The following is a 288,358-nucleotide window of genomic DNA, read 5'->3' as shown; positions in this document are numbered from 1 at the left end:
CATATAGACTACCATTATATTCTAGCTTAATAACCATAAATCTTCCTTTGGGGTCGAGAGATTTCGATACTATTTTATAAGCCAGTGCCTTAGAGGAAAGGAAAGCCACACCCCTTTTACGCTGGATACTTGGGGTAGCAATAATCTCTACCACCCATTTGCATTTAAGATTTGCATGTTCAATATTGTTCAAATGGGTCTCTTGTAGGAGTACCACATCTGGACCATCTCTTTTAAGTTGTTGCAATATAAGATTCCTTTTAGCCGGGAAAGTTATTCCCCCAACATTCCAGGAAATTACATTCAACTTTTTAGCCATAACAGTATAATTTTTTTTTTACCTGCATCCCATCTGATGGAGAAAGAAGGGGAAAGGAGGGGTGGAGAAGAGAAAATGAGAGGGGAAAAAAAAAGGATGAAAACACAAGATGAAACCATCCGTACATAACCTATCTTAAGCATAGCCCAAATAAACTGATAATATAACTCACTGTACATCAAAATCAGTGTGTCATATCAAGCTGATTCTCTGCAAAAAAATGTTTAGCTTCCTGTACATTAGTTAATGAGAAAGATACATTCTTATACATAAACTGTATTTTTGCCGGATAAATAAGCCTAGCTTGTATGCCTTTTTTTATTAGGTTTGAACAAAATGGGGCCATTTCTCTGCGCCTGTTCATAGTCTCAGCAGAGAAATCCTGGAATATAAGAATTTTGTCTTGGCCTATCATTAGGAGACTCACTTTTCTATATTGACTCATAATGGCTATTTTATCCTGAAAGTTTAAATATTTGACCATTATTGGTCTCGCTTTAACTGTACCGTCTGTATTTTTCCTGAGTGGTTCTAACCTGTGTGCTCTTTCTACAAAAAAAATTCTGTTCTACTGGCTGCATACCCAAACTCTGAGGGAGTTCTAGTGAAGCAAATGTCACTAGATTGTGAAACCAGGTTGTCTCCGGAAGCCCTACAATGTTTAAATTGTTTCTACGGGACGCGGCCTTCTAGTTCTTCTAACTTAGAGCGAAGTGCATTAATTGTAACGTCTTAAGATTTACTCGCTGTCTCCTGAATATATATCTGATCCTCCAGATCTGAGACTCGAGACTCTGAGATTCTGTTGGCAAACTGTCTGACTTCTTTGGTAAGACCAGAGAGCTCACTTTTAAGCATGTTAAACTGAGTTAGAACCAAATCGGAAATCTGTTTGATCCTGGCCAACTGCTGTAGGGGACTGGGTATCTAAGCTGCTTTCCATATCTACCATTTTGGCCCTTCTGTCACGCTGTTTGGCCGGCATTGCTGGCGATTTAGAATTAGGTTGTGTCATAAATCTTTCCATAAGTGAAATAAGTGATGTGCAAAAAACCTAGGAAATGAAGAACTTGTCTCCAATGCATATAAGGGAAAAAAACAAAACAAAAATAAAAACAATGTGAATACAAAACAAACGCCTAGATTTAGAGATCTGCGGCCAAAAGGGGTGCGTTAGCTACGCTGGCTTTTTTCTGGCCGCACCTTTTAAATACCGCTGGTATTTAGAGTTCACAGAATGGCTGCGTTAGGCTCCAAAAAAGGAGCGTATAGCATATTTACCGCAACTTCAACTCTCGATACCAGCGGTGCTTACGGCCGCGGCGAGCTTCAAAAACGTGCTTGTGCACGATTCCCCCATAGAAAACAATGGGGCTGTTTGAGCTGAAAAAAAACCTAACACCTGCAAAAAAGCCGCGTTCAGCTCCTAACGCAGCCCCATTGTTTGCTATGGGGAAACACTTCCTACGTCTGCACCTAACACTCTAACATGTACCCCGAGTCTAAACACCACACTTATTAAACCCTATTCTGCCGCCCCCGCTATCGCTGACCCCTGCATATTTTTTTAACCCCTAATCTGCAGCTCCGTAAACCGCCGCTACTTACATTATCCCTATGTACCCCTAATCTGCTGCCCCTAACACCGCCGACCCCTATATTATATTTATTAACCCCTAATCTGCCCCCCACAACGTCGCCTCCACCTGCCTACACTTATTAACCCCTAATCTGCCGAGCGGACCGCACCACTATTATAATAAAGTTATTAACCCCTAATCCGCCTCACTCCCGCCTCAATAACCCTATAATAAATAGTATTAACCCCTAATCTGCCCTCCCTAACATCGCCGACACCTAACTTCAAACATTAACCCCTAATCTGCCGACTGGAGCTCACCGCTATTCTAATAAATATATTAACCCCTAAAGCTAAGTCTAACCCTAACACTAACACCCCCCTAAGTTAAATATAATTTAAATCTAACGAAATAAATTAACTCTTATTAAATAAATTATTCCTATTTAAAGCTAAATACTTACCTGTAAAATAAACCCTAATATAGCTACAATATAAATTATAATTATATTATAGCTATTTTAGGATTTATATTTATTTTACAGGTAACTTTGTATTTATTTTAACCAGGTACAATAGCTATTAAATAGTTAAGAACTATTTAATAGCTAAAATAGTTAAAATAATTACAAATTTACCTGTAAAATAAATCCTAACCTAAGTTACAATTAAACCTAACACTACACTATCAATAAATAAATTAAATAAAATACCTACAATTTTGACTGTAATAGATTGAATAGCAGTTAGTTGTCTGCAAGCGTGTGTGTCAGGCTTACAGCTTCTACTCTGCCAACTTCTGCCAGTGCACAGTGCCACTCATATCTGTTGTCACAGTAGCTTGCACGCATAGTACCACTAATCGAAAAAAAAATGACAGGCAGAGGCAGGCCACCCTGCAGGGGCCGTCGTGGTCGTGGTGCTGTGATTCCATTTGGCCCTAGAATAATGCCCAGTCTTCAGAGGCCACGTACCCTGAACTCGAACATTTCTGAGGACATAGTTGACTGGCTAACACAGGACACCCAATCTTCTACAGCTTCCGCTCGGAACCTTGACGCACCATCCTCCTCCAGCTTAGCTTCGGGCACCTCTCAAGTTACCACTCGCCCGCCTGCCGCCACCACCAACACTAGCACCACAGTCGCTTCACTTGATCTGTCAGAGGAGTTATTTACACATCAGTTGGAAGAAATGAGTGATGCGCAACCATTATTGCCAGAGGATGTAGATAACAGGGATATGTCTCAGTCAGGCAGCATTACACACATGGACGTACGGTGTGATGATGATGATGTTGTACCCACTGCGGGAGTTTGGTCTGTCACTGTGAAGCGGGCGTAACCCTTAAACTACCTGATCGATACAACATTATACCTGATGTTTTAAAGCACGTAATTCCAAACAATGTAGGAATGTTAGGTGATTTATGCCCTTTATGGATTAAACTGCAACAATGTAGCATGAAGTACCGCACTCACTGCACAGCCAGGAACAGGTTCACCAAACCCAGCATCGATACAAAGAAATCAAATTGTTCCAGCTGGTGCAAAAATGACTTTTATTTGTGCAAAACAGGGATCAGTAAGCAACGTTTCAGGCCCAAACTTGGCCCTTTCTCAAGCTTGACAATAGATTAGTGAACAAACATTTAAATAGCCATACTGGCGCCAAATATTATGATTAAAAGTGATACAATGTTGCCCTCTAATGGCGAGCAATAACATAACATATAAAAAGATGTGTTTTAAAGTGCATTTTGATGGTCTGTGATACTGCCACCTAGTGAATCATCATGTTATCTAGAAAACATATAGATTTCATATCATATGTGAAAATTCATATATCTAAGAATAATAAGTGTTTTAAATATTTCATCAATGTATAAATGACATAAATTTCTATATTAATACAAGTTTAAAAATGCATCATAAATTTATCATAATTGAATTAATCATTGTTTCCAATAATCAAAATATTTCAAATTTAAAAACATATATATGTATCTGGTGTGTCTAGCTCTAGATGGATAAATTATTTTTATCAGTTAACTCAATTTTGTAATATCTTAACTCACAATCCATCAAGAGACAGACACACCAACATATCTAGTCAATATTAGATATTCAACTGGGACATTCATTTGCAGATTTCCAGAGACATCAAATCTCATATTAATATCTACATATATTTGCACATTTATCAATCCATGATATAAACAGTACAACATTATAAAAAGATTTTCCATTCTATTTCATTAAATTACCAAAAGGCAGTCCAATTGCATTCCCTATTTAAGCCTTTCGGCCACTGTGTACATAATTCATTAATCCAGTATGTTTCCCTCCTGGTTAGAATATTTTCTTTATCACCCCCTCTCCTAGGTGTATGGACCCTTTCAATAATTTGAAAGCGTAATTGACTTATTCTGTGACCTGCCTCTAGAAAGTGTCCAGCCACTGGAGCATCCTTTTTTCCACAACGAATATTCGTTGTTAAAGTGAATTTAATGCCATTAACTGAACAGTTAAGGTCACCCTGGTGGAGAAAATTTCTATATTTCTAAGTTTGTGAGTGATTACAAAAGATCATTAGAGGAGAAGAAACGCACAAAATTCTTGCGCGATGAGCAGGATTACTTACAAGGTAATGTCTACAGGTGGGCACAGCGGATGGAAATGGGTGGAGTCCCAAGGATCCGATTCCCACGACAAAGGCGCGACAAGCGGCGCACACCGGATGACACCCAGAGTGAGTCAGAAACATTGGCATGTTTTTTAACGGAGTAGTCAGATGGCGACGCCGGAGGGGCGGTAGGAAGCATCGCAAGCAATCTGCCCCCAATACAGAGCGTGAAAAAGGCCAAACAGACTCGCTGGAACAGCCGTGGAAGAGGTCGACAGAGGCAATAAGAACTGCTCAAGTTGTGGTGAGTGAGTCGTATGACTCCAGAATGCAGCAACTGAAAAAGAAAAAAATGTTTTGTAATGGGGACACTCAGGAAATACACATGAACACTCATTATGATACGGTTGATAAATTGAAAATTATGGACATGCATGTTCATGATGGACGATCTATTGAGAAAATCTCTGATGTGTCACTTAAAGAAAAAGTTATTATAGATGATGGTATTGTACATAACATCTCAGGAATAGATTTCTCTAGCAGAGAATTACTTTTTTTGAATAAAGGTTTATCATACTGCCCAGTAAATAAAGGCAATTTGTTTCAAATTAAGCAGGAGTTACATAGATTTTTTAGATCTATTAAACTAAAAGTTTTTTTTGATAAAAATGTTGATATTAGTGACACTGCTGTTCATACTGAAGGTAAAGGTATATTAACCTGTAAATCGGTTGGATTGAAAAAAATCAGCAGCTTTAACCCCAGTGTTACAGACAACAGTGCCAACACCTTTTTTGAGTTGGTTCTTGGTGAAGTGGAAAAATTATTTTTGAAACCAGATTATATCTTTAATAAAAATAAAGCAAAATTTGATGCTGATTCCGCTTCACTAAAAGCAATTCATGAAAGGAAAGGGTTAACAATCAAGGGTGCAGATAAGGGCGGCGCCCTAGTCTTGATGAAACAGGAGAATTATGTAGATGAGATTATGCAACAGTTAAATGATGGTTCAGTATATGTTGAGGTTGGTTTTGATCCGACATATAAGATACAAGGTGAAATTCTTAATATTCTATCTAAAGCAGTAAGAAGTGGTTTAATTTCTAAGGATTTGAGTGAATATCTAAAAATAAGACCTGTAATATATTGCTTACCTAAGATCCATAAAGATAAAAACCTACCACCAGGCAGACCCATTGTGGCTGGTACAGGATCCATATTTTCTAATATTGCTATCTTTTTAGATAAGATCCTTCAGTCTTATGTTGTTAAGTCATCTTCATATATCAAGGATACTTATGATTTTCTGAGGAAATTAGAAAATCTTGATTTATTACATCAAAAAGTGATTCTATTTACCCTAGATGTATCCAGCTTGTACACATCAATTAAACATACGAGTGGAATAGCTGCTGTAATGAAAATGTTATCTAATGATAAGAAGTACAGTCTGGCTCAGATACAATTTTTTGTTGATTTACTGGAGGTCATCTTGTATGATAATTACTTTCTATTTAAGGACACTTTTTATTTTCAAAGAAAGGGAACAGCCATGGGATCCAATGTCGCCCCTACATATGCCAACATATTTATGATTAATTTTGAAGAGTTATTTGTTTATGAACATCATTTATTTAAACAATATGGAGCCACTTGGTGGCGTTTTATCGATGATGTGTTTGGCATCTGGTATGGCGACATTGGATCCCTAATGGCATTTGTGGGTGACCTTAACTGTTCAGTTAATGGCATTAAATTCACTTTAACACATGATGAATGCTCAATCCAGTTTTTGGATACTAGAGTCTATAAGGAGGTGGATGGATTGAAAATTGACATTTATTCCAAGCCTACAGATAAAAATAACACTTTGTGGTTTGAGAGTTTCCATCCACCCACCACCTTTAAGGCTGTTCCAAAGAGTCAGCTTCTTAGGGTTAATAGGATCGTGTCAGATCCTGTTATTAAGAAGTCTCGCCTAGAGGAAATGTCAGAGAAATTTGTCTCAAGGGGTTATCCCGAATCATTAATTGAAGATATAAAACAAGATGTGAGCAAAAATGAGAATAGATCCGAAATAGTAAGGAGAGATGAGAATAGAAATAATCCTAAAAATTCAAAAAAATTTGAAAGGATTAAGTTTATATCACAGTACAATACAAGAAGCAATCAAATTAACAAAATCATTCGAAAATATTGGCATATTTTGTCCAAGTGTCACCCAGATATAGGGGCATTTTCAAGACCACCTATGTTAGCCTATAAACGTGGCCCTAATATTAAAGACAAATTGGTGAGAGCCGATATAGGGGCTGAGAAGAAACAAACACAGAGCACAATAACTGGCCAAAAACGAAAGGGATGTTACCCATGTCTATCATGCATTAATTGCAACTCCATGATTAAAGGGGAGACTTTTTGCCACCCCTACACGGGTAAGAAATATTCCATAAATGAGTATTTGACTTGTAGGTCAGAGTATATTATTTATGCAATCAAATGTCCGTGCTCTTTGATGTATATTGGTCAATCGACCAGGGAGGCACGAGAGAGAATCTCTGAGCACAAGTCGAATATTCGTTGTTGAAAAAAGGATGCTCCAGTGGCTGGACACTTTCTAGAGGCAGGTCACAGAATAAGTCAATTACGCTTTCAAATTATTGAAAGGGTCCATACACCTAGGAGAGGGGGTGATAAATATATGTAGATATTAATATGAGATTTGATGTCTCTGGAAATCTGCAAATGAATGTCCCAGTTGAATATCTAATATTGACTAGATATGTTGGTGTGTCTGTCTCTTGATGGATTGTGAGTTAAAATATTACAAAATTGAGTTAACTGATAAAAATAATTTATCCATCTAGAGCTAGACACACCAGATACATATATATGTTTTTAAATTTGAAATATTTTGATTATTGGAAACAATGATTAATTCAATTATGATAAATTTATGATGCATTTTTAAACTTGTATTAATATAGAAATTTATGTCATTTATACATTGATGAAATATTTAAAACACTTATTATTCTTAGATATATGAATTTTCACATATGATATGAAATCTATATGTTTTCTAGATAACTGGATGATTCACTAGGTGGCAGTATCACAGACCATCAAAATGCACTTTAAAACACATCTTTTTATATGTTATGTTATTGCTCGCCATTAGAGGGCAACATTGTATCACTTTTTTATTTGGCGCCAGTATGGCTATTTAAATGTTTGTTCACTAATCTATTGTCAAGCTTGAGAAAGGGCCAAGTTTGGGCCTGAAACGTTGCTTACTGATCCCTGTTTTGCACAAATAAAAGTCATTTTTGCACCAGCTGGAACAATTTGATTTCTTTATGGATTAAAACCAGACTCTGCATCAACTATGTAATTTTCCATGGGAGTTTTCCCCCTCCGGCATGCCACAGTGCAGGTGTTAGTCCCTTTGAAACAACTTTTCCATCACTATTGTGGCCAGAAAGAGTCCCTGTGGGTTTTAAAATTTGCCTGCCTATTGAAGTCTATGGCGGTTCGCCCGGTTCGCCCGTTCGCAAACTTTTGCGGAAGTTCGCATTTGCCGTTCGCGAACCCAAATTTTTATGTTTGCGACATCACTAGTTCTGCAGCATTAAATAGCGGCCATTCGCTGTTTACCCATACTCCTTGACAAAGGGCAGAGTCCTGAAACGCCTGTCTGAGATTATGTGACATCATCACCTGTTACGTGCTAGTGAGCTGAGTTTGTTGAGACGTGGTTGCAGCAGTTAAAGAGGCTAGTAACGAGTTTATATATGTGAACAAAGTACATCAACAGATATTCACCAAGTCTCAAAGGCACCTACCCAGAGACACAGAAATTCCAGCTAAGTGTTCACAACTTCAAGTATACTGGATTTGTACATTCATTTTTGATGTAGGCTCAGTGGGGGTAGTGGTTGCTAGTGTGAGCAGAAACACTTAAAGTCCATTAGCGTATATTCTGAAATACAACATACCGCTATAAACCAAATGCTAACATCCCAGGGTGACTGTGGGACACTAACGTAAGCATGACAGGACACAGATGTAAATCTGAACCACTGATGAAATACTGAAATAAGCATTCATGACAGGAGTTCATTGAACTGACCGGGACTTTTCTATTTGGGAGTGTGGACAGATGGTTATACAGACCACCACTCCATATCAAATACCGGATTACAATTGGGGTTCATACACATCACAGTGACTATACTAATAGATGAGACAAGTCATTTCCCCCTTGGGACGCCTTTGGGGTTGTAATATTTTTTTGGTTGGTTTATTCCAACTTGGAGTCTATACTATATATGCTTTTTATTTTTTTGTTTTTTTGTTGGTGGATGTGGGTATGTGTGAGGAGGAGTGAGTGAATGAGGAGGGTCCCTCTTGATACAGTCTTATTATTCATTGCCAATGAATTTGTCAATAACATATGCATTTGAATATTAAATTAATATAATGAGCAGTGCTGGGAGTATTCTTGTTTTCATGGTATTATAGAGGGTGGGTAAACTACATCCAATCCCGGGCACACTGGCACTAGTTTACTAACTTTAAACCATAGGTGGTGCTGTCACTGTGTGTGTTTTTGATTTGATTATAAGTTTGTGACGTGCACACTACATTGACATTAATCCGCTAGAAAAGGTTTAGACATGGAGGGTCCCAAACTATTCGCCTACTCTGAATTGGATGCGTCACAGAACGCCACATTATGCACTGGGAACAGAGATTTATTGAGTGTAGAATAAAATGTAAGGGAACCAATTACATGGGAAAAAATGAATAAACAGAAGATTGTCTTTGATTTACACTCATAACTTTGGCAGAGTATTACAGACAGAAACGGATCCCCTGGGGACTTAGGAGCCATTTACATCCCACATTATTTAGGGACAACACTGAATATTGTGATAAATTTGCAGGTATCCTAAATAAATGTTCATATGATATTATAATATTAACTATAGAATACATTCAAAAAGAATTACCCAAGATGCAGTCAGAAATAGATGCAGCTGAATCAGTATTAAGAGCTGTAAAAACAGAAGTTGAGTTCAATAACATGAAGACTAAATTAGAAAGTGAATTATCAAACTTTAAAAAGACCTTGGAGAGTAAGAAATATAAACAATTCCAAATGGATTTATCAGACTACCAGAATAATAAGGTGTACAGGTGGAGGAACCCTGACTTTGTACCATTTAGAAGAGATAGAAGAGGCCCAAAGTTTAACAACTTGACAGGAGAATCCTCCTCAGACAGTGTGTTTAGTGACTCAACTACCCCTTTTCCTATCAGAGGCCATGGAACCAGAAACAGAAGAAGAGGCAGAGGAGAGGAGAGGGGTCAGGAAATATAGAAAACACAGGGTATCAGATATCGACAAGACAGAACAGGAGATAATTGAAGACAATATGGTGGTGAATAGCTCAGGTATTTCTCTCTATGATGCTACATTGCGAATATTACAGAAAGTTTTATCATATGTACCTACATCATTACCAGATTTTTTTCTCTATTGAGTGTGATTTGCCAAAGTTCTTTAGGAACTTGAGACTAAAAAGCTTTTTTGCAAATAAATAAGAGGCTCGAGGGGGTGAGGATGTAAACACTCCATTTCAATTTCACACTAAAGATATTAGACCAAAAAGCAAGTTTAATTCTCCTCCGACCAAATCCTCAGTTGAGGCATACATTACATTAGTGAAATATGAATTTGAGAAACTGAGAAAGAATTTTAAGTGTAAAACAAAATTCAACTTAACGACATCTGAGAGAAATCTGCTCTGTCATATTCAAAACAACAAGGATATCATTTTAAAACCTGTGGACAAGTGTGGGGCTTTGGTGATTCATACGCCAATTGGGAGATACTAATAACTACAAAGTGATACCATTAAATCCTACACCTGGGATCCAATTAAAAATTAGAAAGCTCATAGATGAAGCCCTCAATATCTATATAATTACACATAAACAAGCTACATTCTTGATAAAGGAGAATCCCATTGTACCGGTATTCTATATAATGCCAAAGATTCCCAAGAGCCTAGAAGACCCCCCTGGGGGGCCCAATAGTGGCAGGCACTGAATCAATTTTTCAACCTTTAGTAATATTTATAGACCATTTAATCAGACCATTGTTGGGCTATGTGGCTTCATACTTACAGAATACCACAGAATTTTTGGGACGGATTGCATCTCTGTCCCCCCCCCGGAAGCATTCTGGTGACTATGGACATTGCGAGTCTTTATACCTCCATCCCACATGATTTGGGCATAGAAAGTTTATTCTACTTTTTGGATAAAGATAAAATATACTCTCCAAATGAAAGAAGATTGATACAGGTTCTATTTGAGATTATCTTGTATGAAAATTATTTTTTATTTGAAGACACTTTCTATGTCCAAAAGAAGGGGACCGCAATGGGATCTAACGTGGCTCCTACATATGCAAATCTCTTCTTTTGGAAGTTTGAGGAGGATATTATCTATACCAATGTAGGTTTAAAAAAATTCAGCATTATGTTGGTATAAATATATAGACAATGTCTTTTTGGTTTGGACAGACGGGATTGATGAATTATTACAATTCGTCTCCCATTTGAATACGTCCAATAATCATTTGAAATTTACAATTGAGCACAATCTTGAGAGGGTCAGTTTCTTAGACACCATGGTTGCTGTCGTAGGGGATGGCTTGAGATGTGACCTGTTCACAAAGACAACAGATAGGAATAATATACTTCAATATGACAGATTCCATCCTCCGTCCTTGATTAAAAAATGTATACTTTAGCCAACTTCTATGCACCAAAAGAATAGTTGATAATCCAGTAACATGTCAGCTTAGATTGGATCAGATGGCGAGGAAGATTTCCCGGAGAGGATACCCACAAGAAGTTTTAACTTCAAAATTGATGAAAGCAGCAGGGATAGACAGAGATACTCTGCTTAGGAAAACTTTAAAAAGACCTTGGAGAGTAAGAAATATAAAAAATTCCAAATGGATTTATCAGACTACCAGAATAATAAGGTGTACAGGTGGAGGAACCCTGACTTTGTACCATTTAGAAGAGATAGAAGAGGCCCAAAGTTTAACAACTTGACAGGAGAATCCTCCTCAGACAGTGTGTTTAGTGACTCAACTACCCCTTTTCCTATCAGAGGCCGTGGAACCAGAAACAGAAGAAGAGACAGAGGAGAGGAGAGGGGTCAGAAAATATATAAAACACAGGGTATCAGATATTGACAAGACAGAACAGGAGATAATTGAAGACAATATGGTGGTGAATAGCTCAGGTATTTCTCTCGATGATGCTACATTGCGAATATTACAGAAAGGTTTATCATATGTACCTACATCATTACGAGATTTTTTTCTCTATTGAGTGTGATTTGCCAAAGTTCTTTAGGAACTTGAGACTAAAAAGCTTTTTTGCAAATAAATAAGAGGCTCGAGGGGGTGAGGATGTAAACACTCCATTTCAATTTCACACTAAAGATATTAGACCAAAAAGCAAGTTTAATTCTCCTCCGACCAAATCCTCAGTTGAGGCATACATTACATTAGTGAAATATGAATTTGAGAAACTGAGAAAGAATTTTAAGTGTAAAACAAAATTCAACTTAACGACATCTGAGAGAAATCTGCTCTGTCATATTCAAAACCACAAGGATATCATTTTAAAACCTGTGGACAAGTGTGGGGCTTTGGTGATTCATACGCCAATTGGGAGATACTAATAACTACAAAGTGATACCATTAAATCCTACACCTGGGATCCAATTAAAAATTAGAAAGCTCATAGATGAAGCCCTCAATATGGATATAATTACACATAAACAAGCTACATTCTTGATAAAGGAGAATCCCATTGTACCGGTATTCTATATAATGCCAAAGATTCCCAAGAGCCTAGAAGACCCCCCTGGGGTGCCCAATAGTGGCAGGCACTGAATCTATTTTTCAACCTTTAGCAATATTTATAGACCATTTAATCAGACCATTGTTGGGCTATGTGGCTTCATACTTACAGAATACCACAGATTTTTTTGGACGGATTGCATCTCTGTCTGTCGTCGTCCCCCCGGAAGCATTCTGGTGACTATGGACATTGCGAGTCTTTATACCTCCATCCCACATGATTTGGGCATAGAAAGTTTATTCTACTTTTTGGATAAAGATAAAATATACTCTCCAAATGAAAGAAGATTGATACAGGTTCTATTTGAGATTATCTTGTATGAAAATTATTTTTTATTTGAAGACACTTTCTATGTCCAAAAGAAGGGGATCGCAATGGGATCTAACGTGGCTCCTACATATGCAAATCTCTTCTTTTGGAAGTTTGAGGAGGATATTATCTATACCAATGTAGGTTTAAAAAAATTCAGCATTATGTTGGTATAAATATATAGACAATGTCTTTTTGGTTTGGACAGACGGGATTGATGAATTATTACAATTCGTCTCCCATTTGAATACGTCCAATAATCATTTGAAATTTACAATTGAGCACAATCTTGAGAGGGTCAGTTTCTTAGACACCATGGTTGCTGTTGTAGGGGATGGCTTGAGATGTGACCTGTTCACAAAGACAACAGATAGGAATAATATACTTCAATATGACAGATTCCATCCTCCGTCCTTGATTAAAAAATGTATACTTTAGCCAACTTCTATGCACCAAAAGAATAGTTGATAATCCAGTAACATGTCAGCTTAGATTGGATCAGATGGCGAGGAAGATTTCCCGGAGAGGATACCCACAAGAAGTTTTAACTTCAAAATTGATGAAAGCAGCAGGGATAGACAGAGATACTCTGCTTAGGAAAAAACCTCCCAAACCCTTGAAATTTTCAGTTCCATTTATCTCACAATATGGGTTTCACAGTAGGAGACTCAAATCTATTGTTCTTAAACACTGACATCTTTTGAAGATAGTCAAGTTAAGGAGGTCTTCCAGGATTTCCCTTTATTTTAATACAAACCCAACAAAAATATACGGGATGACTTAATAAGGGCAGACATAGGTTCTACCATACAGGGAGTGCAGAATTATTAGGCAAATGAGTATTTTGACCACATCATCCTCTTTATGCATGTTGTCTTACTCCAAGCTGTATAGGCTCGAAAGCCTACTACCAATTAAGCATATTAGGTGATGTGCATCTCTGTAATGAGAAGGGGTGTGGTCTAATGACATCAACACCCTATATCAGGTGTGCATAATAATTAGGCAACTTCCTTTCCTTTGGCAAAATGGGTCAAAAGAAGGACTTGACAGGCTCAGAAAAGTCAAAAATAGTGAGATATCTTGCAGAGGGATGCAGCACTCTTAAAATTGCAAAGCTTCTGAAGCGTGATCATCGAACAATCAAGCGTTTCATTCAAAATAGTCAACAGGGTCGCAAGAAGCGTGTGGAAAAACCAAGGCGCAAAATAACTGCCCATGAACTGAGAAAAGTCAAGCGTGCAGCTGCCAAGATGCCACTTGCCACCAGTTTGGCCATATTTCAGAGCTGCAACATCAGTGGAGTGCCCAAAAGCACAAGGTGTGCAATACTCAGAGACATGGCCAAGGTAAGAAAGGCTGAAAGACGACCACCACTGAACAAGACACACAAGCTGAAACGTCAAGACTGGGCCAAGAAATATCTCAAGACTGATTTTTCTAAGGTTTTATGGACTGATGAAATGAGAGTGAGTCTTGATGGGCCAGATGGATGGGCCCGTGGCTGGATTGGTAAAGGGCAGAGAGCTCCAGTCCGACTCAGACGCCAGCAAGGTGGAGGTGGAGTACTGGTTTGGGCTGGTATCATCAAAGATGAGCTTGTGGGGCCTTTTTGGGTTGAGGATGGAGTCAAACTCAACTCCCAGTCCTACTGCCAGTTTCTGGAAGACACCTTCTTCAAGCAGTGGTACAGGAAGAAGTCTGCATCCTTCAAGAAAAACATGATTTTCATGCAGGACAATGCTCCATCACACGCGTCCAAGTACTCCACAGCGTGGCTGGCAAGAAAGGGTATAAAAGAAGAAAATCTAATGACATGGCCTCCTTGTTCACCTGATCTGAACCCCATTGAGAACCTGTGGTCCATCATCAAATGTGAGATTTACAAGGAGGGAAAACAGTACACCTCTCTGAACAGTGTCTGGGAGGCTGTGGTTGATGCTGCACGCAATGTTGATGGTGAACAGATCAAAACACTGACAGAATCCATGGATGGTAGGCTTTTGAGTGTCCTTGCAAAGAAAGGTGGCTATATTGGTCACTGATTTGTTTTTGTTTTGTTTTTGAATGTCAGTAATGTATATTAGTGAATGTTGAGATGTTATATTGGTTTCACTGGTAAAAATAAATAATTGAAATGGGTATATATTTGTTTTTGTTAAGTTGCCTAATAATTATGCACAGTAATAGTCACCTGCACACACAGATATCCCCCTAAAATAGCTATAACTAAAAACAAACTAAAAACTACTTCCAAAACTATTCAGCTTTGATATTAATGAGTTTTTTGGGTTCATTGAGAACATGGTTGTTGTTCAATAATAAAATTAATCCTCAAAAATACAACTTGCCTAATAATTCTGCACTCCCTGTATAGCCCCCCAAATTCAGAAAACAGGTTGCTTTTCCTGTATGAACTGTGCACAATACCATTCTATGCAACAAGGTGATGTTGTGACGCACCCCCACTCGGGTAGGTGGATTCCCATTAAAGGTCGGTTCACATGCAGCTTGAAATATGTCATATATGTGGTAAAATGCCCCTGTGGCCTAGCATATGTGGATGAGACGACACAGTATGCAAAAGATAGGATACACCAGCATAAAGCAGCTATTTGGAAACTAGATGAGGATGCCCCAGTGGCACACCATTTTACTTTAGCTTCTTACAACAAAAGCCAACTTAGATTTCAGATAGTAGATGGTGTACCCCCTCTAAGACGAGGAGGAGATAGACAAAAAATACTCTTTAAAATAGAGGTACAATGGATCAGGAAACTAGACACTTTAACACCTAGGGGTCTCAATAGAGACATCTCCTGGGGAAACTTTATATGAGATTTTACGGTTGTGAAGGGATGGTTTTCTTTTTTACAATCTCTTTTCTTATTTTTGAACTGTGTGAATAGCAATGAGTGACAGATCTGTGTAGATATAAATATACTTTTTTAATTTTTTGTTTGAATATGAGGAGGTAGTAGAGAAATACTGAATAAGTAAAAAATGTATGATATGCCCTCCTTCATGTTTTTGCGTATGTATGGGGGTTGAATGTTCAGGATCCAACAAGAAGAGTTCTGCAGCATTGAATAGTGGTCATTCACTGTTTACCCCATACTCCTTGACAAAGGGCGGAGTCCCAAAATGCCTGTCGGAGATTGTGTGACGCTATCACCTGTTACATGCTAGTGAGCTGAGTTTGTTGAGACGTGGTTGCAGTGGTCAAAGAGGCTGGTAATGAGTTTATATACGTGGACGAAGTACATCAATGGACATTCACATTCAAACCCAACAAAAATTTACAGGATGACTTAATAAGGGCAGACATAGGTTCTACCATGAAGCCCCCCCCCCCCCAAATTCAGAAAACAGGTTGCTTTTCCTGTATGAACTGCGCACAATGCCATTCTATGCAACAAGGTGATTTTGTGATGCAACCCCACTCGGGTAGGTGGATTTCCATTAAAGGTCGGTTCACATGCAGCTCGAAATATGTCATATATGTGGTAAAATGCCCCTGTGGCCTAGCATATGTGTGTGAGACGACACAGTATGCAAAAGATAGGATACGCCAGCATAAAGCAGCTATTGGGAAACTAGATGAGGATGCCCCGGTGGCACACCATTTTACTTTACCTTCTCACAACTCCTTGACAAAGGGCGGAGTCCCGTAACGTGCGTTGGAGATTGTGTGACGCCATCACCTGTTACGTGCTAGTGAGCTGAGTTTGTTGAGATGTGGTTGCAGCGGTCGAAGAGGCTGGTAACGAGTTTATATAAGTGGACAAAGTACATCAACGGACATTCACCAAGTCTCACAGGCACCTATCTAGAGACATAGCAATTCCAGCTAAGTGTTCACAACTTCAAGTATACTGGATTTGAACAGTCATTTATGCTGTGGGCTCATTGGGGGTAGTGGTTGCTAGTGTGAGCAGAAACACTTAAAGTCCATTAGCGTATATTCTGAAATACAACATACCGCTATACACCAAATGCTAACATCTAAGGGTGACTGTGGGACACTAACGTAAGCACGATAGGACACAGATGTGAATCTGAACCACTAATGAAATACTGAATTAAGCATTCATGACAGGAGATCATTGAACTGACCGGGACTTTTCTATTTGGGAGTGTGGACAGATGGTTATACAGACTACCACTCCATACCAAATACCGAATTACAATTGGGGTTCATACACATCACAGTGACTATACTAATAGGTGATGCAAGTCATTTCCCCCTTGGGACGCCTTAGGGATTGTAATATTTTTTTTGGTTGGTTTATTTTTTGTTTTTTGTTGGTGGATGTGGGTATGTGTGAGGAGGAGTGAATGAATAAGGAGGGTTCCTCTTGATACATTCTTATTATTCATTGCCAATGAATTTGTCAATAACATATGAATTCAAACATTAAATTAATATATTCAGCAGTACTGGGAGTATTCTTGTTTTCACACAAAATAAAAGGAACATGAAATTTCAACATCAAACGTCCATGGTTTAGATATTTAGATAGAGCATGCAATTATAAAATATGTTTTCATTTCCTTCTATCGTCAAATTGACTTTGTTGTCTTGGTATGCTTTGTTGTAAAGTATACCAAAGTATGCTCAGGAGCAGCAATGCAATACTGGCAGCTAGCTGCTGATTGGTGGCTGCACATATATATGCCTGCTGTCATTGGCCCACCTCATCAGCTAGCTCCCAGTAGCTACTACTTCGATAAAGCATACAGAGAAAGTGGAGCAAATTTGATAATAAAAGTATATTGGAAAGTTGTTTAAAAATGTATGCTCTATCTGAATCATTAAATTAAAATGTTGGTTTCATATCCCTTTAAGGAGTTACAAGCAGTTTAAAGGAAAAGTTTCTATACCACTGGTCTTAATTGACAGTCTGGCCCTGAATACAAAAAACTCTTATATGATTATGAGTATTAGTAACGTTCTCTATACTTTTTATATAATGTATTAATCTGGTTTGGATTTGTTTATCCTCCAATAATATTATACTGTTCTGTTTCATTGAAAATTCCTTATGTCTACTTCCCTCTTCACAAACTATAACTCTCAGTCCTAAAGACACCCTGAAAATAATGCCCCCCTTCATACAAGGAAGGTGCCATATCAGCAAAGTACCACAGTAACCAAGTGCCATGGCAACAGGTCACCATAGAAACCATATATTACAGCAACTAATGTGCATAGCAACCAAGTGGTCCAAAGACACTATGGCCTTTATATACATCAATCTGTGCTGTGACTAAATGTTGCTTCATCACAGAAGAAAGATATCTATTGACTGTTCTATAATGCATTTCTAGACATGGTAAAAACACAAACAGGCTGAAAACTATTTTGCTTTAAAGGGATAGTAAAGTCAAAAGGAAACTTTAATGATCCGGAAAGGGCATGCAATTTTAAACATCTTTCCAATTTACTTCAGTTATCAAATTTGAACACATCTGGTAAACCAATAACAAGAGGAATATATGAGCAGCCACCAAACATGTATTACTGCTCATGAGTCAACAGAAGTGTATTCTTCAATAAAGGATACCAAGAGTACAAAGCAAATTTAATAATAGAAGTACAATGGAAATATGTTTAAAAATGCATGCTCTATCTGAATCTTACAAGTTTAATTTTGATTTTACTATCCCTTTTAGAAATACACATACATTAGACATCTGTTCATACCAATACTATTTTAATAATTAAAGGGACAGTCTACAATATAATTATTATTGTCTTAAAAGATAGATAATCCCTTTTTTTACACATTCCCCAGTTTTGCATATCCAACACTGTTATATTAATATACTTTTACCTCTGTGATTACCTTGTATCTAAGCTTGGCTTGCATTTAGTACTGTGTTGTGCTAAATCTTAGATAACTCCTTGGGTGTGACCACATTGTTATCTATATGGCCTACATGAGCTAGCAGCCTCCTGTTGTGAAAAGTAAATAACAAAGCATGTGATTAAGAGGCTGTCTATAGAGCCTTTGAAACATGCAGACGTTTAGAGGTTTAAATGTTATAAAGTAGATTAATCTAGCAATGTTGGTTGTGCAAAGCTGGGAATGGGTATTAAAGGCATTATCTAGCTTTTTAAACAATAACAATTTTACTGTAGACTGTCCCTTTAACATCATCCCAAAAACAGTAGTAACTTAAGTTGTGAATAAATAACCAAATAAATAAAAGTAAATGATATTCTACCCAGTAAATGACTTTTATCCATGATCTCTTTATCTCCCACTCTCTTAACCTTCTGGCTCTTACAGAAACCTGGCTCTCTGCTTCAGACACAGCATCCACTGCTGCACTGTCACATGGGGGTCTCCATTTCAGTCATACTCCTAGGTCTGGCAATAGACAAGGATGTGGTGTTGGTATTTTACTTTCCTCTTGTTGCACCTTTCAACAAATACAGCCCTTCTCTTCACTCACATTTTCTTCATTTGAAGCACACATGATTCGCTTATTCTCTCCCCTCTCTATACGTGTTGCAATCATATACCGCCCCCCTGGCTCCCCAACTCAATTCTTAGATCACTTTGCTGCCTGGCTTCCTTATTTCCTTTCCTCAGACACCCCTGCCCTCATTCTTGGCGACTTTAACATCCTTCTTGACAATACCACTGCCTCCTCTGCAAAACAACTTCTTCAACTCACTTCCTCTTCCGGCCTGTCACAATGAACTGACTCTCCCACTCACAAAGATGGTCCCTTGACCTGATTTTCACCTATCAATGCACTATCTCAAATTTAACAAACTCCCCTTTTCCTCTCTCTGACCACCATCTCCTAACTTGCAACATCACTTCCCTACCTACAACTCCCCCTCCCACTACCCCTCACACCAAACTTCACAGAAGCACTAAGTCACTAGATCTGCAACAGCTCGCTAGCTCTCTCAAACCTCTCCTCTCATCCATCACCTCCTTTTCCTGCCCTGACCAATCTATCTGCCACTATAACTCCACCCTTACATCGGTCATTGACAATCTGGCCCCTCCAACCATAGCTCTGAAACCACACTCTCATCCTCAGCCCTGGCATACTCCTCTGACACGGTATCTACGCAGATGTTCCCATACTGCTGAGCAACACTGGAGGAAATCTCAGAGTTCAGCTGACTTTCTTCACTACAAGTTCATCCTGAACTCCTACTACTCGGCCCTTAATCTCTATAAGCAACAATACTTCTCTAATCTCATCTCTACTCTTTCCTCTAACCCAAAACGTCTGTTCTCCACGTTCAATACTCTTCTCCGCCCACCCCCACCTCCTAATACAACCTGTTTCTCAGCTCAAGATTTCTACCAGCCACTTCAAAAACAAAACTGACTCCATCAGAAGTGAAATCAGCTCTCAACATACTACCAATCTCCCACCCCCTCCAATGCTCACAATCATCAAAAAACCCAAATATCAAAAAATGCAGCTCTTTTGCCCCTATTAATGAGGATGAAGTTTCTGTCCTTATACTGTCCTCCCACTTCACTACCTGTCCCCTCGACCCCATCCCCTCGCAGCTACTCTCCTCCCTCTCTTCTACCCTCACCCCCATACTAACACACATTTTCAACCTCTCCCTCAGCACTGGTATATTTCCCTCATCTCTAAAACATGCACTGGTCACACCTATCCTCAAAAAACCTTCCCTCGATCCAACCTCCCCATCCAACTACCGTCCTATTTCCCTACTCCCTCTTGCCTCAAAGCTCCTAGAAAAGCTAGTATACCCACGTCTATCCCATTTCCTTACACTAAACTCTCTTCTTGACCCACTGCAATCTGGATTTTGTCCCCATCTCTCTACAGAGACAGCAATTGTCAAGGTTAATAACAACCTACTTACAGCAAAATCCAAAGGCCAATTCTCTCTGCTTATCCTCCTTGACCTGTCTGCAGCCTTTGACACTGTTGACCACCCTCTTCTGCTCCAAACCCTCCAATCCTTCGGCATCTGCGACACAGCTCTTTCGTGGTTCTCTTCCTATCTAACTAACCGTACATTTAGTGTAGCCTTCTCCGGAGCATCCTCTGCCCCGTTACCACTTTCTGTTGGGGTACCTCAAGGCTCTGTCCTCGGTCCCCTTCTCTTTTCAATCTACACGTCATCATTAGGTTCCTTAATAAAGTCCCATGGGTTTTAATATCATTTGTATGCCGATGACACCCAAATCTACCTCTCTACACCAGACATACCTCCTTCCTTACTAACCCGTGTCACTAACTGTCTTTCTCATATCTCATCTTGGATGTCCTCTCACTAACTTAAGCTATATCTCTCAAAAACTGAACTACTCCTTATTTTTCCCCCTTCTTCCAATGTCTCCACCCCCAAAATTTCTATAACTGTTGATAATTCCATCATTACTCCTAACCCGCATGCCCGATGTCTTGGGGTCACACTTGACTCAGATCTTTAATTCACTCCTCACATTCAGCCCTTGGCTAAAGCCTGCCACTTCCACCTTAAAAACATCACTAAAATTAGACATTTCCTTACACAAGATACAACTAAGATTTTTTTTTAAAATAATTTTTATTGAGGTTGTAAGTACAAAACAACATACAAGTGGTGTAACAAAAATCAGAAAGATATGTATGGAAAAGAACATGTTAACCACTTAGTACACAGCAATTAGTCACATATATTACATTGCATAAATACTAGGCATGTTGTAGAACAACCTCATATTTTTAAAATTTTTAACCAAAAACCATACATAGATCGTAAAATCAAAGACCTAAAGTAGCTTACATTAAACATACGATACTTATATGAATACAAAAAAAAATTCTTAATAGGACCCAAGAGTAATATAATGTACAAACAACATACCGTGGCTTATAATTAACAGGACCTAAGAAATGTAAGTAAATGCACAGCAAAGCCACCTAATACTGGGTCACTATTTAGGGGGGGAAGGGTAGAGAGTGCGGTATGTTTCGAGAAAAACCGCACTATAGAACCCTATACACCATACCCTGGTGCCAGAGCTGTACATGTGGGGAAAGGGGAAGGAGGGGAAAAGAGGGGGAAGGAGGGGGTGAAGCGGAGCGGAGTTTGATCTTGTGACGTACCAAGGCATCATCTAACTTCTGATGACTTTGAGAACCTTACTCAGCCCTATATAATATAATAAGATATATCAAGGAAGCACCAGTTTTATACGATTTTCCATCTTCAACTGATCAACTGCTGCTGATCGTACAAACAGCTGGCAGATTACCCTAATGCTATTTTTAATCTTTACTCTAGGGGTCAAAACATTCAATACATAATAAATGTACAATATGGAATAAATAACGAAAGAAGAAAAACAGATTCCAAAGCAGAGTTACTCCATTATAGTGATGCACCTGTATCCGTAGTAAAGAGGTATAACAGGAACTGCAGTAGTATTGCGCAATCATATATATATTGGTATAAGGGGGGGAAAAAAAGGGGTAAATCCCGCTGGTTGGATGCAGGCCCTACACCCAACAGCGGGAGAACCATGTCCATAACCAAAGGAAGAATAATATAATGGGCACTGTTAATATTAATACCCAACTAAGAATATAGATTAATACGGTATATAGTATATAATCGCTTGGAATACACAATCAAAACCTCTTTTATCTCTAATTGGAGACATAAAATAAATAGGCTTATTTAAATGGTGTTTTTTTATCAATGGGCAAGTACCATTTGTAATAATATTGCTAAAATTATGAGGGAAAGTGGGGACGGGTAGGCACGAAGAATGGCGCAGAATAAAAATAAGTTACCAGACTTTGGAATTAACCTTTAGAATAAATGATAATTTACACATGCATACCACAATGCTAAAAAATATTGTTCAACCAAAACATTAAAGGGACACTAAACCCAAATTTTTTCTTTCGTGATTCAGATAGAGCATGCAATTTTAATCAACTTTCTAATTTACTCCTATTCTCAATTTTTCTTCGTTCTCTTGCTATCTTTATTTGAAAGAGAAGGCATCTAAGCTTTTTTCTTGTTTCAGAACTCTGGACAGCACTTTTTTATTGGTGGATGAATGTATCCGCCAATCAGCAAGGACAACCCAGGTTGTTCACCAAAAATGGGCCGGCATCTAAACTTACTTTCTTGCATTTCAAATAAAGATACCAAGAGAATAAAGAAAATTGATAATAGGAGTACATTAGAAAGTTGCTTAAAATTTCATGCTCTATCTGAACCATGAAAGAAAAAAATTGGGTTCAGTGTCCCTTTAACTTTGTGCAGTAACCCAGGACCTTAGCCATCTTAAACACAGTCCATAGTATGCATATGCCACTATTGGCATTCCTCGAGCAGTGGCAAACAAAAAATAAGAGACAATCCATCCCTGTGGTTTTAAAGGGACAGTAAACCTTAAAAATAATGTTATATAATTCTGCACATAGTGCAGAATTATATAACATTATATTAGCCAAAAATTTCTAAAACCTAATATTCCCTATTAATTTTTTTTTTAAAAAAGCGCTGTTTCACAGACCCGCTCTCTGCTGAGCGGGTCTGTTATATTTACTGTATAGTCACAGCCCGGCCCGACCACGCCATAAGACTAAGTGCAGTTCGCTCCTGTCACAGGAGCGAGCTGCACTTAGTCTTATGGCGCTCAGCAGAGAGCAGAGAGCGGGTCTGTGAAACAGCGCTTTTTTTTTTAAATTAATAGGGAATATTAAGTTTTAGAAATTTTTGGCTAATATAAAGTTATATAATTCTGCACTATGTGCAGAATTATATAACATTATTTTTAAAGTTTACTGACACTTTAAGTTCTCAAGGCACCAGAGATTAAAGTTAAATGAGAGAGTCTGGCAACTACACTATAAGGAATAACTTTCATAACTGTTATAGGACCTTATTATAAAAAGGAAACTGTTGGGCTTATTACTATATGGCAAAAGAGTCATTAGTGATTGCTGTTCAGGGAAGTATATATATATGTTCGCAAGAGCGACAACCTAATTATAGCTTATAAGAATATAGAAACATGCGGGAAGCCTGGGGGTAGCAGTTCCACATACACTGGACTGGAAGTCTTGGAGAGGATAAGAGTGGCAAAGTTAAGTGAACTATATATATATATTTATATATATATATATATATATATATATATATATATAAACACTTTATAGTTGTAATAATCAAGTAATAATCAAACCCTACCTCTCCTCCAGTGATAGAATATATGTGTATAAATACCTCAGATACTATATGGCTTAAAAACACATTAAACAGAATGCTTTACTTCAAGTCTCTATATCTCTCTAATGTCCCCATTACTTAATGCAACAGACAACCCAACTATAATATAAAAATCAAATGTACAAACAATCTGCTAGATTACGAGTTTTGCGTTAGCCTTAAAAAGCAGTGTTGATTGGCTGCTTTTTTACGCCCGCTGGTATTACGAGTCTGGCAGGAGAGGGTGTACCGATCACTTTTCTTCCGCAACTCGAGCTTACCGCAAATCCCCTTACGGAAATTGTGTATCCTATCTTTTTAATGGGATTTGCCTAACGCCGGTATAACGAGTCTTGGAAGAAGTGAGCGGTAGACCCTCTCCTGTCAAGACTCCTACCGCATTTAAAAGCCAGTAGTTAAGAGTTTTATGGGCTAACGTCGTAACATAAAACTCTTAACTTAAGTGCTAAAAAGTACACTAACACCCATAAACTACCTATTAACCCCTAAACGGAGCCCCCCCCCCCACATCGGAAGCACTTAAATAAAGTTTTTAACCCCTAATCTGCCGACCGGACATCGCCGCCACTTTAATAAATATATTAATCCCTAATAAATATATTAATCCCTAATAAATTGGAACAGCCAATAGAATGCGAGCTCAATCCTATTGGCTGATTGCATCAGCCAATAAGATTTTTTCTACCTTAATTCCGATTGGCTGATAGAATCCTATCAGCCAATCGGAATTCAAGGGATGCCATCTTGGATGATGTCATTTAAAGGAACCTTCATTCGTCGGGAGTAGTCGGATGAAGAAGATGCTCCGCGCCGGCTGGCTTCAAGATGGACCCGCTCCGCTCCGGATGGATGAAGATAGAAGATGCCGCCTGGATGAAGACTTCTGCTCGTCTGGAGGTCCTCTTCTGCCCGGATCGGATGAAGGGGGTAGTGTTAGGTTTTATGAAGGGGGGATTGGGTGGGTTTTAGAGTAGGGTTGAGTGTGTGGGTGGTGGGTTTTAATGTTAGGGGGGTATTGTATTTTTTTTTACAGGTAAAAGAGCTGATTACTTTGGGGCAATGCCCCGCAAAAAGCACTTTTAAGAGCTATTTGTAATTTAGTATAGGGTAGGGAATTTTATTATTTTGGGGGGCTTTTTTATTTTATTAGGGGGATTAGATTAGGTGTAATTAGTTTCAAATTCTTGAAATTATTTTTTTATTTTCTGTAATTTAGTGTTTGTTTGTTTCTTTTTTTGTACTTTAGTTTATTTTATTTTATTGTATTTAATTGTAGTTAGTTTAGGTAATAACTTTAATTATAGTGTAGTGTTAGGTGTAATTGTAACTGAGGTTAGGTTTTATTTTACAGGTAAATTTGTACTTATTTTAGCTAGGTAGTTATCAAATAGTTAATAACTATTTAATAACTATTCTACCTAGTTAAAATAAATACAAACTTGCCTGTAAAATAAAAATAAACCCTGAGATAGCTACATTGTAACTATTAGTTATATTGTAGCTAGCTTAGGGTTTATTTTATAGATAAGTATTTAGTTTTAAATAGGATTAATTTATTTAATTGTAGTTATTTTCTTTAGATTTATTTAAATTATATTTAAATTAGGGGGTGTTAGGGCTAGGGTAGACTTAGGTTTAGGGGTTTATACATTTAATATAGTAGCAGCGACGATGGGGGCGGCAGATTAGGGGTTAATAATTGTAGGTAGGTGTCGGCGATGTTAGGGACGGCAGATAAGGGGTTAATAAAATTTAACTAGTGTTTGAGAGGCGGGAGTGTGGCGGGCTAGGGGTTAATATGTTTATTATAGTGGGGCGACGTTGGGGGGGCAGATTAGGGGTTAATAAATATAATGTAGGTGTCGGCGATGTTGGGGGCAGCAGATTAGGGGTTCATAAGTATAATGTAGGTGGCGGCGGTGTCCGGAGCGACAGATTAGGGGTTAATAATATAATGTAGGTGTCGGCGATGTCGGGGGCGGTAGATTAGGGGTTAATAAGTGTAAGATTACGGGTGTTTAGACTCGGGGTCATGTTAGGGTGTTAGGTGTAGACATAACTTTTGTTTCCCCATAGGAATCAATGGGGCTGCGTTAGAAGCTGAACGCTGCTTTTTTGCAGGTGTTAGGTTTTTTTTCAGCCCGATCTGCCCCATTGATTCCTATGGGGAAATCGTGCACAAGCACGTTTTGCCAGCTCACCACTACCGTAAGCAGCACTGGTATTGGAGTGAGATGTGGAGCTAAATTTTGCTCTACGCTCACCTTTTTGCGGCTAACGCCGGGTTTAAATAAACTTGTAATACCAGTGTTGTCTTAAGGGAGCGTTGAAAAAAAAAATGCTCGTTAGCAACGCACCCCTGTTACCGCAAAACTCTTAATCTCGGTGCATGATACCCAAATATAACTTGGAAATGCAATAAATATTAATTATGAGCATCTGCACCGAACATGAAAATTGTAACCCACTGATCAGCTGTAGTATAAAGCCTCTCCATTGATCGGCTATTGGAAGTGAAATAAATGTCCAACGTTATAAGTAAAGGTAGTTGCACAGATCCACATTAGCTAGAATCTCAGTTTAGCATTGCTAAGAAGTGAATAAATAGGGCTCCAGATACACTCATAATCCAACCTCTAGCATAATGCCTTCATCTAGAATAAAAAGTGTCTTGGCTCGCCCTTAATAAGTTCCATGTGCAAAAGAAAAAATCAAACATGGCATTAAAACACAACACATGCCCTTTATTTAAGATCCGAGCAGCTCCAAACAGTCACATATACAAGGTCCCATTTACTTTAGGTGGAATCCAAGACGACTGAGAACCACAACTAATGATCTTAATTTAGCCTACTCCGGAACGGCTCTGAAAATGCGCTAAAGCCGGCAAAAACACAGGACCTGTATTGAAAGCTTCTGCATAATCCAGTACAGTAGCTCGGTATCTAGCAAGGCTAAAACTCCAGGCCCAAGTGCTATGAGATCCGTATGTCTCTCCAGGCCCGGAAAATTGCGGGGCACCTTAAATAGCCACTCAGCGAGTGCTTCCAGCGGATAGTCCAGGTTAGAGCAATCTAAAAGGAAGTTCACCGGTACTGAGTGTAGCAAGTTTAGAGCCTTTGCTGTTACTACATGAATATTCTCAATGGTGAACATGCCTGTACCCATTTCTTGCATGTTCTCAAGCACTACTGCAGCTGGAAAGGGGGTAGTAACCCATCTGTCAGCGACTCCATCTTGTGTAGCTACAATTAAAACCGCAGGTCCTTCTGTATCCGTGACCGATTCTCTATTCCCACACCGTTATCCTGCATGCACATCCTCTTGCTCATAGGCATGATAAGAAGAAGCCTTGTTAATAAGAGCCTCATGTAAAACGTGTACAAGGCTATGAAAGTGGTTATGAAGGAGCTGCGCCAACTCTGTTTCCCACATGGCTACAATTTCCCTCATGGTAATAATATCGAATAGCTCATTAGGTCACAAACATCTCAACAAACCCCCACACTTCTAATAAACTTAACCAGGCACAGTTGGGTTCTATTTTCGATTTCCAAACCACACATTTAGGTACAAATATCCATATTTATAGCAAATTATAGCCAGGAGCTTGACACAGGCACATATTGATCCTTGGATAGCTAGCTCCCCCCCCCCCCATACAACTAAGATTTTAATCCACTTTCTCATCCTTTCCCGCCTCGACTACTGCAACTCAGTCCTCTCTGGTCTACCTAGCTGCTGCATAGCTCCTTTACAATCCATTATGAATGCCTCTGCCATGCTCATCTTCCTTACTCGTCGATCTTCATCTGCTGCGCCTCTCTGCCAATACCTTCACTGGCTTCCTCTTGCCTCTAGGATTAAACACAAAATCCTCACTCTGACATACAAAACTCTCAACTGCACTGCTTCCCCCCTACATGTCAGAACTTGTCTCCAGATACTCTCCCTCCCGTCCCCTTCTATCAGCTCAGGATCTACTCCTCTCCTCCTCTCTTGTTACTTCCTCACATTCCTGTCTACAGGACTTCTCCAGACTGGCCCCCATCTTGTGGAACTCCCTGCCTCACTCCACTAGACTCTCCCCTAGTTTTAACAGCTTCAAGCACTCCCTAAAAACTCTACTATTCAAGGATGCTTACAACCAACACTAACCTTTCCTAACTCCATTGCTTTCCCCTTGAACCCCTTAGAATGTAAGCCTATGAGCCCAGCTGTTTGCAGAACAGTGAAACTCTCGGCAGGGCCCTCTACCTACTTAATCCCGGAATCTGTTGGCACTCTACAAATACCTGATAATAATAATAATAATAATAATAATAATAATACAGATCTAATTAAAAACCTGACAAACAACTGTTAGCAAGAAAGTTGTGACACTTTCTAAAAATATAATTGCCTTGCAATTAATGTATCTCTGTGCTGGATTTGAAATTGATTGTAATTTATATATTATGGCTGTACAGGTCAGGCTTTCTATGGAAAGTTTGAATTTACTTTCTAATATAAGCCTGATATTTTAAATACTCTGTATTGCAATGACAAATTTGTTTAAAATTCAGCATTACAGTAATGTTTAGAAAGCACTGCGAACCTGGAAAATTTTAATAAAGCCAATTATTATTTTAAATATTTGCAAGAGGAAAAATACTTTTTTAAAACCTCATATGATATGACACTATGAAAAACAGCCAAAATCTTCTGTTTTACATAGATTTATTAAAGTTATGGATAACAGTGCCCATTTGTGAAAGCAAGTAAATCCAAGCAGTATTTTACACATTTAGCTCCAGGCTGTCACAGAATAGATTATTGTAAAGCACCTCTGCACATCCAAACAAATTTTTTGATAGTGTTACCACAAGTGCAAGGAATTCTGGGTAAGGATATAAGCAAATTAGCCTCATAATGCACAATTTTTGCTTCTAAAATCTTTTTTTTAAAATCAAACTCCCACTGACAGTGAAGACTCATTAAAAATGATTAACCAAATGCATGCATAGTACTTACATGTCCAAATGGTCCTTAAAGGGACAGTCTACACCAAAATTATTATTGTTTAAAAAGATAGATAACGCCTTTACTACCCATTCCCCAGCATTGTACAACCAACATGGTTATATTAACGTACTTAACATTTAAACCTCTTAATTTCTGCCTGTTTTTAAGCCACTACAGACAGCCTCTTATCACATGCTTTTTTATTAGCTTTTCACAACAAGACACTGCTAGTTCATGCGTGCCATATAGATAATGTTGTGCTCACTCCCGTGGAGTTGTGTAGGAAACAGCACTAATTGGCTAAAATGTAAGTCAATAGATAATAAACAAATAGCCCTGAGATAAGGGGGCTGCAGAGGTTTAGATACAACCATGTTGGCTGTGCAAAACTGAGGAATGGGTACAATAAATTTTTTGGAGTAGACTGTCCCTTTAACCAGCTCGCTCACTATAGCAATTAGTGCTCAGAAAATTAACCAGAGATCAGATCACTGGTTAATTTTCTAAAAGTTTCCTAAATGCCTCCAAAATAGAGGGTCTTTTATTTATTTTTTAAAGAAAAAAAATACTGCACTAGGCAGTTTTACGAGGTCAAAAGTTGGCAGTGTGGGGTGTGCCTTTATATTGCGGTCTATGGGAACTGTGTGTTCCCTGTAAATATATATATATGTATATGCTTATATACATATATATTAATGTGTTAGTATGTGTATATACACATATTAACACATAAATATATATGTATATTTAACACATAAATATGTATATATTAACACATAAATATATATTTAAAATTGCTACGCTACTTACCCCCTTCGCTTTGGTTAGGTTTTGTGCCTAGTATGACGGCATCAGAACGAGACTCTCATTTGAGCCTATGGAAGAGCCCTTTTGTGAGTGCAATGCAAACGTGCAATGCGAACGTGAGGTCATGTTCGCATTGCACCTAACTCGTAATACTGGTATTACTCAGTTTAGCACAAATATCGCTTTAGCATAACCAATATTTTGCCCTCAACTCGTAATCTGGCCCACTATTGGCAGACTGTCTACCAGTACCTAAGATGGTACGGTGACCAAGGGGGGGTGAGGGAGAGAAGAGAGCAGTTTGGGAGGGATCGAGTAAGGATCAGGGGGTAGGAGGTGTCAGGTGGGAGTCAACACAAGAACAGTTAGTACGGCTGCACCGGATAAACAGATGAGAGATCTTCAATGTATGATAAAAGAGGATTTATTGGGCAAAAGCATAAAACCAAAGTATACTGACATAGTCAAAAACAAGTAGAGAGCTGCTCACTCCCGGACCGGAGTGAGCAGAAGGTAGCAAAAAAGGAAACAGTATACGCGTTTCGTGCGGGGCTACCGCACTTGATCACTACATAACTAACACTAACGAGCTAATAATACTTTCTTATAAATATTGAGTTTAAAATGTTAATCACATTTCTGCTATATAGGTATAGTCTTATCAATTTTGTGTGTCAGGTTTGTGTATTAGCCACGTAAGAGTTAACCGGAAGCTTTGCTAATTAGATTGTTTGTGGCTATTTAAGGGTAGCATCAGGATATGTTAGTTATGTAGTGATTAAGTGCGGTAGCCCCGTACAAAACGCGTATACTGTTTCCTTTTTTGCTACCTTCTGCTCACTCCGGTCTGGGAGTGAGCAGCTTTCTACTTGTTTTTGACTATGTCAGTATACTTTTGGTTTTATGCTTTTGCCCAATAAATCCTTTTTTATCATACATTGAAGATCTCTCGTCTGTTTATCCAGTGCAGTTGCACTAACTGTTCTTGTGTTGGCTGCTGCTTGCTGGATGTCCTGGGCGGAGACACCTCCTGTATGGCTCCTGGATTCAGACGTCAGCGGATAGGAGGGGGCGCGAGTGTGTACACGCCGAAGACACGCCGAAGATACGCTGTGTGGCTTTTTCTGCGAGAAGACGGGTAAGCACTGCTTCTTTATTGTGTTGGTGATGTGTCAGGTGGGAGTGTTATCTCTAAAAAGCTAAAATTAACCTTACAAGCTGATTAACCCCATTCACGGCCGGGAATAATAAAAGTGTGGTGCGCAGCTGCAATTAGCGGCATTCTAATTACCAAAAAGCAATGGCAAAGCCATGTATGTCTGCTATTTCTGAACAAAGATATCCCAAAGAAGCTTTTACAATCATCTGTGTCATGATTGCACAAGCGGTATGTAAATAATTTCAGTGAGAAACCCAAAGTTTGTAAAAAAGTTAACGGTTTTATTTTTTTATATGATTGCATTTGGCGGTGAAAATGGTGGCATGAAATATACCAAAACAAGCCTAGATCAATACCTTGTGTTGTCTAAAAATATATAGTTTTGACTAGTAAATACAAATAAACAAGGCTCTATTTCTGTTTAAAAGGAGTGATAGCAAAAATGCTAAAAGTTCTCCAGTATTTTGGGCAAGTTTTTCTCTGAAAGTCCCGGTAGGGAAGGGGTTAATTGTTTTTTTGTTTTTTTTTTCTTGGCTTTTAGTTCAGTAAAGGTTTTGAAGTAGCCTATAGTTCATGGCAGTACTCATGAGTCATTATGGTCCTGTATTAAACTTCTGAATAAAGAGATACATAATTGTAATAAATGACTTGTGTTGTAGTCTTTCATTTTATACACAGTCATTGAAGTGGGAGTAAGACTGATTGGCCACTCTGCCAAGTAAAAACTATGAAGTCATATGTTGATCACATGACTGCTGCAGCATCTGTCATCTGTGATACAATTACTAAGACATAACATTGTATTTTATGACATTCAAACCTGCTAAGCTAGGAGACTCCTTGTTTGGTGTGATAGTTCTGTTCTAACTAAGGGATCATCTGAAAAAAGCTTAATCCAAAAATTATATTCTAGTGGATTTACTGTTTTTTTTTCCAGAGAAAATGCAAGTTTATTTTGTTGATAAAATAAAAACATCTAAAAGTATCTGAAAAGTTATTACATAATTACCCAGCTATCACATTAAATTATGCCGCACAGTATAGTGGTGTAAATCCTATCCTAGCAAGTAATCAACACAAGATTTTGAGAATGAGGGGAATGATTGTGAAATACATCCATCAGTATTGGGTAAATACTTATTGTGCTGTTCATTTAAAGCTGTTACTTTGATCCCAGCATATGGCCAACAAAGTTATAAAAATGCTGATGCTGTTCTACATCCCTTAATATGATCCTGTCTTGGGTATGGTATCCAAGGTTTTCTGGTAATCTATGTGCAAGTACCTGAAACAAAAGAAACAGGATGTGATGTGGCACATCTGAAAATTCTTCACAAGCAGCTTTGTACATGAGCTTAGTGGGCTAGATTCATCAACATCGAACATTGCAAGATTTGTTTGTTGGATGAACTTCATTCTCATTATTTACATATTGATGACAAAGGAATAAAGGTTAAGCACTGATTTTCAATTTCCATTAGAAACTGTATTTGCTTGTAGCTGGGAATGTGCGGTTTTATATATCTTTTATGTTGTTGGGGGTTTTTCCGTTCTGTTATTTACAATATACTGATGCAGAGGAAAGAAGAGTAAATACCTTAAATATAATATATTCAATATCTTACAATTTCAAAATAAACTGCTCTTTTTTCATTAGTATTTTAAAGGGACAAAATTAAAGGGGTATAAAATCCAAAACATTTATTTTGTGATTTAGAGCATACATTTTTTTTTTTTTTTAATAAGTTTCTATTTTACTTTTATTATCAAATTTGCTTCATTCCCATGGTATTCTTTGTTGAAGAGATACCTAAGTAACCATCTGGAGCTCTACATGGCAGGAAATAGTTCTACCATCTAGTACTCTTGCAAATGAATAACATTCTTGCAAAACTGCCGCCATATAGTGCTCCAGATATGGGCTAGCTCCTAAGCATACATCCCTGCTTTTTGACCAAAGATACCAAGAGAACCAAGACAAATGTATAATAAGTAAATTAGAAAGTTGTTTAAAATTGCATGCTCTGTCTGAATCATGAAAGCAAAATTGTGTTTCATATCCCTTTAAACTGTTATGATTCAGATAGAGCACACAATTTTAAACATCTTTCGAATGTACTAATGTATTAACTAATTTGCTTTGTTCTTTTGGTATCCTTTTTTTGAAAAGTATACTTCGGTAGACTCAGGAGCAGCAATGCTGGATTTTGATATTTCCGATTTGGGAATTTGTAGCTATATATTCACTACACACACATTCAAAATATAAAACCTACAATGTCACATTAATTGTATGGTAATTTGCAATTTGCAAGTAAAAATGTATCTGATAAATCCAATTAGGGACACATATTTAGCAGAGTTAGCCTTGAAAAGTCAGCAGGGTGCATTTTATGAATTAGAAATTGCTCAATTTTCAGAGCTAAATTACACGAAAAGGGCTCAAAATAAATAATGAAATATATTACAAAGTTGTTTTATTAGACATATTGGCAAAAGTAATCAATATATACACAAATCTCAAAATATTTACTGTCCCTTTAACCACTGTCACTGGGGGCTTTTAGGGCTTTGACAGCATGGGTCTCGCCAACAGCAGCAAGACTGCATTATTTTGTACTGCCTGAGGCCTGCAGAAATAGCATGGTCTTGATACTGTCTGTGGATAGGAGGGGGCGCGAGTGTGTACACGCCGAAGACACGCCAAAGATACGCTGTGTGGCTTTTTCTGCGAGAAGACGGGTAAGCACTGCTTCTTTATTGTGTTGGTGATGTGTCAGGTGGGAGTGTTATCTCTAAAAAGCTAAAATTAACCTTACAAGCTGATTAACCCCATTCACTGCCGGGAATAATAGAATTGTGTGCGCAGCTGCAATTAGCAGCATTCTAATTACCAAAAAGCAATGGCAAAGCCATGTATGTCTGCTATTTCTGAACAAAGATAACCCAAAGAAGCTTTTACAATCATCTGTGTCATGATTGCACAAGCGGTATGTAAATAATTTCAGTGAGAAACCCAAAGTTTGTAAAAAAGTTAACGGTTTTATTTTTTTATATGATTGCATTTGGCGGTGAAAATGGTGGCATGAAATATACCAAAACAAGCCTAGATCAATACCTTGTGTTGTCTAAAAATATATAGTTTTGACTAGTAAATACAAATAAACAAGGCTCTATTTCTGTTTAAAAGGAGTGATAGCAAAAATGCTAAAAGTTCTCCAGTATTTTGGGCAAGTTTTTCTCTGAAAGTCCCGGTAGGGAAGGGGTTAATTGTTTTTTTTTTCTTGGCTTTTAGTTCAGTAAAGGTTTTGAAGTAGCCTATAGTTCATGGCAGTACTCATGAGTCATTATGGTCCTGTATTAAACTTCTGAATATAGAGATACATAATTGTAATAAATGACTGTAGTGTTGTAGTCTTTCATTTTATACACAGTCATTGGAGTGGGAGTAAGACTGATTGGCCACTCTGCCAAGTAAAAACTATGAAGTCATATGTTGATCACATGACTGCTGCAGCATCTGTCATCTGTGATACAATTACTAAGACATAACATTGTATTTTATGACATTCAAACCTGCTAAGCTAGGAGACTCCTTGTTTGGTGTGATAGTTCTGTTCTAACTAAGGGATCATCTGAAAAAAGCTTAATCCAAAAATTATATTCTAGTGGATTTACTGTTTTTTTTTTCCAGAGAAAATGCAAGTTTATTTTGTTGATAAAATAAAAACATCTAAAAGTATCTGAAAAGTTATTACATAATTACCCAGCTATCACATTAAATTATGCCGCACAGTATAGTGGTGTAAATCCTATCCTAGCAAGTAATCAACACAAGATTTTGAGAATGAGGGGAATGATTGTGAAATACATCCATCAGTATTGGGTAAATACTTATTGTGCTGTTCATTTAAAGCTGTTACTTTGATCCCAGCATATGGCCAACAAAGTTATAAAAATGCTGATGCTGTTCTACATCCCTGAATATGATCCTGTCTTGGGTATGGTAGCCAAGGTTTTCTGGTAATCTATGTGCAAGTACCTGAAACAAAAGAAACAGGATGTGATGTGGCACATCTGAAAATTCTTCACAAGCAGCTTTGTACATGAGCTTAGTGGGCTAGATTCATCAACATCGAACATTGCAAGATTTGTTTGTTGGATGAACTTCATTCTCATTATTTACATATTGATGACAAAGGAATAAAGGTTAAGCACTGATTTTCAATTTCCATTAGAAACTGTATTTGCTTGTAGCTGGGAATGTGCGGTTTTATATATCTTTTATGTTGTTGGGGGTTTTTCCGTTCTGTTATTTACAATATACTGATGCAGAGGAAAGAAGAGTAAATACCTTAAATATAATATATTCAATATCTTACAATTTCAAAATAAACTGCTCTTTTTTCATTAGTATTTTAAAGGGACAAAATTAAAGGGGTATAAAATCCAAAACATTTATTTTGTGATTTAGAGCATACAATTATTTTTTTTTTAATAAGTTTCTATTTTACTTTTATTATCAAATTTGCTTCATTCCCATGGTATTCTTTGTTGAAGAGATACCTAAGTAACCATCTGGAGCTCTACATGGCAGGAAATAGTTCTACCATCTAGTACTCTTGCAAATGAATAACATTCTTGCAAACTGCCGCCATATAGTGCTCCAGATATGGGCTAGCTCCTAAGCATACATCCCTGCTTTTTGACCAAAGATACCAAGAGAACAAAGACAAATGTATAATAAGTAAATTAGAAAGTTGTTTAAAATTGCATGCTCTGTCTGAATCATGAAAGCAAAATTGTATTTCATATCCCTTTAAACTGTTATGATTCAGATAGAGCACACAATTTTAAACATCTTTCGAATGTACTAATGTATTAACTAATTTGCTTTGTTCTTTTGGTATCCTTTTTTTTAAAAGTATACTTCGGTAGACTCAGGAGCAGCAATGCTGGATTTTGATATTTCAGATTTGGGAATTTGTAGCTATATATTCATTACACACACATTCAAAATATAAAACCTACAATGTCACATTAATTGTATGGTAATTTGCAATTTGCAAGTAAAAATGTATCTGATAAATCCAATTAGGGACACATATTTAGCAGAGTTAGCCTTGAAAAGTCAGCAGGGTGCATTTTATGAATTAGAAATTGCTCAATTTTCAGAGCTAAATTACACGAAAAGGGCTCAAAATAAATAATGAAATATATTACAAAGTTGTTTTATTAGACATATTGGCAAAAGTAATCAATATATACACAAATCTCAAAATATTTACTGTCCCTTTAACCACTGTCACTGGGGGCTTTTAGGGCTTTGACAGCATGGGTCTCGCCAACAGGAGCAAGACTGCATTATTTTGTACTGCCTGAGGCCTGCAGAAATAGCATGGTCTTGATACTATCTGTAAGACTCACGCTCTTATACCCCTAGATGCACAACAGAGAGCCAATGTATGGGATATGTCAGCTGTGCTTAAAAAGAAAAAATACTTTTATTATCAAACTTACATCTTTCCCATGACTTGGTTAAATCTTGCCCCCTTTCCATAAGAGCATACTGAAGTAGTCACAGGACTGTGCATGTGATGTATATAGCAGCAGAGTTTGCAAGAATGTTTGTAACAATGTTATATGCTTATAACTCTGAGTCTGCCTCAATATGCTTTTGTGCAAATAATCTTTTAACAAAATATAGAAGTATTCTTGATCTTAGAAATAAATTATTAAGATTTCTTTTGTATGCTCTGTCTAAATAGTAAAAGTTTAATTTTGATTTCCTTATCACTTTAAAGGGACATCCAAAAAATGTAAATATAAATTTAAACTACTTTCCAAATTACTTCTATTATCAAATCTGCTTTATTCTCTTGGTATCCTTTTTTGAAGGACCAACAAAGCACTACTGGGAGCTGGCTGAACAAATCAAGTGAGCCAGTGACAAGAGGTATATATGTGCATAGCCAGCCACTAATCAGAAGCTAACTCACCAGTAGTGAAATGCTTTTCCTGAGCCTAGCTAGGTATGCTTTTCAACAAGGGATACCAAGAGAAAAAAGCTAATTAAATAATAGAAGTTAATTGGAAAGTTGTTTAAAATTGCTTGCTCTTTATTAAAGTAAAGAAAATTTAAAGGGATCGTCTTCTCCAGAATTGGTATTGTTTAAAAAGATACATAATCCCTATATTACCCCTTCCCTAGTTTTGCATAACCAGTGTATTACCTGACTGACTCCTAGGTAACTCCACGAGCATGAGCACAATGTTATCTATATAGCACACATGAACTAACGCTCTCTAGCTGTAAAAAAATGTCAAAATACACTTAGATTAGAGGCGGCCTTCAAGGCTTAGAAATTAGCATATGGGCCTACCTAGGTTTAGCTTTAAACTAAGAATACCAAGAGAACAAGGCAAATTTGATGATAAACATAATTTGGGAAGTTTTTTAAAATTACATGCCCTATCTGAATCATGAAAGTTTAATTTTGACTAGACTGTCCCTTTAATTGTGTTTTATTGTCCCTTTAAAGGTATATGAAACCCCATTTTTTCTTTCATTTATTCATGCAGCAGCATGAAAGAAACACACTTGTATAATATACATTCTTATTCCACTCAATTTCCCCATACATTTAATTTTGTCTTACCAATTCCCACATAAATCTGGAAAACTGTTTTAAAGGAACAGGAAACCCCAAAATGTTCTTTTGTTATTTGGATAGAACAGACAATTTTAAACAGTTTTCCAATTTACTTCTATTATCAAATTTGCTTAATTATCTTGTTATCCTTTGCTGAAGGAACAGCATTGGACTACTGGCAGCTAGCTGAACACAGTAAGCCAATCACAAGAGCCTATTGTGTGCAGGCACCAATCAGCAAAAAGCTCCCACTAGTGTAGGATATGTGCATTTTCATTTTTCAACAAGGGATAACAACAGAACAAAGCACATTTGAAAATAGAAGTGAATATAAATGTGTCTTAAAATGACATGCTCTATTTGAATCATGCAAGTTTAATTTTGAATTTCCTATCCCTTTAAGGTAGTGTTAAATTTTAATGATAAAAAAATGCCCTTAAAGGGACATTAAACTATGTTTTTCGCCAATGTTTTGTGCATCTTTCTTACTGGCATACATGTTTATTTCCCCCTTGCTTCCCTAATCTCTCTTATGCACAGGGCACCCTAAACCCAAGGCAATATTTTATCTCAGTGTAGGTGGGCACTACAGCCAATCAAAACACATCCCACCCATCATATTGAGGAATAACAGAGCACACCAGCGTGTCCCTGCTTCACGTGCTGTATAGATTGAATAGACAGGTTGGTCATGTAGAACAGCCAGACCTGACACACCAAAGTGAACAACCTATACACGAGCTGTAAATTCAACCCAAGAAAGAATGCTCTGCTGTTTTTCAGGAGGTTGGCTATGGATGACTGTACTATTCATCTACCTTGTAAAGAAGAAAAAACCTTTCTAGGGGTTAGGGCCACTAGTCCCAGTGCATTTGTAAGTGGCCTCCTGTAATTGTATGACTCTGCCTTAGCCATGGGGTTATTTTACAACAGTTTCACTGGGTCTACATGCTGACCCAGGCAGTTTATGTACAGGACATGTTTGTATGATGTCATATTAAAGCACTACTTGGCTGTGCCTTTACACTATTCATCTACCTTTCGCTATTTGCAACACACAGTGTTCCTCTATTGACTCAACTGAATTTGGTAAAGAACTTCCTCTTTTTCTGTCTTTCCTAAATGGGAGGGTAAAATGCATCTGTCTCTATCTCTCTTGCTAAAGCTTTACCCCCACTAAAATGTGTTTATATAGATATAGCAGTGTGTATTTCCCTGTCTGTGATAAAATAATGGCCTCTCATTTAAAGTTGTATATATATTAAAGAGATACAAACGTTATTTTAATAGAAAGACTCATACAGAAAATAAATTGGAAAAAAAATATATATCTGGGCTATGCATAATGTTATCCAAGAACCAATTAACTCCATAGTTCTGATGAGAATTTTGGCAGACAAGATGGGCCTTCTGATTCTTATCTGCCATGAAAAAAATGCATAATAAATAATTGCTTTTTAGCTGAACCTCACCTCTCATAAATGCATCCAATTAACATAATTCACATACCCCCTCTTAAAACAGAATTTATAAATGTGTTATATCAAGCAGCCTCCACATTACCACTCATAACACAAATAAAACAACCCAGAGATATGATAAACTAATTATTGATTCAAATATCAATGACACAATCAATTCTCTTGTACACCAGTTTTTGGATTGGTTGCAGTTTTTTCTTTAGAGCCCAATGCCAATGTATTGGGAGTAGTAGCACAAACTGCAAAATCAACACTGCACTTTTACAATGTTTTAAAGGGACAGTATACACCAATTTTCATATAACTGCATGTAATAGACACTACTATAAAGGAGAATGTGCACAGATACTGCTCTAAAAATCCACTATAAAACCTTTTAAAAACTTACTTAGAAGCTCCCAGTTTAGCACTGTTGATGAGGTAGTCTGGGACACCCACTGAAAGGGGCTGGGTAAACAAAAAGAACACACACTCCCCACCTCCCTCCTTCCCTGCATATGAAAAGACAGATTACATAAACAGGAGCCTGCAGGAGTCTCTAAACACTTGTACACATCTAACACTGTGGGGCTTGGTTAGGAGTCTGAAAATCAGCACAATATTCTTAAGAAATAAGCAAAACTATACATTTTTATAAAAACACTATCGGATGGGCTATATAAATGAACTATCTACAAAACGTGTATGCAAATACAAATCTAGTGTACAGTGTCCCTTTAATTTTCATGTAAATAAAATAAAACAAAAATTTCAATTGCTGGATCATTTAAAGGAAAATTCTGAACAAATTTAGAATGTTGGACTGTCATTCTAAATTTGTTCTGAGCAAATGCATCAACGTTCGTCCATCCCTAAAATAGAACCATGGAGAGCAAGTTGTTCCTAATTATGTAGATATTTTCCTTATGTTAAATAATGTAATTAAAAACATCTGTTTCTTTAACCTCTTAAGGACATATGAGCTGAAAGCTGTGTCCTTAAAGGGTTAAATCTCCTTTCCTTTTAAATATATGTGGTATGTTCTATTTGTTCCTAGAGTGACTCTTACTGTTCTAAACCCAAGCAATGATTTTACTTTTACTTGCATTAGTGTTACTGCACATAAAAGCCAAATTACTAGCCACAACTTATATTGAGCCTGCACAGTAATTTATAAATACATAATTTAGACAGCACCTCTATCTATTATTCAAAATGCAATTAAACCCACATTAAGTTATTTAATGAAAGAAAAAACAGAATTTATGTTTACCTGATAAATTACTTTCTCCAACGGTGTGTCCGGTCCACGGCGTCATCCTTACTTGTGGGATATTCTCCTCCCCAACAGGAAATGGCAAAGAGCCCAGCAAAGCTGGTCACATGATCCCTCCCAGGCTCCGCCTACCCCAGTCATTCGACCGACGTTAAGGAGGAATATTTGCATAGGAGAAACCATATGGTACCGTGGTGACTGTAGTTAAAGAAAATAAATTATCTGACCTGATTAAAAAAACCAGGGCGGGCCGTGGACCGGACACACCGTTGGAGAAAGTAATTTATCAGGTAAACATAAATTCTGTTTTCTCCAACATAGGTGTGTCCGGTCCACGGCGTCATCCTTACTTGTGGGAACCAATACCAAAGCTTTAGGACACGGATGAAGGGAGGGAGCAAATCAGGTCACCTAAATGGAAGGCACCACGGCTTGCAAAACCTTTCTCCCAAAAATAGCCTCAGAAGAAGCAAAAGTATCAAACTTGTAAAATTTGGTAAAAGTGTGCAGTGAAGACCAAGTCGCTGCCCTACATATCTGATCAACAGAAGCCTCGTTCTTGAAGGCCCATGTGGAAGCCACAGCCCTAGTGGAATGAGCTGTGATTCTTTCGGGAGGCTGCCGTCCGGCAGTCTCGTAAGCCAATCTGATGATGCTTTTAATCCAAAAAGAGAGAGAGGTAGAAGTTGCTTTTTGACCTCTCCTTTTACCAGAATAAACAACAAACAAGGAAGATGTTTGTCTAAAATCCTTTGTAGCATCTAAATAGAATTTTAGAGCGCGAACAACATCCAAATTGTGCAACAAACGTTCCTTCTTTGAAACTGGTTTCGGACACAGAGAAGGTACGATAATCTCCTGGTTAATGTTTTTGTTAGAAACAACTTTTGGAAGAAAACCAGGTTTAGTACGTAAAACCACCTTATCTGCATGGAACACCAGATAAGGAGGAGAACACTGCAGAGCAGATAATTCTGAAACTCTTCTAGCAGAAGAGATTGCAACTAAAAACAAAACTTTCCAAGATAATAACTTAATATCAACGGAATGTAAGGGTTCAAACGGAACCCCCTGAAGAACTGAAAGAACTAAATTGAGACTCCAAGGAGGAGTCAAAGGTTTGTAAACAGGCTTAATTCTAACCAGAGCCTGAACAAAGGCTTGAACATCTGGCACAGCTGCCAGCTTTTTGTGAAGTAACACAGACAAGGCAGAAATCTGTCCCTTCAGGGAACTTGCAGATAATCCTTTTTCCAATCCTTCTTGAAGGAAGGATAGAATCTTAGGAATCTTAACCTTGTCCCAAGGGAATCCTTTAGATTCACACCAACAGATATATTTTTTCCAAATTTTGTGGTAAATCTTTCTAGTTACAGGCTTTCTGGCCTGAACAAGAGTATCGATAACAGAATCTGAGAACCCTCGCTTCGATAAGATCAAGCGTTCAATCTCCAAGCAGTCAGCTGGAGTGAAACCAGGTTCGGATGTTCGAACGGACCCTGAACAAGAAGGTCTCGTCTCAAAGGTAGCTTCCAAGGTGGAGCCGATGACATATTCACCAGATCTGCATACCAAGTCCTGCGTGGCCACGCAGGAGCTATCAAGATCACCGACGCCCTCTCCTGATTGATCCTGGCTACCAGCCTGGGGATGAGAGGGAACGGCGGGAACACATAAGCTAGTTTGAAGGTCCAAGGTGCTACTAGTGCATCCACTAGAGCCGCCTTGGGATCCCTGGATCTGGACCCGTAGCAAGGAACTTTGAAGTTCTGACGAGAGGCCATCAGATCCATGTCTGGAATGCCCCACAGCTGAGTGACTTGGGCAAAGATTTCCGGATGGAGTTCCCACTCCCCCGGATGCAATGTCTGACGACTCAGAAAATCCGCTTCCCAATTTTCCACTCCTGGGATGTGGATAGCGGACAGGTGGCAGGAGTGAGACTCCGCCCATAGAATGATTTTGGTCACTTCTTCCATCGCTAGGGAACTCCTTGTTCCCCCCTGATGGTTGATGTACGCAACAGTTGTCATGTTGTCTGATTGAAACCGTATGAACTTGGCCCTCGCTAGCTGAGGCCAAGCCTTGAGAGCATTGAATATCGCTCTCAGTTCCAGAATATTTATCGGTAGAAGAGATTCTTCCCGAGACCAAAGACCCTGAGCTTTCAGGGATCCCCAGACCGCGCCCCAGCCCATCAGACTGGCGTCGGTCGTGACAATGACCCACTCTGGTCTGCGGAATGTCATCCCTTGTGACAGGTTGTCCAGGGACAGCCACCAACGGAGTGAGTCTCTGGTCCTCTGATTTACTTGTATCTTCGGAGACAAGTCTGTATAATCCCCATTCCACTGACTGAGCATGCACAGTTGTAATGGTCTTAGATGAATGCGCGCAAAAGGAACTATGTCCATAGCCGCTACCATCAACCCGATCACTTCCATGCACTGAGCTATGGAAGGAAGAGGAACGGAATGAAGTATCCGACAAGAGTCTAGAAGCTTTGTTTTTCTGGCCTCTGTCAGAAATATCCTCATTTCTAAGGAGTCTATTATTGTTCCCAAGAAGGGAACCCTTGTTGACGGAGATAGAGAACTCTTTTCCACGTTCACTTTCCATCCGTGAGATCTGAGAAAGGCCAGGACGATGTCCGTGTGAGCCTTTGCTTGAGGAAGGGACGACGCTTGAATCAGAATGTCGTCCAAGTAAGGTACTACAGCAATGCCCCTTGGTCTTAGCACAGCCAGAAGGGACCCTAGTACCTTTGTGAAAATCCTTGGAGCAGTGGCTAATCCGAAAGGAAGCGCCACGAACTGGTAATGCTTGTCCAGGAATGCGAACCTTAGGAACCGATGATGTTCCTTGTGGATAGGAATATGTAGATACGCATCCTTTAAATCCACCGTGGTCATGAATTGACCTTCCTGGATGGAAGGAAGAATAGTTCGAATGGTTTCCATCTTGAACGATGGAACCTTGAGAAACTTGTTTAAGATCTTGAGATCTAAGATTGGTCTGAACGTTCCCTCTTTTTTGGGAACTATGAACAGATTGGAGTAGAACCCCATCCCTTGTTCTCTTAATGGAACAGGATGAATCACTCCCATTTTTAACAGGTCTTCTACACAATGTAAGAATGCCTGTCTTTTTATGTGGTCTGAAGACAACTGAGACCTGTGGAACCTCCCCCTTGGGGGAAGTCCCTTGAATTCCAGAAGATAACCTTGGGAGACTATTTCTAGCGCCCAAGGATCCAGAACATCTCTTGCCCAAGCCTGAGCGAAGAGAGAGAGTCTGCCCCCCACCAGATCCGGTCCCGGATCGGGGGCCAACCTTTCATGCAGTCTTGGTAGCAGTGGCAGGTTTCTTGGCCTGCTTTCCCTTGTTCCAGCCTTGCATTGGTCTCCAAGCTGGCTTGGCTTGAGAAGTATTACCCTCTTGCTTAGAGGACGTAGTACCTCGGGCTGGTCCGTTTCTACGAAAGGGACGAAAATTAGGTTTATTTTTTGCCTTGAAAGGCCGATCCTGAGGAAGGGCGTGGCCCTTACCCCCAGTGATATCAGAGATAATCTCTTTCAAGTCAGGGCCAAACAGCGTTTTCCCCTTGAAAGGAATGTTAAGTAGCTTGTTCTTGGAAGACGCATCAGCCGACCAAGATTTCAACCAAAGCGCTCTGCGCGCCACAATAGCAAACCCAGAATTCTTAGCCGCTAACCTAGCCAATTGCAAAGTGGCGTCTAGGGTGAAAGAATTAGCCAATTTGAGAGCATTGATTCTGTCCATAATCTCCTCATAAGGAGGAGAATCACTATCGACCGCCTTTATCAGCTCATCGAACCAGAAACATGCGGCTGTAGCGACAGGGACAATGCATGCAATTGGTTGTAGAAGGTAACCCTGCTGAACAAACATCTTTTTAAGCAAACCTTCTAATTTTTTATCCATAGGATCTTTGAAAGCACAACTATCCTCTATGGGTATAGTGGTGCGTTTGTTTAAAGTGGAAACCGCTCCCTCGACCTTGGGGACTGTCTGCCATAAGTCCTTTCTGGGGTCGACCAAAGGAAACAATTTTTTAAATATGGGGGGAGGGACGAAAGGAATACCGGGCCTTTCCCATTCTTTATTAACAATGTCCGCCACCCGCTTGGGTATAGGAAAAGCTTCTGGGAGCCCCGGCACCTCTAGGAACTTGTCCATTTTACATAGCTTCTCTGGGATGACCAACTTGTCACAATCATCCAGAGTGGATAATACCTCCTTAAGCAGAATGCGGAGATGTTCCAACTTAAATTTAAATGCAATCACATCAGGTTCAGCCTGTTGAGAAATGTTCCCTGAATCAGTAATTTCTCCCTCAGACAAAACCTCCCTGGCCCCATCAGACTGGGTTAGGGGCCCTTCAGAGATATTAGTATCAGCGTTGCCATGCTCTTCAGTATCTAAAACAGAGCAGCCGCGCTTACGCTGACAAGTGTTCATTTGGGCTAAAATGTTTTTGACAGAATTATCCATTACAGCCGTTAATTGTTGCATAGTAAGGAGTATTGGCGCGCTAGATGTACTAGGGGCCTCCTGAGTGGGCAAGACTCGTGTAGACGAAGGAGGGAATGATGCAGTACCATGCTTACTCCCCTCACTTGAGGAATCATCTTGGGCATCATTGTCATTATCACATAAATCACATTTATTTAAATGAATAGGAATTCTGGCTTCCCCACATTCAGAACACAGTCTATCTGGTAGTTCAGACATGTTAAACAGGCATAAACTTGATAACAAAGTACAAAAACGTTTTAAAATAAAACCGTTACTGTCACTTTAAATTTTAAACTGAACACACTTTATTACTGCAATTGCGAAAAAACATGAAGGAATTGTACAAAATTCACCAAATTTTCACCACAGTGTCTTAAAGCCTTAAAAGTATTGCACACCAAATTTGGAAGCTTTAACCCTTAAAATAACGGAACCGGAGCCGTTTTAAACTTTAACCCCTTTACAGTCCCTGGTATCTGCTTTGCTGAGACCCAACCTAGCCCAAAGGGGAATACGATACCAAATGACGCCTTCAGAAAGTCTTTTCTAAGTATCAGAGCTCCTCACACATGCGACTGCATGCCATGCCTCTCAAAAACAAGTGCGCCACACCGGCGCGAAAATGAGGCTCTGCTTATGCTTTGGGAAAGCCCCTAAGGAATAAGGTGTCTAATACAGTGCCTGCCGATATTCTTATATCAAAATACCCAGATAAAATGATTCCTCAAGGCTAAATATGTGTTAATAATGAATCGATTTAGCCCAGAAAAGTCTACAGTCTTAATAAGCCCTTGTGAAGCCCTTATTTATGATCGTAATAAACATGGCTTACCGGATCCCATAGGGAAAATGACAGCTTCCAGCATTACATCGTCTTGTTAGAATGTGTCATACCTCAAGCAGCAAGAGACTGCATACTGTTCCCCCAACTGAAGTTAGTAGCTCTCAACAGTCCTGTGTGGAACAGCCATGGATTTTAGTTACGGTTGCTAAAATCATTTTCCTCATACAAACAGAAATCTTCATCTCTTTTCTGTTTCTGAGTAAATAGTACATACCAGCACTATTTCAAAATAACAAACTCTTGATTGAATAATAAAAACTACAGTTAAACACTAAAAAACTCTAAGCCATCTCCGTGGAGATGTTGCCTGTACAACGGCAAAGAGAATGACTGGGGTAGGCGGAGCCTGGGAGGGATCATGTGACCAGCTTTGCTGGGCTCTTTGCCATTTCCTGTTGGGGAGGAGAATATCCCACAAGTAAGGATGACGCCGTGGACCGGACACACCTATGTTGGAGAAACTATATTTATTTTTTGATGAGTACATATTGTGATTTCATTGTTTTGATTCTTAAAAAATACTACAAACACAAATAAAAACAACTTTTTGTGGCTTTATTATTTTAAAAAAAGCAGTATTTAATTAAACAATATGTGTAAATCACTAAATAAACACATGTAATTAGGGCAATTTCTAGTTACAATGAGGAATAAAAACACTACTAAGCAGCATTTTCATTAAAACAACTCTACTTTGTTGATCTAAATTCATGTGCAGTGTTTTTGTAACAGTTTTCGTCTGATTTTGCAGTAATCAGGGCTTGATGAATGACCCAGCTTGGCTAAACAGCATTCCACTGATTGAGCATCATTCTAGTAGTGACATCTGGAAACATTCATGCTGTTTCTAAGGAGAACACTTTTTCCTCAGCTGTGGCAGGAAGCACTTGCGAGACGCTCCCTTAAGCTGCACATTAGCTTTCTCTCTTGTCTCTACCCCCAAAAGCCAAGCTAGGCTGAGACTGCAAAGCCGGAAAGTGCTGTGCCCTTATAAGTTGGGGGAGGGGGTAACAAAAACTCTTTTTTCCATTAATATTATTTAATAAGGAGTCGTCAGTTTAATCCAGAAGAATCAGTAGTAGTCTCCTACCCTGAGGCTGTGCTTCTGCTGTAAAGTTCCTGTTTCCAGTCTTATGATATAGTGTGTCATCTGCTGTTCTGGAGGAGAGAAGCTTCAGACACTTTGGGGGACCATGCCATGTGTGCTCGGTCTGTCTGACCTGCTGTGTATAGAGGCACCAGCAGGGAGTGCTTCCTAGGATGATGACCTGCTGGCTATCATGGCGAATGGGACTGGCAGTACTATGCTAAAGTGTGTGGTGGTCGGGGATGGTGCAGTGGGCAAAACTTGCTTGTTGATGAGCTATGCCAATGATGCATTTCCAGAGGAGTATGTACCTACTGTGTTTGATCACTATGCAGGTAAGTCTTCGTTTTACATGTGCATTGTAGGTTGCCACCTGGCTACTGATTGCCATGATTGCAGGGTTATCTGGGATTGTCACCACTCTCGCTGCCAACTCCATCCACATGGACAATAGATCTCTTGTCTGCACATCACACCCTGTTGGTCCTGAAAATCAGGGAATCACTGGAGTAATTGCATTCAGATTTAACCTTTATGGCCAAACAATCTTACATTCCCCATTTTAACAGATTCCACTCGAAACCATTGCAAAATAAATATCTTTCTTCATAAACCTGACCTGGAGTTTTAATTTGTTTAGTGGGTTTTTTTTTAACATCTTATTTGCTAGAAGACTGTAAGTTGTTGTACAGCAATATATTAAAGCCTTCTGGTAGGTAAAGGGTTAATAAAATCAGTATCTGTGTTGGCCATTAAAGTCACCATATCTTGCTTGGTAAGCAGGATCTCTGTGCTCAGTTATACAGAAAAGCTTTATAAGGCTGGACGATATGTGAGGAGCCCACTGACTAAGGGATCTGTTTATTATAGGATAGCTGGACAGGTGTATGAAATCTTGCCAGTGATCTTCCTAGTAATTCTGCAGCAGGGAAGTGTCACAGACTGAGAAAGTAATTCACAAAGCAACTTCCTTCCCACGTTTTATAATTATAAATATGAATCACTTTCTTGCAAAATCAAACATTTTGTTACTAAAAGAATCTGAAATAGAAACTATGTATAAAACATTTTACAAATTTGTAGGTAGATCTCTTTTTGTTATTATGTAACTGACCTCTATAACTCACACATGCTTGTCAGAAGTATTTGTTGCACATGGAAATACAGAATTGAGAAGTTTTGTGTTAGATTGGGTATATGTTGGACAAATATCTTGGCCTTCTTATTTTACTAAATATATAACCTGAAATAAAGTTTTATGATTCAGTATGAATGTTTAAAAAAATGTATTTAAAAAAAATAAAAAAAAAAATAGGTAAAATACTCTTACTTTAGAGCAATTTATTTTTAAACAAAATCTTTCATGACGTTTTAACCCTTTTAAAGTGTTTTAACACATAGTTAAAGTTGTTTAAGGAGTAGCATACTTGTATATCCACCCATCACTGTCCATATCCTGCTAAGGAAAGGCGCATGATCTCTCCTGGTTTGAATGCACAGTAACAAAACATTTAATATTTAAAGGGACGTGAAGTCCAATTTCTTTTCTTCTATGATTCAAATAGAGAATACAATTTTCTAATGTACTTCTATTATCTAATTTGCTTTATTCGCTTGGTATTATTTGTTGTTGAATAAGCAGCAATGCACTTCTGGGAGCTAGCTTAATGCATTGAGAAAGCCAATAACATGAGGCATATATGTGCAGCCACCAATTAGCAGCTCCTAAATCTACCTAGTTATCCTTTTAAACCAAGGATATCAAAAGAATATAAAACAAATTAGATAATAGAAGTCAATTGGAAAGTTATTTAAAATCGTATGCTTTATCTGAATCATGAAATAAAAAATATGGGTTTTATGTCCCTTTAATAAAAATTCCTTTAACAAAAACATGTTTATATGCATTTAAAGGGACATTGTTATGCATTAATGCAGGAAATAGTTATGCATTGAATACAAAGATTAGCTTGATAGTAATAGGTAGATGTATTAATGGTTTAAATAACAAAGAAATAAGTGTCATGTTCTACTGTCCATAAAATAATGGTTGCAGACATATTGTAATCTTGTCTAATCTTCTTTGCTGGGGCCATTTAGGGACAGATATAAATGTCTTAGAGTGTAAGCAATGACTGTGTGGAATGTAACAGGGTTTAAAGTGATAGTAAATGTTATTTGTGAAACAGTAGGATTTACCAATCATACAAATAAAGTGACTTTCAGTCATGAAGTATAAAATACTTTATGCTGAAAGTTCCTTTATTTGTCTGTAGTGACTGCCACGCTGAGCACCTCAGGACCTGCAAAGGCAAAACGCTATTTTGTTGTGAGGTGACTTTTCCACCGCTTAGCCAAAAACAATGCGGGCCAGCTGGCGCCATTCCGGATAGCTAGCATGATATTGGCTAAGACCACCTCACAGCACAATAGTGTTCTGCCGTGGGCTGCCTGAGGGGCTCAAGCACTGCGTATGCTTCAGGCAAATAAAGAAACTTTCAGCATGAAGTATTTTATACTTCATGACTGAAAGTCCCCTTTATTTGTTCCACTGGTAAATCAGTGTTTCACAAACGCTAGGATTTGCTATCACTTTAAAGAAACATGAAAGTCAAAATTAAAAGGCCATAATAGTTGAAGCAATGACATGCTCTAACAAATTAGAGCATATACATTTTCTACTATTATGGCCCTTTAAAGGACCTGTCAATGTCTGATGAAATCAAGTATAACTAAAGTACCATTGTATAGTCAAGCTAAATAGAATCAATCTGAAGCATATTTTATATAAATGAATTATAATTTGAATGAAAACATAATTTAAAACTACAGCTTCTTCCATTTTGCCTCCGCCCCTGGCCAGGGGAGGATTTGCCTCACAGTTATTGACAACGGTTTCCAGCAAATCAGTAGTGTTAAATTGCATACTATATCCAATGTACGCATGCGCGTGGTCCCACATGGTCACGTGACTCCCCCTGTGCGTACATGAATTTAAGCACAGCATGAAAGGGAGCAGCTCGGCTGTATCAGCAATAAAGCTGGAGCTGTTCCCTTTCATTTCAGTTGCACCTGTTTCTCCCTTATAAGCTTTTATCACTATTTGCCAGCAGGCAGGTGCTTTTCTGCCTATATGAGCAGTGCACAGTCTTTTATGTGCACTGCTCCACCAAGAAGCGTGGCCCTGTTTTGCTGGTGACGTCACGTGTGATGTCACCACTTCTAGTCGGACATGTGTAGAGGAGGAAAACTGCATATACGTATATGCAGTTTTCATTAGGCAACATCACCCACGTGACCCTGTACGGGGAAGGTAAAAATATTTTCAAAACAATTGTTTTCAATGAGGTCGCATTTTAACCATGTACAGCTCTAAATTATTATTTTAACTTTGTGCACACATTTATTCTGATAACTTGGAGTGTTGACTGGTCCTTTAACCTTTTTATTCTTCAGAAAGAGTGTGCAATTTTTGAGGAGGCTATTCAAATTGTATTATTTTGGTATGCTAAGTCAACAAGCATATCTTGGTAGGCTCAGGAGCTGCATTGCACTACTGAGTTATTGGCTCACCCATGGACACAGGAACCCAAATAAATCCTGGGGGGATCGCATTTTTACTGGCAGTGTATTATTTTTCAGTAAACTGGGAATTGTCTCCTGCCCCTCTGATTTGCAGGCCCTAGCTGCACGGCATTCTGGAACTTATAGTTCCCAGATGTGCAGCCTAAAGAAGGCCCAGCCACACCAGACAATTTTTTCTACCTCCTATCACTGTGCATCTGTGCAATTATGTCACTAAATTCCATATATGTTGCAAAAACTTGTGAAATGCAGTGATGGAAGTACCCGCATGCGCAATGATAGAGGAAGTAAAATTCATCGGGGAGAAAAATTCCTCTCCGTATGCCTCACAATTTTTACACGCTAACTGCGCCTCCTATTAGCATGGCCAGGGCACTGTGAAGACCAGATTAGTGCGGCTCTCACCTGCAGCATTTAAACATTAACATTTGTTTTAACGAATATTCAGTATTCACTTTGTTTTAAACTAAACGAATACCAAAAAAGTGCAGCCAATGAATATTTAGGGAAACAAATTCTCCTAAATATTCGTTATGCAAAAATGACTAAACAAATTTTTAGCGGCTGCATATGTCTAGTGCACAGTAAAAACTGTCAATATATCAGTGACCGCCTTTACTAGATGCATATAAATAAAAAATATTTCTAATCAAAATTAAATCTTACTGGCATCCATTTTGTTTTCTATTAGAATATCATTTTCTGCCTTATCACAGTGATTTGTACCAGTAAACCTTCTGTTGAATTTACAAGTAGCTGGAACAGATTGACACCATATTTGTTTGTTTTTTTTGTTTTGTTTTTTTTCTTGTTGCAAACTAACTAGGAATTCTTCAACCGTTCTTTGTTGTGCTACTTAAATGCTGATTCACTTTGTCAAAAGAGGGAACAAATGTACAACTCATTTAGCTAACTTGCATTTTCTGCAGTACGTGTTGTGAAAATGCAGAAGGACCAACTTGTATTTCAGCACTCAGGTTACCAGAATAAGATGAAAACCTTTCTCACTGGCCAGTTCTGATTGAAAGGCACATTGTCAGCCAATTGCTAATTATATGTTAGTTTGCAACGTCACATTTAAATAATCCTAACGTGCATTATTTTTAAAGGGCCAGACACTTATGTACAAGGATGATAGATCATTGAGTGAGTGAGTAAGTAGTTATAGTAAAGCATGCATTTTACTAGAAACAATTTAGTCATTTTATGTTTTAAAATAAAGTATCTGCTCCAACTACACATCAGTGAATAATGATATGAGAATAACTTGTAGTGTAAATTATACAACCATTTGGACTTTAACAGCAGAACAAGCAACGGCTGATCACTCATCCATCAGCTAAAAATATCACCAGAGGCTCCAAGAAAGTCACGAGATAGGGACATTATTTATCACCCTAAGCCTTTATGTCATCATTAGAGCCTATATGAAATAATGACTGAATTATACCTGAGTGCAATGCTCCTGCCTAGTGACCCTTAAAGGAACAGTGTACTCAAATGTTTTCTCCTTTTTAAACTGATAGTAAAGCAGCTGTTAGTTGGCAATGTATTTTTAACCCTTAATGAGGTTTTTCCCAGTTTCCATGCTTAAATGACACAAGATATGTTGTCGTTTGCTCACTGTTGGTTTCACGTGAATTGTCCGCTCTCTTTTTCAGTGCACCCATACATATTATGCACCATTTAACAGACAAACCGGCCTTTCTATTGATACCCTGTAGGGGCCTGGTTTTCAAACCTGTCCTCAGGCCTCACTAACAGGCCAGATTTTGAAGATATCTGAACTAGAGCACAGGTGAAATAATCAGCGAATTAGTAAATATTATTATTTTAACCTCATCTCACACAAGGTAATCCTGAAAATCTGGCATGTTAGGGAGGCCTGAGACAGGTTTGAAAACCAGTGCTATAGGAGTATATCGAATAACAATAAATAGGAAATAAGAGGGACAAAACTTTTTTTTTTGTCATGATTCAGATAGAGCATACAACTTTCCAATTTACTTCTTATTTATTTTCTTATCTTTTGTTGAAAAGCAGGAATGTAAGCTAAGGAGTGTGCACGTTTCTGCAGCACTATATTGCAGCAGTTTTGCAAACAATGTTATACATCCGCAAGAGCACTAGATGGCAGCGCTATTTCCTGTCATGTAGTGCTTCAGGCATGTGCACGCTACCTATCTCAAGATATCGCTTCAACAAAGAGTAACATGAGAATGAAGCAAATTTGATAATAGAAGTAAAATGGAAACGTTTCTTAAAATTGTATTCTCTATCTGAATAATGAAATAAAAATTGTTGAATTTCATGTCCCTTTTTAATACGTGAAATGGGAAATATATTCTGCCCTTTATTCACAGTGATTGAATACACAGTAACTGTGCTGCTGCTGCTGGCTTTGCGGCACTGCAGAAATGGCAGTCACACAGACAAAGAGAGGCGCACTAACAGCCGAGGGCACAGCCACCGTACTGGGTACGGCACTGCAGAAATGGCAGTCACACAGACAAAGAGAGGCGCACTAACAGCCGAGGGCACAGCCACCGTACTGGGTACGGCACTGCAGAAATGGCAGTCACACAGACAAAGAGAGGCGCACTAACAGCCGAGGGCACAGCCACCGTACTGGGTACGACACTGCAGAAATGGCAGTCACACAGACAAAGAGAGGCGCACTAACAGCCGAGGGCACAGCCACCGTACTGGGTACGGCACTGCAGAAATGGCAGTCACACAGACAAAGAGAGGCGCACTAACAGCCGAGGGCACAGCCACCGTACTGGGTACGACACTGCAGAAATGGCAGTCACACAGACAAAGAGAGGCGCACTAACAGCCGAGGGCACAGCGACCGTACTGGGTACGGCACTGCAGAAATGGCAGTCACACAGACAAAGAGAGGCGCACTAACAGCCGAGGGCACAGCCACCGTACTGGGTACGACACTGCAGAAATGGCAGTCACACAGACAAAGAGAGGCGCACTAACAGCCGAGGGCACAGCCACCGTACTGGGTACGGCACTGCAGAAATGGCAGTCACACAGACAAAGAGAGGCGCACTAACAGCCGAGGGCACAGCCACCGTACTGGGTACGACACTGCAGAAATGGCAGTCACACAGACAAAGAGAGGCGCACTAACAGCCGAGGGCACAGCGACCGTACTGGGTACGGCACTGCAGAAATGGCAGTCACACAGACAAAGAGAGGCGCACTAACAGCCGAGGGCACAGCCACCGTACTGGGTACGGCACTGGTCCTTCAGGGCTAAATCACCAGCAGCACCGTACCCTGTACAGCGCTGGTCATTAAGGGCTTAAACTTAATTAAAAGGCAGCTTAAAGGGATGTTAAACACTTATTGTCTGGCTATACAATTATATATCGGTCAAGTCTAAACATTTTAAAGAGACATTAAACTCCTCATGATTTTGTGTAAAAAAATATGTGCTTGTCCCTTGCTCTCTGGAGAGGCCAAAAAGAAAATGAGCTAACCTAGGTTTTCAAAATGCTGCAAACTACCTTAACCAGGTATTTGGTTTTCAACATTTGCAGGTTAAAGAATTAAAGGGACAGTCTAGTCAAAAATAAACTTTCATGAGACAGATCGGGCATGTAATATTTTAAACAACTTTCCAATTTACTTTTATCATCAATTTAGCTTTGTTCTTTTGGTATTCTTACTTGAAAGTTGAACCTAGGTAGGCTCATATGATGATTTCTTAGCCTTTGAAGGACGCCTCCTTATCTGAATGCATTTTGAATTTTTTTCACAACTAGAGAGCGTTAGTTTGTGTGCCATATAGATAACATTGTGCTCACACCCATAGTTACCTGGGAGTCAGTACTGATTGGCTAAAATGCAAGTCTGTCAGAGGAACTGAGATAAGGGGGCAGTTTGCAGAGGCTTAGATACCAGGTAATCACAGAGGTAAAAAGTGTATTAATATAACTGCTGGTTATGCAAAACTGGGGAATGGGTAATAAAGGGATGCTCTATCTTTTTAAACAATAAAAATGTTGGTGTAGACTGTCCCTTTAACTTTTTGGCCTCCTATAGAGAGTTGGAAAAGCTCTTGGTGTTAAATGTTATTTTAAGCCAAATTAATATCCTGTTTGCTGCAAATGTTTTTCAAAACCCAAACTCCACCCACCATTAGCCTTATTTGGTGCAGCCAACACTGGGTTGAGTCTGCAGATACTGTTCATTATGTTGTTATCAAGTGCATTGTGTTGCAGTTCTTATCTGATATATTTAGTGAATGTTATGAAGCCGGATTAGCTTTGAGAAGTTAGCAGAATACATTTCCAGTTATGAGATTTAGAAAATCAAATTGCATGAAAAGGAAGCAAAATAAATAATGAAAGTACATTGCATAGTTGTACTGCGTATAACTAAACATTTTATATAAAAATCTCAGTGTTTACTGTTCCTTTAATAATACATTTTGTTTCAATCTGGAAAAAAAGTCATCTGACTTGCTAAACCACTGCACCAGTAAAAAGTTTCAGTATGGCTGTATTGCTGTTCATTCCTATGCTGTGTTATTGTCTCTGCTTTTGTACATATGGGACCAATGTGCAGGCCCTTAGCTATGAGAATCACAGCTGTCAATTTAGTGAATTAAATGAATATCTTTCAAATAGAGCATAAAATAATAATAAAACAAACATTTTACTACAGTTATCAAATGTATTTTTCTCTCTTGGTAAAGACATTCATAGGGAGGCTTAGTGTGCAGGTGACTAAATGGCAGTAGTGTTTGCAACAATGTTTGTAACCATGTCCTACATTGTTGCAAACACAACTGCAAATTTTGTAGCAAATGTTTTCTGTTTTTTTAAAGGGACAGTCTAGTCCAAAACAAACTTTCATTAATCAGATAGAAGTAAATTGTTTAAAATGACATGCCCTATCTCCAATTTTGCTTTGTTCTCTTTAGTTGAAAGCTAAATCTAGGAGGTTCATATGCTAATTTCTAATCCCTTGAAGGGCCACCTCTTAGCTCAGGGCACTTTGACTGTTTTTTACCACTAGAGGGTGTTGGTTCATGTGTTTATATAGATAACACTGTGCTCATGCACGTGGAGTTCCTAGGAGCCAGCACTGATTGGCTAAAATGCAAGTCTGTCAAAAGAACTGAAATAAGGGGTAGTTTTCAGAGTTTTAGATACAAGATAATCAGAGGTAAAAAGTTTATTAAAATAATTGTGTTGGTTACGCAAAACAGGGGAATGGATAATAAATGGATTATCTTTCTTTTAAAACAATTATTCTGATGTAAACTGTCCCTTTTTTAAATTGCATGTGGTATATGAAATATAAGTTTTATTTTCACTGTCATGCCGTGTTTACATTGACCACATGAAATATAGTCATGAGAATACATGTAATGGGATATTCTCCTCTTTCCAATGAAATGCCTTCTATGTGTATTCAGAAGAAGAGTTCTAATACGAATGAAACAGGCTGTCTAGCAGTGATTTCTGTATTTGTGGCAATCACCCTATTAAGAGATCACTGTGTTAAAACTGTATTTGAAGCAAAAAGTCAGATTTTGCATATCTTACCCAGAATCCTCTTGTGCATTGGTAACAATGTATATGGAGTTTTACTGTGGAAAAGCAACAATCGGGGATACCTAGATGTGCTAATTTCCTATGAGATATATATATATATATATATATATATATATATATATATATATATATACATACACATACATAGACAACACATCCCATGACCCTGCTACATGCTCAGCCCTGGGTGCTTACAGGCAGGTAACTCCAGACAGGTCTGGGGGCTAGAACCATAGGGAAAATTACAAAACAAATTTAATACAGCACATAGAGAAAGTCCAGCACTCACTTGCAAGCTCTCAGCTAAGATTACAAGCAAAAATGGAAGGGTTAGTTACCGCATCTGGCCAAATGGTACAAGCTCAGGTACCACGTCAAGGTCCTCTGGGGACAGCACAGCTTCCTGTGAGCACCCAGGGCTGTGCATTTTGCAGGGTCATGGGATGTGTGTCCAGTCTGAGAGTACAGTCTCCTTCCATGTTTTGTATATGTCTAGGGTGATTACATAAGCCTGTGCACCCTTCACTTGTCCCTTGAAAGCTTGCATTGTGTGGCTGTTTTAGGGTCCCAGGTTTTGGAAGGGACCTTGACTTGGTACTTGGTATATATTGTATATATGTTATTGTTTTTTCTTTTGAAATTTAACTACAGCACCTCTATTGCAAATCCCATAGACCAGGGTTTCTTAACGTGGCCCAGCCATAGATGGTACTAAAGGTCTCCGTATTGATTTTGCACTGTTGGGAATCCACTGCTGGTATTTTCTGCACCTCTATTGGCGTGAGGTTGCAGTTGACAGAAGCATAAGTAGTAAACAGCTCAGTAACTATCATTTGTGTATGGATTTTGATCTTTGCCACTGTGTCTAGTGTGGGTTTGAAGCACATGGACACACAAAGAATCAACCTGGATTGATAGTTCTCCAAGAAGTTATAGTAATTGAAACTGTACAGTTGAGTGTATTCACGGTGGGCATCTGCTTAAAGTTTGACTAATGCAATGTGTCGCCCCCCCTTCCCAAACAAAGAAACTAAATCAGAATAGTGGGAAAACTAATATTTAGTTAAACAACCTCCAATGCAGAGTTTAACAGGCAGTATACACAGTGCTGCAATTAAGCATAGGGTAAATTCGGGTCAAGCACACAGTTGTGGATAGGAGATCCAGGGATCAGATTTGTATGTGTACACTGTATTAACAGACAGACTGTAATACCATCTGGGAAATATTTTTCTCACTTGGCACATGTTATTTCTGCTGGCAGCTGGTGGATATAGTCACAGTATATAGGACGACTTTATTACATACATTCAGTATTTCTAGGATTATGTGGCCAAATGTGTGTGAAAAATCAGAATATAAGAATATTTTACCTGGGGTGTTTTTTGTTCTGTATCTTGCTTTTTCATGAACTCCTTTTAATTATAGCTATGAGGAACAACATTGTATTTTCTGTGTTATAGGGCATATTTAAAAGAGACGGTTGTGCATTTACCTCGTATGCTATTATTTTTATTTTTTTGGTTAATGTAATATGTAGTGTACACTTAAAGGGACAGTCAACTCCAGATTTTTTGTTGTTTAAAAAGATAGATAATCCCTTAATTACCAATTTCCCAGTTTTGCATAACCAACACAGTTATAATTATACACGTTTTACCTCTGTAATTACCTTGGATCTAAGCCTCAGCAGACTGCACCCTTATTTCAATTCTTTTGACAGACTTGCATTTTAGCCAATCAGGGCTGTTTCCATGGTAAATTCACGTGCATGAGCTCAATGTTATCTATATGAAACACATGAACTAATGCCCTCTAGTGGTGAAAAACTATCAAAATGCATTTAGATTAGAGGTGGCCTTCAAGGTCTAAGAAATTAGCACATGAACATCCTAGGTTCAGCTTTCAACTAAGAATACCAAGAGAACAAAGCAAAATTGGTGATAAAGTAAATTGGAAAGTTGTTTAAAATGACATGCCCTATCTGAATCATGAAGAGTTTTTTTTTTTTTTTTTGGACTTGACTGTCCCTTTAATAGTGTATCTTTTATTTATTTATATATATATATATATATATATATATATATATATATATATATATATATATATATATATATATATATATATATATATATATATATATATATATATATATACATACATACATAGTCACCAAAAGTATGTAAACAATCCTACTAATTATCAAGTTCAGATGTTTCAGCCACACTGTGATGTACAGGGTTAACTAACCCTGTACCAGTCACCAGTTTAGCACAGAAAGGGTTAACAGATCCTTTCCACCTTATCCAGTTTGTCACAGTCTAGCCACTCCATGCAGGTCTGTAACTTTGTCTAGTGGGTGCAAGGGTTAAATAAACACTCTCTAGTCTTTGCGAAACCTAGAAAAAATGTCCCTCCCTTTAATGCCACCTACACTAAACAATCTCTGCTGCCACCACCTTAAGATTTATTATAAGCTGAATCCTAAGGAAATATCCAGACTAAAAGAGTAAAACACAATTTGGCAAAAATCTATCTAAAATACACAGTACTTATTATTACTAGTCTCTCCAGTAACGTGATTCAAATATTAGACAAAGACAAAAACCTATTAAAGGAACATTTATTATAAACAAAAAAGAGTCACAGTGCATTTAGAGAAAAAAGTGGAGTTAACAAACAATTACACACAGTGAATGGTTTTTAACCCCTTAACGACCAACGACGTATGGGGTACGTCCTGCAAAAAAATGCAGTTAATGACCAAGGACGTACGTCGTTGGTCTTTGAAAGCAGTGGAAGCGATCCTGATCACTTCCAACTGCTTTCATGTTATAGCAGTGATGCCTCGATATTGAGGCATCCTGCTATAACATTTTTTAGCCCACCGATGAAGAGAGAGCCACCCTGTGGCCCTCTCTGTATCGGCCATCAATGGCCATGTTCGTTGGTGGGTGGGAGCTGATCCAGGGAGGCGGGTGGGCGGCCATCGGTGGGGAAGGGGGCGAGATCGAGTGTGAGCGGGTGCGCACACGTGAGCGGGTGCGCGCGCGGGCGGGTGGGAACCCTACACTATGGAACAAATGTTAAGTGGTACACGGTGGGAGAGAGGGTGGGAACATTACAAATTAACTTGTAATTTAACGATCTGAGGGGGGGGCAGCTACACTACAGAAAATATAATTTTTATAATAATAAAATATAATAAAAAACATATTTGATTTCAAACTGGGTACTGGCAGACAGCTGCCAGTACCCAATATGGCGCATAATAAGGCAGAGAGGGGGATTAGAGAGCTGTTTGGGGGGGATCAGGGAGGTTGGGGGCTAATGGGGGATCCTACAGAGCAGAATTATCTTTTTTTTTTTTTTTTAAATCCCAAAAAACTCTTATTTTAGTACTGGCAGACTTACTGCCAGTACTTAAGATGGCGGGGACAATTGTGGGGTGGGGGAGGGAAGAGAGCTGTTTGGGAGGGATCAGGGGGTGTGATGTGTCATGTGGGAGGTTGATACCTACACTAAAGCTAAAATTAACCCTGCAAGCTCCCTAATTAACCCCTTCAATGCTGGGCATTATACACGTGTGGTGCGCAACGGCATTTAGCTGCCTTCTAATTACCAAAAAGCAAAGCCAAAGCCATATATGTCTGCTATTTCTGAACAAAGGGGATCCCAGAGAAGCTTTTACAACCATTTATGCCATAATTGCACAAGCTGTTTGTAAATAATTTCAGTGAGAAACCTAAAATTGTGAAAAATGTAACGCTTTATTTTTATTTGTTAGCATTTGGCGGTGAAATGGTGGCATGAAATATACCAAAATGGGCCTAGATCAATACTTTGGGTTGTCTACTACATTATACTAAAGCTAAAATTAACCCTAAAAGCTCCCTACAAGCTTCCTAATTAACCCCTTCAATGCTGGGCATAATACATGTGTGGTGCGCAGTGGCATTTTGCGGCCTTCTAAATACCAAAAAGCAATGCCAAAGCCATATATGTCTGGAATTTCTGAACAAAGGGGATCCCAGAGAAGCATTTACAACCATTTGTGCCATAATTGCACAAGTTGTTTGTAAATAATTTCAGTGAGAAACCTAAAGTTTGTGAAAAAGTGAACAATTTTTTTTATTTTATCGCATTTGGTAGTGAAATGGTGGCATGAAATATACCAAAATGGGCCTAGATCAATACTTTGGGATGTCTTCTAAAAAAAATATATGCATGTCAAGGGATATTCAGGGATTCCTGAAAGATATCAGTGTCCCAATGTAACTAGCGCTAATTTTGAAAAAAAGTGGTTTGGAAATAGCAAAGTGCTACTTGTATTTATGGCCCTATAACTTGCAAAAAAAGCAAAGCACATGTAAACATTGGGTATTTCTAAACTCAGGACAAAATTTAGAAACTATTTAGCATGGGTGTTTTTTGGTGGTTGTAGATGTGTAACAGATTTTGGGGGTCAAAGTTAGAAAAAGTGTGTTTTTTTCCCTCATATTTTATCATTTTTTTATAGTAAATTATAAGATATGATGAAAATAATGGTATCTTTAGAAAGTCCATTTAGTGGCGAGAAAAACGGTATATAATATGTGTGGGTACAGTAAATGAGTAAGAGGAAAATTACAGCTAAACACAAACGCTGCAGAAATGTAAAAATAGCCTTGGTCCCAAACGGACAGAAAAACATAATTTATGTAAGAACTTACCTGATAAATTCATTTCTTTCATATTAGCAAGAGTCCATGAGCTAGTGACGTATGGGATATACATTCCTACCAGGAGGGGCAAAGTTTCCCAAACCTCAAAATGCCTATAAATACACCCCTCACCACACCCACAATTCAGTTTAACGAATAGCCAAGAAGTGGGGTGATAAAAAAGTGCGAAAGCATATAAAATAAGGAATTGGAATAATTGTGCTTCATACAAAATCATAACCACCACAAAAAAAGGGCGGGCCTCATGGACTCTTGCTAATATGAAAGAAATGAATTTATCAGGTAAGTTCTTACATAAATTATGTTTTCTTTCATGTAATTAGCAAGAGTCCATGAGCTAGTGACGTATGGGATAATGACTACCCAAGATGTGGATCTTTCCACACAAGAGTCACTAGAGAGGGAGGGATAAAATAAAGACAGCCAATTCCTGCTGAAAATAATCCACACCCAAAATAAAGTTTAACGAAAAACATAAGCAGAAGATTCAAACTGAAACCGCTGCCTGAAGTACTTTTCTACCAAAAACTGCTTCAGAAGAAGAAAATACATCAAAATGGTAGAATTTAGTAAAAGTATGCAAAGAGGACCAAGTTGCTGCTTTGCAGATCTGGTCAACCGAAGCTTCATTCCTAAACGCCCAGGAAGTAGATACTGACCTAGTAGAATGAGCTGTAATTCTCTGAGGCGGAATTTTACCCGACTCAACATAGGCAAGATGAATTAAAGATTTCAACCAAGATGCCAAAGAAATGGCAGAAGCTTTCTGGCCTTTCCTAGAACCGGAAAAGATAACAAATAGACTAGAAGTCTTACGGAAAGATTTCGTAGCTTCAACATAATATTTCAAAGCTCTAACAACATCCAAAGAATGCAACGATTTCTCCTTAGAATTCTTAGGATTAGGACATAATGAAGGAACCACAATTTCTCTACTAATGTTGTTGGAATTCACAACTTTAGGTAAAAATTCAAAAGAAGTTCGCAACACCGCCTTATCCTGATGAAAAATCAGAAAAGGAGACTCACAAGAAAGAGCAGATAATTCAGAAACTCTTCTAGCAGAAGAGATGGCCAAAAGGAACAAAACTTTCCAAGAAAGTAATTTAATGTCCAATGAATGCATAGGTTCAAACGGAGGAGCTTGAAGAGCTCCCAGAACCAAATTCAAACTCCAAGGAGGAGAAATTGACTTAATGACAGGTTTTATACGAACCAAAGCTTGTACAAAACAATGAATATCAGGAAGAATAGCAATCTTTCTGTGAAAAAGAACAGAAAGAGCAGAGATTTGTCCTTTCAAAGAACTTGCGGACAAACCCTTATCTAAACCATCCTGAAGAAACTGTAAAATTCTCGGTATTCTAAAAGAATGCCAAGAAAAATGATGAGAAAGACACCAAGAAATATAAGTCTTCCAGACTCTATAATATATCTCTCGAGATACAGATTTACGAGCCTGTAACATAGTATTAATCACGGAGTCAGAGAAACCTCTTTGACCAAGAATCAAGCGTTCAATCTCCATACCTTTAAATTTAAGGATTTCAGATCCTGATGGAAAAAAGGGCCTTGTGACAGAAGGTCTGGTCTTAACGGAAGAGTCCACGGTTGGCAAGAGGCCATCCGGACAAGATCCGCATACCAAAACCTGTGAGGCCATGCCGGAGCTACCAGCAGAACAAACGAGCATTCCTTCAGAATCTTGGAGATTACTCTTGGAAGAAGAACTAGAGGCGGAAAGATATAGGCAGGATGATACTTCCAAGGAAGTGATAATGCATCCACTGCCTCCGCCTGAGGATCCCGGGATCTGGACAGATACCTGGGAAGTTTCTTGTTTAGATGGGACGCCATCAGATCTATTTCTGGAAGTTCCCACATTTGAACAATCTGAAGAAATACCTCTGGGTGAAGAGACCATTCGCCCGGATGCAACGTTTGGCGACTGAGATAATCCGCTTCCCAATTGTCTACACCTGGGATATGAACCGCAGAGATTAGACAGGAGCTGGATTCCGCCCAAACCAAGATTCGAGATACTTCTTTCATAGCCAGAGGACTGTGAGTCCCTCCTTGATGATTGATGTATGCCACAGTTGTGACATTGTCTGTCTGAAAACAAATGAACGATTCTCTCTTCAGAAGAGGCCAAAACTGAAGAGCTCTGAAAATTGCACGGAGTTCCAAAATATTGATCGGTAATCTCACCTCCTGAGATTCCCAAACTCCTTGTGCCGTCAGAGATCCCCACACAGCTCCCCAACCTGTGAGACTTGCATCTGTTGAAATTACAGTCCAGGTCGGAAGCACAAAAGAAGCCCCCTGAATTAAACGATGGTGATCTGTCCACCATGTTAGAGAGTGTCGAACAATCGGTTTTAAAGATATTAATTGAGATATCTTCGTGTAATCCTTGCACCATTGCTTCAGCATACAGAGCTGAAGAGGTCGCATGTGAAAACGAGCAAAGGGGATCGCGTCCGATGCAGCAGTCATAAGACCTAGAATTTCCATGCATAAGGCTACCGAAGGGAATGATTGTGACTGAAGGTTTCGACAAGCTGTAATCAACTTTAGACGTCTCTTGTCTGTTAAAGACAGAGTCATGGACACTGAATCCATCTGGAAACCCAGAAAGGTTACCCTTGTCTGAGGAATCAAAGAACTTTTTGGTAAATTGATCCTCCAACCATGATCTTGAAGAAACAACACAAGTCGATTCGTATGAGATTCTGCTAAATGTAAAGACTGAGCAAGTACCAAGATATCGTCCAAATAAGGAAATACCACAATACCCTGTTCTCTGATTACAGACAGCAGGGCACCGAGAACCTTTGTAAAAATTCTTGGAGCTGTAGCTAGGCCAAACGGCAGAGCCACAAATTGGTAATGCTTGTCCAGAAACGAGAATCTCAGGAACTGATAATGATCTGGATGAATCAGAATATGCAGATATGCATCCTGTAAATCTATCGTGGACATATAATTCCCTTGCTGAACAAAAGGTAAGATAGTCCTTACAGTTACCATCTTGAACGTTGGTATCCTTACATAACGATTCAATATTTTTAGATCCAGAACTGGTCTGAAAGAATTCTCCTTCTTTGGTACAATGAAGAGATTTGAATAAAACCCCATCCCCTGTTCTGGAACTGGCATAATTACTCCAGTCAACTCTAGATCTGAAACACATTTCAGAAATGCTTGAGCTTTTACTGGATTTACTGGGACACGGGAAAGAAAAAATCTCTTTGCAGGAGGTCTCAACTTGAAACCAATTCTGTACCCTTCTGAAACAATGCTCTGAATCCAAAGATTGTGAACAGAATTGATCCAAATTTCCTTGAAAAAACGTAACCTGCCCCCTACCAGCTGAGCTGGAATGAGGGCCGCACCTTCATGTGGACTTAGAAGCAGGCTTTGCCTTTCTAGCTGGCTTGGATTTATTCCAGACTGGAGATGGTCTCCAAACTGAAACTGCTCCTGAGGATGAAGGATCAGGCTTTTGTTCTTTGTTGAAACGAAAGGAACGAAAACGATTATTAGCCCTGTTTTTACCTTTAGATTTTTTATCCTGTGGTAAAAAAGTTCCTTTCCCACCAGTAACAGTTGAAATAATGGAATCCAACTGAGAACCAAATAATTTGTTACCCTGGAAAGAAATGGAAAGTAAAGTTGATTTAGAAGCCATATCAGCATTCCAAGTTTTAAGCCATAAAGCTCTTCTAGCTAAAATAGCTAGAGACATAAACCTGACATCAACTCTGATAATATCAAAAATGGCATCACAGATAAAATTATTAGCATGCTGAAGAAGAATAATAATATCATGAGAATCACGATGTGTTACTTGTTGCGCTAAAGTTTCCAACCAAAAAGTTGAAGCTGCAGCAACATCAGCCAAAGATATAGCAGGTCTAAGAAGATTACCTGAACACAGATAAGCTTTTCTTAGAAAGGACTCAATTTTCCTATCTAGAGGATCCTTAAACGAAGTACCATCTGACGTAGGAATAGTAGTACGTTTAGCAAGGGTAGAAATAGCCCCATCAACTTTAGGGATCTTGTCCCAAAATTCTAATCTGTCAGACGGCACAGGATATAATTGCTTAAAACGTTTAGAAGGAGTAAATGAATTACCCAAATTATCCCATTCTTTGGAAATTACTGCAGAAATAGCATTAGGAACAGGAAAAACTTCTGGAATAACCACAGGAGCTTTAAATACCTTATCTAAACGTTTAGAATTAGTATCAAGAGGACCAGAATCCTCTATTTCTAAAGCAATTAGAACTTCTTTAAGTAAAGAACGAATAAATTCCATTTTAAATAAATATGAAGATTTATCAGCATCAACCTCAGAGACAGAATCCTCTGAACCAGAGGAGTCATCAGAATCAGAATGATGATGTTCATTTAAAAATTCATCTGTAGGGAGAGAAGTTTTAAAAGATTTTTTACGTTTACTAGAAGGAGAAATAACAGACATAGCCTTCTTTATGGATTCAGAAACAAAATCTCTTATATTATCAGGAACATTCTGCACCTTAGATGTTGAGGGAACTGCAACAGGCAATGGTACTTTACTAAAGGAAATATTATCTGCTTTAACAAGTTTGTCATGACAATCAATACAAACAACAGCTGGAGAAATAGCTACCAAAAGTTTACAGCAGATACACTTAGCTTTGGTAGATTCAGCACTTGACAGCGATTTTCCTGTAGTATCTTCTGGCTCAGATGCAACGTGAGACATCTTGCAATATGTAAGAGAAAAAACAACATATAAAGCAAAATTGATCAAATTCCTTAAATGACAGTTTCAGGAATGGGAAAGAATGCGAAAGAACAAGCTTCTAGCAACCAGAAGCAATAAAAAATGAGACTTAAATAATGTGGAGACAAAAGTGACGCCCATATTTTTTCGCGCCAAATAAGACGCCCACATTATTTGGCGCCTAAATGCTTTTTGGCGCCAAAAATGACGCCACATCCGGAACGCCGACATTTTTGGCGCGAAATAACGTCAAAGAATGACGCAACTTCCGGCGACACGTATGACGCCGGAAACGGAAATAGAATTTTTGCGCCAAAAAAGTCCGCGCCAAGAATGACGCAATAAAATGAAGCATTTTCAGCCCCCGCGAGCCTAACAGCCCACAGGGAAAAAGTCAAATTTTAAGGTAAGAAAAAATGGTCAAATCAAAATGCATTATCCCAAATATGAAACTGACTGTCTGAAAATAAGGAAAGTTGAACATTCTGAGTCAAGGCAAATAAATGTTTGAATACATATATTTAGAACTTTATAAACAAAGTGCCCAACCATAGCTTGGAGTGTCACAGAAAATAAGATTTACTTACCCCAGGACACTCATCTACATGTTGTAGAAAGCCAAACCAGTACTGAAACGAGAATCAGCAGAGGTAATGGTATATATAAGAGTATATCGTCGATCTGAAAAGGGAGGTAAGAGATGAATCTCTACGACCGATAACAGAGAACCTATGAAATAGACCCCTTAGAAGGAGATCACTGCATTCAAATAGGCGCAATACTCTCCTCACATCCCTCTGACATTCACTGCACGCTGAGAGGAAAACCGGGCTCCAACTTGCTGCGGAGCGCATATCAACGTAGAATCTAGCACAAACTTACTTCACCACCTCCATCGGAGGCAAAGTTTGTAAAACTGAATTGTGGGTGTGGTGAGGGGTGTATTTATAGGCATTTTGAGGTTTGGGAAACTTTGCCCCTCCTGGTAGGAATGTATATCCCATACGTCACTAGCTCATGGACTCTTGCTAATTACATGAAAGAAATGGAAAAGTGCTGTGGTCCTTAAGGGGTTAAATCAAAAAGGAGAAAATAAAGGAACCTATATAATTAACAGTTTCTGGACTGTCTACTCCAGATTTTTTTTTATTGTTTAAAAAGATAGATAATACCTTTTTTATTACCCATTCCCCAGTTTTGCATATCCAACATGGTTTATATTAATATATTTTTTTTACCTCTGTGATTACCTTGTATCAAATCCATTTGCAGACTGCCCCCTTATTTAATTTCTTTTGACAGACTTGCATTTTAGCCAATATGTGACCTCTCATAAGTAACTCAACAGACATGAGCACAATGTTATATATATGATACACATGAACTAACACCCTCTAGCTGTGGAAAGCTGTCAAATACATTCAGATAAGAGGAGACATTCAAGGGCTTAGAAATTAGCTTATGAGCCTACCTAGGTTTAGCTTTTAACTAATAATACCAAGAGATCAAATTTAAAGGGACATAAAACAAGTTGCGATAGAGACAAAATATAATATGTACTTTAATTACTTTACCTGCAAATTTATACTTTCTTTTAAGTTTCCAAAATGTACAGCTCTAACTCCCCCCCCCCCCCCCCCCACACACACACACATTTTCCTTCTATGGTTGTATCTACATCTATCATGGCTTTGGTAGAATGCAGACCTAAACACTCATTATCTGCTGGAGCATGCCTAGAAGCAAATAAGCAACTGTAAAATACAATGCCTGTGTTTCTGAAGCTAAACATTGATGGGGTGGTGGTGGATTAGACTACTCCAGATCGCATGGCTATGTAAGTATTTTTTGCTTATTTTTGAAAAAATTTAAAATTCTTCCCAGCAATTTTTAAACAATTTTTTTATGCAAAGTATTTTTATTAATTAGCCCTTTTAGGATATGCACAGATCTCAACATGTTTTATGGCACTTTACTGATAAGTAAATTTGAAAAGTTGTTTAAACTGACATTACCTATCTGAATCGTGAAAGTTTAATTCTGACTAGATTGTTGAATTAGAATGCATGACCAAATCTCTATGAAACATGAATGGGCATTTAGCTCATATTTGATGCTTCTGCATATAGATCAGCAATTAAGCACTACATTGCAAAAGTTCTGCACACAAAATAAATGGTTTAAAAGTTAGGGACATCTATAAATAAGCTACTACAGTGATCAAGCAATCATGAAATGGTTCAAAAAGATAATCCCTTTATTACCCATTCCCCAGTTTTGCACAACCAACCCCGTTATATGAATACACTTTTAACCTCTATGATTATCTTGTATCTAAGCCTCTACAGACTGCCCCTTATTTTAGTTCTTTTGACAGACTTGCATTTTAGCCAACACCTAGGTAACTCCACAGGTGTGAGCACAGTTATCTATATGGCACACATGAACGAACCCCCTCTAGTTGTGAAAAAAAGTCAAAATGCATTCATATGAGGCAGCCTTCAAGGGCTTAGCAATTGGCATATGACCCTACCCAGTATTAGCTTTTAACTAACAATACCAAGAGAACAAAGCCAAATTGGTGTTAATAGTAAATTGGAAAGTTGTTTAAAATTACATACCCTATCTGAATCATGAACGTTTATTTTTGACTAGACTGTCCCTTTTTTAAGAGAATTTTTCAAAAGCTAGTTTTCATTCTATGGGTCAACAATTCTGATAAACATGAATTGTATTGCCATGGGTAATTAAATAGAAGAATACTGTTAGTTCTTCAATGCAATGAAACACAAAGCTTGAGCTCTCTGTTTTACCATGTATGACTAAACAAGTAACCATTGATGGTCCTTTCAAGAAAAACAAAGACAGCAAGGAGGTCACACTGTCAAAACAACAGTGTCATTTCACAGTGACTGAATGACACTTTTGTTAGCTTCTGTGAGAGATGCTGAGCTCTGTAGCTATTTCTTTCCCTCAGAAATCAGTTGTATTAACTTTGTTGGCTGAAGAATAGCATTGACACTTTTTTTTTTTTTTTTTTTTTTTTTTTTTAAGGAAATAAATACTGGAAGTACTCATTTAGCATAAATATCTATCTAAGGCGTTGCAACCTATACCTGAAAACACAGGGAGAAAGAATATTGTTCCTTAATGACATTTAGATCACAGGAGAAGAAATCTAATGTTAATTTAAAAGGGATTAAAGTACAATGTGTTGACAGAGGAGTGCTGTATATTAGTGGTTTATTTTTTATTTCCCAATAGCCTCTTAATATAACTTTAAAAGAACATAAAAACAGAAAAGGAAAATGCTCTTTGTTTATGATTGCACTGTTGCACTGCAGAATCTGTTGGAGCTCTACAAATGAATAATAATAATGAATAAATGTATAAATCATTGGGAACATTTTACATTTGTATCTAAATCTTGGTAGTACTTTTAAAATTGTATGAAACTATTAGGGATGTAAAAAAAATCTTACATTTTGCACAACCCTAGAAACCATTTTTCTGACAGCTGCTCAGTGATCTACATCTGGTGAGATTAGAATGTCCAGAAATTAATACATTTAAGTAGAACTCCTTTTGTAAAAGGCTAACAACTGCGTATAGATTTCTCGGGTTTTTTGTATGTGTTTTTTTTAGCATTTCTTCCAAGCAAAATATTTTTTGCAGTAGCTGTTAAAATGTACAATAATTATTTGTTTTTATACTACTTCATACTAATTTAGCTTAACTTTTTTATTTTTTTCTCAAACTAAAATAATTTCCTGTATTTCTTTGATTTTTCGTCAAGATTGTAAGGGCTGCTGTGAAGCCTATACAATCTAGCGTGTGAAAAAAAATATGATTTTATTTTTCTACAAGTCAAATTTTGTCTATTTGAATCCTAGCAGTCACGCCATTTTTTTTCTTTTTAAAGTGCCAGGTAATTATTTGTTTGTAGAAGAATTAAAAATGTTAGAAGTCAGAACTATATCTTTAGGAACTGTGCCTTCTTGGCTCCCATGATTTGAGATAAGGGGGCAGTCAGCAAAGGCTTAGATACAAGGTAATCACAGAGGTAAAAACTATATTAAAGGACCAGTCAACACAGTAGATTTGCATAATCAACAAATGCAAGATAACAAGACAATGCAATAGCATTTAGTCTGAAGTTCAAAATGAGTAGTAGATTTTTGTTTTAAATTTAAAAGTTATGTCTTTTTCCACTCTCCCTGTACCCTGTGACAGCCATCAGCCAATCAAAAATGCATACACGTACCATGTGACAGCCATCAGCCATTCACAAATGCATACACACTTATTCTTGCACATGCTCAGTAGGAACTGGTGACTCAAAAAGTTTAAATATAAAAAGACTGTGCACATTTTGTTAATGGAAGTAAATTGGAAACTTTTGGAAAGTTTTTTTAAAATGGCATGCTCTATCTAAATAATGAAAGTTTAATTTTGATTGAGTGTCCCTTTAATATAACCGTGTTGGTTATGCAAAACTGGGGAATGTGATTATCTATATAATATTGGGATTATCTATATAATATTATATATTTTCAAGCACACTTGTTTTTTTAATATACTTTTTTCCTTTGTGATTACCTTGTATCTCAGCCTCTGCAACTGCCTCCTTTATATCAGTGATTTTTTTACAAGTTTTCATTTTAGCCAATTAGCATACCTTCCAACTGTCCCAGTTTTGGGCCATATTACAAGTGAAGTGCAAATTAACACTCCCACTTGAGCGTTATTGCTAGAAGTACGATTTTTGTGCTTGTCCAGTTGCACTCATATTGAAAAGTAACTGTTTTAGCTGTAGTGGTAACCCGACGAGTGCAAAAATCCGAAGTTAGAATATCGCTTGCGCATTCACATATTCCCCCCCATAGAAGATCTAGAAAAGAAACACCCCACTTACATGCAAATAGGATTGCATATTCTCATTTGCGCTAATAGAACATGAAAATATGAATATTTCATATTCCAATGTTCTGTACATAGCAGAATATGTTCTATTTATTCATAAATACATATTTCTACATATATCTGATGGTATTTTGGTACACTAGATATATATATATCTCCTATATAATATAAAAGGCCAAGTGTGTTTGTCCGAAGCTGTCATGCGCAGTAGAGACTGCGCGCAAGGACAAACACACCTGGCCCTAGAGTCCCTACCTGAACGGCCGGTGCGGGCAAAAGTGGGCGTGACCGGCATGACCTGGCACGGTCGCGCGCGGGAGAGAGAAAGAGAAGGGGGGGGGGAGAGAGAAAGAGAAGGGGAGAGAGATAGAAAGAGGGGGAGAGAACAAAATAGATGGGAAAGAGCAAGAGAGGGGGGGGGAGAGAGAGCAAAAGAGGGTGAGAGAGAAAATAAGAGGGATGGAGAGAGAGAGACAGAGGAGAGGGATGGAGAGAGAGAGAGACAGAGGAGAGGGATGGAGAGAGAGAGAGACAGAGGAGAGGGATGGAGAGAGAGAGAGACAGAGGAGAGGGATGGAGAGAGAGAGAGACAGAGGAGAGGGATGGAGAGAGAGAGAGACAGAGGAGAGGGATGGAGAGAGAGAGACAGAGGAGAGGGATGGAGAGAGAGAGACAGAGGAGAGGGATGGAGAGAGAGAGAGACAGAGGAGAGGGATGGAGAGAGAGAGAGACAGAGGAGAGGGATGGAGAGAGAGAGAGACGGAGGAGAGGGATGGAGAGAGAGAGACGGAGGAGAGGGATGGAGAGAGAGAGACGGAGGAGAGGGATGGAGAGAGAGAGACGGAGGAGAGGGATGGAGAGAGAGAGACGGAGGAGAGGGATGGAGAGAGAGAGACAGAGGAGAGGGATGGAGAGAGAGAGACGGAGGAGAGGGATGGGGAGAGCAGACAGAGGAGAGGGATGGGGAGAGAGACTGGGGAGAGGGATGGGGAGAGAGACTGGGGAGAGGGATGGGGAGAGGGATGGGGAGAGGGATGGGGAGAGAGACTGGGGAGAGGGATGGGGAGAGAGACTGGGGAGAGGGACAGAGGAGAGGGATGGGGAGAGAGAGCGAGCAAAGGAGAGGGATGGGGAGAGAGAGCGAGCAAAGGAGAGGGATGGGGAGAGAGAGCGAGCAAAGGAGAGGGATGGGGAGAGAGAGCGAGCAAAGGAGAGGGATGGGGAGAGAGAGCGAGCAAAGGAGAGGGATGGGGAGAGAGAGCGAGCAAAGGAGAGGGATGGGGAGAGAGAGCGAGCAAAGGAGAGGGATGGGGAGAGAGAGCGAGCAAAGGAGAGGGATGGGGAGAGAGAGCGAGCAAAGGAGAGGGATGGGGAGAGAGAGCGAGCAAAGGAGAGGGGAGAGAGCAAGGAGTGGAACCGCTGTACTGCAAAAAATGGCCCGTGTGCACGGGCTTTAGGACTAGTGTGCATGTGTATATATTTACGTATACACACTGTGTGTGTGTGTGTGTGTGTGTGTATATGTATATATAAAAAATTTTTATTACTATCTGTTTCCCGTGATTTGGTACAATTGTTTTAAAAAGAAACATGATTTATTTTTTGTCCAAAATATAATTTACAGGTTGATGTCTTTAATGTAATAAGCAATGTTTATTGCAGACCTTAGTCTGGGCATATTGGCTACAAAACAAAGATAGTTGTGCCATTGATATGCGTTCAGGAATTTTTTTTAGTGTTGTGATGAAGCGCATGTGAGCATGGGCGAAACGCGTCAGATCTAGCACCCCTTGCACACCTGTGTTAGTGCTACTCACCTTGTATATCAAATAAAGTCACCTCGCTTCAAGTTCCTGAGTCCTCGCTTTTTCCTTTGTATTATATATATATATATATATATATATATATCTGAAGAAATGACACTTTGCTACAATGTAAATTAGTGAGTGTACAGCCTTTATAACAGTGTAAATTTGCTGTCCCCTCAAAATAACTCAACACACAGCCATTAATGTCTAAACCATTGGCAACAAAAGTGAGTACACCCCTAAGTGGAAATGTCCAAATTGGGCCCTCCCCCGTGTCATGTGACTTGTTAGTGTTACACGGTCAAAGGTGTGAATGGGGAGCAGGTGTGTTCAATTTGGTGTTATCGCTCTTACACTCTCTAATGCTGGTCACTGGAAGTTCAACATGGCATCTCATGGCAAAGAACTCTGACCATCTGAAAAAAAAGAATTGTTGCTCTACATAAAGATAGCCTTGGCTATAACAAGATTGCCAAGACCCTGAAACTGATCTGCAGCACGGTGGGCAAGACCATACAGCGGTTTCACAGGATAGGTTCCACTCAAAACAGGCTTCGCCATGGTCAACCAAAGAAGTTGAGTGCACATGCTCAGCGTCCTATCCAGAGATTGTCTTTGGGAAATGGATGTATGAGTGCTGCCAGCATTTCTGCAGAGGTTGAAAGGGTGGGGGGGGTCAGCCTGCCAGTTCTCAGACCATACACCGCACATTGCATCGAATTGTTCTGCATGGCTGTCATCCCAGAAGGAAGCCTAAAGATGATGCACAATGAAAGCCCGCAAACAATTTGCTGAATACAAGCAGACTAAGTACATGGATTACTGGAACTATATGTCCTGTGGTCCGATGAGACCAAGATAAACTTATTTGGTTCAGATGGTGTCAAGCGTGTGTGTTGGCAACCAGGTGAGGAGTACAAAGACAAGTGTGTCTTGCCTACAAGCATAGTGGTGGGAGTGTCATGGTCTGGGCCTGCATGAGTGTTGCTGGCACTAGGGAGCTACAGTTCATTGAGGAAACCATGAATGCCAACCTGTACTGTGACATACTGAAGCAGAGTATGATCCCCTCCCTTTGGAGACTGGGCCGCAGGGCAGTATTCCAACATAACCACCTCAAATACACCACCAAGACGACCACTGCCTTGCTAAAGAAGCTGAGGGTAAAGGTGATGGACTGGTAAAGCATGCCTCCAGACCTAAATCCTATTGAGCATCTGTGGGGCATCCTCAAACAGAAGGTGGGGGAGTGCAAGGTCTCTAACATCCACCAGCTCCGTGATGTCGTTATGGAGGAGTGGAAGAGGACTCCAGTGGCAACCTGTGAAGCCCTGGTGAACTCCATGCCCAAGAGGGTTAAGGCAGTGCTGGACATTTCCACTTAGGGGTGTACTCACTTTTGTTGCCAACGGTTTAGACATTAATGGCTGTGTGAGTTATTTTGAGGGGACAGCAAATTTACACTGTTATTCAGGCTGTATACTCACTACTTTTACATTGTAGTAAAGTGTAATTTCTTCAGTGTTGTCACATGAAAAGATATAATAAAATATTTACAAAAATGTGAGGGGTGTACTCACTTTTGTGAGAGATAGATAGATAGATAGATAGATATATATGTATATATCTGTGTATATATATAGAGATAGAGATATATATATATATATATATATATATCTATATATATATATATGTATGTATATCTATGTATCTATATCTCTCTATCACACATACATTTATGTGTAAGTTCCCACGGAAACAGGGCCCTCAATTCCCCCTTTATTTGTTTGTTTAATTTTGTCCGGTGTATCGTATTGCCTTTTTTTTTTTTTTTTTAAATAATCCTTCTCCAAAATCCTAGCCCCATCATCCTAAGTAATTCCCACCTCCTTTGCCTCTTCAGCTGCCCTCCTTTTCTTTTTCAAAAGTTGACAGTCAGTGAGCTGAAACAACCACTGCCGCCTCCAGCGCCTGCTGCAGGGCAGAGCGCAGGAAAGGCTGAAACTTATCAACTGATTATCAGTAATAAGACAAGTCTTAGACAATGATAAATGAGCAGCACCCTACTGTGTAGATCAATGTATAATGATAGGTGAGATAACTTATAAGTTCTCTCAATATAGCTAAAAGGGAACACCATGTTAGAGGTAATTCTCCCAAGAAACCTTCCTGATAAGATATAAACAGAATAAAAAGGAAACCATACAAAATAATAAAAGCCAATACAAAGAGAGGTACATTTATTACACCAAAAAAACTAACAAACAATAAAAACCACCAGTGAATTTTTAAAAATAATAATGACCATATGATCAAAGACAAAATACTTGTAAACCGGTCTGTTAAAATAGAAATAATGTAGTATAGCAGATGAAGCAGCCTTTTTAGGACACAAAGTCTCGATATTGCTTGAATAATGTTTACTTAGATTAAAGGCTGTACAATGAAGCTGTAAATACCTCTAAGTATATCGAGACTTCTGTGTCCTAAATAGGATTCTACACCTGCTATACCATATTATTTGTATTTCAACAGACTGGTTTACAAAAACTTTGTCTTTGATCATATGGTCATTATTATTTTAACAATCCATTGGTGGTTTTAGTGTTTGTTAGTTTTTTTGGTGTAATAAATGTACCTTTTTGTATATTGGCTTTTATTATTTTGTATTGTTTCCTTTGTATTTTGTTTATAATGATAGGCATGCAGCTCTGCTCTTTGTAGAGTTTGACAAAAAACGAAAGGGTTAACTGCGTAAAAAAGGAAACTATTAAACCTGTGATGATAAAGAGGAAACTCCCAACCTCAATTGCTAAAGTGATTTGGAAAGAATATATATGGACGTTTAAAAACGTGATTTTTAAACCATACAGTGCACGCATATATATACTGCACTGTATGGTTTAAAAATCACGTTTTTATTGCCTATTTTAAGCTGTTTTAGCGCCTGTGTTTTTTTAATTTTGTGGTCTCTTTTCAGAGTCCATATATATTCTTTCCAAATCTCTTTGTAGAGTTTACAGTGTTAAAGTTTAGCATAGTACATGCCAGAGCTATAGATATGTAAAGAAAGTTATCAGGTTGTGTATTTAGAGTGCTCAGAGAAGTAAACTAGAGTGCGATGCAGATTGAGAGGAGGTCACCCATGGAAGCAGTTTAAAGGGACACTCGATTAAAATTAAACTTTCATTATTCAAATAGCGCATGCCATTTTTAACAACTTTCCAATTTACTTCCATTAACAAAATGTGCACAGTCTTTTTATATTTAAAATTTTTGAGTCACCAGCTTCTACTGAGCATGTGTAAGAATAAGTGTGTATGCATTAGTGAATGGCTGATGGCTGTCACATGGTACAGGGGGAGTGGAAAATGACATAACTTTTAAAATTGTCAGAAAAAAAATCTACTACTCATTTGAAGTTCAGGCTAAGTGCTATTGCATTGTATTGTTATCTTGCATTTGTTTATTATGCAAATCTACTGTGTTGACTGGTCCTTTAAAATAAGATCCAGATAAGAATATATGTAGAGAAATCAAGATCACCTATCATGAGTGTACATCCGGAAGCTGTCGGGTCACAGCAAGGGAAGCAGGGTAGGCTTATCTTTGTGCAAGCAGACACCTTTTTAGGAGGAGTTTATCAGGCAAGTTCCTTTAACTGTTGCAAAAGGGTTAAACACAAGGCTTATAAGTAAGAGGCAACACATTGCATTGCAGCCCTTCCTAGCAGCTAAGTGGTTTTATACCCATATGAAATAATGCTCTGTGCGTGTGAGTTTTAAGAGTTAATGTTCAGCACCCTGGGTAGCGCTTGCAGTTTGGTAGCTACATTTAGCCACCAATCAGCAAGCGCTACCCTGGTGCTGAACCAGATGGGCCAGCTCGTAAGCTTAACATTCCTGCTTTTTCAAATAAAGATACCAAGAGAATGAAGAAAAATTGATAACAGGAGTAAATTAGAAATTTGCTTAAAATTGCATGCTCTATCTGAATCATGAAATAAAAATATTTGGGTTCAGTATCCCTTTAATGTTGGGAGCTCACAAAAAATGAACAAAATTAAAGTTTTTAAAGTTTAAACGCAGTGAGTGCAAATGACTAAAAATAGCTTCAACGCAAAATACTTTAAAGCCTATGAAAATGTTGTACAGTTTACAAGTGGAATGTGATCTAGTCAGTGATTTATTATGTGTATGCTTTTATGACTTGTCTTTTTTTGTGTAACGTATTAAGCTGGGTTTCTTTTTTATTTCAGTCAGTGTTACAGTTGGGGGAAGGCAATACCTCCTTGGACTCTATGACACTGCTGGGCAAGTAAGTAAAATACATTTAATCTAATGCTCTATAATGACATCATTCATTTATGTGTATCACAATTCTATAGACCTGCCCTTGTAGTTATTTTAAACAAGGCTGTAAAAAATAAATTACATTTATTTGTTTTGATATATTTAGTATTGTTCACTTTAGCTTCTGCATATACATGCCAATTCATTCTACAAGATTCTTAACAAATTATCTTTCTTTTATCGTTGATAAAATTATAGAACACTTGTAGTGATGTCGCTAATAGTTCGCCGGCGAATAGTTCCCGGCGAACATAGCTTGTTTGCCGCGGCGGGTGAACATATGCGATGTTCGATCCGCCCCCTATTCGTCATTGAGTAATACTTTGACCCTGTACCTCACAGTCAGAAGACACATTCCAGCCAATCAGCAGCAGACCCTCCCTCCCAGACCCTCCTACCTCCTGGACAGCATCCATTTTAGATTCATTTGGAAGCTGCATTCTTAGTGAGAGGAGGGACAGTGTAGCTGCTGCTGATTTAATAGGGAAATCGATAGCTAGGCTAGTGTATTCAGTGTCCACTACAGTCCTGAAGGACTCGTCTGATCTCTGCTGTAAGGACAGCACCCCAAAAAGCCCTTTTTAGGGCTAGAACATCAGTCTGCTTTTTTCTTTTTTTTTTCCTGTGTAATCTAATTGCAGTTGCCTGCCTGCCAGCATGTGTCAGGCTCACAGCGTATACTGTGCCCACTTGCCCAGTGCCACCACTCATATCTGGTGTAACAGTAGTGTACATACCTGATGTTTTAAAGCATGTTATTCCAAACAATTTAGGAATGTTAGGTGATTTATGCCCTTTATGGATTAAAACCAGACTCTGCATCAACTATGTAATTTTCCATGGGAGTTTTGCCATGGATCCCCCTCCGGCATGCCACAGTCCATGTGTTAGTACCCTTGAAACAACTTTTCCATCACTATTGTGGCCAGAAAGAGTCCCTGTGGGTTTTAAAATTCACCTGCCTATTGAAGTCTATGGCGGTTCGCCCGTTTGCGAACAGTTGCGGAAGTTCGCGTCCACCGTTCGCGAACGCAAAATTTTAGGTTCGCGACATCACTAAACACTTGTTATTGGTACAGAAGAGTTAACCAGATTACTACTAGCACTAAATATATCATATCATGGAAATAGTCTAATTATATCTTTTTGCTGGAAGACTGATTCTTTAGGGAGATTGAAAGACTTTTCAGCAAAGTAGAGAAATTTTTTACTAGTCATTTTGTAAGGGCTAAAAAATAGACCAAACAGCTTCTCTATTGAATTTATCACATGGGACTTAACACAGACTATATAAAGCTTACAAAATAGGTTCAAGGTTTTTATTATGTTATTGCAGCAATGTTTAAGGTATTTGAATGTTGCTTCATTGGAAAAATCAGACACAAAGCTTAATTTATCAATCCATGGCGGACATATTCGCCCCTGTCCGCCCGACCTCTCCTAGCGGGCAGCAATCTGCTGTCCTCATTTAACATTGCACCCGAGCGCTCCTTTGCACTTGCGTGCAACCCTGCCCGTGTACAGCCAATCGCGTGCGGGCAGGAGCTGTCAATCTCCTTGGTTGTAAGAGACCGGGAGATTTAAATTCTCCACCTAAGAGGGGGAGAACAGGGTAGGGAAGCAGCGGTCTAATCACAGCTGCTTAATAAATCGTGACTGCAGGTTCGCTTGTGTGAACCTGCAGTCAAAGTGTAGAAAAGGGCTTGATAACTCTAGCCCATAGAGGTTAATCCTTTTTAAAATATATGTGGATTATGAGCATGTTCTATTTAAAAGCCATACTCCCCAACATTTATTGCTTTGTATCTGGGGCCCAGGAGGGAGTTGCCATTTTGTGGGTGTCGCCACATCAGGAGGGGAAGGGTCATAGGCAGATTGTGGACATGTTTTAGTAGGCAGTTTGAGTGCATGTCCAGTCGGTCTGTGGGTGGGGCTAAGTAAAATCCTCCAAAGCATACAATATGGCTGTCTCAAATTGGGGTAGTTGTTGCAGTAAACCATACAGGCTTAAACAAGTAAGATTTGATTATTATAGAATTTGGAGCAGTAATACAGATATGAAATGTATTTTTGATTACCAGGAATAATTGTTGTTGTTGTTGTTTGTTTTTATGAAAAATTACATGATACAATGGATGGTGGTTTTAAATTTGAAGCATGAATTACTGTTAATAGGGGGGAGAGCGCAAAAGAGAGGGGGGAGAGAGAGAACGCAAGGGGTGGGACCACTGTACAGCAAAAAATGGCCCGTGTGAACGGGCTTTAGGCCTTATATATATATATATATATATATATATATATATCAACAAACAGGAAGTAGCATTGTGCTCTGCCTTACCCTACACAGCTTCTCCGTGGCACATTGGAGCGCGGGGAATGCTCTGTGAACAGCGTTACTCGTCCACAACGCTAAGTAGGTAAAGATAAACAAAGGATTTCCAGGCACTCCTTATGTCGATAACAAATCCAAACTTTATTCCATGAATTTCTGAATTTCTCCATGTTTTTAAATATAAGATATTGCCTGAGAGAGAAGGGAGAGGGTAAAAAAGCGAGATTGAAGAGGGGAGGGAGTGGAGAAAAAGAGAGGGACGGGAAAGATAATTATTTAAAAAAAAAAAAAAAAACCTCCAGGTCTATGATGAACTTCCATGACTGTCAGCACTCTCTGCATTCCCATTGTCCAACAACTTTTTTCCATCCAGCTGTTTTTCTCCCCAAAACCCCTAGTTGATGTTGCTAACTGTTATGCAATTAATTTTGTTAATTTATTACTGTATGTAGCATTATTTAATTTATGAAATAAAATAAAAAACCGTATTAAAAATTACTGCACAATAAGGTGTTTCACAGTGGCTAAACATTTGCAAAGAGAGGTGGAGTAGTGGGTGTGGTGTGGGTGGGTAGTGAGTGGGATCCGAAGTGGCGAGTGACGTTTTGCCCTGGCTAGTAGCTTAGGACTTGTCATTTTGAGCCGTATATGTAACCATAGAATGCAATCCTGCCAAATTTGAATTGCATCATTTGCAGTCATTTTTGATATTCAGTGACATCACAGTAAGATACATCATAGGAAGAGATGTCACATGAAGTAAAGCAATATACAAAAACATAAAAAATAATTACTTTACTTTAGAATCTGTACCAGTAAACAGAAAGCAGTCACTATTTAAAATGTATTAAAGTGTCTAATTTTAAACAAATGAATACATATATTTACTAAACTTTTAATATTAACATTAATTCTTCCAAAAGATGATCAAAATAGAAGCATTCTTGCACTAAAGTTAAAATTAAACATAAACCATCTCCTAATTAATTATTTTTAATGTCCAGCTCTTCTATATTATCACTTCTCTGTGTATTACACTATTTCAGGGCTCAGCTTAGTGCTTAAAGACACACAGAACTGAAGTGACACAAAACTACCTTAGATCCACTGTCCTAATAGCCAGCAGCAATGGTTCCTACGTTATCCTGGACTCCTAATGACATTCTGAGTGCAAAAGTGCAGGGGATGACCTAAGCTGCAGTGTTTTAAATTACTGTAAACAGGAGGAGAGACGCAGCAAACACTTAGTGCAGCTGATCTTACTGTGTGATTATGCACAGCACCGGACTGGATGAGCTGTGGGGGGCAAATTGATATTTGTATTTAGTCTGACAGCAATTTTCATATTTTTGCACTGTGTGTAGGAAGTGGTGTATGTTTAAAACTCATGCAAAAATCGGCAAGCTGCAGATGATACAGAGTGATAAAATATGAAGATTACTGTCAGACTAAATAATACAAAGATGCAAACAATACATTATCTACAGTAGTAGCCAAGTATTCACCCCTCTTTTACAACAAACCAGCACAGCTCCTTACCTAGTTTTAGGAGCTGTTTGTGTGTTTTTTTTCTTCTGATTTATAGCAGTTTAAACATCAACCACTCAGAGAAGGTGCAGCAAGGAGTTGCTGTTCTGAGTGATCAAGCACTTGCTGCAAGCACAGACTCACCCGCAGCTCCTCCCCATTAACTTGTGTCACACATGCCCCAGCTCAGCTGCAGCCCTCCAAATCTCCTGATTTTTAATATATATATGTATACTGAACAAGTGTTCATTCGACATCATTGTTTGGACAGTGGAATGCCTGCAGGAAGAAATCGAGATACAAAAAACAGTGGTATCTGAAAGTGAAAACAAAGTAAATACTCACTTCTCTGCTGATGATTTGCTGAAAACAAAGAAAGAGATAGACAAGATCCTTGACGACTACCAGAAGGAGTTAAAAGATATCAAGAGAAACAAGTTTAATCGAGACGACGAGGATTACAAAGCAAATCACGTGTACCGCTGGACCAATGAGGAAGAGGTCCATGACGTCGGAAGGAGGCGACCAGGAAGAGGACGCGGAACATGGCGAGGAATGAGACACGCGATGGAAAAGACAACGATAGCTACTGATTCATCCTCATCGGAGGATTTTTTATACATGGGCACAGATACCGATACCGGAGGGGAGGACGGAAACACAAGAGTTGGAAACTCCGACCCCCGACAATCCAACAGGCTGAGGAACAGGCGATTTCCGAGGGGCCGCAAGAAATAAATGGGACTTTCGATGTATCGCAGCAAACTGCCGGGAGTGGTAAAAGTGGTAATGTACATAGTATAATATCAAATGATATGATATGTAACGACACTAATCAATGCGAGACACCAGTCCCGGCAGAGACATTAGTTATTAACATTTCCAAATATGAACTCACTAAAGATGAACTAAGTGTTCTAAATAAAGGGTTATCTTTTTGTCCAACTGTATATGCTAATCAATTTACCATAGAGAAGGATCTATATCGCTTTTTTAGAAACCTAAGGCTGAAAGCATACTTTGGTAATATTGTAGATACTGATAAGGATAAAGTATTTAGTAATACAGTGAACGAGAGAGAGATATTTGACACCAGACCATTAGGACTGACAAACAAATCTAAGTATGTACCCAGTACTTCCAACTCTGGAGTAGAAACATATATTAAGTTAGTTCAAGAGGATATTCATAAATTATATGCAACACCTAAACATGGAATGAGCACCTAATGTCACCACAGCAGAACGTAAAGCTTTGAAAAATTTATCTAATAATAATTTAATTGAGATAAAAAATGCAGATAAGGGTGGTGCGGTAGTGGTGCTTGACAAGGAATATTATATACAGGAAATTTTGTCTCAACTATCAGATGGTGGAATATATTTAATATTAGACCATGATCCTTTACCTGATATCAAAAAAGAAATAGCGGCAGTAATTGACAAGGCTTTGGTGAATAAAGTCATTACTAAGAATTTAGCCACATTTCTCATAAAAATAGACCCCATCACACCTGTATTTTATACAACTCCGAAAATCCACAAAAACCTAAAGGAGCCACCGGGTAGACCCATAGTGGCGAGTACGGAATCAGTTTTTGCTAATATAGCAATTTTTCTAGAGAAAATTTTGAATCCCATAGCGGCAGGCCAGAAATCTTTTCTAAAAGACACAGGGGACTTTCTAACTAGAATAGATGAAGTAAGAGTGAGTGAAAATGATATATTATTCACACTAGATATAGTGAGTCTATATACTTCAATCCCACATGAATCAGGAGTACAATCTGTATTGGATCTTATCAAAAAAGACCAGGTATATACTAATGCTCAATGTGACTTTATAGAAGATATGCTGAATATAATACTACATCTTAACTATTTTTTGTTCCAAGACACATACTATATCCAAAGGAAGGGAACCGCCATGGGCTCCAATGTGGCCCCCTCATACGCCAATATATTTGTAAGTCAATTTGAAAACAGATATGTCTATCTTAGCAATAAATATCAAAGCCACTGCAAGATATGGCTACGTTATATAGATGATATATTTGGCGTATGGGGGGACACATTGGAGACCCTTGAGAACTTTGTGGAGGAATTAAACAATTGTACAACAAGTCTGCAATTTACTATTAGTTACTCACGAGCGAAAGTAAGTTATCTTGACACCTTGGTATATAAAAAAGATGACCATTTAGTAACAGACCTATACTGCAAACCAACAGACCGTAATACATTACTTCACTTTGACAGTTACCATCCAGATAGGGTATTTAACGCTATCCCTAAGAGCCAGTTCCTTAGAACGATGCGCAATGTAAAAGAGAAAGATCTGCAAGAAGTAAGACTGAAACAAATGGGAAAAAAATTTACTGATAGAGGTTACCCTCAAGCTGTCATAACCACTAGTGAACAAACAGTTAAATTGAAAACTAGAGAAACCCATGATCTAATATCAAATAAGAGTAACAATAAAAATCAGATTGATAAAAAACAACTTATCTTTTCTTCAGTATATAATCAATTCAGCAATGACATCACAAGAATTGTTAAAAAACATTGGTATATACTGAATAAAACGAATCCACATATTGAGGAATTTAGTAACCCACCAATTAATTCCTTTAAGAGGGTCAAAAATATTAGAGACCTAGTGGTAAAATCAGATGTGGGCACTAGTAAGAAAGATACTATAAATTACCTTACAACAGCTAATAAAGGATCATACCCCTGTCTCAACTGTGCCCAATGTAATTCCATGATTAAGGGGAAATACATAGCACAGATAAATGACAATAAAAAACGTGATATTAAAGGCTTATATACATGCAACACTGACCATGTGGTGTATATCCTTAAGTGTCCATGTGGGCGGGGCTATGTGGGAGAGACCATTAACCCCATCAAAGATAGGATAAGTGCCCATAAGTCTTCCATTAGATGTAAGGACATGACACTGCCCGTATCATCCCATTTTATCAATGCTGGACACACAGTCAGCCAGTTACGATTCCAAGTAATTGACCACATACCAAAACAAAGAAGAGGGGGTAACAGAGAGTTACTGTTAAAGAAAAGAGAGGTATGGTGGATACAGCATCTAAAAACACTTAGTCCGAATGGTCTAAACAAAGACTATGATCTTCATTTGTTTTTATAAGTATTAATGTATAGTAATCTTGTAATTTTGTATGAAATGTTTTTAATAATATGTGTTGAAATATAGTCTTGGGTTATAATCACTAGATAGGAACTTTTTATTATATAATGAAAAACTGTGATTTAGGTACGATTACTTACTGACCATTCTGACCTGTTAGGGGTCAAAAATCCAAAATGGTAATCTGTATGCAGGTAAATCAAGTTAATTGATACACAGGTGTTATAAAAGAAGGTGATTTTTTCCCATAATCCATTGCATGACTAAGGGTCTGTGTTGACTCGAAACGTTGCTGTTTTTAACTTTGTCTGAAGCCTCAATAAAGTGGAATTTTGTATGAAGAAGTGCTGACGCTATCTTGCTTTATTATATTCATATATGTGGGCTGGCAGACCCCACTCAGCGGACGTGCACTACTATAATCCTGGAAAAAGGTTGTTGAAAAAATGCTGAAAAAATAGCATTAAGAAAGGTGCTGGACTCACCTGTTAAAGATATATATATATATATATATATATATATATATATATATATATATATATATATATATATATATATATATATATATATATATATATATATATATATATATATATATATATATAGTGGATATAAAAAGTCTACACACCCCTGTTAAAATGGCAGGTTTCTGTGATGTAAAAAAATTAGACAAAGATAAATCATTTCAGAACTTTTTCCACCTTTTAATGTGACCTAAAACTACACAACTCAATTTAAAAAACAAACTGAAATCTTTAAGGTGGTGGGAAGTAAACAAAAAAAACAAAAATAATGTGGTTGCATAAGTGTGCACACTTATAACTGGGGATGTAGCTGTGTTCAGAATTAAGCAATCACATTCAAAACCATGTTAAATAAGAGTCATCACACACCTGCCATAATTTAAAGTGCCTCTTATTAACCCTAAATAAAGTTCAGCTGTTCTAGTAGGTCTTTCCTGACATTTTCTTAGTCGCCTCCTACACAAAAGCCATGGTCCACAGAGAGCTTCCAAAGCATCAGAGGGATCTCCTTGTTAAAAGGTATCAGTCAGGAGAAGGGTACAAAAGAATTTCCAAGACATTAGATATACCATGGAACACAGTTAAGACAGTCATCATCAAGTGGAGAACATATGGCACAACAATGACATTACCAAGATGCCAAGTATTTGTGTAACTCTTCAGTACCGCGCAAGCAAACAGCATAAATAAGAGTAAAGAACATATGCTAAGAAGAACGTTTGTCCCTATTTCTTACATAAACATATCCATGAAAGGGAATAACTGATTTAAAAAAAGTTTTACCCCACTTTAAAATATTTCTCTGTATGAAACTGACATCTTACATGGACATAGGACTCAAAAATGATCTATAATGTTTTTTTTTTTTTTTTTAAAGCAAGGTAATTCAAGAAAATCACTAGTAACACAATTTTATTAAAAACATTTTTTTTAATTTTCCTCAGAAATGACATAGGGGCATATTCAACAAGCTCCATATGGCCTGAAGGCTCGCTGGAAACGGATGTTATGAAGTAGCGGTTTAAAGACCACTGCTCCATAACTTGACGGTTTGATTGACACCCCCTGCTAGCGGCCAATTGGACGCGAATCTGCAGGGGGCGGCAATGCACCAGCAGTTCACAAGAACTGCTGGTGCAATGATAAATGCCGACAGCGTATGCTGTCGGCATTTATTGATGTGGAGCTGACATGATACGCTACTTCATATCATGTCCGCTCGCACATTGATAAATATGCCCCATAGTTTCTTCTCTAGGGATGGGCAAATGTGTTTATATTCGAATGTTAGAACGAATGTTATTGTAGAAATTCGATTTACATAATCGAATGTTGAGAAGAACGAATATTCTCAAATTCTATAATCGAATGCTATTTACAGTTTTCGAATGTCACTTTCGAATTCAAAAGTTCATAATTAGGTCGAATGTCCACGTTCAAAATTTGGAATGTAACATTTGATTTAATAAATACTGTTCAGAAGTTCAATAGTTCATGTGGTAGGGAATTTAGTAAATTGATACATAATAGATACAAATATATCAATTCAAAGGTTTCTATTTAGAATATTGCATAATTCAAATATTACATTTAAAGAAAGTATTAGAAATACTATTACACATATATATATATATATATATATATATATATATATATATATATATATATATATATATATATATATATAATTTGAATTTTTCGAATTTGAATATTGCATAATTGGAATACATGAAACGAATGTTAGAATGTTGTACAAACATTCAAAATGAACCAATGTTAAAATTTGTTTCCTTTTTCAAATGTTGCAAAACATTCGCCCATCCCTAGTCTTCACCCAGCTGTATGGTCTAATTAAATGCTATCTGCCTTGTTCACGCTTCAAGAAATGTACAGTAAAGGGTTGGGTTCTGTCTCTTAATGTTTCAAAAGTCTAATTACTTCTTGGCCACAGTAACTTTTTTTTCCTTAGGTTATACTGGCCCCAACATGCAGGGTCTGCCACATATTCGACAATAACTTGTTTCCCATGGGCTTTTGGTTGTATATTACTATTTAATGAGGTTTACTAGGGCAAAATGTTTCCTGTTTCAGCAACCTTATCTCAGTGTGTATTTATTAAAGGGACATTAAACACTAAAAAATACATCTACATGTTATTCTCAGACTATTTTCTTTGAATGCACCATTCTATCTAGTATTTTTATTTAAAGTTCCATTAGCTGTTTAACTATTGACAAAATAAGTGTAAAGTTGTAGTGTCTATAAAACAATGGGAGCTGCCATGTTGTAACTTAGGTTACCTTCTCTGATGTGGCCAATTAGGGACAGTTATAAATAGGTCATTTGAGTGTGAAGCAGTGCCGTATTTAGGTTTTGTGCTACCCTAGGCACTCAAAACTCTGCTGCACCCCCAGATCTTAGCCTTTCTCAAGCATCTATATATCTTTGTTAGAATTAAAATAGGCCTGAGATAACCAGCCAAAACGTGTTGCAGTAATTGACTGTAAGCAGGACACAACCATTTGTTTTGGATCCCTCCAGTTTGCCGTAGAGCCATTCAAGCAAGTCACAGGATTGCAAGAAGGAGCTGTGCTATTAAACACGCTAAAGGACTGCTGAGGCTCCAGGATCGACAACAAAAAAGCGGACATCAGATACGGATAAATAAGGTCAGACTGTTAGATAAAAGCTAAATACTTCAGCAATACTCAAAAAAGGTCAGAACGTTAGCTATAAGCTAACACACTTCAGCATTCATACATCTATGACGACCAGCTTGTGGTAACTTATTTACGGAGCCGCATTTACAGGCTTATTTTCACTTGGATCTTAAAAAGGACTATTTTTTGTATTAGAAATATTGTTAAAAATGTCGTCACTTATAAGGGTAAAAGATTCAAAGGACTTTTTTATAGGTTGGCCAACCTTTATATTACATCTTGTTGTGCCCGGGATATTCCTGATTTTATGCTATGATAAGTAAAAATAAATTTATTTTAGATACCTGCAATAGCGCTATTTTTCTTTTATTACTGTTATTTTTTTAGTTCTGTGATTAATATATAGACTTACATTGATTGTTTGTGATACCTATAAGTGGCTAATTCTCTTCCCTTCACACCTATAACGATATACTTTGATAAATTTATAGACTGACAAAGACTAATAGTGATACTCACTAGTGATTCATTCATACCTTTTTATATACAAACTCATTTTTTATTAGCTGTAAGAGCTCCCTATTCCTTCCTACATTCTGTTCTTATTTTATCCATAATATTTTTGGTGAGGCTGTAACGTGACTTTTTTTAATGGCATTTCCAAGTAAATGTTTATGTACAATGTGCACGTGTGTTTTATATGGCGAGTGTGTAGTGAGACTCAAAAAGTACTCCCCCCTCCATATATGCTGTCCTAGGCAAGTGCCTTGTTTGCCGAGGCCAAAATATGCCCCTGGTATGCAATTAAAGGGACATAATACTCAAATGCTAAATCACTTGAAACTGATGCAGTATAACTGTAAAAAGCTGACAGGAAAATATCACCTGAGCATCTCTATGTAAAAAAGGAAGATATTTTACCTCACAATCTCCTCAACTCAGCAGAGTAAGTTCTGTGTAAAAAGTTATACTTCACCTGCTCCCAGCTGCAGGTAAAAAATAAAAAAGAAATGAACAGCAGCCAATCAGCATCAGCAGTGCTGAGGTCATGAACTCTTACTGTGATCTCATGAGATTTGACTTAACTCTCATGAGATTTCATAGTAAGCTTCCTTTACCTGATTGGTGAAATAATATGAGAGTTCACGAGGCTCATCCCCTAAGATATCCCAGGACAGACACACTAAAATGCTGCTTAGAAAGCCTTTACAATGGGAGGTGGCTACTGAGGAACTTTTGAGGTAAAATATCTTTCTTTTTTATATAGAGATGTTCAGGTGATATTTTCTAGTCAGCATTTTACAGCTATACTGCATCACTTTCAAGTGTTTAAACATTTGGGTATTATGGCCCTTTAATGGCTGTGTGGAATCTAACCGTGTTCAGCACTTCCATTTCTAACATTAACTGAGAAGTTCACAATTTCAGAATGGAATTACAGGACATGGTGGACAAAATAAATAATGAATCGGTCAATACGATTTATTAATTTATATTACCATCTCAAAGTGTTTAATGTCCCTTTAATGCATGGTTTTATTAAATAGTGAACATACTCTAGTATGTATGCAAATGTATCTTTGTGATTTTTCACAATTACACCAATAATGTTAAAATCTCTTTAGATGCAGCCATGGCTGCAGCAAAGATATACTATCCCTCACCTCTACTTTGCATGGCCTGGCATAAAAGGGCAGAGTGAATTGAAGTGTAGAGAGATAAGTAGGCGCTTAGGATCCCTAATTGCCAAGCACAAGAGAGGGTTCCCCAATAAAAAAACTAAAAGACAGAACAAGTGAAAGGTGTAGAGAGTGCTGACACTAAAGTAGCTAGGGGCAGTCTATATACAGATGACAAAAATGTCAGGTTATGTTAGGTGGACACTAATTCATAAAAATACAGCGCTTACTTAAACCTTTGTATCTCTATTTACTTCAGTGTAAATTATATAGTATTAATGCCCAAATAACTTTGTTTATAAAAGAAAAACACTGGTTAAAATTTGTATATACCTGAGATGAGACTGTCACACTGATTAACCAATCGTATCTGATTTAAAAATAGTACATACTCTATGTGACAATACCGATTTACCTGTACCTTTATGCCTCCCGGAGTATGATAAAACGTTGTCTTTGAATTCCTGTGATTCTTTCTTCGATGCCGATGTACTCCGTTATGTTCTGAGCGTGGCGCTGCTGCACAATTCACTGACCACTAAGGAGTGTGTCAGACTACGGAATCACTATAGAGACAAAAAGAAAAACGAGCGCAGCCACGACTCAAGGTAAAAGTTTTAATGCCTCCAAATTGCGCATACATACATATTGCACTTACAAGAGCTTAGATAAAAACAGGCGCCTCAATGTGGCAGATCATATAGGATTATTCAGTCCCGGTTCAGCTGTGATTTTTACGTCTTCTTTATAATTGAGCTGTCTCCGGTATACACCGTAAGTTATTGATCATCCAGCAGACGGACTTTGTTCTTTTAGTGACTGCTGCCTTGTGCCTTTTTCTTCTACGCGTTTCGTCCGACCTCTGCGAACTTTCTCAAGACTTACAAACAAGGTATGAAGTTTTTCGCGGGGGTCCGTAGTTTAAAAGTGGTAGCTCCACCCTATTGCTATCTTGTAGGCCAATCACATGTCCAGATTTCTCACACACCCCTCTGACCAAATACAGATTGGTATGCCGTAATAAGAATACAAAATTGCAAAGTTAAAGCTGTTTGATACATTCAATATACATTTCATTACATTATATTAACTAACATCCATATATTCTTTCTACTCAAAATTTATAAAAAGTCTCATAATCAAAACACATCATTAAAATACTTGCAGTACCGTGTACTCCTGTATATGTTCCTATACTTATATTTCGTACGTTAAAAATATTATACTATCATAACTCTATTTATTGATGTATATACATAATGTTAAAAATTCTATTGTGTTACTTATTTTTAGGATGCTACCAAATCAAAGTTGATTCTTCTTATTTTTAGAGACTGGCTGTCCTCCATATTACCTAATCCTCATATATTTCTATTCACAGATATCTCTCCCTACTCTATACGTAGTTGTTAATGTGTAACCATTCCCCGTCTGAATGCCTAGGGATCATGTTGTCTACTCTTCCTATTGTTATACTTATAAATGCTTGTCCCGGCTCTATTTGTAATTGAGATTATACTATCACTCTCAGTGTTTATTTACACATTATAATTCAGAGCATGAACGCCTGGAGATCGAGGTCAATATTTAACCCTTTGGGTGCTAAACTTTCTAATTGTTGTATCCATTTTGTTTCCTTCTTTCTCAAAGTTATGAGTCTCTGATGTGGATTAGACCCTGATGGTACAACTTCTAAAATACTGATTCGTAGGCTGGAGGGATCTTGCTTATGGTGGTATTTAAAGTGTTCAGACACACTGTGTGTTTTCAACCCTATTTCAATATTATGAATATGTTCATAACATCTCCTCTTGATTTTGCGTTTTGTCCTTCCCACATAGATCCGCCCACATTTACACGTGAGCCCATAAATTACAAATGTGGATTGACAGGTACCCCTTGAGTTTATTGGTATTGACTTGGTGTGATTCCAATTATCTATAGATTCTCTGTTACTGATAATGGGACACATGCAGCAATTTTTCCTGCCACATCTGAATGTCCCCGGTTTTCTAGAGACCCACTGTTGCAAGGTTCCTGGCTTACTACTTATCCCTATTTCTGGGCTTCTTAATTTGGACGGGGCTAAGATATTCTTTAAATTCTTATTTTTTTTAAAGACTATATTTGGTTTGTCTTCTATTACCTCTTTTAGGATGGGGTCAGCTCTTAATATCCCCCAATGTTTGTGCAGTACTTTTTGAAGAAACCCTGCCCCTTCATTATATGTCGTGATAAATCTTACCTTTTTATCTGTTATATTTTGCTCCTGCGATGGATTGGCTTTCGTTTGTATCAATTCCTCCCTCATGCATGTGGCATTCTTATCTCTAGCTACCCTAATGATCTCTCTATCATAGTCCTTCTCAATAAATTTGTTTTCTAACACTTCTGCTTCAAGATTGTAATCCTCTAAATTCGTACAATTCCTGCGAATTCTACGGAATTGGCCCTGTGGTATATTTTTTATCCACATGCTCTTATGGCCACTTTTTGCGTTTAGGAAACCATTACTGTCCATGGGTTTCCTGTAATTTCTCACCTTCACTAATTTAGACACCTGATCAACAAAAAATTCTACGTCCAGAAACTCAATCTTTTCTTGGGACATTTTGCTTGTGAATTTCAAATTATATTGATTATTGTTCATGTGTCTAATGAAGTCATGTGCTGTTATGTCGTCCCCTTGCCAGATGATTATTATATCGTCTATATACCTTAAATATTTAATTACCCTCTCTAGGAAGGGGTTATTCTCCCAAATCATAAGGTCTTCAAAATGGGACATATAAATATTTGCATATGATGGTGCCATTGGGGTACCCATGGCTGTCCCCTGGATTTGCTTATAAAATTTCCCATTGAAGCTAAAGTAGTTGTTACACAGTATATATTTTGCACTATCTTTTAGGAATTTTAAATGTTTGTCTGACATTCCGCTCTTTGCCCCTATGTTTGTAAATGCTTCCAGCCCCTTCTCATGCGGTATATTGGTGTATAATGCGGTTACATCGCATGTGATCCACCTATAGTCTTCCTCCCATTTTAACCCTTCTAGTGTTATTATTACATCTGGTGTATCTTTAATATAAGATTTGATATTTCTAACCATTGGTTGCATGTAATGATCTATATAAGTAGATAGATTACTGGAAATTGATTCCATGCCGGAAACAATTGGTCGGCCCGGGGGGTTAATGGGGTCCTTGTGGATCTTAGGGATATGATAGAAGATTGGTATTTTAGGGTGCGGATTATAGATATAACTGAACTCGTCATTGTTTAATATCCCCTCTTTCTTGGCCTCTACCAACATATTAAACAAGTTTTTATTATATTCTATCGTTGGATCCTTTCTAAGTTCCATATATGTACTGTCATCTTGCAAAAGTCGATTAGCTTCACTCAAGTAATCCTCTCTCTTTTGTACTATGATCCCTCCTCCCTTATCCGCCTGCTTTATGATCACTTGATGGTTATTTTTCAGTTTATTAAGGGATTCTCTTTCATCTTTCCTTAAATTGTCTTTAAATTTAAATTTTTTCTTGTGATTTCCTGAGTCGAAATAACTATTTATCTCTTCTGTTAATAGTGTATTAAATACTGGAATATGCTCCCCTTGGGCATGGGTGGGGTTAAAGGAAGAGGGACGTTTGAATTTACTGTGTACAATTTCCTCCTCCTCTTCATGTAAACTCAGATCCATGAGATCTTCTATTCTTGCACTTGAATTACTTAATTCTATTCTTTCTGTATCTAGCTGTTTTAGAGTTTTCAGGGCGTCTACATCCTCTTTATTCCATTTGTTGGACTCTACATCTTTCATTTCTACTATTTTATAGTGATTTGCATTTTTCGCATAGTATCTTTTTAAATTAAGTTTCCGTACGAATTTTTGCAAATCAATGTACATCTCAAATTTATTAGGTAACTTTTTTGGGGCAAACTTTAATCCCTTATTCAATAATAGAATGTCCGAATCTGTCAATTCAACATCTGAGAGATTAATTATATTTCCCTTAGCCTTCTCTACCAATTGCTTCTTTCTCTCTGTTTCTTTGGCTCGTTGGCCACCTCTCTTTCCTCGTTTTGTTCCCAGTCTTTCCCTTCCCTCTGTCTCTTTCTGTTCTCCCTGTTTACTAATGCTGGTTCCTCCCATCCCCCCATCGATTTCCAAGGGGGCTGGGGTCCTGCCCCTTGATCTAAAAAATGACTTTCATTTCTCTCATTGGATCTAGACTCATACTGTATTCTGGGACTATTATTTGTCCTATTTGTATTCTGCTGATTGTGATGAATGAATCTATTATGTTGCCCATAAATTTCTCTTTGTCTCTCTTCCTGATAATGTGGTCTAACTTTGTCTGTTCTTTGTGAAGGGTTCGAATTTTTTAACTTGTAATTATTATGTTGTAAATTATTGTTATGCCCATATTGCTGTTCTTTGGGTCTTGCTCCTTTATTATCTCTATTATGGCTCTGATTGTGGGGTACCGTCTGATTGGTACCTTTATTGCCATGTGTAGTAGATTCCTCTTCATATCTATTTTCCCGATGTTCGTGTGTATTCCCCCTAATGTTAACATTAACATTTTCCTGCATCCTATTTTCATTCCTTTGTTGGGAATGGTTCACATTAACATAACTACCTACTTTATTATGATTCCTATTATTAAATCTAGGTTTGCTATAATTGTACACTCTATCATTCTTATAATCTTCCAAATCACGTTTGAGTTTGGAAGTTTTAGATACAACTAACTCCTGTTCCGTTTTAGTAATTCTTTGATTAATGTCATTTCTGATTTTGACCCATTTCTCTATGGTATCATATGTTGTTAATTTTTTATTAACTTCACTTATTTCTTTTTCTAATTTGGTGAGTTTACTCTCCCTATATTTGATCAATATTTTGATTAGTGTAATCGAACAATTATGTAATGCTGTCTCCCACTCTGTAGCAAACTCTACCTCATCTAATTGGAATGCGGGAAATTTCTTTATCCGCAGTCCTCTTGGGATCACATTGTGCATTACATAATTGTCGAGTAATATGAGGTCATGCCAGTCTTTCGCATCCATATTTAATAATTTTTCCAATGTTTTAAACAACTCGTGTGGGTCCCCTTCCCCTTCATTCACAGTCACAGATTCTAACAAATTAATTGCTCTATTGCGTCTAGGGCCCGTGATTGTGGTAGGCATTTCTGGTACATCAGTATATATCTCATTAAGATCTTCAGTCATGCTGCTGTTTATTACCTTAACTTAAAAACCAAACACTAATTCATAAAAATACAGCGCTTACTTAAACCTTTGTATCTCTATTTACTTCAGTGTAAATTATATAGTATTAATGCCCAAATAACTTTGTTTATAAAAGAAAAACACTGGTTAAAATTTGTATATACCTGAGATGAGACTGTCACACTGATTAACCAATCGTATCTGATTTAAAAATAGTACATACTCTATGTGACAATACCGATTTACCTGTACCTTTATGCCTCCCGGAGTATGATAAAACGTTGTCTTTGAATTCCTGTGATTCTTTCTTCGATGCCGATGTACTCCGTTATGTTCTGAGCGTGGCGCTGCTGCACAATTCACTGAGGTAGAGTTTGCTACAGAGTGGGAGACAGCATTACATAATTGTTCGATTACACTAATCAAAATATTGATCAAATATAGGGAGAGTAAACTCACCAAATTAGAAAAAGAAATAAGTGAAGTTAATAAAAAATTAACAACATATGATACCATAGAGAAATGGGTCAAAATCAGAAATGACATTAATCAAAGAATTACTAAAACGGAACAGGAGTTAGTTGTATCTAAAACTTCCAAACTCAAACGTGATTTGGAAGATTATAAGAATGATAGAGTGTACAATTATAGCAAACCTAGATTTAATAATAGGAATCATAATAAAGTAGGTAGTTATGTTAATGTGAACCATTCCCAACAAAGGAATGAAAATAGGATGCAGGAAAATGTTAATGTTAACATTAGGGGGAATACACACGAACATCGGGAAAATAGATATGAAGAGGAATCTACTACACATGGCAATAAAGGTACCAATCAGACGGTACCCCACAATCAGAGCCATAATAGAGATAATAAAGGAGCAAGACCCAAAGAACAGCAATATGGGCATAACAATAATTTACAACATAATAATTACAAGTTAAAAAATTCGAACCCTTCACAAAGAACAGACAAAGTTAGACCACATTATCAGGAAGAGAGACAAAGAGAAATTTATGGGCAACATAATAGATTCATTCATCACAATCAGCAGAATACAAATAGGACAAATAATAGTCCCAGAATACAGTATGAGTCTAGATCCAATGAGAGAAATGAAAGTCATTTTTTAGATCAAGGGGCAGGACCCCAGCCCCCTTGGAAATCGATGGGGGGATGGGAGGAACCAGCATTAGTAAACAGGGAGAACAGAAAGAGACAGAGGGAAGGGAAAGACTGGGAACAAAACGAGGAAAGAGAGGTGGCCAACGAGCCAAAGAAACAGAGAGAAAGAAGCAATTGGTAGAGAAGGCTAAGGGAAATATAATTAATCTCTCAGATGTTGAATTGACAGATTCGGACATTCTATTATTGAATAAGGGATTAAAGTTTGCCCCAAAAAAGTTACCTAATAAATTTGAGATGTACATTGATTTGCAAAAATTCGTACGGAAACTTAATTTAAAAAGATACTATGCGAAAAATGCAAATCACTATAAAATAGTAGAAATGAAAGATGTAGAGTCCAACAAATGGAATAAAGAGGATGTAGACGCCCTGAAAACTCTAAAACAGCTAGATACAGAAAGAATAGAATTAAGTAATTCAAGTGCAAGAATAGAAGATCTCATGGATCTGAGTTTACATGAAGAGGAGGAGGAAATTGTACACAGTAAATTCAAACGTCCCTCTTCCTTTAACCCCACCCATGCCCAAGGGGAGCATATTCCAGTATTTAATACACTATTAACAGAAGAGATAAATAGTTATTTCGACTCAGGAAATCACAAGAAAAAATTTAAATTTAAAGACAATTTAAGGAAAGATGAAAGAGAATCCCTTAATAAACTGAAAAATAACCATCAAGTGATCATAAAGCAGGCGGATAAGGGAGGAGGGATCATAGTACAAAAGAGAGAGGATTACTTGAGTGAAGCTAATCGACTTTTGCAAGATGACAGTACATATATGGAACTTAGAAAGGATCCAACGATAGAATATAATAAAAACTTGTTTAATATGTTGGTAGAGGCCAAGAAAGAGGGGATATTAAACAATGACGAGTTCAGTTATATCTATAATCCGCACCCTAAAATACCAATCTTCTATCATATCCCTAAGATCCACAAGGACCCCATTAACCCCCCGGGCCGACCAATTGTTTCCGGCATGGAATCAATTTCCAGTAATCTATCTACTTATATAGATCATTACATGCAACCAATGGTTAGAAATATCAAATCTTATATTAAAGATACACCAGATGTAATAATAACACTAGAAGGGTTAAAATGGGAGGAAGACTATAGGTGGATCACATGCGATGTAACCGCATTATACACCAATATACCGCATGAGAAGGGGCTGGAAGCATTTACAAACATAGGGGCAAAGAGCGGAATGTCAGACAAACATTTAAAATTCCTAAAAGATAGTGCAAAATATATACTGTGTAACAACTACTTTAGCTTCAATGGGAAATTTTATAAGCAAATCCAGGGGACAGCCATGGGTACCCCAATGGCACCATCATATGCAAATATTTATATGTCCCATTTTGAAGACCTTATGATTTGGGAGAATAACCCCTTCCTAGAGAGGGTAATTAAATATTTAAGGTATATAGACGATATAATAATCATCTGGCAAGGGGACGACATAACAGCACATGACTTCATTAGACACATGAACAATAATCAATATAATTTGAAATTCACAAGCAAAATGTCCCAAGAAAAGATTGAGTTTCTGGACGTAGAATTTTTTGTTGATCAGGTGTCTAAATTAGTGAAGGTGAGAAATTACAGGAAACCCATGGACAGTAATGGTTTCCTAAACGCAAAAAGTGGCCATAAGAGCATGTGGATAAAAAAAAAAAAAAATATACCACAGGGCCAATTCCGTAGAATTCGCAGGAATTGTACGAATTTAGAGGATTACAATCTTGAAGCAGAAGTGTTAGAAAACAAATTTATTGAGAAGGACTATGATAGAGAGATCATTAGGGTAGCTAGAGATAAGAATGCCACATGCATGAGGGAGGAATTGATACAAACGAAAGCCAATCCATCGCAGGAGCAAAATATAACAGATAAAAAGGTAAGATTTATCACGACATATAATGAAGGGGCAGGGTTTCTTCAAAAAGTACTGCACAAACATTGGGGGATATTAAGAGCTGACCCCATCCTAAAAGAGGTAATAGAAGACAAACCAAATATAGTCTTTAAAAAAAAATAAGAATTTAAAGAATATCTTAGCCCCGTCCAAATTAAGAAGCCCAGAAATAGGGATAAGTAGTAAGCCAGGAACCTTGCAACAGTGGGTCTCTAGAAAACCGGGGACATTCAGATGTGGCAGGAAAAATTGCTGCATGTGTCCCATTATCAGTAACAGAGAATCTATAGATAATTGGAATCACACCAAGTCAATACCAATAAACTCAAGGGGTACCTGTCAATCCACATTTGTAATTTATGGGCTCACGTGTAAATGTGGGCGGATCTATGTGGGAAGGACAAAACGCAAAATCAAGAGGAGATGTTATGAACATATTCATAATATTGAAATAGGGTTGAAAACACACAGTGTGTCTGAACACTTTAAATACCACCATAAGCAAGATCCCTCCAGCCTACGAATCAGTATTTTAGAAGTTGTACCATCAGGGTCTAATCCACATCAGAGACTCATAACTTTGAGAAAGAAGGAAACAAAATGGATACAACAATTAGAAAGTTTAGCACCCAAAGGGTTAAATATTGACCTCGATCTCCAGGCGTTCATGCTCTGAATTATAATGTGTAAATAAACACTGAGAGTGATAGTATAATCTCAATTACAAATAGAGCCGGGACAAGCATTTATAAGTATAACAATAGGAAGAGTAGACAACATGATCCCTAGGCATTCAGACGGGGAATGGTTACACATTAACAACTACGTATAGAGTAGGGAGAGATATCTGTGAATAGAAATATATGAGGATTAGGTAATATGGAGGACAGCCAGTCTCTAAAAATAAGAAGAATCAACTTTGATTTGGTAGCATCCTAAAAATAAGTAACACAATAGAATTTTTAACATTATGTATATACATCAATAAATAGAGTTATGATAGTATAATATTTTTAACGTACGAAATATAAGTATAGGAACATATACAGGAGTACACGGTACTGCAAGTATTTTAATGATGTGTTTTGATTATGAGACTTTTTATAAATTTTGAGTAGAAAGAATATATGGATGTTAGTTAATATAATGTAATGAAATGTATATTGAATGTATCAAACAGCTTTAACTTTGCAATTTTGTATTCTTATTACGGCATACCAATCTGTATTTGGTCAGAGGGGTGTGTGAGAAATCTGGACATGTGATTGGCCTACAAGATAGCAATAGGGTGGAGCTACCACTTTTAAACTACGGACCCCCGCGAAAAACTTCATACCTTGTTTGTAAGTCTTGAGAAAGTTCGCAGAGGTCGGACGAAACGCGTAGAAGAAAAAGGCACAAGGCAGCAGTCACTAAAAGAACAAAGTCCGTCTGCTGGATGATCAATAACTTACGGTGTATACCGGAGACAGCTCAATTATAAAGAAGACGTAAAAATCACAGCTGAACCGGGACTGAATAATCCTATATGATCTGCCACATTGAGGCGCCTGTTTTTATCTAAGCTCTTGTAAGTGCAATATGTATGTATGCGCAATTTGGAGGCATTAAAACTTTTACCTTGAGTCGTGGCTGCGCTCGTTTTTCTTTTTGTCTCTATATTATGTTAGGTGGAAGGTTATATCTGTGGACTACTTTGATAGACCAACGTGATGGGAAATATGTTAGTATTGATATTTATCTACAAACATAAAAATCACTATATAGAAATATATCTGTGATATGTGTAGTGTAATGGGTATACTAACACCTCTAATATGTACATATATTTAAAAAGAACAACGATTGTGGTACACTGTATCTAAAATATGCACTAATAAGAACTAGACATATAATCTTCTATTTTAATACTAAAGAGTAAGGTAATACCAAGAAAAAATTGCAAATACAAAATGGTAAGTAAAGAAGAAAATTGTTTTATTTATAGAGTTACAGCTTAAAATAAAAACTGGACTTCCAGATATTTAAAAACTAGGGATATTAAATGTAATAAATATAGCCTTATAAAACAATGGATATTTATGCACTCTAAAAAAAGGAGGATAAATTAATAGTTGGACATATATTAAAATCTGTATGCCAAATGAGAAAAAATAGACCTGGGTAAATTTCCTCACTCTACATCTAGAGTGAGGAAGAGAGGCGTACAGGACTGCTTAGAATGGATCCGCTCTCATATGAGGAAAAATGGTGCGTAGTCTGGAGCGCTCTCGGTTTTTGACCAAGCAATAGCGTGCTCACGAAGGATCCTTGAAGATCAGTCGGGTGAGGTGGGTATGGAGCTTGGTTCCACTTGCGCCGGATTCTTCTGTTTCGGCGTGGAAATCTGTGCTGTACGCGTGGGTCCTTTTTTGTCACTTCCGGGTATGACGTGTTCGTTGACGTAGAATGTAGACTGTTAGTATGGAATATGCTGCAGTACGCCCTCTGTGTCAGATCTTGTAGTATGCAGTGTCTCCTTGAATACACAATTGCAAATTGTATTAGATGAGCGTCAGTTTGTTACTAATGTAACCAACCACGAGTGTCGAACTTATAGCTTGTGGGAGAAAGCTCCGGATATCAGACTAATAGTCTGTGGTGATAGTCTTTTTTCCTCAGGGTATGGGCTTTGAAATGACAGACTAGTAGTCTGTGGTGATAGTCTTTTTTGCTGGGAAAAAAGCTCTTGATGTCAGGCTAGTAGCCTGTGATGGTAATCTTTCGTGCAGGTACTTCTTTTACTCTGCTCCGGTCCACTCCTAATTCTCAGCAGGCACTTATATTAGTGCAACTTTGGTCCGGTGCAAGTCTTAGAGCCAGCAAACATCTGGTAGTGTGGGTGCTGTAGATAGAAATATAGGAGTGCTGAAAGTGGCTCCTCACAGTTCTGTAGTTGCTCAAGTCATTGTGGTGCTGTAGGTAGCAATATAGAAATGCTGTGGAAAGCTTCACACAGTTAGTTACTCAAATCAACGCATTTCACCCCACGATTGGGGCTTTTTCAAGAATGAGTAACATTGCAAGAAATCAGTTCTTTTAAGGACCGAGCATGGTTCCTATTGGTTAATCAGTTGTGGGTGTGTTGTCCAGGTGTCTTGCAGATTGTTGGTTCTTTTAAGGTGGAATATACCTTTTCGGTTCTTTTAAGATGGAATATACCCATTTTCGTTAGTTTCCTTAGAAATAGTCTGTCATATGTTCCATTGTTAAATAGAAAGTATTCAGTGTGCACTTTGGGACTTACAGGTATGAAAAAAAGGGGATAGTGCATTATTAACTGTATATTCGCTATCTATAGGTTAAAAGAAAAATACATTATTTGTATCTAAATTGGTGTTGTGTACAATTTCTTTATATAGTAAAAAAAATATATATATGTATAGTGGGGTCACCTTAGATCAGTGATTGATTGGGAGTGTTTCAAGGGCAGAGTCTCAAGGAAGAAGGGTCACTGAGCCATGAAAATAAAAGTTAGTGGTGAGGTGTACAGGGAGTTTTCTGTCTCATGTATCCGACCTGTTTGTAGAATGGTTTATGGTCATCAAAATATATTATATCCCTCTAACTAACATGTTTTGTATCTATTTCTTCCTCTCCTGATCACTCATTGAAAATGAAATATAATACTGTTCCTTTTAAAGAGATCTTGATAAATACAGTACTACATTAGTGACAAGAAATACGTTAACACACACACACACACACACACACACAAATAGGAGCATACTCCTCTATGCTGTATGCTACTTAAGGGATATTAAATAATGCTCCTTTGGTAAAAACAAATATGCTAAAGGGCCAGTCAAATCAAAATATTTTAGTGTTTAAAAAGATAGATAATCCCTTTATTACCCATTCCCCAGTTTTGCACAGAAAACAGTTATATTAATACACTTTTATCTCTGTGATTAACTTGTATCTAAGCATCTTCTGACAGCCCCCTGACCACATGACTTTTTTTTTATTATCTATTGACTTGCATTTAAGCCAATTAGTACTGTGTTGTGCACAACCCACGGGCGTGAGTACAATATTATCTGTATGGGTCACATAAACTAGCACTCTGTTGATTAACCCCTTCACCCAAAATACTTTGGCTATCGTACCGCACAACGTATATATACTGTATGTTGTCGCTTCAGGACTAATAAAAAAAAATGTTTTCAGGATGGCGGCAATAGTTAAAGGCAGGGGAGGTTTAGATAGGTGTGTTTTTTTGGGGTTTTTTTTTTTGTTAGCGGGGATCAGGGAGGTTTAAAGGTTAGGGCAACCCTACACTGCAGAAAACAACATATAAAAAAAATGTATTGGCAGACTGCCAGTACTTAAAGGGATATGAAACCCAAACTTTTTCTTTCATGATTTAGAAATAGAATGCAATTCTAAAAACCTTTCAAATTTACTTCTATTATATAATTTGCTTCATTCTCTTAATATCCTTAGCTGAAAAGCATATCTAGATAGGCTCAGTAGCTGCTGATTGGTGGCTGCTCACAGATGCCTCGTGTGATTGGCTCACCCCTGCACTTTGCTATTTCTTCAAGAAAGAATATCTAAGGAATTAAGCAAATTAGATAATAGAAGTAAATTTGAATGTTGTTTAAAATTGTATTCTCGATCTGAATCACAAAATATTTTTTGTTTTTGTTTAATGTCCCTTTTAAGATGAGAGTGACCAGTGGGGGAGGGAAGGGAACTGTTTGGGAGGGATCAGGGGGTGGGGAGTGTCGGGTAGGAGGCTAATCTCTACACTAAAGCTAACGTTAACCTTTTAATCTACCTAATTAACCCCTTCACTGTCGGGAATAATAGAAGTGTGGTACACAGCTGCAATTAGTGGCCTTCTAATTGCCAAAAAGCAATGGCAAAGAGTAACTTTTACTAACATTTGTGCCATGATTGCACAAGCAGTATGTAAATAATTTCTGCGAGAAACACAAAGTTTGTGAAAAAAGTACCACTTTTTTTTTTTTATTATTTGATGGCATTTGGCAGTGAAATTGTGGCATGAAATATACCAAAATGGGCCAGTACCTTGGGTTGTATACTTAAAAACTATATATAGAGTTGATGGGTAAATAAAAACAAAAAAACAAAAACTAGGCTCTATTTCTGTTTTAAATGGAGTGATGGCAAAATTGCTAAACATGCTCTGGTATTTTTGGCAAGTTTTTGTCTGGAAGTCCCAGTAGTGAAAGGGTTGAAATGCATGTGATCAGGGGGCTGTCTTTAGTGGCTTAGAAACGGACAGAAATTCAGAGGTTTAAATGTTATAAAGTATATTAATGTAACCATGTTGGTTGTGTAAAGCTGGGGTGTGAGTAATAAAGGCGTTATCTATCTTTTTAACAATTCTTGTGTTGACTGTCCATTCTAAATCAAAGTAAACATAAAAAGGAAAAGTTTGTGTAAAAAAACACTTTTTTTTTTTTTCTTGACAAATTAGCACTTATAAATGATCAGTGTAACCCTGCCCCCAGTGTGATAAGAGTGGAGAATTTTGAAAACCTAAGTTTCTACTCTGTCAGTTCTAGGCATGAGTAAATCTGACTCCCTTGTATCTAGTCTATTCACTAGCCTAGAAGGTTTATGACATCAGGCTAAGATAAACCTTCCTGCAAAGGCCCCACCTCCTCCTTGTGGGGTTCTGACAGGAAATAAGATGCACAAATATAGTGTAAAAAAATAAGTAAAATGTAATATCCATTTAAATAGATGAATAATACATATTGAAATGCTTTCTATTAAAGGGACAGTCTAGGCCAAAATAAACTTTCATGATTCAGATAGAACATGTAATTTTAAACAATTTTCCAATTTACTTTTATCACCAATTTTGCTTTGTTCTCTTGGTATTCTTAGTTTAAAGCTTAACCTAGGAGGTTCATATGCTAATTTCTTAGACCTTGAAGGCCACCTCTTTTCAGAATGCATTTTAAGTTTTTCACCACTAGATGGTGTTAGTTCATGTGTTTCATATAGATAACACTGTGCTCGTGCACATGAAGTTATCTGGGAGCAGGCACTGATTGGCTAAACTGCAAGTCTGTCAAAAGAACTGAAATTAAGGGGCAGTTTGAAGAGGCTTGGATACAAGATAATCACAGAAGTTAAAAGTATATTAATATAACTGTGTTGGTTATGCAAAACTGGGGAATGGGTAATAAAGGGATTATCTATCTTTTAAAACAATAAAAATTCTGGTGTAGACTGTCCCTTTAAGCATAAGCAACTATGAAACTGACTGTTTAACATCCCTTACGGACATAAAACAAGTTGGGATAGAGAAAAAATATAATATGTAGTTACTTTACCTGCAAATTTATTCTGCAGTGCCTCGCCATTAAAGGGACAGTCAACGCCAGAATTTTTGTTGTTTTAAAAGATAGATAATCCCTTAATTACCAATTCCCAACAGTTATAATTATACACGTTTTACCTCTGTAATTACCTTGTATCTAAGCCTCAGCAGACTGCCCCCTTATTTCAGTTCTTTTGACAGACTTGCATTTTAGCCAATCAGACTTGACTCCATGGTAAATTCACGTGCATGAGCTCAATGTCATCTATATGAAACACGTGAACTAATGCCCTCTAGTGGTGAAAAACTATCAAAATGCACTTAGATTAGAGGCGGCTTTCAAGGTCTAAAAAAATTAGCATATGAACCTCCTAGGTTTAGCTTTCAACTAAGAATACCAAGAGAACAAAGCAAATTTGGTGATAAAAGTAAATTGGAAAGTTGTTTAAAATTACATGCCCTATTTGAATCATGAAAGTTTTTTTTTTTTTGGGGACTTGACTGTCCTTTTAACCCTTTCTTTTTAGTTTCTGAATTGCAAAGCTCTAACTCCCCCCACACATTTCCTTCTATGGTAGAATGGAAAAGTGCATAGGGATTTCTGCTGGAACATGCCTAGAAGCTGTGATCTCAGTTGAAATACAAAACCTGTGTCTAAACACTGATAAGGGGGGTGGAGTTGGCTGCTCCAGGCAGCTTAGCGATGTAATTAATTTAGCTTATTATTGAAAATTATTTTAAAATACTTGCCAGCAATTTTTAACCAATTTTTTGTATGCAAACTATTTTAATTAATTAGCCCTTTAAGGATATGCACAGATTTCAACCTGTTTTATGTCCCTTTAATGCTACTAGCTCTGTATACGCTCTTAATGCAAACTATACTAGCTTGTCTGTTAGCATCTCTTTGTTTTATACCACTGTCAGCTACCTTCCATGCTGGGACGGCGAGTGACCATTTCTGGTCATCGGGGTCGCGCGGCTATACGGGATCACTTGCTCATGTGCAACACCCGGGTCGGGTCGATATGTTTTTACAGGTCTGGCAGTTTGGCAGGTGTTCTTTCTTGTTCCACGTGCTTGCGTTTCTCAAATTCCTAGTGGTCGGCATCATAGAATACTTTGCTTATGCACTTATACAGGTAACCTGTTGCTAGTCATGCCCCTTGGTCTTTATAATTAACGTCAGTCTATCTTTGTGTTGCTTGCTTGGCCAGTTTCCAGCAACCTATCATCATATATTTTTTTTCTTTCTCAGTATGTTTTCACCTTGGCCTACCTGACCTTGGATTGTTTAATCACTTTGCCTTGCCAGCTGCCTACACTGACCTTGGATTGTTTAACGGCCTTACCTTACCTGCTCTTCCTCTTACTCTTGCTTCTCCGGCCCATGTTGTTTCCAAGTATACTTTTCTCCAACATTGGTGTGTCCGGTCCACGGCGTCATCCATTACTTGTGGGAAATGTTCTCCCCCACAGGGAAAGGCAAGGAGAGCACACAGCAAGAGCTGTCCATATAGCTCCCCCTCTGGCTCCGCCCCCCAGTCATTCTCCTTGCCGCTCTGAACAAGTAGCATCTACCACAGGGATGGCGAGGAGTTTGTGGTGTTAGTTGTAGTTTTTTATTCTTCTATCAAGAGTTTATTTTAAAATAGTGCTGGCTTGTACTATTTACTCTATAACAGAAAAGTGATGAAGATTTCTGTTTAAGAGGGCTATGATTTTAGCACAAGTAACTAAAATCCATTACTGTTACCACGCAGGACTGTTGAAACAAGAGAACTTCAGTTGGGGGTAACAGTTTGCAGACTCATCTGCTTCAGGTATGACTAGTCTCCTTCTAACAACACAGGCTAATGCTAGATGACAGTCATTTTTCCCCTCAAGGGAAACGGTAAGCCATTTTTCTTTCACCTCAGCAAAAAAGATAACAGGCTTCCCCTTTTTGTTTTTTATGCTGGTAGACACTGTTAGGGGCTAAATCGATTGGTTTTTATTACAATATTATACCATTTGAAATATTTTATAAGCTCACATACACTTGGGAAGGTTTTTTATTGATCTGGCTTGTTTTAGACACCTAAATCTAGTCAGGAAGGCCCATTCACTCTAGTATGCTGAGGGAGGAAGCCTCATTTTGGCACTTCAGCTGTGCAGTTGAATTTCAAGGCAGTGCATGCAGATTCATGTGAGAGGGTCCTGTGGTTCAGAAAGTGACTCCAAAAGGCTTTTTTTCTGTGAATGGTGACCCCTAAGGAAGGTAAAAAGCTGCAGCAAGGCTGTAGCTGGGATTGTGGTGTGTAAAAACGGTTAAATCCAACAATTAGCTTTGCTTGTTTTAAGAGCTAGAGTCTCCATATTTGCTGTGCAATACTTTCTAAGCATTAAGACACTGGGGTCCAAATTTCAGAAAAATCGGATATTGCCTTCATAGTTTTTTGAACATTCAGAAATAAATGTGTCATTTTATTATTTAAAGAGACAGTAACATTTTTGTTTAAAATCGTTTTTATTGCATTGTTTGCCTGCCTAAATCTGTTTAACATGTCTGTTCCATCAGATAACCTATGTTCTGTGTGTATAGAGACAAATGTGGTTCCCCCTTCGAGTGTTTGTGATAATTGCGCCATAGCGTCCAAACAAAATCAGGACAGCTCTGTTATTTTTCATAATGTTGCCCAAGATGATTTATCTAATGAAGGTAGTGGGGATAGCTCTACATCCTCTCCTTCTGTGTCTACACCAGCTTTGCCCGCGCAGGCGACACCTAGCGCGCCAGTGCTTATTTCTATGCAACAATCAGCAGTAGTGGATAATTCTATAGCAAATCTTTTATCCAAACTGCCAGTTTTTCAGAGAAAGCGTGATTGTTCAGTTTTAAATACAGATAAAAAGGATGAACAATCAGATGCTGACGATGCCTTATCTATTTTACCCTCGCATCAATCGGAATTGGCTGTGAGGGAAGGGCTGTCTGAGGGTGAAATTTCAGACTCAGGAAAAATTTCTCAACAGGCAGAACCTGATCTAGTGGCATTTAAGTTTAAGCTAGAACATCTTTGCGCTTTGCTTAAGGAGGTATTAGCTACTCTGGATGACTGTGATTCCATGGTAGTACCGGAGAAGTTGTGCAAATTCGACAAATTTTTAGAGGTCCCAGTGCACGACGACACTTTTCCAATACCTAAGAGGGTAGCGAACATAGTGGAAAAGGAGTGGGAGAAGCCAGGTGTACCCTTTGCCCCACCTCCTATATTTAAGAAAATGTTTCCCATAGTAGACCCTAGAAGGGACGCATGGCAAATGGTCCCGAAGGTTGAGGGAGCTGTTTCAACACTAGCGAAGCGCACAACTATTCCTATAGAGGACAGCTGCGCTTTCAAAGATCCTATGGATAAAAAATTGGAAGGATTGCTTAAAAAGATTTTTGTTCAGCAAGGGTTCATCCTTCAACCAGCTACGTGTGTTATTACTGTCACTTCAGCGGCGTCCTTTTGGTTCGAAGAACTAGAAAGGTCGCTCCAGAAAGAGACTTCCTATGAAGAAGTCATGGACAGAATTCACGCATTAAAGTTAGCTAATTCCTTTATATTGGATGCCGCCTTTCAAATAACGAAATTGGCGGCGAAAAACTCAGGTTTTGCTATAGTAGCGCGGAGGGCGCTTTGGCTAAAATCCTGGTCGGCAGACGTGTCGTCCAAGACTAAGTTACTGAATATTCCTTTCAAGGGTAAGACCCTTTTTGGGCCGGAATTGAAGGAAATTATTTCAGACATCACTGGGCGTAAGGGCCATGCCCTCCCACAGGATAGGCCTTTTAAGGCTAAGAACAAGTCTAATTTTCGTTCCTTTCGCAATTTCAGGAACGGACCGGCTAATAACTCCACTGCCGCTAGACAAGAAGGTAACGCGGCCCAGCCCAAACCCGCTTGGAAGCCCATGCAAGGCTGGAACAAGGGTAAACAAACCAAGAAACCTGCTGCTGCTACCAAGACAGCATGAAGGGGTAGCCCCCGATCCGGGACCGGATCTGGTAGGGGGCAGACTATCTCTCTTCGCTCAGGCTTGGACAAGAGATGTTCTGGATCCCTGGGCACTAGAGATAGTTTCCAAGGGATACCTGTTAGAATTCAAGGGACTTCCTCCAAAGGGAAGGTTCCACCTGTCTCGCTTATCTTCAGACCAGATAAAGAAACAGGCATTCTTACATTGTGTAAGAGACCTATCAAAGATGGGAGTGATAAACCCAGTCCCCTCCGGGGAACAAGGTCTAGGGTTTTACTCAAACCTGTTTGTGGTTCCCAAAAAAGAGGGAACTTTCAGGCCAATTCTGGATTTAAAGATATTAAACAAGTTCCTCAGAGTTCCATCCTTCAAGATGGAAACCATTCGGACAATCTTACCAACAATCCAGCAGGGTCAATTTTTGACTACCGTGGATCTGAAGGATGCTTATCTGCATATCCCAATCCACAAATCTCATCATCAGTTCCTGAGGTTCGCCTTTCTGTACAAACATTACCAGTTTGTGGCTCTTCCATTCGGTTTAGCCACCGCTCCCAGAATCTTCACAAAGGTGCTAGGGTCCCTTCTAGCGGTCCTAAGACCGAGGGGTATCGCTGTAGCACCTTATCTAGACCACATCCTAATCCAAGCGTCGTCTCTTTCCAAAGCGAGGGCTCATACAGACATTGCGTTGGCTTTTCTCAGATCTCACGGGTGGAAAGTGAACATAGAAAAAAGTTCACTGTCACCGTCCACAAGGGTTCCTTTTCTGGGAACAATAATAGATTCTGTGGAAATGAAGATCTTTCTCACAAACGTCAGAAAGACAAAGCTTCTAAAAGCTTGTCGAGTTCTTCACTCTATTCCTCAACCCTCCATAGCTCAATGCATGGAAGTAATAGGACTAATGGTCGCAGCAATGGATGTGGTTCCTTTTTGCTCGAATTCATCTAAGATCATTACAGCTGTGCATGCTCAATCAGTGGAATGGGGACTATACAGACTTGTCTCCCCAAATTCAAGTAGACCAGGTAACCAGGGACTCGCTTCTCTGGTGGTTGACCCAGGATCACCTGTCTCAGGGAATGAGTTTCCGCAGACCGGAGTGGGTCATCGTCACGACCGACGCCAGCCTCTTGGGGTGGGGCGCGGTCTGGGACTCTCTGAAAGCTCAGGGCCTATGGTCGCGGGAAGAGTCGCTTCTCCCGATAAACATTTTGGAACTAAGAGCTATATTCAATGCGCTCCTGGCTTGGCCTCAGCTAGCAGAAGCCAGGTTCATAAGATTTCAGTCGGACAACATAACGACTGTTGCGTACATCAATCATCAGGGGGGAACAAAGAGTTCCCTAGCGATGAAGGAAGTAACCAAGATAATCCAATGGGCAGAGAATCACTCCTGCCATCTATCTGCTATTCACATCCCAGGAGTAGACAACTGGGAGGCAGACTATTTGAGTCGTCAGACTTTCCATCCGGGGGAGTGGGAACTCCATCCGGAGGTCTTTGCTCAGTTAACCCAATTATGGGGCATTCCAGACATGTATCTAATGGCGTCCCGTCAGAACTTCAAGATTCCTTGCTACTGGTCCAGATCCAGGGATCCCAAGGTGACTCTAGTGGATGCATTAGTGGCGCCTTGGTCGTTCAACCTAGCATATGTGTTTCCACCGTTTCCTCTACTCCCCAGCCTCATAGCCAGGATCAAACAGGAGAAGGCCTCTGTGATTCTGATAGCTCCTGCGTGGCCACGCAGGACTTGGTATGCAGACCTGGTGAATATGTCATCGGCTCCACCATGGAAGCTACCTTTGAGACAGGACCTTCTAGTACAAGGTCCATTCGAACATCCCAATCTAGTTTCTCTGCAGCTGACTGCTTGGAAATTGAACGCTTGATTTTATCCAAGCGTGGGTTTTCAAATTCTGTGATTGATACTCTGGTCCAAGCCAGAAAACCTGTGACTAGAAGGATTTACCATAAAATATGGAAAAAATATATCTGTTTGTGTGAATCCAAAGGATTCTCCTGGAGTAAGATTAAAATTCCAAAGATTCTCCCCTTTCTCCAAGAAGGTTTGGATAAAGGATTGTCAGCTAGTTCTCCAAAAGGACAGATTTCTGCATTATCCGTCTTGTTGCACAAACGACTGGCAGCTTTGCCAGATGTACAAGCTTTTGTTCAGGCTTTGGTTAGAATCAAGCCTGTTTACAGACCCATGACTCCTCCTTGGAGTCTAAATTTAGTTCTTTCAGTTCTTCAAGGGGTTCCGTTTGAACCTTTACATTCCATAGATATTAAGTTACTATCTTGGAAAGTTCTGTTTTTGGTTGCTATTTCTTCTGCTAGAAGAGTTTCTGAATTATCTGCTTTGCAGTGTGATCCACCCTATCTGGTGTTCCATTCAGATAAGGTTGTTTTGCGTACTAAGCCTGGTTTTCTTCCAAAAGTTGTTTCCAACGAGAACATCAACCAGGAAATAGTTGTTCCTTCTTTGTGTCCGAATCCAGTTTCAAAGAAGGAACGTTTATTACACAATTTAGATGTTGTTCGTGCTTTAAAGTTCTATTTAGAAGCAACAAAAGATTTTAGACAAACCTCATCCTTGTTTGTCGTTTACTCTGGTAAGAGGAGAGGTCAAAAAGCTACTGCTATCTCTCTCTCTTTCTGGCTGAAAAGCATTATCCGCTTGGCTTATGAGACTGCCGGACGGCAGCCTCCTGACCGTATCACAGCTCACTCTACTAGGGCTGTGGCTTCCACATGGGCCTATAAGAATGAGGCTTCTGTTGACCAGATATGTAAGGCAGCGACTTGGTCTTCTCTGCACACTTTTGCCAAATTCTACAAATTTGATATTTTTGCTTTTTCGGAGGCTGTTTTTGGGAGAAAGGTTTTGCAAGCCGTGGTGCCTTCTGTTTAGGTAACCTGATTTGCTCCCTCCCTTCATCCGTGTCCTAAAGCTTTGGTATTGGTTCCCACAAGTAATGGATGACGCCGTGGACCGGACACACCAATGTTGGAGAAAACAGAATTTATGCTTACCTTATAAATTACTTTCTCCACGGGTGTGTCCGGCCCACGGCCCGCCCTGGTTTTTTTAATCAGGTTGAAAAATTTTTTCTTTATACACTACAGTCACCACGGCACCCTATAGTTTCTCCTTTTTCTCCTAACCGTCGGTCGAATGACTGGGGGGCGGAGCCAGAGGGGGAGCTATATGGACAGCTCTTGCTGTGTGCTCTCCTTGCCTTTCCCTGTGGGGGAGAACATTTCCCACAAGTAATGGATGACGCCGTGGACCGGACACACCGTTGGAGAAAGTAATTTATCAGGTAAGCATAAATTCTGTTTCTCTTGTAAGGTGTATCCAGTCCACGGATCATCCATTACTTGTGGGATATTCTCCTTCCCAACAGGAAGCTGCAAGAGGATCACCCACAGCAGAGCTGTCTATATAGCTCCTCCCCTAACTGCCACTACCAGTCATTCTCTTGCAGCTCTCGACACTATAGGAAGTAGCTAGAGAGATGTGGTGAATTTATGTAGTTTATCTTCAATCAAAAGTTTATTATTTTCAAATGGTACCGGAGTTGTACTGTTTTAGCCTCAGGCAGAAAGTTGAAGAAGAGTCTGTCTGTCTGGTTTTTGATGATCTTAGCAGGTTGTAACTAAGATCCATTGCTGTTCTCACACATAACTGAAGAGATGAGGTAACTTCAGCTGGGGGAATGGCGTGCAGGGTCTCCTGCTATGAGGTATGTGCAGTTTAAATTTTTCTAGAGAAATGAATATGCTAGAAAATGCTGTTAATACCGGATTTATTTAAGGTAAGCCCAATTACAGTGATTTAATAACAACTAGTATCATGCTTGCTGTAAAAGGTAATATTCTTATTACTTTCTCACATTACTGAAAATAAGATAACGTTTGCTGGAAGTGTTTAAACGTTTTTTTTCTACATATTGGTAATAAAACTTTATTGGGGCCCAGTTTTTTCCACATGGCTGGCTAGATTTTGCCTAGGGATAGTTTTTTATGGCCCTCTCACTGTGAGTACAGGTTGGGAGGGGCCTAATTTCAGGCCTAAATCGTGCAGTAGTTTTTGCAGCTTGAGACTTCCAGCTTCCCTGAAGGAGTCCCCTGAACACTTAGGACCTCTACAAAGGGTTTTTGTGCCTTCAAAAGTCATTGTATGGGCAGGTAGGGCCACAGCAGAGCTGTGGCAGTTTGTTGTGACTGTTAAAAAAAACTTTTATATCGTTTTTTTGATCCGGTTTTGAAACTAAGGGGTTAATCATCCATTTGCAAGTGGGTGCAATGCTCTGTTATTCTATTATACACACTGTAAAAATTTCGTAAGATTTACTGCTTTTTATCACTGTTTTTCAATTTCTGACAAAATTTGTTTCTCTTAAAGGCACAGTACCGTTTTTTCTTTTTTGCTTGTTTACATTTATCAAAGTGTTTTTTCCAAGCTTGCTGGTCTCATTGCTAGTCTGTTTAAACATGTCTGGCATAGAGGAAACTCCTTGTTCATTATGTTTAGAAGCCATTGTAGAACCCCCTCTTAGAATGTGTACCAAATGTACTGATTTTACTTTAAGTTATAAAGATCATATTCTGTCTTTAAAAGATTTATCACCAGAGGAAATTGACAAGGGGGAAGTTATGCCGACTAACTCGCCCCATGTGTCAGAACCTTTGACTCCCGCTCAAGTGGCGCCAAGTACATCTAGCGCGCCCATGGCGTTTACTTTACAAGACATGGCGGCAGTTATGGATCATACCCTTACAGCGGTATTGTCCAAACTACCAGGGTTACAAGGAAAGCGAGACAGCTCAGGGACTAGAAAAAATACAGAGCTCTCTGACGCTTTAGTAGCTATGTCTGATATCCCCTCACAATATGCAGAAGCTGAGGCAGCAGAGCTTCTTTCTGTGGGTGATTTTTCTGACTCAGGGAAGATACATTTAAATTTAAGCTTGAACACCTCCGCGTATTGCTCAGGGAGGTTTTAGCTACTGTGGATGACTGTGACACCATTATAGTGCCAGAGAAATTGTGTAGATTGGATAAATACTATGCAGTGCCTGTTTACACTGATGTTTTTCCAATACCTAAAAGGTTTTCAGAAATTATTACTAAGGAATGGGATAGACCAGGTGTACCATTCTCTCCCCCTCCTATTTTTAAGAAAATGTTTCCAATAGATGCCGCTACACGGGACTTATGGCAAACGGTCCCTAAGGTGGAGGGAGCAGTTTCTACCCTAGCTAAGCGTACAACTATTCCCGTCGAGGACAGTTGTGCTTTCCTAGATCCAATGGATAAAAGTTAGAGGGTTACCTTAAGAAAATGTTTATTCAACAAGGTTTTATTCTCCAGCCTCTTGCATGCATTGCCCCGGTCACTGCTGCTGCGGCCTTCTGGTTTGAGTCTCTGGAAGAGGCCTTACAGGTAGAAACTCCATTGGATGATATACTTGACAAGCTTAAAGCGCTTAAGCTAGCCAATTCATTTGTTTCTGACGCCGTTGTTCATTTAGCCAAACTAACGGCTAAGAACTCAGGTTTTGCTATACAGGCGCGTAGGGCGCTATGGCTTAAATCCTGGTCAGCTGATGTTACTTCAAAGTCTAAGCTTCTCAACATTCCCTTCAAGGAGCAGACCCTATTCGGGCCTGGACTGAAGGAGATCATTTCTGATATTACTGGAGGAAAAGGTCATGCCCTTCCTCAGGATAGGTCTAATAAATTAAGGACCAAACAAACTCATTTTCCTGCCTTTTGAAACTTTAAGACGAGCGCGGCATCAACTCCCTCTAATGCAAAACAAGAGGGAAATTTTGCCCAGTCCAAGCCGGTCTGGAGACCTAACCAGGCCTGGAACAAAGGTTAGCAGGCCAAGAAGCCTGCTGCTGCCTCTAAGACAGCATGAAAGATCAGCCCCCGATCAGGTAACGGGCAGACTTTCTCTCTTCGTCCAGGCTTGGGCAAGAGATGTCCAGGATCCCTGGGCATTGGAAATTGTGTCCCAGGTATATCTTCTGGACTTCAAAGCTTCTTCCCCAAAAGGAAGATTTCACCTCTCACAATTATCTGCAGACCAGTTAAAGAGAGAGGCAATCTTACATTGTGTTCAAGACCTCCTAGTTATGGGAGTGATCCACCCAGTTCCAAAGGAGGAACAGGGGCAAGGCTTCTATTCAAATCTCTTTGTGGTTCCCAAGAAAGAGGGAACCTTCAGACCAGTCTTAGATCTCAAGATCCTAAACAAATTTCTCAGGGTCCCATCTTTCAAGATGGAGACTATTCGAACCATCCTACCTATGATCCAGGAGGGTCAATACATGACTCTTGTGGACTTAAAGGACGCTTATCTTCACATTCCGATACACAAAGATCATCATCGGTTTCTTAGGTTTGCCTTCCTAGACAGGCATTACCAGTTTGTGGCTCTTCCCTTTGGGTTAGCTACGGCACCAAGAATCTTTACAAAGGTTCTGGGGTCACTTCTGGTGGTCCTAAGGCCGCGGGGCATAGCAGTAGCCCCTTACTTAGAATGACATTCTGATACAGGCGTCGAATTTCCAAATTGCCAAGTCCCATACGGACATTGTTCTGGCATTCCTGAGGTCTCATGGGTGGAAAGTGAACGAAAAGAAGAGTTCTCTATCCCCTCTCACAAGAGTTTCCTTCCTGGGAACTCTGATAGATTTTGTAGAAATGAGGATTTACCTGACAGAGGACAGGTTGTCAAAACTTCTAAATTCCTGCCGTGTTCTTTATTATACTTCTCGCCCTTAGGTGGCTCAGTGTATGGAAGTAATCGGCTTAATGGTAGCGCAAATGGACATAGTTCCATTTGGCCGCCTACATCTCAGACCGCTGCAACTCTGCATGCTCAGTCAGTGGAATGGGGATTACACAGATTTGTCCCCTCTACTAAATCTGGATCAAGAGACCAGGGATTCTCTTCTCTGGTGGCTATCTCGGGTCCATCTGTCCAAAGGTATGACCTTCCGCAGGCCAGATTGGACAATAGTAACAACAGATGCCAGCCTTCTGGGCTGGGGTGCAGTCTGAAACTCTCTGAAGGTTCAGGGGTCGTGGACTCAGGAGGAGGCACTCCTTCCAATAAACATTCTGGAACTAAGAGCGATATTCAATGCTCTTCAGGCTTGGCCTCAGCTAGCGGCAGTGAGGTTCATCAGATTTCAGTCAGACAACATCACGACTGTAGCTTACATCAACCATCAAGGGGGAACAAGGAGTTCCCTAGCGATGTTGGAGGTTTCAAAGATAATTCAATGGGCAGAGATTCACTCTTGCCATCTATCAGCTATCCATATCCCAGGAGTAGAGAACTGGGAGGCAGATTTTCTAAGTTGTCAGACTTTTCATCCAGGGGAGTGGGAGCTCCATCCGGAGGTGTTTGCACAGTTGATTCAACGTTGGGGCAAACCAGAACTGGATCTCATGGCGTCTCGCCAGAATGCCAAGCTTCCTTGTTACTGATCCAGGTCCAGGGATCCCAAGGCAGCGCTGATAGATGCTCTAGCAGCGCCTTGGTCCTTCAACCTGGCTTATGTGTTTCCACCATTTCCTCTGCTCCCTCGTCTGATTGCCAAGATCAAACAGGAGAGAGCATCGGTAATTTTGATAGCACCTGCGTGGCCACGCAGGACTTGGTATGCAGATCTGGTGGACATGTCATCCTTTCCACCATGGACTCTGCCTCTGAGGCAGGACCTTCTACTTCAGGGTCCTTTCAACCATCCAAATCTAATTTCTCTGCGGCTGACTGCTTGGAGATTGAACGCTTGATTTTATCAAAGCGTGGTTTCTCTGAGTCGGTCATTGATACCTTAATACAGGCGCGAAAGCCTGTCACCAGGAAAATCTATCATAAGATATGGTGTAAATATCTTCATTGGTGTGAATCCAAGGGTTACTCATGGAGTAAGGTCAGGATTCCTAGGATATTATCTTTTCTCCAAGAAGGATTGGAGAAGGGTTTGTCAGCTAGTTCCTTAAAAGGACAGATTTCTGCTCTGTCCATTCTTTTGCACAAACGTCTGGCTGAGGTTCCAGACGTGCAGGCGTTTTTGTCAGGCTTTAGTCAGAATCAAGCCTGTGTTTAAAACTGTTGCTCCGCCTTGGAGTTTAAATTTAGTTCTTAAGGTTCTTCAAGGGGTTCCGTTTGAACCTTTGCATTCCATAGATATTAAGCTCTTATCCTGGAAGGTTCTGTTTTTAGTAGCTATCTCCCCGGCTCGAAGAGATTCAGAGTTATCTGCTTTACAATGTGATTCCCCTTATCTAATTTTTCATGCAGATAAGGTAGTGTTACGTACCAAACCTGTTTTGTTACCTAAGGTGGTATCTAATAAAAATATCAATCAGGAGATTGTTGAAGAAGGAACGTCTTTTACACAATCTTGACGTGGTTCGTGCTTTAAAGTTTTATTTACAAGCTACTAAAGATTTTCGTCAAACATCTGCATTTTTTGTTGTCTACTCTGGACAGAGGAGAGGCCAAAAGGCTTCGGCAACCTCTTTCTTTTGGCTAAGGAGTATAATACGCTTAGCTTATGAGACTGCTGGCCAGCAGCCTCCGGAAAGTATTACAGCTCATTCTACTAGAGCGGTAGCTTCCACATGGGTTTTTTTAAAATTTGATACTTTTGCTTCTTCGGAGGCTATTTTTGGGAGAAAGGTCTTGCAGGCAGTGGTGCCTTCCGTTTAAGCGCCTGCCTTGTCCCTCCCTTCATCCGTGTCCTATAGCTTTGGTATTGGTATCCCACAAGTAATGGATGATCCGTGGACTGGATATACCTTACAAGAGAAAACATAATTTATGCTTAACTGATAAATTTATTTCTCTTGTGGTGTATCCAGTCCACTGCCCGCCCTGTCATTTTAAGGCAGGTGTTTTATATTTTTAAACTACAGTCACCACTGCACCCTATAGTTTCTCCTTTCTCTTGCTTGTCTTCGGTCGAATAACTGGTAGTGGCAGTTAGGGGAGGAGCTATATAGACAGCTCTGCTGTGGGTGATGCTCTTGCAGCTTCCTGTTGGGAAGGAGAATATCCCACAAGTAATGGATGATCCGTGGACTGGATACACCACAAGAGAAATAAATTTATCAGGTAAGCATAAATTATGTTTTTGTCAGTCCCATTTCGGTAATCCCTCGACCTTACGACTAGCGGCTAGGAATAGGGAGGGTGAACTTGAAGGCGGTAGTGTCAGTGGCGTTCCTGACAACCACTAAGGCAAATGGTACTAGCTTCTCTGAACTTCACTGATGGGTCATGCTTCACCCATTCCTCTAAACCCATGTGTTAACAAATCCTTTGACAAAGCAGTCGTAACACAGTGCCATAGCATAACAAACTAACACAGTTTTATAGCCATGGAGAGTGACAAAAAATACCTTCTGGGTAAAGCAGTAAAAACTAATGTCAGACAGTTGCTTTTCTTTAAGTTTTAATTCAGCTAACAAAGAATTTTCAGCATTTTAAACATTAATAAATTAAAAAAAGTTGTTTTCAGAGATTTACAATAGGCTTTTTTTTGTGGGTAGGGGCTAGGGTTTACGCTGTATGCATAGGTTTGCCTCTTGTGGGAAGTATTACAGGTATCTTTACCTAGAATTAATTGTAAGTTACTATTTATAGAAACCAGTGATTTAGTTATAGATGCTGAACTTTTTCAGGTAGGTAGTATTTGTCGTATCATCATAGATATCTTGACAGCCTGTTGAAGTGCAATACAAGGTCGTTTCAATATGGCTTCTATACCATAAAGGTTTTTAGTTTTTTACTATTCCATAACTTATGTAACAAATAATAATATTATTAGATATATCAACAGACTGTTGTATCTAAGGTTACTAGTCTTACATCAACACTAAAAGATCTTTTAACAGTTATCTATTTTAACAATATAAACAGGAAATGTATAAAATATCTATTCATCAAATTGATTTGGATGGCTCAACTCATTAATGTTCTTTTCTGTCTAACACACAATGTTAGTTTAAAAATATTCCAATGCTTAATAATCTGCTGAATCTCTATTTAAAGGGCATCTTTACAGTAATTCAGCTGAGCATTAATCATACTTTGTCTTTCCAGGAAGATTATGACCGTTTAAGACCGTTGTCCTATCCCATGACTGATGTGTTTTTGATTTGCTTCTCTGTGGTAAATCCGGCTTCGTTTCAGAATGTGAAAGAAGAATGGGTCCCTGAACTAAAGGAATATGCACCAAATGTACCGTTTTTATTAGTAGGGACACAGGTAAGCCACTAATTTATATAGAATGAGTTTCACATTTGGATGTTTTACTTTAATGTCAGAACTCAGCAAAATTTGCCATCAATCAACTGAAACTGTGTTACTGTTGAGTGTGTGGTGGTGTTAGTTTTTTTTTTTTTTTTAACAAAGAGCAAAAGTTTCCCCAGTTTCGGTTCTTAAATGACACAGGTCATTTTGGCATTTTTGCTCCATAATGATGTCCTCTCTTGTTAATGTGCCCATATCATCAGTATTATTATTATACAGTTTTTTAAAAGTTTTCTCTATAGCCATTTCATTACTGTAGCTAAAGAAAAATACCTCCAAATTGGTTCTTTATGTTGTCATGTTTTTAGAAATACAACATATGTCTAGGTTTCCAAGTAATTTTATAGGAACTTAGGTTTGTGATTTGCAGTGTTTGAACGCATATAGGAGGTCTGTGCTTGCATTTAGAATGACTGCTTTGGGTGTTGTTGAGTTTTGTGTATAATATGATGATTCTTTTCACTACACCTGTCTGTGCTTACTTTGTCTCAGTTCAGGAGTATAGAACTGTATTAAAAAAAATTAAAAAAGTGTTTATTGACATTTTTAAAGGAGTGCTGTATTCCCTGTCTTTTTATAGGACTAACAGTTGCAGGTCCTATTCTCTCTTTTTCTTATAGTATTGAAGGAATATTTTTTATAAGGGTTTGCACCATATAAGGTTATTATACCTATAATTTGAAAAACACTTTCCATGAAGAATATTTATGTTTATGAGAAACTATAGGCCAAAATCTTAAAAAGAAGGAATTACTGGTTGCATGCTAAAATTTGCTATGATTGGACTTTAAGCTTAAAGGGACACTGAACCCAATTTTTTTCTTTCACGATTCAGATAGAGCATGCAATTTTTTTTTTTTTTTTTAATTCTTTATTTATAATCCAACAGAGTAAATATAATACAAACACATCATTGGCTTATCCATTCCAAGCCGTAAAAGAGGCCTTAAAAAACAAAAATAGTAATAATACCTGCATAATGTATATTCACATAGACAAACAAATAAAAGAAATGAAAAGACCAATCCAAATCTGGAAAAAACTAACCTCTATTAATTATGTAAATATACTCTGTTGGTGCTTTTTGTTTTATTCTCAAAAAAAAAACAACTAAAACCAACAAATAAACAACAAAACAAATCAACAAACAAACAAACACAAGACAGAACAAAACACACAAAAAAAAAAAAAAAAAAAAAAAAGGGGGGGGGGGAAAAGGGAAACCCCCTTTACCCAGTCTCCCTCCACATCTCCCTTCAACCACCTACCAGTTTCCTAGCAGGACTGTTTCTGAGTGTCGAAATGGAAAAATTATATGATTTATTTCAGTAGTGGGAAATATCTTTAAAAATATTGCCCATTCGCTAAAAAATTTCCTTATATCTTGTTCATTGTCTATATTTGTATCTCTTTGCTCAAGTATGCATTGTTTTTTCATGCAGTTCTTTACTTCAACAATACTTGGAAGTGCTCGACTTTTCCATTTTTTGCAAATTAGATACCTGGTAGCCAGAATAGAAGAAATTACTACTTTTTCATTAACTTGCTTACCAGGTCCCCCATTTACACAAAATACTATTTGAAAAAATGTTAAAGTCACAGGAGCTATCTTTAAAACAGTTTTTAGCCAGTATTCTAGCTTGAGCCAAAAGTTTCTTATTTTAGGACATGCCCAGAACATATGCGATAAGTCTGCTGCAGGATATGCACATTTGGGGCACTTATTAAATTCAAAATTGCCACATCTGAGGCCCCTCCCAGGTGTAAAGTAAGCTCTGTGAAGAAGTTTAACCTGTGATTCACGCCAGGTAGCGGAAAGTGTGGCCTGAGCAATTTTATTTAATGATAATTGAAGCAGCTTTGGTTCAACATTGCCCTGAGGGATTAATATGTTCCAATCCGCTGCCATTTTGGATAAAATTGGAAGACCTTTACTAGCATTAAGGTAAAGATAACAAGGAGCTATGGACATATGTCCATTCCTGGCTAAAACAAGCCAGTCTTCCAGTTTTCCTAGTCCCCAGCTCCAGCCCCTTTCCTTAGTTATTTCCGAGACAAAATGCCTTGCCTGTAGATAAGCAAAGAAATCTTTGTTAGATAGATTAAATTCCGTTTTTAATTCCTGAAACGTTTTAATGCACCCCCTATTCCCATCTATTTGATAAACTTTACTCAGGCCAGCATTGTGCCATCCTTTAAAGACAGCCGAGTTAAGGCCTGCTTGAAATTTTGGATTTCCTCTTAAGGGCAGATAAGAGGAAGCCTTAGCATTAATTGATAGGAGGTTGGCGATTTTATGCCATGTCTTAAGTGGGTTAAAGATTGTTTTCAGTTTCTTAATTTCCGCAGGTACTTCTTTTGTTACAGAGTGTAATAATGCTATTGGGAGGTACGGGGTGCAAACGTCTGTTTCAAGTTCATTATTTAAGACATAATTATTGGATAAAATCCAGTCAATTGCTATCCGTGCCAAGAAGCAAAGATTATAAAGCCTTAGATCTGGTAGTGCAAGTCCACCATATTCCTTTGAAATTGACAATTTGATAAGGGAAATCTTTGATCTTTTCCCCTGCCACAAAAACTGTATAAGTGAACTGTTAAGTGTACGAATATCTTTTTCTAATAAAATTATCGGAGTGTTTTGAAGAATGTAAAGCAACTTTGGGAGAAGAACCATTTTAAATAGTGCGATTCTACCAGAAATTAATATAGGTAAGTTCTGCCATGACTTAAGTTTATCTCTAATAATTTTCAATATTGGTGGAATGTTAAAATTATATAAATCTGAAGAGTTAACCGGAATACAGATCCCCAGATACTTAAAAGAGTCGGTGACCTCCCGGAAAGGTATATTTAAAAGAGATGTAGCGTTCTTCCTAAGCCAGAATATTTCCGATTTTGTCAAGTTCACTTTATATCCAGAGAAGGATCCAAAGTGATCCATTATGTAAATCAGCTTGGGAATGTTCACTTTAGTGTTAGCCACATACAAAAGCAAGTCATCTGCATATAATCCAATTTTTATCTCGTAATTATGTATTTTTATACCCTCAAGAAATTGTCTTATACAAATTGCTAGGGGTTCAATGGAAACATCAAAGAGAAGCGGGGAGAGGGGGCACAGAGCATGCAATTTTAAGCAACTTTTTAATTTACTCCTATTATCAATTTTTCTTCGTTCTCTTGCTATCTTTATTTGAAAAAGAAGGCATCTATGCTTCTTTTTTTGGTTCAGACTATGGGCAGCACTTTTTTATTGGTAGATGAATTTATCACCAATAAGCAAGAATAACCCAAGTTATTCACCAAAAATGTGCCGGCATCTAAACTTACATTCTTGCATTTCAAATAAAGATGCCAAGAGAATGAAGAAAATTTGATAATAGGAGTAAATTAGTAAGTTGCTTAAAATTGCATACTCTATCTGAATCACAAAAGAAAAAAATTGGGTTTAGTGTCCCTTTAATAGTGGTCATCCAATCCAAACCTGCTACACAAAAGTATATATTTTTTCGATTCTACGTTTCTATGGGGATAGGGCCCTCAATTCCCCTTGTATTTGTTTGATACATTTTGTACTGTGTCTTAAAAATGTTGCATCACCGTTGTACTTTTATCTTTGTATCAATAGACAGCGCTGCAGAATTTGTGTTGGCGCTTTTATAAATAAAGAATAACAATATATTTTGTAAAATTTTGACACCTGTGGTATTTTCCTAGAGGTATTTTGACACTTTATATTTAACCCGTTTATCACCAAGGGCAGAATGTCAATATAAATTTTTTTGTGTGTTTTTTTTTTTCTATCCTTATGATTCATAAAGGGGTTCACAAGAGGGGAGGGGCCAAGACAAGCCATTGTTTGCAAACAATGGCTTGTTGTTTTTGACATGCAATCACTATGACTGGCTGTCACAGTGATCACAAGACTATGGGGCAGTTTTTTGGATATAACTGGACTGCCTAAAAACTTTCCAGTGAGCGTAATGGCAGCATGCATTGTAGCATGCTAGTATCTAGGCTCCCCTTTAAGTATAAAATAACTGTGACTGGCTGTCACAGTGATTTGAATACACAGTAATAATCATATTTGGCTGTTACTGCACTGTTGCTGGATAGCCTCACTTGCAGGCAACCAGCAACAGCATGAGATACAGGCTGATTGCATGATGTATCTTGTAGTGGAGGCACCCCACTGACAAGCATGGGTTCACAGGGACACCCTGTCCCTGGATTGCTATCCTGGGCTGACCTTCATTACACTATATCTGCAATGCTTCACTCATGAGGCATGCATATAGAGCAGTATTGTCACTATAACAGCCCAGGACACAGCCATCGAACAGGGTACTGTGCTTGTCCTTAAGGCTTAAGAGACAAACGTCTCTGCTGGCTATTTACAATTTATGTTCACTTGTCTGTTTTTTGAAGTGTCATTTTCACTTTTGCTCTAAACAAGGATATGATGTCACACAAGTACAGAGCACTTGATAGGGGAGGCGCCGCTGCTGGCTGCCACACTTTCCTCAGGCTCCTGACTTCTCCAGGATTTGTCTTAATTTTAACCTCCTTACATTCAAAATTCATCACAATTATTTCAAGGACCAATATCGACTCCACATAACTCACAACTAGACTCCTAAATATTGAACGGATGGCATTACTAAAGTGAGATACTCAACGGATGGAAATATACTCCCACCGGATCATCTTACTTCTAGAAAGAGATATCTTCAGCTGAACACCACAAACAAGGTACACTTAAACTAAAAAAAAAGAAAACAGACACAACCCATGCACAAATTGTTTTTTGGATTTTATCATCCATTTAGCAATGCTCAAGTTTAATTTCTAAACACAAGAAAAACTAATCGATGAAGTCTATTTTACTAAAACACATTGGTTTTAAAACACCTGCATGCTTTCTTATCTATCTACAATGCAGTCTGAAGTGCAACATCTCACACCTCACTCTGCCCTGAATCCTATAGAGCAGGGCAATGTAACCAGCCCCCACTGCGAACATCCCTACAAAAACTAGAAGCTATTTTAACCCCTTCACTGCAGAGGGAATGACCACCTATACGCCCTCACATCTGCACTCCCTAAGACCCCAATAAGCGGTCGCGTCCCTCACTAGTGGCTACCCTAAAATCACTCAGCATTTTCAAAGGGACAGGGGCTGTCGTGGAGGAAAATAAAAATTTCAAGTTCTATATCCTGACACTATCACAGCTGCCCCATCACCCTGTCCACCCCCACGCCCAATTGAGTGATCCAGCCTAAAAGCCACAAAAAACGCTCTATCAAATCAAGAAATTCTCTTTGTGTGATCCCCATTAGAAACGCTGTCCCCAAAGTACAGAGCAAAAACTCAGAATCCCAAGACTGTCCTATCAGAGCAATCCTATGCAATGCCAGATCAATAAAGAACAAAACCGCTATTATTGCTGACCTTATTGAAACATGCATCACATAATCATGGTTAGATGAAAATGCAGGGTCTATTCTAGAGGCAGCTATAGCTGACAATTACACGGTGTTCCACCGCCCGAGACAAGATCGCAAGGGAGGCGGAGTTATGATCTGTGCAAAATCATCCTTAAATCCCAGACCAATATCAGTCCACAAAACCCAATCTTTTGAATGCATAGCCACCAGCCTCTCAATAGAGAGAAGTTTCCGAATACTGCTAATATACAGACCCCCAGGAGATGGGAAGATATTTCTTCAGGAACCCCCAGACCTTTTGGCTTGTTTAATCCTTGAACACCCCAGATGGCTTATATTAGGAGACTTAACACTTGCATTGACAACACCATATCCCTGCTTGGGCTTACACAAATCGTCACCACTCCTGCCCACAGAAAAGGTCATACACTTGATCTAGTGTTCCAGTCTGTCACCAGTAACTGTAAACTCAGTTACCTGGTCAGACCACTACTCCATTCACTTCTCCACTGTATCACAATCAACCAGACACCAGCCTCAGAACCTGGTCAAACACTGCTCATTAAAAGGGGTGACACCACTGGATGTAGCATCACATATGGATTTTAGTGAACTAATGGGCACCTGCGAAGACCCCAGCTCCTTAGTCAGACTCTACAACAAAACCATGAGACACCCTAGAAAGAATTGCACCAACTCGCATACGCACTGTCAAAACCCACAACAATGCACCGTGGTTTGATTGTTCCATCAGAGAAATGAAAAGAACAGGAAGTAAGCTTGAGAGAAAGTGGCGCAGAACACATGATGCAGAGGATAAAGACGTTCTTGCCAAACATCTGAATAAATATCAATCCAAGATAACTCAGAAAAAATCTTCATTTGTATCACGCAAAATTGCACTCTCCCACAATAGACCCAGGCAACTGTTTCGCACAGTAGAAAGGCTCTGCAAACCAGCATGCATGCTTAGTCCCACCAACTTTTCACAGGATAAATGTGAAGCATTTGCGATCTTCAGAGACAAGATTTCACAATCCGAACCGCTATCACAGCAGGCCAAACAGTTACACACCAGAACCACTACAATGGAATGCCAGATATCCCCAGTCTGGCAATCTGACATTCCATTGTAGTGTGGATATAAATGGAGTTAAAAACACCATACAAAAATTGCACTCTACTACGTGTGACTTAGACCCTGCTCCAACTCAGCTCATATCTGGATGCATTGAAACACTCGCCCCAGCCCTCACAAAAATAGTGCAGTGTTTACTAAAAACAGGAGACTTCCCAGATCCTCTAAAAGAAGCTGTGGTAAAACCACTCCTAAAGAAACCTTTATTAGACCCAGACTGCATGACTAATTACTGACCAGTATCCAACCTCCCATTTCTGGGGAAAATAATTGAAAAAGTAGTGGCAACTCAACTGGAAGCCCATCTATCATGCCTGAATATATTCGGTCCTTTCCAGTCAGGATTCAGATGCCACAACAGCACTGAAACAGCGCTAGTCTGAGTGCTAAATGATCTCCTCATGACAAGAGACAAAGGTGATTACTCCATTCTAATCCTCCTGGATCTCTCAGCTGCATTTGACAACATTGACCATAGGATTCTAATAGAGCGCTTGCAGCACATCTGTGGTCTAGGAGGCACAGTCCTTAACTGGTTTAAATGTTTCCTCGCTGGTAGATCAGAGCGTAATATCAGAATCAAGCTCATCAGCACCAACATAACTGGCCTGCGGAGTTCCACAAGGATCCATCCTGTCTCCCATGCTATTTGCAATTTACTTACTACCACTAAGGGACATCATTAACCGACTTGGCCCAAGGTATCATAATTACTCTGACACACAACTCTACTTCTCCTTTGCTCTAGATACTACAGACCCAGCATGCTGCATAAACAGTTGCTTAACAGACCTCATAGAATGGATGAATGCTAGCTGTCTCAAAGTGATCCCGGACAAAACAGAGTTACTCTTGGTGAGGGGACCCCGGGCATCAAAAATATCCCACGATAACCCAACTGGCCTGGAGCTTGGAGGCTCTGAACTCGTTAGTTCAGCAAAGGTACGAAGCCTCGGAGTGCTGATTGACGCTGGACTATCTTTTTTACAGCAGATTTCCTCTGTAATAAAATCTGCCTACTTTCATCTGAAAAACATAGCCAGGATACAACACTTAATTCCACCGGATGTTATGCCAACATTAATCCATGCATTTGTATCCTCTAGGCTAGATTACTGCAATGCACTTTACTTGGGCCTCCCAAAAAAAGAACTCCATCGCCTTCAGATGGTTAAAAACGCAGCAGCTAGGCTACTGACCAATCAAACTCGCTCCTGCCACATAACACCGGTTCTCTACTCCCTGCATTGGCTTCCAATTAAATAGCGAACATATTTTAAAATTGGCCTGCTGACCTTTAAAGCCTTAAACAACCAAGGCCCACAGTACCTGAAAGAGCTCCTGACACCCTACATCCCATCCCGCTCACTTAGGTCAGCCAACACATCCCTCCTCTCAGTGACAAGAATATTGACAAACTCAGGCTCCAGAGCATTCGGCCACGCTGCCCCTACTTTCTGGAACTCTTTACCGTGCCCAATCAGAGAGGCACTGTCCTTACAGACTTTTTTTTTTAAAAAAAAGCTAAAGACCAACCTCTTCCATCAGGCATTCAGTCCACTTATCTGACCTTCAGAAACTCCTAACTTTTATGTCTTAAGTTGGTATATTTGTAAAGTGCTTTGAGTCTCACAGGGAGAAAAGCTCTATATAAATCGCAAATTATTATTATTACTTAAGGTAGCACTCCTGGGCCTGTGAAAATGTAGTTTGCAATATTTCTGTAGATTCTGCAGAGGTTAAAGAGTACTATTACTATTGTAAGCAGTCTTAGTTTGTTCCACAGATCAATTGCTCCATCCTTTGTGTAAAGCATTTGATAGTTGTGTCAACTTCAGTCCTCAAGTTTCTCTAACAGGTCAGATGTTCATATCTTAAAGGGACATGAAACCCAAAAATTTTCTTTCAAAATTCAAATAGAGAATACAATTTTAAACAACTTTCTGATTTACTTCTGAAATTTGCTTCATTCTCTCTGTAGCATTTGTTGAAGGGAACAGCAATGTGCTACTGGGACTATTGAACACATTAGGTAAGCCAATGACAAGAGGTATATATGCGCAGCCACCAATCAGCAGCTAGGTCTGTTGTGTATTTCTGCTCCTGAGCCTACCTATATATGCTTTTCACACAAAGGATACCAACAGAACAAGGTAAATTGGATAATAGAAGTGCATTGAGAAGTTGTTTAAAATTGCATTCTCTATCTGAATCATAAAAGTTTTATATTTTGAATGTATTGTCCCTTTTAACTAGAGCCAGGGGCGTATTAAGGCCTAGGCACACAAGGCCCCTGCCTAGGGCGGCAAATTTGGGGGGGCAGCACTTTTTTACATTGCCCCCGGCCGCTTCTGCACTTTAACATTTTTAACATTTTTTGGGGGATTTCCAGTCGGATAGTAGAGCACGCACAGTGCACACCACAAATACACTCTAATAACTGTGTTACAGTGCGCATATAATTTGCCTTTCACCTCTGGCTACTAACTCAGAGATATGAACTTTTGCATTGTGGATCTGGATTGACGCTGACCCGTTCACGCCCAAGGAGATGTGACAGTTGCTATAGGTGATTACGTGGCTGTGCCGGAGTAAACATGACTGCGGACATCACTTTACTCACTGATTAGAGCTAGCGTGAAGATGCGAAATAAGGCACTGGGGGTGTCACTGCCTGAGAGAGCGATGTGCTCAGGAGAAGCCGCCCGCGGGGGAAGGTTAATGGTAGATCCTGTGATCTGTTGAGGGGCAAAGATGGTTGATATTTACCAAGGCAACCTGTGTGCTAAAGGGAGCCCTGTTTGTGCTGCAGCCTGCACATTTATTACATCTCACTGCAGAAATGTGATATGTTTGTCACAGAGTGTGGCTTGTGCTTATGTATATACCATGCATAATCAGATCTCTTTGCCAGCTTATTTTCTTATTTTGAACCCTGCAATATTTTTATAGCATGATCATACCCAGCAAAGCATATGGGTGCATAGGTGTTCTATGGGCAGAGTCAGCATGTGTGGGAGTAGGGCAACTTTCCGCTGTATATATTCACTGGTTAAAAAGAGCAGTGTTATTGTGCAGAATGGTTCTGATTGCCACTATAGAGACCTGGGGCTTTACAAAAGCAACATCATTTGTACAGGATCTGGTTCTCAGCAGACTGGTTGTGTGGGACACAGGAATTCAAAAGAAAAGTTTTATTGTGCAGGATTGGGTTTCCAGGCAGATGGTGCGAACCTAGGAGAAGAAAAGTGTAGTGGAATTGTAGTTTTTTTTGCACCATTAAAATGGCAGTACAGGTGGTTTTGGATTAAATCAATCCTTAGGATTCAATTTTAGGGTAATATTTTTGTAGAAATATGCCTAACCAAACCACAGGTGGGTTTTTCAGGCTCAACAGAATATTTTCTTTTTGTATTTATATGTCTCTACATGGCAGTAATTGATATGAGAAATAGGAACATAGTTTTACTGTTTACATTTGCATTAGCTGTTAAATTTTTGCTTCCACAGGACTCTTCATGTCTACATATAAAAACCTAAAAAAAAGTCTGAAAAATGGCTGTCGCTAATAGGATTTTACAGATTCATTTACAATGTTCCAAAAATACTGCATTCAATGTCACATTATAGCCTGACCAAAAAAATATTATGGCCAAAAACAGCCTAAAACTTGGGGGGGGGGGGCAGCATAATTGTAAGTGCCTATGGCAGCACAAAAACCTAAATACGCCACTGACTAGAGCACATGTGAAATAATCAGCTGACCAGTAACCATGGTTACTAACCTGCTCCAACCCATCCATTTTATCATTTCCCCTAAATCTGGCTTGTTGGGGTTACTTGAATAATGTAGTTGAGAAACACCAGTCTAGGCGGCACATTCGTATGCAAACTGATCATCACAGATGGTGACCAGCTACAGTTGCAGGGAGTTTTGTACTGAAGTTGGCTGATCAGTGTGTATTCTGTGTCTTGTTTTTTTCTATGCATTAACTGCTGATGATGGTGCTGTATGCCCGTTCTGTTAAATATTATTTTACGTGTGTGTGTTCAACAAATAGCAACCAAAATTTAGCTTTTCAAATGTTAATTTTATTTTTTTTTTTAATTTTTAACTGCTCTGTTAAACAAACCACCTTTCTGAGCAGTCTGTGTATTTGGCACCCCAACATTCTTAATGGCTCTTTGTTGCTAAACACAATGCTTTATTTGCAAGAAAAGGCTACAATGTATTACTGTACAATTTCTTGCTGCATTCTCTGGCATGAGATTACTCTTCATACATATATAATGTTCTTTCTGGTCTTCAGTTCTCGGTTGCTATTTCCAGAGCTTAATTTGCTTGATGAAGGGGCTTTTAATAACACGTTTTAATATAAGTAAAAAACAAATCTTAAAATATGGTCTGTATTAATCTGTAGAAAATGAACTGGAAACCTCAATAATAAAACGCATTCAAATAAAAAGGACATGAAGCTTAAAGGGGCGTTAAACCCAAAAATGTTCTTTCATGATTCAGGTATAGAATAATTTTTTTTTTTTTTTCTTTCTTTTTATTGAGAGCATACATGTGTATACTTAGACCATAACATTACAGTTTTCAATACAATAAAGGATAATTTCTCTTCATTTACAGACATAGCAATGGTCATAAAAAACAGTTCTAATATATCAGAAATTTCTAGAGCCAGAATATTAACATATGTCTTCTATATGTATATGATATTCATATCTTCCACATTCAGCAAACTCTCATATTTTATATTTTACATTTAGAGAAGATTACTTCTCTCAACTATTCCCCAACCCAACCTAATAACAGCCTAAATTTAAACCTAACCTATAGGAACATGTTAACAAACTGGGTTAAATACTCCTTTTCCTTTATCGTTACCTTATTCTTCCCTTATCCAATTAGGCAACTTTGAGGATCAAAAAAAAGGGAGAGGAAGGTCAGTTGCCCACTCTCCATTCTCTCCTCCTAATGCCTCTGTTCTTCATAAGGGAACACTATGTGGCTCCACTCCCCTCGCAGGGAGTCTTCCAAAAAGATACTAGTGTGTCGAAATGGTGAGAGAACCTGCCTTTTGGACTTGTAACCCAAAAGTTAAGATTAATCTGCGCCATTTTCACAGAAATAAGTTTAGCCTGTTACAGACATCTACCCTAACGTCAATCTGCTCTACAAACAGTTGTGCCTTTAGCATATTACGAACGTAGGTCACAGTAGGTCGCGTAGCCTCAGTCCAGTGTTTTAGTATACTTTTCCTTGCTAAAAGAATAACCAAAGTCAGTTCTGAGTCGTGCTGTCTGTATTGTGTGTCCAAGTTCAGGAACAATACATCACTAGATCTGAGGGAGATTGGAATATTCATTTTTTTTGTTAATCCGGTATTGTAGCTGGTGCCAAAACTGTCTTACCATCGGACAGGCCTGGAGATTCTGCAGTGCACTTGGAGCATTTGTTAGGCCTCTCATTTAGCCAATATTCTAGGGGTTAAGTAGGCCTTATGTAAGAACCTGGCTTGTGTTTCTCTCGGATTAGCAGAAAGAGTGGCTTTCCTAATCTTTTCTAGACCCTCCCGGGCTTCTTCCCATGTAGTTCCCTGAACCCCCTTCTTTTTCCTCCCTGTCAGGATGGTCGGCTGTAATTGCAGCAGTCGCTTTTGCAAGAAGGTTTGATATATTTCCGATAACGAGAATCTACCCATTTTGAAAAGGGATTGAGTGAGTCAGAAGAGCAAGATCTCCCAAAAATCTGGGTTATCTCTGCTCAATGCACCCACATAGTGACGGATCTGCAAATAGGCATAAAATTGGTTATTTGGGAGGTTGTACTCTCTTTGTAGCGAGGCAAAAGATTTCAGAGAACGGGTCAGTGGCTTCAGTAGCGAGCCGACATTTTTCAAACACATTTTCTCCCATTGTATAAAAGGTTTCATACCCATACCTGCCGGAAAGTCTGGGTTATCACCGAGAGGGAGAAAGGTGGAGCTGTAACATCCCTTTCATAGAAATCTTTGTGCTTGATACCACGCTCTCATTGGGTCACGATATAAGAGATTCAGACCTACCAATTTAGCTGTCCCTGATTTCGACATATGTGGTAGATATGCTAAGAAGATGTCTCCCAGTACTGTGCGTTCTAAATTAGGTCTATAGAAATGTTGTGTACCAACCTGCCAGTCTAAAACTAGACAAACCAACGCTGCCCAATTGTAAAGTTTAAAGTCTGGCAAGGATAAGCCACCATTAAGATAAGTCATGTTCAATTTATCAGTAGATATTCGGGGTTTGCCCCCCCCCCGCCAAAGTATTGCATCGCAGAATTTAAAGATTTCACATCAGTGTTAGTAAGCAGTAGGGGCAGCATAAGCAATGGGTACAGGAGGCGAAGCAGAATCACCATTTTCAGGAGACTAACCCTACCCGCCAACGATATAGGAAGAGATTTCCAACTCCTCATCCGACTACACAGTTTGGCACACAGAGGCGTTAAGTTGGTGGAGTATAATTTGTTGGGATTCATATGAATCTCAATCCCAAGATAGGTTATCATCTGATTTGCTATTGTAAACGGGTAGTTATGGTCTTGTTTGCTATTTTTATGTAGCCAAAATATCTCTGACTTCTGCATATTGGCCTTGTATCCTGAGAAGGATCCAAAATCCTGTAGCGTCTTCAAAATGGATGGAATGTGAATCTTGGGATCTTGCACGAACAGCATAATATCATCCGCATATAATGCCAGATGCTGGGGGTCTCCTGCAACATCAATGCCGGGGAACACTTGATGGAATTTAATAGCTAGGGGTTCTAGGGACAAGTTAAATAGCAGCAGGGACAGAGGACAGCCCTGTCTTGTACAACACTGTAAAGTAACATCGGCAGAGAATAGGTTATTGACACATATATTGGCAATAGGAGAGGAGTAAAGATTCTCAATAAATGAGAGGAAAGAGCCTGATGGGTTGAATTTGGTCATAGTGTGAAAAAGGTGCCTCCATTCAACCCTATTGAAGGCCTTCTCTGCATCCAGGGATAGCAGGAAGGCCTCCAGGAGCGACACATCTGGTTCTGACTGACTCTTGCTCCAATAGTATTGAAGTATCTGCAGCACCCGGCACACATTCACCACTGACAATCTCGCAAGCATAAAACCAGTCTGATCTTCATGAATCAGATCTGGTAAAATAAATTTAAGGCTCTGCCAGAAGCTTTGTAAGAATTTTATAGTCAGAGTTTAATAACGAGATCGGCCTATACGATTCTGGGAGAAGAGTGTCTTTTCCCGCTTTAGGGATAAGAGTGATATACGCAGCCGAAAACGTCTTAGCCAGTTTATCAGCGTCGGAGAAATAGCCCGTGTAGAGGTCTGTGAGCACCGGGACAACCTGTGGTTTCAACATTCTATAGAATTCTATGGGCAGCCCATCAGGGCCTGCCGCTTTACCCAGGGCTAAAGACATAATCGTCTTATCTACCTCTTCCCTAGTAATAGGTGCGTTAAGCTTGTCCAATTGTTATTCTGATACTGGCGGTAGTTCAATGGAGTCCCAAAACTCCTACAAGGTGTCCTCTGAACCACGCTGGTTGCTTGCGTATAATTTAGTGTAGTAAGAGGCGAATGCCTCAGCAATATGTTTTGGGTCCTTGACAAGTTTCCCCCTGTCTTTAAGTGTGGCAATAAACCACATAGACGTTTTTAGGCTAACCAAGGAAGCCAATAACCTGCCCGATTTGTCTCTGTATCTATAGTACCTACCCCTAGTTCTTAAGTGTTTGAGAGGCTTGAGAAGCCAGAAGCGCATCATACTCTTTCTTGGTAGCCATGTACTTTTTATGATGCAGCCATGTTGGCGCATTCCGATAAGTAACATAGGAAGCAGCCAGGTCGTCCCTCAGCCTTTCCAATCTCTCTGCATATGTTTTTTTTTCTATGAGACAAAAAAAGCCAAGATGTTTCCCGTAAGTACTACCTTTGCCGTTTGCCAGAAAAGCTCTGGAGTCAGCAGATGTTGTGCATTATTAAACCTAAAAATCATCCCAGCACTCCACCATATATTGCTGAAACTCCTGAGATGTAACCAGGTATTGTGGGAATCTAAGAGTTCATCAGTTTCCCGAGGGTGCCAGAGTATCCAGAAAAAGTCCTATGGGCGCATGATCAGAGACCATCACCTCCCCTATCTTAGCATCTATAATTTGGGGGATTAAGGAGTTGGAGGCCAAAAACAAATCAATACGAGACATGGTGGGCGAGGCCCAGGAGACGTAGTCTTTGCCCTCTGGGTTAAGTTTACGCCATATGTGTCTCACATCCAATGAGGATGTCAAGTCTGGAAAACTTCTAATTCAAATTTTCTGCTAATCTTAGGGCGGGATCCACCACTACATTAACTGGTGTCCCTGAGCCTGTCATACTGTGGGTTGGGGGCTAGATTAAAGTCACCTCCAATGATGATAGCAGTATCCAAAAAGGGGGTCAAAACTCTAATTAAGTCGACCCAAAATGCTTTGTTTTCCTGATGAGGCACATAAATATTGCACATAGTATAGGTTTTGTCAGCAATTTTGGCTTGGACTATGATGTATCGTCCCTCCGGGTCACTTACTACCGTCGTTTCTTTAATATCTAGCTTTTTTCCAAATAATATAGCCACCCCCCTGCTGGCACTTTTGTAAGAGGCAAACTCAACTCTCCCTACCAGACTCTCCTCAATTTGGCGTGTTCTAAGTCGGTCAAGTGTGTCTCCTGCAGGAACGCAATATTTGCGCCTTGCTTTCTCAATTGTGTAAGAATGGTTTTCCTCTTAATGGGGGAATGTATTCTCCCCCCCCCCCCCACACACACGTTCCAAGAGTATGATACAGTATGCCTGGCGAAAGGAGAGAGGTGGAAAAACAAACAAAAAAAAAACCTCCAAGCTGGATCCTCTTGCTCAAAAGGTTTCAGGTAATTGCAGTCTGAAAAGTAATATTAACAGATAAATTGTCAGGTAAGTACAAACACGTATCATTGCTCCAAGTGATCCCACATCAAGATATAGTTCCCTCATTTCACATTTCTCATTGACAGGAGCGTAATAAGTTGCATAACCTGAATAAACTTTCTAAATATAATTTTGCATATCACAGTCATAATTAGGAACCTAATTAGTAAACATTAAATAGTGGCCCAGTTAGGCACATCTGTGGGGCGCCCCCCCCCCCCTGAACAGCAAATCACCCCTAGATTAGTGAGTCTGAAAAATAAAAAAATTAGCAAGGAGCTGTTAACATAGTCTAATGCTCCAAATGAGCCTCTATCCAGATCCTCTTTCCATATTTCACATTTCTCATTGAGATATAGGAGCAAAGCATAACATTTAACCTGGGGAAACTTTAACACAAGTTGGCTTAACTCAAACATTACCAATAACCATAGTAATAAACATGTATAATAATCATGTAAGACAGAACTATGGGGAGCCCCCCCTTTAGGATGAAATACCATCCCTGTTATGACCATTAAAGCCATCACTCAAGCTGTAGTGTAGAAAGCATAGATATTTTTAACACCATACAATCCCTCAACCCTCTCCCCCCTGGAATGACCAGGGCTCCTTGAACCATTTTCTACATCTAAGTAGTCTTGTGCTGTCTGTGGAGAATCAAAGAATTTAGGAGTGGCTATCTTAAGTTTAGCAGGGTAAAGTAGATAAGCCTGTCTACCCTCTTGGTGGAGCTTAGAGCATATTGAGGAGAATTCTCTACGCCTTTTCATCAAATCCACAAAGTAATCCTGGAACAGCAGAATTCTAGAGTTTTCATAAGACAAAGCCTCCACCTTTCTATATGCCCTGAGTACAGCAAGTTTAGTTTGAAAGTGGAGGAATTTGATCATGACAGGGCGGGCTTGTGCATTATGGTCCATAGCGGATCTCTCAGGACCTACTCTGTGTGCCCTCTCTACACTACCCAGTAGGGTTTCAGATGAGATATTTAGTAACGAAGGGAGGGTGGTCTCAACAAATTTCAGGATATCGGCTGGTTTTACAGATTCCGGCAGCCCTAGTAAGCAAACATTATTTCGCCTGAGCGATTTTCGAGGTCATTCAATTTTGCCAATGCTAATAGTTTGTGTGTCTTAGAGGTCAGAGATCCTAGTCTCCGCCTGTTACCCTTGTTGAAAATTGTTTAACGTCTTCTGCCAGGGTATCCCCACCCCCTTTTGAAGGTTTTCTGTTTTGGGCAGAAATACAGTGGAGATTTGCTTAATAATAGGGTGTGGGTCTAAGTTATGGCCCTCCTGCGAGGATTCATAGGATAATGCCTGGCTAACCGCATCTGTTCCAAGTTTGGCTCTGCGGTCAGCATTTTTATTTCGGTTCGCCATTGGATTTTGAATGAGATGTTTCTCCATACACAGGAAAATTAGGTGTTAGAGTAATAGGGGCATCAAATATACCTAAGTTCTATTTAGTAAAACACAGTAAATCAGAACCCACCACCCCGTCATGGTATAGCTGACCCAAGGGTATTATACCCCAGGAAAGCATACCACCTACTCTGTAAATGAAAGCATACGATTAGTTAGACAAATATTTGATAGGCAGGCAATCTAAAAGAACTAAGCATATCCTATAGTAGACAAAGACCAACAACACTACAATGTTCTCTTACATCACAATTGCAGAATGCATATGGTGTACATTTATCAGCAAGAGTCCACAATACACGTGTATACACTTCCCTTTGAGGAATTAGGGAAATGTGCTCTCACAGCAGCACGACAGGTATAGCAGAAAACAAGCCACAGAGCTATGTCAAAAGGGGTTAGCTCCACAGTATACCCTTAGCTGGAAAGTTCTTGCGGGAAAATAAAGGGAGAAAACTGCAGCTGCTGGGTCTGTGCTGCGTTTTTGTGCTGTTGATAGTCAGCTATATTTCTCCAATCGATCTTGCAGAGTCTGATATATGCCAATAGTTGCAGCAGTCCCTGTATATCCCTCCAGGTCTCTGCATCTAGCTTAGGGCATCATGCATTAACAAGGCCTCTGTAGGTGTTTCAGGCAGCAAAGGGCAATTGGGCCGTACTGTGTCAAGGAAATGTAGTGCCCTTACCAACAGCTGGGTCTGTGCTGTGCTTTTATGTTGTTGATAATCAGCTATAATACTTCTCAAATGATCTTGCAGAGTCTGATATAAATGCCTATAGCTGCGGCAACCAGCTATCCCCAATGCGAGTTCCACAGGGTATCCCACATGTGTACTTTTATAGTCCCTATATATATCCCTCCAGGCCTCTGTGTCTAGCTTAGGGCGTCCCACATCAACAGGGCTTTTGCAGATGTTTCTGGCAGGGGGGGGCAAGCGGGCCGTCTTGTGTGAAGATAATGTAGTGCCTTACCAGTTTCCATTGATAGGTTCGCCTCCTTGGTTAGAGCTGCGAGGTTGCTGAAGTTTGACAGGCTCTTTTGATGAGGCAGGGGACCGCTGAGCCAGATGCGCGCTAGAATGATTCTTGAGGTTTCACGCCTTTATTTCGTTAGCCCCTCCAGACGGTATAACCGCCTAATGTCAGCCTGCTCCATGGTCAAAACACTTGCGCTGCTCCGTCTATCCACCACCGCTGCCCTTTACCAGCTTGTAGTCTACCTCGCCAAGTCACCCGGTGCTCACATTGCCACGTGTCTTTGTTCCACAATCGATCCGCTATCAGGTAAAGTCAACAGCTTCCCCAGGGTGTCAAGGGTGAGTCAGCAGGGCCCAGCAGATCTAATAGTCTACTTCGAGGTAGCCGCACTGTCAGCACTTGAAAATCTCCTCTGCTCTCAGATAAGGCCAAGATGTTTGCCTCAGCCGCTGTGTTTGCTGCCACTCCACACTTTTCTCATGTGCTGGACTTTGGTGGGGGAAGGATGGTAGATTCCAGCTCTTCTAGTGCCCAGACACATCCCCTGTCAAGGGCAAACATGCTTGGCTCAGTTTTTATAGTTGTAACTACAGTGTAGTATAAGATTTTCCACGAAGCTCAAAAACTGAGCTGTTGCTGCTTAGCCCGCTCGTCGGAAGTCAGAGAATACAATTTTAAACAACATTCTAATTTACTTCTATTATCATTTTTTCTTCTTTCTCTTGGTATCTTTAATTGAAAAAGCAGGAATGTAAGCTTAAGAGCCAGCCCATCTTTGGTTCAGCACCTGGTGCTGAACCAAAAATGGGCTGGCTCGTAAGCTTACTTTCCTGCTTTTTCAAATAAAGATACCATGAGTACAAAGAACATTTGATAATAGGGGTAAAGTAACAAGTTGCTTAAAATTGCATGCTCTATCTGAATCATGAAATAAAAATTTGGGTTCAGTATCCCTTTAAGCTTACCTGATTCATTTATTTCATGGTGGTGAGAGTCCACGAGCCATTACTCCTGGTAATTTAACTCTTGGCCACTAGGAGGAAGCAAAGAGTGCCAAAACTCTGAGTACTTAATCCCTTACATCTCGTTGGTATGCCAGTCTTATGTATAGCCAAGAAAGGAGAAGTAGAAAGATAGGAAATGACAACACAGGGAAAATGAGGTGCAAACTAGAAATGCTGCCAGAAAATAAATCGTACATTTAGACAAAAAAGGGAGGGTCTTGTGGACTTTCACCACCATGAAAGAAATTAATTTATTAGGTAAGCATAAATGTAGGTCTGTCTTAAAGGTGTTGAGAGTCCACAAGCTATTTCTACTGGGAACTAATACCCAAGCTGTGGAGTCCAAGGGTAATTTGGGTGGGATACATTTTTTTTTTTGGAAAGGCAGGCACCTAATTTTCCAGATACTTCTGCTTGGGGGGCTTTTACTACCAAATATTGCTTTAAAAAGAAGCAAAAAAACTCCCCATAAAAGTGGAAAAAATGAGTAAAGGTATGTAAGAATGACCATGTTGCTGCCTTGCAAAGTTGAACAATACAAGCCCCATTTTTGAAAGCCCAAGAAGTGGAAAAAGGAGTATAATTTATTTTAGGGGAGACTCTCGCCTCCATAGTAAGCCTTGTGAAAAAAAGGGTTATTGCCAAGAAACTAAAGTAACAGCTGTGGCCTACTGCCCTTAGCGTGGACCTAAGACATGAATAAACAAATTAGAAAATTGACTAAAATCCTCAGAAGCTTGAAAGTGTAGAAATTTAAAATACTCAATACATCTAAATAATGAAAACGCCTCTCGTAAAAATGTCATGGAAAAGGACAAAGAGAATAAACTACAATTTCAGAAAAAAATAATCTTAAAACTGCCTTATCCTGGTGAAAAAACACATAAAGAGGCTCACAATAAATATCATTTCAGATACTCTTCTGGCAGAAGATATTGCTAAAAAAAAGAAAATAAGCTAAATGTTCAAATTATGCATAGACTCAAAATGAAAATCCTGCAAAATCGACTCTTAGAACCAAATTTCGATAAGGAGCAATTGGTTTAATCCCTGGACTAAATGCCTGAACCCAACTAATAAATGTCAGGAAGTTTAGCAAGTTTGTTGTGAAATAACACAAAGTACTGAAATCTGACCTTATAAAGAGCTAGCAGATAAACCGTTACCTAAGCCCTCTAGAAAAAATAGGATTCTGAAGAAATGCCAGCTGAAACCTTAAGAAAAGTTTTAAAAATCTTGTGAAATTAAAGAATCATCTACAGCATAAGAAAACCTACTTGTAAAAAAAAAATGTAGACGTACTATCTCCAAGCATTCAAGTTGAGAGACTTGAGATCGTGAAGATAAAAAAACCAACTGGATATCTGAACCAGATCTGTGAACCCAGTTTAGCGTAACCAAGATAGAGCAATCAGAATTACTGATGAGAGGCTAAAAGAGGGAAGCGCTTAGAGAGGCTACTTTGTGTACAAGACTAAATTAAAAATTAAAATCTATACATTTAATTTTACATAAAATATTAAAATGCATAGAAAAAACTAAATACAAATCTATATGCGCATTTAAAAAGTGGCCACAAAGTGGAATAAATTGGAATGATCCCACTAATGTATATATGGTTACCAAAAAATGTGAAGAATAGTGAATCCAGAATATGGTGTTGTCTTTTTAGATGAGGGGATCAATCTTGATTACAATCTAGAGGAATCCAGTAAATAACTTCAATAGGTGTATGGAAGTGATGCCTAAAAGATAATAAACAATAGTGCAGAAACCCCAAAATCAAAATGAAGGCTTACCAGATAGCCTTAGCATAAGGCATGTGTATAAATTGGATAACTCGAGCAAATAAGTCTTCAGTCGACACATTTTGGCCCAAGTGTAGGACCTTTTTCAAGACTACTATCTGCTCTAAAATGTAAGATTGAAATAGTCATACATTGCCAATGAAAACTGTTTACTCGATTTAAAAAATTCCCGCCATTTTACAACCCACGTTTTGGGTTGTCAACCTCCAATGGTGGTGTTGTTCTCGAGTATCCATGTTCAACTACATCCAGAATGCTAACAGTCTGTCATTAGTTAGTCTGGTCTTGTAATTTCACGGTTGGTGATGCCACTTCTGGTAAGTTACATCACTTCTGCTATTATGAAACAACAAAAATTGCTTAATTCTATTTTACACTTCATGGGATTTGGAAATTAAACTATGAGGTGTTTGACGATCCTCTTATAACATAATCTTTTCCCATTTTATGTTCCTACTATGATGCATTAGAAAAACCTTAAAAATGTTTATACAATATAGCAAATATTGATGATGGAGGATATAAAAGATAATAGTGTAAGAATGGCGTTATTCCTAGGTGTCCATATTTAGCTACATCCGGAACGCTAACAATCTCATTAGTTAGCATCCGGTAATTTTGCGGTTAGTGATGTCACATCAATTCCGCTATTGCGAAACAATGAAAATTGAGTTCTGTTTTATTCTTCATGGGATTTGAAATTGAACTATGATATATTTGGTGATCCTTTTAAAAGAGTCTATTCCCATTTTATTGTTACTGTAATGCACTAGAGAAAGGATATAAAAAAAAATTATGTAACTACCGGGTGAAAACCATATATGAAAAAATAGTGTGTAACATTTTATAACAAAAATTAAATTGGGTAAATTTTTTTTATAAAATACATATATAAATGTATCCAATACTAAAAAATGCTTCAGTTATTCATGGTAAACGTAAAGAAGATAAAAAAAATAAAACTTTGGATTGGGTAATAAAAAGTGTCTATAGAAAACTAGTATGTACAATACATGTGATCTATTCACTGATTAAACTCCAATTATCATCTTTAAAAAAAAAAGGATACAATTTCTATTTTTATTATAACAAATGAAATATTTCTGTATAAGATTTTAAACCTTTAGGATAAGTACAGGCCAGAATAAAAGTCAAGTTTGATTCTACATAAAGAAGCCTCTTCTCTAAGTTGCCCCCTCTCCAATGGTTGGAAACTTTACATAAACCCATACATTTATGCTAAGGCTTTCTTTAAAATGTTTGTATAAGGGAATGTCTTCTTTTTCCATTTTATTTGGAGGAGGTGTTTCCTGATTCGTTCTTTTTAACTTGCAATATGTTTGGCCAACATACTGAAAGCCACACCAACATTCTATCAGATTATGCCCTTATCATTGCATTGTATATCATCTCTTTTATTTTAAATGTCTTCTTTGTGGCTTTTAGAGACAAAAGTGTTAGATTTCATACCATGTCTACATGCTTTATATGGAAGTTGAGTTTTTTGCCACTTAGATTTATTTCACACAGATTATTTTTACTTTTAGAATTGGGTATGCTAGGGGCCAAAATAGATGATAAATTTCAAGTTTTTTTTATATATAATTTGTGGTTTATCTGATCATTTTTCACCAATGATATCCTTTTTTAACAGATACCAAATGTTTATTTTAATGATCTTTTCCATAATGTATCTATTTTCACTGTATTCAATGATCATTGGTACATTCACATTTGTTATCATTTTCAACCTTTTTTATAATTCTATTCAAAAAGAGTGCTTCTGTCAATTTGTTTAACTCTGTTTATTGTTTGGTCAATATTACATTCATCATAGCCTCGTTCAATGAATCTATTTTTGAGAAGTTTACTATCACTAGAACAATTCTTTCTTATACAAACTAGTTGTCCTATGGGGATATTGGATTTCCACCTATTGTGGCGGCAACTGGACTAATGGATGTAATTATTACAATGTACTGCTGGAATAGAACAAATGGGAAAAAGCGCACCCATGACTCATGTTATCCATTTATTACAAAACTTCAATATTACACATAAATGCACTTACTAGAAGTACGGTACTAAAATGCCTTGAATCAAGGACAGTCTCTGGACCCGAATGAGCCTTTTATTTCCCCTGACTGCTGGATATATCTCCCGTTCCTTAGAGATGTAAAGCTTGAGTGCATCTCTGTGCTTGTACTCCCAACGGTTCCCACACACCTGAATCTGGCAGTGGCAATTTTCCTCTCTCCTTGCCTTTCACTGGACGTGTTTCATCTACTCCCGAGTAGACTATTTCAACAGTGTAATTTACATGCAACACACGTAAAATACTGAATGCATTGGGACTCACATGTAACCTAAGGACACTAAGTATTTTTTATTTTTTGCTGTGATTGATCTATAGTCACAATTGGCATTACGGATACAAAGTATTTTACTTGATTTCAGTTTATTTGCTGTGATTGATCTATAGTCACAATTGGCAGTGGATATTTTATATTTGAGCATTTGTTATACATGATATTCAAATTGAGTAAACATCATACTTCTGCCTTAGGAGCGCTGCTGTGTGTATGTGGTAAAGTATTACAATCTACCTTTTTAAAATATGTTAAAGTATCAATGTTTCCTTTATTAACTACTGTATTAAGGTCTAAAAATTGGATACTAGTTCTACTGTATTTATATGTGAACTTCAAGTTTGCATAATGTTTGTTCTTACTATTCATGTGGCTTGCAGCATGTTGGCCAAACATCACATAAGTTAAAAGAACGAATCTGGGAACACCTCCTCCAAATAAAATTGCTTTTTTTTTACATTGATGTATAGAATATAACAGTTCTAATATATTTATAATGCTAGAATTGTACCTCATTGAATTACAATCTAATTAAAAAATTTCTAGATGTAAATACCATACCCCAGGATGAAGGTAATGCCAAATGAAACAATCTACTTCCAAAATAACACACATAGGAATTGCATAAATTGTGTAGCGATTGTTCTCTGCCCAAGTTAAAATTTGAGAAACTTCCTTCATCACTAGGGAACTAAGTTCCTGATTCATAATTGACATAAAGGACTGGTAATCTATCCATCATGATAGAGATTATTTTGTTGTGAAATCCTGAAGGATCCTTTGACCTAGCATACAAAGTTGAAAAGGTCTCATACAAAACCAAGCAAATACAATAGCATCTGATACTGCAATCATCGGACCTAAAACTTCCATACATAAGACTACTCTAGGGTTAAAAATTGACTGAAATTTAGCATACTGTTTGTAAGTTTAGATCTCCTTGGATACTATAAAAAAAAATCTCATTATCATTGAGTCTGTAATGCTTCCAAGGAAAGAGACTCTGGACTGAAGAAAAAGAACACTTTGGAACATTGATTCTCCAATCATGTTGGCAAAGAATCCACAAAATATTGTTGGAATGAGATTCTGGTAAAGGTGAAGCTTGTACCAAGATGTTATCCATGTAAGGAGCCACCAAAATACCTTTAACTCTTAGAGTTCCCAGAACCCTTCAAAAAATCCTTTTGTAAAAATCATGGGAGCAGTAGCCAGACCAAATGGAAGAGCAACAAATGAAAATTGTTGTTCTGAAGATGAACCTTGTGGATAGAAATATGAAAATAAACATTTTGCAAGTCTATTATGGACATATAATGTCCCTGCTAACAAGAGGCAGAATTGTCCAAATTGTTTCAATTTTAAAGGTATGAAACCTGAGAAACTTGTTTAAAGTTTCAAATCTGGAACAGGACTGAAGATTCCCACGAACAAGTTGAAATAAAAACCTGGCCTTGTTCTGATATGGGAACTAGAACTTTTTACTCCTAGGAGTACAAAATCCTAAACACATTGGAAAAGGGCTTGGACTTTTACAGGGTCTTTTGGGAAATGAGGGAAGAAACCTTTCCCTGGGAGGCCTTGATCTAAAATCCATTCTGAATTTTGAACCCAAAGATCTTGAACAGACTGAGACCAGGCCTTCCAAAAACAAAAGGCGTAACCTGCCCGCCACCAGAAAGGAATCAGGATCGGAGTGCCCCCCCTACATGCTGACTTTGTAGAGGAAGTGTCACACCCTGGGATCAAGCATAGGTCTCCGGCATGCTGGTTGGTTGCTCTCTTTAGGTGCTACTTGTGCTTTTTATCTAAGAGCTAGTTTTGACTTTGTCCTTTTGTTGTAGCCACCAATCAGCAAGTGCTGCCCAGGGGTCTGAACCAAAAATGGGCTGACTCCTAAGCTTAAGCTTATAGTTCTGCTTTTTTAAATAAAGATACCAGGTGAACAAAGAAAAATTAATGGGAGTAAATTATAACGTTGCTTAAAATTGCATGCTCTATCTGAATCATCCCTTTAAGGAATCCCTCCACCTGATGCTGACTAGAAGCCAGATGTTAGGGAGGGTGAATCTGTCTGCTTTGGTGACAGTGGTGATGTTACATAAATGGGCCAGGTCTTTGGACCAGGCTGAAGTGTTTACTGCATTCACCCATCAGGTACAGCTGATAGGAGCTGATGCCGCTCTTCTTCAGAGTCTGGAAGAGAAGATTAGTCAGCAACCCAAGTTATCTTTGCCTGAAAAGTTTGGTGGTGATCTGAATGCTTGTAGAGGATTTGAATCTCCATTTCAAGAACAATCCTCATACCTTCTATACCTCTGCACAAGTTACCTTTGTTATATCTCTATTGAAGGGTAAGGCACTGGCATGGGTGTCCCATGAGTGAGAGGATCCTATTTTGAATGATTCTGAGCAGTTCCTGATTGCCCTGCAGACAGGAAGAAGGGCTGCCTCTAAATCTCACCTCCTGGATTTACAGCAAGGATCTCTTACTGTGGCGCAGTATGCATTGGGCTTCAGAACTTTTGCTGCAGAGATTAATTGGGATCAAGGTGTTTTATGAGCTGCTTTCAGAAAGGGTTTGTCCGAAAGAATCAAGGATGAATTTGTTTACTGTGAGGTGTCTAAATCCATTGAAGAGTTTGAGTTGTGTATCTGTTTGGATGTGCGACATGTGCATTAGGAGAAGGTCATAGAATGAACGGACTACTACTCCACTTTACATCTCACTGTTCCAATCTTCTCTCGACTCCTGAGGCTTTTTCTGCACCCACTGTGGAGGAGCGAATGAGGTGCGTGCAATATAACTGCCCGGAACCAGAGAAATCTAGAAGACAAGCATTATGATTTTGTTTACACTGTGTTCACAACAGACATCTAATTAAAAACTGCCCTTCCTGTCCGGGAAAAGGACAGGTCTCTCTGTGTGGAGGAGCAGAACTAGAACACATTGTGTTTTCCTCCCAATATCATGATTCCTGTGGAGTTTACTATTGAGTTGCATGCCATCTATGCTACAGCATTAATAGATTCTGGTGTATTCTTAGATGTTGCTTTTGCAAAGAAAAACAGCATTCCTATGCATCACACAACCCTTCCTTAGAGAGTCTACTTTGTCTGGTCAGCCATTAAGCACCGGAATAATTGGCACAGAGACTTTACTCATTCAGTTTAATTTTGCCCTATTATCATGGGTTTACCATGGTTGTAGCTTTATAACCCCACATTTGACTGGTCATCTGTGTCATCAAATTGCTGTATTCAAGACTCTATATGGTTTGACTAAAGAATATCTGGATTTTGGGATGTCTTCTCTAAGAAGAGAGCGGAGGTACTGCCTCCTCACAGGTCTTTTGACTGTCCAATTGACCAGTATCCCAGGGCCCCACTTCCTAAGGGAAGAACATACCCTCTTTCTTACCCTGAACAAAAGGATCTAGAAGAATACATCCAAGATAACCTGGCCAGACCTCCTCCTTCGCCTGCTGGAGCAGGATTCTTCTTTGTGAACAAAAAAGATGGTGGGTTGAGATCCTACATTAACTATTGTGAACTAAATCACATCACAATTAAAACCTCTTATCCTTTGCTCCTAATCCCTAAATTATTAGCTGGCTCAAAGGAGCAGCTTCTCTTGCTAAATTAGACCTACAAGGTGCCTACAGCCTCATCCATATCAGAGGGTGACGAATGGAAGACAGCGTTCAACACCAGGTATGGGCATTACCAGTATCTGGTAATGCCTCTGCTGTCTTCCAGGGTTTTATGAATGAGATTTTCTGTGATTTCTTAAACAGATTCACTATTATATACTTGGATGACATCATTATTTTCTGCCACACTAGGCTGGTTCTACAAACTCTCTGAGAGTACAGCTTCTTTGTGAAGTTTGAGAAATGCTCCTCTTATCAGTCCAAAATTTTATTTTTGTGGTATATTATAAGCAGCAATGTTTTTGAGATGGACCATGAAAAACCTTATCCTGAAATCCTGAGAGGCCTCCATCGCTTTCTATGTTTCAACAATTACTAAAGACTTTGCCACGATCAGTGATACGGACCTCACCTGTAAAGGGGCAAAGTGCAAGAAATAGTCTCCTGAGGCTATCAAAGACTTTCTGTCACTCAAAGAACTAGAAAAGGAAATTACAAGTATTTAGAGGACGCTACCAAAAGCTTAAGATATCAAATATATCAGTTGTCTAAAAATAAATGCAGAAGTATTAAAAGTATAATGCAAAAATTATAGTGCAAGGTATTAAAAGTATAGAGCAGAAATTACATTTATTCACCATATGTTCACAATATATATAAAAGACTGGGACGTCTCCCTTTGAATAAAATCCTTAAACATAAAATTACAGCTAATAAAACGATTGAAGAATATAAAATGATCAGTAATAAAAATTATCTCATATACATATAAAGTGTTGAATGCTAATATAATGATCACGTTGTCGGAGAGCGATGCTAGAAAAAACTACCAGTATTGCACGAGCAAAACTAGAATTGATAAAATAGTGCAAAAAAGCAGTGTGTGCCAACAGTAAAAGTGCATGCTTTCATAGTGCTAGCAAAATAACTAAAATGCTTAAAGGGACACTGAACCCAATTTTTTTCTTTCGTAATTCAGATAGAGCATGACATTTTAAGCAACTTTCTAATTTACTCCTATTATCAAATTTTCTTCTTTCTCTTGGTATCTTTATTTGAAATGCAAGAATGTAAGTTTAGATGCCGGTCCCTTTTTGGTGAACCTGGGTTGTTCTTGCTGATTGGTGGATAAATCATCCACCAATAAAGTGCTGTCCAGAGTTCTAAACCCAAAAAGCTTAGATGCCTTTATCAAATAAAGATAGCAAGAGAACGAAGAAAAATTGATAATAGGAGTAAATTAGAAAGTTACTTAAAATTGCTTGCTCTATCTGAATCACGAAAGAAAAAATTTGGGTTCAGTGTCCCTTTTAAAATGTATAAATCGCCAAAAAAACAATTTATGCTTACCTGATAAATTTATTTCTCTTGTGGTATATCCAGTCCACGGATCATCCATTACTTGTGGGATATTCTCCTTCCCAACAGGAAGCTGCAAGAGGATCACCCACAGCAGAGCTGTCTATATAGCTCCTCCCCTAACTGACACCTCCAGTCATTCGACCGAAGACAAGCAAGAGAAAGGAGAAACCATAGGGTGCAGTGGTGACTGTAGTTGAAAAATAAAATATACCTGCCTTAAAATGACAGGGCGGGCCGTGGACTGGATACACCACAAGAGAAATAAATTTATCAGGTAAGCATAAATTATGTTTTCTCTTGTAAGGTGTATCCAGTCCACGGATCATCCATTACTTGTGGGATACCAATACCAAAGCTAAAGTACACGGATGAAGGGAGGGACAAAGCAGGCACTTAAACGGAAGGTACCACTGCCTGTAAAACCTTTCTCCCAAAAATAGCCTCCGAAGAAGCAAAAGTATCAAATTTATTAATCTTTGAAAAAGTATGAAGCGAAGACTGCCTTGCAAATCTGTTCAACAGAAGCCTCATTTTTAAAAGCCCATGTGGAAGCCACAGCTCTAGTAGAATGAGCTGTAATCCTTTCAGGAGGCTGCTGGACAGCAGTCTCATAAGCTAAGCGTATTATACTTCTTAGCCAAAACGAAAGAGAAGTTGCGAAAGCCTTTTGGCCTCTCCTCTGTCCAGAGTAGACAACAAACAAAGCAGATGTTTGACGAAAATCTTTAGTAGCTTGTAAATAAAACTTTAAAGCACAAACCACTTCAAGATTGTGTAATAGACGTTCCTTCTTTGAAGAAGGATTAGGACACAATGACGGAACAACAATCTCCTGATTGATATTCTTATTAGATACCACCTTAGGTAAAAACCCAGGTTTGGTACGCAAAACTACCTTATCTGCATGGAAGATCAGATAAGGGGAATCACACTGTAAGGCCGATAACTCGGAAACTCTACGAGCCGAGGAAATAGCTACCAAAAACAGAACTTTCCAAGACAAAAACTTGATATCTATGGAATGAAGAGGTTCAAACGGAACCCCTTGGAGAACTTTAAGAACCAAATTTAAACTCCATGGCGGAGCAACTGGTTTAAACACAGGCTTGATTCTAACTAAAGCCTGACAAAACGCCTGAACGTCTGGAACATCCGCCAGACGCTTGTGCAAAAGAATAGACAGAGCAGAAATCTGTCCCTTTAAGGAACTAGCTGACAATCCCTTTTCCAATCCTTCTTGGAGAAACCCTTGGATTCACACCAATAAAGATATTTATGCCATATCTTATGATAGATTTTCCTGGTGACAGGCTTTCGTGCCTGAATTAAGGTATCAATAACTGACTCGGAGAAGCCACGCTTTGATAAAATCAAGCGTTCAATCTCCAGGCAGTCAGTCTCAGAGAAATTAGATTTGGATGGTTGAAAGGACCCTGAAGTAGAAGGTCCTGTCTCAGAGGCAGAGTCCATGGTGGAAGGAATGACATGTCCACCAGATCTGCATACTAAGTCCTGCGTGGCCACGCAGGTGCTATCAAAATCACTGATGCTCTCTCCTGCTTGATTTTGGCAATCAGACGAGGGAGCAGATTTAACGGTGGAAACACATAAGCCAGGTTGAAGGACCAAGGTGCTGCTAGAGCATCTATCAGCGTTACCTTGGGATCCCTGGGCCTGGATCCGTAACAAGGAAGTTTGGCGTTCTGGCGAGACACCATGAGATCCAGTTCTGGTTCGCCCCAACGTTGAACCAATTGTGCAAACACCTCCGGATGGAGTTCCCACTCCCCCGGATGAAAAGTCTGTCGACTTAGAAAATCCGCCTCCCAGTTCTCTACACCTGGGATATGGATAGCTGATAGGTGGCAAGAGTGAATCTCTGCCCAACGAATTATCTTTGAAACTTCCAACATCGCTAGGGAACTCCTTGTTCCCACTTGATGGTTGATGTAAGCCACAGTCGTGATGTTGTCCGACTGAAATCTGATGAACCTCATTGTCGCTAGCTGAGGCCAAGCCTGAAGAGCATTGAATATCGCTCTTAGTTCCAGAATGTTTATTGGAAGGAGGGTCTCCTCCTGAGTCCACGATCCCTGAGCCTTCAGGGAGTTCCAGACTGCCCCCCAGCCTAGAAGGCTGGCATCTGTCGTTACTATTGTCCAATCTGGCCTGCGAAAGGTCATACCTTTGGACAGATGGACCCGAGATAGCCACCAGAGAAGAGAATCCCTGGTCTCTTGATCCAGATTTAGAAGAGGGGAAAAATCTGTGTAATCCCCATTCCACTGACTGAGCATGCAGAGTTGCAGCGGTCTGAGATGTACGCGGGCAAACGGCACTATGTCCATTGCCGCTACCATTAAGCCGATTACTTCCATACACTGAGCCACTGAAGGGCGAGAAGTAGAATAAAGAACACGGCAAGAATTTAGAAGTTTGGATAACCTGGTCTCTGTCAGGTAAATCCTCATTTCTACAGAATCTATCAGAGTTCCCAGAAAGGAAACTCTTGTGAGAGGGGATAGAGAATTCTTCTCTTCGTTCACTTTCCACCCGTGCGATCTCAGAAATGCCAGAACTATGTCCGTATGAGACTTGGCAATTTGGAAATTTGACGCCTGTATCAATGTCGTCTAAATAAGGGGCCACTGCTATGCCCCGCGGCCTTAGGACCGCCAGAAGTGACCCCAGAACCTTCGTAAAGATTCTTGGAGCTGTAGCTAACCCAAAGGGAAGAGCTACAAACTGGTAATGCCTGTCCAGGAAGGCAAACCTGAGAAACCGATGATGATCTTTGTGTATCGGAATGACCCTCCTGGATCATAGGTAGAATGGTACGAATAGTCTCCATCTTGAATGATGGGACCCTGAGAAATTTGTTTAGGATCTTGAGATCTAAGATTGGTCTGAAGGTTCCCTCTTTCTTGGGAACCACAAACAGATTTGAATAGAAGCCTTGTCCCTGTTCCTCCTTTGGAACTGGGTGGATCACTCCCATAAATTGGAGGTCTTGAACACAATGTAAGAATGCCTCTCTCTTTATCTGGTTTGCAGATAATTGTGAAAGGTGAAATCTCCCTTTTGGAGGGGAAGCTTTGAAGTCCAGAAGATATCCCTGGGATACAATTTCCAACGCCCAGGGATCCTGGACATCTCTTGCCCAAGCCTGGGTGAAGAGAGAAAGTCTGCCCCCTACTAGATCCGTTACCGGATCGGGGGCCAATCCTTCATGCTGTCTTAGAGACAGCAACAGGCTTTTTGGCCTGCTTACCTTTGCTCCAAGCCTGGTTAGGTCTCCAGACCGACTTGGACTGGGCAAAAGTTCCCTCTTGTATTAGAGGAAGTTGATGCCGCGCTCGTTTTAAAGTTTCGAAAGGCACAAAAATTAGTCTGTTTGGTCCTTGATTTATTAGACCTGTCCTGAGGGAGGGCATGTCCTTTCCCTCCCGTGATATCAGAAATGATCTCCTTCAAACCAGGCCCGAATAGGGTATGCCCCTTGAAGGGAATATTAAGAAGCTTAGACTTTGAAGTAACGTCAGCTGACCATGATTTAAGCCATAGCGCCTGAATAGCAAAACCAGAATTCTTAGCCGTTAGTTTAGTCAAATGAACAATGGCATCAGAAACAAATGAATTGGCTAGCTTAAGTGCTCTAAGCTTGTCAAGTATATCGTCCAATGGAGTCTCTACCTGTAAAGCCTCTTCCAGAGACTCAAACCAGAAAGCCGCCGCAGCAGTGAGTGGGGCTATGCATGCAAGAAGTTGTAGAATAAAACCTTGTTGAATAAACATTTTCTTAAGGTAACCCTCTAACTTTTTATCCATTGGATCTAAGAAAGCACAACTGTCCTCGACGGGGATAGTAGTACGCTTAGCTAGGGTAGAAACTGCTCCCTCCACCTTAGGGACCGTCTGCCATAAGTCCCGTGTGGCGGCATCTATTGGAAACAATTTCTTAAAAATAGGAGGGGGAGAGAACGGTACACCTGGTCTATCCCATTCCTTAGTAATAATTTCTGAAAACCTTTTAGGTATTGGAAAAACATCAGTGAAAACAGGCACTGCATAGTATTTATCAAATCTGCACAATTTCTCTGGCACTGCAATGGTGTCAGTCATTCAGAGTAGCTAAAACCTCCCTGAGCAACACGCGGAGGTGTTCAAGCTTAATTTTAAATTTTGCCATATCAGAATCAGGTTGAATCATCTTCCCTGAGTCAGAAACATCACCCACAGAAAGAAGCTCTCCTTCCTCAGCTTCTGCATATTGTGAGGGGGTATCAGACATAGCTACTAAAGCGTCAGAGTGCTCTGTATTCCTTCTAACCCCAGAGCTGTCTCGCTTTCCTCGTAACCCAGGTAGTCTGGATAATACCGCTGACAGTGTATTATCCATGACTGCCGCCATGTCTTGTAAAGTAAACGCCATGGGCTCGCTAGATGTACTTGGCGCCTCTTGAGCGCGAGTCCCTTGAGCGGGAGTCAAAGGCTCTGACACGTGGGGCGAGTTAGTCGGCATAACTTCCCCCTTGTCAGATTCCTCTGGTGTCAAATCTTTTAAAGGCAGAATATAGTCTTTATAACTTAAAGTGAAATCAGTACATTTGGTACACATTCTAATAGGGGGTTCCACCATGGCTTCTAAACATAATGAACAAGGAGTTTCCTCTATGTCAGACATGTTTAAACAGACTAGCAATGAGACCAGCAAGCTTGGAAAACACTTTACAGAAAGTTAACAAGCAAAAAATAAAAACGGTACTGTGCCTTTAAGAGAAATAAAAAAGGTCAGAATTTGAAAAACAGTGGAAAAAAAAGCAGTAAATCAAACGAAATTTTTACAGTGTGTATAATAGGCTAACAGAGCATTGCACCCACTTGCAAATGGATGATTAACCCCTTAGTTTAAAAAACGGATCAAAAAAAACGAAATAGACGTTTTTTTAACAGTCACAACCAACTGCCACAGCTCTGCTGTGGCCCTACCTTGCCATACAAACAATTTTGGAAAGCACCAAAACCCTTTAGAGAGGTCCTAAGCATTCAGGGAACTCCTTCAGGAAAACTGGATGTCTCAGTCTGCAAAAGTTAATGCGCATCTAGGCGCGAAATTAGTCCCCTCTCACTTCCTGTCTACACAGTGAGAGGCCTAACAAAATTATCCTAGGCAAATTTTACCCAGCCATGTGGAAAAAAACTGGGCCCCAATAAAGTTTATCACCAGAAAGCATATAAAAAACGTTTAAGCACTCCCAGCAAACGTTTTATATTTCAGTAATGTGAAAAAATAATAAGAGTGTTACCTCTACTACTAGTCGTTATTAAATCACTGTAATCAGGCTTACCTTAAATAAATCCGGTATAAATCTGGTATCAACAGAATTTTCTAGCATATACATTTCTCTAGAAAAATTTAGACTGCACATACCTCATAGCAGGATACCCTGCAGGCCATTCCCCAAGCTGAAGTTACCTCTCTCTTCAGTTATGTGTGAGAACAGCAATGGATCTTAGTTACAACCTGCTAAGATCATTAGAGACCACAGGCAGACTCTTCTTCTATTTTCTGCCTGAGACCAAAATAGTACAACTCCGGTACCATTTAAAAATAACAAACTTTTGAATTGAAGAAAAAACAACTAAAATACACCACATCTCTCTAACTGCTTCCATGCTTGTCGAGAGCTGCAAGAGAATGACTGGGGGTGGCAGTTAGGGGAGGAGCTATATAGACAGCTCTGCTGTGGGTGATCCTCTTGCAGCTTCCTGTTGGGAAGGAGAATATCCCACAAGTAATGGATGATCCGTGGACTGGATACACCTTACAAGAGAAAAATACATATCCAGACTCAAATATAATAAAGTTTCTAAGAGAATCTCTAATGTCCCCATATGTTCTCCATACAGTACAGCTGGATTAAAAGGTAGTAAGTGTAGAGAAAAATTGGTAGTGTCTGTACATTAAATTGTCCCCTGGCTATAAAGTACTATACAATATGTACCTTGCACTCACTCCACTGTGCTTACCAGCTGCACAAATGACTGCTTCCAGTAGAGAGCCCATCCAGTGCTAAGCATGTTACAGCAGAGGATCGACGACAACAGGAGGCTAAATGACTGGTCCCAGCAACACCTGTGGCAGGATTGTGACTAAGTCCTCACTGGGAGTGATTATGTCACTGCCCAATACTTCATACTTCTCTCTGTCTCTAAGTAATAGCTCTCTGAGGGGAAAATTGGGCCTCAAAATGGTCTGAGGACCCCTCTCAAAGAAGAATCTGGAGCATCTAAAACCTTCACCTTCCTCCTGTAGAGGCAAAAACCGGGGTTATGTGCTTTCAAAGTTTTGGGAATATTTGCCGCCTCCTAGTGGCCAGGAGTTGAATTCCTAGTAATGGCTCATGGACTCTCACCATCTTTATGAAAGAAAATGCAATAATAAAATGCTCTAACAAAGAGCATTTTCTTCTGGCACTCTTATGTCCCTTTAATACTACAGCACCATCCATGTAAATCATTATGAGGTAAACAATGGAATAGTATGATTCTGTTTTGGGTTTACTGAAAACTATATTTTTTGTGTATGAGGTCTGTAATTGCCAGTCTAGATGTATTGTAACACTTCCCTCTTATGACAGAATTGTCTGTCTTTCCTGACATCTGAAACCCTTTAGCATTTATAAATGTCAAGGACAAATAGGAAAGTTGTTTCATTCTGCTGGATAGGCCGATTGTAAAAATAATTTGAATTACTCTTCATTTCTTGTAAATAAATTCCACAAGAACATACTGGAGCACGTGTCTTGAGCACTAAATGCCAGCAGTGTGTGTAACAATGTTCTAAATTGTGCTCAAGACATGCACACCCATAAGCCTATCTAAATAGGCTGTAATGGAAAGGAGTTAAATTTAATAACAGAAGTAAATTAGGAATTGTAGGCACTATCCATCACGTTTAATTTTGCTTTCCTGTGCCTTTAAGGTGTTTCATAGAGAAGTTTTGTTATAACAAAAATATTTTGGCATTTTTTTAGCTACATTCATATAACAGGAAGGAATCACTCTCTCAAAAACTCGTTTTCATTTTTATGAGTTGCAGATTGACCTCAGAGATGATCCCAAAACCCTTGCAAAACTAAATGATGTGAAAGAAAAACCTATATCTATGGAACAAGGGCAGAAGTTGGCAAAAGAGGTAAAGTGATGATTGATTGATCATATGTATGTATCTGAGTGCATAGCAGGAAGATAATCATGTTACCTTTACTTTTTATCAAAGACTATTACAAAGTGTAACTTCGCTAGACGTGTAACATTTTTTTTTCATTTTCTGCTAAAATTGTTTCTGAAAGAATCTTTTCTTCTGTGGGTGAAATGTGCACTTTTGTACCTTAACCTACAAACCATATGACTATAATAAAGTATTATAAATGGAGGGAAAAATTATATTCACTACATAAAGGTTTAGAAATTACTTTCCAATGTTTAAAATTATTTCTTTAATTTCTTTGGTAAAAACAAATATGTTAAATAAAATGAAAACATAAAAAGAAAAAGATTGTGTAAAAAACAAACAAAACAAAACAGCAAACAACTTACTTGTTTTTTTGCAAAATTGTCTCTTAGAATTTATCACTGTAGCCATTGTCCCCAGTGTGATGAGTGGCGAATTTTTAAAAACATAATTTATGTAAGAACTTAGCTGATAAATTAATTTCTTTCATATTAGCAAGAGTCCATGAGCTAGTGACGTATGGGATATACATTCCTACCAGGAGGGGCAAAGTTTCCCAAACCTTAAAATGCCTATAAATACACCCCTCACCACACCCACAATTCAGTTTAACGAATAGCCAAGAAGTGGGGTGATAAGAAAGGAGCGAAAGCATCAAAAATAAGGAATTGGAATAATTGTGCTTTATACAAAAAAATCATAACCACCACAAAAATGGTGGGCCTCATGGACTCTTGCTAATATGAAAGAAATGAATTTATCAGGTAAGTTCTTACATAAATTATGTTTTCTTTTATGTAATTAGCAAGAGTCCATGAGCTAGTGACGTATGGGATAGCAGATACCCAAGATGTGGAACTTCCACGCAAGAGTCACTAGAGAGGGAGGGATAAAATAAAGACAGCCAATTCCGCTGAAAACTTAATCCACTACCCAAATCAAAAGTTTCAATTTTTATAATGAAAAAAACTGAAGTTATAAGCAGAAGAATCAAACTGAAACAGATGCCTGAAGTACTATTCTACCAAAAACTGCTTCTGAAGAAGAGAAAACATCAAAATGGTAGAATTTAGTAACAGTATGCAAAGAAGACCAAGTTGTTGCTTTGCAAATCTGATCAACAGAAGCTTCATTCTTAAAAGTCCAGGAAGTAGAAACTGACCTAGTAGAATGAGCCGTAATCCTTTGAGGCGGGGATTAACCCGACTCCAAATAAGCAAGATGAATCAAAAAGCTTTAACCAAGATGCCAAAGAAATGGCAGAAGCCTTCTGACCTTTCCTAAAACCAGAAAAGATAACAAATAGACTAGAAGTGTTTCTGAAATCTGAATAGCTTCAACATAATTTCAAAACTCTTACCACATCCAAAGAATGTAAGAATCTCTCCAAAGAATTCTTAGTATTAGGACACAAGGAAGGGACAATAATTCCTCTACTAATGTTGTTAAAATTCACAACTTTAGGTAAAAATTGAAAAGAAACCACCTTATCCTGATGAAACATCAGAAAAAGGAGACTCACAAGAAAGAGCAGATAATTCAAAAACTGTTCTAGCTGACGAGATGTCTAAAAGGAACAATACTTTCCATGAAAGTAATTTAAATGTCCAAAGAAAGCATATGCTCAAACAGAAGAGCCTGTAAAGCCCTCAGAACTAAATTAAGACTCCAAAGAGGAGAAATTGGCATAATTTACAGACTTGATACGAACCAAAGCCTGAACAAAACAATTAATAACAGAGAGATTAGAAAATTTTTCTGTGATAACAGCACAGAAAAAGCAGAGATTTGTCCTTGCAAGGAACTTGCAGACAAAAACCCTTATCTAAACCATCCTGAAGAAACTATAAAATCCTAGGAATTCTAAAAGAATGCCAAGAGAATTTATGAAAAGAGCATCAAGAGATGTAAATCTTTTAAACTTGATAAATCTTACTAGACACAGATTTACGAGCCTGCAACATAGTATTAATCACTGAATCAGAGAAACTTCTATGACTAAGTACTAAGCGTTTAAATCTCCATACCATCAAATTAATAATTTGAGTTCCTGATGGAAAAAATGAATGTTAAGATATAAGGTCTGGCCTTAATGGAACTGATCAAGATTGGCAACTGGACATCCGAACAAGAACCATATACCAAAACCTGTGCGGCCATGCTGGAGCCACCAGCAACACAAAAGATTGCTCCCTGATGATTTTGAAAATCACTCTAAAAAGAAGAACCAGAGGCGAAAAAATATAGGCAGATTGATAACTCCAAGGAAGTGTCAATGTGCATACACTGCTTCCGCCAGAGGATCCCCGGACCTGAATAGGCCCCTGGGAAGTTCCTTGATTAGATGAGATGCCATCAGATCTATTTCTGGAAGCCCACACATCTGAACAATTTGAAAAAACACATCTGGGTAAAGAGACCATTCTCCCGGATGTAAAACTTGATTGACAGAGATAATCCGCTTCCCAATTGTCTATACCTGGGAAATGGACCGCAGAAATTAGACAGGAGCTGGATTTAGCCCAAGCAAGTATCCGAGATACTTCTTTCACAGCCTAAGGACTGAGAGTCCCACCCTGATGATTGACATACGCCACAGTTGTGACATTGTCTGTCTGAAAAAACAATAAACGTCTTTCTTCAAAAAGAAGCCAAAACTGAAGAACTCTGAAAAATGCACGGAGTTCCAAAATATCGATTGGTAATCTCGCCTCCTGAGATTTCCAAACCCCTTGTGCTGACAGAGATCCCCAGACAGCCTCCCAACCTAAAAGACTCATCTGTAGTGATCATGGTCCAGGTTGAATGAACCGAAGAGACCCATAGAACTATATGATGGTGATCTAACCACCAAATCAAAGATAGTTAAACATTGGGATTCAAGGATATAAAAAGTGATATCCTAGAATCCCTGCACCATTAATTCAGTATAAAAAAACTGGAAAGGTTTCTTATGAAAATGAGCAAAGGGAATCGAATCCAATGCTGCAGCCATAATACCAAAAACTTCCATGCATATAGCAACTGAAGGAAATAATAGAGACTGAAGGTTCCGACAAACGGAACCCAATAAAATTGTCACTTGTCTGCTAGAGACATAGACATTGACACAATCTATCTGGAAACCTAAAAAAGGTGACCCTTGTCTGAGGAATCAAGGAGCTTTTGATAAAAAGATCCTCTAACCATGTCTTGAAGAAACAACAAAAGTTGAATCATATGAGATTCCGCAGAACGAAAAGACTGAGCCAGTACCACGAGACCGTATAAATAAGGAAACACTGAGAACCTTGAAAAGATTCTTAGAGCTGTCGCTAGACCAGAAGGAAAAGCAACAAATTGGTAATGCTTGTCAAAAAAAGAGAATCTCAGAAAATGAAAATAATCTGAATGAAAACAGAAAATGAAGATATGCATCTATTGTATCTATTGTAAACAAATAATGCCATCACTGACAAAAAAGGCAGAATAGACCATATAAACACCATTCTAAAAGATGGTATACTAATATGACAATTCAAAAAGATTTTCTATCTTTGGGATAATGAATAGTTTTGAATAAAACCCCCAAACCCTGTTCCTAAAAAGGAACTGGTATAAATACCCCAGAAAACTCCAGGTCTGAGCAGCGCCTTGAGCCCCAACGGGTGACCAGCCGTGCTTCACAAGTACCCAATACATACATGACTGAAACACACTTCAGGAAAGTGTGAGCCTTACTGGAATATGTTAGAGAAAAAAATACTTCTCACAGACGGTTTTACTCTGAATCCTATTCTGTATCTAAATCTAAGAAGTTTGGACCGAATTGAACCAAACAAATTTTTAAAAAAAGTCTTAACCTGCGCCTTACCAGCTAAGCTGGAATAAGAACTGCACCTACATGCAAATTTGGGGAGCTGACTTTGATTTTTTAAATGGCTTAAATTGAATGAAGAAAACTTCCAATTATAAACATGTTACTTGGGGAAGAATTTAGAATTCCGTTCCTTAGTAAGAACAAAAACTAATAAAAGCTTAAAATTTAGCCTTAGAACTCAATCTTGAAGCCCAGAGTAACAGTAGAAGAATTGAATCCAATTGTGAACCAAATAATTGATTACCTTGGAAAAAAAGAAATATGGAATTTAGAAATCAAATTAGCATTCCAAGATTGAAATCACAAAGTTCTTTTAGCTAAAATAGCTAAAGACATAGATTAAACCTCATTTGCGAAAATATCAAAAAAATGATGACACAAATGAAATTATTAGCAGGTTGATCAACTTAACAATGCTAAACAAATCATAATCCGATACTTGTTGCACTAAAGTATCCAACCAGAATGTTGAAGCAGTTGCAACATCAGCCAAATAAATTACAGGTCTAAGAAAAGTACATGAAAATAAATAATTTTCCTTAAATAAGATACAAGTTTCCCAAGGAAAAAAATAAATACTATTTGCTATAGGAATAGTAGTATGTTTAGCAAGAGTAGAGAGAGCCCCATTAACTTGGGGGATCTTCCTCAAAACTTAAAACTAACTGCCGGCAAAGGATACAATTTAAAAACCTTAAAGAAAGAATAAAAGAAATTCCCGGCCTATTCCATTCCCTAGTATCAGGAACTGGAAAAAAACCTCTGAAGAAACCACAGAAGGTTAATAAGCAGAATTTAAATGTTAGCTAGTCTTAAAATCAAAAGAACTAGTTACTTCAATATCCAAAATAATCAACACCTTTTCAACAAAGAACGAATGTACTCTATTTAAAAATAAAAAGTAGATTTGTTAGTGTCAATATCTGATGAAGAATATTCTGAATGAGAAAAAACACAATCAGAGAAGGATAATTCAGTATGTTGTTGGTCATTTAAAACTTCATCAACTAAATGAGAAGTTTAAAAAAGGCCTAAAAATTTTATTAGAAGGCGGGATAGCAGACAAAGCCTTTATAATAGAATCAGAAAAATATTCTTATAAATTCCTAAGTATATCTTGTACATAAGATGTAAAAAGAATAGCAATAGATAATGCATAAATACTAATGGACTCTGCATGTAAAAGTTTATCATAAAAACTTATTACAAACCATAGCTGAAGATAAACATTCATAACATTAAAATAAATGAACTTAGCTTTAGAAGAACTGATATCAGTCATCAGGAATCCCTCAGTATTTTCTGATACAGGAACAGTTTTTGAAATATCTTGCAATATGTAATAGAAAAAAACAACGTATAAAGCAAAATTATCAAATTCCTTAAATGACAGTTTCAGGAATGGGAAAAGAATGCAAAACAAACAAGCCTCTAGCAACGAGAAGCAACAAAAAAGTGAGACTGAAATAATGTGAAAAAAACTGGCGCCAAGTATGACGCCCACATTTTTTGGCGCCAAGTATGACGCCCACATTTTTTGGCGCCAAGTATGACGCCCACATTTTTTGGCGCCAAGTATGACGCCCACATTTTTTGGCGCCAAGTATGACGCCCACATTTTTTGGCGCCAAGTATGACGCCCACATTTTTTGGCGCCAAGTATGACGCCCACATGTTTTGGCGCAAAAAACGTCTAACACACGCGTCAAAAAATGACGCAACCACGTGAAAACTTCCGGCGTCAACTATGACGCCGGAAATGACGTAATTTTGCGTCAAAAAAGGTAGCGCCAAAAATGACGCAATAAATTGAAGCATTTTCTGCACCCGCGAGCCTAACAGCCCGCAAAAAGTCAAATTGAAATTTTTAAGGTAAGAAACAATATTTATTCATATGCATTTTCCCAAAAAATTAAACTGACCGTCTGAAAGAAGGAATACTGATTATCCTGAATCATGGCAAATATAAGTTTAAAACATATATTTAGAACTTTACATATAAAGTGCCCAACCATAGCTTAGAGTGTCATAAATAAAATAAGACTTACTTTACCCTAAGACACTCATCTACATATAGTAGATAGCCAAACCAGTACTGAAACGAGAATCAGTAGAGGTAATGGTATATAAGAGTATATCGTCGATCTGAAAAGGGAGGTAGGAGAAGAAATCTCTACGACCGATAACAGAGAACCTATGAAATAGATCCCCCTAGAGGAAGACCATGGTATTCAAATAGGCAATACTCTCTTCACATCCCTCTGACATTCACTGCACTCTGAGAGGAAAACTGGGCTTCAGCCTGCTGCGAAGCGCACATCAACGTAGAAATCTAGCACAAACTTACTTCACCACCTCCATGGGAGGCAAAGTTTGTAAAACTGAATTGTGGGTGTGGTGAGGGGTGTATTTATAGGCATTTTAAGGTTTGGGAAACTTTGCCCCTCCTGGTAGGAATGTATATCCCATACGTCACTAGCTCATGGACTCTTGCTAATTACATGAAAGAAACCTACATTTTATTCTGTCAGTTCTGAGCATGAGCAAAGCTGACTCTCTGTTATCTAGTCTATTCACTTTATAGCAAACCAGCCTAGAAGTTTCAAGACATCAGGCTAAGATAAAACTTCCTGCAGAGGCCCCTCCTCCTTATTTGGGCTGTGACAGGAAGTAAAGGACACTGAGCAAATGTGGTGTTAAAAAAAATAAATAGAAGGTAAAATCAATTTAAATATATGGATACATATTGTAATCATTTCTTTTAAGTATAAGCAGCTGCTTAGTACTATTTTATTACAAAAATTAAAGAGACTGCTTAACATCCTTTAATATATATTTTCTTATGTGGACATGCACTTTGTGCCTAAATGGATATATTTAAACTTGTATTGCCCAAAAAATATACATGCAAAAACAATTATTTAAAATAATTTACAAGGCTTTGCAAAACAAGAGCAGTTTGGGGATACACCCCTTGAAAAGCCTGCTGGAATTCATGGCCCTTGTTTTATTTACTGTGGCTAGTTAGAGAAAGAAAGTAAAAAGCTGAAGTATAACCACTCAATCTGAATATTGCAGGGATCCATAAATTTCACAACAGTTTACTCCATAATTGTTGTTATTTAAAAGATACTGTAGATAATCCCTTTATTACCCATTCCCCAGTTTTGCATAACTAACATCCTTATATTAATATACCTTTTTACCTCTGTGATTGCCTTGTATCTAAGCTTCTGCAGACTGCTCCCTTATTTCAGTACTTTTGACAGACTTTAATTTTAGCCAATCAGTGCTGACTTATAACATTGTGCTTACTCCCGTGGAGTTATTTATCTGTGGCACACATGAACTTGCACTTTCTAGCTGAAAAACTGTTAAAATGCACCAAGATAAGAAGCAACCTTCAGGGACTAAGAAATTAGCATACTAGCCTACCTATAGATTTCTACAAAGAATACCAAGTGAACAAAGGCGCTTCCTGAATGGGATCGCGGCCCGGAGGGCGTGCTTAGCGTCATAGGCATTCCCCCCCTAGACACAATCCCATCATTGAAGTCACATGAACGATCATGTGATTTCAATTTGTTTACATCGGAACTTTGTTTCGATGTAGATACTCATGCATGCGCAATATTTGTTTTAAAATCATTAACACTTTCCTGACAGATCTTTTATAATCCTGTGAATCATGCCTGATGAATAAATAAAGTAAAATTGCTTTAAACTTCCTTCAATTAAGGGGGGAGGAGATTACAGTTTGAATTTAACATCCCCTTTTAAAGGGTTCAATTAAAAATGTTGTCATTTTATTGAGATTATTTGGAAGTGTTCCCAGCTCAGTTACCATTGAGAGCACATTTGTTCTGTAAGTGGTTTGGTACTTCTAGGAAATGAAAGTCCTGTATGACACAGCTAAAATGATCTATCCCATAACCTCCTAGCATTTTAGAGAAGGAAACGGAGACAAGAGAAAAGTAAATGAGCAGATGAACAAGTGACTTGAATCATTAGATGACTCACCATACAAAGCTTACAAGCAGACATTTATGTTCAGTTACAGTACATGATGTGCTGCAACCAGATCACTGCTGCGTTTTAGAAACGGAATCTGTTGCTAGCTAAATCTTTGCCTAAACAACAGATCTTGAATTATGATTTCAACAAGAAACCAGACACTGATCCTTAAAGGGACATGAAACCCCAAAAAAATATTTTGTGATTCAGATAGAGAATACAATTTTAAACAACTTTTTAATTTACTTCTATTATCTAATCTGTTTTATTGGTATCATTTGTTGAAGGAGCAGCCGTGCACTACTGGTTTCTAACTGAACACATGGGTGAGCCAATGGCAGTTTATATATGCAAACATTTCAGCAAAGGATAACCAAGAGAAAGAAGCAAATTAAATAATGGAAGTAAATTGGAAAGTTCTTTGAAATTGTTTTCTCTATCTGAATCATGAAAGACAAATTTTGGGTTTCATGTCACTTTAATGTACATGTGAAATAAAATATGTATCTAAATTAAAGGGACATGAAACCCAAAATTTTTCTTTCATGATTTTAGCATACAATTTTAAATGGACACTAAAGTCAAAATTAAACTTTCATTATTCAGATAGAGCATGCAATTTTAAACAACTTTCAAATTTACTTCCATTAACAAAATGTGCAGTCTTTTTTTATATGTAAACTTTTTGAGTCACCAGCTCCTACTGAGCATGTGCAACAATTCACAGAATATATGCATTTGTGATTGGCTGATGGCTGTCACATGGTACAGGGGGAGTGGAAATAGACACAACTTTTAAAATTGTCAGAAAATATCTACTACTCATTTGAAGTTTAGACTAAGTGCTATTGCATTGTCTTTTTATCATGCATTTGATGATTATGCAACTCTACTGTTTACTGGCCCTTTAAACAACTTTCCAGTTAACTTCTATTATCAAATAAGCTTCATTCTCTGGGTATCATTTGTTGAAGAAGCAGCAACACACTACTGGTTTCTAACTATACACATGGGTGAGCCAATGACAATCGGTGTATATATGCAGCCACCAATCAGCAGTTAGAACCTAAGTTATTTGCTGCTCCTGAGCTTACCTAGATAAACCTATAACAAGAGAAGCAAGTAAATTAAATAGAGAATACAATTTTAAACAACTTTCCAATTTACTTCTGTCTGACGTGTTTCATGTCCCTTTAATGATATTTTACATCATATTCTATTGTTATTTGCAAGGCAATCAGCACTACATCTATGCAGCTTACACATTTAAGATACACCGCTAATTTTATGGGGAGTTGATAAATCAATCAAAATACTTCTTAACTGGTTATTTTACTAAAAAGCAAACCCTTCAATCTTAAAGACAATAAACACTTTGAGATTGTAATAAAAATGATAAATTCTGTGTAGTAAAAACAAATCATGCAATATACTTTCAATCAACTAAGTGGTCACTTCCCCTTGAAATTTTCAGGTGATCTCCATGGTAATGGTGATGTGCCCCAATATTGCGGCACTATACAAATAAATGTTAAAGGGACAATAAAGTCCAAATTAAACTTTCATAATTCATATAGGGCATATCATTTTAAACAACGTTCCAATTTACTTTTACCATCAAATTTGTTCTGTTAGGCTCATATGCTAATTTTGAAGTCCTCCTCTTATTGTTCCTTTTTGCAGTTTTTCACAGCTTAGAGGACAATAGTTCATGTGTGTCATAGATAACATTGTGCTCACTCTGTGGAGTTATTTATGAGTCAGCACTGATTGGCTAAAATTAGGCTGACCATATTGCCACTTTAAAAAGGGACACATATATATGAAAAATACATGTCATGGCTGTTTTAAAGAAATGTTTTGTATAAGAACCCTGACCCTTAAAGCGTCAATATGGTCAGCCTAGCTAAAATATGTCTGTCAAAAGAACTGAAAAAGAGGGCAGTCTGCAGATGCACAGATACAAGGTAATCACAGAGGTGTATTAAAGGGACAGTATACGGTAAAATTAACATTTTATTACCTTATCTCTTCAATACCCCACTGGGAGTGTAATTTCGTCTGCTGGCCGGGCTATGTTTACACAGCTTATCTATAGCTTGGACCTAAGGCCAGAAACTTTTTTTTTCAGAATAGGTGGGGATACCACAGGCTAAATTAACTATTTCAAAGGCCAATATAAGGGCAAAGGAAATACTTGTTAACAATTTAATACACTCAAGCAGGTAAAGGGGATCATTGGGAACACATTAAAGGGGAGAAATTGTTGAGTAAACTTTCCCTTTAATATAAGTGTTTGTTATGCAAAATTGGGAAATGGGTAATAAAAGGATTATCTATCTTTTTAAACAATAACTTTTAAACAATTTTGGTGTTGACTGTCCCTTTAATAATACACGTGAAGCGTCTGATGATGGGGAACTTTTAGAGTCCATATTGGAAAGAGCAGAGTCCCCTTTTATTAATTGTGGGCTCTCATATCCCTGTCATTAGTAGGTGGTTGCCATAAAAATGTAGCTGTACTGTTTATTTGTAAAGGGACATATTCTGCAGTGCTACACAAGGGGCGAAATTCTTGTGAATAATTCACCTATAAAAATAGTGAATTTATGTGGCCAGTGGGAAAAAAAGCTGCAAGAAAATGAATGACCTTTGTCAAAATGTCTATATTTAATAAAACAAAAGTATTATTAGTATATATTACCTGTAACATGGCACATTTCAGTAAACTAGGACAGCTTTTCTAGAGACATACATTAAGTCCCTTCTTAATATCTGCATCACAGATGACTGGTGACATGCTTAGAGTCCTTGCATGTTTGTGACACATCACACGCAATAGAGAAGTGCTCAGAGGCAATTTCTGTCTGGTCTTGCTGTGGGTGACAAGGACGGATATAGTCCTTATCTTGTCTCATCTCCTTCACCTTTATTTTATTTGAATGGATGTTTTTGCTTGCAGAAAACCCCACCTACACTAGAAATATGAATAGCAAATGCATTATCTGTAGAAAAGCTATATAAACTGCAGATGATAGTACTATTTAGCCTCCCAGTGGGGTTAGGAGGGTTTTGTATGTGAAATAACTGGCTGTGCTCATTGAACTTCTCAGAGATAAACAGTATTTCAATGCATAACTATTTAGGCTGTGTGATTAGACTTTGATAACATTAGCAGGTCTGCTTTACCTGCAGGCTCAGCCCATTTAATGGGAATTACATTGAGAAGAACAGGTGATGGGTTTAACGAGCAACCAACTAATTCAAATACAAAAATAACCATGAAGTAGGTATAACAAGGAATTTGGAACACATTAAAGGGAAACACATTTTATAGTACAGTGTCCCATAAAAACTGTGTTAGTACCATTTTGATTACTATTAGAAATACATTACATACATGTGGATGCTGATTCTTATGCAAGGCCTTTATGACCTCAGTTACATTTAAAGATTTCTGAGATTCCTGCAAATATTTATTGTCCCTTAGTTCATTTCATGGTTGTTAAAAATAAAAAAAAACGCACTCTTGCATACTTTAAAATGACAGACTTTTGCTGTCTTGGTATATCACTGTATCTATTTGTGACACCTGACTGGGATGAGGACGAGAACAGTTTTCCAGATAATTTAGCTTTACAGCTAGCAAGATGTCTGCTATATTCTGAAATCACTGAGGCAGTTTTATACCCAAGTCTATGGTACATTTTCCTTTTTTTTTTTTTCTCATCACATCCACTCAATTTTTTTTTGCTACATGTCTTTCTAGGTTAGCAAAAGGGGTTATATTGGATTTAAGCGATAGTTAATTATTATGAATTGCACTGAACAGCAGTAAAAACCTTTTGATAAAATTGTAATTCAGCTACAACAGTTTTTTTTTCAAGTTTGATTAGAACTAGAATAAAGCATATATATTAGCAAGAATGCTAGTAAACTATAGTTAGTTTAGTGCTGGCTTTTACTAGGCACTCTGCAAATGCTCAAAGAGCAGTGACGCAATACCTGTTACTAGGCCCTGCTGTTGGTTTTCATTTCTGCATGTCGTGTTCACATTAAACGTTGCTACTAGAAGTGGGTTTTGCTTCTAAAAGTTTACATCAAAATGTTGCTAGTGAAAACCATGAAGCTCGTTTATAATGTCCCTTTAAGTTGCAGGACATGAGCTATATGCTCTCAGGAGATATTTTATACAACACCCCAAAAATGGATAGATTTGTATTTCAAGGAAAAGAGATGAGGAAATATCTTCATGAAACATGACGTGAAACCAATTTTTCTTTCTTTTGAGATTCAGACAATTTAAAAAACTTTCTAATTTACTTTATTTAATTTTTTTCTTTTATGATTCAGATAGAGCATGAAATTTTAAGCAACTTTCTAATTTACTCCTATTATCAATTTTTCTTCATTCTCTTGCTATCTTTATTTGAATAAGAAGGCATCTAAGCTTTTTTTGGGTTCAGAACTCTGGACAGCATTTTTTTTATTGGTTGATGAATTTATCCACCAATCAGCAAGGACAACCCAGGTTGTTCACCAAAAATGGGCCAGCATCTAAAGTTGCATTCTTGCATTTCAAATAAAGATACCAAGAGAATGAAGACAATTTGATAATAGGAGTATATTAGAAAGTTGCTTAAAATTTCATGCTCTATCTGAATCACGAAATAAAAAAATTGGGTTCAGTGTCCCTTTAAATTTTCTTTAATTATGTGGTATTCTTTGTTGAAATGATACCTAGGTAGTGAGCACATTCCGGGAACACTTCATGGGATGAAATAGTGCTGCCAGCTAGCGATTTTCCAAATATATAGCATTACTGCTACAGAGATGTTCTTGTTCCTGAGCTTACCTTCCTGGTTTTCAACAAAGCATATTAAATGAATGAAGAAAATGTAATCCTAAAAGTAAATTAGAAATGTGTTTAAAATTGCATATTCTATTTGAATCTCGGAAGAGAAATGGGTTTTATGTCCCTTTGAGTAATATAATGATCACGTGTAAAAATGGGCACATACTTGTTAGTCTTTGGAAAGTAAATAGGAGAATTGGTAGAAACAAATGTCTTTTTACCATATCATGTAATACCAGCTGATCTTAGACACTGAGTGTCTATAGGGGTAAAATGATCACATTTTATTCTGTGCTGCAGTAAAGAATGCACATTTACAATAAATAAAAAACACTTTAGAAAGGAAATAAAATTCCCTTTTATATTCTACCTAAACCCACCCAAGCTACTATGCTAAGTATTAGGTGGAGAGAATGACTATCGGTCTGAGCTCTCATTTATTTACAAATGATATCTAGGAGTTAAAACTCTGCTACAGAACAGATGTAAAATTACATTCCTGTAGTTGAGAACAGGACCGCAATCTTAGGCCTAGTTTCTATTCAGTTGGTAAAGTTTGGAAGCTGGTGGTAACATAAAAAAAATCTCTATAGACTTTAATGGAGATAAAGGGTTTTTATCACCAGTATCCAAACGTTACCACCTCAATGGAAACTAGGCCTTAGTCTGTAGATTGGTGTATTATTGTTAATCCTTTCCCCCATATTTTATGTAAACACAAGACTAGTTATTATATATGGCTTAGTTCTTCTTGCTTATTCTCATAACTTATTTCTGTAAAAATAAAAACTTTGTATTTTCTTTTAATTTTATCATTATAAATGTTTTATCACTTGAGAGCAGAATTTAGTAAAATAATGTCCAACTCCCACATAAATGTGCTCTCTTTAGTTCTGACTAAAATGAAAAAGGAACAACTAAATATCTTGTATGGGTCCTGTTTCTTTATGCCATGTCTGCTTACCATGTGTTTTTGCACACCCTCTCACTCCTTTTACCGTGCGCTAACTCTGCTTTTATCTTTTGACAGATTGGAGCATGCTGCTACGTAGAGTGTTCTGCTTTAACACAAAAAGGACTGAAAGCAGTTTTTGACGAATCTATTATAGCAATTCTAACTCCAAAGAAAACCACCATGAAAAAGAGACTAGGATCAAGGTGTATTAACTGTTGTCTGATCACGTGAGCCTGCTCTACTGTGAGAACACATGGTACACGGTCTGTTACAAACCAAACTTTGTACCACAGCTGCAAAATCATTTTATTGACCGACTTTCCAGACTTCCAAGAGAAAATGCATCAAAAAGGGGAGAGCGTTTGGTACAAGTCTTTTGAAGGGACGGTACAGTTTCTCAGGGTTATAATTTATACAAGCTAGTGCCACAAAATAACAGTATTTGGAACAGCTTTGGCAAACCATCTGGACTTGGGAATTATCGCTTCAACAGGATTTCTATATTTGTCTGCTTAGAACGCACTAAATTCCATTTACTTTAGGGAATCTGCACATAAAGAAAAGACATGGCTCTTGTTATCGGCTTTTGTAGGTCAGTCGCTTCCTGTTCCAGTAAATCCACGTGGGAGCAATAAGAAGACCAGCCACATACCCTAAAGTAGCACCTAGAGAGCATGAAATTGGCCATACCTAAAGACAAACAAACATAAGTTAGACATGATTAGCACAAGAATTAAAGGGACATGAAATTCTAAAATCTTTTATTATGCATATGAAAGAGCACTATTTAAATACAATAAATACATAGTTTTTTTTTTGGGGTGGGAATATTGAGCGGATTGAATTAGTACAGGAAGTGCACATTTGAGCACATCCTGCTACAACTCTGATAAATTCCACATTTTAATTGGTGGCCAGTGACAAACAAAGTGCAACAAAGAAAAACAAAATAATGTCCCTTTAAATGCAATTTGAATTCCTTCCTGAATAACAGAATAATGGTTATGCACTCAATTAGAAAGCTCACTAATGTAGTTATCTGTAGCAAAATATAAGATGCTTTTAGCAGAAGAAATTTTAGAGCAGATCTTAAGGGTACTTTTTATACTGTGGGTTTTTTACAGGAGGAGGGTTTAACAGTGCCAAAGACCGGGTTTTGTTAGCATAACAGTCTCTGCAGAATTGTGTGATAGTTTGCACACTTTTATTCATTAAATATACTATTGTTAGAGAAAATGTATTGGTGTATTGTAAACAGCACAATTCCTCTAAAAATGACCTCTACTATCAGCTCAAAATTTACAAAAATATTCCATATTGTTTGCCTTTTCTCCCATAAATCATTCAGATGATTTATTAATGTATTGATGCAGTTAAAGGGACAGTAAATGTTTTTAAAAATTGCATAAACAAAAACATAAAAGAAAAATATTTAAAACAACCATTTAACCTTTATTTTAGCTACAAAATTTCCTTTCAACTCCTGGTACCGGTCACACAACCCCCATGTACAACTTCCAAACCCCCCCTTGATTTTTTTTTTTTTTAATGAACCACGAACAGTTCTGCCAATTGTAAAGCAACATATTGTTGCAACTATCCTACTCAGCAGTGTACTCACAGTGCGCATGCAAATATACAGCAACACCTGCACGGTAGCTTCCCTCAGACTGAGAAACTGGTTGTTGGTACTATTTTTTTTTTTTTTTTTAAAGACTGCTTATAGGGAGGCAGCCAGGAGCTGAGCGGCACTTTTGTTAGTTTAAAAATAAAATAATCTTTATTGTCCCTTTTTATCATTGGTTTGTTTTTTAAATACCAATAAACAAGAAGAAAATAAGTGATTTAAACCAGCAATCTGGTTGAAATCTGTAGATAAAATACCAAATACTGGTTTTAATACTAACTGTATCCGTACTAGCAGCTGGATAGTAATCTTTTAATGTATATTCATTTTTCTTGATATTATTATTATTTTGTATTATTAACTAAAGGACTGACATTACCAAAGGTACTACAGACTAAATTATACATGCACAACCTATAAATACAAGACTTGAAAAATTCCATGACTTCAGTGGTCAGGCTTCACAAATGCACTCTCCATATGTAAGCAGTATGTTAAAATATACTGTAGAAAATAAATATTGGAGATTTTTAATAATTTGTTACAGCCCAAATTAAACATGGGATGACACCACTGAGGAATGAATGGAATGTGCTGTGATAGTGCTCCATATTTTTATATTTAGATATTTTTTTCTTAAACTGGTTCTTGTGGCTTTTTTGTATAGCTACATTTTATAAGTAGTTGCATGCTAGTTATATTCACCCTACAAAAAAAAGAAAATAAAGTGTTAAGGTATTTTCTATTGTGTGAATGATTAAAAGGCATTGCATTTGTACTATTGCTGTTTCAAATTAAATGGTTTAAGAACATGATTTAACAAACTATTTCTGATTGAGAGCTGCAATGCCAGCAGATTTTAAGCAGGATATTACCTGTGTTAACTCCTTTGCAGGGCTTAAAGGGACGGTAAATGTTAATTAAAAATAAAATAAAAAAAAGTTAAAAGAAATAGTCTAGTCAAAATTAAATTTTCATGATTCAGACAGAGCAGGCAATTTTAAGTAACTTTCTAATTTACTCCTATTTTTCTTCGTTCTCTTGGTATCTTTATTTGAATGTAAGCTTAAAAGCCGGCCCATTTTTGGTTCAGCACCTGGGTAGCGCTTGCTGATTGGTAGCTACATTTATACACCAATCAGAAAGTTCTATTCAGGTTCTAAACCAAAAATGGGCCGGCTACTATGCTTACATTTTTGCTTTTTCAAATAAAGATACCAAGAGAACGAAGAAAAATTGATAAAAGTAGAAAGTTGCTTAAAATTGCATGCTCTATCTAAATCATGAAAGTTTAATTTTGACTAGACTATTCCTTTAAGCATTACATTTACTTAAAACAGTATATCCTTTTAATCCCCACCTCCTTTGTACATGCATTTTTTTTTAAAGGTAAAATATAACCGGACACGACAAAGTTGCAATATAACAGCCTGCAGAAGCGGTTACACAGCATATATTTTTCTTTTCTTTCTTTTTCTGAAGCTTGTGATCAGAAGCACAGCCAATCACAAGTGAACCATCCTCCCTATTGGATTTAACTGATGCAAGCTCCTTCCTTGAGTCTAAACTAGGTTGCACATGCGTCACACACTCAGGTAAAGATCAGGAGCACTTCCCTGATAACAAGCTTCAGAAAAAAATCTGCATGCTGTGTGCTGCACACCTTTAGAAAAATATGTGCAGAGAGGTGAGGATTGCAAGAATATACTGTGGCAAGTAAATGTAATGCAGACTTAAACTGAATGTTTACTCTCCCTATAAATACATAGTAAGTTCAAGTTAGTAATACAAAAACTACTCTAACGAATAAGAGCATGTCATTTTTGTATTAGAATACTACTGCATAACTGGTGAAAAGGAGCATAAAATGTATTGTAGCTGCTATACCAGACTAGTGGTGAACCTGGGAGAAGTGTATTATATATAATGGTGTGCAGGCTGTGGCTAAGATTACTGAAACTAACAATGCTTTAATATAGTATAGTGTTTTAGATGGGTTTTTTTTAGTTTTGTAGAAATGTTATCTCTAAAGGGGAGCACAGAAAAACCTTATTGCAAGTCTGCACAACTCTCTCACGCCAATGTGCCTCAGCTTTTTCTTTGGATCAAACTATCTCCGTTGCTAGGAGAGTGTTCTTCTGTCATGCCTAATAAACTTGTGTTTTTTCTTTTTGTCTCCTATAAGCTGTATACATTTCTAAATAAAGAAACCATCTTAATCTGCAAAAGTTCTGTGTACATGGATCATTTAAAGAAACCAACTACTCAATGAGGTCTATGATTATGGCTTTCGCTGAAAAGCGCAAGACTGTTTAGTAGCTGTGTTCTTGTGTTCTTATTTTAATGGTTCAAATGAACTTTTGTTTTAATTTTTGGAAATAGGATTGCTCCTCTTTTTTTTTTTCCAACGGCTCAATAACCAGACTACGATCACATCAGATTAAAAAACAGTTTATGTATACAGAACGATGAAAAACTACATGCATTTTTTCTTGTAACATAAGTTAAAGCGACATAAAACCCAAATGTTTTCTTTCATGATTCAGATACAGAATAAAATTTTAAAAAAGGTTTCCAATTTACTTCTATTATCAAATTTGCTTCATTCTTTGTTGAAGAGATATCTAGATAGGTAGAATGCACATGTCTGGGGCTGTGGCCGGACTATTAGCCGATGGACATTTGGCCGACAAATAATAGGCTCACACACAAGTGGCTGTCAGATAACAGTCTGGCCACGAGATAGATTTGATAGATAAATAAGAGAGATCATTTCTCAAACAAATAATTTTATTACAAGACCAGAGACTTCATATTTTGCATAACTTTCTTTTACTACTCGTGTGCAGCCTTAAAAGTACATAAATCACATAAACAGTTAAAATAATACAGAGAAAAAAAGTCTACATAACTAGCCAATGAGAATGCTAGGTTAGAGACCAGGGTAAAAATCAGAAGACCCATATTAACCATAAACAGACCAATGTGCAGCCCATCTTCCCCTTTCTTTTGCTGCTCAGCAACAAGATAAGTGTGCAATTATTATTCACTGATATATATATATATATATATATATATATATATATATATAGTTCTATCATATATAGTATATGGTTCTACCAAAGCCAAGTACATTTGTTGTAATCTTGTGGAGATTATATCTCCAGCTGTGGTTTGTAATAAGTTGTCATGATAAACTTTTACATGCAGAGAATGTGTCCATCAGTAATAGTACATTGCCTGTTGCTGTTCTTTTAACATTCAATGTACATGATATACCTGCAAATTTATAAGAATTTATTGCTGATTCTATTCAGAAGGCTTTGTCTGCCATCCCGCCTTCTAATAAATGTAAAGGTATTTTAAAACTTCTCATAAAGTTGATGAAATTTCAAATAACCGACAACATACTGAATTATCCTCCTCTGATGAGGATCTATCAGATTCAGAAGATCCTTCCTCAGATATGGACACTGACAAATCTACTTATTTATTTAAAATGGAGTACGTTCGTTCTTTGTTAAAGAAGTGTTGATTATATTGGATATTGAGGAGACTAGTCCTCTTGATATTAAAACTAGTAAACGTTTAAATTCTGTTTATAAACCTCCTGTGGTTATTCCAGAGGTTTTTCCAGTTCCTGATGCTATTTCTGATATGATTTCTAAGGAATGGAATAGGCCTGGTACTACTTTTATTCCTTCTTTAAGGTTTTAAAAAATGTATCCTTTGCCAGCAGTTAGATTGGAGTTTTGGGAAAAGATCCCCAAAGTTGATGGGGCTATCTCTACTCTTGCTAAACGTACTACTATTCCTACGGAAGATAGTACTTCTTTTAAAGATCCTTTAGATAGAAAAATGGAATCTTATCTAAGGAAAGCTTATTTATATTCAGGTCATCTTCTTAGGCTTGCAATTTCTTTGGCTGATTTTGCAGCTGCTTCAACTTTTTGGTTGGAAACTTTAGCGCAACAAATATCGGATCATGATTTGTCTAGCATTGTTAACTCGATTCAACATGCTAATAATTTCATTTGTGATGCCATTTTTTGATATCATCAAAATTGATGTTAAATTTATGTCTTTAGCTATTTTAGCTAGAAGTGCTTTGTGGCTTAAATCTTGGAATGCTGATATGACTTCTAAGTCCAGATTGCTATCTCTTTCTTTCCAAGGTAATACATTATTTGGTTCACAGTTGGATTCAATAATTTCAACTGTCACTGGGGGAAGGGAGTTTTTTTGCCTCAGGATAAAAGATCTAAGGGTAAATCTAAAGCTTCTAACCGTTTTCGTTCCTAATTAAGGAACAGAAACCTAATTCTTCCCCGAAGGAATCGGTTTCCAATTGGAAGCCTTCTTCAAATTGGAATAAATCCAAGCCATTTAAGAGATCAAAGCCAGCCCCCAAGTCTGCATGAAGGTGCGGCCTTTATTCCAGCTCAGCTGGTAGGGGGCAGATTAAGATTTTTTTTTTAAAGATGTTTGGATCAATTCGGTCCAAAATCATTGGATTCAGAATATTGTCTCAGGAATACAGAATAGGATTCAGAGTAAGACCGCCTGTGAAGATTTTTTTTCTTTCACGCATTCCAGCAAACCTAGTAAAGGCTCAGGCTTTCCTGAACTGTGTTTCAGACCTGGAGTTATCTGGGGTAATCATGCCAGTTCTGTTTCAGGAACAGGGTCTGGGGTTTTATTCAAATCTATTCATTGTCCCAAAGAAAGAAAATTCATTCAGACCAGTTTTGGATCTAAAAATTTTGAATATGTAAGAGTACCAACTTTCAAAATGGTGACTATAAGGTCTATTCTGCCTTTTGTTCAGCAAGGGCATTATATGTCCACAATAGACAAACAGGATGCATATCTTCATATTCCGATTCATCCAGATCGCTATCAGTTCCTGAGATTCTCTTTTCTAGACAAGCATTACCAATTTGTTGCTCTTCCTTTTGGCCTAGCGACAGCCCCAAGAATCTTTTCAAAGGTTCTCGGTGTCCTACTCTCTAATCAGAGAGCGGGATGTTGCGGTGTTTCCTTATTTGGATGATATCTTGGTACTCGCTCAGTCTTTACATTCTGCCGAATCTCACACGAATCAACTACTGTTGTTTCTTCGAAGACATGGTTGGAGGATCAATTTACCCAAAAAATCTTTGATTCCTCAGACAAAGGTAACCTTTTTAGGTTTCCAGATAGATTCAGTGTCCATGACTTTGTCTCTAACAGACAAGAGACGTTTGAAATTGGTTGCAGCCTGTCGGAACCTTCAGTCTCATTCCCTTCAGTAGCTATGTGCATGGAAGTTTTAGGTCTCATGATTGCAGCATCGGACACAATCCCCTTTGCTCAATTTCATATGAGACCTCTCCAGCTTTGTATGCTGAACCAATGGTGCAGGGATTATACAAGGATATCACAATTAATATCCTTATATTCCAATGTTAGACTTTCTCTGACTTGGTGGTTACATCACCATCGTATAATTCTAGGGTCCTCACAACAGATGCGAGTCTTTCAGGTTGGGGAGCGGTTTGGGGATCTCTGACAGCACAAGGGGTTTGGAAATCTCAAGAGGTGAGATTACCAATAAATATTTTGGAACTCCGTGCGATTCTCAGGGCTCTTCAGTTTTGGCCTCTGTTGAAGAGAGAACCGTTCTTTTGCTTTCAGACAGACTATCACAACTGTGGCATATGTCAATCATCAGGGTGGGACTCACAGTCCTCAAGCTATGAAAGAAGTATCTCGGATACTTGTTTTGGCGGAGTCCAGCTCCTGTCTAATTTCTACGGTTCATATCCCAAGTAAAGACAATTGGGAAGCGGATTACCTCAGTCGTCAGACTTTACATACGGGAGAATGGTCTCTCCACCCAGATGTGTTTTCTCAAGTTGTTCAGATGTGGGGGCTTCCAGAAATAGATCTGATGGCATCTCATCTAAACAAACTTCCCAGGTACCTGTCCAGGTACAGGGATCCTCAGGCGGAAGCAGTGGATGCGTTGACACTTCTTTGGTGTTATCAACCAGCTTATATTTTCCCACCTCTAGTTCTTCTTCCAAGAGTGATTTCCAAAATCATCATGGAGCAATCGTTTGTGCAGCTGGTGGCTCCAGCATAGCCTCACAGGTTTTGGTATGCGGATCTTGTTTGGATGTCCAGTTGCCAACCTTGGCCACTTCCATTAAGGCCAGGCTTTCTATTTCAAGGTCCGTTTTTCCATCAGGATCTCAAATCATTAAATTTGAAGGTATGGAAATTGAACGCTTAGTCATAGAGGTTTTTCTGACTCTGATTTAATACTATGCTGCAGGCTTGTAAATCTTTTTCTAGAAAGATTTATTATCAAGTTTGGAAGACTTACATTTCATGGTGTTCTCATAAATTCTCTTGGCATTCTTTTAGAATTCCTAGAATTTTAGTTTCTTTAGGATGGTTTGGATAAAGGTTTGTTTGCAAGTTCCTTGAAAGGACAAATATCTGCAGTTTTATTTCACAGAAAGATTGCTAAACTGCCTAATATTCATTGTTTTGTTTAGGCTTTGGTTCGTATTAAGCCTGTCATTGAATCAATCTCTCCTCCTTGGAGTCTTAATTTGGTTTTGAAGGCTTTACAGGCTCTTCCGTTTGAGCCTATACATTCTTTCAACATTAAACTACTTTCTTGGAAAGTGTTGTTTCTTTTGGCCATCTCTTCTGCTAGAAGAGTTTCTGAATTATCCGCTCTCTCTTGTGAATCTCCTTTTCTGGTTTTGCGGACTTTATTTAAATTTTTACCTAAGATGTGAATTCTAACAACATTAATAGAGAAATGGTTGTTCCTTCCTTGTGTCCTTATCCTAAGAATTCTTTGGAGAGATCTTTACATTCTTTGGATGTGGTGAGAGCTCTGAATTATGTTGAAGCTACTAAGATTTCAGGAAGACTTCTAGTCTATTTGTTATCTTTTCTGGTTCTAGGAAAGGTCAGAAGGCTTCTGCCGTTTCTTTGGCTTTGTGGTTTAAGTTTTTGAATTATCAAGTTTATTTGGAGTTGGGTCAAGCCCCGCCTCAGAGAATTACAGCTCATTCTACTAGATCAGTTTCCACTTCCTGGGCTTTTAAGAATGAAGCTTCAGTTGATCTTCTTTGCATACATTTACTAAATTCTATCATTTTGATGTATTTGCTTCTTCAGAAGCAGTTTTTGGTAGAAAAGTTCTTCAGGCAGCTGTTTCAGTTTGATTCTTCTGCTTTTGATTTAAGTTTTTTCCTTTCATTTATGAGAATAAACTTATATTTTTGGTTGTGGATTAATTTTTTCGGCAGAAAATGGTTGTTTTTATTTTTATCCATCCCTCTCTAGTGACTCTTGCGTGGAGTTCCACATCTTGGGTATTGCTATCCCATACGTCACTAGCTCATGGACTCTTACCAATTACATGAAAGAAAACATAATTTATGTAAGAATTTACCTGATAAATTCATTTCTTTCATATTGGCAAGAGTCCATGAGGCCCCCCCTTTTTTATGGTGGTTATGATTTATTTGTATAAAGCACAATTATTTCCAAATTCCTTTGTTGATGCTTTATTACTCCTTTATCACCCCACTTCTTGGCTATTCGTTAAACTGAATTGTGGGTGTGGTGAGGGGTGTATTTATAGGCATTTTGAGGTTTGGGAAACTTTGCCCCTCCTGGTAGGATTGTATATCCCATACGTTACTAGCTCATGGACTCTTGCCAATATGAAAGAAATTAATTTATCAGGTAAGTTCTTACATAAATTTATGTTTTTATACTATTTGTTGTTTTTTCTTTTTCAGTTTTTACTTTTAAATACCTGTTCGTTTTTTCTGTTATCTCATTCAAACTGCCCTGTTTTGCGGTTTTTTCTTCCATCTTCTCACAAGAGACTAAGTTTTTAACCCTTATCTTTTACCTTACTGTCTTGAGTTTTTTTCCTCTTCTTCTGGTCATGACTACAGCGGCCATTTTTGTGGGCGTTTGTTCGTGACGACACAGCCCGCCTTCATTTTACCTCAGAAGAGCTGTCGGCGCCTCCTCCTTCATCGGCTGAAGTAATCTCCCTGGTTATTTTTTAGTTTGTTTCATTCTTTTTCAAATCCATCGACATTTATTTTGTTTCTCTTTTCATTTACAGGTATTTGCTGCCCTCCGGTGCTTGTTTTACACCATTATTTTAAAAGCACTTTTGTTTCTGTCTGATAAATCTTAATTTAATTATTTTACAAAATTTCAAGGTATATTTAATATATTTAATTTTCAATTTTTGTTGCTTAGGTGTTTTGTCTTTCAATTTATTTTATTTATGTATTTTATTTTCTAAGTGAGTTTTATCATTTTATTTTTTAATATGTCTCAAGACAATTCTGCCCCTAATCCCCTGACTGAACAATCTGTTCAGAAAATGATTGACAACTCTTTAGGTAAATTAATGTCCCATGACATCTTTAATGGCAAAATCCTCTGCTAAAAAGCAATTAAAAGAAAAGCACCTTCTAGTGCTGTGAAAGCAAGCAAGAAACTTGTTTGTAAATCTAAACATATGTTATCAGAATCCAATCTTCCTTGTGGCAAAGGAAGTAAAACATCCGCTAAACGACCCCTTACTCCCAAGGGGCATAAAGGGGGAGTTTTAAATCAAAAATCCAAAGTTATTTTTAAAGATGAGGTTTCAGATTCCTTTACCTCTTGTAATTCTGATAATTTTTCTGAGGATTCAGATAATTCTACTTCTAATAATTTATGAATCAGACTCCTCCTCTGATTCTGAACCAAAATGTAAAAAATTTAAGAAACATTCTAAAAAATCAAAACATATAGATGATGAAATTAATTTTGCAGATGCCTTAGGCAATCCTCGCTTTAACGCAGATACTTTGCATCACCCTCGGTCATCTGAGTGGTTTCCCCCATGGAAATTGCAACTGTTGTGGATTTCCAACTTAAGAAACCTCTAAAGAAAAGATCTAGAAATAATATGAGGGCTGAATGTCCTAGACCCTTACTTCCCAAAAATAGTAATGTTACCCCGGACATAGAGCCCAAGGTTCTTAAGTTTATTGGATCTCCCGGGTATAAAATAAAGAGGTTTAGATAAAGCCTGGAGGAATTGCCAAGATAAACTTCTTGATTCTATTGGCCCAATTACTAAGCTTTTTGAATTATCTGAAGAGGCAGTTTTAAAAGAAACCTCTATGTATCCATCTCTCGTTAGAGAATGTGTTCAGCGTATTTTATCCTTTGTTGGTAACACCAATTCTGCCATCATTGTAGAAAGAAGAATATTCTTCGTAAAACAGATCCAAAAATTTGTGATTATGCGGTTAATGAACTACATTCTGACAAAGATGGTTTCCTTTTTGAAAGACTTGAATCTTTATGCAAACACTTTCTCAACTCTTAATAAAGTAAAAACTTCTATGAGAAAAATTCTTTACTGTCAAAATTTCTCTGACTGGGCCGGGAAAGGAAGAGGTAGCTTTCCCATCCATACCATACATTTATCCAGACCTCACTTTCAGCAAAACTACACCTCAGTTCCAATCTCCCAGATATGCCAATGAAGCCAACACCTCATACAGTTTTTTCCCACAACGTGCCAGACCATGGCAATAAAGAGGTCAACGCATCCGATCACGATCTCACCCTTCTGCAGGTAAAATTTCCTCTTTTTCCTCCCCCTCCTTCTTTCCCACTAAAAGTTGGAGGAAGAATAGCTTTCTTTGCTCACAATTGGAATCTCATAACTTCGGATTCTTGGATTTTAAAAATAGTTCAGGGAGTCCAAATAGATTTCATATCTCCTCCTGTTCAAATTTTATTCCCAAAACCTATTCCTTTCTCTCAAAAAGACAAAGTTTTGGTTAAAAAAGAAATAGAAAATCTTCAACAAAAAGAAGCAAATTTCTCAAAATTTAAATCCTCATCTGGCCTATTTCAGCAACATATTTTTAGTGAAAAAGAAAAACGGCCAGTTCAGAGTTGTTAAAAATCTGCGATCTCTCAATGCTCATGTTGTCTACAATCAATTCAAACTGGATGTACTGGTTTTTGATTGGCTTGTCAGGTTAGATCTTTCGGATGCTTATCTCACTGTTCCTATAGCTCCGGAACATTGGAAATATCTGACTTTTTCTTGGGAAGAAAAAATTTGGAACTTCACTTGTCTTCCTTTTGGCCTGTCCGCTGCCCCATGGATTTTTACAAAACTTCTCAAACCTGTAGTTTCTTTTTTGAGGAATTCGTTTTAATTATTTATCTAGACTATATTCTTCTGATGAAGCAGAATTTTCTCTCTCTTCAATACTAATTAACCATGACAATAAATCTCTTGGAAAACTTGGGTTTTCTTGTAAACAAGGAAAAATCAGTGCTGATTCCTTCCAAATCTCTAGTTTTCTTGGTTTTCTTATAGATACATCGAAAGCCATTTTAAGTTTGCCCTTATCCAAGATAAAGAACATCAAGAAAGAAATTTCCAAAACTCTCACCAAACAATTTGTCTCAGACAGCCAGAATAGTTGGGTTACTTTCATCCTCTATTCAGGCTATCTTTCCGGCCCCTCTTCATTATTGCAAACTCCAAAGGTTAAATATCTCTTCAGAAAGGTTTTTCATATTCTCACCTCATTCCGTTATCTTTAGAAACCAGAGAGGAGCTTCTGTCCAATATAACCAAGGATTTTATTCATCTTTGTCTAGACAGAATATATTCCAGGTCTTTCCAATTCAGCAGCAAACTGGGGTTCTCGTTTTCTCAGAGACTCAAGCGATTGGAGAATTCACAGGAAAATCTTCCTTTCTATTCAATCTCTTCTTGGTCCTTTTTCTTTTGACATTTTTGCTTCTCGTCTCAATCGCCAACTTTCCCTCTACTTCAGCTGACGACCAGATCCCGGTGCATTGGCAATAGATGCCTTCTTACAAACCTGGCCGAATCAAGGAGCTTATGCTTTTCCCCCTTTTTCCTTGATAGCTCTGACGATTTCTGTGGTTCGCAGGAATCTTCTAACTCTAATAACTCTCCTCTGGCCAACTCAAGCTTGTTATCCTTCTCTTCTCGAGATGTCCTTCAAACCTCCTCTTCTCCTCCCTGTTCTTCCAGACCTTCTTCTAGACCCAGAAGGCAACCCACACAATCTCATTCTCAACCAATCTCTCAGGTTGATAACTTGGTCGAACTCAGAAATCTCCTCAAACTTTCGGACTCAGCTAAAGCTCTCATGCGGGATTCATGGGCTCCAGGAACCCACAAATCTTATCTTTCCGCATGGACCAGATGGTCTAGCTGGTGTGTGCTTAGGAGTCTGGATCCCTTTTCAGCCCCTCTAACTCAAATTCTTAATTTTCTCTCATCTCTTTGACCTGGGTCTAGCTTATAGGATCTATTAATCTTTCTAGATCTGCTATTTCTGCTAGACATGACTTTATTAATAATCTATCTATTGGAAAGAACCTTTTAATCTGTTGTCTTCTCAAATCTATTAGATTAAAGAGACCTCCTGAACATAATTTATTTTGGGATGTAGATTTAATCTTCTCTCTCTTCAAATATTGGCCTTCTAATGATTCTCTATCATTAAAACAGATTTCAGCTAAACTAGCTACCCTTCTTTGCCTTATCGCTTTTCGCAGGGTTTCCGATGTTTGGGCTCTTGATTTCAACTCTAAATCCTTTTCTCCTGAAGGTGTCACTTTTCTCATTTCCCGTAGAACTAAGACTGTATCTTCTTCTATCTTTATTTTCCAACTGAACCCTCTCTCTGTGTTGTGTCTTGTTTCAAAGCCTATGAAACTAAAACTTCTTCCTTTAGAGATTCTTCTAACAATCAACTCTTGTTGTCCTTTGTTCCTCCTCACGCTCCTGTCTCTCCTACTTCTATTGCGAGGTGGATTAAATGGGTGATGTCTGAGGCTGGAATTGATCTTGCATTCACAGCTCATTCAGTTAGGGGATCAGCCGCTTCTAAAGCCCTTTTAAAATCTGCTCCTTTGCAAGAAATTTTGAAGGCAGCAGACTGGTCCTCCGATTCAACTTTCAAACCTTTTTACTTTAAACCCATTCAACACGCCTCTCTAAATCTTTTTCAATAATTGGTTTAAACACAAAATATGAAGTCTCTGGTCTTGTAATAAAATTCCGATTATCCTAGCTTGGTGAAGGAAAAATCTAGATTTTATTAAAGACACAGAGATGAATATTTTCCCACCTCTACTTCTGTCTTCTCCCAACCCATACTGTTATTTTACTTGTTATATACTAATGATTTATATTTTATTTTAGTTACCAACTACTTAAACGTCATCTGGATTTGTTCCTTCAATCAAAACATCTTCAACTTCATGGAAACATAGATGGATCTTCGGATTTTCTTCCCCCTATCCTGAACTTTCTTTGAGTCAAAATTCTCTAAAGTTTCTTCAAGTTTTATGGTTCTGTTTTGTCCTATGTTTGTTAGTTGGACTGTTGGGACTTTTCTGTTTCTTCAGAAGATTCTTTGTTATGAACATCAAGCAAGAAAGAGGAAGATGGTGTGCACATTGATCTGTTTAGGGTCAATATGGGTCTTTTGATTGGTCCATTTTTACCCTGGTCTCTAACCTAGCATTCTCATTGGCTAGTTATGTAGACTCTTTTTTTTCTCTCTGTATTTTAACTGTTTATGTGATTTATGTACTTTTAAGGCTGCACACAAGTAGTAAAAGAAAGTTATGCAAAATATTCGTCTCTGTGTCTTTAATAAAATCTAGATTATTCCGTCACAAAGCTAGGATAATCGGAATTACAAGACGTGCGGGTTGGGACCCATGGCTAGGTTCCCAGAGGCGGTTGCGGTGCCCTAGGCTCTGATTAGAACAGAGCACTCTGGAGCATATCTGCCCTTGGCCGAACTCAGAACATGCTTCGGCATTCTGTCCGTCGGCCAAATGTCCGTCTGCATTTTGACAGAGCACCGTCTGGGGAAATAGTGCTGCCATCTAGTGCTCTTGTTAATGTATAACAATTTTTTAAAACTACTGCCATCAAAATGTGGGGTCTTGCGTCCCTTTTAAATAATGAAGCTGAAAATAAAAAACTGAACAACAGTATAATTTGTTTAGCACACTAGAATTATATAACTGAAGTTGAGTTGGATAATTATAGTACTATTATTACACAATTTAATAAATAAGGCATTCTGACTCTGAGGAACTGTCCTATAACAAGTCTAAGAAGAATTCATGTTTCTTGCAAATATTAGACAAAATCAGTGTCTATTTTCTTAATGTATCAAACAGTTTTTCCCCTGGCCTAGACTAATACCAGATTTAAAACTAAAGATATTTGTTCAGTTTCAGATACAAATTTTAAAGGGACATACAACAAGTTGGGATAGAGACAAAATATAATATGTACTTTAATTAACCCTTTCTTTTTAGGATGGGGATTATCTGCTGGAGCATGCCTAGAAGCTGTGAACTCAGTTGAAATACAATGACTGTGTCTAAACAGTGATAAGGGGGGGGGGGGGGGGGGCTGCTCCAGGTAGCTAAACTATGTAATTAATTTTGATTATTTTTGAAAACTATTTTAAAATACTTGCCAGCAATTTTTAAACTTTTTTTTATGCAAACTATTTTTAATTAATTAGCCCTTTTAGGATATGCACATATCTCAACCTGTTTTATGTCCTTTTAAGTAATTTGCTTTAAGCATGCACATGTACCAAGAAGACTTAGCAATCTGATAATATAAGTTAACTGGAAAGTTTAGCTTTTTTTTTTTTTTTAAATTAAATTGCATGTTCTATCTACACCTAGACAGTTAAGGGACAGTCTACTCCAAAAATGTTATTGTTTAAAAAGATAGATAAACCCCTATTGTTACTCATTCCCTAATTTTGCATAACCAACATGGTTATATTAATGTACTTTTTACCTCTGATTACCCTGTATCTAAAGCCTCTGCAGACTACCCTCTTATCTCCGTTCTTTTGACAGACTTGCAATTTAGCCAATCAGTGCTGACTCATAAGTAACTTCACGGGGTGAGTACAATGTTATCTATATGGCACACAAACTAAAACTGTCAAAATGCACTTAAATAAGAGGCATCCTTCAAGGACTTAGAAATTAACATACGAGTCTGTCATGGGTTTACCTACCAGAGACTCTGTTCAACTTAGTTCCTTGTTATACAGTATGTTAATGTTTATGTGATAACTGCTCCTTTGTTGCTGACTGCAACTGCCATGTTTTTTTAAATGTCTTTTTACTGAAGGAAACCAAGGCAGCAGGGATTGTGGAAGAGGACCAGTGGGGAACGGAGTGTTGGTTGCTCAACCATTTTTATTCAAATTGTGCTGTTGAGAATAAAGTTAGTTTTCTGCTTAAACTCAATAAGACACAGTCTTATCTGTTTTATTGAGGTAAATTGAGAGTAAACTGTGTATAGAGCTTTTAAGGGCTGTTCTCTGCAAGTATATTAGGGACACAGGAGGGAATCAACGAAAACAGACAAGGGACAGCATTGTCCTTGGTAGCAGGTCTGTTACATTGGTGTCAAGAAGTGGGATCCTCCTTACAGCCAAGTCCCAGCGCAAACAGGATGGCAGGGAACTATCAGCAACTGACTATCATCGCCCTACGAGAACTGATGACTCAGAAAGGACAAGACCCAACAGGAATCAGAGCAGGAGGGAGAGTCAACCCCAGGTATGAGCAACTTCGGGTCGTTCAGTGCATGCAACTGGGCAGGATGAACTTTTACGGAAAGTGCGGGAGCGTTTGACGTTCTATAGTCCTAACCCCTCAATCGAGATAATCAACCGGGTTATGGAGGCTGCTGAGAATGAAATGGTGGAAGAGCTAGCCATCCGCAAGGCTAATGCACTCAACCACATTTCAAAGGACGGACGGTCCACAAAAAGCACTGGGTCATCCAGCAGCATAAAGGTGACACATCAGGCTTTTAAAACCTTTGATTATCAGACAGGATTTTTTGACTAACTGATTTCTACAAGATTTTGAGAAACAATATAGATTGAACCCCGGGAGTGGGTGTCTATACTAGTTGGCAAACTAACTGGCAGGGCAGCTGAAGCATACCAGAGGATCACAGCAGAGACTACCAGGAAGTAAAGAAACATCTCCTATGCCATCACCCCAGATACATACCGACGGCGCTTCAGGGTTAATCGCATGTTAGCTAAAGATTGGCACACAGGATGGACAGAGCAGCCCGGAGCTGATTACAGGGTGCAAGACTACCACTAATGTGCCAGCCAATAACTGCTTTACCAGTCTGAGCAACCCCGGATTGTCTTTTGCAGAAGCTTAGATACTTTCTTTTTCAAATAAAGATAGCAAGAGAACGAAGAAAATTTGATAATAGGAGTAAATTAGAAAGTTGCTTAAAATTGCATGCTCTATCTGAATTACGAAAGAAAAAATTTGGGTTCAGTGTCCCTTTAATGTTTATATGATAACTGCTCCTTTGTTGCTGACTGCAACTGCCATGTTTTTTTAAATTACAAGGCAGCAGGGATTGTGGGAAGAGGACCAGTGGGGAACTGAGTGTTGGTTGCTCAACCCTTTTTATTCAAATTGTGCTGTTGTGAATAAAGTTAGTTTTCTGCTTAAACTCAATAAGACACAGTTCTGTTCTATTGAGGGAAATTGAGAGTAATCAGTGTACAGAGCTTTTAAGGGCTGTTCTCTGCAAGTTTCTAAGGGACACAGGAGGGAATCAGAGACAACAGACAAGGGACCACATAATCCTTGCTAGCAGGTCTGTTACAGAGCCTACCTAGGTTTAGCTTTCAACAAAGAATACCAAGAGAACAAAGCAAATCTGATGATAAAAGTAAACTGGAAAGTTGTTTAAATTTCATGCCTCATCTGAATCATAGAAGTTTAATTCTGACTAGACTGTTTCTTTGATAAATGACAAAATAACTACTAAAAGCCTTCCATAGACCAAAAAACAAAAACAAACGTGACATTAACTTCAGTAACAAAGTGCACTATTCCTGGTATTATCAACTTCTTTAGTTGCTCCAAATCCCTAAACATCAGCACAGAAGGCAAACAACTGAATGACATTTAAAAATAGAAGGGAATTTAAAAGTGTCTTAAATTACACAATGTATCTAAAGCATGGGAGAGTCATTTTAACTTTCCTCTCCCATTAGGTAAAGATCTGGGTGGTGAGGATAAGTAGGAGTAATCCTCTGAGTGCAAAAAATATTGGTTACTGCGCTGTGAAACCCTATTAAGCCTATGAGAAATAAGAGGGCTCCCCAGCCTCTAAGTGATTATGGTCTTTTTAGTATTATATCACATTATTTGTTATTTTACACGTATATTTTATAACAATCTATTTTAAGCTTTCATTAGCGCCAATGATCTAAGATTTATTTGGTTTCGTTTTGTGGCCAAATTCTTCATACACACTTTCAGGAGTAATCCTCTGCAATGGGTAAAGGGACACAAAAATGCAAAAAGAAAATGTTCCATTGTGTTAGGGAAGTTTTATTATTATTGGGCTGGTAGTTGCATAGAACCTGCAAAACGTTTAAACACCTAGTTGTGAAGTTAGCGCCAGAGCAGCATTGCACTACTGCTCCAGAAGTGGACATGACTGGCAATTGGTGGCTACGCACATAGACCTCTGGATATTGGCTCAATGGCTGTGTTTAGTTATGGACCAGTAGTGTATTGCTGCTCTGGAGCAGACTAATTTAACTACGTGCTTAATGGCTATGAATTGTTTATACACATTTAATGCAAATCAGAGTGCAATAATACATTTAGCATATTTCTTATTATTACTTTAAATATGTAGCTTTCATTTCAGATCCCAATTTCCTTCTCTGTTTTAAAATTCAAACAATTACTTTATATTTGTTGTACTTTGTTCAAAATAATGACAAATGGCACCATGGATGATATTAATGACAATATACACACTATGACAGGTGTTTTTGGTTTATTTTGGGCAACTACATCATAAAGCAGTGGATTTATATTGTCCTTTTGCTATATAAAGTGGTGCTGAGACAACACGTGTGGCTTTATTACTGTCTGTGCTAAAAACTGTGCAGTACAGTGCAATAAGGGCAAGCTTTCCTTGGATTGTCAGTCTGTTCAGATAGGTTTGAAAATAAGTGTTTTTACTTTGTTACTGAAACAGTGTTTTTATTATGTTGGGGTCAGGGTGACAAAACAGTATGACAAAAGAAAAGCGTTTCAGTGGATTGTTGTGACACGGTATGCATGCAGTATTGTTGAGACACAGTATGCATGCGGTCGGTACTGTTGTGACACGGTATGCATGCGGTACTGTTGTGACACGGTATGCATGCGGTACTGTTGTGACACGGTATGCATGCGGTCGGTATTGTTGAGACACGGTATGCATGCGGTTGGTATTGTTGTGACACGGTATGCATGCGGTCAGTATTGTGACACGGTATGCATGCGGTCAGTATTGTGACACGGTATGCATGCGGTCGGTATTGTTGAGACACTGTATGCATGCGGTCGGTATTGTTGAGACACGGTATGCATGCAGTTTGGTATTGTGACACAGTATGCATGCGTTATTGTTGTGACACGGTATGCATGCGGTCGGTATTGTGACACGGTATGCATGCGGTCAGTATTGTGGCACGGTATGCATGCGGTCAGTATTGTGGCACGGTATGCATGCGGTCAGTATTGTGACACGGTATGCATGCGGTCAGTATTGTGACACTGTATGCATGCGGTCGGTATTGTTGAGACACTGTATGCATGCAGTCGGTATTGTTGAGACACTGTATGCATGCGGTCGGTATTGTTGAGACACGGTATGCATGCAGTTTGGTATTGTGACACGGTATGCATGCGCTATTGTTGTGACACGGTATGCATGCGGTCGGTATTGTTGAGACACTGTATGCATGCGGTCGGTATTGTTGAGACACGGTATGCATGCAGTTTGGTATTGTGACACGGTATGCATGCGTTATTGTTGTGACACGGTATGCATGCGGTACTGTTCTGACATGGTACATTTATAATATAACCTCCATACTGTGGAGTTGTTTTTGTTTAGTGTAAACCCAGATGTTGGCCTCAATAAGCATTTGTGCGACTGAATCAAATATTTACCTGCCAAGGTCTTTCCCAGTCTAATGGTAAAGGAAAGGCTCCTAGCCAGGCTCCAACCACACTGCACAAAGTTGTTATTTGTAGACTGTGATCCCAAACAGACATTGCCCTGTAAAGGAAAGAATATATAAGTTGTTAACCCTTTTATTATCAGCAACAACTTTATTTAACTTCTTGCTCAGCAATGAATTACCTTATTGCTCCTGTTTGTGGCATGGGAAAAACCCTAACACAACCATGCTCAGCAGAGCTTACCAACCACTAACATGGTACCAATAAATGGCTTTCCTCAGCTAATACAAGGAGACACCTAATAAGCAGTTGGGATAATACATTCAACTATATACTGTAGGCCCATGTGATGTAGAAGGAGATATCTCATTGGTTTGTGCCTATTTGGATACATTAGCATATTAGGTCACTTTCATCTTCTTAAAATGTCAACTATTTATAAAACTTTATTTGCTAATTTAAAGCAGTGTGATATATACAAGACTGTATGATAATGACAATATTCAGGTTTTAAGATATGCTACTTAAATATAGCATAGCTAATAGGGATATGTTTGATAATTCCTCCTATAAATGGATAAACTGAAATACATATATTATTTTGAATCTAATATTTACTATACTTTAAGAGCAAATGAGCTATTTTATATTTACTAGGGTTTATGGGTAATCTGCCACCTAGCCCAAAAGAGATAATAAAAACTAGCGTGGCTACTCAAAATTCCTGGACGATAGCCAGATACCTCAGTGTCAGGTGAACAGCCTCACAAACAGAAGAATAAACCCATTAAAAAGAAAGAACATTAACAAATATATAATAAAGTGTTGCATTTCAGCTCAAAAGTGTTAAAGGCAATTATTGCTTTGAATACTATTTTGTTTTTGCAGCACATAGGAGATAAATACGGTGTAAATATCCAATGGGACACAATAAGAAAAACGGAGTAGTACAGTTTAAATAATCCAAGAGGTTAAAAAACATAATTTATGTAAGAACTTACCTGATAAATTCATTTCTTTCATATTAGCAAGAGTCCATGAGCTAGTGACGTATGGGATATACATTCCTACCAGGAGGGGCAAAGTTTCCCAAACCTTAAAATGCATATAAATACACCCCTCACCACACCCACAATTCAGTTTAACGAATAGCCAAGAAGTGGGGTGATAAGAAAAAAGTGCGAAAGCATATAAAATAAGGAATTGGAATAATTGTGCTTTATACAAAAAAATCATAACCACCACAAAAAAGGGCGGGCCTCATGGACTCTTGCTAATATGAAAGAAATGAATTTATCAGGTAAATTATGTTTTCTTTCATGTAATTAGCAAGAGTCCATGAGCTAGTGACGTATGGGATAATGACTACCCAAGATGTGGATCTTTCCACACAAGAGTCACTAGAGAGGGAGGGATAAAATAAAGACAGCCAATTCCTGCTGAAAATAATCCACACCCAAAATAAAGTTTAATGAAAAACATAAGCAGAAGATTCAAACTGAAACCACTGCCTGAAGAACTTTTCTACCAAAAACTGCTTCAGAAGAAGAAAATACATCAAAATGGTAGAATTTAGTAAAAGTATGCAAAGAGGACCAAGTTGCTGCTGTGCAAATCTGATCAATCGAAGCTTCATTCCTAAACGCCCAGGAAGTAGAAACTGACCTAGTAGAATGAACTGTAATCCTTAGAGGCGGAGTTTTACCCGACTCGACATAAGCATGATGAAATAAAGATTTCAACCAAGATGCCAAAGAAATGGCAGAAGCTTTCTGGCCTTTTCTAGAACCGGAAAAGATGACAAATAATACAAAGCTCTAACAGCATCCAAAGAATGCAATGATTTCTCCTTAGAATTCATAGGATTAGGACATAATGAAGGAACCACAATTTCTCTACTAAGGTTGTTAGAATTCACAACCTTAGGAAAAAAATTCAAAAGAAGTTCGCAGCACCGCCTCATCCTGATGAAAAATCAGAAAAGGAGACTCACAAGAAAGAGCAGATAATTCAGAGACTCTTCTGGCAGAAGAGATGGCCAAAAGAAACAAAACTTTCCAAGAAAGTAATATAACGACCAAAGAATGCATGGGTTCAAAAAGGAGGAGCTTGAAAAGCCCCCAGAACCAAATTCAAACTCCAAGGAGGAGAAATTGACTTAATGACAGGTTTTATACAAACCAAAGCTTGTACAAAACAATGAAATATCAGGAAGATTAGCAATCCTTCTGTGAAAAAAGAACAGAAAGAGCAGAGATTTGTCCTTCAAGGAACTTGCGGACAAACCTTTATCTAAACCATCCTGAAGAAACTGAAAAATTCTCGGTATTCAAAAAGAATGCCAAGAAAAAAAGATGAGAAAGACACTAAGAAATATAAGTCTTCCAGACTCTATAATATATCTCACTAGAAACAGATTTACGAGCCTGTCACATAGAATTAATCACAGAGTCAGAGAAACCTTCTTTGACCAAGAATCAAGCGTTCAAACTCCATACCTTAAAATTTAAGGATTTGAGATCCTGATGGAAAAAAAGGACCTTGCGACAGAAAGTCTGGTCTTAACGGAAGAGTCCACAGCTGGCAAGAGGCCATCCGGACAAGATCCGCATACCAAAACCTGTGAGGCCATGCTGGAGCTACCAGCAGGACAAACGAGCATTCCTTAGAATCTTGGAGAATACTCTTGGAAGAAGAACTAGAGGCGGAAAGATATAGGCAGGATGATACTTCCAAGGAAGTGATAATGTATCCACTGCTTCCGCCCGAGGATCCCGGGATCTGGACAGATACCAGGGAAGTTTCTTGTTTAGATGAGAAGCCATCAGATCTATTTCTGGGAGTTCCCACATTTGAACAATCTGAAGAAATACCTCTGGGTGAAGAGACCATTCGCCCGGATGCAACGTTTGGCGACTGAGATAATCCGCTTCCCAATTGTCTATACCTGGGATATGAACCACAGAGATTAGACAGGAGCTGGATTCCGCCCAAACCAAAATTCGAGATACTTCTTTCATAGCCAGAGGACTGTGAGTCCCTCCTTGATGATTGATGTATGCCACAGCTGTGACATTGTCTATCTGAAAACAAATGAACAACTCTCTCTTCAGAAGAGGCCAAGACTGAAGAGCTCTGAAAATTGCACGGATTTAAAAAATATTGATCGGTAATCTCACGTCCTGAGATTCCCAAACCCCTTGTGCCGTCAGAGACTCCCACACAGCTCCCCAACCTGTAAGACTTGCATCTGTTGAGATTATAGTCCAGGTCGGAAGAACAAAAAAGCCCCCTGAACTAAACGATGGTGAACTGTCCACCATGTCAGAGAGTGTCGTATAATCGGTTTAAAGATATTAATTGAGATATCTTTGTGTAATCCCTGCACCACTGGTTCAGCATACAGAGCTGAAGAGGTCGCATGTGAAAACGAGCAAAGGAGATCGCATCCGATGCGGCAGTCCTAAGACCTAAAATTTCCATGCATAAGGCTACCAAAGGGAATGATTGTGACTGAAGGTTTTGACAAGCTGATATCAATGTTAAACTTCTCTTATCTGACAAGGACAGAGTCATAGACACTGAATCTATCTGGAAACCTAAAAAGGTTACCCTTGTCTGAGGAAACAATGAACTGATTGGTAAATTGATCCTCCAACCATGATCTTGAAGAAACAACACAAGTCGATTCGTATGAGATTCTGCGAAAATGTGAAGACTGAGCAAGTACCAAGATATCGTCCAAAAAAGGAAATACCAAAACCCTGTTTTCTGATTACAAACAGAAGGGCACCGAGAACCTTTGAAAAAAATTCTTGGAGCTGACGCTAGGCCAAACGGTAGAGCCACAAAACTGGTAATGCTTGTCTAAAAGAGAATCTCAGAAACTAAAAGTGATCTGGATGAATCGGAATATGCGGATATGCATCCTGTAAATCTATTGTAGACATATAATGCCCTTGCTAAACAAAAGGCAGGATAGTCCTACAGTTACCATCTTGAATGTTGGTATCCTTATATAATGATTCAATATAGATAGATCCGGAACTGGTCTGAAGGAATTGACCTTCTTTGGTACAATGAAGAGATAGAATAAAACCCCAGCCCCTGTTCCAGAACTGGAACTGGCATAATTACTCCAGCCAACTCTAGATCTGAAACAGATTTCAGAAATGCTGAGCCTTTGCTGTGTTTACTGGGACACGGGAAAGAAAAAAATCTCTTTGCAGGAGGCCTTAACTTGAAGCCAATTCTGTACCTTTAAAGAAAACGTAAACTGCCCCATACCAGCTGAGCTGGAATGAGGGCCGCACCTTCATGGGTATTTAGGAGCTGGCTATAGGTTTCTATAAGGCTTGGATATATTCCAAACTGGAAATGGTTTCCAAACTGATACCGCTCCTGAGGATGAAGGATCAGGCTTTTGTTCCTTGATGTGAGGAAAGGAACGAAAATGATTATTAGACCTAAATTTACCTTAGATTTTTTTATCCTTTGGTAAAAAAAGTTCCCTTCCCTCCAGTAACAGTTGAGATAATAGAATCCAACTGAAAATCAAATAATTTATTACCCTGGAAAGAAAGGGAAAGCAAAGTTGACTTAGAAGACATATCAGCATTCCAAGTTTTAAGCCATAAAGCTTTTCTAGCTAAAATAGCTAGAGACATATACCTGACATCAACTCTAATGATATCAAAAGATGGTATCACAAATAAAATTATTAGCATGTTATAGAATAATAATAATGCTATAAAATTATGATCTGTTACTTGTTGCGCTAAAGCTTCTAACCAAAAAGTTGAAGCTGCAGCAACATCCGCTAAAAATATAGCAGGTCTAAGAAGATTACCTGAACATAAGTAAGCTTTTCTTAGAAAGGATTCAATCTTCCTATCTAAAGGATCCTTAAATGAAGTACTATCTGCCATAGGAATAGTAGTACGTTTAGCAGGAGTAGAGACAGCCCCATTAACCTTAGAGATTTTGTCCCAAAACTCTAATCTGTCAGATGGCACAGGATATAATTGCTTAAACGTTTAGAAGGAGTAAATGAATTACCCAAATTATTCCATTCCCTGGAAATTACTTCAGAAATAGCATCAGGGAGAGAAAACACTTCTGGAATAACTACAGGAGATTTAAAAACCTTATTTAAACGTTTAGATTTAGTATCAAGAGGACCAGAATCATCTATTTCTAATGCAATTAATACTTCTTTAAGTAAAGAATGAATAAATTCCATCTTGAACAAATACAAAGATTTATCAACATCAACCTCTGAGACAGAAACCTCTGAACCAGAAGAACCATTATCAGTATCAGAATGATGATGTTCATTTAAAAATTCATCTGAAAAAAGAGAAGTTTTAAAAGACTTTTATGTATACTAGAAGGAGAAATAACAGACATAGCCTTCTTAATGGATTTAAAAAATAAAATCTCTTATGTTATCAGGAACACTCTGAAAATTAGATGTTGACGGAACAGCAACAGGTAATGTAATAGTACTAAAGGAAATTTTATCTGCATTAATAAGTTTGTCATGACATGCAATACAAACAACAGCTGGAGAAACAGATACCAAAAGTTTATAGCAGATACACTTAGCTTGGTAGCTCCAGCACTGGGCAGCGATTTTCCTGAAGTATCTTCTGACTCAGTTGCAACGTGGAACATCTTGCAATATGTAAAAGAAAAAACAACATATAAAGCAAAATTGATCAAATTCCTTAAATGACAGTTTCAGGAATGGGAAAAAAATGCCAGTGAACAAGCTTCTAGCAACCAGAAGCAATAAATAATGAGACTTAAATAATGTGGAGACAAAAATGACGCCCATATTTTTTAGCGCCAAAAAGGACGCCCACATTATTTGGCGCCTAAATGGTTTTGGCGCCAAAAATGACGCCACATCCGGAACGCCGACACTTTTGACGCAAAAAAAGTAACAAAATTACGCAACTTCCGGCGACACGTATGACGCCGGAAACAGAAAAAAAAATTTGCGCCAAAAAAGTCAGCGCCAAGAATGACGCAATAAAATGAAGCATTTTCTGCCCCCGCGAGCCTAACAGCCCACAGGAAAAAAGTCAAATTTTTTAAGGTAAGAAAAAATGATTGAAACAAATGCATTTATCCCAAGTATGAAACCGACTGTCTGAAAATAAGGAATGTTGAACATCCTGAGTCAAGGCAAATAAATGTTTGAATACATATATTTAGAACTTTATAAAAAAGTGCCTAACCATAGCTTAGAGTGTCACAGAAAATAAGCTTACTTACTTACCCCAGGACACTCATCTACATGTTGTAGAAAGCCAAACCAGTACTGAAACGAAAATCAGCAGAGGTAATGGTATATATATAAGAGTATATCGTCGATCTGAAAAGGGAGGTAAGAGATGAATCTCTACGACCGATAACAGAGAACCTATGAAATAGACCCCGTAGAAGGAGATCATTGAATTCAAATAGGCAATACTCTCCTCACATCCCTCTGACATTCACTGCACGCTGAGAGGAAAACCGGGCTCCAACCTGCTGCGGAGCGCATATCAACGTAGAATCTAGCACAAACTTACTTCACCACCTCCATAGGAGGCAAAGTTTGTAAAACTGAATTGTGGGTGTGGTGAGGGGTGTATTTATAGGCATTTTAAGGTTTGGGAAACTTTGCCCCTCCTGGTAGGAATGTATATCCCATACGTCACTAGCTCATGGACTCTTGCTAATTACATGAAAGAAAGGGTTATTGGCCCAAAATATTGTACTTTACTAAAACTTACCCATCTTTACTAAACACACGGATCCATGTATGGAAGTTTGGTCCCAGTATGCACAAGCACCGTGAGGTGGTGTAACAGGATAAAAGAACAGCAAATAAAAAGGTTTCTACAACTGATCTGAAATGAAAACATATTTAAAGAAGAGCAAATTATAAACAAATCAGGTTGACTAATTTTATAGTTCATTAAAGGGACAGTCAAGTCAAAATTAAGCATTAATGATTCATATAGGGAATGCAAGTTTAAACAACTTTACAATTTACTTTTATCATTAAATTTGCTTTATTTTATTGGTATTCTTTGTTGCAAGCTAAACCTAGGTAGGCTCATATGCAAATTTCTAAGCTAATGAATGCCGCCTCTTATCTCGAGCATTTTGACATTTTGTTTACAGCTAGACAGCGATAGTTCATGTGCGCCCCATAGATAACATTGTGCTCACTCCTGTGCAGTTATTTATGAAACAGCACTGATTAGCTAAAATGCAAGTCTGTCAAAAGAACTGAAATAAGGGGCAGTCTGCAGAGGCTTAGATGCAAGGTAATCACAGAAGTAAACTGTATAATAATATAACTGTTTGTTATGCAAAACAGGAAATGAGTAATAAAGGGACACTGAACCCAAATTTTTTCTTTCGTGATTCAGAGAGCATGACATTTTAAGCAACTTTCTAATTTACTCCTATTATCAAATTTTCTTTATTCTCTTGGTATCTTTATTTGAAATGCAAGAATGTAATTTTAGATGACGGACCATTTTTGGTGAAGAACCTGGGTTGTCCTTGCTGATTGGTGGAGACATTCATCCACCAATAAAAAAGTGCTGTCCAGAGTTCAGAAAAGAAAAAAAGGTTAAATGCCTTTTTCAAATAAAGATAGCAAGAGAACAAAGAAAATTGATAATAGGAGTAAATTAGAATGTTGCTTAACCCCTTAAGGACCAGCGACGTACCCTGTATGTCACTGGCCTTTTTTTGGGACTTGATTGTTTTATAGCGCGGTCTTGCCACCAGCGTTGAGACTGCTCTATTCCAAAGCCTGCTGGAGGGAGGGCATTGATAGCGTGTTCTTGCTAGACTTGTGCTATTATGTCCTGAAAAAAACCTTAACGACCAGTGACATACAGGGTACATTGTGGTCATTAAGGGGTTAAAATTGCATGCTCTATCTGAATCACGAAAGAAAAAAATTGGGTTCAGTGTCCCTTTAAACAAAAAAAATTCTGGAGTAGACTGTTCCTTTAAGGAAGTAAAACCTTGAGCTACCTTAGCTACTTGGTATCCTGGTTAAAGGTACATTAAAACACTTTAATTACAAGACTTGTCTTTGGCGTTGCACTAGATTAACATACCAGCAGTGTGTGAATGTATTTAGAACAACTAACAGGATTTGGCCAAAGACTGGATGTGGGGAGTGAAAGAGAGCTCTGAATCAAGTGCGACCCCAAGACATCGGGTATGTGTGGTTAAGGTAATGATGTTATCAACAGTCAGAGAAAGTTGGGGGGGGGGGCTCAGATTTGGAGAGATTTAGCTTAAGGTAGTGAGAGGACATCCAGGATGAAATATTAGAAAGACAGTTAGTGACATGAGTTTGTAAGGAAGGGGATAGGACTGACGCATCAGCATACAAATGCTATTGAAACCCATGGGACTTTATTAAGTAAAACCTTGAGCTACCTTAGCTACTTGGTGTCCTAGTTAAAGGTACTTTAATTACAAGACTTGTCTTTGGCGTTGCACTAGATTAACATACCAGCAGTGTGTGAATGTTTTTAGAACAACCAACATTAAAGTTAGAGTCAGAATTTTTTGTTTTATTCTGGAGGTTAGAGAAAGACAGTCAAAGGACTGGCAGAGAGGTGCAGTAAATGAGTAGCGACGTATAAGGAAGATCATCCTGGCAGAGGCATTTATTATGGACTGTAAGGGAGATCGACGGCAGCTAGGGAGGCTGGAGAGGATGGAGTTGCAATAGTCAAGGCAGGAAATGATGAGAGAGTGGATTCAAGTCTTAGTTGAGTATTGTATGAGGAAGTGGCAAGGTTTGAAGATGTTTCTAAGGTGAAGGTGGCAGGATTTGGCTAAAGACTGGATGTGGGGAGTGAAAGAGAGCTCTGAATCAAGTGCGACCCCAAGACATCGGGTATGTGGGGTTAAGTTAATGATGTTATCAATGGTCAGAGAAAGTTGGGTAGTAGGGTTTTGGAAGAAGGGGGGGGGGGGCTAAGATTTGGAGAGATTTAGCTTAAGGTAATGAGAGGACATCCAGCATGAAATATTAGAAAGACAGTTAGTGACAGGAGTTTGTAAGGAAGGGGATATGACTGACGCAGAGGTAGATTTGGGTATCATCAGCATACAAATGCTATTGAAACCCATGGGACTTTATTAAGGAACCGAAAGGGACCAAGGACAAAGCCTTGTGGTACCCCAACAGAAAGTGGTAAAGGTTCAGAGGATGTGCAAGAGAAGGTTACACTGAAGGTCCGTTTAGACATGTAGGGGGAGAACCACAAGAGGGCTTTGTTGCAGATGCCAAATGATTGGAGTGTTTGGAGCAAGATAGTATGGTCAGCAGTGTCAAAGACAGCTGACAGATCAAGAAGGATTAAAGGGACAGTCTACACCAGACATTTTATTGTTGTAAAAGATAGATAATCCCTTTATTACCCATTCTCCAGTTTTGCATAACAAACAGTTATATTAATATACTTTATACCTCTGTGATTACCTTGTATCTAAGCATCTTCTGACAGCCCCCTTATCACATGACTTTTAGTTATCTATTGACTTGCATTTTAGCCAATTAGTCTATATGGCTCGCATGAACTAGCTCTCCCCTGTTGTGAAAAGCAAATAAAAACCATGTGATAAGAGGCTGTCTTTAATGGTTTAGAAACAGGCAGACATTTAGAGTTTTCAATGTTATAAAGTATATTAATATAACAATGTTGGTTGTGCAAAGCTGGGGGATGGATAATAAAGGCGTTATCTATCTTTTTAAACAATAACAATTTTAGTGTTGACTGTCCCTTTAACAGAGAAAAGTGGCCTCTTCATTTTGCTGTAATTAGTTAATTAGTAACCTTAATGATTGCAGTTTCTGTGGAGTGTTGGGGGCGAAATCCCTATTGCAATGGATCAAGGAGGGAGTTTAATGTGAGGCAATGTGATAAACATGTATACAAGCCGAAGTAAGGCGGTAGATGGATGGGGATGATGGTTAAAAAGAAAACAATTTGAGGATAGGTGTGATTAGTGCATGTTTTAAGGGATGAGGGACATATACCAGTGCTGAGATATGTGTGAGGAATGGAGTAAGAGTAGAGAGAGAGAGAGGGGGAAGGCAGTAGTTGTGAGGTAAGAGGAGGATATAAGGGCAGAAACTTCTTCCTCAGTAGCAGGAGCAAAAAAGGTGAATCTGTGGCTTTGTGGGTTTTGGACATCAGTGAACGTTTGAGGGGGTGGGAGACAGGTAGTGTGTTGAGAGATGATTTCATTTCTGATGTAATCTATTTTGTCGGTAAAGTGGTTGCAAAATCGTAAACAGAGAGAAGTGGAAACAGGAGTTGGGGGAAGGAGAAGAAGGGTATTAAAAGATCAGACGTTTTGGGTAGAGAAGTAATAATCCTGCTTGGAGAGGTTAAGGGCAGAATAGTAGGAGTTTAAGATGAACTTGTAATGAAGAAAGTCAGCTAAACACCGGGAGTTTCTCCAATGTCGCTTAGCAGTGCGGGAACATCTACTGTACGTAGGTAGCATGTCAGAGGAGTATGCAAGGACTGAAGCAGGAGTGCGTGACTTTTGAGCTATGGTAAGTGTCAAATTGTCAAGGACCACTGTAAGAGTGGAATTATAGTGACAGATAGTTTGATCAGGGCAGGAAAAGGAGGAGATGGAAGAGAGCAGAGGTTTGAGAGAGTTTGAAAGATGTTGCCGATCTAGTGACTTAATGCTTCTGTGGAGTTTGGTGTGAGGGTTAGGAGGGAGAGTAGTAGGAACTGCTGGGACGTTGATGATGGCCATAAAGAGGAAAAGGGGAATCTGTGCAATTAGAGACTGATATATGCTTCAGGCCTTTGAAGCCTGCCATGTGCACTTCCCATTTTAAAAATTGCAAAACAATTTTCAAATGTAAATTACAGCAAAGAGGTGGCAAAATTGTTTTACTACATGTAATTAAATATTTTATAAAACAATTTTAAAGTGTTAACAGTTCCTTTAAGTTGGCGTATGGAGTATACAAAAATAATTTGGGGCTACTTTAATTATGTTTGTATAAATAAATTACATTGATTAAACTAATATGCAGTCCCAGATGCTTCTTTCTCTGCCACTTCTACTGAATGTGCTCAAGATAGCTACCCTCACCTTTCCTTTGTTCCCAAACCTTCTCAGCTAGCATAGTAATGGTAGCACTACTTCTTGCAGAAGTCCCTGGCAATCCCACAAATTTTAAGATGACTGGACTTTTCCCCTCATTCCTCTTTTCCCCCTATTTAGTTTCTGGTTTCTCTAAAAGAAACCTGGGACCTCTCAAAGCTCAACCAGTGTCTCTTGCATGTTCAGCCTCACCAAACTGGTTCAGTCACCATCAACATATTGTGATAACAAAATAATTAATAAAATTAGGCTTTTTTTTTTTTTTTTAAATAAATAAAAGATTCCAGGAGTGATTACTTTGAACAAACTCATTAAAATCTATTTTGAGCAAGCACCACTCTTAGACCATCATATACCACATATGTGCCAAATCATATTATAGTTTGGCATTTTATAAGTTGTACTAAAAGGAAACTAGAGTATACTTTTTTTCCCCTGTGACCTTTAACTTTTTGACTTGGGTGTTATTTTTCTTCTGAATCTGCTATGACCATTAAAGTCTAGTAATATAAACATAGGGTATAATATATTTACACCTTTTTTTAACCCTGGAAGATGTTGAATTAAATGTTTAAAAAAAGGCTCATTGAGATTTTGGTTTTGAATAAAATAGAACAAGCAGTGCTGTATCATGTACAGCGGGAGATAATCTTTTTTTTATCTATCAATAACTGAACACAAGTTTGATCATCTTAAAATAATTGAAACAACACACAAGAAGATACAAAATGGTTAGCACTTTCCCGTAGGGTCGTGCAGCTCGCTGAAGTCTCTCCGTGGACTTTATCAAGGAATGAAGAATGCATGGAATACGGCGCTTCAAACCCTCTCTCTTAGTCATCTGGATTCTGAACCAATCTCGGAAAGCCAAAGGCCACAACATTTTGCAAAATACTAAGTGGAAAGTACTCACAAGATCAAAGCATATTCACACGTTTATTTCGCCTTTAAATAATCTCCACTTGGGAGACCGGATGTATAAAATCTTTGTTTAATAAATATGTTAAAATTACCATTGTGAGTACTTTCCATTATTCCAGTATTTTGCATGGTGTTGGAAGGTTTTTCACTATTGTGGCCTTTGGTTTTTCTGAGATTGGTTCTTAAAGGGACATAATACTCATATGCTAAATCGGAAACTTATGCAGTATAACTGTAAAAAGCTGACAGGAAAATATCACCTGAGCATCTCTATGTAAAAAAGGAAGATATTTTACCTCACAATTTCCTCAGCTCAGCAGAGTAAGTTCTGTGTAAAAAGTTATACTCAACTGCTCCCAGCTGCAGGTAAAAAAAATTAAAAAAATGAATAAATGAACAGCAGCCAATCAGCATCAGCAGTGCTGAGGTCATGAACTCTTACTGTGATCTCATGAGATTTGACTTAACTATCATGAGATTTCATAGTAAGCTTCCTTTACCTGATTGGTGAAATAATATGAGAGTTCACGAGGCTCATCCTTTCAGCTGTCCCAGGACAGACACACTAAAATGCTGCTTAGAAATCCTTTACAATGGGAGGTGGCTACTGAGGAACTTTTGAGATAAAAACATAATTTATGCTTACCTGATAAATTTATTTCTCTTGTAGTGTATCCAGTCCAAGGATCATCCATTACTTGTGGGATATTCTCCTTCCCAACAGGAAGTTGCAAGAGGATCACCCACAGCAGAGCTGCTATATAGCTCCTCCCCTCACTGCCATATCCAGTCACTCGACCGAAACAAGACAAGAAAGGAGAAACCATAGGGTGCAGTGGTGACCATGTTTAATTAAAATTTAGACCTGCCTTAAAAGGACAGGGCGGGCCGTGGACTGGATACACTACAAGAGAAATAAATTTATCAGGTAAGCATAAATTATGTTTTCTCTTGTTAAGTGTATCCAGTCCACGGATCATCCATTACTTGTGGGATAACAATACCAAAGCTAAAGTACACGGATGATGGGAGGGACAAGGCAGGATTAAGCGGAAGGAACCACTGCCTGTAGAAACTTTCTCCCAAAAACAGCCTCCGAAGAAGCAAAAGTGTCAAATTTGTAAAATTTTGAAAAGGTGTGAAGCGAAGACCAAGTCGCAGCCTTGCAAATCTGTTCAACAGAGGCCTCATTTTTAAAGGCCCAGGTGGAAGCCACAGCTCTAGTAGAATGAGCTGTAATCCTTTCAGGGGGCTGCTGTCCAGCAGTCTCATAGGCTAAGCGTATTATGCTCTGAAGCCAAAAGGAGAGAGAGGTTGCCGAAGCTTTTTGACCTCTCCTCTGTCCAGAGTAAACGACAAACAGGGCAGATGTTTGACGAAAATCTTTAGTAGCCTGTAAGTAAAACTTCAAGGCACGGACTACGTCCAGATTATGCAAAAGACGTTCCTTCTTTGAAGAAGGATTAGGACACAATGATGGAACAACAATCTCTTGATTGTTGATTGATATTCCTGTTAGAAACCACCTTAGGTAAAAACCCAGGTTTGGTACGCAGAACTACCTTGTCTGAATGAAAAATCAGATAAGGAGAATCACAATGTAAGGCAGATAACTCAGAGACTCTTCGAGCCGAGGAAATAGCCATCAAAAACAGAACTTTCCAAGATAAAAGTTTAATATCAATGGAATGAAGGGGTTCAAACGGAACTCCCTGAAGAACTTTAAGAACCAAGTTTAAGCTCCACGGGGGAGCAACAGTTTTAAACACAGGCTTAATCCTAACCAAAGCCTGACAAAATGCCTGGACGTCTGGAACTTCTGCCAGACGCTTGTGCAAAAGAATAGACAGAGCAGAGATCTGTCCTTTTAAAGAACTAGCTGATAAGCCTTTGTCCAAACCCTCTTGGAGAAAGGACAATATCCTAGGAATCCTAACCTTACTCCATGAGTAATTCTTGGATTCATACCAATAAAGATATTTATGCCATATCTTATGGTAGATTTTCCTGGTGACAGGCTTCCGTGCCTGTATTAAGGTATCAATGACTGACTCGGAGAAGCCACGCCTTGATAGAATCAAGCATTCAATCTCCATGCAGTCAGTCTCAGAGAAATTAGATTTGGATGATTGAAAGGACCTTGTATTAGAAGGTCCTGACTCAGAGGCAGGGTCCATGGTGGAAGAGATGACATGTCCACTAGGTTTGCATACCAGGTCCTGCGTGGCCACGCAGGTGCTATCAGAATCACTGATGCTCTCTCCTGCTTGATTTTGGCAATCAGTCAAGGAAGCAGAGGAAACGGTGGAAACACATAAGCCAGGTTGAAGAACCAAGGAGCTGCTAGAGAATCTATCAGCGTCGCTCCCGGGTCCTTGGACCTGGATCCGTAACAAGGAAGCTTGGCGTTCTGGCGAGACGCCATGAGATCCAGTTCTGGTTTGCCCCAACGATGGACCAGTTGAGCAAACAACTCCGGATGGAGTTCCCACTCCCCCGGATGAAAAGTCTGACGACTTAGAAAATCCGCCTCCCAGTTCTCTACTCCTGGGATGTGGATCGCTGACAGGTGGCAAGAGTGAGACTCTGCCCAGCGAATTATCTTTGAGACTTCTAACATCGCTAGGGAACTCCTGGTTCCCCCTTGATGGTTGATGTAAGCCACAGTCGTGATGTTGTCCGACTGCAATCTGATGAACCTCAGGGTTGCTAACTGAGGCCAAGCTAGAAGAGCATTGAATATTGCTCTTAACTCCAGAATATTTATTGGGAGGAGTTTCTCCTCCTGAGTCCACGATCCCTGAGCCTTTAGGGAGTTCCAGACTGCGCCCCAACCTAGAAGGCTGGCATCTGTTGTTACAATCGTCCAATCTGGCCTGCGAAAGATCATACCCTTGGACAGATGGACCCGAGATAGCCACCAGAGAAGAGAATCACTGGTGTCTTGATCCAGATTTAGTAGAGGGGACAAATCTGAGTAATCCCCATTCCACTGATTTAGCATGCATAATTGCAGCGGTCTGAGATGCAGGCGCGCAAATGGCACTATGTCCATTGCCGCTACCATTAAGCCGATTACTTCCATGCACTGAGCAACTGACGGGCGTGGAATGGAATGAAGGACACGGCAAGCATTTAGAAGTTTTGATAACCTGGACTCCGTCAGGTTTTCATCTCTACAGAATCTATAAGAGTCCCTAGGAAGGAGACTCTTGTGAGTGGTGATAGAGAACTCTTTTCCACGTTCACTTTCCACCCATGCGACCTCAGAAATGCCAGAACTATCTCTGTATGAGACTTGGCAATTTGAAAGCTTGACGCCTGTATCAGGATGTCGTCTAGATACGGAGCCACCGCTATGCCTCGCGGTCTTAGAACCGCCAGAAGTGAGCCCAGAACCTTTGTAAAAATTCTCGGGGCAGTGGCCAACCCGAAGGGAAGAGCTACAAATTGGTAATGCCTGTCTAGAAAGGCAAACCTTAGGAACCCATGATGATCTTTGTGAATCGGTATGTGAAGGTAGGCATCCTTTAAGTCCACTGTGGTCATGTACTGACCCTCTTGGATCATGGGTAGGATGGTCCGAATAGTTTCCATTTTGAATGATGGAACTCTGAGGAATTTGTTTAAGATCTTTAGATCCAAGATTGGTCTGAAGGTTCCCTCTTTCTTGGGAACCACAAACAGATTTGAATAAAATCCCTGTCCTTGTTCCATCCGCGGAACTGGATGGATCACTCCCATTACTAGGAGGTCTTGCACACAGCTTAGGAATGCCTCTTTCTTTATCTGGTTTGATGATAACCTTGAAAGATGAAATCTCCCTTGTGGGGGAGAAGCTTTGAAGTCCAGAAGATATCCCTGAGATATGATCTCCAACGCCCAGGGATCCTGAACATCTCTTGCCCACGCCTGGGCAAAGAGAGAAAGTCTGACCCCCACTAGATCCGTTTCCGGATAGGGGGCCGTTCCTTCATGCTGACTTGGGGGCAGCAGCAGGCTTCCTGGCCTGCTTGCCCTTGTTCCAGGACTGGTTAGGTTTCCAGGCCTGTCTGAAATGAGCAACAGTTCCCTCTTGTTTTGAAGTGGAGGAAGTTGATGCTGCTCCTGCCTTGAAATTTCGAAAAGCACGAAAATTAGACTGTTTGGCCTTTGATTTGGCCCTGTCCTGAGGAAGGGTATGACCCTTGCCTCCAGTAATGTCAGCAATAATTTCCTTCAAGCCAGGCCCGAATAAGGTCTGCCCCTTGAAAGGAATGTTGAGTAATTTAGACTTTGAAGTCACGTCAGCTGACCAGGATTTAAGCCATAGCGCCCTACGCGCCTGGATGGCGAATCCAGAATTCTTAGCCGTTAGTTTAGTCAAATGAACAATGGCATCAGAAACAAATGAGATAGCTAGCTTAAGCGTTCTAAGCTTGTCAATAATTTCATTCAATGGAGCTGTCTGGATGGCCTCTTCCAGGGCCTCAAACCAGAATGCCGTCGCAGCAGTGACAGGCGCAATGCATGCAAGGGGCTGTAAAATAAAACCTTGTTGAATAAACATTTTCTTAAGGTAACCCTCCAATTTTTTATCCATTGGATCTGAAAAAGCACAACTGTCCTCAACCGGGATAGTGGTACGCTTTGCTAAAGTAGAAACTGCTCCCTCCACCTTAGGGACCGTCTGCCATAAGTCCCGTGTAGTGGCGTCTATTGGAAACATTTTTCTAAATATAGGAGGTGGGGAAAAGGGCACACCGGGTCTATCCCACTCCTTGCTAATAATCTCTGTAAGCCTTTTAGGTATAGGAAAAACGTCAGTACACACCGGCACCGCATAGTATCTATCCAGCCTACACAATTTCTCTGGAATTGCAACTGTGTTACAGTCATTCAGAGCAGCTAATACCTCCCCAAGCAATACACGGAGGTTCTCAAGCTTAAATTTAAAATTAGAAATCTCTGAATCAGGTTTCCCCGAGTCAGAGATGTCACCCACAGACTGAAGCTCTCCGTCCTCATGTTCTGCATACTGTGACGCAGTATCAGACATGGCTCTAACAGCATTTGCGCGCTCTGTATCTCTCCTATGGACCAATGGACTAGCAAGCTTGGAAAACACTTTAAAACAAGTTTACAAGCAATATAAAAAACGTTACTGCGCCTTTAAGAAACACAAATTTTCCCAAATTTTGAAATAACAGTGAAAAAATGCAGTTACACTAAAGAAATTTTTACAGTGTATGTAATAAGTTAGCAGAGCATTGCACCCACTTGCAAATGGATGATTAACCGCTTAATACCAAAAACGGAATAACAAATGACAAAAATGTTTTTTAAACAGTCACAACTGCCACAGCTCTACTGTTTTTTACCTCCCTCAATACGACGTTTGAAGCCTTTTGAGCCCTTCAGAGAAGTCCTGGATCATGCAGGAAGAAGCTGGATGTCTGTGTCTGTAATTTTTGCTGTGCAAAAAAACGCCAAAATAGGCCCCTCCCACTCATATTACAACAGTGGGAAGCCTCAGGGAACTGTTTCTAGGCAAAATTCAAGCCAGCCATGTGGAAAAAACTAGGCCCCAATAAGTTTTATCACCAAACATATGCAAAAAACGATTAAACATGCCAGCAAACGTTTTAAAATACACTTTTATAAGAGTATGTATCTCTATTAATAAGCCTGATACCAGTCGCTATCACTGCATTTAAGGCTTTACTTACATTACTTCGGTATCAGCAGCATTTTCTAGCAAATTCCATCCCTAGAAAAATATTTTAACTGCACATACCTTATTGCAGGAAAACCTGCACGCTATTCCCCCTCTGAAGTTACCTCACTCCTCAGAATATGTGAGAACAGCAAATGATCTTAGTTACTTCTGCTAAGATCATAGAAAACGCAGGCAGATTATTCTTCTAAATACTGCCTGAGATAAACAGTACACTCCGGTACCATTTAAAAATAACAAACTTTTGATTGAAGAAATAAACTAAGTATAAAACACCACAGTCCTCTTACGACCTCCATCTTAGTTGAGAGTTGCAAGAGAATGACTGGATATGGCAGTGAGGGGAGGAGCTATATAGCAGCTCTGCTGTGGGTGATCCTCTTGCAACTTCCTGTTGGGAAGGAGAATATCCCACAAGTAATGGATGATCCGTGGATTGGATACACTTAACAAGAGAAATATCTTTCTTTTTTACATAGATATGTTCAGGTGATATTTTCTAGTCAGCTTTTTACAGCTATGCTGCAGCACTTTAAAGTGTTTAAACATTTGGGTATTATGGCTCTTTAATCCAGATGACTAAGAGAGAGGGTTTGAAGCACATTTTCCATACATTCTTTATTAAAATAAGTGAAAATGTATCTATAATATTTTACATTTAAATACTTACTCAACAAGGGGAGCTCCGTACAAAACAATAATCCCATGAAACAGCACACAGGAAATGAGAAAGTAGATACAGGACCGTAAAAACTTGTGTACCTAAGGTATAGCAAAGATATGGAAATGAGCATTTACTGTCTCAAAAAAAAATAAAAAATCAGACATAACGGGCAATACAAAAAAAAAAAAAAAGATGACTTCCTAAACATAACATATTATGTGGTATAAGACACTAGTACAAATGTATATAAATCTTCTATATATGACACACTGTAAAACAGGTTTAGTCAGTTGACAAGACACTAAACAGAAAACCTTCTGATCTCCTGCAAGACAGGAAGTATAAATCATGGGAGTTACAAGTCATTGCCAGAAATAAACTTACAAAGAAAAAAAGAGCTGAACACAACTACAAAAGAATAGTAACTACTTACTATGTTATTGCATTTCATCCTGCTCTTACAGCTCTTTATACATCAGTTCTCCTGTTTTAATAGTTTAAAGGGGCCAGATATTGTAGCTCCTCCTCTTTGTACTGGGGGCTGCCATCTTGGAGCTCAGGTATTATCACAGCCTGAGACAGAAGCAGTGCACACTCACAGATCTTTAATATTGTCCACTTTATTACAGCTGTATAACGTGCTTTAGGTTAGTGGCCATAATACATTATGTGAGCTTTACATTTTTGCAAGTTTTACAAAATATATTTAAATAAGCACTCAGCAATATTATAGAGCAATGCAGCCACAGCAAAAACGTATCATGCACCTAACCTGAAGCACATTATACAGCTTTAAAAAAAAACAGGCAATATTACTGATCTGTGAGTGCGCACAGCTTCTGTCACAGGTTGTAAGAAACTACAGCCACCAAACAATTCTTTAAAAGACCTTTATTTTTCATAGGTTGGGTCCCAAAAAACAGAACAACGTCTTAAGCCTGCAATAGGCTCTTAGTCATGTATAGTCTGTGAGAATACCTGAGCTCCAAGATGGCAGCCCCCAGTACAAAGAGGCTATATCTGGCACCTTTTACGCTATTAAAACAGGAGAAAAGATTTGAAAAGAGCTACAGGAACAGGATGAAAAAATAAACATTATCACAGTAGCAGCTATCAACATTTATTTTAAAAATAATGATGAAGATAAAGGCTGGTGGCCTGGTGCCATTTTAACCAATAGACAATATGGCAATATATTGGTACCCTGAAACTTCTACGTGAATATAGGATAGAACCTTGATGTAGTGAAACTAAAAAGGTAACAAAACTTTCCCATTTTTTTCACAAAAGTATTTCAATTCAAACTTTACACTAAATAATAAATACATAAATAAGGCTTGCCTTGTTTGCAAATGAACTTCTCTTAGATGAAGGATTAGGCTTCAGCACTAGTAATAATATAATATTAAAAACAGCAACAAATCCAGAGCAAATACACAACCATGTTAAGTGTGTTCCTAGGAGAGAAAAATTATCTAGGAGGAGAGGCGGCAAGCATAGTGATAAAACAACCGCTAGCACACAAAACACATGGCCAGTTGACAGTCTTCTTAGCTCAGTTTCATCCATGATGACCCGTCATAGGACCCTTGAATGATTTAAAGAAAAAAAAGAAAAGAACTTATCAATACATTCAACCCAATTCCAAGTAAAACAACTGCAAATTACAAGTACAAAAGAATAGTCTGGTCCCGACACTATCCACTAAATGGACAATTTTTTACTAACTTACCATTGGGGTGACCATATCCAGTCCAGAGCATGAATGAGCATAATTATCTGGAGCACTCATATGGAGAGCAGTGAAGGCTGCCAGAGGCAATTGTGTTTTTATCACTTTCAGACAATGGAAGGGCTTTATTTATTTATCTGGGGGTGTTTTTGTAACAATGTATAGCTTTGCTTAATTTTTAATAACATTGTGCTGATTTTCAAACTTCTAACCAAGCCCCACTGTGTCAGATGTATACGCTTGTTTACAGACTACTGCTGGCTCCTGTTTAGGTTATTTGTCTTTTCATATGCAGGGAAAGGGGATGGGGAAGTGTCTTTTTGTTTTCACAGACCATTTCACTGGGCATCCCAGCCTAACCTCATCTACAGTGCTAAACTGGGAGCTTCTAAGTAAGTTTTTAAAAAGTTTTATACTGAATTTTTTTTAGCAGTATCTGTGCATATTCTTCTTTATAGTAGTGTCTTATTACATGCAGTTATATGAAAATTGGTGTATACTGTCCCTTTAACCCTTTCAGTGCTAATGACAGCTCTACTCTCCCACCTTGAGGGAGATCTGGGGGCTCCTTACTGCTCCTACCCCTGGCGATCATGCCTGTAGAGTAACAGGCATCGCCGGGGGTTCCCGCTTTGCGTGGTGACGTCACGCACAATAACGTGATGACGTCACCGCGCAACTTTATTTATACTTAACAATGTTAAGTATAGGAGGAGAGGGCATGCTGCTTAGAAGCCTGTATCTCAGGCATCTAAGCAGTTACAGACCCCCCAAAACCCACTGTTGGAAAGGTAATCGCCTAACCTTTCCAACCGTGTAAGTCTTGGGAGTCTGTAAAAAAAATAAAAAATAAAAAAAAAGTTAAAAAAAGAAATTTTCAAAAAGAAAAAAAAAAAAGAAAAGAAAATATAAGCACCCAGGTGGGAAATGGCTTAGCAGCCAAAGGGTTAAGCAATATTTATATGTCATAATACAGCTTATACATGCAACCTAAAGGTTTAATACTTTTGTATACATAAAATCATCAGAAAGATAGCACTATAGTCAGAAAGGTAATGGTTGTGTTGTTTTAAATAAATATAGACTATTTGCATTTTATAAAAAAGAACCAAACCAAAAAAAGAAGTTTGCAACTTACTGGTGGGGAAATAGTAATTTTATTTAAAAAACATTATGAAAAAAAAGTCTGATTTTCTCAATAATTCTGGATTGTGGAATTCCAGATTTGTTACTTTTATGGTACCATATGATACCGTGGTGACTGTAGTTAAAGAAAATAAATTATCAGACCTGATTAAAAAACCAGGGCGGGCCGTGGACCGGACACACCGTTGGAGAAAGTAATTTATCAGGTAAACATAAATTCTGTTTTCTCCAACATAGGTGTGTCCGGTCCACGGCGTCATCCTTACTTGTGGGAACCAATACCAAAGCTTTAGGACACGGATGAAGGGAGGGAGCAAATCAGGTCACCTAAATGGAAGGCACCACGGTTTGCAAAACCTTTCTCCCAAAAATAGCCTCAGAAGAAGCAAAAGTATCAAACTTGTAAAATTTGGTAAAAGTGTGCAGTGAAGACCAAGTCGCTGCCCTACATATCTGATCAACAGAAGCCTCGTTCTTGAAGGCCCATGTGGAAGCCACAGCCCTAGTGGAATGAGCTGTGATTCTTTCAGGAGGCTGCCGTCCGGCAGTCTCATAAGCCAATCTGATGATGCTTTTAATCCAAAAAGAGAGAGAGGTAGAAGTTGCTTTTTGACCTCTCCTTTTACCAGAATAAACAACAAACAAGGAAGATGTTTGTCTAAAATCCTTTGTAGCATCTAAATATAATTTTAGAGCGCGAACAACATCCAAATTGTGCAACAAACGTTCCTTCTTTGAAACTGGATTCGGACACAAAGAAGGCACGACTATCTCCTGGTTAATGTTTTTGTTAGAAACAACTTTCGGAAGAAAACCAGGTTTAGTACGTAAAACCACCTTATCTGCATGGAAAACCAGATAAGGAGGAGAACACTGCAGAGCAGATAATTCTGAAACTCTTCTAGCAGAAGAAATTGCAACCAAAAACAAAACTTTCCAAGATAATAACTTAATATCAACGGAATGCAAGGGTTCAAACGGAACCCCCTGAAGAACTGAAAGAACTAAGTTGAGACTCCAAGGAGGAGTCAAAGGTTTGTAAACAGGCTTGATTCTAACCAGAGCCTGAACAAAGGCTTGAACATCTGGCACAGCTGCCAGCTTTTTGTGAAGTAACACAGACAAGGCAGAAATCTGTCCCTTCAAGGAACTTGCCGATAATCCTTTCTCCAATCCTTCTTGAAGAAAGGATAGAATCTTAGGAATCTTTACCTTGTTCCAAGGGAATCCTTTAGATTCACACCAACAGATATATTTTTTCCATATTTTGTGGTAAATTTTTCTAGTTACAGGCTTTCTGGCCTGAACAAGAGTATCAATAACAGAATCTGAGAACCCTCGTTTTGATAAGATCAAGCGTTCAATCTCCAAGCAGTCAGCTGGAGTGAGACCAGATTCGGATGTTCGAACGGACCTTGAACAAGAAGGTCTCGTCTCAAAGGTAGCTTCCATGGTGGAGCCGATGACATATTCACCAGATCTGCATACCAAGTCCTGCGTGGCCACGCAGGAGCTATCAAGATCACCGACGCCCTCTCCTGATTGAACCTGGCTACCAGCCTGGGGATGAGAGGAAACGGCGGGAATACATAAGCTAGTTTGAAGGTCCAAGGTGCTACTAGTGCATCTACTAGAGTCGCCTTGGGATCCCTGGATCTGGACCCGTAGCAAGGAACCTTGAAGTTCTGACGAGAGGCCATCAGATCCATGTCTGGAATGCCCCACAATTGAGTAATTTGGGCAAAGATTTCCGGATGGAGTTCCCACTCCCCCGGATGTAATGTCTGACGACTCAGAAAATCCGCTTCCCAATTTTCCACTCCTGGAATGTGGATTGCAGACAGGTGGCAGGAGTGAGTCTCCGCCCATTGAATGATTTTGGTCACTTCTTCCATCGCCAGGGAACTCCTTGTTCCCTCCTGATGGTTGATGTACGCAACAGTCGTCATGTTGTCTGATTGAAACCGTATGAACTTGGCCTTTGCTAGCTGAGGCCAAGCCTTGAGAGCATTGAATATCGCTCTCAGTTCCAGAATATTTATCGGTAGAAGAGATTCTTCCCGAGACCAAAGACCCTGAGCTTTCAGGGGTCCCCAGACCGCGCCCCAGCCCATCAGACTGGCGTCGGTCGTGACAATGACCCACTCTGGTCTGCGGAAGGTCATCCCTTGTGACAGGTTGTCCAGGGACAGCCACCAACGGAGTGAGTCTCTGGTCCTCTGATTTACTTGAATCGTCGGAGACAAGTCTGTATAGTCCCCATTCCACTGACTGAGCATGCACAGTTGTAATGGTCTTAGATGAATGCGCGCAAAAGGAACTATGTCCATTGCCGCTACCATCAAACCTATTACTTCCATGCACTGCGCTATGGAAGGAAGAGGAACGGAATGAAGTGTTTGACAAGAGTTTAGAAGTTTTGTTTTTCTGGCCTCTGTCAGAAAAATCCTCATTTCTAAGGAGTCTATTATTGTTCCCAAGAAGGGAACCCTTGTTGACGGAGATAGAGAACTCTTTTCTACGTTCACTTTCCATCCGTGAGATCTGAGAAAGGCCAGGACTATGTCCGTGTGAGCCTTTGCTTGAGGAAGGGACGACGCTTGAATCAGAATGTCGTCCAAGTAAGGTACTACTGCAATGCCCCTTGGTCTTAGTACCGCTAGAAGGGACCCTAGTACCTTTGTGAAAATCTTTGGAGCAGTGGCTAATCCGAAAGGAAGTGCCACGAACTGGTAATGCTTGTCCAGGAATGCGAACCTTAGGAACCGATGATGTTCCTTGTGGATAGGAATATGTAGATACGCATCCTTTAAATCCACCGTGGTCATGAATTGACCTTCCTGGATGGAAGGAAGAATTGTTCGAATAGTTTCCATTTTGAACGATGGAACCTTGAGAAACTTGTTTAGGATCTTGAGATCCAAGATTGGTCTGAACGTTCCCTCTTTTTTGGGAACTACGAACAGATTGGAGTAGAACCCCATCCCTTGTTCTCCTAATGGAACAGGATGAATCACTCCCATTTTTAACAGGTCTTCTACACAATGTAAGAATGCCTGTCTCTTTATGTGGTCTGAAGACAATTGAGACCTGTGGAACCTCCCCCTTGGGGGAGGCCCCTTGAATTCCAGAAGATAACCTTGGGAGACTATTTCTAGTGCCCAAGGATCCAGAACATCTCTTGCCCAAGCCTGAGCGAAGAGAGAGAGTCTGCCCCCCACCAGATCCGGTCCCGGATCGGGGGCCAACATTTCATGCTGTCTTGGTAGCAGTGGCAGGCTTCTTGGCCTGCTTTCCCTTGTTCCAGCCTTGCATTGGTCTCCAGGCTGGCTTGGCTTGAGAAGTATTACCCTCTTGCTTAGAGGACGTAGCACTTGGGGCTGGTCCGTTTCTACGAAAGGGACGAAAATTAGGTTTATTTTTGGCCTTGAAAGACCTATCCTGAGGAAGGGCGTGGCCCTTACCCCCAGTGATATCAGAGATAATCTCTTTCAAGTCAGGGCCAAACAGCGTTTTCCCCTTGAAAGGAATGTTAAGCAATTTGTTCTTGGAAGACGCATCCGCTGACCAAGATTTCAACCAAAGCGCTCTGCGCGCCACAATAGCAAACCCAGAATTTTTCGCCGCTAACCTAGCCAATTGCAAAGTGGCGTCTAGGGTGAAAGAATTAGCCAATTTGAGAGCACGGATTCTGTCCATAATCTCCTCATAAGGAGGAGAATCACTATCGATCGCCTTTTCTAGCTCATCGAACCAGAAACACGCGGCTGTAGTGACAGGGACAATGCATGAAATTGGTTGTAGAAGGTAACCTTGCTGAACAAACATCTTTTTAAGCAAACCTTCTAATTTTTTATCCATAGGATCTTTGAAAGCACAACTATCTTCTATGGGTATAGTGGTGCGTTTGTTTAAAGTAGAAACCGCCCCCTCGACCTTGGGGACTGTCTGCCATAAGTCCTTTCTGGGGTCGACCATGGGAAACAATTTTTTAAATATGGGGGGAGGGACGAAAGGTATACCGGGCCTTTCCCATTCTTTATTTACAATGTCCGCCACCCGCTTGGGTATAGGAAAAGCTTCTGGGGGCCCCGGGACCTCTAGGAACTTGTCCATTTTACATAGTTTCTCTGGGATGATCAAATTCTCACAATCATCCAGAGTGGATAACACCTCCTTAAGCAGAGCGCGGAGATGTTCCAACTTAAATTTAAATGTAATCACATCGGGTTCAGCTTGTTGAGAAATTTTCCCTGAATCTGAAATTTCTCCCTCAGACAAAACCTCCCTGGTCCCCTCAGACTGGTGTAGGGGCATATCAGAACCATTATCCTCAGCGTCCTCATGCTCTTCAGTATCTAAAACAGAGCAGTCGCGCTTACGCTGATAAGTGGGCATTTTGGCTAAAATGTTTTTGATAGAATTATCCATTACAGCCGTTAATTGTTGCATAGTAAGGAGTATTGGCGCGCTAGATGTACTAGGGGCCTCCTGAGTGGGCAAGACTGGTGTAGACGAAGGAGGGAATGATGCAGTACCATGCTTACTCCCCTCACTTGAGGAATCATCTTGGGCATCATTTTCAGTGTCACATAAATCACATCTATTTAAATGAGAAGGAACCTTGGCTTCCCCACATTCAGAACACAGTCTATCTGGTAGTTCAGACATGTTAAACAGGCATAAACTTGATAACAAAGTACAAAAAACGTTTTAAAATAAAACCGTTACTGTCACTTTAAATTTTAAACTGAACACACTTTATTACTGCAATTGCGAAAAAGTATGAAGGAATTGTTCAAAATTCACCAAAATTTCACCACAGTGTCTTAAAGCCTTAAAAGTATTGCACACCAAATTTGGAAGCTTTAACCCTTAAAATAACGGAACCGGAGCCGTTTTTATCTTTAACCCCTTTACAGTCCCTGGTATCTGCTTTGCTGAGACCCAACCAAGCCCAAAGGGGAATACAATACCAAATGACGCCTTCAGAAAGTCTTTTTTATGTATCAGAGCTCCTCACACATGCGACTGCATGTCATGCTTCTCAAAAACAAGTGCGCAATACCGGCGCGAAAATGAGGCTCTGCCTATGATTAGGGAAAGCCCCTAGAGAATAAGGTGTCTAAAACAGTGCCTGCCGATATTATTTTACAAAAATACCCATATTAAATGATTCCTCAAGGCTAAATATGTTATATATGAATCGATTTAGCCCAGAAAATGTCTACAGTCTTAACAAGCCCTTGTGAAGCCCTTATTTACTCTGTAATAAAAATGGCTTATCGGATCCCATAGGGAAAATGACAGCTTCCAGCATTACATCGTCTTGTTAGAATGTGTCATACCTCAAGCAGCAAAAGTCTGCTCACTGTTCCCCCAACTGAAGTTAATTCCTCTCAACAGTCCTGTGTGGAACAGCCATCGATTTTAGTAACGGTTGCTAAAATCATTTTCCTCTTACAAACAGAAATCTTCATCTCTTTTCTGTTTCAGAGTAAATAGTACATACCAGCACTATTTTAAAATAACAAACTCTTGATTGAATAATAAAAACTACAGTTAAACACTAAAAAACTCTAAGCCATCTCCGTGGAGATGTTGCCTGTACAACGGCAAAGAGAATGACTGGGGTAGGCGGAGCCTAGGAGGGATCATGTGACCAGCTTTGCTGGGCTCTTTGCCATTTCCTGTTGGGGAGGAGAATATCCCACAAGTAAGGATGACGCCGTGGACCGGACACACCTATGTTGGAGAAATTCACTACTATTATAAAATGTATTTTGTTTTGTTAGTATCCTTTGTTAAAAAGCATATATACATATCCTCAGCAGCAATGGAATACTAGGGGCTAGCTGGTGATTGGTGGCAACACACATTTGTCTCTTGTTATTGACTCGCCAGATTTACTAAGCTAATTTCCAGTAGTGCATTCTTGCAGGAGTTAAACACATAGATATATGCAAGCGACATATTAGAGCATTTTATTTTTGCATTTTTATGTCCCTTTACTGCAGAAAACGTTAGGGATAACATTCTGCTTTATAAAAGGTGACCCCCAAGGCAGAACATGATGTGATTTGAGGTATCATCTCAGAAAATGCATCATGTCTGCGGTAAGAACAGGACACATTCAATTTTACTAATAAAATATGTCACTAGGAGGGGTGGAGACTGCTGAAGGAACAGAGCCTGTTTGAAACAGTCCTGATGAGCTACATTTTTAATCCACTGCCATCCTTCATGGTAGCATTAGATAATTAGTATTTTTACAGATATTTACACTGTAGCCCTGAGTGACTATTTTTGGTATTTTTTGTTAGAATACAAATCTTTAATTTCTTTTTTTGGAATTACACTTCCAGCATGTGTCAAAACACTGTAAAAAATAAATGCTAGTTCCCATTTTGCTAAAGGACTTCGGATGTCACTTCAGTCTGTTTTGCTTTCAATTAAATGTGGAGAAATGGTGACAAAATCAATATTCCTGGCTTAGTGCATTATTGCAAAAAACAAGGCAGAATAAGCATGGATGTATGGTAAATGACAACATAAAAACATATTCTGAAAGAAGACCACATGCTTCAGTTTTCCTGCTACCATGAGAACATCAAAATCAATATTACTCTGTATAGTTTTGTATGATATATGTGAGTACACATTTGGCCAATTGAAATGAGAGAGATCTTGAAGTGCTGGAGAGTTCTGCCTATTTTCTTTCAGCATTCAGTGAATCTGCAAAATTCCTCTCCAAGCAGGAGAATCTTTGATCATCAGGTCCTGATTAAATAAAGCTCTCCACTTATGTAAGATGATATAAAATTATCCTACAGCACTGTGAGATCCTTATTGAAATTCTAAAAAGACAGATTTTGCTATACTTCTCCAAGGGTGTTCCCTATGTTTCTGTATGTGCAGGAGAGACAAGCCCAATGCAATATAGCACTGTACGGCACAAGAGTTCTGCTGCATTTATACTTTGTGCTTTGTATTTTATATTACTTTACACTTCAGATTAAGTTTTATTACATTTAAACTTTGCACTCTCTCTTGTATTTTATTTTGTATACAGCAGTGATTTAGGATTGTGATTTTACAAATTCTGATTATGTTTTGACAGTTTCTGTGTAACATTAACAAATTAGTATCATACTTTGTATATTTATGTGTATATTTTACAAATTACATTGCACTTTGTAATTCTTCTATTTAAAATAAAACTGAAAAGCTGACAGCTTCAGTTTCCCAAAGAGCTTCATTACTTTCTCTTTACCTGATAATCGACCATTCCGTAGTTTGGTGCAAAATTATAGTGCATACTTCACAGGGGCTGAAGTCACTCTGGTGTTTTTTCCTCTCCTGCAACTCTCTTTTGGTACATGAATAGAGTCCCTGTCACTGCACTCTGGTGTTTTTTCCTCTCCTGTAACTCTCTTTTGGTATGTGTACGTGTATATTGAGCAAATGATTTTAGGTTGTTAATTTAGTCCTGCATTTGTTGTAATGTTATCCAAAGTCTTACTTCTAATGTTTTGTTAATTGCCATGTGATGTTCAATCCTGATCAATCCTTGCTATTATTCTTAAATATATAGCTGTCTTATGCCACAGTTTTAACCTCCTGCAAATTTTACCGTCTGTTTACTTAACTTATCTCACCCTTACCAGACCAGAATCTAACTTTCCAATTGGCCTTTAATTTGTGTTTGATTTAGAAATCAAGTAATTTAGTGGACACAGCTGACTTCCCTGCCTATATATTTAACATTAGCTTGGGCTGTGCATTGCCTGGGCAGTGTGCATTGTTACAACAACATATGTTCACATTTTTAAGTGAACATTTTATAAGTGAGGCATTAAGAAAATAATTATACAAGAATTAAGTGAACATTTTACAAGTGATGCATTAAGAAAATAATTATACAAGAATTAAACAAGGATTGGGTAAGGGACAAGACAAGTACTTTTGTAATATGTTTTATGTACCTCATTGTTTCCTTATGCAAATTGCTGCTGTAATACTGTGTCTTATGCGTTTAATTGGCTCCCACTTTTGTAAAATGCTCAATATATTCACAATCCTTTTTGCTACCTCCTGTCTCTATAACAAACTACATTATTCAATTACTCCTCCCTCTCCACGTGCACTGTTCATTAGTCCATCTCTCATAAACTCACCTTACTTTTGTACTCATGAACTTTAGCTATTCCTAAACACTCTCTCTCCCCCCCTGCACGTCTCAAAAACAGTCTCATTACTGCAAATCTTTATCTCATCTCATGTCACTCTCCCTCTTGCATATACTAACTGCTGGTGACATCTCCCCTAATCCTGGTCCCCAACAACTTCCTAGCCATGCACATCCATGTGTACTGTTTCATAGACTCGGAAAACAAAACTCTGCCAACCTTACTCACAATTCCTCTTGCATCTAAAGCCACTGCCCATTTCACTTGTGCACTCTGGAACTCTCGCTCTTTTTGCAACAAGCTCACTTCTATACATGACCTCTTTATCTCCCGCTCCCTCAACCTTCTGGCCCTAACAGAAACCTGGTTCTCTCCCCTGCTGCTCTGTCACATGGGGGTCTCCACATCAGCCACACTCCTAGGTTTGGTAATAGACAAGGAGGTGGTGTAGGTATTTTACTTTCCTCTCGTTGCACCTTTCAACAAATACATCCCATCTCTTCCCTCACATTTTCCTCATTCGAAACCCACATGATTCGGTTATTCTCTCCCCTCTCTATACGTGTTGCAGTCATATACCGACCCCCTGGCTCCTCAACTCAATTTCTAGATCACTTGGTTGCCTTACTTCCTTTCCTCAGACACCCCTGCCCTCATTCTTGGCTACAACAGTGCGACTCTAGTCAGGGCCCTCTTACCATTTGATCCCTATAAATGTTTTGCTGTACTACGTCTTTGTTTATAGCGCTGCGGAATCTGTTGGTGCTCTACAAATAACGATAACAAAAACGGCGGAACGTGGAAGTCCCAGAGAGAAGTCTTTCTTAGAAAGTAATGAAGCTCTCGGGGATACCAAATTTCACAGCAGAGAGAGAAGTTAACTCGAGAATTTGTTTGCAACAAATTAAACTGAAATGTATTCACTACAATTTAACTTGTTTGTTTTTTTACAAATAGTTTAGTTTATGTCAGTTAAATTGGTGTATTGTGAATTTTAAGCAAACCTCACATGCCTACAGCTGGAGTGATAATTTAGAGAGAGCTTCAGATATACGCTGAACTTTCCCATTCAGCTTAGGGAATTCTCCTGTCCTTTTCACTCTGAAGATGTGTATTAATTTACTATAAAGTAAATACAAAGTTCAATTTAATTTGGAAAAGATACACAAAAATATACAAAGTAGTATCCTAATTTCCAAAAGTAACACAGAAACTTTCAAAACATAATCAGAATTTGTAAATTTACTGCTAGGCCTAAATCTGAATGTACTAAAATATAAAACAGAAAGTGCAAAGTTTAAATGTAATAATACTGAAGGGACCCAATCTGAAGTGTAAAGTAATATAAATTACAAAGCCTAAGTGTAAGCCTTCACAATTTCTGTGCAACTTTAACAAATTAGGCTCATACTTTGTATATTTATGTGTTTCTTGCAAATTAGATTGCACTTTGCATGTCTTATTTAAATTAAAACTGAAAAACTGTCATTACTTTCTAAGGGCCAGATAATCAAACATTTTCTAGTTTGGAGAGAAATTATAGTTCTGACTTCACAGGAGTAAAACTCACTGAATTCTCTAAGAAAAGTAGAGGAACCTGGAAATCCCAGAGAGATGATAGTTGCCTTCCATAGAAAGTAATGAAGCTCTCTGGGATACAAAATTTCACAAGTAACAAGTATAAAGTAACAAAGAAACTTTCAAAGCATAATCAGAATGTGTAAAATCACTGCTGAATCAAAATTTAAATAAAAATGAGTAAGTGAAAAGCTTAAATTCAATAATACTGAAAGGACCCAATCTAAAATGTATAGTAATATAAAATGTGACACACAAAGTGTAAGTGTAACAAAACTCTCATATCATACAGTGCTGTATTGCATCGGGCTTGTCTCTGCTTCACATACATAAATGAGAGATCTCGCCGTGCTGGAGAGTTCCACCCTTTTTCTTTTTAAAATTCAGTGACTTCAGCCTTTGAAGTCTGAACTACAATTTCTCTCCAAGCTGAAGAATCTTTTAATATCAGGGCCTCAATGAGCTCAGCCCCTGTGAAGTCTGCACTACAACTTGTCTTCAAGCAAGAGAATCTTTTATGATTAGGCCCTTAAGAGTTAGAAGACCAGTGATGAACTGTCTGATGAGTGATCAGTTTCTCATGCATTACCTTCTTAATGCAGGTGTTGTGAAGCACCGGAGTATCACACAGAATTAGGGCTGCGGGTTAAATTCTCATTCTTGAAAAGGCTATTAACCCTGTGTAATACTGCCTATATACACACACATCTTAGTTTATATTTTTTTAGCTTTTATAACATAGTATTAAAAGACAAAATAAATTAGGCATGTGTGATAGGGTGCAGAATCTGTTGGTGCTCTACAAATAACGGTTAATGAAAATAATAATGTGTCTTGAATTTTGCCAAGGGTGTTGTAAATCACTGTCCAAAGCGAAGAAAACACAACTAGTTTATTGATTTTAGTCTACTTGCTCCAGGCCCGTTGAAAAATGTCTTCATTTTCACTAAATCACCATTCCATTTTAGATCGTTTTACACCTTGTATATGTTCACTACTTTATTGCTCTGGTATTGACCTCTTATGGACACAGTTCAATATCCCGAGAAAGTGTCGTTTATAAACAGAAGATGAATTCAAATTAGACATGTTTGCAAAATTGCTTCAAGTAGAAGTTATTGCTGCTTCAGTGATAACACTTATCTGCAGAGCATGTTATCTGTTGCATGGACTCTCATTCTTTGATTGCACACGCTCAGTTTAACATGAACTACATGATAAGTGTCACCACCAGCACTCAGAACATGTGTTTGCATACGGCTACATCACTGAAATCTGTCGTCTTTTATAGAATTTAAAATGCAGGTCTAACATAAAGTCCCTATAAACAAAACAAAGTTGGTAACATTGTTTTCAACCCCAGTTCAAAAACACCCTAAAAAAGGTCAGATTGGAAGGATTTTGCTACCTGAGCACAGGCTGACACTGATTAAGCCACTTATCAGTAGAAACAGAAAAAATACTTAAAAGGGACATGAAACCCAATATTTTTTCTTTCATGATTTAGGCCACTGGTTTTCAAACCTGTCCTCAGACCTCCCTAACAGGACACATTGTGAGGATATCTGAACTAGAGCAAAGGTGAAATAATCAGCTGGTTAGTAAACCTGGTTATTTTACCTGCTCTCATCCAAGGTAATCCTGAAAACCTGGCCTGTTGGGGAGGCATGAGGACAGGTTTGAAAACCAGCGATTTAGGCAGCACATGCAATTTTAGACAACTTTCCAGTTTTCTTCCATTATCAAATTTGTTTCATTATCTTGGAATCATTTGTTGAAGGAGCAGCAATTGCACTACTGGTTTCTAACTGAACACATGGGTGAGCCAAAAAACAATCATTATATATATATATATATATATATATATATATATGCAGTCACCAATTAGCAGCTAAAACCAAGGTTCTTTGCTGCTCCTGAGCTTACATAGATAAACCTTTCAGCAAAGGATAACAAGAGAAGGAAGCAAATTAAATAATAGAAGTAAATTGGAAAGTTGTTTAAAATGGTGTGCTCTGTCTAAATCATTAATGTCTAATTATGAAAAGTATAGAAGAAGACGGCACTCAGGATCCAGGTAAAACGTGAAATAAATTTAGACCTTAAAAAAGGAACACTCAACAAAATAGGACGGAGGGGAGGGTCCGGACGCATTTCGTGCCGTTGCTTTTTTAAGGTCTAAATAAATTTCACGTTTTACCCGGATCCTGAGTGCCGTCTTCTTCTAACCTTTTTGTTCATGCTGAGGCTGGCTCGGCCTCTTTCCATTGGATGCACACCACGCTGATTTGTGACGACGCACGTACGCGCCACGTGGTCTGTTTGGATCGTACCGCTGTGAGTGGTTTGCCCGCGGCTGCAGTGTTTCTACCTGGGCTTGGAGCAACGTCTTCCCTAGTACCTGTAATGTCTAATTATGACTTTACTGTCCCTTTAAATATGGTCAGTTAGGAGTTATTAAAGGAATAATGCTCTAGAACAGGGCAGTTCTATAACATTCTTTTAAAAGGCAAACGTATGCTTTGACTACCTTAAGCCAAATTGATGTAGTTACAACGTCACAGGGTACTTTGCCCAGCATACCCCGTTGGCGTAGCTATGTCCTACCTTCTGCCTCATGCTGCAGGCCCAGCTGTCAGCTCTAACAGCTGAGAAAGTAGCCAGAGGCAGAAAGCATCTCCCTTCATATGGTAAGGGAACGCTGATCATGACCCCTTCAGGGTTTAAAATTGCATGCCCCATCTGAAATTTAATTTTGACTAGACTGTTCCTTTAAGCACTAGACTAGACAACATAAGTGTTCTCACAATATATTGTTAAAAGTATTATAGCAAAACTACTGCCGTAATGTGCTCCAGACACATGCTTCCTCCTGAGCATACCTACCAGCTTTTCAACAAAGGTTACCAAGAAAACTAAGTAAATTTGATAATAAAAATAAATTGGAAAGATTAGAAAACATTTTTTTTATCCGAATAGTAAAATACAAATTTTGGGTCTCATGACATTTTAAGGAACAATTCCAACTACAAATTTAAAGGGATTAAACTGTAAGTGTTATTTTATCATGAACTAAACTTGTCAGGACTTTGAGAGAATTATTTGCATTACAGAAAATATTTCAGATTAGCAACTCACAAATTTGTTAGAGCAGGGATTTTTTTTTTACTATAATAGTCATTCTATTGAGAATACTGGAGTGCACAGGGGAACTCACTGCATGTGTGCGTAGGCACCTGCATCATTTTTACTAGATTATTTTTTTTCTAAGTGAAGTATATTGCAAAAAATGAAATGCACCCATGCACATTTCAGTTTGACCTATGTATCTTTATGTGGAAGAGTTCCAAGAATGTTCACTAAGGTAACATTGCAAACATCTGTTAGTATACATTTAATAGACCACTACTGCATTCAGCACCATTCATACAGGAATTCAGTGCTATACTTGTAGTACTTGGATTAGTTTGACCTTGGGATCCCCATTCTGCTCCCGTCTCAAGGTAAGCAACATAATATGAACATATAACTTTACTGACCCAGGAAACGGCAGTGATAAAAGCTAATAGCACATTTTAGGTACCATCCAGTAATACAATGACGTAGCGTTACCGTAAATAACGAGTCGTCGTCACTACGCTAATAAGTGTATAACGACTCGCATAGCAACCCTCTATGGTAGCCAATGAGGAAATACAGAGCTTGCGTATGGACACTTAACCCTTACGACCCCTTAAGTATCGCCTTGAATTACAAATGTACAAGTTGGCGAACTTAAAAGCTTCGTAAAAATACCCGCACTACAGACACATCTCATTCTCACCCGCATCTACAATCTGAATCTACAACTCACCTCAAGAAGAAGCGCACAGGGTCTCCTAATACACAGGCTCCGCCCACACGCGCTGGCTCATTGAAACTAGGGCTCGACTGACAAATGGTTCAATCAATTACGGAGCTAAGGCAAAGGGGAGGGAAATATACAATTGCTGTGATTGGCTCAAAATCATCCCGGAAGTAATAGTCGAAAGGGATTGTTTTGTTTTACAAGTGTTGTTCCTGGTGTTTGGTAGAAACGTTACTGGAGGGGACATGGTGTGCGAGAAATGTGAGTATACTTTAGTACGCTTTATTGATGTGTGCGCGGTCACGCGTCGGGTATTCTTTAGTGTAAGTAGCTGGACGCTAAGTGGTTAATGTACGGTGAGATTACTATACGGATGAGTTTGGAATTCTGGGAATTACCACTATAACGGGAAAATAATAACTCACTGTCCACTAAACTGAGTGCGCTTGTTTGTGAGTTCATTTTAAGATGGGGTTCAATTGTACTTGGTGAATTAGTTCATTAGTACAGTGAAGCTCTTGGCTTGGAATATACATTTAGAGAGCTCGTTAGTATCCCTTTACGTCGTTTCGCCAATCTATATGGTCCCAAAAAACTCAGGTTTATTTTTGTATACGAAATACAGAGTTTACTCTTTGAAACCACAACCCATTAAAATACTATGAGCTTGCAGGAAGAGTAGTTATAAATATATTATTCTCCCTATATATACAGAGTTCCTTCTTTTTCATCGATGTCTGTCTGTTTACACAAACCCCAAAATGTAAAGAGAGTAATATAATTTAGCTTTTTAGTACCGTAACCTATCTCTTCTGTCTCCACTGGGAGTGGGATTTCTTCTGCTGGCTCTTGTTTACATAGCTTTTTGTTAGGGTGTGGTTAAAAGCCTGATCCTGCAAGATCCATGTCTAATTTAGGCAGATATACACAAATGTAAGTGTTTTCCACACAAACACATCCAGACACTCCTGGATCCACCAATCTTTTACACATAAACATCTGGGTCCTTTCAGAACCAACCCCCCCCCCCTTTTTTTTTTTATACATAAAAACAGCCGGATCCTACTGGATCCATGTCTAATGTAGACAGATATATACAAATGTAAATGCTTTTCGCATAAACACATCCATACTCTTCTGGATCCACAATTTTTTTTTTAAACAAAAACATCTGGGTCCTTTCAGAACCAAAACTTTGTTACAGAAAAACAGCCGGATCCATGTCTAATTTAGAGGATCTATGTTTAATTTAGACAGATACACAGAAATGTAACTGTTTTCTAGACAAACACATCCAGACACTTGTGGATCCAACAATATTTTATACAAAAACATCTGGGTACTTTCAGAATCAACTCTTTTTTTTACACAAAAACAGCATACACAAATTTAAGTGTTTTCCACACAAACACATTCAGACACTTCTGAATCAAACAATATTTTATACTAAAACATCTAGGTCCTTTCAGAACCAACACAATTTGTTTGTGTGTAAATATAGCACTGGATTCAGCAGAGAGTTGGTTCTGGTAGGATCCTGATGTTTTTGTGTACAATAGCTTTGGATCCAGGAGTGTCTGGATGTGTTTGTGTTGAAAAGACTTGGATTTGTATGTACCTGTCTAAATTAGACTAAAGACTCGGATCCGGGAGGTTCTAGCTGTTTAGATGTACAAAAGAGTTGGTTCTGGAAGAATCCTAGTCTTTTGGTGAATAATAGCATTGTCTAGATGAGTTTGTATGGAAAACAGTTGGATTTTGTATGTGTCAGTCTAAATTAGATATGGATCAGACAGGGTCTGTCTATTTTTCTGTAAAAAGAGTTGGTTCTTAGAGGATAAGATGTTTTTGTCTAAAATAGCATTAGTTCAGGCAGTGTCTGGATGTTTTTGTGTGGAAAGCACTTACATTTATATGTGTCTGTCTAAATTAGACTTGGATCAAGCTGGTTGCGGCTGTTTCTGTAATAAAAATGTCGGTTCTAGTAGGATCTATATGTTTTTTTTATTTTTTATAAATAGCATTAGATCCAGTAGAGTCTCGATATGTTTGTGTGGAAAACATTTGGATATGTGTGAGTCTGTCTAATTGATCCTTTTCTGTTAACAAAATATGGTGCCAGTAGAATCCCAGATTTATTTATTTTTGTCAAAAATAGTGATGGATCCACCAGTGTATAGATGTGTTTGCATGGAAAACACTAAATTAGAGATGGATCCAGCAGAATGCGTTTTTTTTGTTTTGTTAAATGGAGACGGTTCTGGAAGTGACCAGATGTGTTTGTATAAAATAGCATTAGATTCACCAGTGTCTGGATGTCTTTGTTTGGAAAATACCTGAATTTGTGTGTGTGTGTCTGTCTTAATAGGGCATGGATCCAACTGTTTTTTAGTTAAAAAAAAAAAAAGGGCTGGATCCAGATGTTTTTGTGCAAAATATTGTTAGATTCGGAAGTGTCTGGAAGTGTTTCTGTGGAAAACACTTAAATTTGTCTGTATTTGTTTAAATTAGACATGGATCTAACAGGATCCTGCTTTTTTTTCTGTAAAAAAAGGGTTGGTTCTGAAAGGACCCAGATGTTTTTGTGTAAAACATTGATGGATCCAGAAGTGTCAGGATGCTTTTGTGTGGAAAACATTTACATTTGTAGGTATCTGTTTAAATTAGACATTCGGTAGGATCTGTCTGTTTTTCTGTAAAAGTGTTGGTTTCCGAAAGGACCCAGATGTTTTTGTATAAAAAATTGGTGGATCCGGAAGTGTCTGGATGTGTTTGTGTGGAAAACAGTTAAATTTGTGTGTATTTGTCTAAATTAGACATGGATCCGGCTTTTACCCACACCCTTTTTGTTACCCATTACCGCATTATTGAAATGTTCAGTAAAAGTCGTCAGTGTTCTCCCCAGGAACTTTTAAGTGGGTGCACCACCTAGGTGATTTTACTGACCACCTGGCTAAAATTATAGCCACATTTTAGCCAATATTAAGATAACATTAAAAATGTATTTTTATTGAACACATTTTCATTAAATACATTTTGTTAAATTACGCAATTAATTTGTGTTGTGCTTTGGATCGCTGAAAAAGTATATAATATTGGAAAATATGACACCGTCTTCACCTGGCTGCTTCATAATGCCACCCCGCTGGCAACATTTTCTGTGGAGAACACTGGTCATGGTTTTAATAGAGGGAAAGTTATTTTAATATAAAAGTAAATGAGCTGTGTATCTGTTGGTGCTCTTCTAATAACTCATAATAGTAATAATAAAAATGTAATACACTCCAGCGGGTAAAATTAGCCATTGGAAAAACATTAAAGGGACATTGTACACTAGATTTTTCTTTGCATACATGTTTTGTTGATGACCCATTTATATAGCCCATCTGAAAGTGTTTTTGTAACAATGTAAAGTTTTGCTTATTTTTTTTATAACATTGTGCTGATTTTCAGACTCCTAACCAAGCCCCAAAGTAGCAACTACTGTTTGTGTAATCCTTCTTTTCATATGCAGTGGAGAGGGGTGGGGTTGCATGTTCTTCAGGTTTTAAAAGGTTTTATACTGGATTTTTAGATCAATATCTGTGCATATTCATCTTAAAGGGACACTGTACTGCATTTAATAGACACTATTATAAAGAAGAAAACTTACAGATACTGATCTAAAAATCCAGTATAAAACCTTTTAATAAATTAATTAGAAGCTCCCAGTTTAGAATTGTTGATGAGATAGTCTGGGACACCCACTGAAAGGGGTACTTTCCATTGTTCTCGCTTTTTTTTTTTTTTTATATATTTTTTATTGAGGTAATAAACCATAATAATATAACAAAAGCATGTGTTCAGGCACATATTGAGAGTGGTAAGGGCAAACATACATTCCACATATATAAAATAAACAAAGTTTAGTCCAATCCTCTAGGCATTAATATCACTATTGGGTTTGTGGTATCTACAATCATGATACTGTTAACACTATAAGTATCAGAGAAGGCTTTAACTGAACCACATAATAATATCAGCCATGGAGAAGTAGGATCTGGTAGAGGCCACAATAAAATATCCAAACCCTCCGCCACATCACTTGTGAAATTTAAATTTGGTGGACTTAGAAGATGTATGATAAATGTTAGTGACTGAACATGCTGTCGTGGTGCCTCATGTTTTTGAAATTTTTATTAGAAGTGAAATAGATCTCTGAGTCGCTACCCCCATCTTCATATAGTTTGTCTATTTAAGATAAATTAGGGCATAATGGGGAGCTAGCGGTTTTTATTTTGTTGGGGAAAAGAAAGGAAAGAAATACAGTGGGCAAGAGCCGCTCTAATTAAGAAAGTGATAGAGGGGTGTGGGATGAGGGAGGGGAAGGGGGGGGCGAAGGTAAGGAAGGGATGGGGGGGTAAGGAAAGGGAGGGGGGAGGGAAGGGAATGGGAGGGGAGGGCGGAGCCAGTTAAATTGATTATCTAGTGGGACTTCTAGTGCTACAGGTCTTTCGGGTATAAGGGAGAAACTTTGTGCTAGATCAGGTGGTGAAGGTACTACTTAATGTTACTATATATGCCTTCAGAAAAGAAGTACAACTGAAATCTTGTAGGCATCATAAACTCTAGGTAAAGAGCATGCCATACTTGCTCTAGAGTGTGGGTTAATAGCCTCACAGTGCTAGTTTAAGTAGGGTAAGGAGTAGATATATAAATTGATGTAGTTACCTCTAGAGTAGGGAACACCTAGTGGGTAAGCATATGTAAGAGGCCTATGGGCAAATCTATAAAAAGTCCTAGCCTGCAAGATGATAGCTAATGTCCCCATATCAGTCGATTTAAGTATCCTAGCTTCAGAGACAGCAGATAACGCATAGAATAAAAATAACCCTGTATTTAGGCAACAATAACAAGTATTCAAACAAATAATAGCAGTTTCAAAATGCGCCTTCTGCTTAGAAGAAACGTTAACTGCTGTGTGATAGTATCTTTTCAGGAATTAGAACAGATTACTGTAAGAAGGTATTAAACATAGAAGAGCAAAATAACATTTAAGGACCAATACATAAAGGAACAGGGTAATATTGCTAAATTAGAGCTAATGAAGAGGCTATGTCCGTGTAAGTAGGCACAGCACTTCCCATGAACAAGAGATATCATTAGACTGGGGTGCAGACAGTGCATAGAAAATTAATTGAACAACATAACTGTAAACATTGCTATAGGAACATAGAGCTAAGTTCTTCATAGTATATTTCGTTTAGTTACAGTTTTGGGCTCATCCTGGAATAGAAACCAGTAAAATATTCTCACATAAATTGAATAGGAGCTCTCAGGACTTACAGCGTGTGGGATGACTGAGCCCCTCAGAGTGAGTTCGTATGACCCTATCTTTAGCCTACCCCTACAGGAAATGATAGTCTCTCTCTCCTATTAAGGGCTTCTGAGGAGTCCGGGTAAGTGAGGGACTTTGTGAGAAATAGCGCTATCAGAGCATATAGGCTGAGGCCAAGAGTGTTGGTATCCAAGATGTGTGGGCCTAATATGGTGGAGTGTATGAATGTGACAGACCTTAGTTTTCCTATATGTCCCCAACGATTCCCTCAGACGCCCACCTTATTGGGTTTGAGCATGTGAGTGTTCCCTGCGGGCTTAGTAGATAGTCTATTTTCCTCCAACACCACCCCGATCGGCCGCCTCGGAGTAGGAGCAGAGCACAGAGCTGCGTCCGAGGCAGGGAGATCTAGAATAGTTTCCGGTGTCTGAAGGGATGTGGGACTGGAGCCAATATTAGTAGGCCTCTCAGCGGGAGTAGATAAGTCACCATTGTCTCCAAATTCTCTATCCTCTTGCGAGCTTGGTTGTTGCCAGACGCGGTCTTCAGCAGGGAAAGCAGTGGCTATGATAGGATCATCTCCAGGAGCGCCCGCCAAGTCCTCACTGTCTAAAGACAAACATCGGGTGAGAGAAGCAAATTGCGCGTCCATGCAGTGCTCCAAGGCGGCAAGTGCGGCTCTGATTTGTAAGTCCATTTCTACCTGCAGTTAAGGGTTCTAGGTTAGACGTAGATTGGGATGAAGAACAGGGTACATGTGCTGATGGAGCCCAGTATTAAATTGTACTAGCTGCAGTGGTGCGGGTAACGGGCCTTTCAGTCTCTAAGGAGTAATGGCGTCTATGATTCCGTTGCTGTGATAGCGTCAACTCACCTCTCTCAAGGATCGACTCTGCTAGTGGGCTCAGGAGCTGGGTCACCGGGGTAATAACTAAATTGCCTCCTCTGCTTTAGAGACTATGTTCCGTTGTAGGCTGTTAGCAGTTAGATGGCGATCTGTATGCGGTCCGGCTCCCAGGGTAATTACCCCGCTCTGCTCTCACAAAAACTGTATAACAGCATCTAAGCAGAGCTCCCATGAAAACTGTGGGACTGAGGTCTAAGTAGTTTACCCTAAACATAAGTTTTGGGGGATTTAGATGGGTTTTGGTGTGTAGTTTGAGCAGGAGCTCTCAATACCTGCGTCTGCTCGGCTTCAAAGTTGGCTCCGCCCCCCCCCCCCCATTGTTCTCCCTTTTTAATGTGTGCCCAGTGTTTTTTTATGTGCTGTAGTATTTTAAATAGTTTATAAATAGCCCATTTACCTATATTTCGTCATTAGAAATAGCTGCCAGTGCCTGCTGAAACCACCACCTGTACAGAAAATATGAATACTTGTACAATCACTATAGAAAAGCTATGTAAACAAAAGACAGGAGCTGTAATCATCCACTCAATGGGTGTAGAAGATAAGTACTAAAATGTTAATTTTCAGTTGCCCTCTCTAAGTATTGGCATTTGTGTATACTGAAAATCATAAGATATGGAGGCTTTGTATATAAAGATAAGATAGAGGGCTGCTCTCCCTGCAAGCTCAGCACATTAAAATTGGTTTTGGTTTCAATTAGCAAAAGCAGTTATTTCATAAATAAAAATAAACACAATTGTTCTCATACATATAATACTTTGCAGCTGGTATAACAAGTCATTGGAAACCAATTTTACAGTACAGTGTCCTTTTAAACACATAGTTAAAGTTAGCACCAGAGCAGCAATGCACTACTGGGACCTAGCTGAACACATTTGGTGTGTCAATGACGAGGCATATGTGTGTAGCAACCAATCACCAGTCGTGCATTGCTGCTCCTGAGCATATATAGGTATTTTTGCAACAAATGGTACTAAGAGAGCAAAGTCAATTTGATAATAGAAGTAAATTTAAAAGTCTCTTAAAATTGTCTGCTCTATCTGAACGTTTAGTTTTGAATTTCATGTCCCTTTTTTAAACGCATATTTTTTCTGTTATAATTTAGACAAAATATACAATTTTTTCAATTTACTTCTGTTATCAAAATTGCTTTATTCTTTTAGTACTCTTTGTTGAAGGAGCACCGGTGCGCTACTGGGAGCTAGATGAACATATTGGGTGCGGCAATAAGAAGAGGCTTATATATGTGCTACTAAATAAGTCCAAAAATACGTTAATGATCCATAATGTACCAAAACGCAACAGAAGTGCTGCTCATGTTACGTGTTTTGGCGTACTTGCCTTAGTCATAAATGTGCAGCCACAAAACAGCAGCTAGCTCCCAGTAGTGCATTGCCGCTCCTGAGCCTACCCAGGTATGCTTTTAAAACAAAGGATACAAAGTGAATAAAGCAAATTAGATCATCTAAGTTATATTATGTTTTTAAACTTGCATGCTCTTTCTGAATCATGAAAGTTTAAAGGGAAACTAAACCCAAATTTTGTATTTAATGATTCAGATGCCATTTTTAAGCAACTTTCTAATTTACTCCTGTTATCAATTTTTCTTTGTTCTCTTGCTATCTTTATTTTCAAAGCAGGAATGTAAAGCTTAGGAGCCGGCCCATTTTTGCTTCAGTACCTGAGTTATACTTGCTTATTGGTGGCTAAATGTAGCCACCAATCACCAAGCGCTATCCAGGTTGCTGAACCTAAAATGGGCCGACTCCTAAGCTTAACATTCCTGTTTTTTAAATAAAGATAGCAAGAGAACAAAGAAAATTGTGATAATAGCAGTAAATTAGAAATTTGCTTATAAGTTTCCTTTAACTATGACTTTACTGTCCCTATAAGTTTGTAACAAGACAGGGGCGCTGTTTCATCTAATTTATATTGCTGCTCCTAAACAGATCTCAGCTTGTAGCCGACAATCACCAGCCACATGGGGCCAGATTAAAAGTGCAAGTGGTATGGAACGCTAATACAGCTCACACAAAATCTGTACTACTTTATTTTTATTTTATTATTTTATGGGTAATGTGCTTTAACCCCTTAACGACCAAGGATGTACGCCACACGTCCTCAAAAAAAATACAGTTAATGACCGAGGACGTGTGGCGTACGTCCTTGGTCTGGAAAGCAGCTGGAAGCGATCCTGCTCGCTTCCAGCTGCTTTCCGGTTATTGCAGTGATGCCTCGATATGGAGGCATCCTGCAATAACCCCCCTTGGCCATCCGATGCAGAGAGAGCCACTCCGTGGCCCTCTCTGCACCGGACATCGGTGGCCGGTATCGTTGGCGGGTGGGAGCTTACGCGGGAGGCGGGTGGGCGGCCATCGATGCTGTGTGTGGAGTGGAGGGGGGCGGGATCGGGGGCGGGACCTACGGGGGGCGCACGGGAGTTTGCGCTGCACGGGGGGGGGGGGGGGGGGGCGGGCGCGGGCGGGAGCGGGTGGGAACCGCTACACTACAGAAAAAAAAAAGTTCAAAGTAAAAAAAAAATAATACATTTTCAGCATTATAAATTTAATCTAAGGGATCTGGAAGGGGTTGGGGGTTGGTCTTGGTGGGGGGGAAAGCTACACTACAGAAAAGGGAATTTTTTTTAAGAAAAGACACATTTTGTATAAAACTGGGTACTGGCAGACAGCTGCCAGTACCCAAGATGGCGCCCATTAAGGCAGAGGGGAAGGGTTAGAGAGCTGTTTGGTGGGGGATCAGTGAGGTTGGGGTCTAAGGGGGGATCCTACACATCAGCATATGTAAATATGCTTCTTTTTTTAAAAAAAAAAAAAGGGCCAAATACCTTTTATTTTAGTACTGGCAGACTTTCTGCCAGTACTTAAGATGGCGGGGACAATTGTGGGGTGGGGGAGGGAAGAGAGCTGTTTGGGAGGGATCAGGGGGTCTGATGTTTCAGGTGGGAGGCTGAGCTCTACACTAAAGATAAAAATTAACCCTGCAAGCTCCCTACAAGCTACATAATTAACCCCTTCACTGCTAGCCATAATACACGTGTGATGCGCAGCAGCATTTAGAGGCCTTCTAATTACCAAAAAGCAATGCCAAAGCCATATATGTCTGCTATTTCTGAACAAAGGGGATCCCAGATAAGCATTTACAACCATTTGTGCCATAATTGCACAAGCTGTTTGCAAATAATTTCAGTGAGAAACCTAAAATTGAGAAAAATGTAACGTTTTTTTATATTTGATCGCATTTGGCGGTGAAATGGTGGCATGAAATATACCAAAATTGGCCTAGATCAATACTTGGGGTTGTCTACTACACTACACTAAAGCTAAAATTACCCCAAAAAGCTCCCTACATGCTCTCTAATTAACCCCTTCACTGCTGGGCATAATACACGTGTGGTGCGCAGTGGCATTTAGCTGCCTTCTAATTACCAAAAAGCAACGCCAAAGTCATATATGTCTGCTATTTCTGAACAAAGGGGATCCCAGAGAAGAATTTACAACCATTTATGCCATAATTGCACAAGCTGTTTGTAAATAATTTCAGTGAGAAACCAAAAGTTTGTGAAAAAATTTGTGAAAAGTGAACGATTTTTTGTATTTGATTGCATTTGGCGGTGAAATGGTGGCATGAAATATACCAAAATGGGCCTAGATCAATACTTTGGGTTGTCTACTAAAAAAAAATATATACATGTCAATGGATATTCAGAGATTCCTGAAAGATATCAAAAACATGTAAACATTGGGTATTTCTAAAATCAGGACAAAATTTAGAAACTATTTAGCATGGGTGTTTTTTAGTGGTTGTAGATGTGTAACAGATTTTGGGGGTCAAAGTTAGAAAAAGTGTGTTTTTTTTTCCATTTTTTCCTCATATTTTATAAAAAATTTTATAGTAAATTATAAGATATGATGAAAATAATGGTATCTTTAGAAAGTCCATTTAATGGCGAGAAAAACGGTATATAATATATGTGGGTACAGTAAATGAGTAAGAGGAAAATTACAGCTAAACACAAACATCTCAAAAATGTAAAAATAGCCTTGGTCCCAAACGGACAGAAAATGGAAAAGTGCTGTGGTCATTAAGGGGTTAAAGTAGTTTGAGTTAGCACAATGTATATCAATGCACATTTAATTCCTTAATTGCTTCCCTGTCACACACACTCCCCAAAACTGCCAGACTCCCAATGCAATTGACCCCTAAACAATAACCTCTCTCAAAAATAACCCCTAAACTGCTAGATCCCCATCACAGAAAACTCCAATTCACCCCAGTGACCTAAACTGATCACTAAACTAAGACCCCCCCGAGAGATATTACAAGTTATCATGTGCATTGACCAATAAACATGCAACTTCTAGCTAGCAGTCAGTGCTTGGCCTTTGTTTCCAAGGGACAGTAAAGTCAACATTAAACATTCATGATTTAGAGAGCATGCAATTTTAAACAACTTTCCAATTTACTTCTATTATCAATTTTTCTTAGTTCAATTGGTATTATTTGTTAAGGAGTAATCTTAGGTGAGCTCAGGAGCGTGCATGTGTCTTTAACCATCTGCTAGCAGTGTTTGCATTATTGTTTTTAGCAATGTTATACATAGTTGCAAACACTGCTTTTATAGAGTGTTTGTAGCATTAATGTTAAAGAAAGGAAAAAGGTCACATTTGTTTACTCTTCCACTGCAATTTCTTACTCTTTTGGGACTAGTGGGAATTTCAAGCCAAATATATCCTCTTCTTTAATGGTATTGAATGTAAATAAACAATTTACATGGTTTCTTTTTAATGATAGGTGAGAAGAAGCTGGGTACTGTGATCACCCCAGACACATGGAAATCTGGTGCACGCAATACTACAGGTAACTATCATTTTAAGAAATTAAGTAGCACTGTGTTTGAAGAAACATATTAAAGGGACAGACTACTTGAAAAATGTACTTATTTAAAAATGTAGATAATGCCATTATTACTCATTCCCCTGTTTTGCATAACCAACACTGGTATATTAATATACTTTTTACTTCTGTGGTTACCTTGTATCTAAGCCTCTGCAGACAGTCCCCTTATCTCATCGCTTTTTACAAACTTGCATTTCGGACAATCAGTGATGACTCGTAAATAACTCCACGGGCATGAGCACAATGTTATCTATATGGCACACGTGAATTAACTCTGTCTAGCTGTGAAAAGCTAATAATGTACTGAGATAAGAGGCGGCATTCAAGGGCTTAGAAATTGGCATATGAGCCTACCTAGGTTTAGCCTTCAGCAAAGAATACCAAGTGAACAAAGCAAATTTGATATTTAAAGTAAATTGGAAAGTTGTTTAAAATTGCCTGCCCTATCTGAATCATGAAAGCTTCATTTTGACTTGACTGTCCCTTTAATTTACAAATAAATAAATACAATTGTTTGTGTATTAAGATATACATCATATTTAATATATTATAAAAATGTGTTATGTTACCATTGTTTTTTGGTGTGACCAACCCCGCAGTATAAATCTGATTTACCGTATATTTTAAAGTAACATTCTAATTTACTCCTATTATCAATTTTTCCTCGTTCTCTTGCTATCTTTATTTAAAAAAGCAAGAATGTATGCTTAGGAGCCAGACTATTTTTGATTCAGCGCCCTGGATAGGGCTTGCTGGTTGGTTACTGCATTTAGCCACCAATCAGCAAGCGCTACCCAGGTGCTGAACCAAAGATTGGCCGGGTTGTAAGCTTACATCCTTGCTTTTTAAAGTAAAGATACCAAGAGAACAAAGAAAAATGTATAATAGGAGTAAATTAGAAAGTTGCTTAAAATTGCATGCTCTATCTGAATTATGAAAGAAAAAATGTGGGTTCAGTTTCCCTTTAAACATATCTCTATACATATAGATCCATGTTTTTCTCTACATGTGTTTGTATGTCAATAGAAAAAAAAAGCTGAATAAGAGATTTTACAACACCTGAGATCTCCTATCTTTGAGCCCTTATAACTTTTGTGTGCAATGTATTTTTAAAATATTTTTTATTAGACAGTGCTAATATGAGTGTAACTGTACTTTGTAATGTATTTCTTTTTAAAGACACGATGAGTCCACAGATTTCATCCTTATTTGTGGGATTACGCCTCCTGGTCAGCAGGAGGAGGCAAAGAGCACCACAGCAGAGCTGTTATATAGCTCCTCCCTTCCCTCCCACTCCAGCCATTCTCTTTGCCTACGTTAGTGATAGGAAGAGGTAAAGTGAGGTGTTACATTAGATTCTTCAATCAAGAGTTTGCTATTTTTAAAGTAGTGCCAGAGAGTGCTGCTTTATTTTAGGGTGTAGCCGTAGTCCATATCAGTCTCTACAGCAGAGCTATTGGTGGCTTTAGAGCAATGGGAGCTGGTGGGACATAATTCTCACTGCGCCTCCCATACTGTGATGCTGCCCTTCTTATTATGGCCTAAGCATGAACTAACTCAGGCCCTATCTTTTTCCACAGGGCCATAGGAGGGAAAGGACCTCTTAGACCTGTTGGAGCTGTCCTGCTGTCGGACAGCATCAAGGTAAGTGCATTCTTTATTACTGGGGCATATTCAATGGACTCAGAGGACTTTGCACTTAATGGTTGATATATATTTATTATTTGGGAACACGGGCGCCTTATGTGTGGAGGGCTCCCCAGCAAGACAGCATTGTACAGGCACTGGGCTAGCTTTGGACTTAGGTTATTTTATTTTCACTTAACCGACAAGCTGTGTAAGTGTTTAACAACCACGAAGGGCGGGCTAATTTTCACGCGCTTCAGTCTCTTGAGAAGCCGCGCAGTGTATGTGATCGTCTCTGCTGCAGTTACGTATCTGGCAGATGCTCCCTAAGCTATAGAGAAAAACCGGACTCGGCGATTGAGTAAAGTTCCGACATCTAAGACATCCGGACATCGGGCATTACGCTAGAACCGTATGGTTGTGTAAGCAAGCGGTTGCTATCGTTCTGGGACCCGACCTGTATCTTGCTGGAAAGAGCGGCTGCAGACCGGGTGGCAGGTAGGCGCCTCAGCAGAGCTGTTGAGGCGAAGAGGTGTTATTTTTTTTTTCTTGCGGGCAAAAAATATTTAAAAGGGAAGCATTGTTACCCAGCTTAGTAAAATAGTGGGTTTATTATTTAAAGGCACAGTATCCTGTTATTTTTCAGGATTTAGCAAATGGTCAGTTCTAGTATTATTTTTATTATCGCACACTCTTGTTTTTAAATACAGTAGAGAGTGGTGGGTTAAAATTTAAAGGGCCAGTATATGTATGTGTGTGTGTGTGTGTGTGTGTATGTGTGTGTATATATATATATATATATATATATATATATATATATATATATATATATATATATATATATATATATATATATATATATATATATATATATATATATATATATATATATATATATATATATATATATATATATATATATATATCTTTATAGCATGGCCTAGTACTCACGGTAACCTTTGAACCACCGGGGTGCACATCAAAGAGATCCTGCATAATTCACAGATCCAACATATCGCAAAAAGGAAGGTACTCGCCAGGTTTAATAAGGATAAAGTTTTATTCCTTATGAAGTAACGTTTCGGAGCTTTACCTCCGTTTTCAAACTGACACACACACACGTGTATATATATATATATATATATATATATATATATATATATATATATATATATATATACATACATATACAGGCACACATATATATATATATATATATATATATATATATATATATATATATATATATATATATATGCACACACACACATACACATATATGTGTGTATATATGTATGTATATGTATGTGTGTGTATGTATGTATATATATATATATATATAATTTTTTTTTTCCCTCTTACATCATGGATTTAAAAGATGTCCAGAATGTTACTTGTGCCATGTGTTTGAATGCCTCCTGTTCCTTTTTGTCCCTCATGCATTGAGAGGGCTTTAAGCTACAGAGAAAAAAAAATTCTGACAAAAATTTGCCTATGGCGGATGATTCTCAGGAGTCTAACGATGAGATGCAGAGTATGCCGCAGCTTTTTCCCCAAGCGTAACAGCCCTTAACGCCCGCTCAAGCAGTGCCCTGTACTTCTTCTCAAGTTTCTGCTGCAGTTACGTTAAAGGACATTGCTGCAGTTATGTCTTCTACACTTTCTGATGCGTTATCTGCCTTTCCTATACTTCAAGGTAAACATAAAAGGAAGGACAACTACGTAGTCAATGAAGTTTCTTATGTTATTATGGTGGCAATTTCTGACGTACCCTCCCAGGGCTCTGAGTTGGAGGGTATGGAGGTCCTATCGGAAGGAGAGATTTATGACTCGGGAAGTTCCTTACATTTGACTGATTCAGAAGTGGTTTCTTTCAGGTTTAAACTAGAACACCTCTGCTTGTTACTCAAGGGGGTCTTAGCTCCTGAGATACGGGTCCAGGTCCAGGGATCCCCAGGCCGAACTGATAGATGCGTTGGCAGTTCCTTGGTCCTTCAACCTAGCATATCTGTTCCCCCCCATTTGCTCTTCTTCCCTGGTTATTGCTCGAATCAAACAGAAGAGGGCATCAGTGATCCTCATCGCTCCTGCGTGGCCTTGCAGGATTTGGTATGCCGATCTGGTGGACATGTCATCTCTGTCACCTTGGACACTTCCGTTGAGGAAGGACCTTCTCAAGGGCCCTTCCTTCATCCAAATCTAGTTTCTCTGAAGCTGACTGCTTGGAGATTGAACGTTTAATCCTATCCAAGCACGGTTTCTCTGATTCTGTAATATATACCTTAATTCAGGCACGTAAGCCTGTAACTAGGAAGATCTACCATAATGTATGGCACAAATATCTTTATTGGTGTGAATCCAAGGGCTATTCATGGAGTAGAGTTAGGATTCCCAGAATTTTGTCTTTTCTCCAAGAAGGATTGGAGAAGGGTTTATCAGCGAGTTTCCTAAAGGGTCAGATCTCCGCTTTATCTATTTTGTTCCACAAACGTCTGGCAGATGTCCCAGATGTTCAATCCTCTTGTCAAGCTTTGATTAGAGTCAGGCCTGTGTTTAAACCAATTGCTCCTCCATGGAGTTCGAATTTAGTTCTTAAAGTTCTTCAAGGGGTTCCGTTTGAACCTATGCATTCCATAGATATTAAGTTGTTATCTTGGAAAGTTTTATTTCTTGTTGCCATTTCTTCTGCTCGAAGAGTATCTGAGCTTTCGGCATTACAATATAATTCGCCTTACCTTATTTTTCATTCAGATAAGGTGGTGTTACGTACTAAACTTGGTTTTCTTCCTAAGGTTGTCTCAGACAAGAACATTAATCAGGTGATTGTTCCTTCCTTGTGCCCTAATCCTCCTCCTCAGAAGGAAAGGCTTCTGCATAATTTAGACGTAGTCCATGCTTTGAAGTTTTACTTACAAGCAACTAAGGATTTTCGTCAGTCTTCTTCTCTGTTTGTAATTTTCTCTGTAAAACGTAAGGGTCAGAAAGCTACGGCTACCTTTCTTTCTTTTTGGTTGAGGAGTATCATCCGCTTTGCATATGAAACTGCTGGACAGCAGCCTCCTGAAAGAGTTACGGCTCATTCCACTAGGGCGGTTGCTTCCTCATGGGCATTCAAAAATGAGGCTTCAGTTGAGCAGATTTGCAAGGCTGCAATTTGGTCTTCTCTTCACACTTTTTCTAAATTTTACAAATTTGATACCTTCACTTTGGCTGAGGCTGTTTTTGGGAGAAAGGTTCTTCAGGCAGTGGTGCCTTCCCTTTAGGTTCCCTGTCTTTTCCCTCCCTTTTTCATCCGTGTTCTCTAGCTTTGGTATTGTATCCCACAAGTAAGGATGAAATCCGTGGACTCGTGTCTTTAAAAAGAAAAGAAAATTTATGCTTACCTGATAAATTTGTTTCTTTTTAGACACGATGAGTCCACGGCCCACCCTGTTCTTTGAGACAGGTTATTAATTTGTTAAAATTCAGACACCTCTACACCTTGGCTTTTCCTTTCTCTTCCTAACTTCGGTCGAATGACTGGAGTGGTTGGGAAGGGAGGAGCTATATAACAGCTCTGCTGTGGTGCTCTTTGCTTCCTCCTGCTGACCAGGAGGCGTAATCTCACAAGTAAGGATAAAATCTGTGGACTCATCGTGTCTAAAAAGAAACAAATTTATCAGGTAAGCATAAATTTTCTTTTTTGAATTGAAACATTTATGTTGCCGAAAACTTAACTACAGCTCTTCAAGCGCTGAAAGGATTGTTGCGTTTTCAATACTTGTAATATCTGCACAGTTGAAATTGATTGCTAAAATACCATATCGCATGACTTATCCTAAATGGGGTACTAAGGTTACAAATTTCAAGTTTGTACCCCTGTAGTTTTCATGATTATAAAAAGTTGTATGGATTTGAATTAGATGATTTTTTTTTAATCTAAACTACTATTGTTTATTGGTCAATTTATTTTTCACTGTACTTTTTTTTTTTTTTTAATTAATAGAAAGTGGAGGTCGAAAACTCAATGAAAATAAGGCTTTGACGTCAAAGAAGGCAAGGTGGGTTAACTGGATTTGCTGTTTTTTTTATTTGTTTGTTTTTTGGGGGGGTGTACTTAATAGCACCAACCAAAACTGAACTGCTGCCTTGAATGAACAATAGGGACTCTTTGTGTTCGTTAAAATCAATACTGTATTTTCCTTTGTTATGTTTTGGAAACTTAACACATCCGTCGCTGTCGTCAGTTGCACACTCAGTCAAAAGAATGTAAGCTGCGCGTGCAACCAAAGAAGCATTAACAAAAAACACCTAACCGCATGCACGAAATATTAGCAAAAAACTTAACCGCCCTCACAAATTATTTACAAAAAAACCTAACCGCCCGCACAAAGTATTAAAAAAAAAAAAAAAAAAAACACCTAACGCATGTGCAAAATGTATCTCTAAACCGCCAACCCCCACATCGCAAATAATGAAATGATTAACTCCTAATCCGCAAATTAAAGAACGCAAATAACATAATTAAAATATTATCCCTTAAACCGCCAAACCTCCACAACGCCAACTACCTAATTACTTTTTTTTTTTTTTTTTTTTTTTTTTTTAAATATTTTTATTGAGGATTAAGATAAACATACAGAAAGTCTGACATGTAATATTACAACAAAAAACCAACAGGTGATATATTCCATGTCAATGGGAAGGCATATGAGCGAATAATTGTATAGATAGACAGGAAAATAAAATACAGTAACTCAGCCAATATATCAAAGCTATTATAGAATAGTAAAATAAATCATAAAATTATCCAATACTAATCCTCAAGTTTCTACCCCCTGTGAAACAAGTGGAGCCACTTTTGGGCTTCCAATACAGCTATTATATGAAGAAAAAAAAAAAAAAGAAATCTACAGGAGGGATGTATTAAAAGCAGGTACCATATAGACCTGTTACAGACTATTATAACATAGTTATCAATTCTATGCCTTATACTTCAAATATTTAGATCACTTTTGGACCGTCAAATCATAATTTAAACACAGCTTATATATTCAGCTTATATAAAAAGTATTAATGATCAGCTATAGAGGTCTAAGATACTGTAAACCAACTATAAGGAAGGGCCAGATATACTATATCATACCCACATATGTGGAAGAGACTGTAAATGTAATAAGGTTAGAGATATAGAGCTGCATAACTGGTGTAAAGAAATAACGATTGCTCTTAGAGAACTAAGCCAGAAAGCTCTAAGCATATTTGCAAGCACCCCACAAGGGCTGCGTGGGCATAATTACTGGGGCTTATAGGAGGAGGGGGCAAATATAAAGTAAAACTTCTGCACTAACTACGATGTTACAATATACCCCTGACATTTAATAGTGGATATCTTTAGTCTATGCCTACCGTGGAGCCCAGAGCTGGAGCCCAAACATACATATAACCAAGATTATACATAAGTACACATGAGACCAGTCAAATATGTGAAGGTAGATAAAAACAAACAAAAATAAAAACATTCTGAACATCATTTAAGCGAATTGGAGCAGACTAAACATGCTACAAATAACAAAGAACTAAAACTTTTAAACTGCAATACCGTCCGGTTTATGATTCATTACTTTTTATAGGATATTTAGGAAAGTCCCCAGCAACTATCAGCTTAGCTGAGCAATGGAGTCCGGCATTACCCAGCACTTAGTCGATATTTTAACCGACCCCAGCCGGTTCTTGAACGCTGGGGCAGCGGTAAGTCTCTAAACATAAGTGAAGGCCAAACAAAATAGGCCATAGCTCTCCCACGGCAGTCTCCGGTGACCAGACATAGCAATGGAGCATACCTGGCACAGTCTCCCCAATTGCTCCCGGCCTCCAGCTCCAACACCTCTGCACTGCCAGACTTCGCAACCGCAATGTCATGTCCTGAGTGAGATCCCATTCCAGACAGGCTGCTTCACCCGCCACGATCGGCCGCCTCGCAGCGGGCTCCGACAACACCTTCTCTGATAGGGGGGCCAGATTCCAAGGCCCCATCATAGCGTGATACATAGTTAGCCGGCAAGCTTCTCCAAAGGTATCTGGCTCTTGACAGTTATAATTGTCCGGGGTGGCACTTAGCAATAACAGACGCTCCTTATTAAGTGTACCTCTCTGAAGTGTCTCCTGCACCGTCATCTCCTGTTGCAGATGCGCCATATGCCGGGCCATGGTGCCATGCTCTGGGCTATCAGACAGTCTCTCCAAGTCTATAGGTGACCCCACTTCATTTGTAAGTGGTGATTGGGATAATGGAACCTTTTTAAATCCCGGGGGGAGAACTTCCACTAGATCAGGCATTCTTTTTGTAGCGGTCTCCTCCATAGATAGACGCAATTCTCTGGTGACTTCCTCCTCAACATGAGAGAAAAGAGCACTTAGCGACTCTATTATTCTGAAGCTGAATTGATCTTCCATAATAAAATCTTGTAGGTGAACTTACTGCAGCACAACTGGCTGGATATACTGATAAATCAGAACAATGGGGGGGTAGAGAAAGGAACAGGCCGCTCTAAGACCTCTGCTGCGTACCTTCTCTATTTTAGGCTGCTTATTCTTAATATCATACAAAAGTCGTATAGATCTGCTGCAAAAATAAAGGTTGTTTCAGTTCTTTTAAAAAAGACAAGATCCAGCAGCTTCTGGAGAGACAAACAGCAGTTTTATCAGCTCCCATAGTTAGACAGACTTTAACAAGCAGCCATCTTGGTCGATGGTCAGACACGCCCCCCCCCAACTACCTAATTACAATATTAACCCCTAAACCACCAACCCCCCACAACTCAAAGAATGAATCTAATCACTAAGCTCCCTAACCTAACACCCCCTAAGTTAAAAAAAAAGCCTAACCTACAATTAAAATAAAAAAAAAAAATCCTATCATTATTTAAAAAAAAAAAAAAAAAAACTAAGATTAAAATAAAAAATCTAAAATTAAAGAAAAAAAATATTAAATCTAACCCCTAATACCCCTATAAATATAAAAGGCACCCCCTAATCTAAAACTAAACTACAAATGGCCCTTAAAAGTGCCTTTTGTAGGGCATTGCCCTAAAGCAATCAACTCTTTTACCTAAATAAAGTACCAATTACCCACTAAAAGTAACCCCCAAAATAAAAAAACTAAGTCTAAAGGGGCATTTGTATGGGCATTTCCATTAAAAGGACAATCGGCTCTTTTGCTTTCCATTAAAATAAAATAAAAAAAGCAATAATCTACCCCCCCCCCCCCCCCCGAATTAAAAGAATTCAAAACTAAATCTGGTATGTAATTGCGTATGTATGTGTGTGTATGTATATATATGTATATATATGTGTATATATATATATATATATATATATATATATATATATATATATATATATATATATATATATATATATATATATATATATATATTCTTTACTGTAGGCAGCAGCACATACAGAGCAACGTTTCGGGGTAAGTTACCCCCTCCTTAGGCTCAATACAGACAAATGCCAAATGTACATCTTATATAGCCAAATAGACCCACCCCCAATTAACAATTATGACATCATTAACCCCTTAATGACCACAGCACTTTTCCATTTTCTGTCCGTTTGGGACCAAGGCTATTTTTACATTTTTGCGGTCTTTGTGTTTAGCTGTAATTTCCCTCTTACTCATTTACTGTACCCACACATATTATATACTGTTTTTTTCGCCATTAAATTGACTTTCTAAAGATACCATTATTTTCATCATATCTTATAATTTACTATAAAAAAAATTATAAAATATGAGGAAAAAATGGAAAAAAAACACACTTTTTCTAACTTTGACCCCCAAAATCTGTTACACATCTACAACCACCAAAAAACACCCATGCTAAATAGTTTCTAAATTTTGTCCAGAGTTTATAAATACCCAATGTTTACATGTTCTTTGCTTTTTTTGCAAGTTATAGGGCCATAAATATAAGTAGCACTTTGCTATTTCCAAACCACTTTTTTTCAAAATTAGCGCTAGTTACATTGGAACACTGATATCTTTCAGGAATCCCTGAATATCCCTTGACATGTATATATATTTTTTTAGAAGACATCCCAAAGTATTGATCTAGGCCCATTTTGGTATATTTCATGCCACCATTTCACCGCCAAATGCGATCAAATAAAAAAATAAAGTAAAATTTTTCCAAATTTTAGGTTTCTCACTGAAATCATTAACAAACATTTTGTGCAATTATGGCACAAATGGTTGTAAATGCTTCTCTGGGATCCCCTTTGTTCAGAAATAGCAGACATATATCGCTTTGGCGTTGTTTTTAAGTAATTAGAAGTCCGCTAAATGCTGCTGCACACCACAAGTGTATTATGCTCAGCAGTGCAGGGGTTAATTAGGGAACTTGTAGGGAGCTTGTAGGGTTAATTTTAGCTTTAGTGTAGTAGACAACCCCAAGTATTGATCTAGGCCCATTTTGGTATATTTCAGGCCACCATTTCACCGCCAAATACGATTAAATTAAAAAAAATAGTCAACTTTTTCACAAACTTTAGGTTTCTCACTGAAATTATTTAGAAACAACTTGTGCAATTATGGTACAAATGGTTGTAAATGATTCTCTGGGATCCCCTTTGTTCAGAAATAGCAGACATATATGGCTTTGGTGTTGCTTTTTGGTAATTAAAAGGCCGCTAAATGCCACTGCGCACAAAACGTGAATTATGCCCAGCAGTGAAGGGGTTAATTAGGTAGCTTGTAGGGAGCTTGCAGGGTTAATTTTAGCTTTAGTGTAGAGATCAGCTTCCCACCTGACACATCAGACCCCCTGATCCCTCCCATAGAGCTCTCTTCCCTCCCCCACCCCACAATTGTCCCCGCCATCTTAAGTACTGGCAGAAAGTCTAAAATAAAAGGTTTTTTTTTTTTTACTTTTTTTTTTTTTAAGCATATTTACATATGCTGCTATGTAGGATCCCCCCTTAGCCCCCAACCTCTCTGATCCCCCCCAAAAACAGCTCTCTACCCCCCCCCCCCCCCACTGCCTTATTGGGGGCCATCTTGGGTACTGGCAGCTGTCTGCCAATACCCAGTTTGCATATAAAAATGTTTTTTTTTTAATTTATTTTAGTTTTTTTCTGTAGTGTAGCTCCCCCCCCCGATCAATCCCCCACCCCCTCCCAGATCCCTTAGATGAGTTCCATTACGTTTTATTATTATTATTTTGTACAATAATATCCAAAAGTTTCTGTAGTGTAAGCGGTTCCCACCCGCTCCCTCCCCGTGCACGCGCCCTCCCGCCGCCCCCTGTGCACGCGCGCGCCCTCGGCGATCCCGCCCCCGATCCCGCCCCCCTCTCTGACTAAGAAGCCATCGATGGCCGCCCACCCACCTCCCATTTACGCTCCCACCCACCAACGAATGCGGCCATCGATGTCCGGTGCAGAGAGGGCCACAGAGTGGCTCTCTCTGCACCGGAGGGGCAAAAATTGTTATTGCAGGATGCCTCGATATCGAGGCATCCTGCAATAACCGGAAAGCAGCTGGAAGTGATCAGGATCGCTTCCAGCTGCTTTCCAAACCGAGGACGTGCAGGGTACGTTCTCAGGCATTAACTGCCTTTTTTCTGAGGACGTACCCTGCACGTCCTCGGTCGTTAAGGGGTTAAGGAAAGAAAACACACCTCTAGTGCAATTTCAATTAATAACACTAAACAACCAATCTCATTTATAATCTAATGTTTAAACATCATAAATCACAACTTCTAACGCTATGTATGCATATTACTTATAACTCTTGATGAATTCCAAACAATAAGTTAATTTCTCACTCTCTACTAATCCCTTAAACGCATACCATATATACATTTCATGCATTTGGGATGTTATTGTTTTGTTATTAATATTTCTTTTGTTTTTTTGTTTTTTTATTTCTTTATTATTGTTACTTATTATCCTCTCTCTAACCTGAAGAGTATTAAAACAGACCAGCTAAATGATATTCTCTATTAAGCCCTCTAGGATGTAACGTGCTAAGTCTATGTATCCACATAGCTTCTTTTTTCAGCAACATCCTTTCCCTATCAAAGCCAATAGAACCTTTTGAAACAGAGTCAAGTACCATAAATCTTAACTGATTCACCTGGTGTCCCCTCTCAAAAAAATGAAAGGGGACAGGAAGGTGTCTCATTTTGGAGTTCCTAATAGTAGACTTATGTTGGGTGAGTCGCTCCTTAACACTCTGTGTCGTCTCGCCGACATATAATAATCCACACGGACACTTTAGAGCATACACCACATAAGACGATTTACAAGTGAAATGGCCTTTAATATGAAAAAGTTTGCCTGAATGGGGATGACTTATTGTGTTACCCTTAATAATGCTATTGCAATGAGAGCAGTTGAGACAGGGAAAAGTCCCATTCTCAATAGTTCGAAAAACCCTTTGTACACTTTTCATGGACTTTACCTTAGCCCTGACCAATTGCTTATCAATAGAATTACCCTTTCTAAAAGAAGAAAAAGGTGGAAATTTAAAATCCCTGATTTCAGGCATAGAATCTCTTAACATAAACCAATTCTTACAAATCACTTTATGTAATTTGACACTCATATTGCTAAAGTTAGAAACAAAGGCCAATTTCTTAGTCTCCATTTTGCTTAGGTTGAAGATTGATAGACTCCAATTCCCCACAAGAATAACCTCTTTCTATATATATATTCTATATATGTGTGTGTATATATATATATATATATATATATATATATATATATATATATATATATATATATATATATATATATATATATATATATATATATATATCTCACAGAGACTGGTCTATATAGTAGTAAAATTTAATTACCTCTCTAGAAAGTTAGAAATAATATTATTATAATGCTGTATATTATTGCTATTTAAATAAACTTTAAAGTCTTAATTATGTGAGCTGCCATTTAGTTAAGACTATACGGTTTTCAAAATCAAAATGAGCCAAGTAGGCACTTCTTATCTCACTTGCTGTGGCCAGTTACAACCATAGGTAAATGTGCTTGTGAGTCAATTAAAGAGACAGACTAATGCAAAAATAACGTGCATTAATTTGCTAGCTTGTAATTACTTTGTATTTGTTTACCTATCAGTGTGTTTTACCCCTGCAAAGGATTAAATAGCTATCTGAAATCCTGCTTAGGGACCCCAGCACAATGTAACTGCTGACCAGGACACAACCAATGATTGGTAGCTACATGTGTATGCCTCTCCTAATTGTCTGTGCCCTGTTCCAGTGCTAGAATGTGCTACAGATCATTAGTGACCTGGGCTCTAGCTAACTGCTTAAAGGGACATAAAACCCAACATTTTTCAATTCATATAGTCATACGTTGAAAAGTTGTTAAAAACTGTATGTTCTATAACATTTTGTTAATTTTCTTGTTACCTTACCTGCTTTTTAACAAAGGATGCGTTCAGCAGTGTGCACATGTCTGCAGCACTATAAGGCAGCAGTTTTGCAACAATGTTATTCATAAACAAGAGCACTAGATAACAACAGTATTTCCAATCATGTATTGATGCAGGCATGTGCACGCTACCTATCTAGATATTTCTTACACAAAGAATAACATGAGAATGATGCAAATTTGATAATAGAAGTAAATTGGAAACATTTTTAAAATTATATTCTGTATCTGAATCATTAAACAAAACATTTGGGCTTCATGTCCCTTTAATTACTTTGCTTAGATAAAAACACATTAGTCCAAAAATAAAATGCTCAACTGATTTAGAGCATGAAAGGGATATGAAACCCATTTTTTTTCATGATTCAGATAGAGCATGCAGTTTTAAGCAACTTTCTAATTTACTCCTATTATCAATTTATCTTCATTCTTTTGGTATCTTTATTTGAAAAGCAGGAATGTAATCTTGGGAACAAGGACATTTTTGGTTCAGTACCTGGGTAGTGCTTGCTGATTGGTGGCTAAATGATAATAGGAGTAAATTAGAAAGTTGCTTAAAATGCATGCATCTGTATCATGAAAGAAAAGATGTGTGTTTCCTATCCCTTTTTAAAGGGACTTTAAACACTCATGCACCACTCTCTAAGTCTGGGTGCTGCTATTTCGGAACCTAGGTTACACTGCAGGTACCTGAAGGAGAATGTCTGCACTTGTGCAAACACATCAGTGCTAGAATGATGGGAAGAGTAGTTCTCAACAAGGCAGCACCCATGACTAGAGGGAGGAGGGGCATAACTTATTTTCTTATAAAATGTGTTTAGTGTCCATTAAAAATGTCCCTTTAAACAATCTGCTTGTAGTATGTATCTGATCAGACAAACTGTAACCTGCTTAAAGGGACATTATACTGTAACTAAATACATCACTAAAGTAAGTTTGAGAATAAGAACACAAGACATTTTTATTGCCTTCAAAACTATGAATTGCTGCCATTTTGGTCACTTTTTGGCAGCATTTTCCCTGTTGCTGGCTGGGTCTTCCCAAACAAGGAGAGAGAGGTTTTAGTGCAGTTTGCATTCTTCTACCCCTCTTTCTCAGGAATTTGACTTCAAACCACCCCCTGTCTCTTCCTCAGCCTCTTGTTTATTCTTACTTTAGGTGGTTTCTCAGTGTTGCTGCCCACAATCAATATATATCTTTATTCGGTTAGTAGGTTGTTAATTGCCTGACGGATGGAATGTGTATTTTGCTTTACCGTTATATTTCCACTAAACTTTAAAGAAGCAGAATGGATGGTAATCCACCTTAAATTAATGTAAAAGAAGATAAAAATGGAGGTTATTATATGTAAACGTTACTTTGCAAGACTGTTTGGCTTTGCACCTGTTTATATTATGCATGCAAGTTGCTCTCTTGTAATGTCAGTTAACATATGGGGCTAGATTTATCAAGCCATTTTCTCCACTTTGACACAAGCGAACCTGCAGTCACGATTTATCAAGCATCGGTCATCAGACCACTGCTTCCCTACCCTGTTCTCCACTTCTTAGGGAGATTGACAGCTCCTGCAAAGGAGTGCTCTTGTTTAGTGTTGAATGCGGGCAGAAGATTGCTTGGGCGGGGGACGAATATGTATTCCCCTGTCTGCCATGAATTGATAAATTGAGCTTATAATGTTAGTGGCTTCTATTCCACTTGTTCTGTAGATGAGACGGGTAAGTGTGCTTCTTCTGCTCCAATCCTAAACGCAGACAAATGTAAAATAAATGCAAACCGCAATTTACAGGTACTGAAGCGTGGCCAAAAAAAAACAGCCTAGGTTCTAATAGCTGTGTACTGAGAAGTGTACGTATTTCTGAATCAAATGTATATACATAGATTTCAGTATGCTGCTGTAACACACTTTCACAATGAAGTGTGTTAAAAAAGGCTGTTTTAGCTTTTAACTTAGAAACTGGCATCTCTTATGTGCCACCCTCCTGTGTAGGAGATCAGCACTGGGTACTCACACAAGGTACCAGTCTTTATGATTTAGAAAAAGAAATTGCAGTGGGATATATTCATGTTTGGGGGAAAAACTGAATGGCTTTGTTAAAAGAATAGCATCACAATCTATTTAAATTTACATTAATCACTAAATATATTCTAGTTATAATGAAGTGTTTAAAACAAATATGAGCCTAAGCATTACATGCAGAGGTATTTTATAAATTATATTAGTTGTTTAATATTGAAGAAATACATTTTAAAGTTTTAGCCTCCATAATCCATTGGGTGCCTGAGCCTCCATATTGTAACCTAGGTTTCCCTTATCTGCTCTGCTGCAGCCAGTTAGGGGCATATATAAAAGAGTTGATATAGTCTGAAAACGGTGGCCGTGTAGAATGTAACCAGTGGTCTGTTCTCTAAGTTTTTTTTATGCTTACTAACTATGATCAAACATTTTATATTACGGCGTGTTTAACATCCCTTTATCTTTTAAACATAAACATGCAAACAACGATAAAGAAAATATTTCTTTTGGAAGCTTTAATATGCCTGAATTGAAGCAGGAATAAATAATCTAGGACACTAGAGTAGAGTTTCTTTACGTCGGATGAAAATCTGTCACCATTTCCACGACTATCTACCATGTGTACCAGCATTTTAATTAGGGGTGTATCGTGTGCTTTGCACAGATGCTTCCATTAGCTTACTGCATTTTTCTTTTTCCTTAGGTTTGACCCATATGGAAAAAATCGGTTTGCAATTTGTCGCATTTGTAAAAGCTCAGTTCACCAAGCAGGTTCTCACTATTGTCAGGGATGCGCTTATAAAAAAGGTAAGATATTATTTTTTTCAAATGCTGTAAGAGTATTTATTATGTTTAGGAAGTTATGCCTTACCAGTATTTTTCATATTGTGTTGCAAACAAAAATACACAAAGCCAGTAATATATAACAAACACATATAGGAACACTTAAATTAAATCACACTACTAATTACTCATGATGTACAAAAAATGGTCTAAATATATGAAGAATATATATAGTAGACACTATAGCTCAGACACAAAGGTGGTAATCTACTTATAGTACATCCTGTGATTTTGACCCAGCTGGGTAACTACCGCTGCTGATTTTATTAGAGGCAGTTCTCTGCTGTTCCTAAGCAGTACTTTTATCTATGTCTTTAACCCTTTGCAGGGGTTAAAGTCAGAGTTGGAGCATCGCTAGTGATAAAATAACGTGCTCTAATGAATTTACAGCATGTGTTTTGTTTGTTTTTTATTAGAACGAACCTTTAAGTATGTGTTTAACCAATTTGTGTGATTTAAATACAAGCAACAGGGGAATAAAAAAATGTTCCAATGTATTCGAACATTTTGTTATTGCTCTTTTATGTTGTATCTGCATAATTTATTCATAATTTTTATATAATAATGTTTTACTCAGATATAAAAAACAAATCTCAATCAATGTATATTGTATATTATATAATCCTGCTAAAATAAAATAAACTAAATGAGGCAGGTTAGATGAGAAGGCAAAAGCTACTCTAAAAAAAACAACAACAAAACTTTTTTCTTTCTTCCTATGATATTCTGTGTGGAACAGATACATTGGTAGGCATCCTGAGCACTATATGGCAGGAAATAGTGATGTCATCTAGTGCTCTTGCATATGGATAACATTCTTGCAAAACTGCTGCCATTTAGTGCTCTAGAAATGTGTCAGCTCCTAAGCATATGTCCCTGCGTTCCAACAAAATATACCAAGAGAACGAAGAAAAATTTATACTCTAAGTAAACTAGTAAGTTGTTTAAAATTGCATGCTCTATCTGAGCCATGAAAGAAAAAAAGCTAGATATCATATCCCCTTAAGATTTAGTGATTTTATTTTAACCCTTTGAGTGCTAAGCACTTTCCCACCTGGGTGCTAAGATTTTTTTAATGTTTTTTTTTTATTTTTTTTAACAATTGTTTTTATAACTTTTATTTGATTGTTTTCAGACTCCCAAGACTTACACTGTTGGAAAGGTGAGACGATTACCTTTGGTTCTTGGGGGTCTGTAGCTGCTTAGATGCCTGAGATACAGGCTTCTAAGCAGCATGCCCCCTGCTCCTATACTTAACATTGTTAAGTATAAATAAAGTTGCGCGGTGACCTCATCACGTTATTGCGCGTGACGTCACCACGCAAAACGGGAACCCCCGCTGATGCCTGTCACTCTACAGGCACGATCGCCGGGGTAGGAGCGGATGGGAGCACCCAGATCTCCCTCAAGGTGGGAGAGTGCTAGTGACGGCTCTGAGCCGTCATTAGCACCAGAGTGGGAAACTCTGTGACGACTCAGAGCCGTCATTAGCACTCAAAGGGTTAAGAATAGCTTACATACACATGGATTTGAAACTATAGCTAATATTGGGGGGGAAAGACTGTTTTATTGTTATTGTGTTTATCTACTAATGAACTTTCAGAGTGCTCACAGACTGAAGCAATAACCATGAGTCTTATGTGTGTTTTATCTTCTAGGCATTTGTGCAATGTGTGGGAAGAAGGTTCTGGATACAAAAAATTACAAGCAGACCTCAGTTTAATAAAATATATTGAAGCTGACAATGGAAAACTTGTGTCTGATTAATCTCTAAACTGTACTCCAAGAAAGGAAAATGAGATCTGTAACCACACTGCAATTGTAAATAGTGGTTATGTTGTGTGCTTTTTATTTGTTTTGTTTTTTTAAATCTAAATATTCATTTTAAAAATATTTGGTTTGATTTATCGTTTTAATAAACATTTTTCCCTTTTTGTTCTAAGCTAAATCTTTTTATAAAGATGCTATACTAGTAGCACTGTGATAGCATCAGTTAAATTGTCATATTTGAAATACCCTGACTATTGCTATACCTTCACTATATAAGTGGCAAAATATCTTTAATCAAATTTAAAAAAAAATAAAATAAAAAAAAATGAGCTTTAGGTGGCAGATTGTGGCTAAAGGATTTTAAAAGTGTGAAAAAAAGAAATTGGTCTGTGTAAAATAATTTTGTTTGTCTATAACTGTGTTTAACAGGGAATTTGTCCCCGTTCAACCGAAAAGAGTATGTGTGAGGTCTGGCACTGATGATGGGTGACAAGGTCTGGCTTTCAATCCGCATTCTTATTTATCCCTAAAGGGTTGAGATCAGAACTATTTTTAGGCTATTCCTTGTTCCTTAACACCAAACTAATCAAACCATGTCTTCATGGACATCGCTTGAACAGGTAAGGGCCTTCCCCAAACTTGCCACAAAGTTGGAAACGCCCAATTTGTTTAAGGGGGCATAAAATCCAAAACATTTCCTTCATGACTCAGTGCATGCAATGTCCCCTTTTCTTGTAATTAAATTATGAAATTGTGAGCATTTCGGTTCCTTTTAGAAATGGAAGTGCAGAACACTGTTATATTCCACACAGCCATTGGCTGCACACTCTACTGACCTATTTATAACTGTCCCTAATTGGCCACAGCAGAGAACGTAACCTATGTCACAACATAGCAGTTCTCATTGTTTTATAGAAATTAACACTTTACACTTATTTTGTCACTATTTAAACAATTAATTAAATTTTAATCTTTCCATCTAAAGGGGAGGAGAGTCCACGGCTTCATTCATTACTGTTGGGAATTAAGAACCTGGCCACCAGGAGGAGGCAAAGACACCCCAGCCAAAGGCTTAAATACCCCCCCCCCCCACTTCCCTCATCCCCCAGTCATTAGTTGCCTTTTGTCACAGGAGGATAGCAGGGAAGTGCCGAAGATCGGAGTAGTCTCTTATGGAGTGTAGTACTCTTTGCATTGGGACTTGAGTTTTAAGTAGTCCTGTCAGCCTTTCAGTGAGAGCCTGGGCGAAAGTTAGAGTCCAGAGATGCAGGGAGAGTCTTTCTGTGAAACCATCCCGACTCATATTAACAGCTCCACAAGCAATAAGCGTTGGCGAGTTTCACTGCCTGCTTTTTACACTCAAGTCCATGTCGGGAGCGAGCCTACTAATCTGTCCCACTTGAAGGGCCGTGTTCCTGCTCCATGGCGTAGATTCTGGTAAGTTAGTTTCATTTTTTTATTACATAATCATAACACGGAAGACAGGGTCACAGTGTGATGTCTTTTTATCTTTATAGAATCAAGGGTTAATATTCCTAGTAAGGGGATTATTGAACAGGGGGGATTATACATGATATTGTTTATTGTGTCATTGCTGCGGTATGTGCGAGATGAGGCTCTGGCAATGTGTGGAACTTTCAGGGGAATTATGGGAATATGGCGCAACAGTTTTTTTTTGGCGCTTTCTCCTTAGGCAGGGGCGGTCCTGCCGGGCATTCCATGTGACCGGGTGTGGCTATCTATCTTCCTCTGTTGATCAGCGACGCAGGAGACAAAACGGTTTCTGTAGTCCGGGTCATAGGAGATGTTGAGTGCCCCGACCATTGGAGGTTATAAAAGTGCCTGTTTATTAAGTTAATCTAGTCTGTAATAAAAGTGCAAGCTATGGAGGACTCTGACGCGTTAGGGGGTTCTCCCTCTTTATCAAGATCTCATTCCTGTGTTTATTGTGAGGAGGTTCTGGTAGAACAGCCTGCTCAACTATGTTCCACATGCCTTAATAAAGTTACGACATCTAAAAGTAAACGGATGTCTAGTACTACTGAGCCATCCACCTCTGAGGGTTCCCCGTCCCGTGAGGTGCGTTCCCTGCATTCATCTCCAATTGCACATGCAGCGCCCCAGGGTCCAGCCATTACTCCTGCGGGAGAGATTCGTTGGCCATCACATTTTTGCGCATCAACTGCAAACAGTGGTATCGTAAGTGATCCATGCCTTACCACGTTCTGCTAAGCGCAAGCGAAGGGCGAATCATGGTAGCCTGGCCCAGGGATTGTCTACGCCTACGAAATTTCTGAGGCGTTATACGATGACAAGGCCCACTCTGACTCTTCGGAGGAGGCCCCTTCTGGGTTGGAGTCCGTGTTATCTAAACCTCTGGCTGCTGAGGAGCCTGACTTTAGGTTTAGGATGGAAAATTTGCGTGTTTTGCTGAAACAAGTGCTTGCTACTCTGGAGGTTCCGGAACCGAAACTTCCAGAAGAACTTGCGATTCCTAAGCTTGATAAGGTGTATGGGGACAGGGTGGTGCCTCAGGCATTTCCGGTTCATGTTAAGATGGCAAAATTTATTAAGAATGAATGGGAGCGATTAGGTTCTTCCTTTTCCCCTTCTTCCTTTAATAAGCTGTTCCCCGTCCCGGACTCTCAGCTTGAGCTGTGGGGTACTGTCCCTAAGGTTGATGGTGCTATCTCCACGCTCGCGAAGTGAACAACTTTATTCCCCTCGAGGATAGTACATCGACGAGATACAGGATAACATTATGGTGCTGAAGATTGCCAATTCTTTCATATGTGATGCCAATATGCAAATTATTCGCCTGAACGGTAAGGTGTCAGGTTTTTCCATTTTTAGCTTGCAAGACTCTGTGGCTAAAGTATTGGTCTGCCGACTTGACCTCTAAGTTGAGGCTGTTATCCCTGCCTTTTCAAGGAAAGAATCTGTTCGGTCCAGGATTGGATTCGATCATATCCATGGTTACGGGAGGCAAGGGAGCTTTCTTACCGCAGGATAAGAAGGCTAAGCCTAAAGGTTCTACTTTTCGCCCCTTTAGGACGGACAAGACCCAGCGCCAGCAGCCCGCCGCGAAGGGGACCAGACCAAGGGAACTTGGAAACAAACTCATTCTTGGAACAAGTCAAAGCAGAGCAAGAAGCCAGCAGAGACGAAATCTGCATGAAGGGGCGGCCCCCGACCGGTCTCCAAGTAGGAGGCAGATTATCTCCTTTCTCAGAAGTCTGGTTGCAGGACATTCAGAATCCTTGGGTTCTGGACATTGTCGCCCAGGGTTACAGGATAGGGTTCAGATCCCATTCGCCCAGGGGCAGATTCCTCCTATCAAACCTCTCTTCGAGACCGGAAAAGAGAGAAGCCTTTCTAGAATGTGTGAGAGATCTCTCCTCTCTAGGTATTATTGTACCAGTACCCCTAGCAGAAAGGGGTCTAAGGTACTATTCAGATCTTTTTGTGGTTCCAAAGATTCTGGACCTAAAGCGTTTAAACAAGTTTAAAAACTGGGCACTGATTCATCATAGTTTACTTTAAAAAGGACATTAATTGCCTCCTGTTTTTATACAATGATGATGTTTTGTACCACACTCCCTAGAAAGAAGCCAAAACACAAAATCTGTAACCTGCATATGCTGCAATTCAAATAGCTCGGTTAGGTTAGCTGCAAACTTCATAAGCAATGGTTTTTCCCCCCCTTCAAATGACCACTAAACACAATAGAATATCATCATTTCACATGAGTAGTATATAATTTTTTTTTTGACAAGTCTGTAAGATAGTTTTATTTTCCTTCCCTCTGCATCATGTGACAGTCATCAGCCAATCACAAAATGCATATATGTATATTCTGGGAATCTTTCACATGCTTATGCATGTATATGACAAAATTGCTTCTGTTCAATACCCAAATGCACCCATGTGGTTTCCAATTTTGGCAGGAATATCCCTTTAATGTTGACTCTAGTGAGCTTTTACGTCTGTTGAACAGCAATTACTTAAAACAGTGCACAACAAATTAATTCACAGCTGATCCTATGTTCTTTTTTTTTTACTTGCTCAATAACATGCTAGTAGCTGAAAGAGTAACACTATTAGCCATTAATTGCTCTATATCAGGGGTTAACAACAAACACCACTAGCGCCACATGTACAGTAGCACTGAATTATTCTTTTATTGAAATTGTAAATAGATATTTAATAGAACCTATTAAATAGACAAGTTGTCAGCTCAGTACAAGTTTGTATATTTGTACCAAAGCGTATAAAACATACTCGCAAATGAGTAAGAAGGTTATAGTTTTTATAATGGTACTGTTCATATTATTTGTAAAAACAAATAATACCTTATTGTTATAAAAGGGAGATATGATTTAAAATTACCGCAAATTAATACATGATGTATTAATGTATAAAGTCGGTATCTGGTAGTAATTTGGTTAAAGGGACATTTTATTGTAAAAAATATATATCCCTGATTATCAGTTTTACTCGCTGGAGTGTATTAAATTGTTGCAATATACTGTATATGTATATGAGAGAGAGTGAACAAACATGAGCAGGTATGATCTTCCTGTAGAGCCAGACCATTTAATAATGGGTGATGTTTTTGTTGAGCAAAATCAGATATTCCAAATACAAAAATAAACACAAAGTCAATGTTTTCCATGCATTTAGTATTCTGCAGCATGTACAACAAGTCATTTGGAAAACATTAATCGAAAACAAATGTTAGTGCTCCTTTAAAGGGATATGAAACCCAAATATTTTCTTTCATGATTTCTATTTTACTCTGATCAATTTTTCTTTGTTGTCTTGGTATGCCTTGTTGAATGAACAGCGATGTACTACTGGTTGCTGAATGAACAAATGGGTGAACCAATGACAATCGATATATATATCCAGCCACCAATCAGCCAGATCCTGCTCCTGATTTTTCCTAGATAAACCTTTCAGCAAAGTATAACAAGAGAATTAAGCAAATTAAATAATAGAAGTAAATTTTAAATTTCATTCTCTGGTGAGGGACTGGTGGATAGCAGCAAGAAGCAAGAGCTCCAGCATTAAACTTGATCAAAAGCCAAATCTCATCACCAGGCTGCTTCCAATCCACTATCCCCACAACTATCTCGCTGGGTAACCCCATCTAGGTTATCGCCAGCTGATGTTTTTTTGTGTGAAGGGCGCACCATCTGCTCTAACCCCTGGTAGCACTATATCGTAAGTGGCCACGTGGGTGACCGTTCTCTACCGCAAAATATAATCTCTACGACCTCCGTTTTAGGAGACTAATTTGGGCAGTTCAGACCCGTATTCCGGTCTCAGGAGTGTTATCGAGTACAGCGATACAGGAGTGCTTGCCCAGCCGATATTAAAACAGAAGTGGCCTTACAGTGTAGGTGGCGGCCGGATCTTCTACAGGCCTCAGAAGCATCTCCCCTGATAGTACCACGTAGGCGCAGTTTTCTCCAAGTAAGGCTTACAATTTACAACCTATTCTGCTACCGGATCACAGCAGAGACTATCCCCATTAAGGGACAGCAGTGGTAAGCACTCCGTGTATTTTCCCCTCTGACTTTTTAACCCGGATAGCCTCACTGCAATAGATCCGGATGGTCACATAAGCCATAATCAAGATCCACTAGACACACTTATCTACCTAGGTGCCTTTATTACACCAAGCACTGACAACATTGGCAGTTTTGTTTCTCGTGGGGGACTCAGTGTGCCTGTGCTGTTTTCTTGTGATGCATAATTTTTGAGATGTCTCCTGTCAGTTCCTGGATGCCTACATAAAAAGAAAGTAGTTCCTAACAGATGGAATAGGAGAAGGGCAAGGTCCCCATCCTTAAACTAGCACCAGACCCTGGGGTGGGAAGTATAGGGTCTAGCCTCCTGACGCCATATTGCTAGTGTGCACCTTGTAAGCTACTGGAGGTGACTCTTTATCACTGAGACTGATAGGCCCTGGCTGCCTGGCCCATTTCTTTATCTTGGAGAGGGAAGAGGCATACAACTAGTGGGGGCCTTGTGCCATCACAATCCTACTGATACTAAATTTTTTCGGTGTTTCCAGTGTTGACTAGCCATCAAACTAAACACCATCACTTTGCTCCAGAGGCGCTTTTGTTTTGTGACAACTGTTGGAGATACTTGATGCTAGTGTACTGCTAGCCGACGGGCTGCTCCTGCTACTTTGGGCTACTGTATTCTGCAAGAAACCTGGCTAATGGACACATTTCTTATTCCTAGCAAAATTTCTCACAGAACCAAGCACCAGAAAAAAAACCTAAGGAGACACCCGACCACCTGCCTAGCCCCCCAACAGCACCTTCTACCGCTATATCTACGGATTTTCAGGTCTTTCCCTCAGATCAGCTGTTGCATTCTCTCCTCCTGGCCAAACTAGATAATCTCCTAAAGGGCATGGATACCCTCACATCTGAAGCTAAACAATTCAACTCTAGATTGTCTGTGGCAGAACAACGGATATCAGACCTGGAGGATGGACATAATACCTCCTCTTCACAACTCAAAGAGTTAACGCGGCAAAATATGTTCCTACACCAGAAATTAGACGACTTGGAGAACCGTTCCCGCAGGAACAATGTCAGACTTGTGGGTTTACCCGAAACATTTCGACCATCTGAACTTCTCTACTTTGCAGAACACTCTCTACCCAATTTTTTGAAAATTCCAGCTGATCTCATTCCAATGAGTGTAGAGAGAGTGCACAGAATTGGGGGTAGTAGGCCATCCTCATCAGACATAAACACTCCACTGAAGGGGATTATGATTAAATACTTAATTTCCAATCTAAAATCCAACTCCTGCGAGCATATTGAAAGCTGCAAATGCACATTTACGACGACAAGAGACTCTACCTATTTCAGGATTACTCGGCGGATGTCCAACAGAAAAGAACAGAGTTTGCTCCGCTGTGTTCTTCCCTCCATAGGGACAATCGTCAAGCTACCTTACTTTACCCAGCGCGCTTACGCCTCTTCACAGCGAAAGGTCCTAAAATCTTTGAGACAGCTAGAGAGGCTCAAACTTTCCTAGATCAAGAGAAGGACATTCCATTGCAGACACCATTACCCCAACCAGACCCTTCTTGAGGCCTACCTTGTCTAAGGCCTTTACCGCTTATCCCCATGTAGGGGACCTTTTTATCTGTTTGGAGATTTGACATGGCAGAGATCAGGTTCAGGTCGTATGTTAAACTTGTTGATTGCTTGTTCTTTACTGTTTTATTGTTGTTTTTTTTTTTTAAATGTACCTGTACTGTATTCTGGCTGTGAAATTGTCTGACCCCCCCAGATAATACATTAATGTACACACGCCTCCGCTGGGCACCGCCCCTCCCCACCCATATGGTTTCACTTAATGTCACTGACTATTTCATAGCTGTAAACTTTGATGGCTTCCCTGATTTTATGGATCTACTCATAGGCCTTAGCCACTTGCTAGTGCTTCCAATTCTATAATGACGATAAAAGTTTTATCTTGGAATGTTGGGGGGAATTAATTCCCCTATGAAAAGGAAGTCAGTTCTGACCTATCTTAAAAAGTCTCGCTCTGAAATAATGTGTTTACAAGAGACCCACCTTAATGAAAGTGAGCATGCCAAACTCAAGACCCAGTGGATTTCAGAGGTAATAGCCCCTTATAACAATTCTAGTAGAGGTGTGGCGGTCTTCTTTCATAAATATTTTCAATATCGCCTAGATGCAGCAATAATTGATTCTGAAGGGAGATTCGTTATTAAATTTTTATGGCAAGATAAATGGTATACCCTCTGTAATCTACGGTCATAACCGGTGTGACCTTGACTTCTGGCAAATGCTGACGCGACATCTGGCCTCTTTCATTGATAAAATGTGCAAGGTCCGGAACTTGCAGTTAAAACTTCAATGCTTTAATAAATCTTTAAAAGCGGTACATGAACATAAAACAAAAACATGCCCTTAGTGCAAGCTTACGCGTTTCAGCTTAGCTGCCGTATTCATAGCTTCCTAACCACCTTCTCACTACTGGGCTATTTAAGAGGTGTAAAACCATTTAATTGGCTAGGGTTCCATGTTTAAATTTAACTGTTTCTTTGCTGTCCAGCTTAGCTAAGTGATAAGTAGGCTTCATTAGCCCTCCTCTTTAAATCTAGCTAAACATTTGACCTTAACAATTTACATGACACACTTAAACATTTATACATTGATGGCAACAAAATAATTAAATTCTCAATTTTACAGAAAAGTGCTGCATTAAGTTATACATAATCCAAAGTGAATTACACACATTAAGGAATTATTAATACATGAGCAACCTTATAGCAATCTACTTGTCTTAATACAATAGCATATCTATACACTTACACATAAGAAATTGTCGTTAGACAATGAAGTTTTAACTGCAAGTTCCGGACTTTGTACATCTCTTCAAGTATGAGCCTATGTCAACGGAGCTCTTGCAGTGGGTGATTCCATGGAGGATACCTATCAAAGGAGGTGAAGTTTTGTCACACACTCCATATACCAGTCTTATCTTTCCATTGGATGTGTCTTACCGGGCATCAATTTCCCCCTCACAAGCCGGCCGCGTCTTCTGACGTCATTCTACAGAGCCCTGGAGTGTTTGGGCGGACGCCGATGCAGCGTGTCTGTGGCTGCTTGCTTGTGGGAGCGTGCTCCAAGCTGAAGGACGGCGGACCGCAGAGAGCCTAGGAGGAAGGTCTCCCGAACGGCTCTCCACCCAGTGGGCTACAGGAAGGCCGTGAAGAGAGGGTAAGTCCTTTTTGCAGAGGTGAAACAGGGACTGTTTTGGAAATTGTATTGGAACAGTGTGTGGCTATAACAGCCGTGTTATCGGCACGCAGCATTATCATTCACTGCATAAGTGGTACCTACGTGTTCTTTAGAGGGTCTCCCATTCATTGGGGTTAATTTTCTCTTTCATTGATACCCAACTCATTCTTACTGGTGACTTTAACCTATTCTTGTGGGGTATTTGACTCCATATGCTCAGCTCTGGGGGTTCATGACATCTGGAGGAAACAAAACCCTATGGTGCGTGACTTTACCTGTGCATCCCGTGCTTACAATACACTATCACGCATTAACTTATTCCTCACTTCAGTTTCCCTTGAATTACTGATCACTGAAACTAAAATCCATAATATTACTTTATCAGATCATGCCCCTATATCCATTAGACTTTTTCCAGTGCCACACACTTCTAATAAACAAGCTTTTTCGTCCTGACTTATCTAACTAAATCCCCTGACTTTCGTATGTATCTTATTAGGCAGTGTGAGGACTATACATCTAATAATTTACTACATCTTGAGAACCCGGAATTGTTCTGTGAGGCGACCAAATTGGTCCTTAGAGGCAACATAATTGCTTATCTCACTAAAAAGAAATGCCTACGGGACAGCAAGGAGAAACTATTTGAAGACACCCTAACCAAAACATGCCACCTACTGTCAACTCTCGACCACTGCCCACAGACTTGCATATTTCCAGGCAAAGAAATATAGGGATACTTTTCTTCTTCAACAAACCATAGATAAGGAGAACAAGAAACAAGGTAGATTTCTAAGGCACGGTAACAGAACAGGTAAATAGCTGGCTTCCCTGATTAAAATTAAACACGCTAACCGAGGTATCTTGACATCTTGACGGCTCCCTTACTCACGACCCAACTGACATAATCAATGAATTCACAAAATATTACTCTACACTGTACACAGATCAACCTTCTGATACAGAAGCCCACACTAAATTCTGGGACAAGAATAAAAATAATAAAATAATATGATTGCCCTCCCCCAATTGTCCGCAGCTCAAGTAGATAGTCTAAATGCCCCAATTGATATAGAAGAACTTCATATGACAATTATATCAATGGCCCTTGGGAAGACCCCGGGACCAGATGGCCTTCCTGCAGAGTTTTATACATTGCTCACTGACCAGGTTTCTCCCCTTCTGTCCACCCTTTTTAACCGCTACTTTTCGCATCACCAACAGCTCTCTACGCAATTCTCTGCAGCAAACATCTCGGTTATGCACAAATCAAGAAAAGACCCCACACTCCCGGAATCTTACAGACTTATATCTCTACTTAATGTAGATTATAAACTAGTTATGAAACTACTAGCCAGCCGTCTTAAACATATCTTACAAACTGATCACCTGGCTTTGTGGCTCGGCGTTCTTCTATCACTAATATTCGTCGCATGCTACAAGGAGTAGCCCATTACTGGACTACCAGGCAGGGAACGGCTGCAAAAAATCGTTCAGATGCCTTCCTTTTGTCCTTGGACGCAGAGAAGGCCTTTGATAGAGAGGAATGGGGGCATCTACTCCACATGATGGGAAGTTTTGGAATTCAGGGTCACTTTGCCAAAGTGATTAATAATATTTACTCATACCCCATTTCCTACTTATTGATCAACAACCTATACTCCTCCCCCATACCCCTTCAAAGAGGCACGGTGCAGGTGTTCTTTGTCCCCTCTTTTATTTAACCTGGCCCTGGAACCCCTGGCGGTATATCTTAGATCTCTCTTCCCTGGTATTGACCTCCACTCGCAAACTCTACAAATAGCCCTATACGTGGATGATATGCTTCTTTTTGTTTCTAACCCTCGGACATATATCCCCCAAATTTTAGACGCTGTTACGCTATTCTGCATATTTTCCGGCTATAAAATAAACATCAACAAGTCGGAAATCTTATGGCTACATAAAACCCCCACAGAACAAACATTCTCGTTTACGTTCCGTGAAGTCATCTAGGCATCTTACCTACCTAGGTATACATATATTGGCCAAACCCTACAAATGGTACAAACTTAACTTTGCTCCAATCCTTCATAATCAAAAGCGATCTAAGTGCTTGGCATAATTTGCCGCTTTCACTGACTGGAAGGATACATATGATCAAGATGATCGTTCTTCCTAAACTTCTGTATCCTCTGCAAATGTTACCACTAAAACTCCAGAGTAAGGACTTAAACGCACTGTCACGCACCATTCACACTTTTCTGTGGAAAGGAGGAAAACCGAGGATTAGCCTCACCAAATTATATTTACCTTACTCAAACGGTGGACTGGGTTTGCCCAATTTTCTTTATTATAACTTGGCCGCATTTACTAAATTCATGTTAGACTGGACATTAACTACACAAAACTTCTCCCCCTTAGATTTGGAGGAAATCTTGCCACAACATATTGCTCTGGCCTTCATACCACATGCCAAATGGACAGAGCTACCTCCTCCTCTTTTAACTCACCCGATGTTCAAGGACGTTCTTTTGGCCTTGCGTCTAGTGACCAAACGCTTAGACATTGAGCCCTCTCATTCTCCCTTCCTTCCCATTTGTGGTAACACCAGATTCCCACCAGGCTCGCTCTACCCTCTCCCTACCCTTCAATACCATATGCTGTATTTATTCAGTCCCCCAATCACAGATTTTCTTACTTTCAACTGCGTCACTACGCAAACCATGTCCTCCGTACCTGCCCTACGTTTTGGAATTCTACTCCCTTAGACCCTATTCACTACCTATTTAGAGCTAATAACTTTGCCATTTCTCCTATATATCAAGCACTACTGAGCTCTACCCTACTGGCATCACAGCATGGTTTAATGTCTACTTGGAATAAACATACCTCTAGATTTCAGACTATAGACACTGTGCATAACAGCCTTAGGCTGACGTGGACCGCTAAGCTACTTTAGCAGTGGATCTTAGGGAATCTCACGTGAGACTTATACACCAGGACTATATTACCCGAACAGACTGAGTAAGTTAAGAAAAGATTTCTCTAATGTGTGTGGAAAATGTTCCTTCCCAGATGCTGATTTTTACATTACCTCTGGTATTGCCCCAAAATTAGACAATATTGGGGCCAAGTTTTGTATTGGTTGTCTATAATGCTGTCTCAACAGGTGTCACTTACAATGTCAAATGTTTTGTTTTTTGACCAGTTGCCTTGTCACAGATGTAACCAGAAAATTATGACAATTGATTTATTAATAGCCAGGAAATGTATTTTTTGTAAATGGTTGCAGAGAGAAGCGCCTTCTTTTGTGTTTTTTAAACAACTGCTTTTCCATTATGTACTCTATGAACAAGCTGACACTGTGGCCGATGTTTCTGCACAGACCCCGTGCTTCCTGGTCAAATGGCAGCCATACCTAAACACGCTGGACGTGTTGCTGCAAAGACAATTACTGGCTCCGTTCAGAAACACCATATATACTGTATGCTAGAGGCTAACTTGAGGGGGAATTGAATATCTGGAATTAACAGATCTGGGTTTTCTTTTTTTTGGGGGGGGGGGTTTGCTATATTTCACAGCCTTATGGTTCACAGTCTTATGGCTGTTTGTTATTTGTTTGCGGTTTGTTTATTTACTGTTGATTTACTTATTGTTGTGGTTCTTAATATTGTTACTTGTATAAAAACTGGACAACAACCTAGGCCTTAAAAGGTCATAGGATTGTTTTCAATTATTCCCTCTGGAATAGAAAAGAAAAAAAAAGAATGGACGCTGACGCTTGATCGAATCCCATTTTCTTCGGTACTGGGTGATCCCAGTAGATAGCTATGTATTATGGACTTTGATATGACAACATGAATATGTTCACTCTCATGTACTTGTATGTTTATTTCAGTCTGTATCGGATTTGTCTGCACATATATTGTACCAGGTGTCGGATGTTCAATAAAAATGTGTTTTTAAAAAATTGCATTCTCTATCTGAACCATGAAAGAAACATTTGGGGTTTCATGTCCATTTAACAGCAATTTAAATGTTAATAGTACATATTCCTCCACCCTTATAAGATGTGAAAATCAGAGTTCCTGTTACTTTTAATGTAATGCATCTTGCCAGGGCTTCTGACTTATCTCATCGTTATAGTCCCTTTCAATACCAATTGGAAAGGACTGGAACAATTAGATAAGTAACATGTTCAGGAATATAGAGCAAGATGCATTTTAGTCACACAAGCTTGGTACATCTAGACACGTGATGCTATGGTTTTAGTGACTCTATGTAGTGTAGATACATTGACCACTGAATTCTTTATAGTTTTTATGAAACGTCACATGTTAAAAGTCAGATTATTGACCAATCAAATGTTGAAGACCAATACAACTGTAAACCTGTTGATGCATGCTGGGTAATCACACACATACAAAGTGGTTGGATGTAACACTAAATGCAGGAATATGTGTATGCATTATGTGTATTAACATCTGTCATAGAAACGTGTTTAATTAAAAAGACAGTAAATACCTTGAGCAGGGGCAGTTCTATGGGGGTGCTGAGGGTGAGGGGTGGTATGCACCTCCAAATGCATGTGTAGCACCCCTAATGAGCTGGAAAGGGCTCCATATATTGTGTATTGTGTCTTCACCACCTTTTTAGCCCCTTGATTAGCTGCCCATATATTAAGTTGCACCACTGACCTTGAGATTTTTATATTAATTTTTTTAATTGTGTGGTAAACAGCTTTGCAATTTAAAGGGATATGAAACCCAAAACATTTTCTTTTGTGATTCAGACAGTGCACACCATTTAAAACAAGTTTCCAATTTACTTCTGTTATCAAATTTGCTTCGCTGCTGTGATATTCTGTGTTGAAGAGATACCTAGGTAGGCATATGGAGAACTACATGACAGGTAATAGCGCTGCCATCTAGTGCTCTTGCAAATGGATAAGATTCTTACAAATCTGTTGCCATATAGTGCTCCTGAAATGGTCTGCTCCTAAGCATACAGCCCTGCTTTTCAAAAAAGATACAAATAGATCAAAGATTAATTGATAATAGAAATACATTAGAAGAAAGGAATGTGTGTAAAGTGAGTGTTTTGAAAGGCACATGAGAAATCACAGTATCCTCATCTGTAGAAGGGTCAGACGCATCTCTTTATTGTTGCTAAATCTTGGCTAACACTTAAAATGCTAGGAAGGTCAACATTGAAGTGTGCATGGTTGTATTTAAATGTAAAATAATAGAAGCATTTATACAACACTATAAGAAAAGAAAAAAAGCCTCAGTCTAATATTAGGCCTTTAAAAAGACAGGGAATACAGCACTCTTTATATTTATATAAAGCACATACAGGTATACCTCACTTTACAGCGCTTCGCTAATACAGCGCTTTGTGGAGCTGAAGTTCAACCTCCAAGGATTTTGAAACAGTGCTGTAATCATCTTGAGATTGCGAGAAAAGTGACTGGCACCATTTTGTTATGTTAAGTTTGCTCTGTTTATAGCATTACAGTGCAATCTGTGTCTCTGCTATAGTCTGGCAAATTTTACTACAGTAATTGTCTCTATTTTACAGGTACGGTATTTATTGAATACTAATGTAATACTGTGCTGTGCTAGTGTTAAACTAAACATAGCACTATTGCACCCATAATATAAGTTAGTTCAAACATGTTTTCAAGTTTTTAATCACTGAAAAGAAAGCTAAAACTGCCTTGTTTCACTTTAAGGCGGTTTTCACTTTACAGCGGGGCTCCGGTCCCTAACCCGCTGTATGAGCGGGGTATACCTGTATTTATTGTTACACAGTTCCAATCCCAGAACTGAAACAAATCAAGCAAATATTGGTAAAGCTGAACAAATATACATATATACACAAAGTATCAAGTACTCACACATTGCATTCATTCAACATACATACTAAACCACACTATGCATCAGCATTGAAAGCTATACCTAGTCACAAAAATCTTATGTGGCCACAATGACTAGGAAATAACAGCGCTGTTACTTTAAGAAAAAATCTTTGCAAAGATAATGACAAACTGCAAATAGTCCATTTCCAAAAAGTAATAATATAGTAGTGTCAAATAGTAACTTTATGTTAATGAAGTCAAAATAGGTCTCCAAGCATTTGTGTCAGGAAAAGCGTTAGTATGGTGAACAGGCAAGCAGGATAATAAGCAGAAAATAAGCATATAAATGTCCAGCTCCTTATTGCAATGCTTTTTAAGCCTTATAATAAGTGTTAATATGAAACAGGCAAGCAGGTTACTGAGCAGCAGATAAGCATATGTATGTCCAGTTCCTTATTACAATGCTTCTTAAACTTTATGATGTATATTTTGTGAAAATAGGGACCGTTACCTTCCGCAGCTGGGCTTCACAGGAATTTACCACAATGTGTCTCATAACATGGTATGATATTACCTGAAACCTCCAGCCCCTTCCTTTGCCACACCTTTGATTTTTTGTTCTGTTACCTGCAGTCTCTCTCCAAGAGTTTAAACAAACACACTGCTTAGCTTGTACCTCTATCTTCCAAATGCTTCCAGCGTAGTCTCGCCAGACCTGTTATTCATGTAGCTCCACTTCACAGCAGAGAACTTATTTCTTCAACTCTGTGTGAGTACTTCACAATCAAATGCAAAAAAAGGCTGTTTTGAGACACATTGTGGTAAATACCTGTGAAGCCCAGTTGCGGAAGGTAACGGTCCCTATTTTCACAAAATATACACCATAAAGTTTAAGAAGCATCGTAATAAGGAACTGGACATACATATGCTTGTGCACGGTTTCTGCTGCAGCTAGGTATTCTGGGTAGGGATATGCAAATTAGGTCTCAACACCTTCACATTCTGCACTGCAAATCTCAGTAATGACCAGTGTTTTGTGTGCAGCCCAGCAGTGAAACAGTTAACAAGAGAACCATACCTTGCCATCTGCATTGTGTAGTGTTTGCTAATTGTAGGGTGTGGTTACCTAATTAACTGTTTCACTGCTGGGCCGCACACAAAACTGGCCTTAGAGGGAACACTGATGTCCAGCAGATATTATTTCTGGCACAGCATTATTTTATTGTATGGCTCATTTATCCTTTCAGTTGATTGGATGTTGCAAGTTGCATTGGTTTTTGTCCAAAGGTCAGCGATATTAATGCCTACAACATTGATATAAAATGATCTTTGTATTTGTTTTAAATGAATGAAAGCAATAGATATGTAAATGTGTACGGAACACATTGAGAGAAAAAAGTTATACATATATATTTTTTAATTTGAATTTGTAATTTCACTTTATACGTAAAATTATTATATGGAAAAAAAACTAGCACCATCGCTTGTAAATTTCAAAGTTTACAGTATGATTATATCAGTCAAGTACAACTATTACACTTGTACAAATTTTTTGTTGCTCTGCTATATCCTAGCTCTTGATTAAGGAAAGGAATTCTTCCCTGGTCTTTGGATCGTCTCTGAAAACTCCGTGCATTGTACTGGTAACGGTCCGACTGTTGATTTTCTGTACCCCTCTCATTACCATACACATGTGCCTGAAAAACAGATTGATCACTTGAGAAATGGTATTAAAAAAAGCAATTACAGATTCAATCATTCTGCTTTACTTAAAGGGATTTTATAACTTAAAACACATTTTTATACACATAACATTATTTTACTATGTTTTAATAACTTTGAAACACATATTTAAAGTTAGACTTCTGGAACAACACCTTTTTGTTCCAAATGATACAGATAGAGTCAGTGATCAGAGCATAAAAATGTATACCTGCTTCTCATTTGCTCTTCAGCTGTGATCTCTGGAGTGGCACAAAAAGAATAACTTTGACTATGTATTTAAATGAGCTGTAAAGTCAGAATTAAACATTCATGATTCATATAGAGCAGGGGTCGCCAACCTTTCAGACCTCAGGGACCACTAAACTCACAATTTTGAATCCCGTGGACCACTAACATGATTTTGTTTTAAAAGGTACAAACATCTATAATGTGTATATATACACACACACACATACTGTGCATAACTAGTATAACCACAGCTAAGTTTACATTATATATATATATATATACACACACACACATACTGTGCATAACTAGTATAACCACAGCTAAGTTTACATTATATATATACACATTTTTAAGAATATTTTTTTGGAATTACCTAACTGAATGACAGAAAGGATACCAAGAGAATTAAGCATATTTGAATCATGAAACAAACATTTTGGGTTTCATGTCCCTTTAACCTCTGCAAATGATATACTTTAATTTGCTAAATGCTACACACTGATTACACCAACGGGACAGATTTTGATGATATCTGAACTTGAGGTGGAACAATTAGATGATCAATAACCATAGCTACTGACCTGCTATTACCCATCAGCTGATTATTTCACCTGTTCTCTAGTTCAAATATCCTGAAAATCTGTACTGTCGGTGTGCCCCAAGGACTGGAAAAACACTGACATTGTGTGATGCATAAAGCAATTGTTAACTAGCCCTAAATAAGCACAATCAAGGACAATGAAGTACGTATAGTAGTATAATGCTACACAATCGTCAGTTTAAAATACTTTAAAAACATTAATTTTGTATGTAGATATTTGAAAAACAATTACAGCAACAAGAGCTAATGTTTTCCGAAAGTTCACACTTGGGCGGTATGTTAACTAACTGCAGTACACAGAAAATGTTACTTTAAATTCATTAACTCTTTGGTTGTTTGACGAGGGCTATCCCACACCACTCAGCAACAGTTTTTAGTACTCTTAAAGGGTTGAATCCTTCAGTTTGTCCCTTTAGTCTTGATGGACCAGACCTTTTACATTAGATACCAGATTAACAGATTGATAATGATCATCACAACAGATTACTTACGAAGCTTCCATGACAACAGCTACTCCCGCTGGTTGAAGAGCCTCGTTGATTGCTAATGCAATCTGTTTAGTGAGCCTCTCTTGAACTGTGAATTAATATCATTTATTTGTGTTTAGAAACTGATACTCAAACTGATACACAAACAAATGTTACTTTATACTGGCTAATAAAATAAATAATAACAGCATTTTTAGCCGGATAATATATACAAACATGCAACACATACAACACACACAAGTCTAGTGAGTGTTGCATTTCCCTCCAGACTATACACACACAGTTAGATTACAAGTGGCGCGTTAATGATTGCGCGGGATGCAATATGCAATATCGCTGGGCCGCACTAACATTAGTCCATAGTAAATCGCATTTGCCAGAGAAGGGTTAAGCCGAACATCATCACTCAAGTGCAACCTTTCAATGGATATGACCACCAAACTAAAAACACATCAAAAACATATTAAACTATTAAACTTAAAGGGACACTGAACCCATTTTTTTTCTTTCATGATTCAGATAGAGCATGCAATTTCATGCAACTTTCTAATTTTCTTCTATTATCAATTTTTCTTCATTTTCTTACTATCTTTATTTGAAAAGCAAGAATGTTAGTTTAGAAGCCGGCCCATTTTTGGTTCACACCTGGGTTGTGCTTGCTGATTGGTGGCTAAATGATAAGCAAGTGCTGAACCAAAAATTGGCTGGCTCCTTATCTTAGATGCCATTTTCAAATAAAGATAGCAAGAGAACGAAGTAAAATTAATAGGAGTAAATTAGAAAGTTGCTTAAAATTGCATGCTCTATCTGAATCATGAAAGAAAAAAATGGGTATCCCTTTAAATATACACTTTCCAATTAAAAATATAATTCTAATATTTATAAAAAGGTTTAAAAAAAATATGGTATATGGCAAAATGACCGGAAAGGGCTCCAATATATATATATATATATATATATATATATATATATATATTACACACATACTGTATATATGTCTAAATAGGTGTGTGGGGGTGTATATATATATATATATATATATATATATATATATATATATTTAAAAAAAAAGTGAAATGGGAAATGGCACACACCACCAGCAGGTAGATACCCTGGTGCTCTGTTAAATAATGTGTACATACAGTCCCAAAGAACCTCACGCTCAGCCACTGCATATGGAGATTCTTAAAACAGGCACAACGGACAGGGATAAGTTTTCAAATAAGCTTTTAAGGGCAAGAAGACAAAAGCCTGTTCCAAACATTTCGGCTCCTCCTGGAGCCTTTTTCAATGGAGGCCTGAGCGTGAGGTTCTTTTGGACTGTATATAAATATCTATATATATGTTTATATGTGTAAATATGTATGTGCACACATACATACATATATGCAAATATAAACATACACATGTATAAATATATACACACACACACAGTTTTGAGCCCTTCCCAATCAAATACCTTTAAACATACAATATCATTTTTATTCAATTGTAATGTGTTCTGAATAGAAATACTTGAAATTCCTATGTTCTTCACATAGAAGGAAAAATAATATATATATATATATATATATATATATATACACATATATATATATATATATATATATATATATATATATATATATATATATATATATATATTCATATAAACTCTATATAGAACTATATGTTTAACATTTTTAAAGAATATATTCTATGTGAAGATCATTGGAATGTAAAATAACGCACTTTCGACTTTAGTGCAGTTGGTCTAGACAAGTGTTGGGTTAGTGTTAGCTAATTCTAATTTCTTCAGAGCGCCCCTTAGAAGTCTATGGGGAGGAATTGCGTGGTCATAATATCCAAAGTCCTGAAGTTAGCGCAACTGGGTCATTTTGCTTGCATGCTACCTTTTTTACTTTCAACTTGTAATATGCACGCTAATGTGGTTACGCTAATTGTTTACTTTGAGTGCATTTAGCCCGCCACTTGTAATGCAGCCCATTATGTATATACATTAAAGAAAGTCAAATGAGTTTTAGTTTTCTCTTCAAATATTGGATGACAGAACTCTAGTTAGCTAATTTGAGGATACGTGCTCATATTTTACAGTCTTGCAAAGGTTAGAAGGATCTTAGTTAAACATATGCTTTTGACAACCCAATCATTCGTAATGAATCTAGGTACAAATATGGGTTTCTGCAGCAGTATGACTTAATCTTATTATGTACTTTTACAGGTACAAATCCCTTTATCCAAACTGCTTAGGACTGGAAAGGTTTGGATTTTGGAATATTTTGAATTTCGGAATAGTTCTATATTTTCATCTTGTAAAATGGGACAACTTGGAGAGGGGATAGTACCAAGTGTATTTACATGTCATAATACAGATTATACATGACACCTTAAAGGGACACTGAACCCAATTTTTTTTCTTTCGTGATTCAGATAGAGATGCAATTTTAAGCAACTTTATAATTTACTCCTATTATCAATTTTTCTTCGTTCTCTTGCTATCTTTATTTGAAAAAGAAGGCATCAAAGTTTTTTGTGGCTCAGGACCCTGGACAGCACTTTTTTATTGTTGGGTAAATTTATCCACCAATCAGCAAGAACAACCCAGGTTGTTCACCAAAAATGGTCCGGGATCTAAACTTACATTCTTGCATTTCAAATAAAGATACCAAGAGAATGAAGAAAATTTGATAATAGGAAAAAATTAGAAAGTTGCTTTAAATGTCATGCTCTATCTGAATCACAAAAGAAAAAAATTGGGTTCAGTGTCCCTTTAAAGTAGTTTTATATCATTTTTCATATGTTTGTACACATAGCACCATCAGAAAGATAGTACAGTACTATAATTTGCATTTTAGAACACAAAAACCAAGCCAAAGATGCAGGCAAAGAAGATTGTGATTTACTGACAGGGAAAATTGTGTAATTTTTAATAATTTTATTATTACTATTTTTTTTTATATTAATAAAAAAGTCTGGATTTCTGAATAATTCAAAATTTTGGATTTCCGGATTTGGGGATTTGTACCTGTACTGCTTTCTCCTCAACTTGAGTGGGACGAAACCTGTAAAATAGAGTGTTTTAAGTTTGACATTTCATACCTTGTAGCCTTCGACTGTAGATTTCAACAATCCTAGAGAAAGATGACATCATCATTTTATTAGTCAGAGCCACTTACATTTAAATGACTATAGGGGATATTATCTCACATGTGTTTATTAAGGAGTGGAATTACCATTGATGCAGCAGGTGCAGTGGTGCCAGGGCCCAAGTTCTGGGGGGTCCATAGCAGCCAGTTTATACATACGTGTGTGCAGAATGTTTACCATTCTTATGCCGGAGAGCCTTTTATTAGTGCAGGTGTATCCTATCTACATATTTATATTATTACTATTGATTACTACTAGGGTTGCCACCCCAGCCATGTTTTCCTGTGCACTTATGAGTTATACATGCTGCAGGGAGGAACATGAATAGTGCTGTCCAGGGGTGCAATTCATGTTCCCCTCTGCACTCCCTGAAGCATGTGTAACTCATAAGTGTCCAGGAAAACATGGCTGAGGTGGCAACCTTACTTACTACTGAGTTACCTTTAGGTAGGGTAACCATATTACCGCTTTAAAAAGGGATACGTATGAAAAATACATATGTCAGGGTTATTTTTAGGTCTGTTTAAAGAAATGTTTTGTATAAGAACCCTGACAAATGTATTTTTCATATGTGTCCCTTTTTAAAGCGGCAATATGGTCAGCCTACCTTTAGGGGGACCAAAAAAATATTTGCTCTGTTAAATAGGTCCATTATTGTCTTTAATTTATTTGTAAGATAACATACACAATGAAACAGGAAATGACACTAAATTACCTGTAATTATATACACACATGTTTATACATAGCCTATTTTTATATAAATACTGATACAGCTTTAAATTGTATGCTCTAAAATATGTAGCACTAAGATAGGTAATTCCTGTTTGTCTTTCTTTCTTAGAATTTAGCACCTAAATATAGGAAATCATACGTCAGGCCGACAAGATATTATCATAAAGTAATTTACTTATCCTAATTATAAACTCATAATCTGTAGATTTGAGCCATTTCTCACCTTGCTAGTTTGCTTAATCCAACAACTTTCTTGTTTGGCAGGTAACCAATGTGCACCTGTAACAGCAAAAAAACATAAAACATATTTATATTTTACCTGCACACAAATTCTTCATGCTGAATTAAAAATGTGCTTTAAAACTGCCTTTATTATCAAGGTACAATGGAAATGGTTTGGTGTTAAAGGGACATGAAACCCGACATTTTTCTTTCATGATTCAGATAGAGAATACAATTTTAAACAGCATTCCAATGTACTTCTATTATGTAATTTGCTTCATTCTTTAGATATCCTTTGTTAAAGCAATAACAATGCACAGTGGTGAGCCAATCTCATGAGGCATCTATGTGCAGCCACAAATCAGCAGCTACTGAGCCTATTTAGATATGCTTTCCAACAAATTATATCAAGAGAATGAAGCAAATTAGATAATAGAAGTAAATTGGAAAGTTATTTAAAAATGCATGCTCTTTATAAATCATGAAAGAAAAAAGTGTGGTTTCATGTCCCTTTAAATATTCTAAAAATATTTGTATTTGCTTAAGGTAAGTAAATCAGTGGCATAAAATAGAATATAATAGATCATGTAAGCACAACTTTATAATATAATTTATTTATAAACCCCTTAACGACCAGCGCCGTACCCTGTACGTCGCTGCAGTCCTGGGCTTATCTCTGCCGCAATTTTTCTCAAAATAGCGAGATTGCGCTATTTCTGCATGCCCCACAAGTGGGGCACTGCAGAAATAGATTTGCAGAGTTATCGATGCAGAGAGGGTCACTCTGTGGCCCTCTCTGCATCGGACAGCGGTGGTGCAGATCGTTTGTGGGTGGGAGGTTAGAGGGACAGTCTACACCAGAATTTTTATTGTTTAAAAAGATAGATAATCCCTTTATTACCCATTCCATAGTTTTGCATAACCAACACAGTTATATTAATACACTTTTTACCTCTGTAATTACCTTGTTATCTAAGCCTCTGCAAACTGCCCCCTTATTTCAGTTCTTTTGACAGACATCCATTTTAGCCAATCAGAGCTGGCTCACTTGAACTCCACGTGCTTGAGCACAGTGTTATCTATATGACACACATGAACTAACACCCTCTAGTGGTGAAAAACTGTCAAAATGCCCTGAGAGAAGAGGTGGCCTTCAAGGGCTTAGAAATTAGCATATGAACCTCCTAGGTTTAGCTTTCAACTAAAAATACCAAGAGAACAAAGCAAAATTGGTAATAAAAGTAAATTGGAAAGGTGTTTAAAATGACATTCTCTATTAATCATGAAAGTTTATTTTGGACTAGACTGTCCCTTTAAGGAGGGAGGCAGGTGGGTGGGACTGCTCAGCCACGCTACATTGAATAAAAAAAATAAAAAAAATGCATCATTGAGGGGGAAGGAGGGAGTAGGGGCATCCCATGTGGGATCCATTAACGGAAAGCGATCTGGAAGGGGGAGGGTGGTAGGGTATTGAGGGGGGCAGCTACATTACAGAAAAAATTGGTCTTATATAAATATATTTTTTTTTTAAATAGCCAAATTTGCAGCAAACTTGGTTCTGGCAGATAGCTGCCAGTACCTAAGATGGCGTCAAATAGGTAGAGAGGGGAGCGTTAGAAACTTTTTCTTTTGGGGGGGGGGGGATCAGGGAGGTTGGGGGGGAACCTACAATGCAGCAATATATTTCAAAAAAAAAAAAAGGCTTTTATTTTCATACTGGCAGACTTCCTGCCATTACTTAAGATGACGTGACAATTGTGAGGTGAGGTGGGGAAGAGAGCTGTTTGAGGGGGGTCAGGGGGGGATCAGGGGGTGGGATGTGTCAGGTAGGAGGCTGATCTCTACACTAAAGCTAAAATTAACCCTACAAGCTAACTAATTAACCCCTTCACTGCTAGGCATAATACAAGTGTGGTGTGCAGCGGCATTTAGCGGCCTTCTAATTACCAAAAAGCAATGCCAAAGCCATATATGTCTGCTATTTCTGAACAAAGGGGATCCCAGAGAAGCATTTACAACCATTAACAATTTTTTTTATTTGATCGCATTTGGCGGTGAAATAGTGGCATGAAATATACCAAAATGGGCCTAGATCAATATTTTGGGTTGTCTACTAAAAAAAAAAAAAAGGCTCTGTTTCTGTTTAAATGTAGTGATGGCAAAAATGCTCTGGTCTTTTAGGGAACTTTTTGTCTGAAATGCCCGGTCCTTAACGGGTTAAGGATAATATGTTTAGTCTGTTTTTCTTAAATGGACATTAAATGCCTATTTGTTTTGTGTAAACATCTTTGCTTTGCCCCACATTCCCTAGAGAAGTCAAAAAAGCAAAATATATAACCTAGGTTTTCATTGCCTAAATCAGCTATTTAATTTGCACCATTTGCTGGTTACAAAACTTGCTTTTTTGGCCTTATTAGAGAGCATTGGACAAGCAGATTTTTACACAAAACAAGGTGTTTAATGTCTTTACTTGTGTGGTCTGAATATTGGAAGTTAAAAAGCATGGGATACATTATATTCCATTTTAAACTTTATCAACAACAACTTTCTACAAACTGTTATATTTTATTGTTTTTAAGTGTCTGCCACTAACTGCATCTTCTTTGAAGCTCAGTTTGAAACTGGTTTTCAAGCGCTAAAACTAGGATTGCCACCCATCCCTTAAAATACAGAACACTTATAAGTTACACATGCTGCAGGGTGTGCAGGGAGGAATATGAATAGAGCTGTCCAGAAACACAATAAATGTTCCTCCCTGCACACCCTGCAGTATGTGTAACTCATAAGTGTCCAGGAAAACATGGCTGAGGTGGCAACCCTAGCTAAAACTCATGTTCACCTCAATATAAAATGACACTCTGGCCACCATAATGTGTAGCTGAGATGATGCCTAAAGATATGCAAACTTATTTTTGTGGCAAAATGATTAAAGGAACAGGGATTACATTTCAGTAGACAATCCCCACCCGCCGCTTGCCATATTTGGAAAAGCCAACCAGGACCTCTCACTGTAGAGTGTTATTTATTTAGGAGAAGCTTCATTGTTTTGTAGTTTCTTATCTGATAAACTCTGCTGTATGTGTACACACAGTGTGTGTGTAAAGCTAATCCTGTGCAAGTGTGTAAATGTAACCCAGTGTATGTGTGTAAATATAACCCAGTGTGTGTGTAAAGGTAATCCTGTGCAAGTGTGTAAATGTAACCCAGTGTATGTGTGTAAATATAACCCAGTGTGTGTGTAAAGGTAATCCTGTGCAAGTGTGTAAATGTAACCCAGTGTATGTGTGTAAATATAACCCAGTGTGTGTGTAAAGCTAATCCTGTGCAAGTGTGTAAATGTAACCCAGTGTATGTGTGTAAATATAACCCAGTGTGTGTGTAAAGCTAATCCTGTGCAAGTGTGTAAATGTAACCCAGTGTATGTGTGTAAATATAACCCAGTGTGTGTGTAAAGGTAATCCTGTGCAAGTGTGTAAATATAAACCAGTGTGTGTGTAAAAGTAATCCTGTACAAGTGTGTAAATGTAACCCAGTGTATGTGTGTGGATATAACCCAGTGTATGTGTGTAAATATAACCCAGTGTATGTGGTAAATATAATCCAGTGTGTGTGTGTAAAGGTAATCCTGTGCAAGTGTGTAAATGTAACCCAGTGTATGTGTGTAAATATAACCCAGTGTGTGTGTAAAGGTAATCCTGTGCAAGTGTGTAAATGTAGCCCAGTGTGTGTGTAAATGTAACCGAGTGTATGTGTGTAAATATAACCCAGTGTGTGTGTAACGGTAATCCTGTGCAAGTGTGTAAATATAGCCCAGTGTATGTGTGTAAATATAACCCAGTGTGTGTGTAAAGGTAATCCTGTGCAAGTGTGTAAATATAACCCAGTGTGTGTGTAAAGGTAATCCTGTGCAAGTGTGTAAATGTAACCCAGTGTATGTGTGTAAATATAACCAATTGTGTGTGTAAAGGTAATCCTGTGCAAGTGTGTAAATGTAACCCAGTGTATGTGTGTAAATATAACCGTGTGTGTGTGTGTGTGTAAAGGTAATCCTATGCAGGGGTCAAGTCACGTGGGAACGCATGGGAACGGAGTTCCTGCAATATTTTTGCAGGAGGAACTAAGTTCCCTCTGGACAGAGAACAGAAATGCTTCAGTAAACACTGCTGCTGCTGGTGGGAGTCGCTGGAACACAGTCTGGTTAGAGGGATAGTGAGATCCTCTAGTAATGAGCAGTAACACTTTGTACAATACACTAAATGCAAGCCTGTCAGCGGTCCTGCTGTGTTATCACCCTGCACTGTGCTCTGGGGTTATTTAACTCCCCTCAGTAGAAATAGGACTATTGCACCTTAAGTGGGTGAGACTGTGACAGAAGTATTCTCAGGCCCAAAGGCAACCATTCAACCCTTCATTTGATTTAATTTGCTTTCATTAACCAAAGTTTATAGATTATATGCATATAAATGCAGTATTTGTGTGTGTATGTATATATATATATATATATATATATATATATATACTGTGTATATATATATATATATATATATATATATATATATATATGTATATAAAACAATATTAATTGTGAGGGGAGGTGGAAGTCTTGGTGAGTTCCCACACTTTTTTTTGTAGTACTTGACCCCTGATCCTGTGCAAGTGTGTAAATATAACCCAGTGTGTGGGTTAGTAAGCTTTTTCCTGTAGCAGTTTGGGATATATATATATATATATATATATATATATATATATATATATATATAAAATATACAAACACACACAAATAGGTGAATGCTTAATTACATTAGTGGTCGATCGTTAGCCTAGTAATTATTAGTGGCACCTCTACTGTTTGCTGCTACTTTTTATTAGATTTATTCTATACATACCTTTCCAAAAAACGGTACCAGGTGATGTTCACATAGCGAAAAAACATCAATGCCCTTTACAATTACTATCTCATCGTGATCTTCGTCGAATATTGCATTGTTTAGTATGTCTGAAAATACAATAAAACAAAGCTTATAAGTGAAAGGGTGAAACCATAACTCACGTCATAATGTGTACAGATTTATATGTGAAATCAGCGTATACAAGTGTCACTTGCTTTGTATACGGACAGCAAGAGCAGTCAGACAAGTGTGATGGGGGGGGGGGGTGTTAGGTAAGGTACTTTGACACAAGAGCTTTTTGTATAATCAGAAATTTGTATTTAGCCGCAAGCTATATGTGTGTAGTATTGTCTTGATTGAAATATTAGAACGCCCTGCTTTAAAGACATAAAACCCTAAATTTTTCATTCATGATTCAAATCTAATTTGCTTCATTCATTTGCTATCTTTTGTTAAAGGAGCAGTAATGCACTACTGGGAGCTAGCTGAAACCCAATGAGAAGAAGGATATATTTGCAGCCACCCATTAGCAGCTCCTGAACCTACCTTGATATACTTTTGAACAAAGGATACAAATAGAACAAAAAAAATTAGATAATAGAAATAAAATAGAAAGTTATTTAAAATGGCATGCTCTATCTCAGTGTTTCTCAACCACGGTCCTCAAGTTACTAACCTGCTCTCACCCATCAGCTGATTATTTCCCCTGTGCACTGGTTCAGCTATAATAAAAACCTGGTCTGTTGGGAGTACTCGAGTACCTTGGTTGAGAAAGAATGCTCTATCTCAATCAGGAAAGAAAATGTGTTTTGTGTCACTTTAAAAAATATTTAGAAATTCCTATGCTGTATTATGAATAATTTTCTGAACTCTCCAAGATCCATGAAAGCTTCTGTTTTCTGTTGCTGAAGACAAACAAGTTTAAAGGGATACTAACCCCAAATATTTTATTTTGTGATTCAGATAGAGCATGCAATTTTAAGCAACTTTCTAATTTACTCCTATTATTAATTTTGCTTCTTTCTCTTGGTATCTTTATTTAAAAAGCAGGAATGTAAGCTTAGGTGCCGGCCCATTTTTGGTTCAGTACCCTGGATAGCACTTTCTGATCGATGGTTACATTTAACCACTAATCAGCAAACGCTACCCAAGCTCTGAACCTAAAATGAGCCGGCTCCTAAGATTTCATTCCTGCTTTTTCAATAATAGGAGTAAACTAGAAATTGCACGCTCTATTCGAATCATGAAAGAAAAATTTGGGTTTAGTGTATCATTTAATATCATGCAAACAAATTTAGATGATCCATCATAAAATTATGTTTTATCTCTACTCAAGTGTCCCAAAGTCTCTGTGGTCTGGTCATATAGATAGACAGAGATAGATACTGTGTCTAAGGGGTCGATTTATCAAAGGCTTCGCAAGCTTTTCGACCCCCTACAACTGCAGGTTCTCACAAGAGAACCTGCACGCCGTATTTAACAAGCAGCGGTCATCAGACCGCTGCTTTCCTAACCTTTTGTCCGACCGGGGAGATTGACAGCTCCTGCCTGCGCGTGATTGGCTGTACGTGGCAGGGGGCGGGATTGCACGTGAGCGCAAAATAGTGCTCGTGTGCAGTGCTGAATTCTGCCAGGGGAATTCTGCCCACCAGAGGCAAGCTGCGGGGTACAGGGGCGCGTATGTGTGTCCCTGTACGCCTCAGCTTGATAAATCGCCCCCTAATTCATTGATAGCTATGTATATTATTAAAAAATGGACAGTCCAAGCTGTTATAAGCATATCAATTATGGGAATGATGTTAAAGGGACACTGAACCCAAATTTTTTCTTTTGTGATTCAGATAGAGCATGGGATTTTAAGCAACTTTCTAAGTTACTCCTATTATCAAATTTTCTTCATTCTCTTGGTATCTTTATTTGAAAAGCAAGAATTTAAGTTTAGATGCTGGCCCATTTTTGGTGAACAACCTGGGTTGTTCTTGCTGATTGGTGGATAAATTCACCCACTAATAAACAAGTGCTGTCCAGAGGTCAGAAACAAAAATTGACTGGCTCCTTAGCTTAGATGCCTTCTTTTTAAAATAAAGATAGCAAAAGAACAAAGAAAAATTAATAATAGGAGTGAATGAGAAAGTTGCTTAAAATTGCATGCTCTATCTGAATCACAAAAAAAAAATTTGGGTTCAGTGTCCCTTTAAACAGGACAGTTTTTTAGATTAGCTTGGGTAAGAGCAGGTAAAATAACAATGTTTACTAATCAGCTGATTATTTCACCTGTGCTCTAGTTGTGTTTCCCAACCGTGGTCCTCAAGTACCTCCAACAGGGCAGGTTTTATAGCTGAACTAGAGCACAGGTGATGAAATAATCATCTGATCGGTAACCATGGTAACTAACCTGTTCTCACTCATCAGAAGATTATTTCACCTGTGCTCTAGTTCAATTATAATGAAAATCTGGCCTGTTGGGGTACTTGAGGCCGCGCTTGAGAAACTCTGCTCTAATTCAGACATCCTCAAAATCTGGCCTGTTAGGGAGGCCTGGGGACAAAACCAGTGCCCTACACAGATATGATTACAATATTTATAACGGGCTCGTCGCTGAAGCATGCTACAAAGACACAAAGTACAGTTTTACTGCTGTTTATGGCCTTGGTCATACCACATTTTGATCTTAAATTACTAGGGTTTATTGTAAAGGACATTTCTTACTGTATGTTAACACTCAAGGATAATTCTGCCCAACAGAATTTGATTTGATTGATGCATTTATAGTAGATGCTACCAAGCTGTAATTAGGACCAGTTTTTGATAAATTATTACTTAATTCTGAAACTCAGTTTCCAATTAAGTGTATGAAGTTAGATCCATACAGAGTATATTATAATTGTGTCATGATGAAAAAGGGGAGTAATAACTAATACCTGGCAAGCAAATGACAACACTAACCTCAGGAATTAAAGGGATAGTAAACACCAAAAATGTTATTGTTAATCCCTTTATTTAACATCCCCCAGTTTAGCATAACCAACACTGTTATAGAAATATAGTTTTTACCTCTGTAATTACATTGTATCTAAGCTTCTGCAGACTGCCTTCTTATCTTAGATCTTTTGACAGACTTCAGGCAATTAGTGCTGACTCTTAAATAACTTCACGTGTGTCAGCACAGTGTTATCTATATGAAACACATGAACTGATGCCCTCTAGCTGTGAAAAACTGTTAAATGCATTCAGATGAGAGGTGGCCTTCAAGGGCTTGGAAATTAGCATATGAGCCTATCTAGGTTTAGCTTTCAACTAAGAATAAGAATAACAAGAGAACAAAGCAAATTTGATGATAAAAGTAATTTTTTTAAAATAACATGCCCTATCTGAATTTTTAAAGTTTAATTTGGACTTTACTATCCCTTTAAAGGGACGTTAAACACTTTGAGATGGTAATATAAAATGATAAATTGTATATATAAAACAACTCTGCAATATACTTTCATTATTTATTTTGTCCTGTTTGCCTGTAATTCCATTCTGAAATTGTGAGCTTTTCAGTTCCTGTTAGAAATGGAAGTGCAGAACACTGTTATATCACACACAGCCATTGGCTGCACACTCTAATGACCTATGTATAACTGTCCCTAATTGGCCACAGCAGAGAAGGTAACACAAGTTACAACATGGCAGCTCCCAGTGTTTTATAGACACTAAAACTTTACACTTATTTTGTCACTTTTTAACCCCTTAATGACCGAGGACGTGCAGGGTACGTCCTCAAAAAAAAGGCAGTTAATGCCTGAGGACGTACCCTGCACGTCCTCGGTGTGGAAAGCAGCTGGAAGCGATCCTGCTCGCTTCCAGCTGCTTTCCGGTTATTGCAGTGATGCCTCGATATGGAGGCATCCTGCAATAACCTTTTACGGCCATCCGATGCAGAGAGAGCCACTCTGTGGCCCTCTCTGCACCGGACATCGATGGCCGGTTTCGTTGGTGGGTGGGAGCCGACTTGGGAGGCGGGTGGGCGGCCATCGGTGTGCCGCATGACGTCAAGGGGGGCGGGATCGGGGGCGCGATCGTCGGGGGCGCGCACAGGGGGCGCGCGCGTGCACGGAGGGTGGCGGGCGGGCGCGTGCACGGGGCGGGAGCGGGTGGGAACCGCTACACTACGGAAAATGTTTTAATAATTAAGACCTAATCTTGTTTGTGCAAAAGCACAAAAAGTGATCATGGAGGGGTGGGGGGTTGGTTTTGTGTGGGGGGAAGCTACACTACAGAAACTTTTAATAAATGTTAAAAAAAAACATTTTTTTCTTCTAAACTGGGTACTGGCAGACAGCTGCCAGTACCCAAGATGGCGCCCATTAAGTTAGAGTGGGAGGGTTATAGAGCTTTTTAGGGGGGATCAGTGAGGTTGGGGTCTAAGGGGGGATCGTACACATCAGCATATGTAAATATGCTTCTTTTTTTTTTTTTAAAAAGGGCCAAATACCTTTTATTTTAGTACTGGCAGAGTTTCTGCCAGTACTTAAGATGGCGGGGACAATTGTGGGGTGGGGGAGGGAAGAGAGCTGTTTGGGAGGGATCAGGGGGTCTGATGTTTCAGGTGGGAGGCTGAGCTCTACACTAAATCTAATATTAACCCTGCAAGCTCCCTACAAGCTACCTAATTAACCCCTTCACTGCTAGCCATAATACACGTGTGATGCGCAGCGGCATTTAGCGGCCTTCTAAATACCAAAAAGCAATGCCAAAGCCATATATGTCTGCTATTTCTGAACAAAGGGGATCCCAGAGAAGCATTTACAACCATTTGTGCCATAACTGCACAAGCTGTTTGTAAATTATTTCAGTGAGAAACCTAAAATTGTGAAAAATGTAACTTTTTTTTTTATTTGATCACATTTGGCGGTGAAATGGTGGCATGAAATATACCAAAATGGGCCTAGATCAATACTTGGGGTTGTCTACTACACTACACTAAAGCTAAAATTACCCCAAAAAGCTCCCTACATGCTCCCTAATTAACCCCTACACTGCTGGGCATAATACACGTGTGGTGCTCAGTGGCATTTAGTGGCATTCTAATTACCAAAAAGCAACACCAAAGCCATATAAGTCTGCTATTTATGAACAAAGGGGATCCCAGAGAAGAATTTACAACCATTTGTGCCATATTTGCACAAGCTGTTTGTAAATAATTTCAGTGAGAAACCTAAAGTTTGTGAAAAAATTTGTGAAAAAGTGAACGATTTTTTTTATTTGATCGCATTTGGCGGTGAAATGGTGGCATGAAATATACCAAAATGGGCCTAAATCAATACTTTGGGTTGTCTTCTAAAAAAAAATATACACATGTCAATGGATATTCAGGTATTCCTGAAAGATATCAGTGTTCCAATGTAACTAGCGCTAATTTTGAAAAAAAGTGGTTTGGAAATAGCAAAGTGCTACTTGTATTTATGGCCCTATAACTTGCAAAAAAAGCAAAGAACATGTAAACATTGGGTATTTCTAAACTCAGGACAAAATTTAGAAACTATTTAGCATGGGTGTTTTTTGGTGGTCATAGATGTGTAACAGATTTTTGGGGTCAAAGTTAGAAAAAGTGTGTTTTTTTCCATTTTTTCCTCATATTTTATAATTTTTTTTATAGTAAATTATAAGATATGATGAAAATAATGGTATCTTTAGAAAGTCCATTTAATGGCGAGAAAAACGGTATATAATATGTGTGGGTACAGTAAATGAGTAAGAGGAAAATTACAGCTAAACACAAACACCGCAGAAATGTAAAAATAGCCTTGGTCCCAAACGGACAGAAAATGGAAAAGTGCTGTGGTCATTAAGGGGTTAAACAACTAATGAAACTTTAAAAAATACATCTACATGTTAGTCATGGACTAATCTTTTCTTTGAATGCATCATTCTATCTAGCATGTATTCAGTGTTTAATGTCCCTTTAAGTGAACAAGCAAGTTCTATATCCTATAGCAGTGTTTCTCAACTCCAGTCCTCAGGACCCTTAACAGGCCAGATATTCATTATATCTTAACTAGAGCACAGGTGAAATAATCATCTGAATGGTGAGAGCAGGTTAGTAACCATGGTTACTGATCAGCTGATTATTTCACCTGTGCTCTAGTTCCGATATAATGAATATCTGGCCTGAGTAAGGGTCCTGAGGACTGGAGTTGAGAAACACTGCCCTATAGTAAGCCTAAAAATTTAGTCACATTTTTTGCATGTTTTAACTGTAACATGACTGCACTGGGACTTGGAGCATACACAAAAAAAGTTTTCCCAAACTTCCCTTATAGCTTTGTAAAAAAAACAAACAGTTGTATTAATATAAATATTGCAATAATGCTTCTGATAGAGTATGAAATTCAATACTGTGTATTTCAAATTCTACCTTTATGTACCTTTCATATGCAGTGTTTAATTCATTCAAATGTTTAAGGGGATGAACAAACAATTGTAACTAGTTAGACCTATTCAAAATTATTAATTTTATATAGAAAACAGGAGCTTTAAAAAATGTAAGAATAAATACAATTAGGGTCATCAAGAGAACTTTTCATAACAAGAGATGTGCACCCCCTGAAACCTGTAATTTAACAAACAACCCTGATTTGTTAATAGAAGCTCTGGCATAAATGAATATTGATGCACTAAAAAACGTGACTACTAAAAATGAATTGCTTTCTTACAAAACAAACGAGCAGTACCAAAATGTCATTAATATGTCACCATAAATAATATACAGATCACAGGCAACAGAATTTTAAACAACTTCCCAATTTACTTCTATTATTAATTTTCCTTCATTTTTTGGGTATCGTTTATTGAAGGAGAATTAATCCACTACTGGGAGCTAGCTGAACACAACGTTAGGCCAATGACAAGAGGCATGTAGATGCAGCCACCTATCAGCAGCTAGTTTCCAGCTCCTGAGCTTACCTAGGTATGTTTTGCAACAAAGGATACCAAGAGAACAAAGCTAATTAGATAATAAAAGTAAATTGGAAAGTTGTTTAAAATTGTATGCTCTATCTGAATCATGAAAGAAAAAGTTTGGGTTCCATGTCTATTTAAATTTAAACATAATTTTACTTAACATTTTTTTCAGGTGAAACAAACAAACAACATATCTAAATGCTACTCTTTCATATGCATTTTAGTCATTTTGAGTACAATGTCCCTAAAAATAAGAGGCAATACCTGATGACTGATATGAACAGTAATTGTAAAATGATCTGCAGGCTCACCGTGTATTGTCTCTTGATAGCCTTTGGTGAGGAATTGCATAGCTTTTGCAGCTCTGCTTGGGGTCTTCAGCAGTCCTTCCCTGTCAGGATTCTCACCAAGCTCTCTGAGGATGGCAGTATATGCTTTTTCTAACGTTGACGCGGCATCCTGCGCATTCAGGTCCTTGTTGCATTGGTTTAGTATTTGCTGCTTTAAAGTCATCTTCACATCAGTTGTCCCATTGGTGTAGCTGTTTAAATGATTGCAGCTCATGTCTCCATTCAGATAGCTGTTTGCGCTTTCCATTGTTGAGTAGGTCTCCTTTGCAGAAGGGGAAAAACTACTAATAGACATTTGTAGCTACAGTAGAACAGACGTGCTGTGTGATGCACAATTTGGTTTCAAGTCTGTTCTCACATTTGTACAGATCCCCTCTATTTATATAGCTCCAACACACCAAGACCATTCTGTAACTACAGGTGATGACGTAGTTTTGTCAGAAATATTAGGTCTTCCTTATTCTTGTATTGCCAGATACCCCCTTCCCTGAGGCCTGGGTGCAGCTGACTGATGTGCATCAATAGCAAGAAAAGTGCTGTGGATAAATGAATTAAGCATGCTGTACTTCCAGGCAAGCTTGATTAGCCACATGCTTTGTTCATACAGACTCTGCAGATAAATTACTGATAATAGGCTAACACCAGAACACAGTCCTATGAGGCAACGGATGAATGTGTTACTACAGTATACTGTACTCACATATTTACACCAGCAAATAAATGCAAACACACAAAAATAAATCAAACCTTGATTCTGATTGATACAACTACACAATCTAGACACAGTAGTGGTCAACCCCCCAGAAGGTGTCACCTGTTTCATGATAACAATCTTTATTCTTATGTCTAGAAGAATGGTAATATAATTACTAATTGTAATGGATATTTCCCTGTTATCTAGAATTATACCATAGTACTAAGCTAAGCAGATAACTCAGTTTTTTTTTATTTGACCCTTCACATTACATTGGTAAATATTTGTGCTAATTATATGGTTAACATCCCACATCCTGTCATCTCACATTCATGCTGTGTTTTGAATGAAAATATATTTAGCTGACTTTGGACTAGATTACAAGTAGAGCGCTAATTTATAACTAACCAGCCATTACAAGTGGCTGGTTATTGCTACAGCGAGCTCGTAGTAGCAATTAGCGCTCCGAAAATTAAGCAGAGATTATACATTGTAGTGTAGTTTTTATTTTTGAAATAATAACTGCATGAAGCACATAAATAAATATGTATACGTTCATACAGTGAGGGTAAAAATGATTTGATCCACTAATGATTTTGTACGTTTGCCCACTGACAAAGAAATGATCAGTCTATAATGTTATGGTAGTTTTATTTGAATAGTGAGAGACAGAATAACAACAAAAAATCCAAAAAAATGCATTTCAAAAAAGTTATAAATTGATTTCCATTTTAATGAGTGAAATAAGTATTTGATCAATTATCATTCAGCAAGATTTCTGGCTCCCAGGTGTCTTTTATACAAGCAACGAACTGAGATTAGGAGTGCTCCTAATCTCAGTTTGTTACCTGTATAAAAGACATCTGTCCACAGAAGCAATCAATCAGATTCCAAACTCTCCACCATGGCTAAGACCAAAGAGCTATCCAAGGATGTCAGGGACAATATTGTAGACCTACACAAGCCTGGAATGGGCTAAAAGACCATCGCCAAGCAGCTTGGTGAGAAGGTAACAACAGTTGGTGCGATTATTCGCAAATGGAAGAAACACAAAATAACTGTCAATCTCCCTCAGTCTGGGGCTCCATGTAAGATCTCACCTTGTGCAGTTTCAATGATCATGAGAATGGTGAGATCAGCCCAGAACTACACAGAGGATCTTGTCAATGATCTCAAGGGAGCTGGGACAATAGTCACCAAGAAAACAATTGGTAACACACTTCGCCGTGAAGGACTGAAATCCTGCAGTGCCCGCAAGGTCCCCCTGCTCAAGAAAGCACATGTATAGGCACATCTGAAGTTTTTCCAATGAACATCTGAATGATTCATAGGAGAACTGGGTGAAAGGGGTGTGGTCAGATGAGACGAAAATCGAGCTCTTTGGCATCAAATCCACTCGCTGTGTTTGGAGGAGGAGAAATGATGCCTATGACCCCAAGAACATCATCCCCACCATCAAACATGGAGGTGGAAACATTATGCTTTGGGGGTGTTTTCCTGCTAAGGGGACAGGACAACTTCACCGCATCAAAGGACAATGGACGGGGCCATCTACCGTCAAATCTTGGGTGAGAACATCCTTACCTCAGCCAAGGAATTGAAAATGGATCAGCATGACAATGACCAAAAACACATGGCCATGGCAACAAAGCAGTGGCTCAAGAAGAAGCACTTTAATGTCCTGGAGTGGCCTATCCAGTCTCCAGACCTTAATCCCATAAAAAATCTGTGGAGGGAGCTGAAGGTTTGAGTTGCCAAACGTCAGCCTCAAAACCTTAATGACTTGGAGAGGATCTGCAAAGAGGAGTGGGACAAAATCCCTACTGATATATGTGCAAATCTGGTGGCCAACTACAAGAAACGTCTGACCTCTATGATTGCCAACAAGGGTTTTGCCACCAAGTACAAAGTCATGTTTTGCAAAGGGGTCAAATACTTATTTCACTCATTAAATTGCAAATCAATTTATAACTTTTTTGAAATGAGTTTTTCTGGATTTTGTGTTGTTATTCTGTCTCTCACTGTTCAAATAAACCTACCATTAACATTATAGACTGATCATTTCTTTGTCAGTGGGCAAACGTACAAAATCAGCAGGGGATCAAATTATTTTTTCCCTCACTGTATATATTTAGATTTGCTGCCCATCGCTGCACCACTTACCCCTTTGGTTGCGCTTGCTCTCATGCCATGTCTCACGGCAGGAGAACGAGGCTCCCATTGGAGCCTATGGAAGTGAGCTCTCATGAGCGCAAAGCTTCAATGCAATGCAAACGCAAGGTCATGTTCGCATTGCACATAGCTTGTAATACCAGTGCCAAAATTTTCATAATTACCACCTTGCCAGCTGATTCCTTCAGCCTCGTTTTAGATCACTCTATATTTAAGAGCAACTTTCCTGCATCTTATTGCTTGGTAATTTCTGTCTTATGCTTAACCTAGCATTGACACGCGCATATCCGGCCTATTTTCTGAGTTTACTCATTCAACCTTCTACTTAATCCTTGTAGCAGTGCTGGATTGCCTGCCTCACCAACCTGACTTCCAGCTGCTAAACCATGGTGCCACCGTTAAGCTGGGTGCGAATCCTGAGACTTCTCCTTTGAGAAGTGAGTTCCATCAGCGGGTCTGCAGACTCGAAGCGGACACAAGTTCAGCCGGATCCTCTATTCTCCACCTTTCAGCGTGCACGACTGACACCTTTGACCAAAGTGTTCCTCCAGCTTGCTACACAGAGCGGTTTGCATTCCACAGTAACAATTCACTCGATACAGTCTATAGACACTGTCTTGCTCAACTGCCTGCAACTGAGATTTACATACATGTACCTATTTCCTTATAATGTGCACTTATAACGTTACACTGTTTCAAATACATACTTCTGAAAGCTAGCATATTAATAAAAACGCCAGTCTAATCTGAAAGGCAGAGTGGTTGGTACATTTGCAGTATGTGCTAGCGGTTGCTGCTTTACGGAAAATAATCGCTGGAAGTATCATCTGCTCTTTAACAACTTTGATACTTCCAGCAACAACAACTATACACAACATGTGATGAACCAATCCCAGAGACTTGATTACCTAACCCAAGGAATGAGGGAGTTACAAGCTGAGAACAAGACTCTACATTCCCTCCTTAAAGAGACAGTAGCACAAAAGACTCCTACCAAGGAATCTATTCCTGAGCCACGTGTTGGTCCCCCAGAACCTTTCCTTGGTAATAGGTTGCAGTTTAAGGAATTTAAAAATCCTTGTACTTTAATGTTCAAGTTAAACCCAAAAAACATACTACAACAACCCTATTAGAGTATTGACTGTCATATCATACCTCAGTAAAGAGCCAAGAGCCTGGGCTAATGCCTATATTGAAAATTATGTCCCTATACTAGATTCCCTAGATCTATTTTTCACTTCAATG

General features: G+C 38.5%; 4 protein-coding genes across 4 annotated transcripts; 2 read left to right on the top strand and 2 right to left on the bottom strand.

Moving 5' to 3' along the window:
• The first annotated feature begins 46,742 nt into the window (after positions 1-46,742).
• Positions 46,743-170,538, top strand: RHOQ (ras homolog family member Q). The gene is made up of 5 exons (XM_053712253.1): positions 46,743-47,202; positions 76,528-76,586; positions 117,371-117,535; positions 152,866-152,961; positions 166,759-170,538. Exons 1-5 carry the CDS (start codon positions 47,061-47,063, stop codon positions 166,912-166,914), a joined length of 618 nt encoding a protein of 205 aa, XP_053568228.1. The 5' UTR covers positions 46,743-47,060; the 3' UTR covers positions 166,915-170,538.
• Positions 166,965-221,535, bottom strand: PIGF (phosphatidylinositol glycan anchor biosynthesis class F). The gene is made up of 6 exons (XM_053712252.1): positions 221,438-221,535; positions 206,275-206,527; positions 204,946-205,031; positions 193,255-193,371; positions 186,458-186,566; positions 166,965-167,373 (listed from the first exon to the last, which is right to left on the bottom strand). Exons 2-6 carry the CDS (start codon positions 206,506-206,508, stop codon positions 167,260-167,262), a joined length of 660 nt encoding a protein of 219 aa, XP_053568227.1. The 5' UTR covers positions 206,509-206,527; positions 221,438-221,535; the 3' UTR covers positions 166,965-167,259.
• A 6-nt stretch (positions 221,536-221,541) lies between these two features.
• On the top strand, positions 221,542-250,439 carry CRIPT (CXXC repeat containing interactor of PDZ3 domain). The gene is made up of 5 exons (XM_053712254.1): positions 221,542-221,692; positions 232,468-232,533; positions 238,184-238,238; positions 248,358-248,461; positions 250,156-250,439. Exons 1-5 carry the CDS (start codon positions 221,677-221,679, stop codon positions 250,218-250,220), a joined length of 306 nt encoding a protein of 101 aa, XP_053568229.1. The 5' UTR covers positions 221,542-221,676; the 3' UTR covers positions 250,221-250,439.
• Positions 250,440-266,315: 15,876 nt separating this feature from the next.
• Positions 266,316-284,688, bottom strand: LOC128657829 (GTP cyclohydrolase 1-like). The gene is made up of 6 exons (XM_053712251.1): positions 284,209-284,688; positions 276,947-277,056; positions 272,062-272,117; positions 271,058-271,089; positions 267,962-268,046; positions 266,316-266,613 (listed from the first exon to the last, which is right to left on the bottom strand). The coding sequence occupies exons 1-6, from the start codon at positions 284,540-284,542 to the stop codon at positions 266,487-266,489; spliced, it is 744 nt and encodes a 247-aa protein (XP_053568226.1). The 5' UTR covers positions 284,543-284,688; the 3' UTR covers positions 266,316-266,486.
• Between the last annotated feature and the right edge of the window lie 3,670 nt (positions 284,689-288,358).

This window comes from Bombina bombina, chromosome 4 (genome assembly GCF_027579735.1).
Source record: "Bombina bombina isolate aBomBom1 chromosome 4, aBomBom1.pri, whole genome shotgun sequence".
NCBI lineage: Eukaryota > Metazoa > Chordata > Amphibia > Anura > Bombinatoridae > Bombina > Bombina bombina.
This window is presented reverse-complemented; position numbering and strand designations above follow the sequence as displayed.

Excerpts from the sequence above, each read along its gene's own strand:
- PIGF (XM_053712252.1), bottom strand. The coding sequence starts at position 206,508 with ATGGATGAAACTGAGCTAAGAAGACTGTCAACTGGCCATGTGTTTTGT. Across the intron at positions 205,032-206,274 it reads CATTTGCAAACAAGGCAAGC|AAGTTTTTACGGTCCTGTAT; the intron begins CTTATTTATGTA and ends CCTTAGGTACAC. Across the intron at positions 186,567-193,254 it reads CGTGTGTTTAGTAAAGATGG|GGCAATGTCTGTTTGGGATC; the intron begins GTAAGTTTTAGT and ends TTTCCTTTACAG.
- LOC128657829 (XM_053712251.1), bottom strand. The coding sequence starts at position 284,542 with ATGTCTATTAGTAGTTTTTCCCCTTCTGCAAAGGAGACCTACTCAACA. Across the intron at positions 272,118-276,946 it reads TGGTACCGTTTTTTGGAAAG|GTGCACATTGGTTACCTGCC; the intron begins GTATGTATAGAA and ends TTGCTGTTACAG. Across the intron at positions 266,614-267,961 it reads GCTGTTGTCATGGAAGCTTC|GCACATGTGTATGGTAATGA; the intron begins GTAAGTAATCTG and ends TCTGTTTTTCAG.
- RHOQ (XM_053712253.1), top strand. The coding sequence starts at position 47,061 with ATGGCGAATGGGACTGGCAGTACTATGCTAAAGTGTGTGGTGGTCGGG. Across the intron at positions 47,203-76,527 it reads TGTGTTTGATCACTATGCAG|TCAGTGTTACAGTTGGGGGA; the intron begins GTAAGTCTTCGT and ends TTTTTATTTCAG. Across the intron at positions 117,536-152,865 it reads TTTTATTAGTAGGGACACAG|ATTGACCTCAGAGATGATCC; the intron begins GTAAGCCACTAA and ends TATGAGTTGCAG.
- CRIPT (XM_053712254.1), top strand. Across the intron at positions 232,534-238,183 it reads TGGTGCACGCAATACTACAG|AAAGTGGAGGTCGAAAACTC; the intron begins GTAACTATCATT and ends TTTAATTAATAG. Across the intron at positions 248,462-250,155 it reads GGGATGCGCTTATAAAAAAG|GCATTTGTGCAATGTGTGGG; the intron begins GTAAGATATTAT and ends TTTATCTTCTAG.